This window comes from Dipodomys spectabilis, unplaced genomic scaffold (genome assembly GCF_019054845.1).
Source record: "Dipodomys spectabilis isolate Male_0828 unplaced genomic scaffold, ASM1905484v1 ptg000360l, whole genome shotgun sequence".
In the NCBI taxonomy this organism is placed as follows: domain Eukaryota; kingdom Metazoa; phylum Chordata; class Mammalia; order Rodentia; family Heteromyidae; genus Dipodomys; species Dipodomys spectabilis.
Window position 1 is genome coordinate 1,272,288 of NW_024871037.1, and position 280,704 is coordinate 1,552,991.

Below are 280,704 nucleotides of genomic sequence, written 5' to 3' on the forward strand. Positions count from 1 at the left end.
GTGGTGCTCATAAACATCAGAGTCCCTTCCTTGGCCTCGTGTCACCCTGGTCCACCCCATCTCCTCCCCCTCCCCTCCCCTCCCCCCAGCCCCCTCCCTCAGCTCCCATTCCATTGGTTTGAGCCCAAATGATTCCTGAACTGGAAACCAAACCATCACCACCATCACCACCACCATCACCACCACCACCATCATCATCACCATCATCATCATCATCATCATCATCATCATCATCATCATCATCATCATCATCATCATCATCGATCTCTTCCTCCTCCTCCCCCTGAGCTGGAAAAAAGCTGTCACTTTGTAGATTCACAATGGGTTTATCAGCACTCATCTCCTTTCATTAAGTTGCGCCTGGTCTGGGGTGGAAGTTCTGTTTTCCGTTTTCCTTTTGTTCCAAGCTGAAAAGGAGGCTTTTAGAGCTGGCTAGTTATTATTCGTTTCCTATTCTTTTTGTTTGACCCAATCTGGCCGCTAGTTTTCTCTTTCTGGGCCTTTGGAAGAGGATTTGTAGAGAAAAGGAGAGAAGAAAGGGGAAAGCAGACAGAGGAGAGAGTTGCAACCTAATAAACCGCTAAATGCTGTGGTCTTTGTGACTGCCTTCTGTGTCTTTTCCTGGCCTCTTTCTCTCCTTCCCCCTCACCATCCCCCACCGCCACCCCTTGGCATTGTTGGTGGTCTGAAAAAGCTGCTTGTTCTCGGTCGAATTTGAGCACAAAGGACCATGATTCACAAGCTTCTTTACTGGGGATTTAAAACGTGTTTATTTTTTAATTCTTTTCCTGGAACCTGTTATCTCCTTTCCTCTCAGTCTATTTTTATGAAATGTTTTGCTCCTTCCCCCTCTCCCCACCCCCCCCCCCAAAAAAAATAAGGAAAGTGCTTTTCTAGGTAAGTAGTGAGGGGTGTAAGACTCTCAAAGGCAGGCAGGTTCATTTCTTTTCAATGGAGATGGAGAAGCTTCCATTTCTGCTGTTTCTTAGGACTTCAGGATCGTAAGCATTCAGGTGTCCTGTGCTGTTACATGCTTCATGCTGCGGCAAAACTGTAAGCTACTTGTGGACAGGGTCTTGTTCGCCAGATCGTATACTCTATGCAATAATGGGTAAAGATCTTTTGGTGGTGATTGTTGATGAATCCCTCTTTGGAATACTGGGAATCACATATGCTAGGCAAGGGCTTTACCCCACTGTACTATATCCCAAACCCATTTTGTTATGACAGGGTCTCTCTAAGTTGCCCTGGTTGGTCTCAGAACTCACCATCCTCCTCCTTCAGACTCCTAAGATGCTAGATTATAGTCATGTACTTCTTTTTGGGGGGAAGAGGGGTGGTCGGTTGTAGGGCTTGAACTCATCCTGGGCACTGTCCCTCAGCTCTTCCGCTTAAAGCTAGTGCTCTACTACTTGAGCCACAATGCCATTTCTGGCTTGTTCTGTGTATGTATTACTGAGGAATCCAACCCAGGGCTTCATGCATGCTAGGCAAGTACTCTTACCACTAGGCCACATTTCCCAGCCCATAGTCATGTACTTCTGGGCTCAACTTACACGGTGCTTTGCTAGGGACCAGTGAAGACTTTTTTTGTTTCAGAACAAGTTCATTGTAGTTCACACTGTGTTGATGGAAAAAAATTGACAAATCCACTGATCTCCTTTATCTGCTAAATACTATGTAGGTAGACTGTACAAATTCTTATTTGGCATACTTGCCACTTGCCAGTATCTTTCAAGAAACTGGAAATTTTGTCTTGGACTTGAAGCACCTTACCATCTAGTTAGGTAGTTGAAGTAGTAAGAGTTATGAATCATGAGACTCTTATCACCTATGCAATGGTAGAGCTTGTACTCAACTTATTACTAGAACCATGCCTTCAATCCTTTATGCTTATAGTTTTTTAATGTAGGATTCATGTTTTTACCTAGTCCAGCCCTACCTACAACTGTGATACAGCTAAGGATTACAGGCGTCCACCACCATATCCAGCTTATTGGTTCAGATGGAGTTTTAGTAACTGTTGCCTGGGTTGGGCCTTGAACCCCAATTCTTTCAACCTCTTCCTTCCCCAGTTGCTAGAATTACTTGTGCGGAGGAACACAGCCTCATGACACCTTATTAGAAGTAGGTAGCCTTTGAGCTGGCCCTAGGAAACCTGGGATACCTGACAGCGGGCGCAGTGGGACTCACATAACAAATGATTGAGGCTTAAATAGTTCACGTTAGGTAAAAGAACAATTGTCTTTTATTGGAGGTTCTCAAGAGCTATCTGATTGTGCCTGGCGCCAGTGGCTCGCACCTGTAATCCTAGATACTCAGGAGGCAGAGATCTGAGGAGCACAGTTCAAAGGCACAGGAAAGTCCATGAGACTCTTAACCTGCAATTACCGCAAAGGTGAAAGTGGAGCTGTTTAAGTGGTAGAGCTCAAGTCTTGAGCAAAAGAACTCAGGGATAGTGCCTAAACCCTAACTTCTTTTTTTTTTTTTTTTCCTTTTTGTTGAGTGTGAGGCCTGGACCTGGGCGCTGTCCCTCAGCTCTTCAGCTCAAGTCTAGTGCTCTTACCATTTGAGCCATAGTGCCACTTGCAGCTTTTTTTGCTTCTATGGTGCTGAGGAATGGAACCCAGAACCTCATGCATGCAAGGCAAGCACTAAACCACCAAGCCACCTTCCCAGCCCCCTAAGCCCAAAGTTCAAGCCCCAGGACCAGCACACAAACACACAAAGTACCTGTTTGCAAAGACAGAAAATACATTCAGAGGAGCTCAGATTTATTGTGTACACACATACACACATATGTATGTATACACTATGTGTATTAGGTCCAATGGAGTGAATCATCACATCTGTAAGTGGTCACTGAAGTGGTTAAGCAGAGGCAGGAGGATAGCAAGTTCAGGGTCAGCCAGCCTGGGTTACACAGCGAGAGCCTTACTCAAAGGCAAGCAACAGTCATCAACCTTAACAGTGGAAGATTTCACCTTTTCCCCTAAGGTTGAGGGACCAAGACAAAGGACCTCTGTTCTCACCACTCAAGGACAGCATAGTGCTGAAAGTTAGCGAAAACACAGGTGGAAGGGGAAGGGTTGAGTTGGACATGACTGCCAGTGGGAGTTGTCTTGTAATGGAAGAGCTGTATGTCTTCTGAGTGGAACTTAAGTGAAATGACACACGAAATTGCATTGGCTGTCACACAAATAAATGCATATAAAAATCGGAAACAAATTGAGAGTCCAACCCTAGAATAGCACCCCCAAAAAAGTTTTTGTTTTGATTAAGCTCTGTGGCTCGTACCAGTTTTGGACTTAATTGCTTCCTCAAGGTTTTGCTGCAAGCCCACATTGGGGATGAGTGGGTGAAAGGAACATAAGATCTTCCACATATCTTCCTGAGATTCAGTAATCATGCCTCAAACTTTTAAAGGTTTCAGGGCTGAGAATGTGGCTTAGTGGTAGAGTGCTTGTCTAACATGCATGAAAGTCCTAGGTTCAGTTCCTCAGTACCACATACACAGAAAAAGCTGGAAATGGTGCTGTGGCTCAGGTGGTAGAGTGCTAACCTTGAGGGCCCAGGCCCTGAGTTCAAGCCCCAGGACTACCTCCCCACCCCCCAAAAAAAATGTTGCTTTCACTCTTTTGCTATTAGAAACATTTCTCTTCTGAAAAAGCTTTGCAGGTTTCCTCTATGGGAAACTGTCAAAATTGGACATTTGAACTAGAATTTATTTGTACCTGTAATTATTTTTTTTTTAGTCATGGGCCTTGAACTGTCCCTGAACTCTTTTTGTTCAAGATTAGAGCTCTACCACTTTGAGCCACAGCTCCACTTCTGGTTTTCTAGTGGTTCATTGGAGATAAGAGCCTCACAGATTTTCCGGCCTGGGCTGGCTTTGAATTGTGATCCTCAGATCTCAACCTCTTGAGTAGCTAGGATTACAAGGCGTGATCTATCAGAGTCGACCTGTACTATATTTGCTCTGCCAGTGGACCCAGTTCAAATACCTTCTAACAGTGGATCTTCATCCCCTCCTACTGTGGTTATTTTCACATAGTTGAGAACCTTTGACGATGTGGTAGGTTAAAAATAGGATTTTAATCTCATTTTAATTTTCTTTGCACAGACTTAGGATTAGACCCTTTTTTTTTTTTTTTTTTTGGGTCTGGTCATGGGGCTTGGGCACTGTCCCTCAGCTCTTCAGCTCAAGGCTAGCACTCTACCACTTGAGCCACAGCGCCACTTCCGGCTTTTTTTTTTCTTTTTTGCTTATGTGGTGCTGAGGAATCGAACTCAGGGCCTTAGGCATGCAAGGCAAGCGCTCTACCACTGAGCCACTTTCTCAGCCCCTAGACCCTTTTTAAAAGGTTCTTTTGATCATTTCTCCTGTATTGCTGGTCTTGTAAGAGTTATTGATGTGTAGCAGTAATTAACGTAACCTGTCTTCAAGTTCAACTTTTTTGAAATACTTGTCTTTTTTATTTTTTAATTAATTTTTATTTTAGCCAGTCCTGGGGCTTGAACTCAGGGCCTGGGCACACTGTCCCTGAGATTTTTTTTTTGTTCAAAGCTAGTTCTCTACCAGTTGAGTCACAGCGCCCCTTCTGGCTTTTGTTTTTCTGTGTATGTGGTACTGAGGAATGGAACCCAGGGCTTCATGCGTGCTAAGCAAGCACTCTACCACTAAGCCACCTTTCCAGCCTTAATTGTATTTTTATGTAGTCATATTTTGTGGCTCTGGATTCTGAGCCAGTTAGAAATTACTAATACTCAGGTTTACACATTTCACAATAATTTAGTGCCTTCAGCCATAGTTCTATTGAAATCTGGAGTAGCCCCTCAACCCAGAACAGTTTATGCTTCTGTATTTCTGGCTCAGGGTCTGGTTCCACAGATCTCAGCCTTGTTGGAAATCTGGGTCACTGCTAGAACTAGAGCAGGTTAATCTTGCATTCTCCATAAAATGGTTCTTTACAGGGAAAGGAAGTAAGGGGAGGACATTGGATGATGATCTGGCTCTTACCCCATCTCTCAGCAACATTTGTTCCAAAAGATTGACTGGTAGAAGAGGTTTTTGTCCCCCTGTGTGCTCTGGAAGCTAGTGATTGGGTGACAGAGTCTCTTTGATGGGTCTCGAGGGAAGGGAAACCAAGCTTTAAGGGCTATTTCTTTCCCTTGATCACAAGTGCAAATCCCACTTAGACTGTGTTATAACAGAGCCAAGCTCCCAGAATCACTGCAATCTAAAATTGCCCTCCATCGTAGCAAGAACTTGGTCCTTCTGTCCACCTTTTAGCAGCATGGAATTTTATGTTTGTGTTTTCTGTAACAAAGTGCTTGTTAGTTGTCTGCCTCTGCTAAGCCTTGCTTTTTCCAAATGTGTATAAAGCACATTTGTTTAGAATAATTCCTGCTCCCACCTTTAGGAATAGCCAGGCCAGAAGAAGTAAAGGCTGCTGCTGTGAGTGTGACTGGAAATGACATCACTACCCCCCCAAATAAGGAGCTCCCACCAAGTCCAGAGAAGAAAACAAAGGTAGGTGCTAGGATGGTGGCTCACTTCTTGTGTTATCTTTTTTTTTTTTTTTAAAAGATAATCTTTTGCTATTATTGCTTGAATCATGAACATAGTTTCTTTTTTTCTGAGCTATATTGTGAGTCTTTCCTCTAGGTCCAATGTGTGAAGAATTTTCCTTTGATCCTGTAATCTTATACATCTGTAAAAATGCTCCATAAAGCGTATTTCTTCTTCCTCCTCAAGAAACAAAGCAAAAGTACAATTACGAAAGTAATCTGAATCTTTGAGAAAAGGAAATACAGATTTTTAAAGGATCATAGCTTCAGACACTTAGTTTTGCTTATTGCAAAGTGCAGATGTCACACTTTAGGATATAGTGATCTTGCTTGATCAAGATGCAAGTAATACAAGCAAGGCATGGTGGTACATACCTGTAATACACCAGCCATTTTGGAGCTTGAGCAACATAGCAAAACCCTGTTTAAAAAAAGCAGAGTCAGGCACCAGTGGCTCATGCCTCTAATCCTAGTTACTCAGAAGACTGAGATCTAAGGATCGTGGTTCAAAGCCAGCCTGGGCAGAGAAGTCTATGAGACTCTTATCTCCAATAAACTACTCATAAAAAGCCAAAGTGGCTTTTTATGGCTCAAGTAGTAAAGTGCTAGTTTTGAGCACAAAGAGGCCCTAAGTTCAGGCTTTACAACCAGCTAAGCAAAAACAAAAATAACCCTAACAAAACAAAACATGAAAGGGTCAGGTAATAATGGCTTGATCATCTGCTGATAGTTTTCTTTATAGAATTATTGCAACCACCAAAAATTAAGAATGTAAAGCTATTATTAGACTTAAATGTTTTAAATATGAAACTTATCATTGGGGGCCCTATCCTAAGAGATGTTGCTCACAGTGCTGGGAGCATAGTTTAGTGGTAGAGTGTACATAGCACATATGTTTCCCCAGTTCAGTCCCAGCACCAAAAAGAAAAGAGGAAGAAAAACTGCTGCAAGTCCTTTATTTATCTCTATCCTGGTGTCCCTGAGCTCAGAAGAAAGGAATGCTAATTTTCAGTTGCTTTGATCTTCATTGCTTATAATTTTACTTTGAATTGTGCAACTTATACTTTTTTTAATTTGTGTCTTTTTTTTTTTTATTGTCTGTGTGTTCGATGTTGGTCTTTAAAAAAATAAAAATAAAAATAAGCAACCATCAACCAAGACTTCAACATCGAAAGTCAAATCCCAGCCCACTTCTCTCCTTAAACAGTCATCTTTAACCACCTCTGGTGGGTTGAATAAAAAACCCATGAGCCTTGCTTCAGGCTCAGCACCAGCTACCCCACCCAAACGCCCTGCAGCCGCCACAGCCAGGCCTTCCACCTTACCTGCAAGAGACGGGAAGCTAAAGGTAAGTCAATCACTAAGCACCATGCCAGGGCAAGAGTCCTCCCTTTGAGTGTCACATAGGTTCTGATGGTGGAGCTGGGCTGGTAGAATTGATAAGGGCAAAGGGAAAAGGAAGGTTAGTGCTTTGATCAGTTTGGGGACCCAATAAAGCAGCCATAACCCTTTAAAAACACTTATTGTTTTCACTTTTTTTCTGTCCTAGCTGGAGGCAATATCCCGCCCACTTCCCCTTTCCCTCATCTATTCCTTTCTCTTTCTTTTTTGGTCGGTAGTGGGGCCTGAACTCTGGGCCTAGGCGCTGTCCCTCAGCTCTTCAGCTTATGGCTAGCACCCTAGTGAGCCATAGCGCCACTTCCGGCTTTTCCTGCTTTTGGGGTGCTGAGGAATCGAACCCAGAGCCTCATGCGTGCAAGGCAAGCACTCTACCACTGAGCCATCTTCCCAGCCCCTCTTTTTTTTTTCTTTTTCTTTTTTTGTTGGTCCTAGGGCTTGAACTCAGAGCCTAGGTGCTGTCCCCGAAGCATAGTTGGTTTAGTGGACCATATGTAATATTATTAAAAGCTTGGTTTGGTTCTCAAATTTCAGAGCAGAGATGGAGCCCATAGGTTGTAGCAGAACCGATTACCCTGATTCTGATTTCAGGTTTGCCTGAAAAGAATTGCAGGTTTTTCAGACTAACGGCCTCTGTTTTTGGAAAGTCATTACCCTGTATTGGCAAAGTTACCCTTGGTTTGCTTAGATACTAGCCCTCTATTTCTTTTTTTCTTTCTGTAAGACACCCTTTGTTATTGTTGTTATTGGTTGTGGGGTTTGAACTCTGGGCCTGGGTGCTATCTCTGAGCCTCTTTGTGCTCAAGGCTAGCGCTCCGCCACTTTGAGTCACAGCACCACTTCCTATTTTCTGGTGGTTCATTGGAGATAAGAGTCTCATGGACTTTCTGCTCTGGATGGCTTTGACCTGCAACCCTCTCAGCCTCCTCAGTAGCTAGGATTGAAGATCTGAGCCCCTGGCACCTGGCAAAACACTCTCTCTCTCTCTCTCTCTCTCTCTCCCTCCCTCTCCTCCCTCTCCCTCTCCCCCCCCTCTCTGATTTAGCTCCAGCTTTTTACTCTTAAATTAACACAGCACATATATTTACTAAAGCAGTGTCTCCATCCCTTTTCCATAGAAATCAAGATAAACTGACGCTTTCCTTTCTCACCAGTGATGGGGCTCCCTGCCTCCCCATATGAGGAGCTAGAATGACCAAAATGCCATAAATTAGTCCTGGGAGGTTTTATTTTCCTCTCTGCTTTTCCTTTCTCAGCTGCAATGCTAGTGTCTTTCATTCCTGTGGTGGATAGGCCTGCCCCTTATCAGAGACTTCACGTCCTGTCTTTCCTAACAGTGTTACTTATGATCAAATCTGTGGCTTAGTGACACAGTGTCACTTTCTCCTCTTCCTAAATAAGGAAAGCTCAGAGTGGCCTCGAGACTTATTGGCCCCACAACATACTGAAAGCTAGGGCTGCTGCTCAGCTCCTCTTTCCTAGATCTTGCCAGTAACCTATTACCTTCCACGGCCGAATCATGCCAGTGGTTCATGCCTGTCGTCCTAGTTACCCAGGCGGATAAGACCTGGAGGATTGCAGCTCACATCCAGACCACACAGCAAAGTCTGAGAGAACTCTTTTGTCTTTGAAATAGTTAGCAAAAAGCAGGACTGGTGGTATGGCTTAAGGTGGTAGAGTGCCAGTTAAGGAAGCAAGCTAAGTGGTTGTGAGGCCCTGAGTTGAAACTTAAGTATTGTCAGGGAGAGAGAGGGAATGAGAGGGGGAGGATAAGGGGAGGGGGTGGTGAATCTAGTGCCAGTGTGGCTCAAGAAGTAGAGGAAAAAGGGAAAGGGAAGAAAAACAAATAGCTAAAATTGAGCAGAACATATTTAATTTCTGGTTTGTATGTCTTACCCTTGGCAAGTATTTGCAGTCCCAAGATAAACGTAGTTTGTGGTGTGCAAAACTTCCCTAGTATTCACACATACTAAGTATATTTGACTGCATTTCCTAAACTCAGATCACACAGCGACTTATATGTCCAGTTTCTTGCTCTTGTCAGGAGAGCCGAAGCAATTTCCTATCATTAAGTGCTGGGCCCACAGTCTCTCCTCCCCTTCCCCCTCCATCCTCCCCAATTTCATGTTTCCTGAAGCCATTGCTGACGTATCCTTCTGCCGTCTTTCTTTCCTATCCAGCCTGCTGCAGAGGCAAAGATTCCTGAGAAACGGACCTTACCACCCAAGCCCACCTCTGCTCCAGCCCTCAGATCTGTACCCAAGAATACCTCGACTGCCCCCAAAGCCACATCATCTGCTACTCTTGTCTCCCCTGGGCAGAGCAGTAGAAGCGCCCCCACACACTTGTCCAAGAGACCCACCAGTGAGTATAGCCAATGGGGAGAGATGGGAGCAAAGCCTGGCTAGCTCCAGCCAGCATCCACTGCTGTGAAGATCTCCTTCACTAGTCCTTAGGTGCGGTACATTGCCCAGTGGCTATGTGATGGCTTGTGTTTAATTAATTAATGTCCCATGAATTTGCAGGCTGCATATATTCCTGTTCTAGTGACTCCTTAAGTCCTAGTACTTCTGTCTATGATAAGAAATGTGGCTGAGGCCCTGGTGCCGGTGGCTCACACCTGTTATCCTAGCTACCCAGGAGGCTGAGATCTGAGGATCCTGGTTCAAAGACAGCCCAAGCAGGAAAGTCCTTGAGACTCTTTATCTCCAATGAACCACCAGAAAATTGGAAGTGGCACAGTGGGTCAAGTGGTAAGAGTACTAGCCTTGAGCTGAAGAGCTGAGGGACAGTGTCCAGGCTTCAATATCCATGACCCACCAACAAAAAAGGGAAGAAAGGGGCTGGGAAGGTGGCTCAGTGGTAGAGCGCATGCCTTGCATGCATGAGGCCCTGGGTTCGATTCCTCCCCACCTCCCAAACAAATATGAAGCTCCTGGGTTTACAGGGTTTAGGTCAGTGGTAAGAGTACTCGGTAGCACATGTCCAAGCCCTGGCTTCAATCCCTAGCACTGCAAAATGGAAAAATAAACGAGGAAGTTGAGTCTCATGGGTATTTATGATTAGCTACTGCTAAAGCAAAAAAGTGTAAAGAGAAGAAGGGTGAATACCCGTTGCTGTATAAGAGCACAGTTTTTGTGGCTGTCAGAAATGTGCTCAGTCCCTCCCTCAAACATGGACATTCAGTATTGTCAAAGGAATGATAAATCTCAGCAACTCAGTAGGTTGCTTTGTTAAACACAATAATGTTCATTTGTTTTGCACAGCCCTTAAGACGGAGGGCAAACCTACAGATGTTAAGAAGATGACTTCAAAGTCTGTACCAGGTAATACCCCAATCCCCACCCCCCAATCACTCCTCATGGAACCCTAACTTCAACTCCCACCTCTTCTGGTGGTGTCTTATGTCCCCCTCATTCTTTCCCCTTTGACGTCCTGTGCTACCTCTTATTCTGCTTGGCAGCTGACTTGAGTCATTCAAAGAGTACCTCAGCCAATTCCACGAAGAGAAATGCCACTCCTACAGGGACGACTGTCCCAGCCCCCCCACGAGCGAAGCCCACCTCCGCCCCTCCCCGGCCCTCTGCCACTGCTTCGCTGGATAAGAAGCCCACGGCTGCCAAGGCCAGCTCTTCTGCCCCCAGGCTGAGCCGGCTGACCACCAATGCCTCCTCTCCTGTCCCGGATCTGAAGAACGTCCGTTCCAAAGTTGGTTCTACAGAAAACATCAAGCACCAGCCTGGTGGAGGCCGGGTGAGTGCAGGGAGCTTAGGGGTTCTCAGCATGCAGGTCCCCATTTGTCTCCTGCTACATCTAATCCTCCCCCAAAGAACAGCCTGGTCTCCCCTGTGGGCCTTGATCCCCTAAACAAGTTGACTGAGATTCTGTGCTTTATCTTCTCATCTCAAACAAGGGGATCCTGGTTCTTTATGTTGGGGGGGGGCATTTTTATTTGAAGATAGATGGATTCTTATACTTTTTTTTTTTTTTTTTTTGTCCTGGGGCTTGAACTCTCAGCCTGTGTGCTGTCCCTGGGCTTCTTTTGTCAAAGCTAGCATTCTACCACTTGAGCCACAATACCACTTCCTGCTTTTTCTGTGATTACTTAGAGATTCGAATCTCAAGAACTTTCCTCTGCCCCCTGGCTTTGAACTGTGATCCTTAGATCTCAGCCACCTCAGAAGCAAGGATTACAGGCATGAGCCTTTCTATATACTTTCTATGAAGAAAGAACCCCAATATCTCTGAAGCCTCCTTAGGCCTTGGAACCCTCCTCAGAGATCCTGAGTATATCTTTATTTTTTTTTTGTTGGTCATGGGGCTTGAACTCTGGGCCTGGTGACTGTTCCTCCGCTTTTCAGCTCAATGGAGCCCTGTACCACTTGATCCACAGCTCCATTTCCAATTTTCTGGTGATTAATTGGACATAAGAGTCTCACGGACTTTCCTGCCCCGACTGGCTTTGAACCTCGATCCTTAGATCTCAGCCCCCTGAGTAGCTGAGATTACAGGCGTGAGCCACCAGAATCAACCACCAGGCTGATTCTGTCTTAGAAGGTGGTTTTTGCCATACGCAGTGAAGGAGAGCCTAAGTCGAAGGCAGAATGCCTCTTAATAGCTGTGATTTGGGTAGAGTGTGTCGGGATGAGGATTGGGTTGTTGTCCTGGTGGCCACAGTGGGCTGCCCTTGCAAGCTCCTCACTTGATGGTAAGCACGATCACTGCAGGATAGTGCGGGTGAAAGCACAGTGAGTGCTTTTTCAAGGACATTTGGGTTGTATTGGTTCTGGAAGTGTGTGTCAGTTGTTAACAGCCATCACAGAAGGCCATCTGGGAAGGTTCAAGGGCCTGGAGTAGTTCAAGGCCCTGGTGGCTTCTCCTGTATCCATAAGAGCACTTCCACCCCACAGCCACCATCAAGGGTAGGATACTGCAGTCACCTCAATTGAGGTAGGGCAAAAATAAGGCAGAATCCTGGCACAGTTGGAAAGACCTTCATAAACGGGTATTGGCCTGAGATCAGGACCCCAGGAGTTGCTTTTGGTAAGCATTGGTGGCTCTGGTGTGCCCAGCCCACCTCTCAGGTAACACCACAAATGACACTTCTGTTTTTCTCATTTTAGGCTTTCATAATACAAAAATCCAGGAGGTCTTGAGTAACGTGCTGTTTCTGTTCTAATATACCTAAAGAGAACCAGCACTTCCACTCACTGTGGCTGAGACTATGGGCATGCATTTGGATGTCTGAGAATACAGTAGAATTGTGATTCGAAAATAACCACGGGGGGGGGGGGGGGGGAGAGCGGGGGAGGGGGGGGAGAAGAGGGAAGAGAACCACTAATTCCTCTGCATCTCTTCTTCACAAATGGTGTTTTGATCTCTTTCGTCTTCCTATCTTGATTCTGGCCTGCAGTTGCTTCCCCTATATTCCTCTACTCAGTCATCTCTGTCTTGGTCTATTTGGGAGTGGCGGTGGGTGGCGGGGGTGGTGGTGGTGTTGGAGTGTGTGTGTATACACTATATAGACAAGTAAAGGTAAAGAATATTAAAAAGACTTAGAGGTAATACAGTGGAGTTATTTGAGGGTGAAAGACTTATGGGGGAACTGCTTCCCCTTCTGCTGGGGTCGGGGCCTGGCCTAGATTTGCATTCTCCAGTGCCTTCTTCCTTTCTTGTCCTTTGGGCTCTCATCCTTTTGGTTTGAAATTTGCCCTTCCTTTATCTCCATCCAGGCCAAAATAGAGAAAAAATCAGAGGCAGCTGCCACAGCTGGAAACGCAGCCACTAAAACAGCCATCCCCATTGAAAGCACACAGAAATCACCTGCTGGCAAAGTGAGTTTTATATAGCCTTTCCTTTGGGGAGGTAAACATTTTTCTTCAGCCTGAGTCGCTTTCCCATCTGTTCCTTCCTTTTTGCTCTTACCCATCACTAGTTTCTAGTTCTTCTTCCCCATGTTCTCTCCTCTGATGAATCAGCCATCAGAAACTTGGTGTGCCAACCCCGGAAGCTAACAAAAGAGTTAGGCCTCATTAACCCTTTGGTCACTCAGCTGGATAAAGGAACTTCAAAAACTTTGGAGTCACTTCCTTCAGACTGACCTTGATTTGAAAATCACCCGGTATGCACGTGAACAGAGCACGCCCCGGGTTTGTCCTCATCAGACGTAGCCATGCCTCTTAACTTGAAGTAAACTTCTCTTACAAAGCTACTGGATATGGAGATAGCCTTTGTCTGACCTGTTCCCTAGGTCACCTCTTCACTGAAAGCCAGGGTCTCACCTATGGTGAGAGCTCACTTAGTATAGTAAATGTAACATCTCTCCTGGAGGACAGAGGCAAACTGAAACCCTCGATTCCTTCCCCTTTGCCTCCATATGCTGGAAGCTGGTGGCAAACCTTCCTTCCTCCAGACAGGTGGATTTCTCAAGGGCCATCAGTGAAGCCTGACCTTCAGCCCTTAGGTTCCAGGATGGGAACTCTTAGCCCAAGGAACTTCTTTACAAAGGGGGTCAGAGAGCATGAAGCAAGCTGCATCGTGGCTTCTGGGGTCACTACCAAGGGATCTTGTGTTTGTCCTTGATTCAAAGAAATGCTTGGGGCTGGGAAAATGGCTCAGTGGTAGAGTGCTTGCCTCGTATGCATGAGGCCCTGGGTTCGATTCCTCAGCACTGCATAAGCAGAAAAAGCCAGACGTGGCACTGTGGCTCAAGTGGTAGAGTGCTAGCCTTAAGCTGAAGAGCTGAGGGATAGTTCCCAGGCCCAGAGTTCAGGCCCCATGACCAATCAAAAAAAAAAAAAAAAAAACTTAACCAGAAAGTGGTGTGGTAACAATTATTCATGGTTCAAGTTGTCAAAAAGGCAAAGAAATGGAGAAAGGCACACAATGGGTTTATCAGTTTGGAGTTCCATAGGGTAGATTCCTATATTCTGTGGACTCGGTAGTTTGGTTGTTACATCATTTTCTAAAGAACTTCCAGCTCTGAAGTCAGGGGAAGGCCCAAGAAAAATTCTTCACTCCAGAGTCCCACAGTTAGGGCCTTTGTATTACTCAGTTCCACAGGGAGGCATTCACATGCAGTAAAGTATCCTTATGGCACCCCCAAACTGTATCAGTGCAGCCCCCTTTGAGCCTATTGTCTTTGCACGTGAAACTCACAGGGCATAGAATTAAGTGATCTGGAGGATTTGGGAGTTACTTTACCCACGAATCAAAAAAACAAGTCTTAAGCCAGGAGCTGATAGCTCATGTCTGTAAATCTTAGCTCCTCAGGAGGCTGAGGTCTGAAGCTCTCAGTTCAAAGCCAGCCTGGACCGGACAGTCCCTGAAACTCCTGTCTTTAATCAGTCAGCAAAAAACCAGAAGGGGAACTGTGGCTAAAGTCGTAGAATGCTAGCTTTGAGTGGACAGTGCCCTGGCCCTGAGTAGAAGCCCTAGTACCAGCATTCAAAAAACAAAAAATTCAAGTTGAAGGCCAGCCTTGGCTACATAGCAAGACCCTGTTTCCAAAAGTACTAATAAATAAAATAAAATGGCATAACATAGCATAAAAGAAGGTGAGCCTCAAACCTTTATGCCGTCCTTGGCAGCTGGGCGGTGTGGAAACTGCTGTGGCTTATGCTTCCCCTAGTGTCCAAATGAGGAATAACAGCCTTCCTGTCCCTGTGAGATCTCTGGGCCTTGCTTGCCAGATCTTCTCAGAGCAGCCTTTGTTTTCAAGGATGAGTCTAGGTGCAGCAATGCCAAGCCCCAGATGAAGACAGGTCCAGAGGATCGGGAGCTTCCAAGAGAAGAGCCAGGGAAACTGTGCCCAGATTGGAGTGTTGGGAAAGGGCAGGGCAGAAAGAGGGCTGTGTTTGGGCAGAAGCCTTGGAAAGGGCAGTCCAATCCCCTAGGGGCGTGATGACCCTGGATGGCTGTGTAACACTAGCTTCTGTCCTGTTATTTGTTCACCTTTACACTCCCTTTCTTGCTCTTTTTTTTTTTTTTTTCCTCCAAATGCCTTTTCCTGTGCTTTTCCACCTCCAGTTCTGCCAAAGATGGGGGCAGAAGTTTAACCACACTCTTCGTTGCTCATTGTGATCGCTGCTTACCCTGCGTCAGTTCTAACCAGCCCTTGGTTGTGTGTTTTTGTTTCTTTTTTTGTTTTGTTTTGTTGTTTTTTTTTTTTTTTTTTTTCTGTTCTCTTAACACTCCAGGTCCAGATAGTCTCCAAAAAAGTGAACTACAGCCATATTCAGTCCAAGTGTGGTTCCAAGGACAATATTAAGCATGTCCCTGGAGGTGGTAATGTAAGTATCCATTTTCTGGCCAATTGGCATCTGAGGCATAGCCCATTTTGGTTAAAGGAAAAAAAAAAAAACACGCCAGGCAGAGGTGGCTCATGTCTGTCATCCTAGCTACTCAGGAGGCTGAGATCTGAGGATCATGGTTCAAAGCCAGCCCAGGCAGGAAAGTCTGTGAGACTCTTTATCTCCAATAAACCACCAGAAAACCAGAAGTGGAGCCTTGAGCTGAAGAGCTGAGGGACAGCGCCCAAGCCCAGCGTTCAAGCCCCACGATGGACAAAAAAAAACCTCTGGGCAAAGGGCTGCCTTTGCCTTTGCCCATGGGATAGGTCCCCAGTGACCTGTGCCTGCCTGAGCTGGAACATTCTCTCCCTGAGTATAGGGGGGAACTAGAAGAAGTTCCTAGGGAGTCCCTATACAATACACAGTGTGTGACACCCATGTGATCCCTTCTTGTCCATTTTTTCCCCCTGCAGCTTGTCTTAAGACCTGGTCCAAGGACCTAAAACCTGTTACATGTCGTCTGTCCTTGCCTGGGCTGTGCGCAACGGCTCCTTGGCGAGTCCTGCTCTCGCAGGACCCACATCCGCCATCCGCCCCCTTGATCTTCGTCATTATAGTGTCAGTCAATTTGTCAGCCTTCCCCTGCCTTGCCTCTCCTCTCGCCCTTGTCTTCATTACTGTTCCTTCTTGTTCTTTTTTCCTCCACTCTATTATCCATTCCATTCCCTATCTTCTCTCCCCCTCCCCCTCCTTTTTTTGTTAGTTGTGGGGCTTGAACTCTGGGCCTGGGCGTTGTCCCTCAGCTCTTCAGCTCAAGGCGAGCGCTCTACCACTTGAGCCACAGCGCCACTTCTGGTTTTCTGGTGGTTTATTGGAGATAGGAGTCTCACGGTCTTTCCTGCCCTGGCTGGCTTTGAACTGTGATCCTCAGATCTCAACCTTCTAAGTCGTTTGGATTACAGGCGTGAGCCACTGGTGCCCGGCTTGCCTTTTCTCTTTTTTTGGGCAATGCTGAGTTGTGAAGTAGAGGCCTCCGACTGCTTAGTCATACGTCCAGCTCTGTTTTTGGCTCAGCTTGCTTTCCGTTTGTTTTTGTGCTGGTACCAGGGCTTGAGTTCAGGGCTCTGAATTCAGGGTGGTGAATTTGATTGGCATGCTACCACTTGAGCCACACCTCCAGTCCCATATTTTGCTAATTCATTGGAGAAGAGAATCTCTCAGCCTTTTTTTTTTTTGGTGGGGTGGGGGAGGGAAGGCTGTTTTTTTTGTTTGTTTGTCTGTTTGTTTGTTTTTGGTCTGGCCGTGGAGCCTGAACTCTGGGCCTGGGCGCTGTCCCTCAGCTCTTCAGCTCAAGGCAAGGGCTCTACCACTTGAGCCATAATGCCACTTCTGGTTTTTTTCTTTTTGCTTATGTGGTGCTGAGGAATCGAATCAAGGGCCTCATGCATGCAAGGCAAGCGCTCTACCACTGAGCCAGCCCCAGAAAGGCTGGTTTTGAACCACTATCTTTTAGGATAGCTAGGACTCACAGGCATGAGCCACCAGTGCCCAGCTTTGCTGGTTATTTCTGCGATAGGGTCCCACTTCTTGCCTGGGCATATGCTGGGATATGACCAGGCCAGGTGAGCTTTCTATCACAGCTAGGATCCTAGGCATGTGCTACGGCATCCAGTTCTGTTAAGGGGGAATCTCATTCACTTTTTTCTTATTCCTGTGCCAGTCCTGGGGTTTGAACTCAGGGCCTGGGCACTGTCCCTGAGCTTTTTTTGCTCAAGGCTAGCTCTCTACCACTTGAGCCACAGTGCCACTTCTGGTTTTTTTCTGTGTATGTGGTGCTGAGGAATCGAACCCAGGGCTTCATGCGTGCTGGGCAAACACCCTACCACTAAGCCACCTTCCCAGCCCTCTCATTCACTTTTCTGCCGAGGATAGCCTCAGACTGCCAGCCTCCCAATCTTAGCCTCCCTACTATTTTAGGTTGGAGGTGTAAGCTACCAGCATTCATATTATTTCCCCCCCCTTTTTTTTTTAGTTCCACCTTTTTAGTCCCTTTTCCTTCCCTTTTTGTCCTTCCTCCTTTCCACCTAAACTTTATTCTCTTGGTGCTGCTGCTTTTCTGTTACCTGTTGTACTATTTGTGTTCGGGCCCCGGGGTGATTCCAATCCTCAGGGAGGCTTTGGTCTGGGCAAAGTTCATCATGGTTATTTAGTGAGTCAAGAACCCCCTGTGCATTTCCTACCTACCCCTGTGACATTGGCCAGGCCTGATCCAGGTGCATACATGTTCCAGGGCTGGCCACGCAGCCCCTGCCCTCATGACTGCCCCCCAGTTTTGTGGCTGAGAGAAGACCTAGTTTTCTCTTGAGTTCCCTCTTTCACTTGCTTCCCTCTCCCTGTATTCAACTGGGTTATCCGGTTCCACTTGGCCTTCTCTTTTTCCCACTCTGTGCCCCAGTTCCCCAGGGTACATAGGGACATCTGTCCAGCCTGCAGATCCCTCCTGCCATTCTACCATCAGGAGCAGCCGCCCTTGAGTGATTTCTCCTCCTCTACCCTGCTTATACTGCCTTCCCCATCAGCTCCTCTCCAGCAACAATTCCTGCTCTGAGAAGGCGTGGCCTCCTCTGTACCGAGCTGGGATTGGTCACACATTAGCCAATCTGGGAATGGGGTCGGACTTTGAAGGGCCAGCCTGGTAGGGCCAGCAGGTAGGCACTGGTGCAGTTTTCCTCTTGAGTTCTTGACCTGGGGGGACATGGGGTGGGCGGGAGCAGGGATTCTGAGGGTATTGGGCCACTTGTGAATGTGACAGAGAAAATTCATTGCTGTATTTTGTACAGTATTTAAGAGCTGTGCGTGTGTATGTCCATATTGGGGCTGAACTCAGGGCCTGGATGCTTGTCCCATAGCTTTTTCACTCACGGCTAACACTTTGAGCCACAGCTGTACTTCCAGCTTTTTGGTGATTGATTCTTGGAGTGATCAGTAAGACAGTTCAAGCCAGGGGCCAGTGGCTCATGCCTATAATTCTAACTACTCAGAAGGCTGAGAACTGAGGATGGAGTTTCAAAGCAAGCTTGGGTAGAAAAACCTGAAAGATCTGAGCCTGAATTCAGGGCTTGCTTGCTTGGTTGGCACTCTACCACTTCAGCAATATTATAACCTATTTTTCTTTTATTTATTTAATTTTTTGTTGGTTATGGGGCTTGAACCCTGGGCCTGGGCTCTGTCCCTCATCTCTTCAGCTCAAGGCTAGTGCTCTACCACTTGAGCCACGGCACCACTTCTAGTTTTCTAGTGGTTTTTTGAAGACAAGAGTTTCACAGACTTTCCTGCCCAGGTTGGCTTTGAACTGCAGTCCTCAGATCCTCAGCCTCCTGAGTAGCTAGGATGATAGGCGTGAGCCACCAGCACTCAGCTCAAATCTGAAGGATATGGTGGGTTTGCTGGGAGAGGCACCAGTGGAGGCATTTCTGGAAAGTATTTTGGCATTCAACGGAAAACACCAAACAAAACCCGAATATAGAGCTGGACGCCCGTGGCTCACGCCTGTCATCCTAGCAACTCAGAAGGCTGAGATCTGAGGATCATGGTTCAAAGCCAGCCCAGGTAGGAAAGACTGTGAGACTCTTATCTCCAGTAAACCACCAGAAAACCAGAAGTGGCACTGTGGGCTCAAGTGGTAGAGCACTCACCTTGAGCTGAAGAGCTGAGGGACAGCGCCCAGGCCCAGAGTCCAAGACCCACGACCGACAAAGCAAAAAACCTGAATATATAGTCTCAGTCTTTACCCAAATGACTAAACCTCTGGCACAAACACCTGTAGCCATAGAGATCTTTATCCTGCCACGTTGATAGAGGTGAAAAATAGGAAAGTAACATTGAAAATTAGGAATAGGATTAAAGTTCTATAGGGCATTATAGATGAGAGGCTGATTTGCCACAGGAAGTCATCAGGACTCTAGGTGGCAGCCACAGGGGAAAAGGCTGGGAAGGTGGCTTAGTGGTAGAGTGCTTGCCCAGTGTGCACGAAGCCCTGGGTTTGCTTCCTCAGTACCACATACATAGAAAAAGCCAGAAGTGACGCTGTGGCTCAAGTGGTAGAGTGCTAGCTTTGCAAAAGAAGCTCAGGGACAGTGCCCAGGCCCTGAGTTCAAGCCCAGGACTGGCCAAAAAAAAGAACTAGAAGGAAATATACCAAAATGTTACTCCCATCATCAGACAGGGAGCTAATGATGAATCCGATTTCAAGTTCCTTCCAGGAAAGCCGCGACGGTGGCTTTTGGCATGCATGTTCAGCAGTAAAATGCCTATGTGGGGTGTGGATGGAGAGGCTGGTGGGGCAGAGGTGGGGAATAGTGGCGTGGTCTACAGGGCAGTGAGGTCAGACGTAAAAAAACAGGGTCAGGGTGGTGTTGTTATTGGAGACCAGAACTCAGACTTAGTACCTAACAATTTGCTCATTGGCTGACGCACTTCCAACCAAGCCACGCCTCCAGCTCTTTAAGTAATATGGGAAGTACCTGCCATTGGAAAAACTAGCATGGGGGGTAAGGTGGAGAAGTGGGGAGCATGAAGGGAAGAATGGGGAATCTGGTGGAGAGAATTTGTTCAAAGTGAGTACACTATATGCATGAGTGGGAATAGCACATCAATATCTCCCTACTCTCAGAAATAAAAATAATTGGGCTGGGAAGGTGGCTCAGTGGTAGAGTGCTTGCCTCACATGCATGGGGCCCTGGGTTCGATTCCTCAGCATCACATAAAAAAAGCTGGAAGTGGCACTGTGGCTCAAGTGGTAGAGCTTTGAACTGAAGAGTTGAGGGACAGTGCCCAGGCCCAGAGTTCAAGCCCCACAACTAACTTAAATAAATCGATTAAGTAATGAGCTGGGGGCCAGTGGCTTATGCCTAGCTACTCAGGAGGCTGAGACCTGAGCTCTGAGAGTCATGGTTCAAAGCCAGCCAGGGAAGGAAAGTCTGTGAGCCAGAAGTGGACCTGTGGCTTAAGTGGTAGAGAGCATTAGCTTTGAACACAAAAGCTCAGGGACAGCACCCGGGACTGGCCAAACCAAATCAAAACAAAATAATAAACAGAGCCGGGTGCTTGGTGGCTCATGCCTGTCACCCTAGCTACTCAGGGATCTGAGATCTGAGGATCATGGTTCAAAGCCAGCCTGGGCACGAAAGATAATAATAAAGCAATAATTAAACATTAAGTAGGAGGAGGATTTCAAAAGGTTGAATCGATTTGGCCCTTTCTCGCCATAACGTTTTTATTTTTCTGTCTCTCTTGCTTCCTCCCTCCCTCCCTCCCCTTGCTGTTGATATAGACAGAGTCCCTTTACATACCAGGCCAGCCCTCAGCCTCTCCAATGGTAAAATTCCAGGCCAGCTCCACCAATCATAGACTTGCGAGACCTGATTGCTTCCTGTTCTTCTGTGTAGGTGCAGATTCAGAACAAGAAAGTAGACATCTCCAAGGTCTCCTCCAAGTGCGGGTCCAGGGCCAACATCAGACACAAGCCTGGTGAGTGACTCAGCCCCAGGGACACAGCCCCACCCGGCGCTTCTCTGGCTGGGCAGCCTTTTAGGCTCCAAATATTTGGAGGTATCTCTGCCTAGCGGGGTAAAGTGGGCCACACAGTTTTCAACCCCTGTCAAGTGGAGGAGGGACAGCTCCCAAAGGCTGCCACAAACACCTCGCTGTTCCTGTGCCGATATTCATACTCTGCTCTCGGTGTGTGTGTGTGTACCACATGGCTGACAGCATTGGCCCACATCTCAGGGAGAGGCACATGCTCGCCCAGGGACTGTGTTCCCGCGAAGCTCGGGGTCCCGTTCCTAGCTCCTGCCATGCCACGGATATCTCTGGACCATTTTCAGGACCAAATCAGTCTGTTTGTTTGTTTCCTTTTTGGCTCCAGGTGGAGGAGATGTCAAGATTGAGAGTCAGAAGTTAAACTTCAAAGAGAAGGCCCAGGCCAAAGTGGGATCTCTCGATAACGTAGGCCACCTCCCTGCAGGGGGTGCTGTGAAGGTATGACTTGTGTCACCAAGAGGACATGGCCGGGGTGGGGGTGGTGGGGACACTACGCAGCTAGGATCTGGGGGCAGGGGGGTGCCTGTCACCGCTACTCAGTCTCTTCAGGGGTCACACTTCACCCACCATTTCTGTTTTCCCATCATTCCTCAGTCCTGAGCGAGGCAGAAGAGGTGAAGAGACTCAGCCCAGTCACCTGTGCCAGCTGCTGGCCAGATGTTGCTTCTGAGCGTTACAGCCTGCCTTGTAATGCCCCTTAGGGACTGAGCCAGGGCGCCGAGGACAAGGCAGGCAGTCCTAGCCCGTGGAAGGGGGGGGTTGTGTGTACCTGCTCCGTGTCATGCTCCTTTCTGGGCATGGGCACAACATGCCATTGTTTCTCTCTCTCTTTTTTTTTTCCTTTCCTTTTCTCTTCCCTTCCCTTTTCCCTTGTGAAAAATGTCCCTGTTTTGTTTTTTTTTTGTCAGTCGTGGGGCTTGAACTCTGGGCCTGGGCGCTGTCCCTCAGCTCTTCAGCTCAAGCCTAGCGCTCTACCACTTGAGCCACAGCACCACTTCCGGTTTTTTTTTTTTTTCCCTGCTTTTGTGGTGCTGAGCCATCAAACCCAGGGCCTCATGCCTGCGAGGCAAGCACTCTACCACTGAGCCACCTTCCCAGCCCTGTCCTCTCTCTGATTTTTGGCGCCACGGACGGATGTTGTGTGTGCTGGGCACGTGTGCTCGGCCGCGGCACTCTATCCTCCATCAGGATGCCATGATTCCACCAGCCAGCTGTGGCAGGTCTGGTGTGGCCTCTGGACCCACATGTGGCTAGGCTCTGGGGGGAGAGTCCTGGTGGCAGAGTTCTCCCATGGTTGGCATTGGCTGGACCTCTTCTCCTTTCCTTCCCTCTCCTCTGTCCTCCCTTCCTCCCTCCCTCCTTCCACAGTACTGTGAGACTCCGTGTGCCCCAGGATACTGTCTGTCCTGTGTTCCATATCATGGTGGGCGGGAAGACCCATGGGGCAGCCTCTTAGAGCTGGTCAAAGGTGGACAACACCCTGTGGGGGAGGCTCACCCACTGTTGGCCACCCCTCAGCCCTGCCTCTTGTCCTATCCTGATTCTTGCCTTGGCCAAGCGCTCGGTTCATGTCCCTACACCTTGTGAGGCAGCCATTCTGGAGTCAGCTCATGGGGAGACAGGTTTGATCTCTGGTTCAAGGCCATATGGCAAGGTGAATACAGGCCAGGATTAACACCTGGGCTCTCCCCCACCCCCCAACTTCCCAGCTTTATTTATATTACTTCCCCTTTCTTGCATGTGCCTGTCCTGGGGCTTGAACTCAGGGCCTGGGCACTGTCCCTGAGCTCTTTTGCTCAAAGCTAGCACTCTACCACTGTTTTTTGATTAGTCATGGGGCTTGAACTCTGGGCCTAGGCACTGTCCCTGCACTCTTCAGCTCAAGGCGAGTGCCCTACCACTTGAACCACAGTGCCACTCCTGGTTTTTTCTAGTGGTTTATTGGAGATAAGAGTCTCATGGACTTCCCTGCCCGGCTGGCTTTGAACCACAATCCTCAGATCTCAGCCTCCTGAGTAGCTAGGTGTGAGCCACAGGCACCTGATTTCTTAGTTTTGTTTTGTTTTTTTAAATACACTTGTCTGTCTCCTTTCCTACTCACTGACCAAACTGTTGGGCATTCTGGGATGCCAGAGACCTCCTGCTGGTGCTCTTTCCTAGTCTGGCTTCACTTTGTGCATAGTGTCCTCCAGATGTCACCCTAAAGCTCTGCAGGTCTTACCTCCTTGGAACATCCTTCTGCCCCCTCTTTCCCTCCTGGGGTCTGCTAGTGGTAGCCAGCGCAGCAGCCGCCTCTGGTGTGCGAGGGATATTTGAGACCAGACTGTGATGAGCCGGAGCGGGGTGCCCTGTGAGTTTCCAGGTCCCTTTCTAAGCCCATGCTATATAGGGCGTGGACTCGTGTATTTGTGCGCACAGGTCAGGGATGGTCCGCAGAACCTACACGACCCAGCCACGTGCAGGCTGGGGCTAGTCTTGGGCTTAGTTGATGATCTACCATCAGAACCACTGTTTGTTTTCTCCAGGTGACAGGGGGCGGTGGCCAGGGGTGGGGGGAGCCATGTGTGAACCTCCCCACCATCACCCATTCCACTCCCTCCCCAACTGACCCTGCATTTGTCTCCCCCCTCCCACTGTTTCATTGTAGACTGAGGGCGGTGGCAGCCAGGCCCCTCCGTGTCCGGGCCCTCCCGCTGGGGAGGAGCCTGCCATCTGTGAGGCCGTGCCGGAAGCTGGCACCTCTACTTCCGCCAGTGGCCTCAGCAGCTCCACCCCCTTCTCAGGGGGTGGTGACCAAAGGGAGGCCCAGACCTTGGACAGCCAGATACAGGAGACAAGTAAGTGGCTGGGCTGGGCCTAAAAGGCCACAAGCCAGGGGCCCCGCCACTGGCCGCCACTTGGAAAGGCCTTTGTTGATTGCCTAAAAAGTGTGGCCTACCTTTTTTATTTATTTTTATTTTAACAAAAATCACCTTTTATTTTCCAGGCATCTAACGATGACATTCTGGTCTCGTCTTCCCTCTCGTCTTCCCCATTCCCCTTTCCCTTCCCCTCCTCCCGTGTCACTACAGATTGAGACGTACAGGCTGACCTTCCGGGCAAACGCCAGGGCGCGCACCGACCACGGGGCTGACATTGTCTCCCGGGCCCTCGGCTCCCTTCCCCGGGCTGTCCACTAGACTTGTGAGCCTTCTAGGTCCCCTTCCTTCCCTCCTCGCCTCGCTTGCTCAGGGCAGCAGTAGCCCCGCCCCCGCCCTTGTCCCCGCCCCCTGCCACTTCCTGCCAGGGCCCAGCTCCCAACTTAGCTCCTCTTCCATCACTGCGCATCTTAACTTGCTGTGGAGAAGGCAAATGGAGAGGGCCTGGGAATCCCGTGGGTTCCAGGAGGGAGAACTGGATTCCAACCTCTTTCTGTTTGGTTTTTTTGGACCAAACCCCAAAGAAACTGACATTATTCCTCCTCCCCCTCCCCCAGCCCACGAAGCTTCTGCCTCTGACCCCACAGCACCAGCCACCGTGCAAAGTGGGCCAGGCCCTCTCGCTGCCCTGCCCCAAGTTAGTTAGGGGCCAGTGTTGCCTGTTCCGCTGCTTAGCATACCTACCAAGCTGCTGTCACTCCCCGCCCCCCACACCCCTTGTTTTATTCTTTATATATATATATCTACTTCCCCCTAGTAACCTATAAACTGCTGATGTAGTTTGCAGGGTGAAGCCATGTCTAAATGAGAGTCCTCAGTAGGTGATAAAAGGAGAGGAGGGAGGGAAGGTCCTGAACCTCCAGTTTGTGGAGGCTGTGTTGGGAGGCTGCCCCCTGCTCTGGGCAGCTTGGAGCCCTGGAGGTGCTGTGGGCCAGGGGGGGGAATGAGGTGGGCTGTGGCCTCTTCAAGGGGCAGACTAGAGCTGATCAGTATGGACTGCTTTGTGTTGGCATTTGGTGTGGATGCTGCTTCTCTAACCCAACAGGCTGGTTTGGGCATCTTAATCTGTCTCATTCCTCGGGATCTGACAGTCAACAGGAAAGGGCCAGTGGGGGGTCAGAACTCCTTTAGGCCCAATGCTGCAGGGCTTAGGCACGCAATCCCAGTCTCCACGGGTGCCCGCGAGGTCCAGAACTCCTGTGGCCACCGGGGAATCAGGTGTAGAAATCAACAGAATAAGTAAGAGGTGTGATGGAAGGCCCACCCCACATCTCCCCTGTGGCCTGACTGGAGGACTGGGGAGTTGGGGGGCAGGGGGAGGCTAGCCCGTGGAGGGTGCCCATCTGTAACTAGTTCCGCTCGTAGGGTGGCTGCGATGATGAAAAAGTCCCGGGAATTTTATCAACTCCCCCCCCCCCCCCCCCAAAAAAAAAGATTTTTATTGCACTTGTATTTTTGTATGAAAAGTTTGCATGGTTTCTAATAAAGGATTAAAATCCAAGTTTGTAGTGAAATGGCCTAGGGGTTTTTCTGAGGGCTCCCGCCAGGGGCATTTTCTGCTGCGCAGACTTGCCCAGACCTGGGGCCTTGCAAGCCTCCACCTCTGCTTCCTGCACGCCCTGGCCCTTGAGAAAGAAAGGTGGAGGTGTTGGCTTTAGGTTGAGATAGGATTTCCTCAGCCTGAGGGTCCTCGGTTTGGTGAGGCAGTGATTTCATTGTTGAGGCTTGACACCCTATGGCTAAACGCATACTAGATTTGCAGAAGCCTGAGCTGGGCAGGGGATGGGGGGGGAGGGGAGCAGCTGCACAATGCCAGGGCCAGGGGCCTTGGGTTACCAGTGTTTATCAGCAAAGGAAGAGGCAAGGTGAAAAGGGACCTCATGGTGCCTGCCACCTGCCTTGGTGTTGATCGGCAGGCTGGCAGTGTCCAGCAGATTCTGAGTCCTTTCGGCCGAGGGCTGGGTAGAGCGAGGAGGCGTGGGTAGAGCTCTCTAGGTGAACCGCGTTGAGTGGTGAGTGTTCTCGGGCCAGGGAACTCGAGAAGGTTGGTCTGGCCTTAGTAAATGGGGACCACAGGCCCCGTGTGATGTGTACGACTTTGACTACCATTTGGGTGGGGGGGGGGTGGGACATGCCTCTTGATTGGATTTGCTCATGGCTTGGCCATTATTACCTGTGTCTGTGATTCTGTTGTACTGATTTGAAGTCAAATAAAGCTGCCTGATGTCCCACCACTCCCCGGTCCTCTGTGGCTTCTGTGGCGTCCGTGCCCTTCCGCTGGCCACCTAAGTCTTCCTGCTCCCCACCCCCACATTGGTGGGGTACAACTGCGCAGTTGCGAGGGGGAAGAGTCTGGGACGCTCCACACTTGCTGTGGAGCTGTCAACACGGGGGCTGGCCGAGCAATGGGGCCTAGTTGGTCATGGCTGGGGAAGAAGACGGGGTGCCAGACTACTCTGCCACCTTGGCCTGAAGCCACAACTAGCCCAGGATGCACACACCAGCACCTCGATATTCTATCCATCCTGGCCTCTTTCTTCTTCACCTGGACTAGGGTCCAGATGGTGCTGAGAGGAGCCCCGAGCGGACAGCAATGCTCACAAGGGATAAATAGAACTTTATTTTAAATAAACATTTGCACTCTGTACACAGCCCCCCGCCCGGCAGAGGGGGGGCTCAGTCATCGGCCGTCTTGCGCACGTCGAAGCTGCCGCAGGGTCCCCGCAGCAGCTCGGCCAGCAGCGCGAGCAGCTGCCCGTGCTCCTGCTGCACCATGGGCGGCAGCGCGGCCAGCTCGCTGCGCAGGCTCCGCTCCACCATGCGGCCCAGCGCGCGCCGCAGCTCCCGCAGCAGACGCACGGTGCGCGAGTCGCCTTCCAGGCGCAGCAGGTCGCTGTCGCTCAGCGAGATGGTGGCGCGGCGCCCGTCATCTGGACAAGGAAGGAAGGAACAACAGCGGAGGGGGGGGGTGAACGGGGGACGAGGGCAGCGCCGGGCACATGGGGGGGGGGGAGGGCAGGTACCCACCACGGATGTGCACGTCGCCGTCGGTCAGGAGCAGCACGGCGAGCGGGTGCACCTGCGACGAGTCGCGCACGAACACGCTGCCGTTGGACTTGACCGCCATGAAATACGTGAGCCACCGGCTCCGTAGCCGCGTGGCCTCCCTGGAATCGGGGGGACAGGGCTGGGTGAGGGCCACCCCAGCTGGCTGCCCTGCCCCATCCGGCCCTCATTTCCCACCCCCTCACCTGTTGATGGTGGACTTATGCAGCAAGATGTTGCCGGATTTGGTCCTGTACGTGACGCTGTTGGGCTTGAACTTGCCCTGCCGGGTCACCTTGCCCTGCCGCACCTGGGGAGGGGAGGGGAGGAAAGGGTTGAGCAAGGAGCCAACCAGTTGGGGGAAGGCGATGGGGGGGTGTAGGGCTGGGACGCCATCCAGTCCCCGCTGGCGGACAGAACACCTGGATGAGGTTGGGGTAGAGGCCGGCCATGAGCACGCCCTTCACCAGCTCCTCCTCCTCGCTGTACTCGTTGCACTGGGCGGAGGGCAGCGTGCAGTCCGACGGCTTCCCCACCAGGAACGCCTCGTAGATGTTCTCCGAGAACTGCTTGATGAGCCCTGGGGGAGGCAGCGCAGCATGAGCAGAGCCCCCCCCCCCCCCCCCCCCCCCCCGTTCCCCCAGGTAGGTCTGTTGGGGAGGGGGCGGGGCTGGGCCAGTGCTGACCGTGGATGAAGCGCAGGCTGGGCGCATAGAGCAGGTTCTCCTCCAGGTAGTTCTCGCGGGAAGTGCGGTCCTGCCAGCGCAGCACCTCCTCCCAGCCGGCCACGGCCCGCACGAAGGCCAGGTGGTCGCTGCCGCTGTCGTGGCTCAAAAGCGCCTTTACCTGCGAGGAGAGGGCGACCGGCTCCGGTCACGACGAGGGGCTGGAGCCCTCCCCCTTGGGACAGACAGGATGAGCCAAGGGCTTTCGGGGGTGGGATGGGAGGCTGACCTTGTCCACTTCCGCCCGGTTCTGCAGGCTGCTGCTGAAGGGGTCCCGCGTGAGGCAGGAAACCACCACCAGCAGGGGGTGCAGGCACCGGAAGATGGCGGCCAGCACGATGGCCTTGGCCAGCCGGGGGTCGGTAGAAATGTGGGCCAGGCGCTGCCCCAGGGTGGTCAGGTACTCCCGCTGGTCCAGCACCCCTGCCATACAAACAGCTCAGCCGTCAGCTCCCACCCTGCCCATGAGGACAGGACAGCAGGAAGGCGCTCCACAGCCCGGCCCCACGCACCAATCTCCTGGAGCAAGATCACGGCTTCGTCCACAGCCTTGATGTTCGGACTGTCCACAGCCTTGGAGAGGAACTCCACTGCCTGGGAGGAGTGGGGGGTGGGGGGGCAGAAAGCTGTGATGAGTACTCACCCCCACCCTTCCCCCCTCACCTCTCCTAGAGCTTAGCCCTGCCTCCGCCGCACCGTCTTCTCGGGCATGTGGATCTTGGCTTGCAGCACCAGGTTCTCCAGGGGCGTGCGCAGGATCTCTGGCACTTGGAAAGGAACCATTTTCTCCAGCCGGCTCCGAGGGAACAGGTGATAGGCGAAACCTGACTGGCAGCGGCCTGCCCGGCCCCGGCGCTGGATCACATTGGCTCTTGATACCCACACTGTCTCTAGGCAGGACACCTACAGGAAAGGGAAAGCTACAGAGCTCACAGGATGTTCCTCAGTTTCCCCGGCTTCACCCCTCAATAGTCTCTGCCCACCCTCCCTGCCTGGGACCAAGGACGCAGATCCCACGACACCAGGGTGGCCTTTAACTCAAGCAGCCATTCCCAGGCCGATGGGAACCGGGGGCCACCTTGGTCTTGAGGTCGTAGCGCTCCTCCTTGTGCAGGCCGCTGTCCACCACATGCACGATGTCATTGACCGTGATGGACGTCTCGGCGATGTTGGTGGCCAAGACGATCTTGCGAACCCCAACGGGAGGCTGCTGGAATATGGCCTTCTGGTCCATCATGGGGATGTTGGAGTGCACTGGTGGGCAGCAAGACACACAATGGTTAGGGGCGGGGCAGTTCTTGTTTGACCCATCTGATAGGTCAAGTCCATGGGTGGGGGGGGAGGGTACGTACATCTCTCCAGGCCTAAAGGTGCTCACCTGGCAGGATGAGGTACTTGCTCTCGTGCATGCCCAGGGCCTCCTGGAGGCGTTGCTGTACTCCTTTGATCTCCTGCCAACCCGGCAGGAAGCACAGGATCCCACCTGAAAAAAGGCCCCGCAGTCATGAGCCAGCAGCTCGGGCGGGCGGGCATGGAGGGGCATGGCAGGGGAAGGAGGGGGAGACACCCACCTGGTTCCCCACGGGCATCGATGTGCAGAACCAGATCAGTCACGAGGTCCAAATCCAATGCACATTCATCCTCAGACTGGGGTGGCGGGGGGCAGGGGGCGGGGGTGGGGGAAAGAGAGGCCACAGGGCTGGGGTGAGGGGTGTGCACGGGGCATGGTCTTGGTGACATGAGGGAGGCGGAGCCACTTATGCCAATGTCAACTCCAGCTCGTGTTTGCCACACAGGCACGAGCGATCCTGTCTCGTATCGATCCAACAGGCTTGGGGGGAGGGGGGAGGGGGAAGGGGGGAGAGGGGGAGCTGACCCGGCTACAAAGGAGTTGGGGTGTGTCTCACCTCATGGTGCCGGTGCCGGTGAGGGTACTGGTGTTTGCCGAGTTTGGCCAGGATGTCCTCCAGGTAGTGCTCTTTGACCGGATACATGAAACCGGGCACCTTGATGACCGGGCAGCCACCGAAGTAGCGGGAGAAGCGCTCGTTATCGCCTGTAGCGCTCATGAGCACCAGCCGCAGGGCCGGGTTGAGCCGCTGCAGGCCCTTGAGCAGAATCAACAGGAAGTCCGTGTTCACGTCCCGCTCGTGGACCTCGTCCACGATGACGTGACTCACACCCTCCAGGCTGGGGTTGCTCTGCAGCTTCCGCAGCAGGATGCCCACGGTGCAGAAGAGCAGCGCCCCGCCTCGGGCCGGGGGTTTGCTCTCCAGGCGCACCTGGAAGCCCACGTTCCGGCGCAGGGAAGGGCCCAGTTCGTGGCTGACACGCTGCGCCACCGACACGGCGGAGATCCGGCGAGGCTGGGTGATGATCACGTTGCACCGGGCCCCGCGGCCCTCAGTCACATAGCGCTCCAGCAGCAGCTGGGGGATGCGGGTGGTCTTCCCGCAGCCCGTGTCCCCCGAGATGACCACCACGGGGTGTTGCTCAATGGCATTGAGGATAGTGTCCCGGTGCGGATCGACAGGTAGCTGGGGGGCTTCCTGCCACACTGGCCCTCGCCGCCGCCACAGCTCCAGCAAGCTCTGGCTCAGGCGCACTTCCTCTGTTTCTGACAAGGGCACGTAGGGCTTGCCTGTGATGGGGTCACTCAGGGGCCCCGAGTCCTTGCCCAGTGGCAAGATGTCATCGCTCTGTAGCCGGAGCTCCGGGGAGATCCAGGAACTGTCCACGGGGTACTGGGGGGGGCGGGGGGGGGGGAGAGGGATGAGGAGGCAAAAATGGTAAAGGAAAATACCACCTTCCATGGCAATGACTTGGGTCAGAGGTCAGGGTCCCCCCAGGGCAAAGAGGGGACTGAGCCCACGATCGCCTGGCTCGAGCCATAGCTGGGAAGCGCTACTAGAGACAGACGTGTGGGACAAGAATGGTGGAGCTCGGCATCTCTTACGTGATTCAGGAAGGTCTCGATCTTGCGGAGGATGGGTTCGGGCACTTGGATGGTACACGGCCGGCGCTGCGTCTCCCCAAGTTCCCGCAGAGATGCCAGGTTATACATGGCGTGGGTGAGGGGCTCATTATTCCTGTCCACCAGGCCCAGGCTCTGCAGAGGAAAACGCGTCGGGCAGTCTTTCATCCAGCCCAGACGGGCTGCCAGAGCTCTTAAGCAGAGAGCTGTCACAGGAAGCCACTCTTTTTTATCCTAAGACTGTGATTTTTTTCTCCCCCCCGCAGCTCACGAGTGAAATGTCAATCGCCAAAGAACAAAAAACTAACTGTAACTAATTCAAAAAGAAGAGCCTGCCCGAGCGCCCGTGGTTCACATCTGTAATCCAGCTACTGAGGGAGATCTCAGAAAAATGAGATAGAGAGGATCAAGGTTCAAAGCCAGCCAAGACAAAAAAAAAAAAAAAAAGAATGTCCAGGATGCTCTATCTCCATGTGATCAGCAAAATGCCAGACTAGAGGCACGGCTTAAGTAAGAGAACAAACTGGGAGCAAGAAAGCTGAGTGCGACATGGAGACACTGAGTTCAAGCCCTAGTACTAGCACCCATCATAAAACCAAGGGCAGGGCTGGGAAGGTGGCTCAGTGGTAGAGTGCTTGCCTTGCATGCATGAGAGCCCTGGGTTCCATTCCTCAGCACCACATAAGCAGAAAAAGCCAGAAGTGGCGCTGTGGCTCAAGTGGTAGAGCGCTCACCTTGAGCTGTGGGACATGGATCAAGATGCATCATATGTAGAAACTGTTGAATGGCAGCCCCTTTGTGCTACTTAAAAAATGATTGAAAAAAAAAGAAGAAGAGCTAAACTTGCTGAAATATAGTCAAGAAAGCTGGCCTGACATGCAGCAGGCCCTGGGTTTGATTTTTCAGCACCACAAAGAATGAATGAATGGATGTAAAAAGAGGAGCTCTGATAGAAACAGCCCAATACCCGTCCCCGGGGAGAACCTCTTCCTGGACTGTCAGAATCCCAGGATCCTCCAGAACCCCCATGTCATCGCCTCCACGAATTCTCAACACTTACAGGATGTCAGCTAGAACACACCTGATAACTCCACCACCCTACAGGCGCTCTGTCCCTGTGCTGCCCAGCACGGCCTTCCCAGCCCGGTCTCAGGGACACCTGCCACCCAGCCCCGTCTCTCTCTCTCTGCACGGTCCCTCCTCCTATGACCCATCTCAGACACACGACATTTCCTGTCCATCTGTAACCTGATCAAGTCAGCCACTTAAATGTTAACTCAAACTTCAGTCATCTCCTATAGTCTGGGCTCCGAGCAGATGAAGCACTTTCTCTGCAGGCTCTCTTTGTACCTGTTGTCACAATTAAGAACCCTAAGAACAACCACCCTGTCCTGGGACCAAGAGAAGATGCTGCAGGAAAAGGCTTCCCACCCAGTCCCCGCTCTGCTTGGGTTTTACTCGGCAGCCTCTGCTGGTGGCCATCCACCTGCTCCTTCCCAGACTGTGCGTCTCAGGCCCCTGCCGCTCACGCGAGGTCTGCAGTGCACCCGAGTTCTGACTTCTGCAGTGGAAGGCTCCCACCTCGCCCCTCTGCACTCCTCCCTCGAATTCTCTGCTCTCCTTGGGTGCATCTGAAATGGGGCTCACACCTGGGATCCCATCTACTCGGGAGGATTACAGTTTGAAGCCAGCCCGGGCAGCAAAGCCTATGAGATTCTTTTCTCCAGTTAACCTCCAAAAAGCTAGAAGTGGAGCCGTGGCCCCAGTGGTAGAGCGCTCGCCTGGAGCACAAAAAGCTCAGGGACAGCATGCAGGTCCTGAGTTCAAGCCATAGGATTGCACCAAAAAATAAAATGTGGTTCTCAGCATCAAATAGAACAGAAGAACACCGGCCCACCTTAGCAGACACTTCTGCTGGTGTGGCTTCAGACAACTCATTTCTCAGCTGGGCACAATCTAATGCCGCTACAGTGGCATCCCGGCTGTGGGCCACAATGCCATTGTCTTGAGGCTGCTTTCCCTCCTCAGGCTTCATCGCTATGGCTGCAAAACCCAAGTCAGTGGGAGCTTACTGGACTACAAGGCTGCCTGTCAATCAAGGACCATCAATCCCATCTTTGCCCTGATCTCTTTCCAGCTTCTGGCCAAGTGCTGACAAGGCTGAGTGAGCCCACAGACAAAGCCCCTCTGTGCAGGCGCTAGGGAACTCATGGAAACAGTTGCCACAGATCGAAAAGTAGCCCGATTTGCCTCGGGCAGAGAGGAGTTAGGGGACCTCCTCATCTGCCCACTAGGGCGGGTCTTCCACTCACCTTCAGTTTCTTGCAGGCCAAGGCTGCTGCCTTATTCTCAGCCTCTGCTTTGCGGCGCCCTTTAGCAACAAAGGTCATGGGGCAGGGCCAGAGCAGAGTGAGCGTGGACAGCTTAGTCTTGGTGCCCACAGTATGGAACTGCATGAGGTTCTGCATGAAGGGAAGCAAGAAGGTTATAAGGAACCGAATGAAGAGGCTGGGAACATGGCTCAATGGTAAGAGTGCTTGCCTAGCATGCACAAAGCCCCAGGTTTGATTCCTCAGTTCTACATACACAGGAAAAGCTGCAAGTGGAGCTGTGGCTCAAGAAGTAGAGTGTTAGCCTTGAGGAAGCTCAGGGACAGTGCCCGGGCCCTGAGTTCAAGGCCCAGGACTGGCCAAAATTAGAAGAGGAATGAAGAAAGATTTCTGAGGCGAAATTAACCACCATCCCAGCAGGTGTCAAACACCAGCTGCACCATGAGCAGCTAGAAGCAGCCCCAGAGGTTTACCCCTCGGCCTCTAGGCAAAGCCACTATGTCCTGGCTCGTTACCCCCTCAGCACCTTCGTGGAAGCCAGGGCTAAACCTGCTAGTGGGCGCCAAAACCAGGCACATCCTAGGGAGGAGCTAAAAGGCTTGGAAAAGGCCAGGGGCCAGTGGCTTACACCTATAATCCTACTCAGGAGGCTGAGATCTAAAGATTAGGGTTCAAAGCCAGCCTGGGCAGGAAAGTCCTTAAGACTTCTTGCCTCCAATTAAGCACCAAAAAAAAAAGTGGAACTTTGCCTCTACTGTGCTCAAGTTGTTGAGTTGTGGCTCAAGTGGTAGAGTGCTAGCATTGAGCAAAAGAAGCTCAGGGACAGTGCCCTGAGTTCAAGCCCCGGGACTGGCACATAAAACAAAAGAAAACTTGAGCAAGGAGTCCTGCTCACTCAACTTCCCTTGGTGGCAACAATGATGATATTCAAACCTCGGCTCGACTGTCCCCTCCCGCGCCCATGTTCCACTCCACGATGCCCGTTCTCTGCCATTTCACCTTCCCTACCTGCCCTGCCCCTCAGCATCCAGTATCCTTCCAGCTGGCTTGGATGAAAGCCACCGGGCACCTGCGGTCCTCCTGCACCCGTGGCTTCCTCCCACCTGGCGTGGGAGGAGGCAGACACGAGCGCGTGGGCTGCCCGGCCCCAAGCCCAGCCTTGCAGCCAGCCCCAGCTCACCTTTGCTGTGGAGGAAGAGGTGGCGATCTGAATCACCTTGGCCAGGAGGTTCTTGGGAAGTGGAAACTGGGTCAGGGCCCTAACAGCACTGTCGTCGTCTGTCATTTCAAAGGAACCCCCCCTGGGAGGACCAAAAGTTTAGGTGAAAAAAGCTCGCTCTCTTCCTGGGCCAAGTTCCCCTGAGACTGCAGGTGGGACACTGAGGTGGCGTGGCAGGCAGGCCACGAGGCCTGACAGGATGGAGGGCTGGGTGGTCCCACACTCCCGTGGCTTCCCCCACCCCCGAGAGAGAAAGGGGTGGGGGGGCAGAGAGCAGGAGGCAAGCAGAGAGGCTGCAGAGACCGCAGGACCGAGGCGGAAGCTGGAGAATAGTCCATGCCGCTCCTGGCGGAAGGCCGGCCATAGCACACACAGGCCAGAGTCGCCAGAGCCACCCCACAAATGGGCACGCACACCTGAGTGACAGGGCCAGTCGGATGCAAGGTGGGGCAGAACCCTCCCAACCTCAGAAGGCTCCAGGGAACATCCACCCAGCCCCACGTGAGAGCACGGCCAGCTGCCCTTGCCTCCCCGTCGCGGCTGTACCTCGAGTCCCGAAGTGGGTTATGGGAGTCCTGCTGAGTCAGGGACAGGAACTCAGAAACATCAATGGTCCCCTCTTCGAGCTCTTCCTCCTCGTCGTCCTCTTCCTCCCGGCCCAAAGTGCGGGGCAGGCCAGGTCCCCCTGGCCGAATGCTCTCAGGATTCAGCTGCCGCCAGGAAGTGGGGGGCATGGTTGGTTCCGGACGCCACCAGCTGTCAGCTGGAGAGCCAAAGCGATCAGCTAGCACTCGATACTTGGCTGCATCAAACAGCTCGTTCCGGGGACCCAGCAGACCCCAGCCCTGAGGGGAGAAGGACATCATGAAGATCACACCATAAGCCCACGACAGCCTGGACTATGTCCAGCGACACCGCAGCTCCTTCTGTTGTGGATCTATGCATAGCCGTACTTAGCCCCGGACCCAGAAGTGGCATAGAAGGAACACTAAGGATGCATAGATAGTGTTGGTCAGGCATGGTGGTAGATGCTTTTAATTCCAGCTGCTGCTAGGGAGGGCAATGACAGGACCATGATTTCAGGCCAGCCCAAGGCAAAGTTAGCCCAAGACCTAGCCGGAAAACCAAACTCAAAAAGGCCTACAGGTAAGAGCACTTGCCCAGCAAGTTCATGGATTTTAGTTCAATCTCCAAAGTCTTGCTTTGACAGATGAAACAGACAAGAGCAGCAGAAGAGTTAGGAAGCTTCCGTGAATACAGGAATTAGGAAAAGAAGTGGTCTCCCAACAGTTCAAACTCTAGGACCAGGGAGAAAGAAAACCAAACCAGGAGAATGAGTGAATCAAGCAAAGACAAGATTTCCCCAGGAAGAGGAAGGCTAGAGAACAAGAGATGTTTCAAGGAGTGGGAGAGGGTCACAGACCTCTGCTATACGCTGAGGGCAGCTACGACAATAGGGTCGAGAAAATAACTACAAGCAGCAAAAGCTGTCTGCACTGAAAGCAGGTCAAGGGGTGGGGGGTGAGAAATCAGAACAATGGAAGTATTTGAGGCCTGTAAGAAAGAATCAGAAAGAGTCTAAAAATTAAATAAAAGAGCAGAGATAAAGGCCTGGGAACAGAGAAAGACTCAGGATTTGCAAGACACAAAGGGGGAATCAGTGAGAAACAGCGAAGAGTGGTGATCATTCACTGAAGACCTACAAATTCTGGGTAACCGAAAACCTGACAGCAAATCTATGCCCAACCACTGAGACACCACTATCACACTCCACTACGAGAAGACCATGGTGGCCCTAGGAAAACTCGATGTGTGAAATAACAGGAAAAGGGCTGGGAAGGTGGCTCAGTGGTAGAGTGCTTGCCTTGCATGCATGAGGCCCTGGGTTCAGTTCCTTAGCATCACATAAGCAGAAAAGGCTGGCCAGTCCTGGGGCCTGAACTTAGGGCCTGGGCACTGTCCCTGAGCTTCTTCTAGCTCAAGGCTAGCACTCTATCACGAGAGGCACAGCGCCACTTGCAGCTTTTTCTGTCTATGTGGTACTGAGGAAGCGAACCCAGGGCTTCATGCATGCTAGGTAAGCACTCTACCACTAGGCCACATTCCCTGCCCCTACTCTGTAGGTTTAACCATGGTGGGACAATGAGAGAGAGAAATAAGAAGAAATCTATTCCCTCCTTGGGTAAACAAGGAGAAACCAGGAAGTAGAAAATGTTCAGGACAGATGAATGTACCAAGGTGTCCCTGGAACCAAAGAAACCAGAGCCAAGAATTTCCCAAGAAGGGGGGGGGGGGGGGGGGGGAGTCCTGTATGGCTTTTACTAGTGGAAGGAAGGTCACCTTAAACAGCTGGCAGGCAGCAGCTGCAGCTTGCCGCTCAGCATCGATCTTCTTGCTGCCATAGCCTTCTACCTCCACACTCTTGGGCCACTTTATGTGCAGGGTGACTTTCTGAGAAAGAGAAGGGAAAAATCAGGCACCTAAGCTTTCTCCAGATTACAAAGCTGTTGCAATCAAGCAAGGAAAGCAGTAAAGCTGAGACCCTCATGGCAGTGGTGTGCTAGGCTCGGAGAGGCGGTAGGACAACCCCCGCCCCCCCCTTCAACTCTCTGCAAGACCAATTTTCCCACGCTCCATCCATTACTCCACAAGTTCTTTTACTTCTTCAGAGTGACATGTTCTGACTAGAGGAAATACCGGGACCCACCTTATCTTTTCTGTTTTCAACAAACCTTTCAGCAGAATGCTATATGCCCAGGGTCTCTAAGACTAGAAGCAGAATTGTTCTCACCTCTAACCCTTGGGAGTTCTAATCAGTCCACAGAGGAATGAAGGTATGGAGGGGCCTGTCTTACAGAACGTGGGAACTGCTCAGCTCATCTGCCCTGTCTTCCTACCATGCCCCAAACCATGCACATGTATTTTTCTGGCTCTTGTTCAAACCTAACTTTGAGATTCTCTGGCGACCATTTTAATTCAGAAAACTTCCATGAAAAACTTCAGGATTCCTTGGGGAAAAAAAATCCTGAGAGAGGAACAAAGGCAAGAGTCTGTCTGTCCCTGGAGTCAAACCACTGCATCCCCTGCCCACCAGTTACCTTTTTCTTCGGTCCATTCGTGTGTACGTAGACTAGTTTGTCTTTTGCGTGTGAGATACCAAGGGCTCTTCCAATCACACTGTTGAGAAGGTTTTTAGGCTGTGGGAACTCTTTTAATAGGTCCCTAGAAGCTAAGAAAATAAGAACAAAAGCATTAAAGTTGTTCTTACTCTTAAAAATGAACAAACAAGCAATTCTGGGCTAAATTCTGACAGTGTTGGCCTCTGACCCCCAAATCAACCAAAAACATTGTAAAACGGAGAGGTTTACAGAGAACGGGGCCACGCACCCTTGCATGGCCACTTCCTGAACAAGAGCCAATAAAGAGCCCATACATCACTAAAGCAATCTTTTCCATCCAACGTTTTGATTCCATACATCAGCTACAAAAGCCCAAATGGGTCAATAAAGTGCTCTCATCTAAACTCTGAAGGAAGACACTACACAGAAAGCAACACAAACTAGAGATCAAGCCAATACTTCAGGAAGACATAAACCTGTGTAGTTAAGAGATGAGATCCTGTTGTTTACCAGAGGCCTTAGCTCTCAACTTGGCATGCTGTGAAAGAGCTTAAAGTCATAGAAAGACTTGCACAGTTAAAGACAGGAGTGAAGGCTGGGAAGGTGGCTCAGTGGTAGAGTGCTTGCCTTGCATGCATGAGGCCCTGGGTTCGATTCCTCAGCACCATATAAGCAGGAAAAGCCAGAAGTGGCGCTGTGGCTCAAGTGGTAGAGCGCTAGCCTTGAGCTAAAGAGCTGAGGGACAGTGCCCAGACCCAGAGTTCAGGCCCCATGACTGACCAAAAAAAAAAAAAAAAAAAGACAGGAGTGAGCCATTTCTTTTCCTGATTCGAATGGCATTAAGGAGCAGAAGGATGCATCAGAAACCACAAGGATACCTCACTTCTTCAATTATTTTCTGAATTGATTCCAGAGTACAAAGAGCTGAGATGGCCACCTTCACGCAGCTTGTGCCAGACACAGGACCACAAAGAGGACTACTGTGAGTAACCAGGTACAAAAGGAAGGGCTAAAACGTAAGTAACCCTTCAACAGATGCAGAGACAGGTGTGACTTCTCATTCTGCCATGATAGTCTACTTTATCTCAGCACTGGGGCTCCAGGACACGGCCTTGGCAATCTCACTTGACTTTTTTTATTCTTACTCAAGGCTAGCACTCTACCACTTAAGTCACACCTTGACTTCCACCTTTTTGGTGGTTATCTGAAGATCAGAGTCTCGTGTACCTTCCTAACTCCACTGGCATGGAACCTCAATCCTCAGATCTCAGCCTCCTGAGTAGCTGGGATTAAAGGTGCGAGTCGCCAGCACCCAGCAAGTATTCGACTTGAAGCCAGCTCCAAAGGGGGCTTTTTTTTTTTTTTTTTTTTAAATGCCCTTTTACAAAGCCACTAAGAATCAAAGTTAATGGGCAGGATCTAAGTCGAATTCAGGGGATTTGATCCTACAGGGAGATCCCACTTCAGCACCCATGTGAGACCTCCAGGCGTGCACAGAGGCTTTCCTCCAGATCTACGAGGGGGCTTGGGGTGGTGGTGGTGGTGGTGGCTAGTGAGGGCTAGGCGGCTCGCTCGGCCGCCCCGAGTCTCCATGGGCAAGGTGTGCTGGCCGGGTGCTCCCCGCACACTACTCAGGACATAGGGAGCCGCCCTCTGACACACCCCAGCTGTACTGAGGGGCTGCCTGCCACAATGGTGTAGGCAGACGCTGGTCCCTTCATGTCCTGACCCCCCCCCCACCCCGGGGCCAGTTATCCGGGCAGAAGTTAGACGGGGTCCCGCACCTGTCACCTGTTCGTGCTGGTGCGGGGCGGGGGGGTGGGGCGCGCAGAGCTTTGCGCAGCAGGCCGATCTGGTCCTGCCCCCCCCGCGGCCCCCCCTCCCCCCCGCCCCGCCCCCTCCCCCTCCCCCCCCCCCGCCGTCCCCCGCCGCTCGGGAGGAGCCCAGGCCGCCGCGGCCCGCCCGCCCGCCCGCCCGCCCGCCGCGGCCCTCACCGTTCACCATGCTCCCGTCGCCTTCCCCGGGCTCACCAGGAGCCGCCTCCGACTCGGCCTCGACGGCCTCCTGGGCCTGGGCGCCGTCGGCGCCGACGAAGCCCGACGAGAGGCCGCGCGACCGGCCCTGGCGCCAGGCGGCGCGGGGCCCCGGCGGCCGCAGGCGCGGAGAGACGCCGGCCGCCAGCGCCATGAGCCTCCTGGCGGCCGCCATCGCGCTCCCGCCAGCCCCCGCGGCCCCCGGAAGGCGCGGGGGGGGGGGGGGAGGGAGGGGGGGGGGGAGCGCGAGAAGGGGCGGGGCCGGGGGCGGGGCCGCGCGCCCCCTGGCGGCCGGCGGGACGCCGAGCCCGGCCCAGCGCGCAGCTCCCGCCTCCCGGCCCACACCCTCCCCGCGGGGGATCCCCGCTCGCAGCAAGCCAGGCTGCCGGGCTAAGGGGAGGGCCCGACCCCGGGGGTAGGAGCTAACTGCCCAACCGGCCGCACCCCCATCCCAGAACGACCTACAAAGCGAGTCTGGTGAGGAACCTGGAGCCCGGGACGGAGATTTCTTTTGCCCGTCCTGGGGCTTGAACTCGGGGCCCGGGCGCTGTCCCTGAGCTGCTTTTAAGGCTCCAGGCTAGCGCTCTACCACTTGAGCCACAGCGCCACGCCTGGCCTCTTCTGTGTCTGTGGTGCTGAGGAATCGAACCCAGGGCTTCATGCATGCGAGGCGAGCACGCTACCTGCATCGGCTCAAGAAGTGTTGAAGGGACAAGTTGGATTCTGCGGCTGCTGCTTGCTTGTCTGGAAGCCCAGGTGGGAATCCATTTCCACAACCGTGGGCCGGGATCGTTATTTCTCTTCAAGGCTCTGACAAAGACTTTGGGTGTGCTGGGGCTTAAACTCAGGGCCTGGGCACTGTCCCTGGGCTTCTTTTGCTCAAGGCTAGCTCTCTACCATTTGAGCCACGGCTCTACTTCTGGCTTTCTTTCTCTTTTTTTTTTGGTAGTTTACTGGAGATAAAGAGTCTCACAAGCTTCCCTACTCAGGCTGGCTTCAAGAACCTTAGATCTCAGCCTCCTGAATAGCTAGGATGACAGGTGGGAGCCACCAGTATCTAGCTCTGGGGTAGGACCTTTTTAAACAAGTTCCCAGATAGTAAGGAGAAAAAAAAAAAAACAAATAAGGCTATGTATGGGGGAACACATAGGATCTGAATCATAATATCTACAGCTCAGTCTCACCCAACAGTGCTACTTGCCAACTGAGTAGCTTAGGTAAGTTCATCAACTGGAATAATTACAACAAATTTGTTCTACTCATTTTTTTTTCTTTTTGGTGGCTGTGGTTAGGATCAAATAAGAATATTCCAAAGAAGGCTTTGCAGATTGCCCCGGGAGAGAAGTTCCTAGCTTCTGAGAATGTAAATCACAGGAAACAGTCCCTTAGAGACACACTCAGGTGGGATGGGACAGCCTCAAACTTCAACTCCTCCATTTACTCCTCAGTGGGTCTTTTCCAAGAAAGGCACAAGAGGGAGTAATTATCTGACAAAGCAACTGTGGCTACCCTCAGTTATCAAACATACCCCACTCAGAAGAATGATGATCCCAGGGCTTTGCATTTGACCAGGGGACTCATTAATTTCTACATAGCCATCCAGCTTCTGGAATCATGCTCAAAGACAGTCAGCTGACTATATTCCCTCAGAAGAATCTGGATGTGTACTGAACCAGGAAGGGGCTACAGTAGCTGAAGACAAACTTGACAAATTCTGGTGCCTGACAAGTTGAAAGAAACAAGCATAGACAGAAAGACACTCCTTCAACAGATCCTTTCTGAAGTCCTCAGTACTGCGCTCTACTTCGGCAGCCTTGTAGCTTATGATGGAAATGCCACCATTTCTTGGATTCCCAAGGAGTAAAAGGGAGAACTACAAAGACCAGACTGGCCAGGAGTTGCTAAGTGTTCAAGCTGATCAATAATTTTAGGGGAGTTCATAATAGCAGATGCTTTAAACTTTATATTAATGTGTGCGTGCGCACACACATGCAATGCACATGGTGGGTGCTAGTGCCCATGCCTGCCATCTGAGCCACTCAGGAGGCTGAGACTTAGGAGTATCACACAGTTCAAAGGCCAGATAGAAAAGTCTGCAAGAAGGCTGGGAATGTGGCTTAGTGGAAGAGTGCTTGCCTAGTATGCATGAAGCTCTGGGTTCGACTCCTCAGTACCTTAAAACGGAAAAAGATGTTAGTGGTGCTGTGGCACTGAGCCACCTTCCCAACCCCCAGAGCAGAACCCTTCTAGTTCTGTGATTAGCTCCCTAGTGGTCCAGGGCAGGAGTTGGATAATTATAGCCTAGAGACCAAATCTAGCCCATTGCCTATTATTATAAATAAAGTTTTAATAGGACAAAAATACAGTTTTGTAGTTATGTATAGTCTCTAACTGCTTTCGTGCTATAATGGCAAAATTAACTGCCACAGAAAATGTATAGCCTACAAAATCTCAAATGCATTTACCATCTGATGCACAAAAACCTTTGTGAACTTTTGTTGAAGAAGATTTTGAAGTAAGTAAGAGGGCTGAGGCTCTTTCCTTTTGCTAAGTTCAGTCTTCTCAAAAATCCTTTTTTTTTTTTTTTTTTTTGGCCAGTCCTGGGGCTTGAATTCAGGACCTGGACATTGTCCCTGGGCTTCTTCTTTTGTTCAAGGCTAGCACTCTACCACTTGAGCCATAGTGCCACTTCCAGCTTTTTCCTTGAGGAATTGAACCCAGGGCTTCATGCATGCTAGGCAAGCACTCTACCACTAACCCACATTCCCAACCCCTTCTCAACATTGTTGCGAGAGAGAAAAATTATCTCCTTTACCTGTGAAAAAAAGAAATAAGTTCTGAAAATGGGAAGAGGTTACTGGTTTAGATATCTCTGAGAACTTCACAATCAAGTATGTCTTGTTCTGCTTCATGTGTTACATCTACCAGCATGGAATTAAAATACAAAGGCTCTAAACACCTAAAACCTAAAAAAGCTCCCAAGAAATCAGGTGCCAATGGCTCATGCCTACAATCCTGGCTATTCAGGAGGCTGAGATCTGAGGATTGCGAGTCAAAGCTAGCCTGGGCAGGAAAGTCTATGAGACTCTTATCTGCAATCAGCCACCAGAAACCTGCAAGTGGAGTTGTGGCTCAAGTGCTAGAATACTAGTCTTGAGCAAAAAGAGCTCAAGGACTGTGCCCCAAGTCCTGAGTTCAAGCCACAGGACTGGCACAAACAAACAACATAAAATAAGACCCCAAGAAAAGGCAATAGGAGGAAGCTTTTGACAGGTCAAGCTTTGGGGCAGACTGGAGAATGTATGGAGAGAATAGGAGAGAAACAACCAGCACCTAAAGAGACTGAAGGGCTTGGCCAACACACCATGACTAGTCATTCAGTAATAGATTATCTTATGGACAGCAAGGAGTAGTCAACCTGGCTATCAGTGAGAGCGTAAGGAGAGCTCCTTCAGCCAGGTCACCCTGCTGCCGGAATTCCCTTTGCACATGTGGAGAGCCACAGATCCCTTGGTTAAAAGAAAACCCACCACTACATTAAGCAGAGATGGGAGAGGGCCGCCGACTGTGCCCCTCCCCTCCCCGATCCCAGCAGATACAGTGTCACCCCTCGGTCTCGATGCTTTCTACTGCTCCAAGTCTCAGATGTGAGTAGGTGCTGAAGGTATACAGGTGACACACTGAGGTGGGCTTTCTTCATTTATTCATCCTTGATCTTGAGCTTGTTTTTTTTTTTTCCCCAATTCCATATTCTGAGTCTGAGGGACTCTGTACTCCACATATATGGCCACTGTTCTGGGACTTTTTTTTTTTTTTCTTTAATTTCAATGCATGAGAAATTATCTCTGCCATACGCCATCTTAAAGGCAAAAGCACCAGTGAAGTCTCCAGGGAACTGTGGGGTAGCTGGGCACCAGTGGCTCACGCCTATAATCCCAGCTATTCAGGAGGCTGAAATCTGAGGATAACCGTTCAAAGCCACCCCGGGCAGGAAAAGTCCATGAGACTCTTATTTCCAACAAACCACCAAAAAACCAGAAGTGAAGCTGTAGCTCAAAGTGGTAGAGCTCAGACAGGGCCCAGGCCCAGAGTTTAAGCCCCATGATGAACAAAAAACAAACAAACAAATAAAAAGGCTGAGGTGGAAGGATCACTTGAGCCCAGGAGTCTGAAATCAGCCTGGGCAACATAGCAAAGATTATCAAAAGAGAGAAAGAAAGAAAGAGAGAAAGAAAAAGAGAGAGAGAGAGAGAAAGGAAGGAAGGAAGGAAGGAAGGAAGGGAAGAAGGAAGAAAGAAAGAAGAGAATGGAAGGAAGGAAGGAAGGAAGGAAGGAAGGCGAGAAAGAAGGGAGGGAGGGGCAAGGAGAAGAAGGGGAAAGAGAAAGGGAAGAGGGAGGAGGAAGGAAGAGGAAGAAGGAGGGGAAAGGGAAGGAAAGGAGAAAGGAAAGGCAAGGAAGACAAGAGAAGAGAGAACATAGCAGAAAGGCCTAACAATCACGTGGTCATAGAGAGGCTAAGTTGTATGTCATTTCTACCAGGGAAAGGCAAGAAGCACACCACGTGGATGCTTTTGCAGGCACAGCTCAGCAGGCTCATGGGGGGGGCGGGGCCCATGCTCCTCTGGGAAAAGGCAGGGAGAGCGTGTAGCACCTATGGGCCATCCCACAGGGCAGCCGCCCATCCCCTGAGCCCCAGCACTGCCGAGTGCCCCCACTAAACCATCTTCCAGCTTTACCAAAAGCACATCTGACACTCTCAGGACCACTCACCTGCCATGTTGGAAATGTTAACGTTCAGCCTTTTCGAGTTACAGGGCATTTTAAGAAAGGAAAAAAAAAAAAGGGCAATCAACTCTTGTTTTGGCAATGGTAAGGGGTGGCATTTCTTTAACACCTAAGTCAAGTAGTCACAGAGGGGCTGGAAGGACACACGGCTACTGTTATCTTAACTGCTGCCTATCAGGAAGGGCTAATAATGTAGCAAAAGGGCAGGACCTGTGGAGTAGCACTGGCCCTTATACCCTTCCCAAGCTCTAAACCTTCAAAGCACTTTACAAGACAAGAGCCCGGGGTAGGTTAGCTGTCTGTCTCCAGATGAGAACAAAAATCTTTTCTCAGCTAACATCATTCTCTTTCCGTGTTAACAGGTAGCCTAAGACAAGACACAAAAATAAATTAATTAAAAAAAGAAAAAAATGGAAAGAAAAGCCACCAGGGATGCTGGAGTTGGTAAACCTAAAAAAGATCTAAGTTTGGGGAGGGGGAAGAAAAGATGCTCATGAGTAGAAAATGCTCTTGTGGTTCCTGTTTCTAAAGGGTACAGTAAAACCTCTCCTCTCAAAGATGGCTTTCCCTTGCCAATAGACTGACAGGTGGATTTTAATGTCAGTAAAGTGCTTTGAGGGGCTGGAGGGGAGACAGGGGAGGAATTTGACTGGGCATTCCCAAAGGCTGCAAGATGGTGGACGCTGGGAAGAGATCAGGATCGTCACTCTGGCCCAGGCTACAAGCACCTGCTGTCTTTTGTGAGTTAAGAGCCTTCCCTAGAAAGCTACAATGTTCTCTATGCGGGTGTGCAGAAGACCTCAGCAGAATAGGCTCAGACTTTATTCCAGGAGACTGGGGGGAGGAGGGGGGGGTGTCAAGCCATATTAACCAAGGATTGTGAAGAGCCCAGAGCTTTCCAAGAACTCTCTCCCAAGGGTTCCACCAGCTCTGCTAAGCCCATCCTCCCCCCTGACTTACTTTTCAGAGGCCCTAGAGAGCCCCATACCCGGGTTCCCACTGAAACCCCACCTCCTGGCTGACCCTGGACCACGGTGAAGCTGGAGGCCAGGCCCCTCCCTTACCTCGAGAGATGGTCCCTCCAGGGGCGGGGTTGACACACATGGGTGGAAGGCGGGGTGGGGGGAGTTTGCACTGACGCTGTCTGTGCTGGGCCCGATCTGGGGAGGGGGGGAAACAGAGGGTATTAGAACAACATGTGGTCAGTCACCCCCTCCCTGGACCCCTCCCTCCCATAGTATAGAGCCCTGAACTGACTCGCCCTAAGAGCATCCATGAGGAGTTTGTGGGCAGCAGGGCTGCTGATTGACTTTGGGATATATATCTCACACCATATCCTTGTAGAGATCCCTTCTTGGATCTCAAAAAGGCCTCAAACCCTTTCTGTTCTCTCTGAGTTTAACATGTGTCTTGTACACTCTCTAAAAGAATAAAACGGGGTCTGAGAAGGTGGCTTAGTAGTAGAGTGCTTGTCATATCATGCATGAAGCCCTGGGTTCCATTCCTTAGTACCACCTACCCAGAAAAGGCTGGAAGTGGTACTGTGGCTCAAGTGGTGGAATGCTAGCCTTGAGCAAAAAGAAGCTCAGGCACCGGGCGCTGGTGGCTCACGCCTGTAATCCTAGCTACTCAGGAGGTTGAGATCTGAGGATCGTGGTTCAAAGCCAGCCCAGGCAGGAGAGACTGTGAGACTCCTATCTCCAATAAACCACCAGAAAACCGGAAGTGGCGCTGTAGCTCAAGTGGTAGAGCGCTCGCCTTGAGCTGGAGAGCTGAGGGACAGTGCCCAGGCCCAGAGTTCAAGCCCCACGATTGACAAAAAAAAAAAAAAAGAAGCTCAGGGATAGTGCCTGGGCCCTGAGTTCATGCCTCAGGACTGGCAAAAAATAAAAAGTAAGAATAAATAAAACGGGCTGGGAATGTGGCTTAGTGGTAGAGTGCTTCCTAGCATGTATGAAGCCCTGAGTTCCATTCCTCAGTATTACATAGACAGAAAATCAGTGCCACACAAACAGAAAAAAAAAAATGAAATAGTACTGTGGCTCAAGTGGTAAAGTGCTAGCCTTAAGCAAAAGAAACTCAGGGACAGTGTCCAGCCCTGAGTTCAAACCCCAAGACTGGCAAAAAAGAAAAAAAAAAGTTTCACAGATTTTTCTTGCCCAGGTTGGCTGTGAATCTCGATCTTCAGATCTAGCCTCCTGAGCAGCTAGGATGGCAGGCGTGAGCCACCAGCATCCAGCTCCATCTTCAACTTTTGGTAGCTATCTAAGCATTCGGTAAGGTTTCAACTTTGGCCACCTTAGTCTCCAATCTCACATTATTGTTTCCCTCTATGGAAGAACAATGAAGGGATTTGTGAATTATTGGAATCAAGTCTAGTGGCTGCTAAAAGCAGATCCAGACTCCTTTTCTAAAAGTGCCATTCCAAATATGTGCATTCATTTAGCCTAAATGCCACTCATCAGTGACTACAAAGTACATTTTTAAGACTCTCTAAATATCTGAACTAAACTGAAGACATTCCCCCTAGTTTTCCATAGAAAGGTAGAAGAGCTGAGTTAAGGAAGGCATAAATCTGGGCAGGAGTGACTTACACCTGTAATCCTAGCTACACAGAAGGCTGAGACCTGAGGATCAAGGTTCCAAGCCAGCCAGGGTAGTCAAATCTACCAGACTCTTATCTTCAAATAACCAGCAAAAAAGTCAGAGGATGTGGCTTAAGTGGCAAAGTGCTAACTCTGGCCTGGGACCTTGAGATAAGTCCAGTCCTGGCCAGAAAATGGAAGAAGGAAGGAAGGGAGAGAGGGAGGGAGGGAGGGAGGGAGGGAAAGAATACAAGAGAGAAGGGGGGAAGGAGGAAGGGGAAAGAGGGAAGGAGAGAAGGAAGGAAGGAAAGAAGGAAGGAAGGGAGGGAGGGAGGGAGGGAGGGAGGGAGGGACGGAGGGACGGAGGGACGGAGGGAGGGAGGAAGAAAGGAGAAAAATATATATATGGTGTTATAGAAGAAACACTTATAGTATTTGGAACTAAGTGCCTAGGATTAAAGTTGACTTTGGAATTAATTCCAGTTCCTCCCTTGAATCGAAAGCTACAAATCATAGGCTCAACCGCTCTATGCCTGTTTGAAAAATGTCCTCATTCATATTCAAGAATGCGGGATTTAAAAAGAGCAAAAGGAGGAATATTTGATGAGTGTTACTTCATGAAGCATTTCAGAACGAGGAAAAAGATGTTAGAATACCACAACATCACTGAAACCTTTTCTGACTATATTGCTAGAAGAAAATGTACATTCTTACTAATGTTCCCGGCCCCCCCCTCCCCCCACCTCCTGCTCACTGGGCTTGAACTTAGGGCCTGGGCAATGTCCCTAAGCTTCTTCTGCTCAAGGCTAGTGCTCTCTACCTCTTGAGTTACAGTGCCACTTCTGGCCTTTTCTGAGTAGTTTACTGGAGATAAGAGTCTCTCAGACTTTTCTGCCTGGGCTGGCTTTGAACCACAATCCTTAAATCTCAGCCTCCCTGAGTAGTTAGGATTACAAGCAGGAGCCACCAGCGCCTGGCTGACTCATCCCCCCCATTTTTAAAGACTTCTTTGCTTTTGTTTCATTCAACAGTACTATAGTTTAAACTCAGAGCTGAGTGTTTGCTAGACAAGCACTCAACCACTGAAGCTATGATCTAAGCCCTTGGGTTTTTTATTTTGGTGCCGGTCCTGGGGCTTGAACTTAGGGCCTGCCCATTGTCACTGAAGTTTCTGGTTCAAGGTTAGTGCTTTACTGCTTCCAGCTTTTTGGTGGTTAGTTGGAGATAAGAGTTTCTCACAATCTTCCTTGCTTGAGCTGGCTTCAAACCATGCTGCTCAGATCTCAGCTTGAGTAGCTAGGATGACAGACATGAGCCACCGGCATCTGGTTTGTTTTGTGTTGTTTTCTTTTCCAGATGGAGTCATGCTATGTAGTGCAGGCTGGCAGAAAACTCATGATTGTCCAGCCATAGTCTCCTGAGTACCTTCTCACAGAAGACTCTGTTTGCTTTGCTGAGTCCGGACTCTGGTGGCTTTGTAGCTGAGAGAGCAGGTACTTGAACCAAAATGCTCTGTTGAATTATGGTCATAGGAAAGATGGGGGTTGGGAAAGCGGTTCAGTGGTAGAGTGCTTGCCTTGCATGCATGAGGCCCAGGTGTGAGCCACCAGTGGCTGGTTTCAGGCTGTATTCTTATAGCGACAGGCCTGAGCAATGAAAAGATCAACTAATTCACTTTTATAAAGAGTTTGGTATGTTCAAGATAAAGGGCTGGGTAGGGAGCTTTTCCCACGTTATTTCTAATATTGTCACTATGTCCCTAGCAAACAGAAGAAAGTCCGTTATCATCATGACAGTGTTAGGGAGAAGTAGTTTTGAAGGCTAGGAAGTTTGATTCAGTGGCCCCAAGCTTTTCACTTGGTATTTCCTCCTAAGACTAAAGCTATCTTAGGAAGTTGAGCTCATCATCTCCTCCTGAGGAGCAAAGAAATATGTGCAAAGTAAACCCACCCAGGTACCAGTGCCTCACACCTGTCATCCTAGCTACTCAGGAGGCTGACATCTGAGGATCACAGTGCAAATCCAGCTGGCGCAGGAAAGTCCTTGAGACTCTTTATCTCCAAGGAACCACCAGAAAACAGAAGTGGACCTATGACTTAAAGTGGTAGAGTGCTAGCCTTGAGCACAAAAGCTTATCTCCAATGAACTACCCCAAAGCTGGAAATGGAGTTGTAACTCAACTTGTAAAATATCAGCCTTGAGCAAAAAAGCTCAGGGACAGTACCAGGACCCCTGAGTTCAAGCCCCAGGACCAGTGTTTGCCTGAAGGAAAATATCCAATATAGTCTTTCTGATTAGTGACTGCTCTCTTTGAGATTTTCAAGCATAAAATGATTGTTAGTTAGTACATACTACTTACTTGTAAACAATCAAGGCCCAAAGTCAGACCATATTATGCACTAAAGCCTCTTAATGTTAATATGGATTGTGAGTTTATGAGGGGTCAGGCCTTCTTCTAAGCAGTTAACACCTATTAACACATCTGATCCCTGGAACCACATCCCTTTTACAAGTGGTGACAAACCTCTCTGCTTATTAGGTAAACACAGAGTAATTAAGTGATAGTTTACAGTTCAGGAAACAACTGTGCTGTCTATACTAATCTAATCAGGTTTTTTCCTTTCTTAGCCAAAAGAGAAAGAAAAAAAGAGAAAAGAAGAAAAATATAATGACAAAACTTATTTGTGAAGCTGGGTGCTGATGGTTCACACCTGTAATCCTAGCTACTCAGGAGGCTGAAATCTGAGGATTGGGGTTCAAAGCCAGCCCAGTCAGGAAAGTCCATGAAACTCTTTATCTCCAATTAACCCCTAGAGAACTGGAAGAGGTAGAGTGCTTGTCTTTAGCAAAAGAAGCTCAGGGACAGTGCCCAGTTCATGTCTTATGACCACCAAAATCAAATAAAAAAATTATTTGCTTATGTTTGTGTATGTGGGGCTTGAAATTTGGGCTTCTTGCTCTCACTTGGCTAGTACTTAACCACTTGAGCCTAACCTCCAGTTCTAGAAAAAATTAATCTTTCAAGCACCATGAAATCAAATGGAGGGACTAAAGAGGTTTCTCTGAACGCTGGGACATCCATCCATCCCTCTTTCTGGCCCCATTCTGAGTATACACATGGTACCACCTAGTGGTTCCTAGTCACTGAAGAACGTAAGATGGAAGGGAGACACAATCAGGAGAATTTATTTAATCAAAAGCTCTGGACAGGGCTGGGAATGTAGCTTAGCAGTAGAGTGCTTGCCTAGTGTGCATGAAGCCCTGGGTTCAGTTCCTCAGTACCACATGCACAGAAAAAGCCAGAAGTGGTGCTGTGGCTCAAGTGGTAGGGTGCTAGCTTTGAGCCAAAGAAGCTCCAGAATAGGGCCGAGGCTTTAAGTTCAAGAACCAGGACTGGCACAAAAATAAGATAAAAAAGCATTCTAACCTAGTTATTATTTAGTAACACAACATGTTCAGTGGAGCCTCAAACTCATATCAGCTTCGGTATAGGACAGGGGCTTTTTACTCTTCATTCTCTTGAAGATATGCTCTTGTCTAAGACACACAAACTCCTCAGGATCTTGGCTCCTGAAACTCTCACCAGTTAATTCATTTTGTGTTAAATATATCCTGAACTATGCCCCATAGTTCAGTGACAATGTAATTAATTTTGCAGTAGTTTATACAACCTCCTCATCTCATCTGCTACGAACCTCTACGTTCAAGACTTGTTGGAGTTCATATGATCACTGGTAATAACCTTATATACTTCTGCTAGTGTTTACTGAGACTTATTATGTACAAAATGCTGGGACAGGTTCTATGATGATAAGATAGCACAAGCCTTGGATATTGGATACAGGGAGTTCCTGATCCAATGTTGCAAAAAAAAAAAAAAATTGTGGTGAGCACTGGTGGCTCAGGCCTGTAAAAGCCTTGCTACTCAGGAGCTGAAATCTGATGATCATGGTTCAAACCCAGCCCAGGCAGTTGAGAGACTCTTATCTCCACTGAAGCACCAAAAAATCTGGAAGTGGAGCTGTGGCTCAAGTAGTAGAGTGCTAGCCTTGAGCATAAAAACTCAGTGCCTAGGTGCTCAGTTCAAACTCCAGGACACACACACACACACACACACACACACACACACACACACACACACACACACACACACACACACACACACACACACACACACACACACACACACACACACACACATTTAGAATTTAGCCAGGCTACACAGGAAGCTGAGATTTCAGGATCACAGTTCAAAGCCAGCCCAGGCAGGAAAGTCTGTGAGATTCTTATGTCCATTTAACCACCAGAAAACCAGAAGTGGGGCTGTGGCTCAAAGTGGCAGAACGTTAGCCATAAAGCTCAGGGAAAGCACCCCAGGCTCTGAGTTCAAGCCCCATGACCAACAAACACAAATAAATGAACGCATGAATTTGGCATAGACTAATCATAGGTTAACATGGACATGTTGGTAAAGTAAGTTATAGAAGGACTGTATTTGATCAAGAGAAATCAGGAAAAGATTCATGGGGCAGATGGTGGAAAACACCAGCCTAGAAAAAAGGTAAGATTTGGATAAACAGCAAGTAAATGAGAGAAGGCTGAAGAGGGGCGGCAAAACATATACCAGGCCAGGATAGAAGGCACAAGGTCTGCATGCAGAGGAAGGGAAGGCAAGGGCTTTGAAAAGCTACTCTGAGAGGATAACTATGCAGTGGTAAAGAAAACTCACAGCTTTCACAGCTGTGAATCCCAAAGAGGAAGGTGTGAGGCCCCAGATGCAGTTACATTCTTACCTTTTCTGAATGAGTCCAAGCTGAACATGTCTGGCCAAGAGGGGAAGCTGGAATCCTAAGGAGGGTCAAAAGGCAACAGTTTAATATTCCTGTTCCAAGAACTGCACAGAAGACTTTCAATTGTACAGAAGATGAAAAAACAAAACAAAACAAAAAAGCTCTTCACTAGAGAGCTCCACTGCAACTCCCCAATCTTAATGATGGGAAGGTGAGCTCTGCTTTAATTACATGTACCCTTCTTTGTAATTGAGAGCTTTCTTCTTGTTGTTAAACAGAAAGGGATGCATTTTGTCTTTTACTTTTATTTTGCCAGTCCTGGAGCTTGAACTCAGGGCCTGAGTGCTGTCCCTGAGCTTTTTTTTTGGCTCAAGGTTAACAACATTCAACCACTTGAGTCACAGCACCACTTCTGGCTTTCTCTGTTTATATGGTACTGAGGAATCGAACTCAGGGCTTCATGCATGCTAGGTGAGCACTCTACCACTCAGCCACATTCCCAGCCCTGCATTTTGATAGATACAGTTGCACTTCATTACAATACTTGCAGATTTCCTTGTGACTCTTCCAAGAGGAAACGAATTCCTTATGGATGCCCAGTCTCACGTGGCATCAGGAAATGGAACTGTGAATTGCTTTTAAGGACAAACTGGCGTCTGGGGCCTTAGGAATAAGATTGGCCTGATAACATCAAAGAGTAATTGTTTAAAGATCTGGAATAAAAAGCTTTTTTGGTTGGGAGGGGCCCACTGGTGGCTCAGGCCTGTAATTCTAGCTACTCAGGGGGCTGAGATTTGAGGATTGTGGTGTGTGGTAGAAAGCTAGCCTGGACAAGAAAGTCTGTGAGACTCTTATCTCCAATTAACCAGCAAAAAGCTGGAAGTGGAGCTGTGGCTCAAGTGGTAAGGAAAGTAACAAGGCCCTGAGTTCAAGCCCCAGGACCAGCGCACGTGCGTACATGCACACATACGCACGTGCGCGCGCGTACACACACACACACACACACATGCGTGCGCACACACACACACACACACACACACACACACACAGAACTTTTTTTTTTTTTTTTTTGTCGGTCGTGGGGCTTGAACTCTGGGCCTGAGCGCTGTCCCTCAGCTCTTCAGCTCAAGGCGAGCGCTCTACCACTTGAGCTACAGCGCCACTTCCGGTTTTCTGGTGGTTTATTGGAGATAGGAGTCTCACGGTCTCTCCTGCCCGGGCTGGCTTTGAACCGCGATCCTCAGATCTCAGCCTCCTGAGTAGCTAGGATTACAGGCGTGAGCCACCAGCGCCCGGCATACACACAGAACTTTTTATGCTTTCCATGGTAGAGCCTCTATGTCTCTAAGAGATGACCAACTATAAATTTACAATTAATAATTAGAATTTAAAAACTTGTTAATACCTAAGCATAAATATTAAGTTGAAACACAACTATTAGCCAAAAATTTTGGTGCTTTTTTTTTTTTTTTTTGGTCGGTCATGGGGCTTGAACTCTGGGCCTGGGCGCTGTCCCTCAGCTCTTCAGCTCCAGGCTAGCTCTCTACCACTTGAGCCACAGTGCCACTTCCGGTTTTCTGAGTGATTTATTGGAAATAAGAGTCTCAGGGCCTTTCCTGCCCGGGCTGGCTTTGAACCACTGCGATGCTCAGATCTCAGCCTCCTGAGTAGCTAAGATTACAGGCGTGAGCCACTGGTGCCCAGCTTTTTTTTTTTTTTTTTTTTTTTTGAGACAAGCTTTTGCTATGTAAACCGGCTGTGACCTTCCCCATTTCAGCTACACAAGTGCCGGGATTAAAGGCTAGCACCACCATGCAAAGGATTTTGGTACATTTCACTCATTAGTACATTTAATTGAGGAATACCTAAAGCTGATAGGAAAACAAAATAAAACAGAACACAACTGACTAAATACACCTAGACTGATATTTAAGCAAGATGGTATTAGATTAGGTACCATAATTTTTAGTAACCCTAGTTTAAAAAACATCTACACAGCTGGGCGCTGGCAACTCACACTTGTCATCCTAGCTATTCAGAAGACTGAGGATCATGGTTCGAAGCCAGCCCAGGAGGCAGGAAAGTCCATGAGACTCTTAATCTCCACTTAGCCACCAAAAAGGCAGAAATGGAGCTGAGGCTCAAGTGGAAGGGCACTAGGTCTTAAGAAAAAGTATCTCAGGAATAGCACCCGGGCCCTGAGTTCAAGTCCCAGGATGGGCACAGTCAATCAATCAATCAATCAAGGCCCTGAGTTCAAGCCCCAGAATGGGCACGGTCAATCAATCCATCCATCCATCCATCCATCCATCCATCCATCCATCCATCTATCCATCCATCCATCCATCCATCATTCTACACAATATTTTAGCCTGCTAGGTAAATGTTCATTATTACAAGGAATCTCCTGGGTTACCTACAGGGTCGTGCTGGACTATTATTTCCTCTCATTGTCAAATTATGGGGGAGTGGGGAGTGGAGGGCTAACCTGGGGCTGAATCTTTCAGGTCCATAGCAGGTCTGCCCTGATGGCTTTCTCTCCCTCAGGGATGCCGGAAATTTCAGCCGATAAGATATGGTAGCTCAGAGAGAAAACTTCAATACAATAGCAACGATGATACAATTTACTTGAAGAAGTTACAGTCTACAAACTCCTCCTATCCAAATTAAAATTTTTAAAAAAGCATATCATTTTGGATCCTAGTTTTAAAGCAAACCTGAGTATTTTAAAATACAAGGCATCTTAAAACGATCGCTAAGAAACAATACTTTCTTGCTAAGGAATTCTCAGTTGATTGTTTCAGAAATACGACTCTTGGTTTTGGTTTTTATTTTTTCTTTTTGGTCGGCTGTGGGGCTTGAACTTGGCCTGGGCACTGTCCCTCAGCTCTTCAGCTCAAGGTGAGCGCTCTACCACTTGAGCCACAGCACCACTTCCCGGCTTTTTCTGTTTATGTGGTGCTAAGGAATCGAACCCAGTGCCTTGTACATGCAAGACAAGCACTCTACCACTGAGCCACTTTCCCAGCCCGACTCTTGGGTTTTGTTGTTAAAATGCCTCCGCTCTTCAGTTTCAATCAAGGCTTATGAACACTATCTTGTTTCCTAGCATAAAAAATATATAGTATGATATTCAAGGTACCAAACTATTTCACTTAAAGGTAATTTAGAGAGCTCTAGCATATTTCAGAGTTCCAAAAGAAGCCTGCTTTCCTTATAATGTGGTGATATTAAAACAAACAAAACACCTCTGTTTTTTTTCTTTTATCCAGTTACATAGAGATAAGTAAAATGCTATCAGGATTTTCCTTCCTTTCTTCTTTCCTTCCTTCCCTTCCTTCTTCCTTTCCTTTCCTTTTTGTTGGTCCTGGGGCTGAATTGACGGCCTAGGCACTGTCCCTGAGCTCTTTTGCTCAAGGCTGGCACTCTACCACTTTGAGCCATAGCTCCCCTTCCAGTTTTTGATTGGTTAATTGGAGCTAAAAGTCTCACAAACTTTCCTGTCCAGGCTGGCTTTGAACCTCGAGCCTTAGATCTCAGCCTCCTGAGTAGCTAGAATTACAGGTGTGAGCCACCAGTGCCCAGCAAGATTTCTTAACATAATTAAACACAACTTGATTTTAGGTATACTATGTGGTGATTTCAAGACAGAGATTCCTAATGACTAAGAATGACACTCCTCTTTCAAGACAGCCACAAACGGAACTAACACATGAATTTAACCATGCCTTTCTGCTTTACCATATGGCAAAGCATGAATGAGATCCACCACTGCTATGTGCATGGCTAGGAACTTACCTTACAAACGCAGGAACAGGCTCAGATTTTGTAGGCTTTTGAACTGGAGCTGAATTCTCCCCTTGCTATTCCTCATCACGAGGCTGGGCCTCCTCCTGGGAAGTACAATTGCGGGGGGGAGGGGTCACTAGATGGGTGATCCCCAAAGAGAAACAAAGTTGCACCAATCACAGAACTGAGCTGTCCCTCAGTTCTTCAGCTCAAGGCTAGTGTACTACCACTTGAGCCACAGTGCCACTTCCGGTTTTCTGAGGGGTTAAACGGAGATAAGAATATCACGGAGTTTCCTGCAGGGGCGGCTTTGAATCTTGATCATCAGATCTCAGCCTCCTGAGTAGCTAGGATTACAGGTGTGAGCCACCAACACAGGCTTCATTTACTCTTAATAACAAGTTTTGTTAGGGGCATCACACACACACACAACCCAAGTCCTACTTCAATACCTACGAAGACCCATTCTAGACCCATCAAGAATGTTTGCTGGGCCGGACGCTGGTGGCTCACACCTGTAATCCGAGCTACGCAGGAGGCTGAGATCTGAGGATCACTGTTCAAAGCCAGCCCAGGCAGGAAAGTCCATTATACTCATCTCCAATAAACCACTAGAAAACCGGAAGTGGTGTTGTGGCTCAAGTGGTAGAGCGCTCGCCTTGAGCTGAAGAGCCCAGGGACAGCGCCCAAGCCCAGAGTTCAAGCCCCACGACCAACAACAACAAAGAATGTTTGCTGGGTGCTAGTGGCTCACGCCTGTAATCCTAGCTATTCAAAAAGCTGAGATCTGAAGATCACAGTTCAAAGCCAGCGTGGGCAAGAAAATCCATGAGACTCTTACCTCTAATTAATCGCAAAAAGCTGAGAATGGAGCTGTGGCTCAAGTGGTAGAACGCTAGCCTTGAGAACAAACACTCAGGGACAGCGCCCAGGCTCACTTAGAGTTCAAGCTCCAGGACCAGCAAGAAAAAAAAAAAAAAAGAATGTGAACTATCCTAACCTAGCGCCTGTAAGATACCAAGGAGATGTCGAAATAAAGGAGGGCATGTAGGCCTGAAAAGCATTTTCTCCAAGTCTGGAACAAAACCAATTTCATTTTTCTTTTTGCCAGTCCTAGGGCCTGGGCACTGTCCCTGAGCCGCTTTGTACTCAGGGCTAGCATTCTACCACTTGAGCCACAGTGCCATTTCTGGCTTTTTCTAAGTAGTTTAAGGGACTTTTATGCCCAGGCTGGCTTCGAACCATGATCCACAGCTCTGAGCCTCCTGAGTAGCTAGGATGACAGGCGTGAGCCACTGATGCCTGGCCCAACTAATGACCATAATGACTATAACATAAATCTACCTAAAGTATATAAATGGGCTATAACATTCTTCTAGATTGGGAAAATAACAATAACTCAATGTGGAATATCATTTTTACAGTTCACCAAGTACTTCCATGGACTAACCCATTTCCTTTCTGCAAATACCCTAGGAGAAGGTAAAAAAATCTTTCCCAGGGAAGAAAATTGAAGTTCAAGGTTATACAACTTACCCAAGATCTCATAGCTACCTTAGGGCAGATTGGAAATCTACATTTGAGTGATGTGATTCTAAAACTTTCCCCACCACAAGTAAACTACTTTACTTCTGGCATACCACAGGGAAGCAGAAACGCACCATGCCTTGGTTCATGCCAAGTTTTGAAAGGGTACAAAGAGTCTGCCAGTGGATAAAACTTTGGACCATAGCAACATAAAATATATGGACAGTATCTTTGGGCACGAAGAAGACAACCTAGCAAGGGAGAAAATGCAAAGGATGTGAATGCACACGAGCTTTCACATCAACTCCCAAATTCTCCAGACAGCAGAGGCCTCCTTCCTTGGAAACACCAGGGCACTGAGATTTAAGGGTAAATTACAAGATGCTGATCAAGGCCTTCCAAGAAACTAGAAGGGAAACGTTTCCATCAGACAGTGTCTTCGGGCCTGTGGGCAGGGGCTAAGAGACTAGGTTTAGAGACTAGGTTTAGAGCTTGCTGCAGTTTACCTACAAGGATTGGGGATATAAAGCAACATAGTGTCCACCCTGCAAAAAAAAAAATCTCAATTATGTGACCAATATCGTTACAAGAAGAGTAGCTAGAAAAAAAGCATGCTGATCGCCATACTCCAGGCTTAGGGAGAAATCTGAGGACCCCTGGGACTGCAAACAAAGAACCTCACATGCATTAGATCTTCCCTGCAAAATTGGGCAAGTCACCACTAGCAAACAAAGAACATTTCATCTCTCTGGCCTCCCCCCAGATAGCAAGGTCGGTGCAAAAAGGGGGCAAGCCAGAGGGGCTACAATGCATCAGGCCTCTGTCTCGTCCGTCTTTCTCTCTTTCCCTCTCTGGACGAACGGTCCAGGAGGCGCAAACGAGGGAGGAGGGGCAGACAAAAGGTCTCAGGGCACTCGAGACACTTCCTCCAGGCTGGGCCTGGAGGAAACGGAGCATCCCCAGAGGCGAAGGCGTCGGTGCGCCAATGGAGAGGCCACTCCGGCGGCCCTGGCAGAGCCCCTGGCACAGCGAGGACCGCCCCGCCGGACCGGTCTGGCCCCCGCCCTCGCCCGGGCTCCATGGCAACAGCAGGCCGAGGCCTGGTTGCCCAAGGCTCGGCCAGGCCGGTTTCCCAGGCAGGCCTAGGATGCCCGGCCTGCTCCTCGGGCCCGCCAGCTTCTCCGCCCTACTGTTCGCAAGCCTTGGCGGGCGGACCCGGACCCCCTTCCTCGTGCTGACCACCGCCCCCCCAGCTACAGCAGGCTCCTCCAGGATGGGGGAGGCACGAAAAGGGAGAATAAAAAGCCCAATTCACCTGTTGTTACAGATGTGAAACAAGCCTCGGTGCACGGCGCATGAGCCGCTGGCCCCCCCCAACCACGGTCGGACTACAACTCCCATCAGCGACAGCGCGACCCCTTCCGGGTCCTGGAGCGGAAGCCACCGCCGCGCCCTCCCGGTGCGCGACGCCGTTTCTCAGGGAAGGATTGCAAGGCAGGTTCGCTGGCACGGACTATGTGTGGCCTCCCTCCCCCCGTCTCCCCACGAGGCTGTCGGTGTGGGGCTGGCTACTCTGTGGAAGACACCCCCCCCCTACACACACACACCCCCTCCAGTTCGGGGGCCTGGGCCCCCAAAAGGGCACGGCAGCGGATGTAGGCGGGACTTCCGGTGAGGTCGCGGAAACGCGCGCGCGAACAGCTCCGGCGGGGGGGCGGGACCCCGAGGAAGCCATTAGGTTTGCCGCCCGCCACGGTGCTCACGGCCACTAAAGCTTCGGGATGGCTTGGGAGCCACGAAGGGCCTTTTTGTGCAGCTTTTTTGTTTGTTTTTTTCGCGCCTGCAGCTCCCGTGAGTACAGAACAAGAAACAAAAACCAGAGCCAGAACCACCACGTCCAGCTTGGGGGGACCCCATCTGTCGCCAGGCCCGTGGTCCCGCGCCTCTTAACTGCAGCTCCCCTTCAGGCGTCTAGGCCTCTTTTTAAAAAGTTAATTTCTGTTTAGGGAAGGGGGCACATTCTCCTTTTACCCCGCCAGGTTGCACACTTTTAAGGGAAGCCTTAGGTGGTCCTTGGTGGAGGCGAGTGTGGAGGTCGTTGTCTGGGCCTCTCTGCTCCCTCCCTTCCCCTCCCACTCCCCCCCCCCCCCATTCCCCGCCTCCTCCTGGCTCTAGAGAAAAAGGGGATTATCGCTCCTGGCTGAGGCCTAAGTGTGGGTTTAGTGGAATCCGCCTTCGTTGGAGAGAACTCAGAGCCCTTCTGAGGTTGGGTCAGAAGTTCACAGTTGGAAGAGAGAAAAGGCCGAGGTCTACACCTCAATGGGTAGAGATCTGCCACAGTGTAATTCTTGAGGCCCTGGGGGTGGGACATCCTTCCCCACACCCCCAGCAAAATACACACATTGCGTGGATTCACCACAGCGAGTTAACTCAAATTTCCCCAAGGTTTATAGTTAGCGGAGGTTTAGTCTGAGTAGGAAACAGGTGAGAAGCTTGAGAGATTCTGGTCCAAGGTTAAGAACTAGGAAAGACCAAAATTGGTCTCTGAGCTATTGTAGGAGCCTAGTGGCAGCCTGAGCTCTTTGGGATTTTTTTTGTTTTTAAAGCCCTCAGGTCTTTCAGGTCTCAGAATTACGTGTGTATACACACACATACACACATACATACACACTCTTACCACTAGAGTCACAGTGCCACTTCTGGGTTATTATGTGGTACTGAGGAATAGAACTCAGGGCTTCATGGGTCCTAGGCAAGCACTCTACCACTAAGCTACATTCTTAGCCCTGTAAGACTGGGGAGGGCTGGGAATATGGCTTAGTGGTAAAGTGCTTGTCTAGCATGAAGCCCTGGGTTCTACTCCTCAGTACCTCATGAAGAGAAAAAGCTGGAAGTGGTGCTGTGGCTCAAGCCTTGAGCAAAAGAAGCTTGGGACAGTGCCCAGGCCTTGAATTCAAGTCCCAGGACTGCCAAAAAAAAAAGGTGCAGAGTCGTGGAACGGGTGACATTATCCAAAAAGGAAGGTACTCTACCTGACTTATGTAACAGCACCTCTGTACATAACCTTTAAATACAAGTCAGAAGTGGAGGTATAGCTCAAGTGATAGAGCCATAGACTTCAGTTTTTGAAGAAAGTCAAGGGAGAAGCCCTGAGTTCAAGCCCCAGTATTTGTACGAAAGAGTAGAGAGTAAAGAAGACACTCAAGATATTGTTACAGAAATTTTTATTTAGTGTATACAAAAAAGGTTAGTGTAATTAATACTTTCCACGCCAGTCAAGAGAAAATAAAAGTATTACATACAAGGCAGTGGAGGGGAAAGAAGAGATGCAAAGAAAAAAAAACACATTAGCTGCCTCTAAGATATAACAATACATCAAAATATATTTATGAATGGGTCACAGTATTTTACATTTGTCCTCAGCTTCTTAGGAGGCTGAAGCAGAAGGATTATTTGAAGCCCAGAGTATGAGGTCTGCTTGGGAAACATAGTAAAACTGTTTCAAGAAGGAAAAAAATAGGTGCCTCACCCCTGTCATTCTAGCTGCGAAGGAGGCTAAGATCTGGGGATCACCATCCAAAGCTATCCCAGGCAGGAAAGTCTGAAGCTCTTATCTCCAATTAAATCACAGAAAAAGGTGTAGGTAGCACTATGGCTAAAGTGGTAGAGTGCTAGCTTTGGGCTAAAGCTTAGGGACAGTGCCCAGGCCAAGTTCAAGCCTCAGCACCGGCAAAATAAAACCCCCACATCTACGATTTAAATGAAGTACAAGCTTTACTTAAAACTCATGCCTTTGTCTGGGAAGGTGGCCTTGCATGCATGAGGCCCTGGGTTTGATTCCTCAGCACCATATAAGAAAAGGCCGGAAGTGGTGCTATGGCTCAAGTGGTAGAGTGCTAGCCTTGAGCTGAAGAGCTGAGGGCCAGCACCCAGGCCCAGAGTTCAGGCCCCACAACCAGCAAACAAACAAAAAACCCTCACATGCTTAATCCTTTCACACCAGGGAATTCTGATCAGCCATCCCGATTTCTGGTGCTTTTTAACTCAAAATGTAATTCTTCTACTAACCACTGAAGGGCAGTATGGCATATACTGTAGTATTTCATCATCTAGCTTGCAGGGATATTGTCAGATTCCTGCCAATTATTTTGTTCTTTTTTTACATAGGGGAAAGATGGCTTTGTTTTTGTTTTCCCAAAAATGCTTTGTTTTGTATGTCCAGCATGTTACAGGTTAATCAAGTGTTCTAGTCCCAAACCACATACAGCCCTAAATTCATTATTTTTCCTACTTTTAATAGGTGGCATTTTACAGAAGTGGAGTTGCAGTTCAAGTGGTAGAGCACTAGCCTTGAGCAAAATACCTCAGCCTGGGAATGTAGCTTAATGGTAGAGTGCTTGCCTAGCATGCATGAAGCCCTGAGTTTGATTCCTCAGTACCACATTCACAGGAAAAGCCCGAACCGGCGTTGTGGCTCAAGTGGTAGAGTGCTAGCCTTGAGCAAAAGAAGCTCAGGGACCGTAAAAGAAGCATTTCTCTTCATTTATTCATTCACTTTCAGTAGCTAAGAGCCATTATAATATTTATTTGGCAGAGCAGATTATAAGGACAAGTATTTGTTGTTCCTGGATTATTTATTTGGTAGGGCAGATTATAAAGACAAGTATTTGTTGCTCTTGAGTTATCTAAGACTAGTAATTTAACAATTTTTTATGTAAATAGAGGACTGTGAGGCTGGCTTTTAGAGTTTTAAAATTCAGTGTTCTGTTACTGTTGTGCAAAGGGCTTATATTAAGTCGAACTCAGAGCATGGGCCCTGTCCCTAAACTTTTTGGATTAAGACTAGCAACTTCACCTCTTGAGCCACACTTCTACTTCCGATTTAGTGCTAGTTAATTAAAGAGAAGGATGGATTTGAACTGAGATCTTCAGATCTCATGCTCCTGAGTAGTTAGAATTATAGGCATATCTGGGTACTGGTGGTCTATGCCTGTAATCCTAGCTACTCAGGAAGCTGAGATCTAAGGAGCACAGTTGAAAGCCAGCCCGGGCAGTAAAGTCCCTGTGAGACTCTTTAATTAGCCACTCAAAACCTGGACAAAGTGGTAGACCGCTACCTTTGAGCAAATGAGCTCAGGGACAGTGCCCAGGCCCTGAGTTCAAGCCCTATGACTGACAGAAAAGAAAAAAAAAAGGCATCAGCCACTTGACTCAAGTTTTTCACATATGAATGTGTCGTTTTTGTTGTTTTCTTACCACAAGACTAGTAACCTCCCTTATCTCTTCCATCTTTTACCCATCAGTAATATCTCAAACTTTCTTTAATCACAACTTACATACTATTATTGTTACACATTTAAATTATATATTGTTAAATCCTACAATACATTTCATGCAGAAATTTCTTGAGATATTCTAAGTTTTACTGCAAGAACAAGAAGATGGAGGGGAAAGACAGAAATACTTAGCTTCCTGCCAAACCAACAAGAACAATTTAAACACTCCTAAATGTATATTAAAACTTTTAACTTGGGCTGAGAATGTGGCTTAGTGGTAGAGTGCTTGCCTAGCATGTATTAAGCCCTGCCTGTGTTTGATTCCTCAGTACCACATAAATAGAATAAGCCACAAATGACACTGTGGCTCAAGTGGAAGAGTGCTAGCCTTGAGCAAAAGCAGCACAGGGACACAGTGCCCAGGCCCTGAGTTCAAGCCCCAAGCTTAGCAACAAACAAAACAAAAAACTAACTTAGAACTTCCCGTAGGTGAGTGGGGGAACTCACACCTGTAATCCTAGTTACCTAAGGAAGCTAAGGCTGAGGTACCAGAATCTTGGTTTGAAGCACCCAGGGTAAGAAACTCTGTAACTCTATAATTAACCACCAAAACATTGGAAGTAGAATTGTGGCATAAATAGTAAAGAGCTAGCCTTGAGCAATAAAGCTCAGGGACAGCACCCAGGATACACATACACAAAAAAAACTCCTATGCACAACATTGGCTTATTGGCTTACACACCAGCCAATCCTGAAGCAATAATCTTCTGTATGAACTAGGTGTTGATCTAAGGTGCCTGTAAGCTTACTGGACTTCTTTGCTCACCACTTGATCCACATCTTAAGCTTTTTTGCTGGTTATTTTGGAGCTAACCTTGGTTCTTCAGATTTTAGCCTTCTGAGAAGCTAGGATTGTGGACATGAAGGCACAGACCTCTAGCTAAAAATCTGTAATGATTAAATAACTCCATCACTTAGCTTTTACAATTAATTTCAACTTATATATCGAGAGAGGTCTCAGTATGTTAGCCCAGGCTAGCCTCAAATTCCATATTCTCTAGCTTCTGCCTTCTAAATGCTGGAATTACAGACATGCCCCACCATACCAGGTACTATTAACTCTTGGTAATTTTACTATATGTACACTTACCTTTCTATCTCCAGTTCATTCTTTTCCTAAGTGTCTCACTGTGTAGGCTAGGCTGCTCTAGAACTCTCAACCCTTCTGTCTCAGTCCCTAGACTTTTTTTTTTTTTGTCGGTCCTGGGGCCTGAATTCTGGGCCTGGGTGCTGTCCTTCAACTCGTTAGCTCAAGGCTAGCACGCTACCATTTGAGCTACAGCGCCACTTCCAGCTTTTTCTGCTTATGTGGTGCTGAGGAATCAAACCCAGGGCCTCATGCATGTAAGGCAAGCACTCTGCTACTAAGCCACCTTCTCTTCCCAGTCCTCGGTCTCTAGACTTCTGAATTATATGTGTGACATTATACCCAATTTTTGTTTTATATTTCCAAAACTGGGTGAATAGTACACTTTGCCTTTAGACCCTTCAGCATGCATATCATTATGACTGTTGTTATTTGAGGCCTCCTTCAATACTGTGAAAGGGTCCTACCACCTCAGCTGCCTGGGGAGAAGTTGGAATCATAGGTTTCTTCTAATTTACCTGGCTCAGAATGCATTATTATTATTGTGTGTGTGTCAGGATCTGGGCACTGTCCTGAACTTTCTGCTCAAGGCTTGGGTGCTGCCACTTGAGCTACACCTCCACTTTCAGCTTTTTTAGTAGCTAACTGGAAATAAGTCTCACAGACTTTCCTGTGCTTGGTTTGAACTTTATAATCTTCAGATCTCAGCCTCTAGAATAGTTAGGATTGCAGGCATAAACCACAGGTCCCAGGCACTGTCCTGAAGTTTTGCGTACAAAAACAGGCTTGCTTGGCAGTTTCCAAAGGTTTCATTGTTCTATTTTCATACTTGCTGCCGACAATCTATTTTGAAAACATCCATCCTATTTCACCTTTTGAAGTCCCTCTTAATTGTATGAAATTCTCAGTAGATAAAACCATTATCTTTAAAAATAAAAACAAGTTCTGGTTTTATAGCTATGTATGTTGGACTAATAAACTCACATAGCCAGACTGAACTTCCAGAATTACTCTATTTTATTTGCTGCTGTTTTTAGGCTTGAATTCAGGGACTGGGTGTGATCGTTGAGCTTTTGTGCTTTACCACTTAGCTTCACTTCCAGTCCTTTTGGTGGGATAACTGGAGATAAGAGTCTGATAAAATTTCTGCCTGGGCTGGTTTTGAACCACAATCCTCAGATCTGTGTTTCCTGGGTAGCAAGGCTTACAGGCATGAGCCACTGGCTCCTGGCTCTATGTTTATGCCAATAATGGGGTTTGGTCTTAGGGCGTGTTGTCCCTGAGCTCTTTTTCTCAATGCTAGCACTCTACCACTTGAGCCACAGCATCACTTTGAGTTTTGTGATTAATTGTAGATAAAAGCCTCAGACTTTTCCTGCTAGCCTTAAAACAGAATCCTCAGATTTCAGCCTCCTGAGTAGCTAGGATTACAAGCATGAACTACCAGCACCCACCTGAGTTTTATTTTTTTTGCCAGTCCTGGGGTTTGGGCTCAGGGCCTGTGTGCTGTCCCTGAGGTTTTTTTTGTTGTTGTTGTTGTTGCTCATAGCGAGCACTCTACCACTTGAGCCACACACCATTTTGAGCTTTTTCTGAGTAGTTTATTGAAAGAAAAGTCTCACAGACCTTTCGGCCCCCAGCTGGCTTTGAACTGTGATCTTCAAATCTTAGCCTTTGTAGCTAGAATTCTTCACTTTTTTTTTTTTTTTTTTAATAGTCTGGGCATTAGTGGTTCAAGCGTGAGGCTAAGATTTGAGGATCAGGCACACCAACAAACTTACTAAAGAATGATAAATGTAGAAGAGCCCAAAGGGGTAACTCCTCTGAACATCTAAAGTACTATTTATCAAAACGAAATGGCAACATGTTTGGTTTTGTGGGGTTTTTGGTGGGGGGGGGCAAAAGGGGCAACAGGAATGGAGGAAGGGTGAACAATGCAGTCATATTCAACATACACTATGTAAAAAATGAATTATGCAACTTATGGGTAGGAATGGGAGGGAAAAATGGGGAAAAGGGAAGGAGGTGTGACATTGTCTAAGAACCATGGTACTTACTACCTGACTTATGGAACTGTAACCTCTTTGCACAATGCCTAAGTAACAATTTTTAAAATATAGGAGAGAGCCAGGCACTAGTCTCACACCTGTAATTCTGGCTATTCAGGAGACTGAGACTTAGCTCTAACCATCTAAAGGTAAGAAGTCGAGCCCTGGCTCAAGTGGTTGAGTGCTAGCCTTGAGCAAAAAAAAAAAAAACACCTCAGGGACAGTGCCCAGGCCCCGAGTTCAAGCTTCAGGTCCTGCACTGGAAAAAAAAAAATAGTGGGGTGAGCTTCTCAGGAGGCTGAGATCTGAGGATCGCGGTTCAAAGCCAGCCCAGGCTGGAAATTGATGAGACTCTTAACCTCCAATTAACCCCCAGAAAACCGGAAGTGGCGCTGTGGCTTAAGCAGAACACTAGCCTTGAGCAGAAGAGCTCAGGGGCAGTGCTTAGGCTGAGTTCGAGCCCCACTACCGATCAACCGCCCTCCTCCCTTTTTTATTTTTTGGTTACTGCCCACAATCCAATTACCTCTCATTTTCTACTCATGGCCTTTCACCAAACATTCTTTCCTAGTTCCATGCCCGTTAAATTGTCCTCCTGTGGCCTGAACGTCCTTTCCTCTCTCATCATAGTCTACTTATTATAAGAAAGGTCGCGAAGAACTCAATCAGGATTGCTTACAAGCCTTTGCTGTCCAGGAGATGAAATACCCCGTTCATAACTCCACTATGGCCAGCATCATCCTGTCAAATCTTTCCTGTCCGTAATAACCGCAGGCCTTTCTTGACAGACTTAATTGAACACGTGCCGGATGGCAGATCCCGTACCCGGCACCAAGGATGCATTCCTATGCACAAGCAAAGTACTAACTCGGCGCTGGTGGTGGCGAGAGATTGCCGAGTGGGTTGTTGCAGTAAGCCACTGAAAATGGCCCGGGCAGGGCTCGGCTATTAATCGGAGGCACATCGCCAGTGGTGTTTTCCGCGGGTGACGGCTCTGTTTCTTCTTTCCCGATTCGGCCCGGGGAGGAGGCGGGCGTCAGGACGGCGGGCGCCCGGTGCCCGGCGCCCGGCCGAGCTCCCAGGCGTGCTCACGAGCACCCTCGGGTGGTCTGGGGTCCGGGGCCCGCGGCGGCGGCGGCCACGCGGTCCGATCCCCCCCCCCCCCCCCCCCCCGCCCCGGCCCGGGCTACACTGGGCACCCCGGAGGGGCTCTGCCCCCGACACGCTTCTCACACTCGAGCTCCTCTCTCTGGCGGTAGCAAGACATACAGACCCGCCTGACGGCTGGCAACCGGCTCCGCGACGCCCCACCCGGAACAGCCGGACGCGCAGGAAAGGAAAAACAAGAACAACAAAAGAACCACCCGTCGCCGGCAGGGGTGTCTGACCCGCCGAGGCGGGCGGGCGGAAGGGGCGGGCGCGGCGGCGGCGGCGGCGGCGCGCATGCGCGGACCGGCCCCGCGGATTTCCCCCCCCCCCTCCGCACCTCGCGGCGGTTGGAGCGCGGACGTCCGGAGGGGGGCGGGGCTAGGCCGCCGAGCCGGAAGCGGGTTGGCTGGGCGGGGCCCGAGCGGCAGTGGCGGCGGCGGCGGAGGTGGCGGCTACGCGCGCGCGGGTGCGCGGGCGCGAACGGGAAAAGCCGCGAGGGTCGGGGCTGTGGAGACGACGGACGGCGACGATGGCCGCGACGGCGGGAGGCGGGCCGGGAGCGGCCGCGGGCTCGGCGGGCGCAGGGGGCGCGGCGGCGGCGGCGGCGGCCGCGGCGGCGGCGGCGGCGGGGCTGGCCATTTACCGGCGGAAGGACGGGGGTCCGGCTAGCAAGTTTTGGGAGAGCCCGGACACGGTGTCCCAGCTGGACTCGGTGCGGGTCTGGCTGGGCAAGCACTACAAGAAGGTGGGTTCCCGCGCGCGCCGCGGGAGGAGGCGGGGGGGGGGAGGTCGCGCGCCCGGTGCTGGCGGCGCCGGGGGTCGGAGGCGGCGGCGGCGGCGGCGGCGGCGGGCCTGGCGGGCCGCCCCTCCCCCCGCGCGCCACGAGGGACAACAAAAGGCCGGCGCCGGGCTCGCCACGCCCCCGCGGGCCGCTCGGAGGCGGCGGCGGCGGCGGCGGGGGGGGGGCGGCGGCGGCGGGGGGGGGGCGGCGGCGGCGGCCGGGGTCCTCGGCCCCGCGTCCCCCCCCCCTCCCCCCCGCTTCCCCGCGAGCCCACGCACGTGGGTGGGCAGCCCTCGGCCCGCGCGACCCCGCGGGTGCCGGCGGAGCCCGGCCCACCCGCCGGCCGTGAGTCCTGTTTCCTCTTTTGTTTAACCCGCGGGGAAGTGAGCGGTTCCAAGGCAAGAAAAAAACAATTAAAACAAAAACGCAGATTTTGTGTCGGGGCTCGCAGGTCTTTAGCTTTACACTCAGGCTTCTGCTACCCGTCGTTTTGTGGCAGGAACTGCGGACGCAGGGCTCCTGGAAGTGGATCGCGGTAGGATTCTGTTAGGCTGATGGGTCAGTGTTGCTTAGGAGTGCAGACCTACTGCACACACACACACACACACACACACACACACATATACATATATATATACACACACACGCATATATGTTATATATGTGCGTATATATGTGTGTGTATGTATATATATAATTTTTTTTTTTAAGGATGGTTTTTACTTCATTGCAACTTTTGGATGATGTGTGTGGCCCCAGCACAAGAGTTAATGATGCCCGTGGAGGCCTTCCCTGAGAACCCGGTGTATAAATGTGTGTATATATATATATATATATATATTATTATTTTTTTTTTTTTTTTTTACTAGAGCACCTTTCTTTATTCGTAACATTTACCCCTTTGGTGAAATTGGTGAAATTTCTTCATTTATACAAATTCTGCTGAATCAGTGTTTTTTAAGCTTAGCTTATTAACCGTTTGTGTTTAAAATCAGTGTGGGGTGGGCGTGTGTCCGCCCGGCCCCTGTGTTGCTACTTGAGTGTTCAGACCGGGCCTCTAGCTTAGTAGGAAGCTGGACTGGTGCTCTAGTGCTGGAGCCTACTCCACTAAGTTCTCTTTGGGTAAACGTGCAGAAGCGAGACCTTCGGGTGATTTATTGAAGCAGATAAGTCAGAAAGACTGCCCCCTCCTAAATTTGGGGAGCATTATTTGGTGGTGTGCCATTGAACTACTGGGGTAAATAAAGGCTGGGTCACTATGTTGTTCTGGAAGGAGGGTGGTACTTAATGCCTTGCCTCTAGTAAATATTTGTTAATTAATGAAAAGATAAACTTGTCTAAGAACTTCCTTACTTAGGGTGTACAACTCTGTGAAGTGTTAGTGTTTGATAGTTGTTAATCAAGGCCAGGCTTGTTGGGTACTTTTGATTATACATTTTTAGGTGCTTTTCATGCTCTTTTCCTCCCTCCCCACCCCCAAGTCACATTTGAGCTGTAGATTTTTCTTATCTCCAGTGCAATAAATATTGCTCCTTATACAGTGAAAAACTGGTCGCTTTTTGGTGTGTAGGCAATAGCTGGAAATGGCTAAGGGAATCAAATGCTATGAAAATATTTGTTAATTCTAATAAACTACATCGTCTTAAGACAATACTTTGGGTCTTTGTTATTGTTATTTGGGCCTTAAATTCAGTGAAGCTTTTCGGCTTGAACTCAGAACTCGAGGCCTTATACTCTTGTTTGACCTTTTTTTTTTTAAATGTTCTAGGCTGTTGATCTACCAGCTTGATCCATGCCTTTGCTTCCAACTTTCTGGTAGTTAATTGGAGATGAGAGTCTGTCATGATGCATCTGGCACATCATGGGTTTGAACCGTGATCCTCAGTTCTCAGCTACCTGAGCAGTTAGGATGACAGACATGAGCTGCCAGTGCCTGCTTGGCACTCCAATTGAGCCCTGGTCCTACCCCTTTCTGCTTTAGTTAGTTATTTTTCAGATAGGATCTTTTTTTTTTTTTCTTTGTGTGGGCTAGCCTTGTACTTCAACCCTCCTCCTCCTCTTCCTTGCCTCCTTTTCAGCTAGGATGACAAAAGTATGCATCACCACACTCAGCTTTTTGTGTTGTTATTCTTGAGATGGGCTTTATACTGACTTTTTTGCCTTGTTTGCTTTGAACCTTGGTCCTCCCTTTTCTTTCTCCTAGTAGCCAGAATTACAGGTGTAAGCCACAGGGCCTTAGCTGAACTATTTTAAGTATGTACAGGGATTTTAAATTCCCTTCGAGCAGAGAATATATCTCATACATCTGTAAGTTTGTCACAGTTACAGCAAACTTTTCTCCTGTAATGATTATGCTAGGTTTTGAGTCTCTGTCTTTATCTTCCAGTATGTTCATGCAGATGCTCCTACCAATAAAACACTGGCTGGATTGGTAGTACAGCTTCTCCAGTTCCAGGAAGATGCCTTTGGAAAGCATGTCACCAACCCGGCCTTCACCAAACTCCCTGTAAGTACATCAGCTTATTCCAAGGCCATCTTCAGTTTCTGTACTCTTGGATGCAGCTGGTGGCTGAATTACCTTGCTGCCTAAGAGAGTCAGCTAAGCTGGGTGCCAGTGGTCATCCTAGCTACTCAGGAGGCTGAGATCTGAGGGTGGTGGTTCAAAACCAGCCTGGGCAGGAAAGTTTGTGAAACTCCGTATCTCCAATTAACCACCAGAAAACTGGAAGTAGAGCTGTGGCTCAAGTGCTGGCCTTGATCTGAAGAGCTCAGGCGCCAGGCCCAGAGTTCAAGCCCCACAACCAACAAAAAAGAGAGAGAGTCAGCTAAAGGATATTGTTTTTTTTTTTTTCCTTAATTTATTTTTGTGATGGTAATAGAGCTTGAACTCAGAGCTTTCTGCTCTTACTGGGCTTGTTTGCCCACAACTAACTAACCTCCAGCCTAGCTATTTTTTTATGGTCTTTTTGGGTCTTGAACTTGGGCTGCGAGTTATCCCTGGGTTTTTGTGCTCAAGGCTAGTGCTCTACTACTCGAACCACAATTGTACATCCAGCTTTTTGTCAGTAATTGGAAATAAGAGTCTCACAGACTTTGTCTCCAGGCTAGCTTTGAACTTGGATCCTCAGATCTTCAGCCTTCAGGAGTGAGCCACCAGTGACCAGATCAGCCTAGCTTTTTGCTGGTTATTTTGGACATGCAGTCTTGACAATTTCTCTGCTTGGACTGGCTTCAAACTGTGATCCTCTCTGGTTTTCAACTTCCTGAGTATCTAGGATTATAGGCATGGGCCACTGGCACCCTGCTGAAAAATAGGCTTGTGTGTATGTGTGTGTCCGTCCACACCTGTGTACACATCAGACCTGGAGTTTGAACTCAGGACCTCCATGCTGTCCCTGAGCTCTTTTTGCTCAAGGCTAGTGCTCTGATACTTGACCCACAACTCCACTGGCTATTCGGTAGTTAATTGGAGATTAGAGTCTCGCAGGCTTTCCTGCCTAGTCTTGTTTTGAGCTGCAATTCTTAGATCTCAGCCTCCTGAGTAGCTAGGTTTATAGGCATGAGCCACTGACACCCTGCTGAAAAAAAATGTTTTTTATGAAGAAGATGCTCTCACACTAGTCTCAAAACTTGTGGATCCTTCTGCCTCATCCTTCCTAGTGTTGGGATTACAGGTATAAATGCCTAGCTTGCTTATTTTTATTAGTGAGAACTACTCAGTTGAGTAATCAGTTCAGCATACTTACTTAACAGCATTTTTTCTTTTGCTATCTGCTGAGGTTTTTTTTTACTTTCTTTTGTGGTGGGGAGGTGTTGAGTTGTGGGGCTTGAACTCAGGGCCTGGGCACTGTCTCTGTGCTTTTTTCCTCAAGGCTAGTGCTCTACCACTTTGAATGACAGTGCCACTTCCGGTTTTCTGGTGGTTAATTGGAGATAAGAGTCTCACTGACTTTTCTGCCCAGGCTGGCTTCAAACCACAATCCTCAGATTTCAGTCTCCTGAGTAGATAAGATTACAGGTGTGAGCATCTGGTGCCCAGCTTATTTTTCTAACTTTTCTTTATCATTCATTCTCTTTCTGTGTATATATACATATTTATTTTTTCTTAAATCATTTGAAAGGGGCATGTCTTTCTATTTTTAAATAATTGAGTGCTTATTTCCTATTATACTAAAAACTGGATTAAAATTCTCAAACTTACGTTTCTGTTTAAAGCATTGTAATGTAATATGTATTTGTTAAACTTTATCAAGTATAGCATACTAAAGTACACACATAATACTATAATTTACATAGCATGATTTCACATTAGGAATATGTTCATAATTAAAACCATGCAGGTGTCCCCAAGTATTTTCAGGGGGCTTTCTTCATAGGATATTTAACTCCTAGTAACTAAACCAATATTAACTTGCAGTGTTTAAGGATTAGAGAAGAATATTTTTAGGCATAAGCCATAATTAAAAATAATTCATGGCTTAGTGCCAGTAGGACCAGATGTACTTCCCTTCCTCTCAAAATAGGTTTCTACATTTTCCCAAATGAAAAGGATATCATGTTTAATGGTGTAAAATAAGATGGAAGGAGAGAGAAAATTAAGAAAAGCAAAGAATATTTTAGTGAAATATGTAACTTTGTTTTACAGAGTTCTTTTCCTCAATAAATAATACTAGTATAAGAGTAAATTACTTGGGCTGGGAAGGTGGCTCAGTGGTAGAGTGCTTACCTCACATGCATGAGGCTCTGGGCTCAATTCCTCAGCACCACATAAGCAGAAAAAGCCGGAAGTGGTGCTGTGGCTCAAGTGGTAGAGCCCTAGCTTTGAGCTGAAGAGCTCAAGAGACAGTGCCCAGTCCCAGAGTTCAGGCCCCACAACCAACAACAACAACAAAAGAGTTAATTATTTGGGCTGATTCATTAAAAATCAAAGTGGAGCTTCTTTTCTTTTCTCTTCTTTTCTTTTTTTGGTACATGGGGCTTGAACTCAGGCCTGGATGCTGTCTCTGAACTCTTGTGCTCAAGGCTAACACTCTACCACTTTGAGGCACGGCTGCACTACAGTTTCTTGGTGGTTAATTGGAGATAAGAGTCTCATGGCCTTTCCTGCCTATGCTGGCTTTGAACCTTAAACCAAGATCCTCAGATCTCAGCCTCCTGAGCTGCTAGGGTTACAAGTGTGACCCACCAGCATCCAGCTTAACAAGAAAAAGGATTTTGTTTTTGCCACTCCTAGGGCTTCAACTCAAGGCCTGGGTACTGTCCTTGAGCTTCATTTGCTCAAGGCTAACACTCTACCACTTGAGCCACAGCACCTCTTCTGGCTTTTTCTGTTTATGTGGTACTGAGGAAAATTGAGCCCAGGGCTTCATACATACTAGACAATCCATGTTCCCAGCTCTGAAAAAGATTATGTAAGGCTAAAAATATGTTGCATAGACACAACTGAGTTTTGTATTTCTGCTATACATAAAAACTCTTGGACTGAGGGTTTGGTACAAATGGTACACCTACAAGACCCCGAGTCAATCCTCAGTACAGCTCCCTCCCTCCTAAAAACAAAACAAAACTAATCTTCCCCTAATTTCTGCAAGGTGTGTGTGTGTGTGTGTGTGTGTGTGTGTGCGTGTGTGTGCGCGCGCGCGCGCGCGCGCGCGCGCGCGCGCACATAAGTATAAAAACACCATAGAATCATTTTTGTTTCCCTTTTAAAGTGGATATATTTAAGAAACAATAAAGCTAGCTAGGCGCTGGTGGCTCAGGCCTGTAATCCTAGCTACTCAGAAGAAGGTTGAGATCTGAGGATCATGGTTCAAAGCTAGCTGGGGCAGGAAAGTCCATGAGACTCTTATCTTCAGTTAACCACCAGAAAACTGGAAGTGGCGCTGTGACTCAATTGGTACAGCTGAAGAGCTGAGGGACAGCACCCAGGCCCATAGTTCAAGCCCCATGACCGACAACAGCATAAAGAAAGAAAGAAAGAAACAAACAAACAATAAAGCTTAAGTGAGACCTATATTACAGGATGGTGAATCTCAGTCTAGCAGGGGCAGAGAACTTTCAAGTATAAGGCCCACAAAACCATGTGTTAAGTGACAGGACAGATACATATGCCTCTTGTCAGCTGCCCACACAGCCCATCTGCTGATATTGATCATTTTATTTGGCCTGAGAATAGCACTATAAATATCCAGATGCCCCTTGGCAGAAAAAGTTTCCCTGCCCCTGAAAGTGAAGGAGGAATAAAGTAAGAAGTAAGTGATAAAGTGCTTGCCTAGTTTTTGCCAAGGCTCTGAGATTGATCTGTAGGACCACCAAAACAACAGCAACAAAAAGTGACAGAAGATTTGTTGAAGGATAGTTAGGGGAAAGGGAAGGGAGGGATGACAAAAAAAAATATATATGCTCATTAACTGACTTATGAACTGGTAATCCCTCTGTAAAACACCTTAGTGATAATAATAAAATTATATATATATATATATACACATTTGAAAAGTGATTAAAGACGTAATCCCAGCTACTCAGGAGGCTGAGATCTGAGGGTTGTGGTTCAAAGCCAGCCTGGACAGGAAAGTCCATGAGATTCATTTCCATTGAACCACCAAGAAAACCAAAAGTGGAGCTGTGACTCAAAGTGTTAGAGTTCAGGCCCTGAGTTCAACCCCACAACCAATCCCTCCACACACACACCACACACACACACACACACCCCGCCCAAAAAAACCCCACAAAAACTGGGTGCTGGTGGCTCATGCCAAAAAAAAAAGTGACTAAAGAGATTTAAAATGTGGTTAAGCAGTATCCCCTAAAGCATACCCTTATTGTAGTGCTGCGAAAATCAAACTTGGGGTCTTTTACATAGTAAGCAAACATTGTTTTTGTTGGTGGTGGTGGTTGTGGGGCTTGAACTCTGGGCTTGGGCACTGTCCCTGAGCTCTTCAGCTCAAGGTGAGCGCTCTACCACTTGAGCCATAGTGCCATTTCCAGCTTTCTGGTGGTTAATTAGAGATAAGAATTTCATGGACTTTCCTGCCTGGGCTGGCTTTGAGCTCGCCTTCTGAGTAGCTAGGATTACCGGCATGAGCCACTGGCTCCCAGCTCCTAAGCAAACATTCTTAAACTGAGCTACATCACATAGGCCGTGATATCCAAGTTTTTAAACTTGCCCTTAAGCTTTAAAAAGTTATTGAAGTTGTAATTAAAAGAAGTTTTCCCCCGTTGTATGAATTTTGAAATGAAGAGGCTACCTTGGGGAAAGTAGGCATAGAAAGAATATAGGTGGTGGTCTGTGCATTGAAAGTGAGACTTTCAGTTTGCAGATTACAACCCTAACGAGAACAATACAAGCAGTCATTTAAGTGAAATGGTGTCTAGATAATGAGTGTGCAGAAAATGAATAAAACAATTTTTATTTATTTTTGCCAGGCCTGGGGCTTATACTCTGGGTCTAGGTACTGTGCAGAGCTTTTGTACTCAAGGCTAGTGGTCTACCACTCGAGCCACAGCACCATTTCTGGCTTTTTTTGGCAGTTAATTGGAGATAAGTCTCTTGGACTTTCCTGCCCAGGCTAGTTACAAACTAGAATTCCTCAGCCTCCTGAGTAGGATTCTAGTTGTGAGCTATTGGTGCCCAGCTGAATAAAACACATTTTGACTAAATGAGAGAATACTTATTTAAATCCCATTCAGATCAAAATTTGAACATTGCTGGCCTAGAAATGTAGCTCAGTGGCAGGGCACTTTCTTAGGTTGTCAGCAAAACCTCTTTACCTCTCCCTTTCTCTTCTCTGACCCCATCCCAGAATTCAGACATTGCCAACAATCTAGAAAGTCTTCCATATCCCTTCCTCAAGCGTAAAGCCCATTTCCTCCAGGGATAAAATTTCCTTTTTATAGGTATCACTATGCTTTGTATTTATTCTTGAGTGGTATATAGAATGTATGCTTGCTTTATTTGAATGGGTCTACTCTTATATCTTGCTATAGCAGAAGTATTTCAAAACATGGAAAGAAAAATTGGACCAGATAAGATAGTCTACTTCAGCTGCCCAGACATATATTCCTGAATGTAAACCCAGGCTGGCCTTGATCTCAGGACTTTTGCCTCAGCCTCCTGAGTGCTTAGCTTACAGGGTTGTAACACTATTCCTGTTGGTTTGGTTTTTTTTGCCAGTCCTGGGCTTGAACTCTGGGCCTGGGCACTGTCCCTGAGCTCTTCAGCTCAAGACAAGCACTCTACCACTTGAGCCACAGTGCCACTTCTGGCTTTTTCTGCTTATGTGGTGCTGAGGAATTGAACCCAGGGCCTCATGCATGCAAGGCAAGCGCTCTACCACTGAGCCACCTTCCCAGCCCCACTATTCCTGTTTTGCTGTTTTCTTAGAAATTTGAAATTATGTAGTCATTTACGGTGGATTATTTTTAATTGTTTTTAAAGAAAAAATATGGCTAGCCAGTCAGTGGCTCACATCTGGAATCCTGACTACTCAGGAGATTGAGATCTGACAATCATGGTATAATGCCAGTCCAGGCAGACAAGTCTAAAAAATTATTGTTGTTATTGTATGTCTGCATGTATACATGCCTGTGTGCATCTTTTATGCATGCTTTGGTCTGAGGGCTTGGACTCAAGACCTGGGTGCTATCCTTGAGCTTTTTGCTCAAGGCTATTAATTACTCTACCTTACCACTTTTAGCTTTTTGGTAGTTAATTGAAGATAAGAATCTCAGAGACTTTATAGCCTAGCCTGGCTTTGACTTAGTCCTCAGATCTCAGCCTCTTGAGTAGCTAGGATTACAGGTATGAGCCACTGGTGACTGGCTATATGTTTTACGATATCAAAATTTAAAGTTACAATAAAGTAGAATTGATCATGAATCATTGATTTTTTTTCCCTTGGTGTTCTTTTTCAAATATTTTGTATCCTTTCATACACTATTTATTCACAATATTATGTTAATGGAATTTAAAAAGATGGCAGTAGCCCTGGTGCCAGTGGCTCACGTTTATAATCTAGCTACTCAAGAAGCTGAGATCTGTGGATCACAATTCAAAGCCAGCCTGGGCAAGAAACTCCCTGAGACTCTTATCTCCAATAAACCACTAGAAAACCTGAAGTGGCCCTGTGGCTGAAGTGGTAGAGCGCTCGCCTTGAGCTGAAGAGTGATGGGACATCGCCCAAGCCCAGAGTTCAAGCCCCACGACTGACCAAAAAAAATAAAAGATGGTAGTATCCATTTTTAGTAAAATTTCTTTGTACCTTAGTTTTTTCATGGAAGAAGCAGCAATCACTTAAGTCTTGCAGGTTTATAAAACTTAGAATTTAGACATGAGTAATTTTAGTAAGAGCCTTTATTTTTCTTACATGTAATTTGTATCATTTTAGGCAAAATGTTTCATGGATTTTAAAGCTGGAGGTACCTTGTGTCACATTCTTGGGGCTGCTTACAAATACAAAAATGAACAGGGATGGTAAGTTTCACTATTTATTTGCATGTTTACACTAAGTTCCTTAGTGTAAAATTATATTTCTTTGTATAATGTTAGAACATTTTGTAAGCACATTGTAGTTAAGTGCAAGGTAAGTTTTTATTAAGAACCTAGTTTACTTTGTTCCTACATCCAAATTACTATAGTTAAACAATGACTGTATTTATTAGATAAGTTATTTATTTTGGTGATTGAATACAGAGTCCTGCATCTACTACTGCTACATCCTTTGCCTCAATCAAGTCCTATATGTAATTATATATAGATAACAAGTGTACAGTACTAGCACACCGGAAGATAAACTAACAATGAAATACATGCATTGGGGTTTGTTTTTGGTGCCTATGCTAGGGCTTGATCTCAGGGCCTGGGCGCTGTCCCTGAGCTTTTATGCCTAAGGATAGCACTCTACCACTTGAGCACAGTGCTACTTCCAGCTTTTTAGTGGTTAATTAAAGAGGTAAGATTTTCCTGGGCTTTCCTGCCTGGGCTGGCTTCCAACCACAATCCTTAGATCTCAAAGCCTCCTGAGTAGCTAAGGTTATAGGCGTAAGCCACTGGTGCCCACCTGTATTTGTGTATTTTAACTTGTTATATCATTATGTAAAGAAGCTGAGAGATAGTAGTCGTAAGTGTTTCAGTGAGGTTTGCTTTCTAAACATATCTCCACTTTGCCATCAGTATAGATGAAAGGAATCTAGCTAGGAATTAGCCCCGATAAGTGGTGGAGATAGGTTTTGAATCCCAGGTGATCCACAGTCTGGCTCCATTCATTCTTTCTTTATCTCTTGATGCTATTTCTTCCTTTATTTTCTTGAACTATGGAACTTCCATCCTAGTGTACAGTTCAGCTACTGGGATTATAGAATGTTTACTGCTGGTGGTTCTAAGTTTCAGGATGCTAACTGCACCTTCAATAGTGGCTGAGTGGAAGGAACTAGAATGCAGTGAAGCTTTTGGTATTTGGTCTTTTTTTTTTTAATGGAAGTTGATAATATTAGCATATCTACAGGGAATTGAATTTGTGTCTTAGTTTGATTACTTTTTTCCCCTCTTCTGTCAGTGCTGATCTAATCTAAGGCCCTGTACATGCTAGGCAAACACTCTACCTCAGATCTACATTCTCATCCCTGTAGTTTATCAAACTAAAGCTAATTATCCCAGTACAATATTTCAGGGAAATGCCAGTAAACATTCAGATCTGTTATCAGAAGCAATTTACAATTAAATGCTTTACTCATGGTAAACAGAAAGTGATATGGGTATACCCATGTTTGCTAGAACTTCTGAAATGGGGCTTAGGTGTTTACTAAATTAAGTGAGCATAAGAGTTAGCTGTTAGTAGAGCTATCTTTATGTTTTCCAATTCTCCATTCAGCTCTGGTGTTGCACCTCTCACCAGACTGCCCCTAATCTGGGATCCCCAGTGTGCTTGAGTATCTACATTGTCAGGTACAACGTTTCACTAACTCCTTATTCTGCTTGTAATTCCAATTCCTGAGCTGATTTTTGGGGGGGGGGGGGGGCCAGTCTGGTCGTGGGGCCTGAACTCTGGGCCTGGGCGCTGTCCCTCAGCTCTTCAGCTCAAGGCTAGCGCTCTACCACTTGAGCCATAGCACCACTTCCAGCTTTTTTGTTTTTGCTTTTATGTGGTGCTGAGGAATCGAACCCAGGGCCCCATGCTTGCAAGGCAAGCGCTCTACCACTGAGCCACCTTCCCAGCCCCCTGAGCTGATTTTTTGAGGAAAGAATCTGAAAGGTAATAACTTCCTACATCACATATTGTGGGATTTGATTTGAGTCTTCAGGGACAGCACAGTGAGACATTTTTATTAGGAAAGATTTAAGGTATTTTAGATGGATACATGTAAGTAAAATCTTTACTTCTTCACTCACTTAAAAGAAGAAAAGGATGGGGTTAAGAAGAATCAAGTTAATAGAAAAATGATCAGAACCTAATCTTTGTCTTTAAAACCCTTACTCCATTGCTTTAGTAACAAGATGGTTTTGTTAGGGGACTTTAAGGAGAGTCTAAACATGAAAGAAGACAAGAAGCTTCACAGAGGAAGTAACACGTGAACCAATTCTGGAAGCCATGGTGTGTGTGAAGGCTATTGAGTGAGTGATGACAGTCTTGAAAAGAGAGTTTAGGAAGAAGACATTCTTGTAAGTGAGGAAAATATCTCCAGGATAAAACTAGACTGACAGGCAAGTTAAGAGTGTGAGCCCTGGAATACATACCACTTACAATTTTACCCAGTACATGGTAGTAATGGTTTCAGAAATTATTACTAGGGCTGAGGCTGTAACTCATTGGTTGTGGGCTTACCTAAAATGAGCAAGGTCTTGGGTTAAATCCCTCACTGTGTACTAATCATAAACATTGTGCTGAACTTTAAACATATATACCTTTCATTAAAAATTTAACTTTTTATACTCATTCTGGGGCTTGGACTCGGCCTAAGCACTGTTCTTGAGCTTTTTCTTTTTCTTTTTTTTGGCCAGTCCCTGGCACTGTCCCTGAGCTTTTTGCTTAAGACTAGCACTCATCACTTGAGTCAGAGCTCCATTTCTTGCTTTTTCTGTTTATGTGGTACTGTACCTGGAGGCCTCATGTATGCTAGGCAAGCACTGTACACTTATTAGCCACATTTCTAGCCCATCCTTAAGCATTTTTGCTCAAAGCTAGCATTCTACCACTTGAGCCACAGCTCCACCTCCAGCTTTTTGGTACTTAATTGGACATAAGAGTCTTACAGGGAAATGGTGCTATAGCTCCAGAGGTACAGTACTGGCCTTGAGTACAAAGAGGCTCAGAGACAGTGCCCAGGCCCTGAGTTCAAGCCCACAACCAACCAAAAAAAAAAAAAAAAAAAAAGTGTTACGGACTTTACTACTTGTACTACCTTTGAACTATGATCCTAAGATCTCAGTCTCCTAAGTAGATAGGATTACAAGTGTGGGAAGTGGCGCTGTGGCTCAAGTGGTAGAGCGCTCGCCTTGAGCTGAAGAGCTGAGGGACAGCGCCCAGGCCCAGAGTTCAAGCCCCATGACCGACCAAAAAAAAAAAAATACAAGTGTGAACCACGGGCGCCCTGGCAAGATTTAACTTTTCACTAAAATCACAATAGATCACTATACTGAAGATGTTGATCCTTGATTAATAAAACTGTGTTTGAAGGAGGTGGTATGATTAATTAGTACCTAACCCAGCTTGAATATACAGCCCTCATCAGTCATCAAAGTCTAAGAGTTTCAACCCAACACAGAATATGTTATTCATTGGTATGTAAAGAGATAAGGGAGAAAGTTACCCAGGAAAGGTTAGATGAGTTTGAGCACATTTAGGAAAACAGTAGGGTCAAAGAACACCTTTTTTCCCCCATAGAATGTAGACATTAAGACCATACTGCTAAGTGAAATTTATAAATTTAATTCCCAGGATCCTTTAGAGAATTGGTACTTTATTTTGACTTGGGTAGCTTTTAATGTCATTTTTTGTGTGTGACTGACACTGAGTGTACTACCAAGGATTGTTTTTCTAAGTCTTTCTAATTTTAATTGGATTCTGAATCGTCTTCACTTTTCTCGGTTTATTAAGACAAACTAATTACTATTTTTTTTCTGTTTTAGGAGGAGATTTGATCTACAAAATCCATCTCGAATGGATCGCAATGTTGAAATGTTTATGAATATTGAAAAAACATTGGTGCAGGTAAGTTGGAAAATTAATATTTTGTGCAAAGTATACTTTAAGATGGGTCCCTGTGGGTTATGCCTATACTCAGTTATTCAGGAGGTTGAATGAGATCTGGAAAATCACTCTTTGAAGCCAGCCCATTCAGAAAAGTTCAAGAGAGTCCATCTCTAAAATGATCAGGAAGAAATTCAGAGACTTGAGATGTGACTCAAATATAATGCCAGCTGAATAAATATGAGATCTTGAGTTCAAACTTAATGTGTGGGGGGCAGGGGGAGGAAAAGAGTTATGTGTGTGTTAGGTTGGTGATATTGGATTGCCAAATGACCAGTGGAAGATTTTTCTTAAATGAGTTGTCTGAGATTGTCATTTTAAGACTATTGATCTTAGATTTCTGGTAAAAAGAATCCGTGCTATTTTTCTTTATTCATTTCCCCTCTGTAGCAGCTGGTCAAGGTGGTTCAACCCTGTAGTCTTATCTCCTTGGTAGGCTAGGATCATGGGGTTGAAGTTTGAGGCCAACTGAGGTAAACAAATTCCAAAGACTCACCTAGTGGCTGGTGCAGTGGTTCATCATGCCTATTATTTTCAGCAGTGTAGGGATCACAAGTAAGATTTAAGCCCAGGCGAGTCAAGACATAAATTGAGATTTTTGTTTGTTTGTTTTTTTGGTGGGTCTGGGGCTTGAACTCTGGGCCTGGGCACTGTCCCTCAGCTCTTCAGCTCAAGGCTAGCGCTCTACCACTTGAGCCACAGCACCACTTCCAGTTTTCTGGTGGTTTATTGGAAATAAGAGTCTTATGGTCTTTCCTGCCCAGGAAAGCGTGAGCCACTGGTCTCCAGCATGAACTCTTTATTTTTACATGTTTTGGTGTTTTTTTTGGGGGGGGGGGGGAGGGGGTCCGGTCGTGGGGCCTGAAGTCTGGGCCTGGGCGCTGTCCCTCAACTCTTCAGCTCAAGGCTAGCACTCTACCACTTGAGCCACAGCGCCACTTTCAGCTTTTTTCTTTTTGCTTATATGGTGCTGAGGAATCGAACCCAGGGCCTCATGCATGCAAGGTAAGCGCTCTACCACTGATTCACCTGCCCAGCCCATACATGGTTATTTTTAAGAAAGATCTCATCTAGCTACTCAGGAGGCTGAGGTCTGAGGATCACTGTTCAAAACCCAGCAGGAAAGTCCATGAGCCTCTTATCTCCAGTTAATCACCAGGAAACTAAGTGGTAGAGTACTAGCCATGAGCTGAAGAGCTGAGGAGCAGCACCCAGGCCCAGAGTTCAAGCTCCATAACCAACCAAAAAGGAAAAAAAAAGTTCGTGAGGAGTGGCTCAAATAGTAGAACGCTTGCCTGGCAAGAACAATTGCTTGCCTAGCAAGAAAGTACTGCTCCCCACAACTCCCTTACTATTTTTATCCTTTGTTTTTTCATTTATATAAACACTGTCTCATCCACTGTACCAGTTATTTGATTGTATTGTCAATGTTTTTAGATTGGTTCTATGGTTATGTCTTCTATGTTTTATTTTCCTAACTAGATAATCTCAGAATGAGAGAAGGCTTTATTTTTTTGTATTTCCAAGTCTCCTTCTTTCTTCCCTTCCCCTGTCTTTTTTCTCCCTACCCCCCCCCCCCATCTTTTTTTTTGTTGTTAGTGGTGGTGATCATGGGGCTTGAACTCGGGGCCTGCATGGTGTCCCTGAGCTGCTTCATTATTCAAGGCTAGCACTCTACCACCACTTTGAGCCACAGAGCTACTTTCAGTTTTCTGAGGGTTAATTTGGAGATAAGAGTCTCACAGATTTTGCTGTCCTGGCTGGCTTCCAGACTTCAATCCTCAGATCTTAGCCTCCCGAGTAGTTAGAATTATAGGTGAGAGCCACAAGTGCCAGGCCCATTTCCCTCCCCCACTTCGCTTATCTTTTTTTTGTATGTGTGTGTGGTGTTAATGATTGAGATCCAGAACTTGTGCTAAGCAAGCACTCTATCATGCCACACAGCCATTCTGCTGACCTAGTATTTTTTATTTATTTTTTTTGTCAGTCGTGGGACCTGAACTCTGGCCCTGGGCGCTGTCCCTCAGCCCTTCAGCTCAAGGCAAGCTCTCTACCACTTGAGCCACAGTGCCACTCTTGGCTTTTTCTGCCTATGTGGTGAGGAATCAAACTCAGGGCCTCATGCATGCCAGGCAAGCATTCTACCACTGACACCTTCCCAGTCCTGAACTAGTATTTTTGTGTGTGTGTGGGTTGTGGGGCTTGAACTTAGTTAGGGCTTGGGCACTATCCCTCAGCTCTTCAGCTGAGGCGAGCGCTCTACCGCTTCAGATACAGCACCACTTTCAGTTTTCTAGTGCTTTTTTGGAGATAAGAGTCTCATGGACTTTCCTGCCCGGGTTGGCTTTGAACCACAAGCTTCAGATCTAAGCCTCCTGAGTAGCTAGGAATACAGGTGCAAGCCACCAGCGCCTGGCTGGTGTAATTTTTAAATGCTCACTGAGTTAGCGTTTCTGAAGAAAGGTCTCTAACAAAAACGAATGTGTAAGCTGGGCACTGGTGTATCAAGCCTGTAAGCATAGCTACTCAGGAGGATTGTGGTTCGAAGCCACCCTGGGCAGGAAAGTCCATGAGATACTTACCTACATTAACCACCAAAAAAAGCCAAAAGTTAGGCTCATTGCAGCAGCGCAGATACTAAAATTAGAACAATACAGAGAAGATTGGCTTTGCCCCTAAGCAAGGATGACAACAGAGGTGTGAAGCATTCCATATTTTCATGCCCTGATTTTATCTGTCAGTAAACATTGTGAGTGGGGTGGGGTGAGGGTAAGGAAGCCAAAAGTGGAGCTGTGGCTCAAGTGGTAGAGCACTAGCATCTAGGCCCTAAGTCTAAGTTCAAGTCCCAGGACCAGCACAAAAACAGCTAATGTATAGAACTTCTTTGTCTGTAGGCAGTAACTTTGGAAAGAAATGGATTTGTTGGGTTGGGAATGTGGCTTAATGGTAGAGTGCTTGCCTAGTATGCATGAAGTCCTGGGTTCGATTCTCAGTACCACGTAAATAGAAAGGCCAGAAGTGGCATGCACTGTGGCTTAAGTGGTAGAGTGCTAATCTTAGCAAAAGAAAAGCTCAGGCAATGCCTAGCTTGAGTTCAAGCACCAGGACTAGCAAAAAAAAAAAAATTGATTTGTTGTTTGAGCTTTGTTGAGTTTTGTTCATCATTTGAAGAGTTAATCAGCATGTTCTGTTATTGTGATAATGCTATAATTTCATCTTTAACGAAGTAGCTGAAAAATACTGCTACATTAGATTGAGAAGATAAATTTAAGTAACAGTGACCAAGAACATTAATCTGATAATGGCAAAGTAGCTTAATGGAAAAAGTGCTAAATTTCAGGTCATTATTCTTAGCATATTCTTGTTCAGGGACTGCCACCTGCGGAGAAGGGTCTGGGAATAGTCTTAAATGGCCTGCTGAAACAATGAAGTTTTAGTTTGAGATAAGACTCTCATATTCTACATACTTTCAAAGTATAATCTTCCATTAAGAAATAATGAGTTTGAATGCCATTTTTGCCATTAAGATAATGAATAATGTTAAATGATTTAAAAAACAATAGAATTAAACAATGTCTTTTTTTTTTTTTCTTAGAACAATTGTCTGGCTAGACCCAACATCTACCTCATTCCAGACATTGATCTGAAGCTGGCTAACAAATTGAAAGATATCATCAAACGACACCAGGTAATTCTCACCAGAAACATTGTATAGTAATAAACCTCAAATAAAGGTTTACTGTGATATGTTTGGTTTTCTGCATGTACCTGCATTAAAGGAAAGTTTTCTCTTTGAGTTCTTTTTTTCCTCTTTCATTATTCGCCTCCAGAGCAGCATTTTTTTTTTTTGTCGGTCGTGGGGCTTGAACTCTGGGCCTGGGCACTGTCCCTCAGCTCTTTAGCTCAAGGCGAGCGCTCTACCACTTGAGCTACAGCGCCACTTCTGGTTTTCTGGTGGTTTATTGGAGATAGGAGTCTCACGGTCTCTCCTGCCCGGGCTGGCTTTGAACCTCGATCCTCAGATCTCAGCCTCCTAAGTAGCTAGGATTACAGGCGTGAGCCACCAGCGCCCGGCTAGAGCAGCATTTAATATAGTCATCACAGTCTGATATTGAAGTATGCTCTCCTACTTGCATAGAATTAAAATAAAAACAGGTAATCTGTATTACAGCACACTAAATCACGGATATCACCAAAGTTGCTGGATACCTGTTGCTCAGTGCCTCATGTCTGTAATCCTAGCTATTCAGGAGACCAAGATTGAGGTTTGAAAGCCAGCCTGGACAGGAAATTCATGAGACTTATTTTTTTGGGGGGGAGGAATGGGGTGTCTGGTCATGGGGCCTGAATTCTGGGCCTGGGTGCTGTCCCTCAGCTCTTCAGCTCAAGGCTAGCGCTCTACCACTTGAGCCACAGCACCACTTCTGGCTTTTTTGTTTTTGCTTATGTGGTGCTGAGGAATCGAACCCAAGGCCTCATGCATGCAAGGCAAGCGCTCTACCATTGAGCCACCTTCCTAGCCCTCATGAGACTTTTTTTTTTTTTGTCGGTCGTGGGGCTTGAACTCTGGGCCTGGGCGTTGTCCCTAAGCTCTTCAGCTCAAGGCGAGCGCTCTACCACTTGAGCTACAGCGCCACTTCTGGTTTTCTGGTGGTTTATTGGAGATAGGAGTCTCACGGTCTCTCCTGCCCGGGCTGGCTTTGAACCGCGATCCTCAGATCTCAGCCTCCTGAGTAGCTAGGATTACAGGCGTGAGCCACCAGCGCCCGGCCCTCATGAGACTTTTATCTCCAATTGACTACTAAAAGTAACTGAACCTGTGGCTCAGGTTGGTAGAGTGCTAGCCTTTAGCAGAAAAGCTTAGGGAGGGCGCCTCAGCCCCAGGACCAGCACACACAGAGAAATCAGCAAAATCAAAGTTTGTGACAGAATTCTTTATTGGAGGAAGTGAACTACATTTAAACTTACCTAAGTACAGCAGGTTCGTTTTATCTTTTAGATTTATTACATTTGATTTTGATAAGATGAAAGAAACAATAAGTAAAAAGTTTTTAAAGCTGCACAGAAATGGTGGGACAAAGGATGAACAAATGCAGATGGGATACTCACTGGACACTATGTCGAACATGAAATGTGCAACTTGTAAGGGGGTTTGGGGAGGGGAAAACAAGGAGAAAGCAAGGGCAGATGACACTGTTCAAAAAAAAAATGTACTCATTACCTGACTTCTGTATATCACCTTTAACAAATTTTTTAAAAAGAAAATGAATTTTTAAAGCTAAAATGTAAATTCCCGTGCACATATCACATTCAGTTCTGCATTATCATCAGTTGTGTTTCAACCTGTGGTCTAGCTGGGTGAGGTGGCTTAAACTATAATCCTAGCTACTTCCTTTGCAGAGATCAGGGAATCATGGTTCAAGATTATAAAAGTTCAGAAGACTCATTTTCTACCAATAGCTACAGAGGAAGCGCAGTGGCTAGGCACAGTAGAACACCCCTGTCATCCCAGTAGAATTATTAAGGTCGAAGCAAACTCAGGCATAAATCAAGACCCTGCCTGAAAAGGCTGGTGGGGTGGGTCAAGAGGTGAGTGCCCCTTGATAGCTCACACTCATCATAGCTACTCAAGAGACTGAGATCTAAGGATTGAAGTTCAATGCCAAACCAAGCAGGAAAGTCTGTGAGACTCTTATCTGTAATTACCTGCCAAAAAAGAGCTGTGAGTGGAGCTGTGGCTCAAGTGGTAGCTTTGAACTAACTATAAAGCTCAGAGACTGTGCCCAAGACCTGAGTTCAAGACCCAAAACCTGTGTGCGAGCGCACACACACAAAAGTTAAGTGCCAGTCTAGCTAGTGTGAGGCCCTGAGTTTAAACCCTAGTACTAACAAAATACTGGGTAATCTATGAATGCTTTCCTGCCCTAATTTTGTGAATATGTGCCTTCCAAAACTCCTAGAAAGCAAGCTAAAAGTTCATTGCTTAATGTAAGTGATAAAGTGAAAATTTTAGATTCGTTGAAGAGGCATCAAGTCTTTAGCAGAAGTTGGATCACATTGCAGGAAAAAATGATGCATCATCTGTCTATCATAGTCAATGTAGCTTGATGAAATAGGTGGGACAGATACACTTGTTTTGCCATCCATACCCTGATACCCTGTGTACAAGTAAAAGTGCTTTTGATAGTATTCAAATCCAAGGAATGACTCTTCCCATTGCCTTTTCTGTACTCAGCAGTGTGAATTACTGTGTAACTTTAGGAAGTTAATTTGTCCTGCAGTTGTGGTTAAAGGCCTTTATATTACCTTGTCACTGCATCTGGAGACTGTTACTGGCTTAGGTCATTCATATGGTCTCTAGAATGCTTTTTGGTCTAAAGGTTTCCAAATTGTGTTGGAGACTGCATTCAGTATTTTAGCCTGGGCCTTAGCCGTGTCTTAACTTTAGTTTTTATATTAGTTCTCTGGAAATGACAGCAGGTGTGTACACGGACACATGTGTCATTTCATATGTTACATGCTGTATCTATAGGTCAAGTTGATATGTGTGTATATCAAAATATAAGTAAAATAGTACTGTTACAAATTTTGTGGAATTTGTATCTAACATCTGATAGTTTCCTTGCCATGTGCTTTCTTTTGATGTTACTTTGTAAATTTACTTTTTAGGGAACATTTACTGATGAGAAGTCAAAAGCTTCCCACCACATTTATCCATATCCTTCCTCACAAGAGGATGGTAAGTTAATATTTGCTTATGAATTTGTAAGCTCATAAGTATCTTTCATGTCATAGCCAAAAGGTTTAAACAATATAGCCATTTATTTACTTCTTGCTTACTCACTGTGTTTCCGGAAGAGCAATTTGGTTTGTATCCAGGCTGGCCTGGAACTATCCATATAGCCCAAGGCAGCTTTGAATTCATGATCTTCCTGCCTCAGTCTTCTGGATTATACCATCACACTATCTTTCAAGTCAGCTTTTTAAAGTGCCCGTTACTGTCTGTTTTCTTGAACTCTGGGCCTGAGCGCTGTCTCTCAGCTCTTTAGCTGAAGGCAAGAGTTCTACCACTTGAGCCAAGATGCCACTTCCAGTTTTCTGGTGATTAATTGGAGATAGAGTCTCACAGACATTCCTGCCCTGGCTGGCTTTGAACTGTGATCCTCAGATCTCAGTCTCCCGAGTAGCTAGGATTATAGGCATGAGCTACCCCATCACCCAGCTCTTTTCCCTCTTTTTATATCCTTATGTTCTGTTGTTCGGAATTGTGCTTAGGATCAGTGTTCTTTTGTAGCTCACTGAGTTTTTCTTTTCTTTTCCTTTCTTTTTTTTATTGTGAAAATGCCATTCTTTTTTTTGTTTTTTTCTTTGGCTCTCCTGGGCCTTTATCTCAGGGCCTGGGCTCTATCCCTGAGCTGCTTTTGCACAAAGCTAGCACACTAACACTTGAACCACAGACCTCTTGCAGCTTTTTCTGTTATGTGGAACTGAGGACTCCAACCCAGGGCTTCATGCATGCTAGGCAAGCACTCTACCACTAAGCCATATTCCTAGCCCCTCTCACTGAGTTTCTTTTTCTTTTTTTTTTTTTCTTTCATTCTTTTTTTTGTTGATGGTAGGGCCTGTACTCTGGGCCTGGGTGCTGTCCTTCAGTTCTCCAGCTCAAGGCTAGCACTCTACCACTTGAGCCACAGCACCACTTGAATCTGGGGCTTGAACTCAGGGCCTGGGAGCTGCCCCTAAGCTCTTTTGCTCAGGGCTAGTGCTCTACCAGTTTGAGCCACAGCGCCACTTCTGGTTTTCTGGTAGTTGAGATAAGAGTCTCACAGGCCTTATTGCCCGGACTGGCTTTGAACGGTGATCATTGGATCTCAACCTCCACAGTAGCTAGAATGAGAGGTGTGAACCATCATCCCTGGGCTTCTCCATGATTTTTTTAAATTGAGAGGTTTACTTATTTCTCAGACAGCAGATTATAATCATTTCTCCCTCTGGTGTCCATCTGTGCTACTGCAAGTGCTCTGGTGCAGCTTTCTGCTGGATTATCTTTTGTTCTCCTTGGCTCTCAGGCATCCCAAGTATGCTGATTTTCTATTAGTGCTACAAAGTTAAATGAGACTGAAGCCAGTCCCTTGTGCAGTTGCCCAGAAAGCTGTTACACTGGGCTTGAACCAGAGACTTTGTATTTTCAGCTTTCTCACAGCTGGCACTCTACCACCCAAGCCACAGCTGGTTAATTGGACCTAGGAGTCTTAATGACTTCTGCTGTGACTGGCTTTGAACCAAGATCTGAGTACCTAGACTTACAAGTGTGAGCCAACAGTGCCCTATAAAGACACCCTCCTCCTCACCCCTACCCCAGGTCCTGGGGCTGGAACTGCGTGCCTGGGCTTTGTCCCTGAGCCTCTCTGTGCTCAAGGCTAGCATGCTTACCAGTTGAGCTGCAGCACCACTTCTGGCTTTTTCTGTGTATATATGGTGCTGAGGAATCAAACCTAAGGCTTCATGCATGCTAGGCAAGCACTCTACCACTAAGCCACCTTCTTAGCCCCAAAGATTCTTCTTAAGTTTTAGTGGTTACTAGGATTTGAATTCAGGGCCTCATGTTCTTGTTTGTTTTGCTTGCTCAGCTGGAGATCTACTTGAAGCAGCCATATATTTTCCTTCCTCTTTCCCCCCTCAACCCCCCCACTCTCCCCTCTTCCCTCCCTCTCCCCTCTTTCTTTTCTTTCTTTTTTTTTTTTTTTTTTTTTGCCAGTCTTGGGGCTTGAACTCTGCCTGGATGCTGTCCCTGAAGCTCTTTGTGCTCAAGGCTAGCACTCTACCACTTAAGCCACAGTGCTACCTCTGGCTTTTTCTGAGTAGTTTATTGAAGATAAGAGTCTCACAGAATTTTTTGCCCAGGCTGGCTTCAAACTGTGATCCTAAAATCTCAGTGTCATGAGTAGCTAGAATTATAGGCATGAGCCACCAGCGCCTGGCTGTATTTACCTTTGTGGATATTATAAAAGAGGATTTTCCCTCTTTGTGATTCTCACCACGCACTAGAGTTTGAGCTAGGGATCTTGCTCTTGGAAAGTTCTCTACTATTTGAGCCACACCTCCAACCCCTTTTGCTATATTTACGTAGTGACTCACTTTTTGCTCAAGTCTGGTGTTAGACTGCAGTCCTCCTGAGTACAAGAAGTATGAAACTTTTCTACTTTCACTTGCCTTTTTTTTTTTTTTTTTTCACTGTGATTCTCAGCCAGTTTTTCAATGTTTCTTTTGTCCATTTGTAGTTCAGATACAAGCCAACCAATACCAGTTTTCACCATGTTAGTATTTCTCAGTTTCTGTATTATTCCAGTGTTGGATATCTGGTAATTAGATTTTTTTTTTTATACTATTGAGGTTTTGAATTCAGGGATTTGTTCTTGCTAGACAAGTAGTCTATTCACTCAGGCACATATTGGCTCAAGACTTCTCCATGCCCCAAAGCCTTTCTGAAAAGTAAGTAAATTGTTTATTATGTCTAATTTTTCCTTTTCCATGAAAATTCTGCTTTAAACTTTGGCATAAGCTTCTTTTCCTGATCCTTTGGATGCTTGTCTTGTGGCCCTACATATTGTATTGTGTCCTCTTATGTTGAGTCATAGAAGACATAAAATGAATTTTCCTAGTAGTAATTTCTTCATAAATTAAGTCTTGGCTACATTCGTTACTTTTGCATGGTTATGTCCAAATACCTGACAGAGACAGCTTAAAGGAGAAAGAGGCCCTGTCTCAAAAAAGACCAAGAGCTAGGTCAGGGTTGCTTGCTTGGTACAGGTAAAGACTTCAGTTCAATCCCAGCATTGAGAAAGGGGGGAAGGGGAGGAGGAAAGAATGGAGATGGATATTTATAGTGATGGTTAGTCCATATTCATTCCCTTGGGCTCATGCCCTTGAGAATGTGACAGAGTAGGTTCTCATCCCGTGGCAGACAGGAAGCAGAATATAGAGGAATATAGAAAGTGATCAGGCCAGATGCTGGTGGCTCATACCTGTCATTCTAGCTACTCAGGAAAGTCTCTAAGACTCATTTCTAGTTTCACCAAAAAGCCAGAAGTAGAGCTGTGGTTCTAGTGATAGAGACTTAGCCTTAGCTGAAAAAGTCTAAGGATATCACCCAGTCCCTGAGTTCAAACCCAGGACCAGCAAAGGAGAAGAGGTGGTGGATGGGAGCACAGGAGAGGAGAGAGATCAGGCAACGTATAGCCCCAATGACAAACCTTCAGTGACCTTTATCCTCCTATTAGGCCTCACCTCCTACTTGTACTTCTCAATAAATCACATTATAAACCCATCAAGGACTTTATCCATTAGATCAGAGCCCTCCTGATCAAATTGTGTCTGGAAAAGACACATCCAGACATATCCAGATAACTCAGAGGAGTGCTTTAATAATCCCCAGGCAGCTCTCAGGATAGTCATGTTGATTATGAAGGCTAACACACATTCTGTATAAATATAGAACATCTTGAAAGAGGATGTAAGTTTAGATATCTGAAACCTTTAATTATTTCTTCCGCTAGGAAATTTTTTACAGGCAGTGGCTGTCACAATGGCTGTCAAAATCATCAGTGATTAAGATGGCTATTCTTTTTTTTCCTTCCCTCCTATAACTGTACAGTGTTTAAAGGTAGGTCAGCATTTTGAATAGAAAATAATCTTACTAGAGAGCCAAAAGAAACAGGACAGGTATCTAAATCAGCTTGTTGTTACTAGAACAAAGTACTAAAAAGGAAGGTTTAGTCTGTCTCACTTGGGAGGTTCATCCTGTGGGCAGTTGTCTGACACTGCATTTTGGTCTGTGGTAAGTCAGCACATCATACAAGTTGCATCACATAATGGAGAAAGCTGTTTGCTTCATGGGGGCTGGGAAGTAAAGAGGACGAAGAAGAAGGGTGCCCTAGGGTCCTGATACTGTCTTGAAGGGCACACTCATGCATCATCAGAACACTTCCAACTAGGACCTGCTAATGGCATTGTCCAAATAATTCCTCCAGCTATGGGGCGGGGGGGGGGGGGGGGGGGGCGGTAATAGAGGAGAAGTCTTTAATGCATAGGCCTTTGGGGGAGCTATTTAAACCATAGCAACAAATTAGTTCAAAGGTCCTGTGGCCTCTCTCCTCCATTTTTCTGAGACTTGGCCTCATTGGAATGTCAGGTTATAGAATGAGGACTAATTGTTTTTTAATTTCTTTCAAGAGAGCAAGGTAACCAGTTGGATGATTCACAAAGAATTCTGAAATATGGGCTTTGTGGCTTTATTTAGTCTGAAGCTGTGGCTATTACTCATTGAAACTGCAATTGAAAAATCAGGTTTGCTTAGCTGATTTACCTAGATTGGAGCTATTTTCTTGACTTTCGAAGACTCTTTGCAGAAATTAGCTTTTATTGTGATGGTTAAGATTTTTTACTTGATTTTGCAAAATTAGGATTGAACACAGGGTCTCAGATTTTGGTAGGCAGGTGCTCCACCTTTTGAGCTACTCCTCTAGCCCATTTACTTTATTTATTTATTTATTATTTTTGTTGATCATGGGGCCTGAACTCTAGGCCTGGGCACTGTCCCTCAGCTCTTCAGCTCAAGGCTAGCGCTTTACCACTTGAGCCACAGCACCACTTCCAGCTTTTTCTGTTTATGTGGTGCTAAGGAATCAAACCCAGGGCCTCATGCATGCAAGGCAAGCACTCTACCCCTGAGCCATCTTCCCAGCCCTGCCCTTTTATTTTGTCTTTGAAAATAGAATCTAGATAACTTCATTTGAACTTGAGATCCTGTCTCTTGAGTAGCTAGAGTTACATCTACCATCACCATACCTGGCTAGAAACAAGTTTTCCTAAATAAATCCAGACTTCCTAAGAAGCCATGATGACTAGTGCTGAAACAGAGTTAATTCAAGTAACCATAGTTAATATATAATTAACACCTGTCTTTGGATGAGGAAACTAAAAGAATACTATCTAGGAAGAGGGAGAAAAATGAGGGATGGGGGTAACAAGATCAACAAATGTACTCACTACCTTATATAACTGTAACACCTCTGTACATCACCTTGACAATAAAATTTTTAAGAAAAGAATACTATCTATAGCCTGTAATCACAGGCTTTTTGTTTTGTTTTTTGGTTCTAGTGAAGGAACTGTTTGTTGTAGGCCTAGGCAACATTCTATAATTGTTCTACATCCCCAAATTGAGTGCTTGCACTCAAGAAGATTACAAGGTGCTCTGGTGGCTCACACCTATAATCCTAGCTACTCAGGAGGATGAGATGTGAGGATCATGGTTTAAAGCTCGGGCAGGAAAGTCCTTGAGATTTATCTCCAATAAACCACCAGAAAACTGGAAGGGGTGCTGTGGCTCAAATGGTAGAGAGCTAGCCTTGAGCTGAAGAGCTCAGGGACAGCACCCAGGCTGAGTTCAAGCCCCACAAGTGACCCCACTCCACCCCCCCAAAAAAAAAGATTACGGTAACAGATATGAGGAAAATAAAGAATGTCAAAGTTGTTTTGTTTTGAAAAGTATTGTTTTCTTCTATTTTTGTTTCTTTTTGTTATTTCTGGGGATGAAGTCCAGATCTAGTGCATGGTAAGGAAGAAGTCTACCACTGAGCTACATTCCCCATCCTGTTCTTTTCTTCTCATTTTAAATTGAAGGATGGAATCCAAGGCTTTGAGCATGCTAGGTAAAACTACTATCACTGAGCTACTACATAACATTATAGGACACGAGAAAAGGTGGGTATAGAAGCAGCAAAATAATTAACCAAATACTTGCATCAAGGTGTTAAGGCATGATTTAAAAAAAAATTTTTTTTATTGTGAAAATACCGTACAGAGGGGTTACATGGGCATAATGCATGATCTATATCTTGAACTAGGTAGTTAATACAGTGGCATACAGAAAAGGGATTAGCAGGTCTGAGAGCTAAAACAATAAAAAAGTTTACATTATGGTTTTGTCTTGTGTGGAAGAGAAAGACAAGTAGGTAAATGGGAGGGAGTAATGTACTTCAGTGAACACTCTTTGGTAAGAGTGATAGATAGTAGATCTAGACATTAGAAACTGAATATCCAAGCTGAGAAATGTTCCTTTAATCTAGTAGATAGCCTTCAGTTAAATTTTTTTTTCTTTTAATTTTATTAGCAAACCAAAAGTTCTTAGTAAAATTTTCAATTAAGTCATAGTTATTTGCTATTTTTATATTTTGATGTATTTTCTTTTTTCTCTTTCAGAAGAATGGTTGAGACCAGTGATGAGAAAAGATAAGCAGGTATTAGTGCACTGGGGTTTTTACCCAGACAGGTAATTTTTTTAATATAATTTATTGGTTTAATTGTACATATTTGTGGTATATGATATGATAATTCAGTATATACCTAAAGTATGTAATGATGAAAAGTGAGTTAGCCTATTTATAAAGATTGTTTTGACTTAGATAGTAAATGTATGTACTTACGAGGTACATTGTGGTATTTTAATGCATATGGATAGAATCTACTGATCAAAACAGGGTAATCTTAATGTTTCTGTTCTGTTTGTAGGTGGAGCTTTTGAGCTCCTCTCTTCAGACAGTAAACATTGGTACAGGTAGTTACTGTACAAAGATTTATGTCACAGCAAGTGTATAGTTTCATTTTCTAAATAGCATTATCTTTGTAGATTAGTATTGTTTATGGAAGGTTTTTTTTTTTTCTTTTTGGTCCATTGTGGGGCTTGAACTCAGGGCCTGGGTGCTGTCCCTGAGCTCTTCACGTTCACAGCTAGTGCTTTACCATTTTGAGCACAGCACCACTTCTGGGTTTTCTGGTGATTAATTGGAGCTAAGAATCAAACAGACTTTGCTTCCCCAGCTGGCTTTGACCTGAGATCCTCAGATCTCAGCCTCTTGAGTAGTTAGGATTGTAAGCATGAGCCACCAGCACCTGGCTTTATTATGATTTTTATTTGGATTTTGAAACAGGATCTTGTTATGTAGCCTTAGCTTGCTGTGAACAACCACATTTTCCTTGAACTCAAGATCTTGGCTTTCTGCTTCAACTTCACTAATGGTGGAGTTACAGAGCGGTACCATCATGCCCCACTCACATTTAACCATAAAATGAATAATAAGTTCATACATGTTTCTTAAATCAAAGGACCTTTCTTTCTTTTCTTTTCTTTTTTGTCGGTCGTGGGTCTTGAACTCTGGGCCTGGGCACTGTCCCTCTGCTCTTCAGCTCAAGCGAGTGCTCTACCACTGGAGCCACAGTGCCACTTCCAGTTTTCTAGTGCTTTATTGGAGATAAGAGTCTCTCGGAGTTTCCTGGCTTTGAACCGTGATCCTCAGATCTCAGCCTCCTGAGTAGCTAGGCTTACAGGCATAAGCCACCAGCGCCCGGCTTTTTTTTCTTTTCTTTCTTTTTTTGGGGGGGAGGGGGGGTCTGGTCATTGGGGCCTGAACTCTGGGCCTGGGCGCTATCCCTCAGCTCTTCAGCTCAAGGCTAGCGCTCTACCACTTGAGCCACAGTACCACTTTCAGCTTTTTTCTTTTTGCTTATATGGTGCTGAGGAATTGAACCCAGGGCCTCATGCATGCAAGACAAGTGCTCTACCACTGAGCCACCTTCCCAGCCCTTTTCTTTTCTTTCTTTTTTTTTTTTTTTGGTTGGTCATGGGGCTTGAACTCTGGGCCTGGGCACTGTCCCTCAGTTTAGCTCAAGTTGACCGCTCTACCACTTGAGCCACAACGCCACTTCTGGTTTTTTGGTAGTTTATTGAAGATAAGAGTCTCAAGGACTTTACTGCCTGCTCTAGCCTTGAACCTCAATCCTCAGATCTCAGCCTACTGAGTAGCTAGGATTACAGGTGTGAGCCATCCATGCCCAGCTGTTCTTTCTTTTTTTCTTTTTTTTTTTTTTTTTTGCCAGTACTGGGGTTTGAATTCTGAATTGGACCATGTGTGGCTTGCTTCTCAGCTATCAACTACCACTTTAGCCACACTTTCAGCCTCTGGCTTTTTGCTGGTTATTGTGGAGATAGAGTCTTGTGGATTTTTGTGTCCTTGCTAACTTTGAATTGTAATGTTCCAAAGCAAGGATAATAAGAAGTTCTAATGGTCTTAAAAAAAATCATTAATCATAATATTGTCAGTCCTCAGAAGAGTAATTTCTTAATACCAGATACCTGATAGTAGTTGCTATATAATTTTTATACTGTTTTATTGATGTTTGATAGATATGAGATGTTTGCTTGAATTAAAAATCAGATAGAATTTATTATGTTGTAATTTTTCTGTGTGTATGTTTGCCAGTGCTGAGGTTTGAACTCAGGCCCTGGGCACTGGGTTCTTGCTTGTTTTGCCTTGCTTTGCTTTTCTTCTTTTGGTGGTGGTTAATTGGAGAAAAGAGTTTCCCACTTTTCTGACCAGACTGTCTTTTGATTATGACTCAGATCTCAGCCTTCTGAATAGCTCTGATTACAGTGTCAGTCTTACTTCCTTTTCCTCCTTCCCTTCCCTACTGGAGTTTGAATTGAGGAGCTCATACGTTTTCAACTTGGTTGCTCAGTTGGTACTGTGTCACTTGAGCCATTCTTCCAGCCCCAGTTTTTGCTGGCTAATTTAGAGATAGAGCCTTAGACTTTTCTGCCCAGGTTGACCTTGGAACTGTGAGGATCTCACCTTGAGTTGCTTTGATTATAGGCCTGAGCCTCAGGAGTCTGGCTGCTAATTGTATTTCTAAAATACATTATTTGCTAATACATTTTGTCTAATGAATGGACTTTGTCTAATGAATGAACTGAAGCTAATTTGATTTTTTTTTTTTTTCACTTACTCTATAGCTATGATACTTGGGTCCATAGTAGTGATGTTGATGCTGAAATTGAAGAGCCACCAATTCCAGAAAAACCCTGGAAGGTACATGGATTTTTCTTCCAATCAGGACAGCTAGATCCTGCCTGTCCAGCCTTCTCTGCTTCTTTCCTCCTGCTGCCTCCCAGTCACTTCTTAATTGATTCTGGCTTTTTTCACTACAGAATCTAATCTCCTCTACATGGTTCTCACTCATGGAATAAAAATACCAGATGCCTCTAGTCCATTTTGTCCCATTTCCCCCCCCCCCCCCCCATACTATCTTCTTTACCAATGGGAGATAAAAAGTAAAGATTAGAAAAAGTAGGTGGTGCCTGTGGCACACAGCTATAATCCTAGCTACTCAGGAGACTGAGATCTTCAGATCACAATTCAAAGCCAGCCAGGCAGTAAAGTCTCTGAGAATCTTATCTCCAGTAAACTACTCAGAAAAAGCAAGAAGTGGTGCTGTTACTCAAATGGTAGAGTGCTAGCACAAAGAGACTCAGAGACAGTACCTAGGTCCTGAGTTCAAGCCCCAGGACCAGCAAAAAAAAAAAAATTAGAAAAGGTTAAATTGTGGCGAAGGTATAATTCCTAGTAGATGTTTTACATCTGTTTTATTTAATCTGCCTTTGAGAATTAGCTGCTTTTCCTTTAGAATACTTTAAAAGCTTGTGTAATTTTAATACATCCATGTTCCTTCTTTGATGTGATTTAGGTTCATGTAAAATGGATTTTGGATACTGATATTTTCAATGAATGGATGAATGAGGAGGATTATGAAGTAGATGAAAACAGGAAACCAGTGAGCTTTCGTCAGCGGATTTCAACAAAAAATGAAGAGGTATTCCATTTTTTAACCACTATAAGAGTTTTTCCTTTCTAGTCCTAAATGTCTTTGTCTTCATTGATGAATTGTGTGTATCCGCTACCATTACATGTAAAAGTCACTGTAATCATCTCAAAGGGATATTGAGATTACCTGGCCTATGCAATATGGAATAGTACAGCTGATTTTCTCCTCAACTTAACTGATGGATTATCTTGCAGTTTGGTGCGGGCACTGGACATTTAATATCCTTTTTATTTTCTTTTTTTAAACTGATCCTGGTTCTTGAACTCAGGGCCAGGAGTCTGTCTTTGGGCTTTTTTGCTCAAGGCTAGTGCTGCAACACTTTGAGCTATAATTCCACTTAAAGTTTTTAAGGTCCTTAATTGGAGGTGTCTCATGTCCTGTCCTCTCTATCCCTGAGCTGGCTTTGAACCACAATACTCAGATCTCAGCCTCCTGAGTGGCTAGGATAAGGATGACAGCTGCTAGCACCCAGCTCTTTTTTTTTTTTTTGGTTGGTTGTAGGGTTTGAACTCTGCTCTTCAGTTCAAGGCGAGCGCTCTACCACTTGAGCCCCAGCGCCACTTCCCTTAATAGCCTTTAAAGGTTAAATATTTTATGTAAAAAAAATTAAGTACTTAAATGTTTACCTATGTCCTGTGATTACTTACAAGTCCAAACTCATGTGCTAAGTCTGTCATTAGAAGTCTTAAGATCAAGAAGAAAGGCTCCTTGTTGTTACTGTTGGATTTATGCCATTGTAAATAAGAGACTAGTAATTTTAAAGTCATTTTCATTGGGTGCATCTGAACTCTTTTTTTCTTTTATTTTAACTATTGTGGGGCTTGAGCTTAGTTAGTGCTCAGACACTGTCCCTGAGCTTTTTCTCTCAAGGCTAGTGCTCTGCCACATTCAACCACAGCACCATTTCTGGTTTTCTGGTGGTCAATTGGAGATAATAGTCTCATGGACTTTTCTTGTCCAGGCCAGCTTTGAACTGTGATCCTCCTCAGGTCACAGGTTTCTGAGTAGCGAAGATTATAGGCGGAAGCCACCAACATCAGGCTACTCTTTTTGTATTTTCTTTCATACATATATACATGGTGCTTTAAAAAACTGGGTCTTGGGCCTGTTGCCAGTGGCTCGCACCTGTCATCCTAGCTACTCAGGAGGCTGAGATCTGAGTGAAGATCACAGTTCAAAACCAGCCCAGGCATGAAAGTCCATGAGACTCTTATCTCCAATTAACCACCAGAAAACCAGAAGTGGCGCTGTAGATCAAGTGATAGAGTGCTAGTCTTGAGCTGAAGAGCTGAGGGACAAAGTCCCATGAATGCTTCAGATTTTCCCCAGATCACCTCAAATCTAAGATATTTTTGCTTCACCTTTTCTAGTGTGATTTCAGGTGTGTGTTACCATGTTTGGCTGAGACTTTCATTCTTTTTAAACCATTAACATAAAGTAAAACCTTTTCATGTTTTTCTTTTTTTTTTTCCTTTGTTAGTCATGGGGCTTGAACATAGGGTCTACGCTCTGTCCCTAAGCTCTGTCACTCAAGGCTAGTGCTCTACCACTTTGAGCCACAGCGCCACTTCTGTATTTTGAGTGGTTGATTATCTTTTTTAGCCTGTACTGGAGCTTGAACTCAGGGCCTGTGTTCTGTTCCTGAGCCTCTTGGTGCTCAAGGCTAGCATTCTACCACTTGAGCCATAGTGCTATTTCTGGATTTTTTTTTTTTTTTTTTTTGTAGAGTCTCAGGGGACTGCTCTGCCCAAACTGCAATCCTCAGATCTCAGCCTCCTGAGTAGCTATGATTACAGGCTTGAGCCACTGGCTACTGGTCTTTTTAGCTTATCTTGATCTAGGAATCTGACTTAATTTGAAAAAAAAATATATATATATATATATATATATATATATATATTTATTTATATAGTCAATGTAGGTGCTATGCTTGTAATCGTAGTTACTCAGGAGGCTGACATCTGAGAATTGTGACTCAAAACCAACCTGGGCAGAAAAGTCCCCATGAAACTCTTACCTCCAATTAACCAGTTTAAAAAAAAAAAAAGTGGAGTTATGGCTCAAAGTAGTAGAATGCTATCCTTGAACAAAATAAAGAGCTCAGGGGCATAGCCCAGTCCAGTTCAAGCCCTACAACTAATCAAAAAAATACCTTCTTTGGCAAATAGATAGGTTTACATATTTACTCTTAATACTTTGCTTTCTCCTTATTTTTTATTTCCTTTGTTCTCATCTTGGGAGTCAAACCTGGGGTCTTATGCATTAAAAGTCTTGTACCACCAGTTGCTGGTGGCTCCCACCTGTAATATAGTTTCTCGGGAGGCTGAGATCTGAGGATCGCGGTTCAAAGCCAGCCCGGGCAGGAAGATCTGTGAGATTCTTACCACCAGTTAAACACAAAAAGCTGACAGTGGAGCTATGGTCCAAGTGGTAGAATGCTAGCCTTGAGCACAAATGCTCAGGTTCAGTACCCCAGGGCCTGAGTTCAAACCCAAGGACCAGCACACACACCAAAAATGTCTTCTACCACTGAGCACTTTCCTTAGCCCAGAGTACTTTATATTGCAGAACACTTTCACAGGGTCATTTTCATATCTTTTCATTTCACTCATTCATTTTGTTTTGTATTTGTAGTTACTATATGAACATGAAGGCAAAGTTTGGAAGTGTTGATCATAAAGTGTTGCATTGTGGGATTTTTTCTTGATTGTTCCATTGAGAGATGTGAGAGGTGGCTGGTAGCAGTAGCCTTGGATGTTGCTATATCTACTATGGAACCTTAATTTTGGACAGAAGACTATAAAAACTGAGGAATCACCAAAGCTGATACTTATTTTCATTTACTTCTTCCTAGCCAGTCAGAAGTCCAGAAAGGAGAGATAGAAAAGCATCAGCTAATGCAAGAAAGAGGAAACATTCCCCTTCACCACCACCTCCCACACCTGCAGAATCACGAAAGAAGAGTGGAAAGAAAGGGTAAGAACTGAAACATGATTTAAAAATACAATTAATAAACTTTAGAGGACATCCCAGATGTGTACAATTGATATTGGAAGTTTGCTGAAAGTCCTACTTTGAACTCTTTGGAAGACTTATGGGCTGTTAGCTTATTGTGGGCTGTTTTCTTATTGGCATCTTGTTATATTTATACAAAAGCAGTCTTTTTTCTGTATGCAAATGTCTTGAGAAATGGGCCTGGGAAAAGTATAAGAATTCACATATACCGCTGGGCGCTGGTGGCTCACGCCTGTAATCCTAGCTACTCAGGAGGCTGAGATCTGAGGATCGGGGTTCAAAGCCAGCCCAGGCAGGAGAGACCGTGAGACTGCTATCTCCAATAAACAACCAGAAAACCAGAAGTGGCGCTGTAGCTCAAGTGGTAGAGCGCTCGCCTTGAGCTAGAGAGCTGAGGGACAGTGCCCAGGCCCAGAGTTCAAGCCCCACGACCGACAAAAAAAAAAAAAAAGAATTCATATATACCATAGTTAATGTCTTTTTCTCTGATTTGATTAACTTTCTCATTTGTATCAAACGAACTCAGAAGATAGGAACTGTCTAAGCACAGAATGGAAGAATTATTTTTTCTGCTAAATATGTTGTTATAGGAATTAAATGAGATTTTCAAAGCTTTGAACAAGCAGGAAACCGGGGACTCACACCCATAATCCAAGCTGCTCAGGAGGCTGAGGTCTGAGTATTGAGGTTCAAAGCTAGCCTAGTCAGGAAAGTCCGTGAGACTCTTTTTTTGTTGTTGTTGTGGTTGTTGTTGGTCGTGGAAGTGATGCTGTGGCTCATTGATAGAGCACTAGACTTGAACTCAAAGAGGGTTATGGACAGTGCTCAGGCCTGACTTCAAGCCCATGACTGACCAAAAAAAAGCCTTTGAACAATGCCTAAAGTATATATTTAATAAATGACATATTTAAAATTATTATAGAGGGGCTGGGAAGGTGGCTCAGTGATAGAGCGCTTGCCTTGCATGCATGAGGCCCTGGGTTCGATTCCTCAGCACCACATAAGCAGAAAAGAGTCAGAAGTGGCGCTGTGGTTCAAGTGGTAGAGCGCTAGCCTTGAGCTGAAGAGCTAAGGGACAGGGCCCAGGCCCAGAGTTCAGGCCCACAACTGGACCCAAAAAAAAAAAATTATTATAGATACATGATTTTGCAGACCTTCTGGTTTTGTCTTAGAAAATGGTAATGCAAACATTATTTTTCTAAATGTGTATATTTTTGAGTATAAAGAGTAGAGCTACTTTTGTGATTTTATTTATTTATTTTTCCTGGTCCTGGGGCTTAAACTTAGGGCCTAGGTGCTGTCCCTGGGCTTCTTTTACTCAAAGGTAGCACTGTACCACTTCAGCCAAACCTCTACTTCCTTTTTTTTTTCTTTTACTTGATTAGATGAGAGTCTCATAGACTAGCCATGATCTGCAGATCTCAACTTCCTCAGTAGCTAGGATTGCCGGTGTGAGTTACTATTGCCCAGTGACTATTTTTTATGTAAGTGATTATAGTGTGAGAGAGAAGACACCTTTTTTTTTTTTTTAGTCGTGGGGCCTGAACTCTGGGCCTGGACGCTGTCCCTCAGCTCTTCAGCTCAAGGCTAGCACTCTACCACTTGAGTCACAGCGCCACTCCCAGCTTTTTCTGCTTATGTGGTGCTGAGGACTTGAACCCAGGGCCTCATGCATGCAAGGCAAGCGCTCTACCACTGAGCCACCTTCCCAGCCCAGAAGCTGCCATATTTGTTTTTCCACCCCCTCCCACCTCCTGAGGGTGGGGAGGGGGGTGTTGAACTCAGAGCTTCATGCTCACTGGGCTTACTTGTTCATGGATGGTATTCAGCCACTTAAGCCATGAGTCTAGCCTTTGTCTTTGTCTTTACTGATTCATTGGAAATGGAGTCTTAAAGACTTGGAACCTTGAGTCTTAGATCTCCTGAGTAGCTAATTCAGGTGTTAGCCACTGGTTTGATGCAGCAGGTGTTTTGTTATATATACTAATTTAAGCTTCCTTTAGGACACTGTCAGCAGTTTGAATAGCAGGATTTCTTTGCCTCTTTCTTTCTTTTTTTTGGGGGGGGAGGGAGGTGTCCGGTCGTGGAGCCTGAACTCTGGGCCTGGGCACTGTCCCTTAGCTCTTCAGCTCAAGGCTAGCACTCTACCACTTGAGCCACAGCTCCACTTCCGGCCTTTTTCTTTTTGCTTATGTGGTGCTGAGGAATGGAACCCAGGGCCTCATGCATGCAAGCAAGCGCTCTACCACTGAGCTACTTTCCCAGCCCACCTGTTTCTTATACTGATAATTTCACTTTAATTTTTAAATCTCATTTTAATTTTTGATTACATGTAATTTGAGAATTGTGTATGATTTGATTTGTTTCTAAGTGTCTTTAGAAATGATTTCTAAGCATAATTTCTATGAATAATTTAGATATTCAAAAACAGTTTGCTCTAATAACTGTAATTGATCTTGCTTATATTTTTTTCTTGCTTATATTTTATGTACCTGTATGTTTTAGGCAAGCTAATCTTTACGGGAAGCGCAGAAGTCAAAAAGAGGAAGATGAGCAAGAAGATCTTACCAAGGACATGGAGGATCCAACTCCCGTACCTAATATAGAGGAAGTGGTACTCCCCAAAAATGGTTTGTATTCTTCTGTATCAGAACGGGTGCTAGATATAATTTTCTCCTGCAGTGATTAAGCTTTTCCTGTAGGTTCATACTTCTCAATTTTAAAATCTGAATGGATTTCTTCTTTTAAAATTAGCTTTTAATATTGCCATTCTTAAAGTAATTGGCTATTTCTTTATTGAAAAATCCATTGAGATTAAATAAGTTACCTACATCTAGAAATGCTTTCAAATTAATGAGTGTTGTAGTGTCAACAGAATTAATAATTCATATGGAAATCTTTAAAACTATATTAAACCTATTTAAGTTGCTAGATAATGGTTTATGTGGATACAAACTTGAAAGTATTGAATTTTATAGACCATACTTAACATATAAATAGTTGGCTAATTTCTGGCTTACTATTCTGTATATTGAAGCACAAAGTGTGTTTAAATATTTATGAACTTAAAAAAAATGAGCTTTGATTGTATGTATCCGCGGTGAACCTGTGATAAAATTTTCAAAAAGGCCCAGCACAATGCAAAGTAAAGACATGACAGGAATTGATTAATTTATTCTTTACGACCATCCTCCAGTGCATAAATAAGAGACATGTATGTCAGATAGAGACTTTTAGAGACTTTTCTTGTCCTGGGGCTTAAACTTTGGGTTAGTGTCGTATCCCTGAGGCTTTTTCCCCCCCCAAGACCTGGGGCTTGAACTCAGGGTCTAGACACTGTTTCTGAGTTTCTTTGCTCAAGGCTAGCACTCTACCACTTGAGCCACAGGGCCACTTTTAGCTTTTTCTGTTAGTGTGGTACTGAGGAAAAAAACCCAGGGCTTCATGCATGCTAGGCAAGCACTCTACCACTAAACTACTTTCCCAACCCTATCCCTGAGTTTTTATGCTCAGGGCCACCACTTCAGATACAGTTACACTTTGGTCTTTTTGTCGTTAATTGAAGACAAGAATCTCAGTGATGGGGCTCAGTGATAGAGTGCTTGCCTTGCATGCATAAGGCCCTGGGTTCAATTCCTCAACACCACATAAGCAGAAAAGGCCGGGGGTGCACTGTAACTCAAGTAGTAGAACACTCGCCTTGAACTGAAGAGCTGAGGGATAGCACCTAGGCCCAGAGTTCAGGCCCCATGGCCAACAAAAACAAAAAAGAATCTCACTGACTTTCCAGTGCATGATCCTTCTGTCTCAGGCTTCTGAGTAGCTAGTATTACAGGCATGGGCCATTGACGCTCAGCTTCAAATAGACCTTTATAGGTCGTATAGTTTAGTCAGCCTTTATGTGTTTACCAGTCTGGCACTTGAACTGGGGTTGTCTGTTCCTGAGGTTTTTGTGCCCCTGGCTAATGTTCTGCCACCAACAGCATAGAAATTAGAAAAAAAAATTAATATATTTTTTTTAAAGACAAGGGACTGACTGAACAGGTTTGTTAATATTTTGCGACTTGAAAAGTTAATTATAGAATCTAGTCTGTTAAGTGCTAATGTTTTACAGTTGAGCCTGTGGTATTATACATGAAGGTAAGTAGTAAGTTATGTAGTAGTTTCATGTTCTATTTTATAAAAACAGGACAATTTTTCCTCTGACCTTTCCTTTTTTTTTGTTTGTTTGTGTAATTTCTAGTAAACCCAAAGAAAGATAGTGAAAATACACCCGTTAAAGGAGGAACTGTAGCAGATCTAGGTAAGCCTATCAAATATAGTTTTCTCTTTTCCTCCCTCCTCTTTTTGGAAGTTCTATAGGTTGAACTCAGGGCTATCTGTTTGCTGCACAATTACTCTACTGCCTAACCGGTGACTCCATCCTTTTTTCCTTTACAAAGAAATGTTATTTTAAGCTGGGTGCCAGTGGCTCACACTTGTAATTCAAGCTTCTCTGGAAGCTGAGATCTGAGGATCACTGTTCAAAGCCAGTCTGGCTAGAAAGTCTGTGAAACTCCGATCTCCAATTGATCACCAGAAAATGGAAAATGGTGCTGTGGCTTAAAGTTGGTAAAGCACTAGCCTGGTTTGAAAAAGCTTAGGAACAGTGCCTAACCCCTGTGTTCAAGACTTACAACCAACAAAAACAAAACAATTATTGCTTTTAAGGTTACTAGGTTCACCAACATCAAATGTTTACTGGTTTCGATATTAACCAAGTTTATTTTTGGTTGGCTGTGGGGCTTGAATTCTGGGTCTGGGTGCTATCCCTCAGCTCTTCAGCTCAAGGTCTGCACCACTTGATCCAAGTGCGGCTTCTAGTTTTCTGGTGATTAATTGGAGATAAAAGTCTCACAGATTTTCCTGCCTGGGCTGCCTTGAACTGTGATCCTCAGATCTCAGCCTCCTGAGTAGCTGGAGTGACAGGCGTGAGCCACCAGTGCCTGGTGGTAACCAAGTTGATTTTTTTTTTTTTTTTTTTCATTTTCCATGATCTTATTTCAGAGCATACACTTCCAGAAGTTAGCAAAGCAGTAATGTTTCTCTTAAAAGTTTTTGGTATTTTTAGTGTATATTATACCTGTACAAGATGGGTTACATTGTGACATTGTAAACAATGTAAGCCATAACCTAATCAACCTCACACTCTCCTTCACTGCCAGTGCTTTGTATCATTGCACTGTATCCATCTCTCAGTTTCCTAAAGTCCCCAAGCCCATACCTAATGGCTGCAGATATAAGCTTCTATCCCCAGCTTCAGTTATTAATTCTCTTCTGTGTATCACCAAGTACTTTTTTGCTTTTCTTATTTAAAAATGTTTTTAAAAATTCATTGTTCATTCACTGGTGTTTCAAATAACGTATTCTTTGTTGGGATTATTTTTTGAGAAAATAAGTAGATTAAAGAATGACTTTCCCATGATCTTTATGAAAATTTGTCTGTGCTCATCACTACCAAAGGTCATACTGCTAATAAAAAGTAAATATTTTAAGCACTTAATAAATTATCTTTGTGCTATTACTTTAGACCCTCTTTGAGTATAGGCAGTTTTACTTTTCACTATTAAAATCAACTGCCTCATTTATGTTTTTGGTTATGGTTTTGTTTTTTGTCGATTGTGGGGCTTGAACTCTGGGCCTGGTCCCTGTCCCTGAGCTCTTCAACTCAGGGTGAACGCTCTATCACTTGAGCCACAGTGCCACTTCTGGTTTTTTTCTGCTTATGTCGTGCTGAGGGGCCTCATGCATGTGAGGCGAGCACTTTACCACTGAGCCAGCTTCCCAGCCCCTCATTTAATTTTTTTTTATGGGTTTGGCTCTGTTATTTTGTGACCCTATCCCTCTGAAGGTATTAACTTTTTTTGTTTATTTGTTTACCAATCCTGGGGCTTGAACTCTTGGCCCTGGGCCCTGTCCTTGGGCTCCTTTTGCACAAGGCTAGCACTCTACCACTTTGAGCCATAGCACCACTTCCAGGTTTTACTTTGATTAATTGGAGATAAGAGTCTCTTGGACTTTGCTGCCCAGGCTAGCTCAACCTCCAAATAGCTAGGATTATAGGCATGGCTTGAACTCCACAGTCCCCTTTTGTTCATGAACCTGTACTTCTGGGATTACAAAGCTATGGTGCCTGGCTCTTGCATTAACTCTTACTTAGGTTTTGTAGGAATTTATAATGTCATTTCCCCACTCCCCACTTTCCTCATTTACTTCCTCTGGAACTGAAAATTTACTTTGTCTCATCATTCCTTAGAAGACAAAGAGATTTCATCCTATCCCTTCCACCATCCTTTCCATCCACCTCTATGATATTAGCTCAACTAGCAATTTTAAGTTTATTCATTTGTTGGAAATTTTGAGTTAGCTCTGCTTTGTGTTTCTACCATATATACCTTTGAGGAAAAATACAGTTTAGTAAAGTGCTTTAATAATGGCCTCTTTCAGCCACGCACTGGTGGCTTACCCACCAGTAATCCACCAGAAAACAAAGTAGCACTATGGCTCAGGATGGTAGATTACTAGTCTTAAGCAAAAGAACTCAGCAACAGCTCCCACAACCCAAGTTCAAGACCCCGACCGGACAAAAAAAAATTTGTCTTTCAATGCTTTTTAAATGTCTATTTCCATTTCTAGTTTTCTGACCATAAAGATTTGATAAAATTCAGATAGCATTTTCCTGTTTTAAAAATGATATTTTTTCATCTGGGCACTGGTGGCTCACGTCTGTCTTCCTAGCTACCCAGGAGGCTGAGATCTAGGATCATGATTCAAAGCCAGCCTGGGCAGGGGAAGTCCATGAGACTCCTATGTCCAATAAACTACCAGAAAACTGGAAGTGCCACTGTGGCTCAAGTGGTAGAGCACTTGCCTTGAGCTGAAGAGCCGAGGGATAGCACCCAGGCTCAGAGTTCAAGCCCTACAACCAACAAAAAAATGATATCTTGCCCATGTAATTGTAACCCCTCTGTATGGTATTTTAATAATTAAAAATATAATAATAGTCTGTTTTGATTTTACAGATGAGCAGGATGAAGAAGCAATTACGACAGGAGGAAAGGTAAATGCTTTAAAAGTCTTATGTTGCTACTAGGGCTTCAATTGAGTGCCTGGGCACTGTCCCTTAGCTTTTTTCCTTAAGTCTTTTCCTTAAGACAGTGCCCAGGCCCAGAGTACAGGCCCCACAACCAACAAAAAAAATAAAGAATACATACAAAGAATACCAAAGGCCATGCCAGCCATGGTGGCTACTTCTCTCATCTCAGCTACAAAGTAGTCTGAAGCTAGTCCTGCTAAGCCCCTGTCTGAGAAAACCAAAGTTGGCTAGGAGTACTTAGTAGAGTGTTTGTAAACACTTTGCAGCAAGTTCCGTCTCTAGTACCACCCAAAACTTACTAAAATACTGATATCCTAAGAATATATTTTGCCAGTTTCCATGATTTAAAGATTGAATTTTGTCACCAGCATCAACATTTAATTAACAATTGAGTTCCCTAGTTTCCTGATTCTCATGGTGGTACTTAGGATTAGGACTAAATTCTGAGCCTCAACCTTGTTATCTAGAGACTCTCCCACTTGAGCTATGCCTCCAGTCTTCTTAGCTTTCTTTCTTTTTTTTTTTGGTGGGGGGGGGCCTGGGCGCTGTCCCTCAGCTCAAGGCTAGCGCTCTACCACTTGAGCCACAGCGCCACTTCCGGCTTTTTTCTTTTTGCTTATGTGGTGCTGAGGAATCAAACCCAGGGCCTCATGCATGCAAGGCAAGTGCTCTACCACTGAGCCACCTTCCCAGCCCTCTTTTTTTTTTTCCCATACATAGGACCTCACATTTTGTTAACATGCTGCCTGGGACTGAGCTCCTCTTAATTTCGGCTTCTCAAGTAGCTAGGACAATAAATGTGGACCAGCTCTGCCACTTACTTGATTAGATGGCGCGGGAGGGTGTCTCACTTTGCCTTGGCTGGCCTCAAACCATGATCCTCCTGAATAGCAAGGTAATAAGCTTGAAGCACAGATGTATAGTCTCATCTTCTGTGTGTGCGTTTATTAACTCAGTGTTAAACTGGGCCTTGTATATTACAGGTTTGTATTTTTAGTCAAAATGCCAGTTTTTAGTTATTCATTTATTTGTTGGTCGTGGAGCTTGAATTAAGAGTCTCACAGGAACTTTTCTGTTCAGGCTAGTTTCAAACTATGATCCTTAGATCTCAGCCTCCTGTGTAGCTAGGTTATAGATGTGAGCCACTGGTACCTGGCTTATATAATACGAATTCTTTTTGTTTTACTTAATTTCAGCTTTCTGGACAGAACTTTCTGTAGACCTCAATCCTCATAACTCTGCCTCTCCTGTAGCCAGGATTGCTAAGCATATACCTACATGTCTAGTAAGAAATCTTAATTTTTGTGGGGAGTAGTGGTAGTGTTGGAAGTCAGAGCCTTGAATTTGCTATGTAAATGCCCTACCTCTTGAGCCTCATCCCCAGTCTTTAAAATACTATTTTAACATAATGATTATCATAGTTCTAGCATCATTAGACATACTGTGTCGGGGGCTGGGAAGGTGGCTCAGTGGTTGAGCGCTTGCCTTGCATGCCTGAGGCCCTGGGTTCAATTCCTCAGCACCACATAAGCAAAAAGAAAAAAAAAAAGACTGGATTTCTAGACATACTGTGTCTTCAATTGAAAGAATTTCTTACGCTTGCACATACCAGATAAAAACCAGTTAATTTTTAAATAGTAATTGGTATTGTAGCTGTTGCGGGGCGTGAGGGGGATTTATATTATGTGTATACATGATAAATAATGAAAGACTTTTTAGTAATGTATTATAAAATATTTGATCTTGTTTTCTCTAAAAATTTAAGTATCATTAAATCCCCCCAAAAAACAAGAGACAAGAATTAAAGGAAAGTTAAGAGATGTATGAATCGTTACTTGCTGTTATTATCAGGGGGTTGTGAAGAATAACTATGATTATACATAGGCTGTTAGGAAGAAAGATGGTCTAGATATGCTCTGTTAGTATCCTTGACCACCTTGTAAGTAATAATCAGAGCTGGGCACTAGTGACTCACACCTGTAATCCTGGCTTCTTGGGAGACTGAGATATGAGGATCACAGTTCAAAGCCAGTTCAGGCAGGAAAGTCCATGAGACTCATCTCCAAATTAACAAGCAAAAAGCAGGAAATGGAGTTGTGGTTCAAGTGGTAGCCTTCAGCAAAAAAAAAGCTTAGGGACAGCACCCAAGGTCCTGAGTTCAAGCCCCAGGACCTGCACACACAAAAAAAAGAAATCAGAATTAGCAATTTGATCGTGACCTAGGATTAAGTAAAACTGCTCCTCCAATCAGAACAAGCTATTGTGGAAGGCAAGATGGGCAATGAAAGTTGTCCTTGAAATCAGATCCATTGTCTTCATTGTATTTGACCTACTATGAGAAGTCTGCTGTATTTTTGTTTTTCTCTCTTTCTGACATGGACTTTTTTTTCAATAGGAAGATGAAGATCCTAGCAAAGGTGATCAGAGCCGGTCAGTTGACTCTGGTGAAGATAATGTAACAGAACAGACCAATCACATTATCATTCCCAGCTATGCATCCTGGTTTGATTATAACTGGTGAGTGGGTCAGTTCATCTGTAAGTGTGGTAGATGAGGTGTGGGAGATCTTAACCATCAAATCAGGTTCTGTCAGGAAACAGTTAAAGTAGATGAAGGAAAACAAAGTGATCATCTTTGCAAAATGTTTTATAGAATAATTTAAGGATAAAAGTGGTTGTAATTTTGGATTGTAAAATTTTGTAAGTTTTAACTTAAATAATATTTTTTTTAGCTTCATGGCAATTTGGTTACATTCTTTGATTACAAAGGACGCATCCAGTGTAATTAATTTTGAATAATAGTTGTTGGATTTATCACTTTTACTTTTAAAGTTGAACAAAGAATAGCTCAAATTTTAAGATTTTTCTCTTTCAAAGAAGTTTCTCAATCTTCTTTTTTTCTTTCCCTTTTAGTATTCATGTGATTGAACGGCGTGCACTTCCTGAGTTTTTCAATGGAAAAAACAAATCAAAGACTCCAGAAATGTGAGCCTTATATTTTAGAAAACTTGTCTGTGTTTTTATACCAAGAAGTGTTAAATGATACTTCTCAGTTTGCTATTGCTGCTGTTTGGAAGTTAGCAAATACCTTATTCCATTCAGAACATTGTCCATATCTCATTTTCACAGTTTCCCTTACTATAGAAGAAATTAGTGCCAGGCACCAGAATACCATGCCTATAATCCTAGCTACTTAGGAGGCTGAGATCTGAGGATCCCATTTGAAAGCCAGCCTGAGCAGACAAGTCCATGAGAATTTAATCTCCAATTAGCCAGCAAAAAAAAAAGCTGGGAGTAGAGCTATGGCTCAAGTGGTAGATTGCTGTCCTTGAGCACAAAAGCTCAGAGACAGTGCCCAGGTCCAGAGTGGAAGTCCCAGGACTGGCAAAAAAAATAAAACTACAAAGTAAATTAGCATATTTTTGAAAAACTTACTATATCCACATCCATTCTTTCATTTAAAGATAGAATTCAGCAAAAGGTATTTAGTTCAGTTTTCTCGTATGCATGTGTAATAATCCTGTAGAATGTGGAATGTCCATTTATCTTCCTGATGGTTACAATGATGCAGCTGCATGTGAATTGAGGTTAATTGCATAGGTCATGGCTATGCTTGTGCATTGGGAATAAGAAAAACTTAACTGAAAGGAGGAGATTTACCAGGAAGTATTTTTGTGTTTTTCTGTGATCTATCAGCATACTCTTCTATAGTCCATGGATTTAAGTGGATTTTTAAAGGCTTTTACATGTAGAAGATAATTTCAGCCTTCTCTTGGAATGCCTTTGAGATTCAGATAAATCAAGAATGACAGATTTGACATAAGAAGCCCTGATAGATTTTGCACTTGTTCAGACATGATGTGTTCTTCCAGCTTATTTGCCTGTCATATTTGTGACTATTGTATTTTGGTAATTTTCTTCTTAAAAACAAATCTTGTATATTAGTCAGTTTCACTTTTTAAGTGCATCTTTCAGTCTTAAGTATTTTCTAGGCTTATTTCTGTATCCTTTTTGGGGCAGCGTACTCTCTTTCTACTCAGCTGTAGCTCCCCTCAGGCTGCCGTACTTGCCATTTGTGTGCCAACTTATTAAGCTTCAAAGTCCTCGATACCTTTGAGAATTTAAATATATTTTGAGGCTGTGTTTGTTGTTGTTGTTGTTGTTTTTTGGTCCGTCATAGGACTTGAACACTGGGCCTGGGCACTGTCCCTCAGCTCTTCAGCTCAAGGTGAGCACTCCACCACTTGAGCTACAGCACCACTTCTGGTTTTCTAGTGGATTTTTGGAGATAGGAGTCTCACGGTCTTTCCTGCCCAGGCTGGCTTTGAACCGTGATCCTCAGATCTCAGCCTCCTGAGTAGCTAGGATTACAGGCATGAGCCACTGGTGCCTGGCTTGAAGGCAGTATTTTTTTTGTATATTGTGTTATCTGTAACACATTACTTTTTTTCTTTCATTTTGTTATGTTTTTGTCTCCTTCTACTTGTTGCATAAACCAGAAGGTATGTTACTGTTAAGGTTCTGGGAAGGTTATAGAGGTGAAATTACACTCTACTTTGGTTTTCTCATCTGGAGATGGGATCATAATAAACCCCATGTTACAGAAAGCTTTTGAATATTTAGTTACTGCATGGAAAGTGCTTGATGTGTAGGCAATGGGTTAACTGAGTTAGCTTGGTATTCTTCAGGCAACCATTAATCATGAACCTCCATCATCAAGTTTATGTTTATGACTTGACAGTAATCTCATCACAATACTTAATGAGTTGTTATGTAGAGCAAATATATATGTATATATATTAGAAAAGCTTAAATACTCAATGCTGTGTTACCCATAATTCATTGATATCTTAATTTTCTGTTGCATATGGTTGTGAACAATCAGAAGAAATACGGTGCTGTAAGTTACTGATTCTGAAAGGATACACATCTGCTTCATGAACTTTGCCCTTGCTTTTTTCAGATACTTAGCATATCGAAACTTTATGATTGACACATACCGTCTAAACCCTCAAGAGTATTTAACCAGCACTGCTTGTCGAAGGAACTTAACTGGAGATGTATGTGCTGTGATGAGGTAAGATGCTGGACTTTTTCTCAGCTATTTCATTGCAAGTGGTTACTGATGCATTGCTGTTTAATATTTGATTAAGCTGTACATTTCCTTTTACTTTTTTTTATGTGATAGTAGTAGTAGGGTTTGAACTTGGGTTTGCACTTACTAGGCTGGCACTACCCATCTGTTTTTAGTTATCCTTGAGACAGTGTCTCCTGTTCATGCTTAGTCCAGTGTGAACTTCGGTCTTCCTATTTACTCTTTCTGCGTAGCTAAGTGACAGGCATGCTTCATCACACCCAGCCTGTTCATTTTCCTTATCTAGCCTCATGTCTCAATATTCTGATCTCAGCTTCCCCAGTAGGTGGGATTTACAGGTCTGAGCCTGTTGATCAGCCTGGGTGTTTCTGATTAGTAAAACATTTAAATCTTAATTTTTATATCTTTAGTTCAGTATTTTTAAATGCTCAATTCCGTTTTTCTAGATTTTATACTTGCTATCTTTTTGTATATTACATAGTCAGATCATAAGATTCTGAGTGGGAGGTGAGGGGAAGGCACCTGTAATCCCAGCTACTTAGGAGTCTGAGATCTGAGGATTTTGGCTCAAAACCTGCCCAGGGAGGGAAAGTCTGTGTGACACTCTTTCTAATAAACTATCAAAAAGCCAGAAGTATAGTTGTGACTCAAGTGGTAGTAGGCTAGCCTTGAGCAAAAGAAGCTTCCGAACAGTACCTAAGCTGAGTTCAAGCCCCAGATCAGCACCCAAAAAAAAAAGAAAAAGAAAAAAACTGTCTTAGAGGAAACCCAGAATGTGTATTTCCTTCTGTGAATTGGGTTTTAGTGTAAGTTCTTTGATCATGTGCATAAATGAGCATTTGTTTTCTTGTTAACATAATTAAATGATTGGATTTTTGTACTAAGTCTCGAGGTTCTGTGTTATTAACATTATTTTGGGTTTGTAGATGTTTTCTTTTATACACAGAACTGAATGTGTTGGGGCTGGGAAGGTGGCTCAGTGGTAGAGCACTTACCTTGCATGCTCGAGGCCCTGGGTTCGATTCCTCAGCCCCACATAAGCAAAAAGAAAAAAGCCGGAAGTGGCGCTGTGGCTCAAGTGGTAGAGTGCTAGCCTTGAGCTGAAGAGCTGAGGGACAGCGCCCAGGCCCAGAGTTCAGGCCCCACGACCGGAAAAAAAAAAAAAAGAAGTGAATGTGTTGCATACATGTTGATTTCCAGCCCATAGAGAGCCATGTAACTTTTATGTTTGTATGCATATTCATTTTTTTACTATTTGTTGATGGGTGTAGAGTTGAAGTTAATTCTTTATATTTTAATCTTTGGGGCTTTATTCCTTAGGGTGCATGCGTTTTTAGAGCAATGGGGACTTGTTAATTATCAAGTTGATCCAGAAAGTCGACCTATGGCAATGGGACCCCCTCCTACTCCTCATTTCAATGTATTGGCTGATACCCCCTCTGGGCTTGTGCCTCTGCATCTTCGATCACCACAGGTAAAGTAGTGCTGTATTTTTTTAGGCATAGACATGAACAGAAACTACATAAAGCATTTCTATTTAGGGGTAATTCTTGCTGTAATGTGATAGTCTTTTGGTGCTGTTTCTTAGCTAATAGTTTTTTGGCTTATGAATGTGTTATGTTTTTTAGTATACAAATGTTCAAGTCCATAAAAATATGTAGCTTATTAGGGACTGCTCTCCTGCCAATTCTAAGTAGATTATTCCTTATACTATGATATCATACTTTCAACCTTTTTATCCGTCTGCCATCAAGTTGCAAATAAAAAAGCAGATACCATAAAATTTTCATGCATCCCCTATCCTATAAATGTGAATTTAAAGTCTTCATAACTTTATGAAAAATTTGAAGAGTAGGCATCTGTGTGCACATTGTTGAAAATTATAAAATAACATTAGATTGGGGAAATAGAACCTAAGCTATAAATTTCCCTCGTTGTGAAATAAAAGATTATGTCCAAGATAAACTTCCCTTTTAGAAAGAAACACCAAAAGTGTTTCTTTCATGTTGAATTTTTATTAGATCTATAGTCTGAAAGTATATTTACTTTTTTCTTTTTTTTTCCCCAGCCATGGGCTTAAACTCAGGGCCTGGGCACTGTTCCTGAGCTCTTTTGCTTCAAGGCTAGCACTGTACCACTTAAGCCAGAGCTTCACTTCTACATTATTTTGGTAGTTCAGTGGAGATTAGAGACTTTCCTACCTGGACTTTGAACCAGAGTCCTCAGATCTCAACCTCCTGAGTAACTAGGATAACAGAGTGAGCCACCCACACCCAGCGTGATTTTTTTTTTTTTTTTTTTAGAAGGAAAATCTTATCAGCCAGATGCTGGTGGATTATGCCTGTAACCCTAGCTACTCAGGAGGCTGAGATCTGAGGTTCCAGGTTTAAAGCCAGCCTAGGCAGGAAAGTTCGTGAGATTCTTATCTCCAGTTAACGTACAGAAAACCGCAAGTGACACTGTGGCTCAAGTGGTAGAGTACTCACCTTGAACTGAAGAGCCTAGCATCAAGCAGCCAGGCACAGAGTTCAAGCCCCATGACTGACCAAAAAAAAAAAGAAAAATTACCAGAAATGAAATTTTCCATTCTTTTATTTTTTCTAATTGGTTTGAAATATTTGGAAGTATAGATTCTAGCATTATATAAACAGAGGTCTCTTTTTACATCATGGGCTAGATAGTCTTTTTTTTTTTTTTTGTGAAAGTACTATACAGAGGAGTTACAATTACATGGGCAAGATAATGAGTACATTTCTTATCAAGCATTGTAGCCTCCTCCTTTGTTTCCCCTTCCCATCCCTTCCCATCGTTTCCCTACCCCCCCACCCAGTTCCCCCCCACGAAAGTTGTAAAGTTCGTTTTCAACATAACGACTTGTACATCTCATTGTTGCAATGGGTCCACCTGTATCCCTATTTAAACGATTTGTTTTTCCCCTTCCCCTCCACAAATTATACCGACATCAAATACAGTGAAAGCAGGGGCTATACTGTGGGGGAGGGACATACAAAGCAGCAAAGAAGTAATCTTATAAATGTGTTAGAAACAATTGCATGAAAGAAAAAAAAGATTAGAATACATTTTAGGGTTCATTTCCCTAACATCACCTTATCTGACCTTTTCTGCTTGACTCAGACATATACTAGATAGTGCAAATAAGGGAAACCATGGGACCTATGTTTCTTTGGGCCTGGCGGCTAGATAGTCTTAAAAGTAGTGTGGAGTTCAATTTTCTTACAAGTAATATTTACTAAAAGTACTACCCACTTCCACAAATGTAAGGGTTGATATAAACTCTTCAGTTGCCAGCATACCCTACTATGTACAGATATTAAAATCATATGATCTTAGCTTTTTTAAATATTTTATCCTCTGAACTTTTCACAGGTTGATATTGTCAGTTTTTGTCTGTCTGATTCTAGGTTCCTGCTGCTCAGCAGATGTTAAATTTTCCTGAGAAGAACAAAGAAAAACCAATTGACTTGCAGAACTTTGGTCTTCGTACTGACATTTACTCCAAGAAAACATTAGCTAAAGTAAGGAGTTGTCTTTGTCTTTTAATGTGTGTCATTTTTATGAAAAAGTATGATTTATATTCTGGGGAAGTGAGCTTTTTACTGCATTTTATAAAACAACATCTTACCTTTTTCCTCGAACTCTGTGGTTCACAGATAGGAATTTGCGATAACTACAACTAGTATTTCTGAAAATAATTTAGTTTACCTATTACCACATCTATGGTGAAAAATATCAATAGAATCTTGGTCCAGGCCTGCCAAGACAAAAAGTAGATTCTGTCTTAAAAATAGCCAAAGCTGGCCGGGCACTGGTGGCTCACGCCTGTAATCCTAGCTACTCAGGAGGCTAAGATCTGAGGATCGCAGTTCAAAGCCAGCCCGGGCAGGAGAGACCGTGAGACTCCTATCTCCAATAAACCACCAGAAAACTGGAAGTGGCGCTGTAGCTCCACTTGTAGTAGTAGAGCGCTCGCCTTGAGCTGAAGAGCTGTGGGACAGCACCCAGGCCCAGAGTTCAAGCCCACGACCAACCAAAAAAAAAAAAAAATAGCCAAAGCTGCCAGGCACCATTGGCTCACACCTGTAATCATAGCTACTCAAGAGGCTGAGATCTGAGGATTGAAGTTCAAAGCTAGCCCAGGTAGCAAAGTCCATGAAAATATTCTCCAATTAATCTTTGAAAAGGCCAACCTGGGCAGGAAAGTATGTGCGACTCTTATCTCCAATTAGCCACCAGAAAACTGAAAGTGGTACTGTGGCTCAAAGTGGTAGAGCAGTATCCTTAATTGAAAAAGCTCAGGGACAGCACCCAAACCCTGAGTTCAAGTCCCATGACCAACAACAACAGCAAAAAAGCCAGAGCTGCTAGTCATCATTGGCTCTTGTCTGTAATCCTAGCTACTCGAGAGGTTAAGATCTGAGGATCACAGTTTGAATTCAAAGCCACAATGGGCAGGAAAGTCTAGAGATTCATCTCTAATTAACTCAAAGCTCCAGAAGTGCAGCTGTGGCTGAAGTGATATAGCACTAGCCTTGAGCAAAAAAAAATTCTGACAGCACCCAGGCCCAGAGTTCTCAAACACACACATAACACAAATAGAACAGGCTGGGCTTGGTGGTTTTATTCTGTAATCCTTGACACTTTGGAATCATTATTCTTTGGTAGTTTATTGGAGGTAAGAGTCTCACAGACTTTTCCTGGGCTGGATTAGTCAGAATCCTCATATCAGCCTCTTGAGTAGTAGGATTGCAGACTTGAGACACTGGTGCTCAGTAGGATCATGATTCTTCATGGCCAACTTAGACAAAAGGTTTGTGAATTCTGGGCACTGGTTCAGGCGTACACTCCAGTTACTCATGACTGGAGGATATGACTCAAAAAGCCAGACTGTGCAAAAAAAATATATATCTATCTTGACTCTTATCTCCAAAACTAAAAAGCTAAATCTGGAATGAAAATGTGTCTGAAGTAGTAGAGCACAATTCAAGTAAGCTGGAGACCCTGCACTTAAACCCTGGTATCAACATAAAAGATAGGGGTACTTCCTGGTTTCCCAGACTATACTTTAAGATACAGTGGGCCAGTTGCTTCTTCTCTATTGGGCTCTGATTTGATTCTCCAAAGTTCATCACATACCATCTTACGCAATGGCTGGGTGTGGTAGCACATGGCCTGTCATCCCAAGCTGTGGAGGCAGTTTACTGGCTGGGTGCCATGGTACACACCATCATCAAAATGAAGGGAAGCACAAATTGATTGGAGCCCAGGTTGATATAAAGAGAATGTCCATCTCAAAAATAATAAATGCCACAGGCTGTCAGGATGGCTTAAATCATGAAGTGCCTGCCTAGCACTTCATGAGTTGAAAACTAATATTGCCAAAACACACACACACAACACCAAAAGCTGCTGGCATGACTTTTTCTTAAATCTTGTATTTATTAAGGGATTTACCTTGGTGTTTGCATAGCATACATAGTCCACTGAGTTCCATCTATATTCACCTTTTTGAGTGACTAATTTCTGATTTTACTTTTCTAGAGCAAAGGCGCTAGTGCTGGAAGGGAGTGGACGGAACAGGAGACCCTTCTGCTCTTAGAGGTAAACTGATGAGTGTTGGATCCCATTTTCCTCATAAGAGACTACATGTGTGTTAAAATGTGGTGGCGAACATCTTAAATACACTTGTGATGTACAACGAAAAACGAGTCCAGTTTAACACGAGTACAGCCCTCAGGAAATGCAGCTGGTTGTTTTGTTGTGAAGTATGATAGTGCAGAACCAAGTTCATAGAATTCTCACTGCCTTGACTTGAGCTAAGATGCCACCATGCCTTTTGTACCATCAGCACCAGTGTTGGCATAATGAACAAGGCATTGAGGTCTAGTTTTGTCATGAATATTATTGTCCTCATAGTCCTCCTAAAAGAGTCAGGTGCTACTTGGGTTTCCAGAGCATAGTTTGAGATACAGTGGGCAGATAGCTTCTTGTTCTCTTCAGTGCCCTGACTTGATTCCCTAGTTCCAACAGTTGAGGTTCCTTTAGAATTAAACAGTGTCAACTGGTTCACACCTGAAATCTTAGCTTTTCAGCCAGCTGAGGTCTACAGGATTACAGTTCAAGGCCAAACTGGACAGAAAAGCCTGTGTACCTCTAAAATAACCAGAAAAAGCAAATGTTGGAGGTGTGACTCAGGTAATAGAGTATCAGCTGAGCAAGTGCTCAGAGTGCCTATACTTCACACCCTAGTACTGGCAACCAAGAAGAAAACAATTTCTTTTTCAATTTCTTTTTTATGCTCTTTCTTCTTTGCTCTTTGTTCTTTTCCCCTCATTTCTGTCTCACTCAGACACTGTCTCTTTCCCTTTCTCCCTCTCATCTTTCCCTGTTGCCTCGTACATTTCTTTGTCTATAGATAAGTAGCTCAGAAAGATTTCTTTTCTTTTCTTTTTGCCAATTGTGGGGCTTGAACTCAGGGGTTGGGCACTGTCCCTGAGCTTCTTTTGCTCAAGACTAGTAGCACTCTACCACTTGAGCCACAGCACCAGTTCCAGCCTTTTCTGATTATGTGGTACTAAAGAATTGAAGCCAGGGCTTCATGCATGCCAGGCAAGCACTCTACCACTAAGCCACCTTCCCAGCCCCTCTTCTACTATTTTAATTTAGTCTCATTTGTCCATTCAGTATCATCGATGTAGAAACATTGGCTTTTCTTCTGTTTCAAACTGGTTTCTGGGTGTATCTGCCATGGATGTTCCTTAAAATGTATAGTGTTCTCACTACTTAATAAGAGAGTAGGACGTTTCTGTATTATTATTTTGGAATCTTTGGTCTGTAAGGAAAACTTCATTTGTACAACACTGTCTGGAATAGTTCTTTTTTTTTTTTTTGGTCCATGGTGGGCCTTGAACTCTGGGCTTGGGCATTGTCCTTGTGCTCTTCAGCTCAAGGTAAGCGCTCTACTGCTTGAGCCACAGCACCACTTCTGGTTTTCTAGTGGTTTATTGGAGATAAGAGTCTCACGACTTTCCTGCCCGGGCTGGCTTTGAACCCTGACCCTCAGATCTCAGTCTCGTGAGTAGCTAGGATTACAGGCGTGAGCCGTCGGCGCCCGTTTTGGAATAGTTCTTTTTATTGATGATCTCTATTTTCTTTGCTTCTACGTTTTAAGATTGGTGGATAGTAAATACAGAGTGAGGTAAGAATGACTGAGCTCTCGTTTATCTTGAATATATCCAAGAAAACCACAGTGCCCACAAACACTAGTATATTTTCTTTCCTGCAGGTGGAATCGGTGCTGTGGTTGTGTTTTCTTTTAAACAGGCAATTGAGTCAACATCTATTATCTGCCTTTACAAAGAGAAATAAAAGGCTTCTCAACAATATTGTTTACCACTAATATCCTCCATTTGTGTAATTTATTTAGAGTAGTTATTTGCTTAAAAGCCAGGTGTGATAAGCATCCTATAATCCTAGCACTTAAGAGGCTAAAGCAGGAAGACTGCTAGCTCAAGGCTAACCTGGGCCATTTATCAAGACGTTGTCTCCAAAAAAAAAAAGATAAAAAAGAAAAATAAGCAGTACAAAATGTAATGAAAATCTTTTGATGGATTCATAGTAAAACATTTAGATGTCTGTAATAATTTGATAAGCAAGGTAGAGTCGAGATTAGTTTATGAAAAAGCATCATGCCGTTTTATAAACTAAAGTGTGGTATTCTAAATATTTCTGATGATTCTTGAGACAGTCTACTTTTCCTTTAAAATAACTCATCTTTTTGGGGGGGGGGGGGATCCGGTTGTGGGGCCTGAACTCTGGGCCTGGGCACTGTCCCTCAGCTCTTCAGCTCAAGGCTAGCACTCTACCACTTGATCTACAGCGTCACTTCTGGCTTTTTTTTTTTTTTTTTTTCCGGCTTATGTGGTGCTGAGGAATCGAACCCAGGGCCTCATGCATGCAAGGCAAGCGCTCTACCACTGAGCCACCTTCCCAGCCCCACTCATCTTTTTTTTTAATCAAAGATCATTCTTGAGTGTATGTTGAATGTTAGTACCTTTGGTCATACTTCCTTGTCATAAATATTTTTCCAATTTAAAATTGCTCATATTATTCTATACAGAAATATGGTTGGGTTTTTCCTCTAAGGCATTCCATCTCTTAAGAGGCATATCCTCAACCTATTTCTATTTTAGTTATGTTTCCTGTGTTTTTGCCCAGGTCCAGCCTCAACCTGTAATCCTCTGACCTCTACCTCCGGTATTTTTACATAATAGGCTTGAGTTACTGTCCTGGTTATTGGTTGAGTGGCGCTGTGGCTCAAGTGGTAGAGCGTTAGCCTTGAGCTGAAGAACTAAAGGACAGCACCCAGGCCCAGAGTTCAGGCCCCATGACGGACACACACAAAAAAAAACACACACACAACTATTATCTGTTCTTTTTAAATATAGAGTATGACCATTGGTGCTCTTACTTTAGATTTTTGAGACAGAACTCTATGTAACTCAGGGTGTCCTAGAAGCCTAAGGTGATTCCTCCTGTGTCAGCCTCCCAAGTGCTGCTATTACAGGTACATGTCCCTGTCCCTGGCTCCTTTCTAATTTTTTGGAACTGTTATCTAGGTATACATCTGAAATCCTATCACTTGAGGTTGAGGCGGGATTAGGAGCTCAAGGCCAACCTGGCCTACAAAGCAAGGCTTTTTTTTTTCTTTCTAAATGACATTCATTTTGCTACATAACTACTTTCTTGATATTTGACATCAAATGTCAATTTTAGGCTCTGGAAATGTACAAGGATGATTGGAATAAAGTATCCGAACATGTGGGAAGTCGGACTCAGGATGAATGCATCCTTCACTTTTTGAGGCTTCCCATTGAAGACCCATACCTGGAGAATTCAGATGCTTCCCTTGGCCCGCTGGCCTATCAGCCTGTCCCCTTCAGCCAGTCTGGAAACCCTGTCATGAGTACTGTTGCTTTTCTGGCATCTGTGGTGGACCCTCGCGTGGCTTCTGCTGCAGCAAAAGCAGCACTAGGTATGGATGCTTAGCTTTATTTCAAATTTAAGGATTTCCAGCTGTTAAACGTTAATGGTTTTTACATTAAGAACCAAAGGGGACATTTAGCCTAAAGAAACTAGGTACTTTATATTCCTAACAGTTTTAAATAAAACACTTTTATTATAATAGTTGATAAGTTGCTGCTTTTCTTTTTTGGTAGTACTAGAATTTGAACTGTGTCAGACACCTTAATGATCTTAACTTTTAAACAAATATTTGTGTAAGTGAGCTTACTATTACATTTTTATTCTTGAACCAGAGGAGTTTTCTCGGGTGCGAGAAGAGGTACCACTGGAATTGGTTGAAGCTCATGTCAAGAAAGTACAGGAAGCTGCTCGTGCCTCTGGGAAGGTGGATCCCACCTATGGCTTGGAGAGCAGCTGTATTGCAGGCACAGGGCCTGATGAGCCAGAGAAGCTCGGTGAGTCACTACTGTGCCTTAGGACCAGGCTATTATTTGGTGCCCTGCTGACTTACTGAAATGCTAGAGTTTGCTCGAACTTAAAAAAACAATTGCTGGCCTCTCGACAGTGGCTTGGGCCTGTAATCCTAGCCACTCAGGAGGCTGAGATCTGAACATCAGGGTTCAAAGCCAGCCGGGGCAGGAATCTGAGACTCTTACCTCCAGTAAACCACTCAAAACAAGAAGTGCTGCTGAGGCTCAAGTGGTAGAGTACTAGCCTTGAGCTAAAGAGCTGAGGGACAGCGCCCAGGCCCAGAGTTCAAGCCCCAGGACCAACAAAAAAAGAAAACAATTGAAAACAATTGCTGTAAATTTGTCTCAGAAGATTAGTATATGAATGTATGTGACAACTTTTTCTTACATAGTTTTTTTTTGTTTTTGTTTTAAATCATGGCTAGAATTTCTAACAGCTAACAGTATCACAGTTACGAATATTTGCTGACAATAGGCTTTGGTCGAGAATCTGTTGAATTTCTATGGTTGATATTTTGCTGATTTTTTTTTTTTTTTTTTGGTCAGTTGTGGGGCTTGAACTCAGCCTGGGCGCTGTCCCTCAGCTCTCAGCTCAAGGCGAGCGCTCTACCACTTGAGCCACAGCTGTATTTCGGTTTTTTCTGCTTATGTGGAGTAGAGGAATCGAACCCAGGGCCTCATGCATGCGAGGCAAGCACTCTACCACTGAGCCTTCTTCCCAGCCCTGTGTTTTGTTTTGACAGTTGTGGGGCTTGAACTCAGGGCTGGGCACTGTCCTTGAGCTTTTTGCTAGTGCTCTACCACTTTGAAACACAGCACCACTTTGGGTTTTCTGGACAATACTTGCTGATAGGAGTCTCACAAGCCGGGCGCTGGTGGCTCACACCTGTAATCCTAGCTACTCAGGAGGCTGAGATCTGAGGATCGTGGTTCAAAGCCAGCCCAGGCAGGAGAGACCGTGAGACTCCTATCTCCAATAAACCACCAGAAAACTGGAAGTGGTGCTGTAGCTCAAGTGGTAGAGCGCTCGCCTTGAGCTGAAGAGCTGAAGGACAGCACCCAGGCCCAGAGTTCAAGCCCCACGGCGGACTAAAGAAAAAAAAAAAGAGTCTCACAGACTTTCCTGCCCAAGCTGACTTTGAATCTCAGCCTCCTGAGTAGCTAGGATAACAGATAGGAGCACCTGGTGCCCAGCTTTTAACTCCTTCAACAGAGTCAATGCCCATTCCTTCTTCTCAGGACTGGTGACTACTAACCTGCTTTCTGTCTATGAATTTGCATACTCTAAATATTTTATGTGGTAGGACTCATACACTCTATGGCCATTCGTATCCACCTTCTTTCACTTAGTATAATGTTACCTGTGTCCATGTATGTTGTGGTACCAGTGTTTCTTTTCTGAACTGAATTATTACATTCCTTTGAGTGGATTAACAATTTTATTTCTCCATCAGTTATAAAGATTGTCATTTCTTCCATTTTTACTTTCCTTGGAGATACATATATATGTATCTCCAGACGCAGAATTGCTGAATCATATGATAATTCTGTATATAAGATCATCACCCACTTATAGAGCAATTTTTAGTTCATAGCAAAACTTAGTCTCATGAGCTTTTCCTGCCTAGGCTGCCTTCAAACCATGATCCTCAGATCTCAGCATCCTAAATAGTTAGGATTACTGACTTGAGCCAGTACTCAGATGTCGAACTTTTTATTATATACTCCATGTGATCTAGCTAGATCAGCCAAATCAACACCAGTGGCCAATGGATTACAAATATCACAGTCATATCACCCTCATATCCTATTTAAGTATCGTAAACGTAGGTGAGAGAAATTTAAGAGGTTGAGTTAATTGTGTTTTCCTTAACAACTGACAGTGCTTTTGAAAATTGAATCACTAGTGGAATGGATGGTCAAAGAATATTCTTTCATAATGGTTGAAGCTTTGTCCACGGAGCTGAACACACCCTGTGGCATTCAGGGCTCCGCAGAGTCAATCTTTGCTACTTGTCACTGCCCTGTGTAGAATATCCCAATGAATCATTCCTCGTTTGCAAGGTTATTCATAATCTGGGCTTGGAGGTATGACTCAGTTGGTAGAGTGATAGCCAGTGAGCAAAAGTGTCAGTGTCGGTCCATCATAAGATTAAGGAAAGCGGGCTGGGAAGGTGGTTCAGTGGTAGAGCGCTTGCCTTGCATGCATGAGGCCTTGGGTTCCATTCCTCAGCACCCCATAAGCAAAAAGAAAAAAGCCAGAAGTGGCGCTGTGGCTCAAGTGGTAGAGCACTAGCCTTGAGCTGAAGAGCTGAGGGATAGCACCCAGGCCCAGAGTTCAGGCCCCACGATCAGACCCAAAAAAAAAAAAAAAGATTAAGGAAAGCATCCTGACAATAATACTGACACTCCCCTCCCTCTCCCCTCTCCCCCCCCTCCCCCCCAAAGCCCTGCAATCATTCGTGGAGCTTGAACTCAGGCCTGGGCACTGTCCCTGAACTCTTCTGTTCAAGGTTAGTGCTGTACCACTTTGAACCAAGCTCCACTTCTAGTTTTCTGGTGGTTAATTAGAGATAGAGACTCATGGACTTTTCTTGCCCAGGTTGGCTTTGAATCATGATGCTCAGATCTCAGCCTCTTGAGGAGCCACTGGCACACAGTTAACAACATAAAGCTAGAATTTGCCTTGGTTTCTCTCATGGCTTATAAAGTACCTCACTATTCAGGTCAATCATACTATATATTGAAATCTATTAAGGCCAGTGAACCTACTAAAATAGTATGTGATCATCAGTCTTAACATTGACAAATGAGCTTCACTCTGCTCCTTTATTCTGTTGTGTTAAAAAGTCTTTTGAGTCTGCTATACAAAATACACCGAAATAGAGATGATCTTTTTTTTTTTTTTTTTTTTTTGTCAGTCATGGGGCTTGAACTCAGCGCCTGGGTGCTGCCCCTGAGTTTTGGTGCAGTGCCACTTCAGGTTTTCTGATGATTAATTGGAGCTAAGAGTCTCACAGTCCTGCCAGGGCTGGCTTTAAATTTCCATCCTTAAGTCTCAGCCTCCTGAGTAGCTAGGATTATATTAGGCGTGCCACTAGAGCCTAATACATTCTACTTTTTAAGTGATTTCCCTGATGACTCATATTTTCAAGAAGAAATTGTCTTTCATTATGTAATGGGATATTTAATGTACAGCCTTCAGAGGACTAGTTCAGGGATTTTGTTTATCTGATATGTCTCTCTTCCTACAAGCAATTCATGGCTAAGAAGACAGTTAATAACCTCTAATAATTGAGCCTGTGTTTGGTGCTAAATTACACATACGTGAAAAAAATCATTGCAGTGTTGGAGGGTTTGGGAATGCAATGAAAGCATAGTATTAATTATTGAAGGAACACTATACATAGAAAGTGCTACAACAGTTAACACACGGGTACGTGTAATTTTAGACTGGAGGGTTTCACGAGGTGAGATTTGAGCTGAATGTTGGAAAAGAAGTCAGGTTGTCACTTAGCAGATTAGAGCAAGTACTCTGCTCTGTAAAACAAAAGAACAAAAGACATAGACAGAGAAAGGACAGGTTTTTTCAGAGGGTGGGAACTAAATCAGGTTTGCCAATTGATACCATGATGAGGGAAGAGTAAGAATAAGAAGCCTGCAGAGGTGGACTGGAACTGATTTTTTGAGGAGAAATTGGAGGGCTCATGAATGTGGGCTGTGCGTTGCTAGTTTTGTGAATGTTCACTCTTCCATATATCCCAGTGCTGAGTAAGCTTCTGCTTCATGCCTCGTCTTTCTCCTGACAGGACAGAACTGTACTAGCACTTCAGCTTGCTCTTCTTTTCTCTCCCTCTCCCTCTCCCTCTCCCTCTCCCTCGCCCTCACGCTTTAATCCTAGCTACTTAAGAGCCTGAGATTTGAGGATTGTGGTTCAAAGCCAGCCTGGGCAGGAAGGTCCATGAGACTCTTATCCCCAATTACCCACCAGAAAACTGGAAGTGGCACTGTGGCTCTAGTGGTAGAGTGCTCACCTTGAGCTGAAAAGCTCAGGGACAGCACCCAGGCCCAGAGTTCAAGCCCCACAACCAACAAAAAAAAAAAGTATTGACACCTTCAATTTATATGGTTTTTATCAGCTGATAAAATTTTAGGAGTCAGATTTCCAAGAGTCTATTTCTTTAGCTGTCAGAACTGAGTGACTTTATATGTTTAATATATATAATATCTATTACATATATTATGTATAATATTATGTTATAATATATTGCATATATTATAATAAATGTTATATAATATATAGCATATATAATATACATGTTATTATATAATATGTATATGTAATATTATATGTAATATAATGCATGTAATTTTATATATATATATATATATATATATATGGTTCTGCTTTTGTGAAAGAAGGCCAGTTATTTTGAAAATAGTTTTGCTTTAGTGACCCCTGGACATTGACCATGAAGAACATTCAGTTTAGGGAAGAGCAAAGTGCAGCCATAAATAGCTATACATGAAGAAAAGCACAATTAGTCTTACTTGGATCAGTTGGAATGAAAAAGTCAGAGGAATGAGAAAGAAAAACAGGATTACATATTCTTAAACAGTCAAAAGGTCTTTGAGGAGTAAGTACTGTGGGCAAGTGCAGGTGTAGAGATGGGTATAGCTTGGTATTTTGTTGCTGGTTTTCTTTGTTTTTGTGTCCATACTGGCACCTAAACTGGGTACTGTCCCTTAGCTTTTTCATTTGAAGGCTGGTGTTCAACACTTGATTCATAGGTATACTTTTGGCTTTTTGTGGGTTAATTTGAGAGATAAAAGGTCTCAAGGACTTTCCTGCCTGGGCTACTCAGCCTCCTGAGTAGACTGGATTCTAGGCATGAGCCACTGTGCCCACCCATAGATTGGTTTTGAAGGACTTGTAGATAAGGAAGTAAATAGAGAATAGCAGTAGCATGGTTCAGTTTGTTTTACAGTATTAATTACTGGCCGTTTATAAATGAAGGTTATACAATGATGAAGACTTCTTGTGAAATACTTATAGTTTCTATTCAGGATCTGTCATTACTAATAACATTCTTTTTTTTTTTTTTTGGTAATAGGACCCTCAGCATTTCAGCTCAAGGTGAATGCTCTGCAACTTGAGCCACAGCGCCACTTCCTGTTTTCTGAGTGGTTTATTGGAGATTAGAGTCTCCTGGACTGTCCTGCCAGGTCTGGCTTTGTGCCACGATCCTCAGATCTCAGCCTCCTTAGTAACTAGGGTTACAAGTGTGAACCACTGGCCCCCTGCAACATTGTTTTATAAGTGTAGATATTTTGTAATTTTTTATTCTTTTCACCAGTTTTACTTCAGTTTCATATCAGCTTTGGCTGCTGCCACCTTATTTATGTGATATAGTTGAAGTTTTTTTGTTTTTCGATTTTGCCTCTCCTGGGGTTTGAACTCAGGGCCTAGGCAATGTCCCTGAGCTGTTTTTGCTCAAGGCAGATAAATGTTCTACAACTTGAGCCACAGCACCACTTCCAGCCTTTTCTGTGTATGAGGAATCAAACCCAGGGCTTTATGCATACAAGGCAAGCTACTCTACCACTAAGCCACATTCCCAGCGCAAGTTGAAGTTCATCTTTTTAATTGATTCTATTTGGCGCAGCACGTACAAGTCAGACCACCCATGTATAGAGAAAGAGCTCATGAGACTTAGGATTACTGATTTATCAACACCAATAAGCCAAGCATCAGTGGCTCATGCATATAATCCTAGATACTCAGGAAGCAGAGATCTAAGGATTGAAGTTCAAAGACAGTCTGGGAAGGAAAGTCTGAGATTCTCATCTCCAATAAACTACTCAGAAAAAGCCAGAAATGGTGCTGTGATTCAAGTAGTAGAGTGTTAGCCTTAAGCAGAAGCAGCTCAGGGATAATGCCCAGGTATTGAGTTCAAGCTCCAGGCCAGCAAAAAAGAAAAGATGGTATGTGATATATGAGAGGCTATCTTTTCTCCTTTTTTTCCAAAAATCTACCTAAAAGCAATTTTAGCCAGGCACTGGTGGTTCATCCCAATAATCCTAACTACTCAGGAGACTGAAATCTGAACATTTTGGTTCAAAGCCAACTCAGGCAGGAAAGTCAATGAGACTCTTATCTCCATTTAAAGCTGTAAGTGGAACTGTAGCTCAAGTGATAGAATGCTAGCCCTTCAGCTGAAAAAAAACTCAAGAATAACACCCAGGATCACTACCAAAAAATAAAAAGACAGTGTGAATTATGTTATAAGCTGGGTGCCAGTGGCTCACGACTGTAATCCTAGCTATACTCAGAAGGTTTAGCTCTGTGGATCATGGTTTGAAGCCAGCCAAGGTAGAAAAGTCATGAAACTTTTTTTTTGGGGGGGGGGGGGGCGGTTCCGGTCGTGGGGCCTGAACTCTGGCCTGGGCGCTATCCCTCAGCTCTTCAGCTCAAGGCTAGCGCTCAGCGCCACTTCCAGCTTTTTTGTTTTTGCTTATGTAGTGCTGAAGAATCGAACCCAGGGCCCTCATGCATGCAAGGCAAGCGCTCTACCACTGAGCCCCTTCCCAGCCCCTCATGAAACTCTATCTCCAGTTAACCACCACAAAAGCTGAAAGTCAAGCTGTGGCTCATGTGGTAGCCATAGGCAAAAAATCCCAGGCTATGAGTTTAGACCCAGGGATGGGTACACACACAAAAGTGTATGCTATAGAGAATTTGCTTTTTAAGGTACAGTTACAAAATAGAACCCACTTTACATACTCTTTTACATAGCTCCTTTTGAGAAGCACAAAAAAGTCAGTGCATTTTTCCCACATAAGACATTTTTGCTCTACAGTTAAGCTACCTTAGCCAATGTGGCTTAATGCATATTCAACTAACAGTAACCTAGAAGTTTTTTAAGTTTGTTTTAAACTTATTGCATTTCCTTTTCTATTCAGGATTTTTCTGTACTCATTATTATTATATTGTAATATGTTTGTATGTAAGTTACACATTTCAGTCTGAACTGAGAGTTTGAACATTTTCAATATTTTCAGTCACTTTTCCTCCCTTATCTCATTATCTCACCTTCTCACTCCCAACAGGAGACCGAAATTTTGAAGATCATTCTAAATACTTCTTTAAATGAATTTTATCACAAACATAGATGCACTTAAACAACATATGTTAGATGTGATTTTATTTATTTATTTATTTTCCAAGCAGTGAGGTTGTGCTGTTTTGGTGTAGCTGACTGTTGGTGGGGGTTTTTTGTTGTTGTTGTTGTTTTTTATTGTTTGTTTGCCAATAGGGTTTTTGCTGAATAGCCCAGGCTGGGCTGGAATTTGTTACATCCATGTCTAAGGCTCTCCTCAAACTCTCAATCTTCCTGTATCAGCCTCTGAAGTGCTGGCACTGTAGGCATGCACAACCATATCTAGATCCTACAGCTGTTTATTTTCATTCCCATCAAATACTTTGTGAGCTGAACACAGGTGACTCACCCCTTTAATCCTAGCTAATTACAAGGCTAACTATCAGACTAAGATCTGAGGATTACAGTTAGAAGCCAGACTGTGGAGGAAAATTTGTGAGATACTTAGTTTCAATTAACCAACAAAAAAAAGCTCAAATGAACACTAGCCTTGAGCAAAAATGCTCAGGGACAGAGCCTTGGCCCCAAGCTTGAAGACTTACACAACACACATATACACACATAACAGCATCAAAATATCCCAGATATAGTTCTTATATTAGTTATCATAGTCATCTAATTTAAGGCTATAAAGCCTGGACACTGCCTTGAGCTTTTCCTATTTTTTTTTTCTCAAGACTAGAGAGCTACCATTTGAACCATAGCTCCAGTTTTGGCTTTTTTGTGTTTTTATTTTGTTTTTGTTTTTTTGTTTGGTCATAAGGCTTGAACTCTGGGCCTGGATGCTGTTCCTGAGCTTTTCAGCTCAAGGCGCGCACTCTGCCATTTGAGCCACGGCACCACTTCCGGTTTTCTGGTGGTTAATTAGGGATAAGCGTCTCACAGACTTTCCTGCCCAGTCTGGCTTTGAACTTCTCAGCCTCCTGAGTAGCTAGGATTACAGCCAGGAGCCACTAGCACTTGGCATTTTTTTGGTGTTTAATTGGAGATAAGAAACTCAGACTTCCGGGGCTGGGAAGTTGGCTCAGTGGTAGAGCGCTTGCCTTGCATGCCAGAGGCCCTGGGTTCGATTCCTTAGCACCACATAAGCAAAAATAAAAAATAAAAAAAAAAGAAACTCAGACTTCCTTTTGTTCTTTTTCTCTCTTCCTTCCTCTCTTTTCCTTCCTTCCTCTCTTTTCCTTCCTTCCTCTCTTTTCCTTCCTTCTTCTCTTTTCCTTCCTTCCTTCCTTCCTTCCTTCCTTCCTTCCTTCTTTCCTTCCCTTCCCCCCTTCTTTCTTTTTCTCTAGGGTATAAACATATAGGAACAATAATGGTTAAGACAAATTTTTTTTAAAAAATTGCATCTTTACCATAATGAATTTGTTGAAGGAAGAGGAGACTTTGTTACTTTGCTTTAGATTACCTTAATTTTTCCAACTAGAACTCTGTTCTTATAAATCACTTTTCTCCAATCCTTTTCTCTTCTGGCATCTCATTCTCTAGACGAGTCTGAATCTTATTAATTCCTTTGGATATGGTATTCCTTTGGATATGGATAGCAGTGAGATTCACTTCAAAGTGAAAATGACAACACATCTCAAGAAACTCAAAGAATCATAAAATATAATTAAAAAAAAAAAGAAACTCAGACTTTACAGTGATCCTCAGATCTTAGTCTCTTGAGTAGCTAGGAAGTTAGACCTATTCACATCTAGCAGGTCTAGAAAATATGATTGTTTTAGGGTTTTAGAACTCTCATCAATGATACTGTGTGTAATTGTATTTCAGAAACACGTAGTGTATAGCTGGGTTTTTGCTCTTTTTCATAGTTTTTGGTTTTTTTTTCTTACTTTTAGAAGGATCTGAAGAGGAAAAAATGGAAACAGATGCTGATGGTCAACAGCCTGAGAAGGTAAAGACTGTTTAAATTGTTCCATAGCTGAAAACCACATGTGCTTTTTTTAGCAAAGTGAGTTGGAATTTTTATATATTTATTTATATAATTTTTTTATTACCTTCCAAGGGCCTAGGAGGCTATTAGTAGTTCTGTGCACCATTTTGATGTTATTATTTGAAGTATAGTTTTCACATAGTACAGTAGAGGACCTTCCCCCTAAGTCCCCGATTTAAACTTATTTTATTCTTACAAGTACCGTGCGCTAACCGATTGCACCACTGCAGCGCCACTTATTTTATTCTTAAAAGGGGAAAAATTACAAAGATTCAAGAGCCCAATTTTTAATTCATTGTGTGAATTTCAGGGTTTAGGATATTTTCCATATACTTAAGATTGATCATCATCCTGTCCTGGTTTTTTGGTTTTGTTTTGTTTTTATTCTTTTTTATTGTTGTTGTTTTGTTGGTTGTGGGTCTTGAACTCTGGGCCTGAGCTGTCCCTCAGCTCTTCAGCTCAAGGTGAGCGTTCTACCTCTTGAGCCACAGTGCCACTTCCAGTTTTCTGGTAGTTAATTGGAGATAAGAGTCTCGCAGGGAGTTTTTGCCCAGGCTGGCTTTGAACCGTGATCCTCAGATCTCAGCCTCCTAAGTAGCTAGGATGACAGGCATGAACCACCAGCGCCCGGCTTGTTATTATTCTTTTAGGCACAGTTGGCAGTAGGAATACAAAAGTTATACTTACTGTAAATACTGGATTGTAGAACTTAGTTTTCATACTGTGCCAGAAGAGAATTATAGAATATTTCAGGCTGGGAATGTGGCTTAGTGGTAGATTGCTTGCCTAACATGTATGAAGCCCTGGGTTTGATTCCTTAGTATTACATAAATAGAAAAGGCTGGAAGTGGCACTGTGGCTCAAATAGTGGAACGCTAGCCTTGAGTAAATAGAAGCTCAGCTACAGTGCCCAGGCCCTGAGTTCAAGCCCCAGGACCAGCCAAAAAAAAGAATATTAAGTATTTTGTAGGAGATTTAACTGTCAACAGGATATTTAAGAAAAAAATGAAGCTGGGTGCTGGTAGCTCACACCTGTAATACTAGCTACTCAGGAGGCTGAGATCTGAGGATCATGGTTCAGAGCCAGCCTGGACAGGAAAGTCCATGAGACTCTTATCTCCAATTAACCACCAGAAAACCGTAAGTGGTGCTGTGGCTCAAGTGGCAGAGTGCTAGTCTTAAGCTGAAGAGCTCAGGGACAGCACCCAGGCCCAGAGTTCAAGCCCCACGACTGACCGCCCCCCCCCCCCCCAAAAAAAAAAAAAAAAAAACTAGTTAAGACACCTCCATTGAAGGCCTATTTTTTTTCCCTTGGTCTAAATGCAGTCTTTGAGCTTTTGTGATCAAGGCTAATGCTCTATCTTCTTGAGCCACTGATCTACTTCCCAGCTTTTTTGTGTGTATATGATTAATTAGAGATCAAAGTCTCATGGAATTTCCTGCCCAGGCTGGCTTCAAACCACAATCCTCAGATCTCAGACTCCTGAGTAGCTAAGATTACAGGTATAAGCCACCAGTACTCAGCAGGAGGAGGCTATTTTTAAGGAGCAGATAGAACTATAAAGATTGAAGTAAGCCAGGTGTTGATGGCTCATGCCAGTAATCCTAGCTACTCAGGAAACTGAGACCTGAGGATCATGGTTCAAAACCAGCTAAGGTAGAAAGTCCGTGAGACTCTTATCTCCAATTAACCACCTGAAAACCAGAAGTGCAGCTGTGGCCCAGATCCAGGCCTTGAGTTCAGACCCCATGACCAGACCCTCCCTTTCCCCCACCCCACCCCCAAAAAAGATAAGGATAACAAATCAGAAACTCCAACTATAGATGAAGAAAGACCTTAGACCTTAATGCCACTACATGGAATGCATTTTAAGTGTTCCTGGATGTTATTGGCTAAGTCCCTGTTGATAAGAAACTAAATGGGAAGAACAGGAAAGACTGCACAACTTCTTCAAGGGAACATTCTGAGAGAGAGAGAGAGAGTGTGTGTGTGTGCGCGCGCGCGCGCGCGTGCATGTATGCAAGGTCTTGATTAAATGAGGTATTCTAAAATTTTCTATAATTTAAGAGGGTGTGCATAATAATAAAATTGAATACAATTCCTCTAGTGTTTCAGATATTATGCTTTCTGTTCTGTATTTATGATCTTATTTAATTTTTAAAACAGCTTCATCAAGTCAGAGATTGTACCGATCTCCAAGGCCAGCAGTTTCTAAATCCCTAAATTACCAGATGCTGACCTGAGAAATTGATGTTTTTAGTCACCAATACATGATCACTGTTTTTTGTTTTTGTCAGTTGTGGGGCTTGAACTCTGGGCTTGGGCACTGTCCCTGAGCTCTTCAGCTCAAGGCCAGCACTCTACCACTTGAGCCACAGCACCACTTCCAGTTTTCTCATGGTTTATTGGAGATAAGAGTCTCCCGGGCTTTCCTGCCTGGGCTGGCTTTGAACCACAATCCTCAGATCTCAGCCTCCTGAGTAGCTAGCATTACAGGTGTGAGCAACCAGCACCTAGCTCTTTTTTTTAATGTGGTACTGAGGAATGGAACCCAGGGCCTCATGCATGCTAGGCAAGCACTCTACCACTAAGCCATATTCCTAGCCAATCACACTATTCCTTAATTATGTTTCTTCCTAAAATTATCATAGTGTGATAAACTGTCATTTCTTCTGACAGCATTTCATCTTGCTTCTTGGTTGATGATGTGAAATTCACATGCTTAAAATAACTAGTAATAATTTAAGTATTAGTTTCACCTCTTTTTGTACTTGGCCCTTCTGAATCTAGTCCACTTTTAATCTAAGGTAATATCACTCCCTAATTCTTTTGTTTTGACTTCCTTCAGGCAGAAAATAAAGTGGAAAATGAAACAGATGAAGGTGAAAAAACCCAGGATGGAGAAAATGAAAAAAGTAGTGAGAAGGAACAGGATAGCGAAGTTAGTGAGGACATTAAATCAGGTAACTTGAGTGGCACCAAAAGGCACTGAAGAAATACTGATAACTTATGTAAATAGGTCTTTCTTTATTTGGGGTTTGTTTCTAAATGTTACAGAATTATGCTCTCATTTGACAGCTAGGTACTACATTTTTCTTTGTTTCTATTAATAGGTAGAGACATCATTATTCAAATTAATTCAGATCTTGTCTTGTCCCTTTCTGTTAGCTGTCCACATGAAACCTTTGGCCCTGAGGGTAATAAAGAAATATGATGGACTCAAGAATGGGAAAGCTGCTGGGCACCAGTAGCTCACACCTGTAATCTTAGCTACTTGGAAGGCTGAGATCTAAGGACTGCAGTTGGAAGCCCACTGGGCAGGAAAGTCCATGAAACTCCTATCTCCATTTAACCACTAGAAAACCAGAAGTGACACTATGGCTCCAAGTGGTAGAGCACTGGCCTTGAGGGAAAAGCTCAGAGACAATGCCCAGGCCCTGGGTTCAAGCCCCACAACCGACAAAAGAAAAAAGAACAGGAAAGCTGAAGCCATGCCTGCAGTTCCAATAGGTGTATCTATAAGTATAGGTGTGGTAAAGAAGAATCCAAGCAGCAGCTAGTGAGAGCACAGTAGCTCCCCATATATAATACATAACCTCTCTAGTCTAATTATGTCCTTGGAGTTATTTTACAAACAGGATTTGTACCCATTCATACTACAGCTGTTCATTATGTTGGCTGGTGCAAGGGTGTATGTCTGTTGAAAGTGGAATAATAGATAACAATACAATTTGGAAAATATGTGCCCTCTGTCTGTTTCCCTCCTTCCCTCCCTCTATTTCTGCTGTATTCCCCCTCCACCCCTACCTTACCCCCCAGTTTGAACTCAGGACCTTGTTGTTAGGTTCAAGCTTGTTCAGCTTGCTCCCTCATACTGTTCTTTTTTATATATATATTGTTGTTGTTGTTATTGATGTTCTCATTGGTCACAGGGCTTGAACTCAGGGCCTGGGCACTGACCTTGAACTCTTTTGCTCAAGGGTAGTATTCTACCACTTTTGAGCCACAGTGCCACTTCTGGTTCCCTGGTAGTTAATTGGAGATAAGAGTATCACACAGGGACTGAGACCCTCAGATCTCAGCCTCGTGAGTAGCTAGGATTATTGTGTGAGCCACTGGCACCCAGCTCATCTTGTTTTCTTACACATAACTCCAGTCTACTTCCCCACCCTGGTTATTTTGGAGATAGAGCCTATTCAATTTTCTGCCTAGAGTGGCTTTAAACTGCAGTCCTGGATTGCAGTCTCCTTAATACCTAGTATTATAGCTATGAGCCACTGATGAAGATACTTTTATCTGAAGATCCCTTCTCAAGATTTTCTTCCCAAAATGAGAGCGTTCACAGTTTCAGGATTGGTTGGTTTGGTTTTAGTGAGAAGGATTTAGGTTTAAGAAAATTGCTTATCCATATTAGGAGCAATTATTTGCTACCCTACTCGGGCAGTAATAATCGCAAAGGCAGCTTAGGGTGCCTTTGCTGATTTATGCTTTTTCATTGTGGAGAAAGAACAGTAATAAAGAATCACTCTGGACCTAAAGGAACTCAGCTCCGAAACAAAAAAAACAAATCAGAATCTACCTCAGGTACTCAAGGCTCATGGGCGGTATAGAAAATAGAGGAATGTTTATAGCACCAGAAGCTGAAACAGACTGCGTAGAGACACTGCACAGAGAGCTGCCCGACTCTGAAACTACAAATCATGACAAAAAGTCAAGTAATGGGTAATTTAGGCAGAGCATAATGAGGTTTCCCCCAAATGTGCAGTTCGACCAATCATGTAAATGATCAAAACAAATTCTAACGACAACACAAACCATATTAAATGATTGATGAGACAAAACAAAGAGAAGAATTAGGATACATTTGATGAGCTGTAAGGGTATTAAAAAGCAAAACAGAATGAAGATAAAAACGCTAGCAAGACAAAATCTAAAAAAAAAATCTGTAGTACCTATATTGAACTTGAGTTCAATTCCTATCAACCCATGCGTTTGTCTGTCTGCCTCTCTGCCATCCTCCACATACCTGCCATTTTATTGCCTATGTCCATCTCAGGCTTGTGCAAGTACTGTTCATCAAGTCTGATTCCCTCTGATTCTCGTTCCTAGAGCATGCTGTTAATGAATGAATAGATATGTGGGTCTAAATTGCCATGAGTTTTTCTTTAAATCCGAGGGAACAACATAGAGCTTAGAGCAATAATAAAAAGACAGCGTTCTACTTCAAGCTATATCCCCAATAGAGGCATACTTAAAAGAATGAAAATACTTGATGAAACTTTTAAAAGAAAAAATAAAATTAGCCCTAGTTTGTTGTATGGCAAAAGTAAAAGGGTAAAATGGATTATTGAGCCTGGGCTACAATGATAATAAAGCTTTCTGATATTTTCAGAAGAAAAGGAGACTGAAGAGAACAAGGAACTCTCTGATACATGTAAAGAAAGAGAAAATGATACCGGAAAGAAGAAAGTAGAACATGAAATTTCTGAAGGAAATGTTGCCACAGCCGCAGCAGCTGCTCTTGCTTCAGCTGCCACCAAAGCCAAGGTTCGCCCCTGCAGCCCTTTTTCTCCCATGCTCTCTTAAACCATGAATAGTCGTATTGTTTTTAGTTAATTGGGAACATTTAGTATAAAGATTCTAGCTCCCAATAGGAGATGACTATTTGCTTGAATGGCATTTCTAGGTTAAGAAATCCGCAAGCAGGAGAATGGTAGAATAAATCTGGTTGTGATGGGGATGGAGTTCAAGTGGTTAAAAAAAGGATAGATCGGGTCTTAATGAGTGAATTTTTTCATTCCATTCACTGTGTCATTTAGCTTTGTGAGGACTTCAAGGCAAATTTTAAGGTCTCTTTAAGGAGTCGATTGTCTTCCTGTTTTTAATTTGCCTTCAGGGCTGGTCTTGGACCATTATACCCATACTTCTTTTGTTTATGATTTTTAAGGCAAAAATCTGTTTTCTTGTATAAATACTTTGCCCTGATATTACATACTGAAAAGAAAGAGGGACCTAAAATAGCTCTTTTTCTTCTTGAATTTGCCAGCTTTTCTGGGGGTGGCTTTTTCTATTTATAACACTGTATCGACTGCATAGCATATTTAAGAAGACAAGAAAATGTTATTTTCCCTGCTTAGAGTTAATTTAGCATTTTAAAGCATTCCAACATGAATATATGAAATTTTTAGAAATCTTGTCACCTTTTATCCATGCTACCTCTGAACAAGTTTCCTTCCATTGTAGATTACCACATTTCAAGAGGCAATAGTTACTAGAACATTCCTAATCTCTTTATCTTGAGCTGTTTTTGACCCCTGGGTAAAGATGTTCTTTCAAGTGTTTAATCTGTGGAGCATGATTCATAATAGACCCATACACAAACTAACTCAAATCCCAGAACACGGTTTTGAGTGCCAACTCATCTGACCCAAGTCTAGTGGTCTGCTGAAGAGGTCTTTACAGACCACAATAATTCTCAGTCAACCCAGACCAGATACTACAGCAAAAATAATGTTTGTTTGCTATTTCAACTTTTCTTGAAGGTTAACTTAACATTCAGATAAACAGAAAGATTAAAGTCTACAGCTCAGTGAATTTCTCCCAATTTAAGCCCATCTATGTAAGCACCACCCACTTCCAAAAACATGATGTTACAGCCCTTCAGAAGCAGCCTCATTTTCCTGTGCAATCACTGTACCTCTCCCCAAGAGAGGTTACCAGCCTGTCTCCCAACATCATAAGTTAGTTTCTTTTTTTTGTTGTTCTACATAAAAAGAATCCCATAGTATAAATGGGAATCTTTCTTTTTTCTTTTTTTCCTTTTTTTTGTTATTGTTGTTGTTGTGGTGCAGGGGTTTTGTACTAAGGGCCTTGCACTTGTTAGACACACTGCCACCTATGAACAGAATCTTTTTTTCTTTCTTTTTTTCTTTTCTTTTTTTTTAAATCGGTCGTGAGGCTTGAACTCTGGGCCTGGCCACTGTCCCTCAGGTCTTCAGCTCAAGGCTAGCACTCTACCACTTGAGCCACAGCACTACTTCTGGTCTTTTGGTGGTTAATTGGAAATAAGATTCTCATGGGGATTTTCCTGCCTGGGCTGGCTTTGAACCATGATCCTCAGCTTCCAGCCTCCTCAGTAGCTAGGATTACAGGAGTGAACCCTGGGTTCCTGGCTTGAACAGAAATCTTTAGAAAACTCCTCTTAGGGGCTGGGAAGGTGGCTCAGTGGTAGAGCGCTTGCCTTGCATGCCTGAGGACCTGGGTTCAATTCCTCAGCACCACTAGCCTTGAGCTGAAAAGCTGAGGGACAACGCTCAGGCCCCACAACCGGACCCAAAAAAAAAAAAAAGAAAAGAAAAAGAAAACTCCTCTTAAAATAACGATTATTGAAAATTTACTTTTCTTCAGTTAACTGCTTTGTCTTTCTTAGCCTAAAATTTCAAACTCTTGGTAATTCAGAACTTCCTTGATGATTTGGGCCCTTACGAGATATCAAGCCTCCTTTCTTGCTTGTTCTTCCCAAACTGTTCTGTCTTTTGCAATTCTAATAAACAGAGTCCAGTCTTTTTTCTTCCTTTTTTTTCTTTAGAATTTCAGCACAATTTCCTCAGAAATCATGGTTTTTCTTCCTAATTATTTTCCTTTTTCATGCCTTTGTTCTGAGACATTATAAAAGTACATTGTATGAAAAAGAAGTGAAACTTCTTCAGAAGTTGTACAGTGTCCCTTGCATCTTGTAACTATTATTATGTCAACTTTGGGCCGAAAACAATGTGTCTGTTGCATAGCACTGACCATCTTACAACTATATGACTGGTGGTCGCATAGAAATAATTTTTGTCAACTATTAAATCTGACCTTTTGCTGTTTCATATGAAGTTGAGAAGACTGTTGAAACATAATTTTTTCTAGGTCACTGGATTTCCACTCCCTCCTCATCAAGGGCTCTCATATTTCTAGTAGTTTGTTTTTATTTTTGAGACATTGATTTTTTTCCTGTAATTTGTGAAAATAGTACAAATGCTCATGCTATATGACTTGGCTCGTGTGAGCAGTTCAGTACCACTTACAGCTGTATCTGATACATGTCACAGCACATAATCATTTTTGCACTACATAGTAATCAGGGATAAGGAACTCACCTAAATTACTGTAATTAGTATAGCTTATCCAGCCAATCCAAGTTTCCCTAACTCTCATTATGTTCTTCTGTGTCTATAAACAGCTTTATTATTAAGAGTTTGTCACCCTCTGGCATGGAGTGATAATTAGGGCCTCTAGATCTAGCTGCTGAACAGGCAAGGTGCTATGTTCTCTGCCTTCTCCCCATACTTGTCATAGAAAAGTCTCTTCAGGAACAACCCATTTGCTCATTGCCCCTCCTGCTAAGCTGTGAATTGCCACCTCAGACTGTAGCAGCAGGACACTGCTAGGTGGGTGCTCTGGGTTTCTGCCTTTCTAGGTATTTAAGCTTAGAAGGGAGAGAAAAATTGAAAACTATTGGTGGAATAAACTGGAATCCCCAGAACAAGCTCTTTTTCAGTGATAATAAGAATCAGTTCTTCCAAGACAGCAGAGATCACACTTTCTTGAGACCACAGACATTTCCCTTTGATTTATTTATAAATGACTTCATATCCATATACCCCACAATGGCAAACAGTAGTTTTATGTTCATTATCATGAACATGATAATAACATGGCCATTAGGTCTGATTAACAGGAAGATACTTTTTTTTAACCCATCAGAAATAGAATTTGTTCCTTTATGTGTGAAATTCCTTCTTGAGAAGGGAATGTTATTGCTGCTATTTGGGTCACAAGGCTTCTCCTTGTGTCACAGGTATGTGTTGGTGATTTACAGTAAACACATTGGGCATGGATATCATAACCTGGTAATACTGTGCATAGGAAGCAGAAGGCTGGCATCACTCCTTCTCCATTCATCCTCTCTACAATCCTAGCTTGTGAGGAGTAGTCTTATAAGAACTGTTTTGGAAAAGTGGAAGACTGAGGAGAGTGTTAAGACATAAGTAAACTAAACAGGACTCTACTAGTGTCTTGGATGGCTTGGAACCCCAAATAAGTGCCACATAACTCCCAGTTAAAGATCATGTCCAAATTCAAGGGGGCGTAGAGAATACCTGTGGATGGAATTCATCCCAGTTTAACCCATTACAGTCTACTCTTTGGTCACAAATCATACAACCTTTTCTCACTTGGCAGAATAACCATCTCAAGGTTACACCATCTCACTATGGTATCAGGCTAGGGGTGGAGGATGAGATCTTATCAGAATAAGATCCAGGTACCTGGAGGCTCCTTAGGGTAGGGCAGCTCTTTTTTAGTGTTGCAGTTACTAATGTTGAGATCTTTGTGTCCTGAATTACTGTCAGTGGTGGGACAGATAGAAGCCAGTTACACTCATTTAGCAAATGTATTTCAATGAGTGTTAGTTACCCCTACTGTCACTCTCCCTTTTCCTTTTCCGCCCTTCCCAAAACAATTTCAACAGGTTTCATTGTTTTCATAGTTGCAAACATTCTCTTTTGACTGTATTCAGCCTTTTTCATCTTTGTTATCCCAACCAGTCTCTACCACTCATTCCTGGTTTCTTGATCAGAGCCTAGTCATACTCCTTGAGAGAATTCTCTTTTTAAAATGCACTGTGACTGCATATGGTGGCACATGTCTAGAGTCCTAGTACCTAGGAAGCTAAGACCAACCTTAGCTACATAGGAATTTCCTGTCTTTAAAAAAACAAAAACAAAACTGGGCACTGGTGGCTCACCTATAATCCTGGCTACTCAGGAGGCTGAGATCTGAAGATCACAGTTCAAAACCAGCCCCAGCCCAGGGAGAAAAGTCTATGAGACTCTTATCTCCAATAAACAACCAGAAAACTAGAAGTGGCGCTCAAGTGGTAGAGGGCTAGCCTTGAGCTGAAGAGCTCAGGGACAGTGCCCAGACCCAGAATTCAAGTCCCACGACTAACGAAAAAAAAGGAGCTAGGCTTGCAACCCAGTCGTAGAGCACTTGGCTAGCATCCATAGAGCCTTGGATTCAATTCCTAGCACTCTTTTTTAAAAAGAAAAGAAAAGAAAAACTTAATTGAGCACCAGTGACTCATGCCTGTAATCCAAGCTCCTTGGCAGGTGAAAGCCAGAGCATCATAACTTGATGCGAACCCCCATCTCAACCAGTAACTGGGCATGGTGATGTTTACTTGCTATCCCAGCTATGCAAGTATGCAAGAGTCAGAGATCAGGAAGATTGAGGTTCTAGGCCAGTCTAGTCTCCCCTCCTTGTCCCTTTTCCTCCCACTCCCCCCCCCCCCCCCCCCCCCCAATCATAAGTCCCTAACTCCACATAAAAGGCCAGGCTTGGTGATGTGTGACTGTCCTCCCAGCTGCTGCTTTTTCACTCATAGCTGTACCTTGAATCATGCATTTGGTCACCCTGGCTTTTTGTTTATTTTTTGGGGGGAGGGGAGGTCCTGGTCTTGGCCTGGGCACTGTCCCTCAGCTCTTCAGCTCAAGGCTAGCGCTCTACCACTTGAGCCACAGCACCACTTCTGGCTTTTTCTGCTTATGTGGTGCTAAGGAATCGAACCCAGGGCCTCATGCATGCAAGGCAAGCACTCTACCACTGAGCCACCTTCCCAGCCCCTTTGTTGATTATTTTTAAGACAGTCTCATGGACTTTGCTGCCCAGGCTGACTTCAAACCATGATCCTCCAAATCTCAGCCTCCTGAGTATTCAGGATTACGTGTAAGAGCCACCAATTCCCAGCTTTCCTTTATGCCTTTGATGATGAACATTTTTTAATGTAAGTTCTTACTTTGAGATCTATGGTCCATTGACTTTCATTTTTGTAGATGGTGTGGGGTAATAGGGGATAGGGATCCAAACTCATTCTTTTGTATTTGGATATCTAGCTGCCCCAGTTCCTATTGTCCAGCTCCAATGATCAATGTCTTCTTGCTCTTGTTTAATATTTGTTCCTCTGTTGGTTTGTTTTTATTGTTTTATATTTTGTTTATATTGGAGTTTGACTTGGACCTGATACTTGCCAGGCAGACACTCTACCACTTGAGTCATACCTCTAGTTTCCTGTTTGTCTTTAACCTGTTGATGTTACCCACCCCCCACCCCCATGAATTCATTGCTTCATTCATTCTTAGGTTTTGCCTACAACTTCTGTATCTCATGGTCTATTATGGTAATTCCCTACGTCAGCTTCAACATTAACATGTGCAGGAAATAAAACTTCATTCAGTCATCACTGACATTCTGTTTGTATTAGGTGTTTCATGCCTGTCCCTAGGAAACGCAAAGGAAAGATTCTGGGAAGAGACAGGGTTATTTTGTGTGTGTGTGTGTGTTCTTTTTTTTTTAATTTTTTTATTGTGAAAATACTGTTACATGAGCAAGGTAAATGAGTACATTTCTTATCCAGCATTGTTGCCTCCTCCTTTGTTTTTCCCCTACCGTTCCATCCCTCCTACCTCCTCAACTACACCTCACCCACCCCCATCCCCACCCCCACCCCTGTGCCTAAATTTTAAAGTTCACTTTTCGACATAGTGCCTTGTACATCTCATTGTTGCAATGGGTCAATCTGTATCCCTATTTAAACAATTTTGGTTTTTTTCCCTTCCCCTCCCCAAATTATACCAACATCAAATACAGTGAAAACAGGGGTTATACAGTGGGGGGAGGGACATACAAAGCAACAAAAAAATCAATATCAAGGAAGAAAAAAAACCACTTGTGTCCCTGTCTTGGGGTTCATATCACTTATCATCTGAGCTTTTCTGCTTATCCCAGACATACACTAGTAGGGTTATTTTTTTTTCTAAGTATTTACCTAAATTATTTCCTCTTTTGCCCTTAGCACCTGGCTGCTGTGGAGGAGAGAAAGATCAAGTCCCTGGTAGCTCTCCTGGTTGAAACACAAATGAAAAAACTAGAAATCAAACTTCGACATTTTGAAGAGCTGGAAACTATCATGGACAGAGAGAAAGAAGCTGTAAGTAAGGAGAATTCCACAGGGCATTTTGATAATTCATTCTTGACCAGCTTTCAGAAGTATAAATTAGGGTAGTACTTTAATGCTGGTGTATGTACAAGTCTGTCATTTTGTCTCTGATTTCACTTGTCCTTTCCAAAGAGAATTATTAGCTAAATAGTAGAAAGTAGAAATGAATCTCATTTTAAGAGCCCATTTTTCGGGCTGGGAAGGTAGCTCAGTGGTAGAGTGCTTGCCTTGAATGCATGAGGCCCTGGGTTCAATTGCTCAGCACCACATAAGCAGAAAAAGCCAGAAGTGGCACTGTGGCTTAAGTGGTGGAGCGCTAGCACTGAGGGACAGCATCCAGGCCCAGAGTTCAGGCCCCACGACCAACCAAAAACAAAACAAAAAAGAATCTTAACAAGGAGCTGGCATAGGCAAAAGCATCCATCTTAATTTAAGGGAAGATAGTAAGCTGGCAATGAGTTTAGATTGGCACACACAACAGTCAAGAGAGCACTTTTCAGTCCTGGCTGGTTGGAGGACTTGAATGCACTGAGAGAACTGAGGTGCTTGAGCTTTACTTGAAACAGTACAGTTGGTTTTAAATACACACACACACACACACACTTTGAACTCAGTGTGAATTTGCTTCTGGACTAAGTGCTCCCTTGGTTTCTGAAGTTTATTTAGATAGGAGCAGAAATTGTGTTTATCTTCAAAAAAGAAAGGCATTTGAGGAAAGGCAAAGCTGTAAGAAACCCAGCCTGTGTTTACAAAGGTGAATGAGATAGTGACATGTGAAGGAAGCAAATACTATATGAAAATATGAAAAGTCAGCTCAGATTATCGGGAAAAGCTTTCTGGAGAATGAGAGATCTAATTGTAAAGCTGGCTCAAATCTTAAAATATGAAGAAAAAAGGAAGCCTTTTTTTTTCCCCCTCATAGGGTTTAAACTCAGGGCTTGGGTGCTGTCTTTCAGCTTTTGCATTCAAGTCTAGTGCTCTTCCACTTTGAACCACTGCTTCACTTCTGGTTTGGGAGTAGTTCATTGGAGATAGTCTCATGGACTTTCCTGCCTGGGGTTGGCTGTGAACCATGATCCTCAGATCTCTGCCTCCTGAGTAGCTAGGATTACAGACATGAGCCACCTGTACCCAGCAAAAGAAACCTTTGAAGAGATGAAAGGTTAAGTCATTTGTGCATAAACATGTTGGTGTATGTTTCATGTACTTATGTACTAGGGATACAGTGTTTAATAAAACCTTGCAAAGTGCTAGTGGTTCACACATGTGATCCTAGCTGTTCAGGGGGCTGAGATCCGAAGATTGAGTTATCAAGCTAGCCTGGGCAGGAAAGCCCATGAGACTCTATCTCAAATTAACCAGCAAAAAGCCAGAAGTGGAGGTGTGGCCAAAGAGTGGTCGAACATCAGTTATGAGCAAGAATATGGGCCAAGTTCAAACCCCAGTATCAGTAACAGTGAATAAATAATAAAGCCTAGCAAAATTCTGTGCCTTGGTGGAGCTTAAGTAGCTAGAAATGGTGGAAGACTTAAATTATGAAATGTCCTCTGTGTTAGATGTACATGCTTTGTTGTATACAGTCACATGTTGAAGGCTGTGTCAGAGATTAGGGTTTGCAGGTTTAAGTGGTATCCTCATAGTCTTTATGAAGGAACACAGTTGGTAGCCAGGCTCCGGTGGCTGATGCCTGTAATCCTAACTACTCAGGAGGCTGAGATCTGAGGATCACAGTTCAAACCAGCCCAGGCAGGAAACTCCATGAGACTCTTATCTCCAATAAACCACTAGAAAACCGGAAGTGGCGCTCTGGCTCGAGTGGTAGAGTGCTCGCCTTGAGCTGAAGAGCGCAGGGACAACGCCCAAGCCCAGAGTTCAAGCCCCACGACCGACAAAAAGAAAGAAACAGTTGATGACCAAGAAATAGTATGCAGAGAGCTGACATGGGAGCATAACTACCAGGTTAAGGCACTAGGAAGTAGTTGGATGGGTTGGCCTCAGGGCCTTTTGTTCTTGCCTTTTCCATCATGTCTGGAACTCTACCACATACGCCATGTTTCCAGCCCGGCTTTTTGCTAGTTAATTGGGTATGAAGTCTTAATGGGCATTATTACCTGGGCTGGCTTCCAACTGTGATCCCCTGGCTCTCAGTCTCCTGAATAACTAGAAAGATAGGTGTGAGCCACCAGCACCTATCCATACATAACATTCTTGTAATTAAAAAACAAGTCCTATAAACTTCCAAGTTAGGTTCTACAAACACTTTTCCTTTTATTATCTGCTACCTCCATTTCTCAGACCATGAGTGAAGCCTACAATTAGAAATGAGCAGTGTGTAAATTACTCATGTAAGTAAAGTGTCAGTGAACCTGTTGGTTTTCTTCCTGATTCCCACGGGGCCTCTAGGGAGGCAAGCCACATAAAGCTGCTCTGAAGCCTCCCCTCCCCACCCTGCAGCATTCAAATGCCATCTTCCTCTTCCCGAGACCCTGAACTGAGTATGTATGGTGCAGCCACATCCAAGCGGAACCTACAACAGAGCACTCTTCAGCAGAAGACACTGAAGGCAGACACAGCTGCAAGTGCAGCTGAACCACACAAAGCTCTTCTCCTATCTTTGATTTGCATAAAGTAGGGAGGAGGGGTGAGAAAAAGAAAAAGGTGGGTGAGGGCCACAAAAATCAATCCACACTGCCAAAGCCTGAAATACCAGCTAAGACTCCATTAAAGCCTCACAACTAAAGTTAATAATCACACCTCGCTTTGCAATGTTTCATGTCAGCGATGGAGACATTCACTGAGGAAAAATCAAGCCGGAAAGAGACATACCCGGTTCCTTATCACACCTTAAGGAGAAAAAGAATAAACGCAACTGCGTTTTGCTACTTCCATATGTGCTTCTGGTGGCAGAAACCCAAAGCCTGGAGCATGTCAGGCCACTGTCCTTTTGGAAACATGTTTGCTTCGAGAGGCCATGTACTTCTGCACTTCAGAAGGCAACTCACTTCCTGGGATATAGCTTTCTTCACTTCAAACTAAGTATCTATAATGTAATGTACATGTCTAACAATAAATTGTATGAAAGGAAGTATGAACACAATTACAGACCGATCTTTCTAAATTTTAAGGAAAAACCATGTATATCTTCCATTCCAGGCCTCAGCTGACATTAATCTACCCTATTCAATTCTATCCCTAGCCTATTTTTTACCCTCCTATTTACCCTTCCTATTTCACTTTAAATCATTTTGTGCTGAATATCAAACTCAGCGCTTATGCAGGGTAAGAATGAGTTCTACCACTGAGTTATACCCTGGCCCCAATCTCCAATTCATTCATTCTTCCTTCCTTCCTTCCTTTCTCCCTCCCTTTCTCCCTCCCCCTCTTCCTCTCCTTCTCCCTCCCTCCCTCTCTCTCTTTCCCTCCCTCCCCCCCTCTTTCTTTCTCTCTTTCTTTCTTTCGCCAGTCCTGGGGCCTGAACTCAAGGCCCAGGCTCTGTCCCTAAGACTCTGTGCTCAAGGCTAGCACTACCACTTGAGGCACAGTACCACATCCCGTTTCTCTGCATATTTGGTAGCGAGAAATCAAACCCAGGGTTTCATGCATGCTAGGCAAGTATGTACTCTAAAATTAAGCCACATTCCCATCTCCCCCAATACTTCAATTAAAGTGAAATGCCACTGGATGGCTTACAGGGACTGAGTTTAGTCTCAAACTACTCCAAACAGCACAAAAATGAGAAACAATGCTTTAATGACAGTCTTTTTTGTTGTTGTTGTTGTTGGTCATGGGGCCTGAACTCTGGGCTCGAGCGCTGTCCCTCAGCTCTACAGCTCAAGGCTAGTGCTCTACTACCATTTGAGCCACAGTGCCACTTCCAGCCTTTTCTGCTTATGTGGTGCTAAAGAATCAAAACCAGGGCCTCATGCATACAAGGCAGGCACTCTACCACTGAGCCACCTTTCCAGCCCTGATGACAGTCTATTTATATACATACATAATAGTCTAAGGACAGTTTTCCAGATGTCAAATCACTGGGTCAATCCCTTTAAAGTATGCTATTACTTCCAAATTTTACTAAACTCCCTAGGTCACGTTCTCTCTGATTGCCACAAAAGTCAAGGTGGCTTTCAACTGAACCCAACAAAAATAAAGTTTCCAGAATGAAAGATTTCTCCTTTGCATGATGAGGCCAGGATATGTTACAAGCCCTGCAGCCTCTGCTCCAGAGCAAAGATGAACTTCCTGGAGCCCCATAGGAGCCTGCTGTCTGAGCATGCTGTCACCTCAGGGGACCTGCTTGTCCTGTATTCAAGCTTTAGGTTTATAATCTGGATTTTGCTTTGAGATATAGGTGTGTATTTTAATCACTTACCTTTTTTAATTCTTCTGATTACTTTCTCTTAATTACTTTCAGTGTTTTAAAAGGACAGCTGAAGTTCAGAAGTAAATAGGATAATTGAGGGTAATTCATATTGTAGATGGTAAAATTTGATGCATTTTTCCTCCTTTCTTCTTTATTGACACATTGATCTTTTTCTTACCAAAGAAAAAAAAGGAGTGACAGAGGTCTTTGTGTTTTCTAAAAGAAAAACCAGGAGCCACCCACTGGTAGTTCACACGTGTAACCACCCTAGCTACTCAGGAGGATGACCTCTGAGGATCGAGGTTCGAAGCCAGCCAAGGCAAGATGGTCCAGTTAACACTAGAAAACTGGAAGTGGTGCTGTGGGTCAGAGTTGTAGAGCACTGGGAAGGGGAAAAAAGCTTGGTGCTAGTGGATCATGCCTATAAACCTAGCTACTCATGAGGCTGAGATCTGAGGATCACAATTCAAAGCCAGCCCAGGCAGGAAGGTTCACAAGACTCTTATTTCCAATGAACCACCTGAAAACGGGAAGTGGAGTTGTGGCTCAAAGTAGTAGACACTAGGAGGCACTAGCCTTGAGCAAAAAGAGTTCAGGGATAGAGCCTGACCCTGAGTTCAAGACCCACAACTGACAAAAAAAAAAAAAGACAACTCTCTCATGGTTATGATACTTACACTGGAAAAGTTTTCGTTCCTATTTAAGTTGGCTAACTGCATTGGTTGAACTATTATTGGGCATATGATTTCTGTAATCTACATGTACAGTAGTTTCTCTTAAGGTCCAGAATAATGCAACATTCTTACTATCCTCAAGTGCCATGAAATTTTTTTTAATTGTATTTATTTTATGTAATTTTATTCATTTATTTTTGTCAGTCATGGAGCTTGAACCCAGAGCCTAGGCAGTCCCTTATCTCTTTCAGCTCAAGGTTAGCCTTGTCTACCACTTTGAGCCACAGTTTCACTTCCAGTTTTCTGCTGGCTCGTTGGAGATATTTCACAGTCTTTCCTGCCTGGGCTGGCTTCATACTGCCATCCTGAGATCTCAGCCTAGTAAATAGCTTGGAATGCAGGTGTGAGCCACCTGTTCTTGGCCCCATGCAAATTTTTATTTGGGCATCTTTAGTAATCTGTAAATGTGTAATTTGAGGTACCTATAAGCTAAGATTTTCAGTGGCACTGCCAAAGTTCAGCATAGACAATTGTGACTTTGCAGCTAAGATCACATACTTCATTCAGAGGTTGTAACTGCTATTACATTTTAACCATAAGAATCCCTTCTAGAAGAGAGGACCTGAGAAGATTGCGGGAACTTGAAATGATGGCATCTAGGGGACTAATAAAATGATAAAAGGGACTCAGGTAGTCATATATTTTCTTAAATATCTGAAAGTATGCAGGGGCTGTGGCACATGGCTATAGTCTTAGCTAATGGGAGACTGAAGCAGGAAGATCACTTGAGTCTAGAAATTAGAGGCCAACTTGGGTAGCATAGCAAGATGCTGCCTCAAAAAGAAAGGGTGGCAGGCTGGGAATGTGGCTTAGTGGTAGAATGCTTGCCTCGCATACATCAAGTTCTGGGTTCATTCCTCAGTACCACATAAACAGAAAAAGCTAGAAGTGGCGCTGTGGCTCAAGCAGTAAAGTGCTAGCCTTGAGCAAAAGAAGCTCAGGGACAATGCCCAGAACTTGAGTTCAAGCCCCAGGACTGGCACCAGAAAAAAGAAAAAGGAAGAAAAAAATCTTGACAGCTTCTCAAAGAGGATTGCATTGTTCTGAGTAGTCTCAGAGCTGAAGTTGAAAAGAAAAGCAGGTCTTAGAAGTGGTCTGGAGAAAGCTAGGGACTGGTGGCTCACACCTGTAATCCTAGCTATTCAGGAGACAGAGATCTGAGGATTGTGCTTCAAAGCCAACCCAGGCAGTAAAGTCTGTGAGACTCTTGTTTCCAATTCACCACCAGAAAACCAGAAGTGGTGCTGTGGCTCAAGTGGTAGAGCATTAGCCTTGAGCACAGAGACTCAGGGACAGCACCCAGGCTAGGAGTTCAAGCCCCACACTGATCCATAAAAAGTGGAGTCTTTGGCAATGGATAACAAGTATCCAAATGGAAAGTGTATGTAGCAGGAGGGAACTCAGCACCAAGCAAATATGTTTATCTCCAATCCTGCGAGCCTTTCTTACTGTCATCTTTCTTCTCTCACAGCTGGAACAACAGAGGCAGCAATTGCTTACTGAGCGCCAGAACTTCCACATGGAACAGCTGAAATACGCGGAGTTAAGAGCCCGACAGCAAATGGAGCAGCAGCAGCAGCATAGCCAAAACCCTCAGCAGCCACACCAGCACTCAGGAGGACCTGGCCTTGCCCCTCTTGGAGCAACAGGACACCCAGGCATGATGCCACATCAGCAGCCCCCTCCCTACCCTCTGATGCACCACCAGATGCCACCACCTCATCCCCCTCAGCCAGGTGAGAGGAAAGCATGGCTTACATTGAAAAGCTTGTGGTCTGCTTATTAGGGGGGGTTACCGTGCATGTGGTAATTTCTGAAGTCCTTTCAGAATTTCCATTGTCAGCAAGAAAATCATAGGCAAAGTCCAAAGTCCTCTTGGTGAGGTAGGTTAATGCTATAAAGAGGTACAGTCTTATAACTCGTTTATTTGTTTGTATGTTTTTGTCAGTCGTGGGGCTTGAACTCAGCCTGGGTGCTGTCCCTTAGCTCTTCAGTTCAAGGCTATCACTATCACTTGAGCCACTATGTTGCTTCTGGGTTTTGGGGTGGTTTATTAGAGATAAGAGTCTCACGGACTTTTCTGCCCAGGCTGGCTTTGAACCACGATCCTCAGATCTCAGCCTCCTGAGTAGCTAGGATTATAGGCATGAGCAACCAGTGCCCAGCCCGGGGTCTCATGCATGCAAGGCAAGCACTTTACCACTGAGCCACCTTCCTAGCCCCTTGTTTTGTTTTTTTTAAAGAACTTTTACCTTTTGGACTGGCTCCCATGGTTTATGCCTGTAGTCATAGCTATTTATGAAGTTGAGATATGAGGCTTTCAGTTTGAAACCAAGCTAGGTAAGAAAGTCTGTGAGATTCTTATTTCTCATTAACCACCAGAAGCAAAAGTGAAACTGTGGCTCAAGTAATAGAGCGCTAGTCTGGTGCATAAAAGCTCAGGAATAGTGCCCAAGCCCTGAGTTCAAGCCCCAGGACAAGCACCAAAAAAAAAAATTATCATTTAGAGGGTAGGAATATGACTTAGTGGTAGAATGCTTGCCTAGCATGCATGACACCCTCGGTTCAATTCCTCAGTGCTACATAAACAGAAAAGGCCAGAAGTAGTACTGTGGCTCAAGTGGTAGAGTGCTAGCCTTGAGCAGAAGAAGCTCAGGGACAGTGTTCAGGCCCTGAGTTCAAATTCCAGGACTGGTCAAAAAAAAAAATTTAGGGCTGGCTGCCAGTGGCCCACACATGTAATCCTACCTCTTCAAGAGGCTAGGCATGAGGGTTTCAGTTAGAAACCAACCCAGGCAGACAAATCCATGAGACTCTAATAACTTATATATATGTGTGTGTGGGCCTGGGCCTTGTCTCTGAACTGTTTTGCACAAGGCTAGTGCTCTACCACTTTTTGAGCCACATCATAACTTCCAGTTTTCTGGTGGTTAATTGAAGAAAAGAGTCTCACAGGTTCTTTTCTGCCTGAGCAGCTTCCAACTGTGATCCTAAGGTCTCAACCTCCTGAGGAGCTAGGATTGCAGGTGTGAGCCACTGGCACCTGGCTAATGATATATTTGTATCAGTTCCTTTTCACCGTTGGGAAGGAGATAGATTTCAGAATGTCTCATCAGCCAAGAGAATGTTACTTATTAAATAACTATCATCATACCAAAGAAAATAATCATAATCCCTAATATCGTTAGTTAAATGTCTGAGTACTTTGTTTGAATCCGTATTCAAATAAGATCCACACACATGCATTCACATCTCTTTTGTTAAAAGGGCACTTACATGTTAAGGAAAATGCAGTTTTCAGTAATGCAACTGTGCCTGATTTATGCTCTACCTTGGAGTTGTACCCTGTGCGGAGCTCATATCCCCTATACCGTGTCTGTGTCTGTCTGTGTCTTCTGTGTCTGTGTGTATTTCCTCCCATAGTATTACATCACTTGTCCTGTATCTCCATCCTCCCTCCGAGCCCACCCACCTTCCCCCCTACACACACACACACACACACACACACGCATGCACGCACGCGCGCGCGCGCGTCCCAGAATCAATCTAGGTACTGCTCTTATAACAATTGTCCAGAAGTAGTTTGATACATGTCCTGGGTAGGATACAGTCTACTCAGGATTGGTGGCTCTACCATTTGAGCCACATCTTCAGTTCCAGCTGTTTGCTAGTTAATTGGAGATGAGAGTCTATGGATTCATCTTCCTGGATTGCTTTGAACTGTGATTATAGATCTCAGTCTCCTGAGTAGCTAAGATTATAGGTGTGAGTCACTCATGTCCAGCTGGTATTCAGTTCCTTTTTGGTTTTGAGGCTTTTTTGGTTTATTGTTGTTTTGAGGTGGGGGGGGGGGTTGTTTGTTTGTTTGTTTTGTTTTGTTTTTTGCTGGTCCTGGGACTTGAACTCTGGGCATGGACACTGTCCCTGAGTCTCTTTGTGCTCAAGGCTAGCAGTGTACCACTTGAGCTACAGTGCCACTTACAACTTTTCCTGAATAGTTTATTAGATGTAAGGACTTTCTTGCATGGACTGGCTTTAAGCCACAGTCCTCAGATCTTAGCTTCCTGGGTGGGTATGATTATAGGCATGAGCCATAGCTGCCTGGCTAGTATTTGGTTCTTAATGGTGGTGCCATATCCACAGTACCTGTTCACAGAGAACATCTAAGGAGCTACAACATTGAGCTTAGAGCTGAATATGGCTTGTGTACCCCTGTAATGCCAACAGTCGAGAGGCTGAGACAGTAGGATTGCCAGTTCAAGGGCCAGCCCAACATAAACAGTAAGTTGTGGCACACTGTGCACACATGAGACTCTAGTCTTTAAAAAAAAAAGCCTGATAATATGAATTAGGCTCATCACCCACATCATTTCACTTCTTGTTAATATCTTTGCTTCATATTTGAAGACCTAGTGCATGACACAGCCATATAGCCTAGCTTCCTGTCAGAGCCAGGATTCACACTGAGCTCCATCTGATTTCATAGAGAAGCCAGAGCCACAGAGGCACTATGGCAGGGCTGAGGTAAAATTTTCAGCAGACTTGGAAAGAACTATTTTCCTAGTGAGGCAGTGCCAGCAAATTAACTGATAAAAATAGCCTTTAAAAAAGAAATAGGTCACTTTCTTCTTCACGCTCTCTACAAGATAGGGTCTCCACATTGAATTTGTAATAGAAAGAATCATTCAGGGTAAGGCAAGGTCTTTTTAATACATGACAAAATATTCTCTTATATTTGAGAGATACATACGGAAAAACATAAATCATAGGTAGTTATTGACTATATAAACACCTAAGTAAACCAACACTTTGCCCTACAATTTCCCCACTTCTCAAAGTATGTGTCTTTTGACTTTCAACCCTGTTCACACTAGTTGGGCTGAATTTCATTGTTATCTGAATAGAAGAACATAGTGAATTTCCTCTGTCTGGTTCCCACACTCAACACCATATATAAGACGTGTGCACTGTGTAAACGATTTGTACATTTGTTTTCTGTTACAGCATTTCACTGCATGTCTGTGCCCTACTACACCAATCCATTTCCCACTGATGAACACACACCCAATTTTCAAGCTTTCAACTAAATAGTGTGTCTGTGACCATGGTAGGTAGGACATAATGTACACATTCTGTTATATGTATCACTAAAGGAATAGAATTGGGGTATGCCTGAGGATGGTCCAATGGGATACATATCTTGCATATATTTACCTCTCTAGTCTCTGGCTGACATAGGTGTAAGAATTACAAGCAGTGATTCATGCTTGTAATCCTAGCTACTCGGGAGGCTGAGATCTGAGGATTGCATTTAAAGCCAGCCTGGGCAGGAAAGTCTATGACACTCTTATCTCCAATAAACCTCCAAAAAACCGGAAGTAGCACACTGTGGCTCAAGTGGTAGAAGGCTAACCTTGAGCTGAAGAGCTGAGGGACAGCGCCGAGGCTCAGGAGTTCAAGCCCCATGACCAACCAAAAAAAAAAAAAGAATTACAATCAGGTCCTCCAAACAGTGTTTATTACATTTTAGAAATGAATAGGAGCACTCTCTGCTCTTTTCTAGCTTTTTCCTTCTCTTTCCCAGCTCCCTTCTCTTTTCTAGCTCTTTCTCTGCTCTTTTCTAGCTCTTTCTCAGCTGTTTCCTTCTCTTCTCTTTCCCAGATCTCTTCTCTTTCCTAGCTTGCTCTTTCCCACCTCTTTCCCAGATGCTCTCTTTTCTAGCTCTTTTCTCTTTTTTCTAGCTCTTTTCTCTCTCTTCCCAGCTCTCTCTCTTTCCCAACTCTCCCAGCTCTCTTTCCCAGGCCTTTCTCCACCACATGGAGGACCAAAATGGCATGGTGCCAGCCGGGACAATGAATAAACCTACCCCTTACCTGGGGGGGGGGGGAAATGAATAGGAGCAACGTTTTCCTTAGTTGCTGAGCAATTGTCCTAGATAGTTGACCAGGTCAGTTAGCTAGGATTTTGATTTTCACTTACATTTTGTAGTGTAGGAAGAGACAGGAAGAGTCAGTCTCTGAATGATAGCATTATCAGGGAAGTAGCAGGGGAAGGATCAAGGCAGATTTATTGTTGAATGATGAACTTGTTCAGATTTTCTTGCTCTGTAGAATTTATATAAGTATGTGATTTTTCTCTGCAAAACTGTATCAGGTAGTGATAGAGCCCATTCAAATAGCAGGTTGGTATTCTACATCGTGGGTGGAACTGGGACATCAGTAGCTAGTGTTAAATGGCAACTGTACGTATTCCATTTGATTTGTCTCTTTTTTTCCTCATTCTTAACCTTATTTTCATTCAAGTACTTGGGATTTTCACAGAAAACCCTTATGTACACTTTTGTCTCTTTCACTATTATTTGGTTGTACTCTTTTTTTTTTTTTTTTTGGGGGGGGGGGGGGCCAGTCCTGGGGCTTGAACTCAGGGCCTGGGCACTGTCCCTGAGCTTCTTTGCTCAAGACTAGCACTCTCCCACTTGAGCCACAACACCACTTCCATTTTTTTCTGTGCATGTGGTACTGAGGAATCAAACCCAGGGCTTCATGCATGCTAGGCGAGCACTCTACCACTAAACCATGCTCCCAGCCCCTTCATCGTACTCTTAACTTACCTGCAAACTCCAGCTGTGTGTATATGTTTGTGTGTGCATATTTGTGCTGCGCACGCATGTGTATGTGTGCACACGTGCGCCTCTGCACCAGTCCTAGAACTTGAACTCTGCCTGCATGATTTTTTTTGCTCAAAGTTTTGAACCTTGATCCTCGGGTCTTAGCCTCCTGAATAGCTAGAATTATAAGCATGATCCACCAATCCCCGGCTATATTTACTTAAATTTGTCTTAAAGTGTCTCAGATTGGTTTGTTCCCACCAAACAAAAAAGCTGGGGAATTACATGCAGTAGAATGTTTCTGCTTACGTACTTGCACACCCATTTTTTACCATCTTTATTTCACATTTTGCTGAACTGGATGAAATCCACAAAAGTGCGTTTTATCCCTTTTCATGTGAGCTGTAAAATAGTTTCATATGATTCCTAAACTACAGTAGTTCTCTCTAAGGCTTACCCATTTCAGATGGTACAAAATGAATTGTCATGGGGGCTGGGAAGGTGGCTCAGTGGTAGAGTGCTTGCCTTGCATGCATGAGGCCCTGGGTTCCATTCCTCAGCACCGCATAAGTAGAAAAAGCTGGAAGTGGCGTTGTGGCTCAAGTGGTAGAGCGCTAGTTTTGAGCTGAAGTACTGAGGGACAACGCCAGCCCTAGGGCTCAGGCCCCACAACCTACCAAAAAAAAAGATGCATAGTCATTATAGCAACCAATCAGGCACATGTAGTGTATCTGTTGACTACATCTGGGCTCCAGGATCCAGGAAAGCACATGGAAGACCATGAAGGAGTGGCCTGGGTGGTAACTGCTGCTTCTTGAGGTCCTTTAGTGTCCACATACAAGCAAGCAGGAAGGCCACAAGTGACTACTGGAGATCTCCTCGGTGGTGAGGTGATCAGAACTCCAGGGTTCTTGGCACTTGTTTGAAGGATGATTGCCTAAAAGTGGGTGCCGTCAAAGTGACAACAAAAGCCTAGTATGCCAGGACAGTGGTGAACCCTGCCTCCTTGTGTGAGTGGGAAATGAGACTCTTGATTATTTATGCTTCATGGATCTCAAGCAAGGCGCCTGCAGCAGGAAGCCTTTGTGTGGGAAGAGAGCTTGTTAGTTTCAATATCTTCATGGTTTCCTTTTGAAGTATCCAGAAAATCAGAATAGAAATTGGTCTAGCTTGATGAGAATTCATTCATGATATTATTTCAGTGACAAAAACTATATTTTTAGTCTGTGTCTGTGTGTCGTGCATGGGGCTTGAACTTTGGGCCTGCATGCTGTCTCTGTGCTCTTCAGCTCAAGGCTAGCACTCTACCATTTGAGCCACAGTACCACTTCTGGTTTTCTGGTGATTTATTGGAGATAAGACTCACGTAATTTCCTGCCCCAGTTGACTTTGAACTGTGATCCTCAGAGCTCAGCCTTCTATAGTAGCTAGGATTACAGGCATAAACTACCTGAACCGGCAAAACTAGAATATTTTATGTCAGTAAAATACAGGTTCCAGGACATTTCAACCAAGGCAAAAGGCTCCTAGTTTTCTTTGTTTTGTTTTGTTTACCTAAGAAATCGTATCCTTGCCTTGACCTCATGGTTCTCCTGCCTCAGCTTCCCAATTAGCTGCTATTACAGGCATGCACCACCACACCAGACCCAGACACTTGGGTTTAATTTTAAGCCCCTTAGTTAGACCTACTTACTTATCCAACACTACTAAGGAAATAGTACCCAGGAAAGGATTATAATTAATCGTCTCTCTTTAGCCCTTTCTGTGGTCTTGACCCCATACTGAAAAGAGAAAAGGAATAGCTCATCACATCAGCAGTTTTTGGTATCTGTGGTACCTCTAGTCCTGCTTGCATTGATGATAAGGCTGCCATACACTTTCCGGAATAGCAGGTTACTCTCACAAAGAGAACAGTGAGGGCCCAGTCCTTCACAAAGAGTGTCTGTGGCAGGCTCTCCCAGGAAGCAGCTATGGGGAGGAGCAATCTCTAAGGAGCCTGGGCTTCCCCTCACTTGGCCCTGATTGTGTTATTTCCGTTCTGCTGGGGACTCAGCCAGAGGATGCCTGCATAGTTCAAAATGGATGCATGAAATACAAGACAAGATATTCACAGGTCTCTTTTCGCAGCTTTATTTTTTCCTTCCCACCTTCCCCTTGCATTTCAAAGAATAAAAATAAAATCCTTAGCTAATATCCCATTAGAGATGATGGGTATCTAGCTTTAATAAAAGACCTAATAAACCCAAGAAAGTATAAGGAATTTTTCTACTAGCTAAACTTAATTTTAGACAGCCTTTCCATTTTTTTCTGACTTAGGATGCCTGCTGTTTTGTGTATGTGTGTTTTTTAAGGAAGGGGAAGAAGAAGAAAGAAAGCTTGTATGTAGGTCAGACTCCCACTTTCCTATGCTTTGCTACTGATGGTTTGAAGCCATATTTCTCTTTCTTCTCATTTTTCCTATCTACTATGGAAGGAAATACCTGGGGGGAAAAATGCACACACAGCATTTAATTTGTTTGATAAGGGCTCCTTTTAGTCTGATATGGGCCTATATAGTTATTTTATACTAGTAAGAATTAGAAGCCGGGCACTGGTGACTCAAGCCTGTCATCCTAGCTACTCAGGAGGCTGAGATCTGAGGATCGCGGTTCAAAGCCAGCCCAGGCAGGAAAGACCGTGAGACTCCTATCTCCAATAAACCACCAGAAAACCGGAAGTGGCTCTGTAGCTCAAGTGGTAGAGCGCTCACCTTGAGCTGAAGAGCTGAGGGACAGCGCCCAAGCCCAGAGTTCAAGCCCATGACCAACCAAAACAAACAAACTAGTAAGAATTAGAAGGGAGTACCCTCATACATGGTGGTAATCTATTGAAAAACGATGACAGTGATATTTCAGACACCACAGAAACCTCAAGATCTTTCCATTTCAGATGGACAGCATTGCTTGGCAAGAAAAATAGTTCTGTCTTCTCTCCAGTTCCCTTCATTTCTCCCCTGCTTCCTTTTAAAAGGAAGGAGGGGAAAAAAAAAGATGCCCCTTTAAAGTAGAATGGAGTGGGGGTGGGGGGGGTAGTGGGAATGTGGCTTAGTGGTAGCGTACATGAAGCCTTGGGTTCCATTCCTCAGTACCATGTACACAAAAAACGCCAGAAGTGTTGCTGTGGTTAAGTGGTAGAGTGCTAGCCTTGAGCAAAAGAAGCTCAGAGACAGCACCCAAACCCATTAAATTCAAGCCCTACGACCTACCAAAAAAACAAGAAACAGCCGGGCGCTGGTGGCTCACGCCTGTAATCCTAGCTACTCAGGAGGCTGAGATCTGAGGATCACGGTTCAAAGCCAGCCCAGGCAGGAGAGACCGTGAGGCTCCTATCTCCAATAAACCACCAGAAAACCGGAAGTGGTGCTGTAGCTCAAGTGGTAGAGCGCTCGCCTTGAACTGAAGAGCTGAAGGACAGCGCCCAGGCCCAGAGTTCAAGCCCCGTGGCCGACCAAAAAAAAAAAAAAAAAAACAAGAAACAGAAATCATTATCTGTCCTGTAGTCCTTCCTTTTTTGCTGTCATTCCTTCCAAGGAGCCATTGTGCTGTCACACTTTGCATGCATATATAGACCCTGTCAAGAAGGCTTCAGGCTTCACAGTTAAGTGAAAAGGAGTTATTTGGTGTGTTTTTGTTTTTTGTTTTTTGCTCTTTTTTTTGGTCATGGAGCTAGAACTCTGGGCCTAGGTGGTGCCCCTCACCTCTGCACTCTACCACTTGAGCCACAGCGCCACTTCCAGCTTTTTTTTTTGCTTATGTGGTGCTGAGGAATCGAACCCAGGGCCTCATGCATGCAAGGCAAGCGCTCTACCACTGAGCCACCTTCCCAGCCCTTCTTTGGTGTTCTGTTGTTGGTTTTTTTTTTTTAATCCTTCATAGAGACTATCAACGATAAGTAATGCAGTTCGTATTTTTAAGTTGTCATAGTGAGATACTGAGAAGAAAATTTCAACTAGCAATAGTCATGCCTCAGATAAACCCCAGTAACTGTGATACTGCCACTTTGCAGAGTTGTTTTAATTTTTTTTTTTTTTTTTTTTTTTGGTTGATTTGGTCTTGTAGACTTGATTTTTTTTTTTTTTTTTTTTTTGGGGGGGGGGGTTCCGGTTGTGGGGCCTGAACTCTGGGCCTGGGCGCTGTCCCTCAGCTCAAGGCTAGGGCTCCACCACTTGAGCCACAGCGCCACTTCCGGCTTTTTTCTTTTTTGCTTATGTGGTGCTGAGGAATCCAACACAGGGCCTCAGGCATGCAAGGCAAGCGCTCTACCACTGAGCCACCTTCCCAGCCCCGGTCTTGTAGACTTGAAAACTCCTAAAGCTGCTCTGTCTCAGCTTATTAACATGAAGATATAGGGAACTAGGTAAATGGGCCACTGGCTCAGAGCAGGTAGCTTTACAAATAACACTGCTTAGCCTGAAAGCTTATTCCCAGCACATGATGGACAGGCGTCACCATGGGTTTGTGTTGATCTGCTAGGGATGTTTCCCTCTGCCAGATTGTTTCTTGGATAGCTCTTTTCTCTGCTGGAACCCACACTCTGAGGTTGCTTTCAAGAAACTGTTTTTGTCAGGATCTTGCCATGGAGCAAGCAACAGATCCATCAGTTTGGTGGTACCAAGGTTTGTATCATTCAGTGTCTCAGCACCTGCCAGAAGAGAGCTGAAATGTATCCGTAGGAGGGCTCTGGTTACAAAAGCACCATCTCTAGAGCTCAAGGCCCAGGTCTGGTGCCTCCATTTCCATGTTCTGTGTTGTTGGGGGACTTACTCAATCTTTCTACCTTCCCTATTCCCCCAGAAGATGAAATGACTATTGGGATCAAATGAGTTAACCTTTATAAAGTTCTTAAGTAAAGTCCCTTAGGTATTTGGCATACTAAATTATACCATACAAAGTATCTGACTCTGCTTTTCACCAGCATGTTGGATGAGCTAGTGATATCATAAGACACTGTGAAAAATCAAATCCTACCTACTCAAGAGGTAAGAGATGAAGACTGGTCATAGCCTCACACTAACCCGGGGGGGGGGGGGGGTCCTAAGGCCCCATCTTTTTTTTTTTTTTTTTTTTTTTTTTGTCGGTGTGGAGTTTGAACTCAGGACCTGGGCTGGGCACTGTCCCTGAGCTTTTTCACTCAAGGCTAGCACTCTGCCATCTTGAGCCACAGTACCACTTCCAGTTTTCTGGTAGTTTATTGGAGATCAGAGTCTCAGGGACTTTCTTGCCCTGCCCAGCTTTGAACCATGATTCTCAGCCTCCTGAGAAGCTAGGATTACAGATAGGAGTCATTCACACAGCTCAGGCCCCATCTTAACCCATAAAAGCTAGGTAGAGTCATGAACACCTGTCATCCCTGCTACACTTGAAGGACGAGGCTCACAGTCCAGGCCCTCTTGGACAGAAACATAATACCACATTCAAAGAGCAAAATGAAGCTGAAGATGTGACTTAAGTGGCAGAGTCCTTGGCTAGCAAGCACAAAGCACTGTTTGTTTTTTTAATAATTTTCTATTGAGATTAAATGATTGCATAAATTTCATAATATTATGGGATAGTGAAACTTAAAGTCGCAAACACATTTTAACCTTCACAAGGCAAATCATCGTTATCCTGGTCTATCAGGTTTGTGAGTTGTATAAATTTCAACAACACAACTATTTCTTCCAAATCAGGTGATCGGTACATTGCTTTCCTTTTGCTTAGTGGAAGCTGTTCCCTCTTTTCCTCTCATTCCCTCCCTCCCATCGCTGCCCTTGAGTTGCGAGGCACTGTTTTTTGTTTTGTTTTGCTTTTTTTTTAAATAAAAATAAAAAGAACAGTTCCCTCAATCACTGCAAGTCCTGTGGTAAAGGAAGCAGCTGCTTAGCTTCCCTCAGTATAAATAAGCTCAGAAGCTCCACACGTGCCGAGTGACTCGGCCAAGAGTGCACATCTAGGGTAGGGTGAGTGCAGCCAGATTGTGGCTGTTTAGATTTTAGGCCGCTACATCTGTACCCCATGTTGAAGAGAGCTGCTGCCGGGGATGGCCCACTAGTTAGACTCTTCAGATACGTCATCAAAGTGTAAAACTTCTGTGCTGTGGGAAATGATGGGGGCTGAGCAGTGTGTGTCATACTTAGATGAACACACACCTGCAGTGTTCCCCCACTCACCCACCCAGTACTGGCTCTGGCTCCTTTATAAAGGTACACTTTACAGCTGTCCTGTAGAAGCTGGTAGAATGTGTTCTTCCTTGCTTGCCTAGGGTTCTATCCAGTCTAAACCTGATGGTAGGAGGCAGCACATACCCATTGCTAGACTTGGTTTCTGTTGCTGGTTCCTATATTTGGCTTTCTTTATTGTAAGACTATTCATTAGAAGTATTCTTTTGTGGAGCTGGGAATGTGGCTGGCTGTGTGGTAGAGTGCTTGCCTAGCAATGCATAAAGCCCTGGGTTCGATTTTTCAGCACCACATAAACAGAAAAGGCCGGAAGTGGCGCTGTGGCTCAAGTGGTAGAGCCCTAGCCTTGAGCACAGGGAGGCTCAGGGACAGTGCCCAGATCCTGAGTTCAAGCCCCAGGACTGGCAAAAAAAAAAAGTATTCTTTTGTCTCTGGGCCAGAATTCTATAGTGGGTTCAAAAGTAGACCTCCTTTCTATCCAACTACATGCTACAGCAACAGAGTTGAATAATTACACAGAGACCCTGAGGTCTAAAATATTTTCTGCCAGACTCTTTAAAGGACAAATTTGCAGGCTGGGAAGGTGGCTCAGTGGTAGAGCACTTGCCTTGCATGCTTGAGGCCCTGGGTTCGATTCCTCAGCACCACATACACAGAAAAAAAAGCCAGAAATAGTGCTGTGGCTCAAGTGGTAGAGCGCTAGCCTTGACTGAAGAGCTGAGGGACAATGCCCAGACCCAGAGTTCAGGCCCCACAACTGGACCCAAAAAAAAAAAAAAAAAAAAAACAAATTTGCTGAAAACTCTATAAAGACTAAATGAAATTGAATGTAAGAAATATCCTTCAGGGCTCAGTGGTCGAGTGCTTGCCTAGCATTTATGAAGCCCTGGGTTCGATTCCTCAGTACCACATAAACAAAAAGCCAGAAGTGGTGCTGTGGCTCTAGTTGTAGCGTGCTAGTCTTAAGCAAAAGAAGCTCAGGAACAGTGCCCAGGCCCTCCCTGAGTTCAAGCCCCATGACTGGCAAAAAAAAAAAAAGTCAGGTAGCTACCTATCTTCCTGTCCCCTCCCCCTTGCTTCTCCTAGTCCAGTACTTCATGATGGGCTCTGTAGGAAAAGGTTTTTTTCTTGTGAATAGACTTCAGAATCTTTTTTTCTTTCTTTCTTTCTTTCTTTCTTTCTTTTTTTTTTTTTTTTTTTGCTAGTCCTGGGGCTTGAACTCACCCTGGACACTGTCCCCGAGGCTAGCACTTTACTACTCGAGCCACAGCACCACTTCTGGCTTTTTCCATTTATGTGGCTGTGAGAACTCAAACCCAGGGCTTCATGTATGCAAGGCAAAAATTACCATTAAGTCACATTCCCAGCCCCAGAATCTTTTTGAATGATGATCTTCATGCCCTTCAGCTAGACATACCCTCACAAAGCATGGTCTGTGCTGAGTTGTAGCTGTTGGGACTTTGAGCCAGTCTCTACTTCTCTATTCACTGTGGTCTGTACCTGGCATTGTGTCTGCCCAGGAAGACATTTGACAATCCCTTGTTCACACAAACTAACCAGAATGAATGCTCTCTTTTAGGGATGTGCTTTTTTTTCCCCTCCTTCCTGGTCATAAGGCTTGGACTCAGAACCTGGGTGCTGTCCCTGAATTTTTTTCTACCAGCTTTATCACTTTGAGCCACAGTGCCATTTCCAGTTTTCTGGTAGCTCATTGCAGATAAAAGTCTCATGGACTTTCCTGCCGCGGCTGAGTTCAAATGGGGATCCTCAGATCTCAGCCTTGTGAGTAGTTAGGGTTACAGGCATGAGCCACCAGTGACTTAGGGATGAATTTCCTTTTGTAGATTAAAAAAAATAAAAGCTGGGGTTGGAGGCATGGCTCAGGTGATAAGAATTCAAGCCTGTTAATGAAAGCATCAGATACTCAGTTTGAGTCCTAGTCTCAGACAAAAACAAAAGAAAAAGAAAAAAAAATCTGATCATAGGAGTAAGCACAGATCATTGTTCTGTTGGTATGTCACATCCTTTGGTGAGTTATTGTTTGTTTTAATCCTCATGGACAGTGAGTTGTTCCCTTTCTTCTGCCCATTCCTTGTATACTTAAAGTGCTTGAACTCTCCCTCCACAGGTCAGATACCAGGCCCAGGTTCTATGATGCCTGGGCAACCCATGCCAGGCCGCATGATTCCCACTGTTGCAGCCAACATCCACCCTGCTGGGACTGGCCCTGCCCCTCCTGGTATGCCTCCAATGCCTGGAAACATCTTAGGACCCCGGGTACCCCTCACAGCACCGAATGGCATGTGTAAGTAGGAAGACCTCTTACCTCAGAGCAATGTAGGAGGGTTGTGGAGAAGACAGAAAGACTTTGTTCTCTACTTGAGAAGGGCTGTAGACGGTACAGTCTGCCTACGGTGGGTTCCACAGGATCCATTTTGGTTACTGTTTCTCAGTATGGAATACTAATGAGTGAAATACTTCCATTAGCTCAGGCTTCATTCTCAACATTTAAGCCTGTGGAGAAGCCAGAGAGGTATTCATCTCCCACTCCTGTGTATACCTATCTGGTTTGAAGCTCAGTAGCTATACATAGCTTCTGGTTATTTTCCTTGTAGGAGCTCTTATGCATACAGAAGTCCAAGTGATGGACACAAAGGAAAAAGAATAAAAGGGTTGGGGTGTAGCTCAAGCCCAGCCCTGTTTTCTGTCTCTAGCACTGCTTCTGTCTCTAGCACTGCAACAAGAAAAAAGAAAAAATGAAGAATACAGAGTAGGAGAAACAAATATGTTTCTCATAGTTATTCTTAAAATAGTACTAACGGCTGCATAGACTAAGAAAGGGAGTATTCGGGGCTATGTTAAGAAAGAAATATGACAAAGCCCCTACAGGCCAACAGTGGAAACAGCACTGATAATGCTCAGCAAGCCTGAGACTGCAGAGGCCAGGTCACTTCTTCCCGAAGCGAGGCCCTCTGGAGAGTTGGCCTCTGTCTACCCTTTATCGTAGATCTTCCTAGTGAAAACAGTCCTGGAGGGTATAGCATTGGCCAGGACTCAGCTATGTCTGTGATGCTTCATTTTAGAAGTTTATGTTGTAAGAAGCTAGCTTCTAGTCATAAGACAATAAAAAGCAAGAATCAGCTGGGTACTGATGGCTCATACCTGTAATCCTAGCTACTCAGGAGGCTGAGGAGCTAGGATCACTGAGGATCTGAGGATCACTGTTCAAAACCAACCCAAGCAGGAAAGTCCATGAGACTTTTATTTCCATTTAATCACCAAAAAAGCTAGGAGCTGAGGCTCAAATGGTTGAGCACTAGTTTTGAGCAAAAAGAAGCTCAGAAATTATTTCTAAGCCCCAGGACCAGCACCACAAAAAAAAAAGAAAAACAACAATCAGAATACCTTGTCTCCAGAAGCTTTTTAGATAGGGGAAGGGGTGTCAGAATTTACTAAAAGTTATGGGAGACTACAAAGTACCTTGAATGCACTGTGGTACTCTGAGAAGGAAGACATTACAGGGAAGAAGGCTTTGCATGCGCATATGTATGTGCACACACCCACGTCCCTTCCGGACTCCCAAAGGCTGAAGCAATGTAGAATGTACAGGAAAAAAAAGACTGGTTTAGCTGGATGTAGCAGGACTAGAACATCTGCCCCTCAGATCATATATATAAGGCCTGCAAACTCATTTGGTACATAATAGGACAGATACATATGCTTTTTGTAGGCTGCCTGTAGCCATCTGCCTGCATAGCTAATTCTGTATGGCCTGTAAATGATGTTATAAATATCTAAATGGCCGTTGGCAGAAGAAAGGTACCCTGCCCCTAGATAGTATTATTCCTATAGAAAAATACAAGAGGGGTCTGGGAATGTGGCTTAGCGGTAGAGTGCTTGCCTAACATGCACAATTCCTCAGTACCAAATAAATAGAAAAGGCCAGAAGTGGTGCTGTGGCTCAAGTAGTAGAGCACTAGCCTTGAGCAAAAGAAGCCCAGGGATAGTGCCCAGGCCCTGAGTTCAAGCCTCAGAACGGGCAAAAACAAAATGCAGATGATCTCCCCATGAGGGAGAGCGTAGGCAGAGCTGATAGTATACCTCTGTACTATAGCACCTGTCTTGACAGATTACCAGCAAGGCACATGAACTGGCCTGCCAAGGAAATGAACCAGTTTGCCATTCTTAGTATGGAGATATTAATAGTTACCACTGTTCTAACCAGCTGATCCCCATCATGTGTCTTTATGATTCCACCCTAAAGGGTCTTGAGTGGTGACCTTGAAAAATGAATGTTTTAGAGGGTGATCTTCCTTAAATGAACATGCAATGGATTCTGAGCTGCTGACATAGCACTGGAGTGCTAGGCAGGCTTCCCACTTAGTTCCCACTACGGAAGGATAACACCCAGGATGAGATTATTGGATTTAAATGTGTTAAGTTTGGTAGAAACCTGAAACCTCTCAGGAATAGGGTTGGGTGCATTGACTGGTAAGCAAAGCTGTGCTTTTGTTATTTGTTTTATATTTCATTTTCTGGCAAGATCTAGAAACTTGTAAAACCTCTAGATTAAATAATCTCTAGGGTTCCTTTGTACACTAAAGCAGCTCAAGTTGAAATGGAAAAGGGCTCTACACACTCACACTAATTGTTCCCTTCAGGACTTGACCTAGTTTCGTTCAGAAATCCATGGATTGCAGTTCAGGAGTTGTGAGGGACTCCCCTGACTCCAGCTTGTCAGCATCTCCTCTGTGAAGTCCTGGCGCTGGCAGAAACAGTTAACCAGCAAAAACTAATTAATAATCTAGTTTCTGGCCAGCTAGGTTACATTTATACTGTGATAAAAAGAAAAAGAAGTCAGCTCTACATGGTTCCTGACACCAGAAATGCTCGCTGGTCTGGAGGCTGAGATGGGAAGATCTTGGTTCCAGGCCAGCCCCAGCATAGCTGCGAACTCCTTCTCACCTAGTAGACACCATCTCAACAATTAAAAAGCAGACCAAGATGGTATGCACCTTTCACAAGACCTGATCTTATACCAAAGCAAGCTGGGTACAATTGGCTTGCACAGATGGTCGAAACTACTCAGGAGGCTGAGATCTGAGCATCATGGTTCACAGCCAGCCCAGACAGGAAAGTTCATGAGACTAACGAAACCAAAAGGGGCTGGAGGGCATAGCTCCAGTGGCAAGAGCCTGCTAGCAAGCACAAGGCTCTGAGTATAGACCCCAGTACCACCAATTAAAAAAAAAGAACTTGACCAGCACTGAGTCTATTATTCAACTGCAAAAAATACAATTAGCAGAGAGCACTCTTAGAGTACACTGACATCAAAATCCATTGGCGTTCTGAAAGGGACTATAGTGACGCTTGGAGTGGGCTTTGGGGGAGGACAGGGTGGATTCAGACACCCCATCTTTTGGGAAGATGAGGGTAAGTAATAAATGAGCAGTGACCACATAGACTTCAGTGGCAGCAGGGCCTCATGGCAATCATGGCCAGCTTGCTTTGGCATTTTAATGTAGACAGGCCTCACTGCAACCTCTCTATCTAGGCTTCCCACCATAAATAGTTTCCTGTGTCCTTTTGCACTGAGTGGGCTTCCCCAAGCACCTTGCATTTCTAGCAGTAACAAGTTACTTTGGATGTCTTTGCAGATCCCCCTCCACCACAACAACAACCACCGCCACCTGCAGATGGGGTCCCTCCACCTCCTGCTCCCGGTCCACCAGCCTCGGTCACTCCTTAGCCTGGAAGATTCAGGGAGCCCACCACCAGCTGGAGTGGGGCTGACAAGACTTGGGTTTCTCAACTTCCTTGGGTTTCTTTCAGGATTTTTCTTCTGGCATCCCCAAGCACATGTCCCACTCTTTTTTTTTTTGCCCCCCTCTTTGAGCCCTGATGTGTCAGCTCCTCAGCTGACACTCAAGGCAAAGCCTGTGGCGACCATGTGCTCTGGCTATCCTAAAATCACCTGCGTCTCCCCTGTTCTGGTGGGGCCCCGTGTCGGCAGTTTTACCTGCAGGTCTCCTGTCGATGTTAGTATTCTCTTGTCTTTTGTCACTTTTTCTCTCCCACAGTTTGTTGCTTTGTCTCTTATGCTTCTATAGATAATACTCTGTAATTATTTTTTTTTTCCCCTGTTAGGATCCTTTGAAAGGAAAGCATCCTAAGTTAACAGGAACCAAAAATGGTGATGGGCAGAAGGAGCTAGCCACAGGGGGCACACCTTAAAAGGCATTAAAAGTGACCTTATTTCTGCTTATCTGAGCTAAGAATGGTGCTGCTGGTGAAGTTTCCTGAGATTTTTGCCACACATAAATGCACCAGAATTTACGAGGGGGGGAGGGGAAGGAAGGACTGCCCCATTGATTTATTCACACATGAGGAATGTGAACACCTCATCCTGCCTGGCGGAACATCCCGCTTTAACTAGTGTGTAGTAGAGGAGAGCCCAAGCGTTAGAACATATGGACTCGTCCAGGCCCACTGCTTCTGGTTTTCTAGGCAGAGAATTTTCTGGACTGGAGGGAGGAGGGTGTTTGGCTTTTTGAGGGCAGTTTGAGCTTTGAAGGATGGGATTTGGGGTGGCAACACTTAGCTCCTAGACTAGCTAGGAAAGTTTCAGGAGTCTGGGACAATGTCATCCATCCTCATCTCCCATGTTCCCCATCATCGTCCCCTTCCCCCCCCCTCCCGCCCCCATGAATCTAGCCTACTACATTCACTGCTATGTATGTGTTGTTGGGGGTTTTTTCCTCTCAAAAAAAAAAAAAGGAAAAAAAAAGTAGATAGTGATAATAACTTTTTGTAGCTCATGGAAATTGGTTAGAATGGCTGGGGGTGGTACCCAAGTCCCTAAACTACCTCTTGCAGTAGCCAGGGTGAACGGAATTTCTAGAAGCGGTACTTTCGGTTCCGGATGGGATTAGAAAAAGTGAGCAAGACTCTCACCCTCCCATGGGTACTCCCTTCCCTCTCAGATCTCATAATCCACTGTCACAGGGTTGTCACGGAGGTTCTAAGGGTACCAACAACCTCACTTGGATGCATCATGCTTTAAGGTTTGGGGTGCTAGGGCTGAAAGAGTGGGGTGCCATTCCAGAGGAAGATCCACTCCACACACACACACACACAAAAAAAAAAAAGCCTTAATTTGAGTCCCAGTCTTCCCCTGCTGATGAGTGACTTTGAGAGTTTCTAGTTTTCTCTTCCTGTCCTTCCCTCCTGTCTGTCCTTCCACTAGTAGTTAAAGGGTATTTGGGGCAAAGCTTGTTTCCAAAGGATCTGGCTTCACTTCACATTCTTAAGTGGCAGTTTTATTATTTAAAATGCAAAGGTTTTAGGACATCTTTTAGGTATCTTTTTCTAAATGTTTTCTAAAGCTTTACATATAAGACGGTATAGGGAGGTGTTTTTGTAAACACCTTAGAGCTTCTTCCCTTAATATTAGGATGCAAAAAAGTAAAACCACAATTGAGATTTGCCTTTCAAAAATCCTCAGGTTTGCCTTGAACCAGGTGACCCTGGTCACCCAGAGGACTGGAATATTGGAACCAAGGAGACTTCCAGACTCGGCGGGTGGGGGAGGTGGAAATGAGTTTGTTCCCACTGGAGTTTATTTGCCATGCATTTCCTTCCAGAAAGACCCAGTGCCTTGACAATGGCCGGGCTTATCTCAACTTCGTTCCTGTCTCTCCCACAGGGAACTCCCAACGCTCACCTTTTTTTTTCCCCCTGGAGTCTTAGAAGAATGAAATTCTGGTTCATACTGTGGTCCCTTGTAACCTCAGGTCTTTAATATGATCACTTTCAAATTTAAGAGATCCAGGCGGACATTATTTTTTACTATGCTGGTAATCTACAAAATACCCGAATTCAACAATTGTTACGTTTTAGTGTAAATGGTAACTTTTTTTTTTCTTTTCATGTCTTTAATCTGGTTTCATTCCTGTAATGCAACAACCCAATTTTGTGAGGGGCTGGGGAATAATACGTGGTTTTTGTACAAACCTGTTTCTCGGTGTGTTATTTTGGGAAAATGAGGAGAGGGGGGAAATTTGAAAGGTTGGAGGAAATGGATGAAAGTGGCTTAATCTCTTTTTCACTGAATAAATGAAATGCCAGTTCTGGATTCTAGTCCCATTTTCTGCATTCATACACCAGTTTCCTCACGTACCCCATGAAGAACCTCAATATTTAGAAGTGGCTCCTAAGAACCCTGCATCTGGTGATCATAAAAACCCATTCCTAGAGCTTTATCACCTCTGTTGAAGGGGCTTCTTGGAAACACCCTGTCCCTGTGGATGGATTATCTTCATTTAAGGAGGTCATCTCTCAGTCAGAATGGGTACACAGGTATGTCATGGACTCCTCATTTTATCTCCTATAGACCCTTCCCACAACTTCATTTCCTCTGTGGTTCATGTTTAGGCATGTCACCAGTCTGGTTAAGATCCTTTGAGGGGCTCAGTAGTAGAGTGCTTGCCTTGCATGCATGAGGCCCTGGGTTCAATTCCTTAGCACCACATAAACAGAAAAGGCTGGAAGTGGCGCAGTGCCTCAAGTGGTAGAGCCACGCGCCTTGAGCTGAAGAGCTGAGCGACGGCGCCCGGGCCCAAAGTTGAGATCCCATAAACTACAGGAAAAGAAAAATCCTTTGAGCCTGAAGTTAGGGAACATTGAAGCTGGACTTGAAGTAAACCAGAGAGTATCTAAAGGGAGGGATAAAATTCATCAAATCAACCCAAAGACGTTCTAGAACCAACTACGGCTGAGACCAACCTGCCCTGTTCTGATTCTTGGGGACCTTTAGGGTTAAGAAGTACTCGGTCCCTCTTGCTTCCGCTGGCCTGCCTTATAGAAATGCCCTTCCAGCTTGGGAGCAGCCACATGACCGAGACTGTTAGCTGCCTTTTACTCTTCAGGGGAGGCTCTACCACCTGCCCTGAATACACAACTTTGCAGACCTCAGCAAAATAGCCATACAAATGACAGGAGGAAAACACCCTCCCCACTGTACAGCAACCTAACATGTACCATGCCTTTGCTACTGGATAAGGTGAACGGAGTGGGTGGGGGAGGCACACAACACTGTAAGCACCTTTTGCCCAGGCTGATTTCTGTGCCTGCTTTGGCCCCAACAATGTTGGGACTTCCTCATCCAAAGGGATTTTGGCATGCCTTACTTGAGCTGATTCTGGAGTAGTTACAGGGTCCCCAACAAGCAAATCTCTTGTGCAGACAATCTATTTGTGGCTGTGTTGGCTTGTTACGGTGCTTTCTTCCAACAGGCTTAACTCTGGAGTTAGGAATAGACATTCCAAAGGACTTTCCAAACTGATGGCAAACCCATTACCTAGACAACCACTTCCAGGTTGGTATCCATTTCTGAGATTAGAGCACTGACTTAGTTTAAGAATCCAGGATACCCTGCAGTAAGGAGGCTGTGGTCAACACGAAGGTCCCAGCTCCCTGAGCTCTGTTCTTGAGACAAGTTTAAGCCTAACCCCAACATCTCATCAACCAGAAAATCACAGCAGAGGGTTCCACAGCCCTAAGGTTCTGTGTACTCTTGCTTCAGTTCCCTGTTCTTAACAGATCATAGCATTAACTCTTCGATGTGTGGGCAGGGGAGTGTGCAGGTCTTCCATTGATGCTCCTAACTAACTATGCATCCTGATTCTCTTGTGAGATTAAGAAGCACAATATTAGCCGGGTGCCAGTAGCTCACACCTGTAATCCTAGCTACTCAAGAGACAGATCTGAAGATTGCAGTTTGAAGCCAACCCTGGCAGGAAAGTCCATGAGACTATCTCCAATAGACCACCCAAAAGAAGCTGGAAGTGGCTTTATGGCTCAACATGATAGAGCACTAGCCTTGAACATAGAGAGGCTCATGGACAGAGCCCAGGCCCTGAGTTCAAGCCCAGGACCCGCAAATAATAATAAAGCAAATAATGGTTAATACTAAAAATGCAAAACTAAGAATTGTAATGTTTCATGTCTAAACCCAAGTATGCACTCTTGATAGTGGAGCAGCTCCTCCCCTGCAGGAAGCCTGGTGAAGCCAGTGGCTTTCTAATCCACAGGGATGATAGGCAGTAGCCATCATCCTTGTGCCTGCCTTGGCTTTGGAGGCAAAGCTGCCAAACCCAGTAGGAAACATGAAGAAGCCATTACCACACATCTCTGGTACCCAAATAGACATAGGAATTAGAGGGACATGAGCAGGACCTGTAGAAAATGGTCGTTTCATTCTCTAGTTTCTACTTCTTTTCTCGTCAGCCTCCCAAAATTGTGTGCCCAGAAATAAAATATGACATTCACTTTTAATTCCCCAGTTGGAGAAAGTGGTAACAGAATTTGCCTCCAGGGAAGGAGAAAAATGGAAGATAATCCAACATTTTGTACCATATGCTTGTTGATTTAAAATTTTAAAGGGAAAAAAAAGCTATTCAGGCGGCTGAGAGCTGAGGATCCCAGTTCCAAGCCACTCAGTAAAAAAGTCCCTAACACTTACCTCCAATTAGTCACCAGAAAAGCTGGAAGTAGCTGGGTGCAGGTGGCTCACACCTGTAATCCTAGCGACTCAGGAGGCTGAGATCTGAGGATCAAGGTTCAAAGCCAGACCCGGCAGGAAAAGTCCATGAGACTCATCTCCAATGAACCACCAGAAACAAAGTGGAGCTGTGGCTCAAGTGGTAGAGCCCTCACCTTGAGCTGAAGAACTGAGGGAGTTTTAACATGAGTGGTAGAGATTCTGTCTTCAGAGCATGTACAGATAGGAAGAAACCTAGTTTCTATAGAAACATATAGGAAAGGGAAGAGATGAACCATCCAACATCCACTCTTGATAAATCATCCAAGAGTCAAGGAGAAACAGTAACACCAGGACTGGGAAGGTGGCTCAGTGGTAGAGTGCTTGCCTTGCATACATGAGACCCTGGATTTGATTCCTCAGCACCACATAAGCAGAAAAAGCTGGACTTGGGGGCTGGGAAGGTGGCTCAGTGGTAGAGCGCTTGCCTTGCATGCTCAAGGCCCTGGGTTCGATTCCTCAGCACCACATAAGCAAAAAGAAAAAAGCTGAAAGTGGCGCTGTGGCTCAAGTGGTAGAGCTCTAGCCTTGAGCTGAAGAGCTGAGGGACAGCGCCCAGGCCCAGAGTTCAGGCCCCATGACCAGACCCAAAAAAAAAAAAAAGAAAAAGCTGGACTTGGCACTGTGGCTCAAAGTAGTAGAGCACTAGCCTTGAGGTGAAGAACTGAGGAATAGCACCCAGGCCCAGAGTTCAGACCCCCATGATTGACACACACACAAAAAAAGTAACATATATACAGTGGGAAATGGACTAAATAAGGATGTGTTTGTGGTCTCTGGCTGAGTACAAACTCCTACCTTGTTCTCTGCTTGGAGCAGAGATGTTTTTTTTTCTTCTGTCGGTTGTGGGGCTTGAACTCAGGGAGGGCCTGGGCTCTGTCCCTGTTTGTGCTTAAGGCTAGAGCTTTGAACCACAGCACTGATTCCAGTTTTTTTGGTGATTCATTGGAGATGAGTGCTGGCTTCGAACTTCAATCTTTAGATCTCAGCCTCCTGAGTAGCTAGGATTACAGGGGTGAGCCACTGGTGCCCAGCAGAGGAGGGATTCTTGTTGTTTGCTGTGCTGGTCCTCTGGTTTGAACCAGGGCCTAGGCACTGTCCCTGAGCTTGTTTTGCTCAAGGCTACCACTCTACCACTTGAGCCACAGCTCCATTTCCTACTTTTGTGGTGATTGGTTGAAGAGTTTCATAGGCTTTCCTGCCCATGCTGATTTCCAACCTCCAGCCTCAGATCTCAGCCTCCTGAGTAGCTGGGATTACAGGAGTGAGCCAAGAGCAAGTACTCCCACTGGTATTTTATTTTCCCCGGAGGCAGCACAAGGTCATGAAAAAGAGCCATAGGAAGTTATCCCCTTGAAGCTTAGTGCTCCAGACTGGAATGCTGAGAGGGTGTGGGTAGTTACTGTTCATTGATGCTTTTCTTAGGTCCTACAGAGCCTACTTCCCTACCTGGCACCAGTTGGAGACAGAAATCTACCTGGGCAAGCTGAGCCGACCTCATAGACTGGAACGGTAGGACAAGATCTTAGCTTTTCTGCAGGGAGTTTGCCAGTCATGGAGCTGGGGGTGGGGGGTCACTAGGCTGGGCAAATAGACTGCCAAAGAAATGAAACAACCCATCAAGACACATAGGGTGAGTGTGTGGTGGGGGGAGGCATATTAAAAGATGAAGTCTCTATTCTAGTTGCCTGACCAATGGGAGTCTCTCTCAGACCAGCAGCAGAGTTTGCCCTGGGACTGAGACTTGAACATAATCATTTGGACAGTAAGTTACACATCAAGAGGTAGATAGATGGTAATTTGGCTTGGGGGAGGGGGTTGAGGGGAAGGGAATGTCATAAACTACTGCATCTGCATGCCTCTCCCACAAACAGGTCTCCTAGATCCCCCCACCCGCACCCCCCACACACACACACACTGTGATCAGAAGACAGGTACCCCCTCCCCAAACTAACATTAGCCCAGTCTCGCATTCTCGCATTGACATCTGCCTGCCCTTGGATGGGCATTGGTGGTCCAGGACACCTTAGAGGAAGAAATACATCGCAGGGGGTGGGGGGGGTAGAAAAGGGACCAGAATTAAAGGCCACTCTCCAGGCTCCAGGCTGCCCAGAGGGTCTCCCACATTCACACACACACACACACACACACACACACACACCGTCGATGATGAGCCGTGTGAGATGCGAGCTCTCATGGCTTTGGCTGTGGACGGATTAGACACGATCCGATTAGAGCCTGTGCCCCCCACCCCACCCCACCTTTCCAGGCTCTGCCAATGTCTGCCCCACCCTGGTGGGGACCTCCCCCCAAAGGAACCCTCCCTGCAACACGGGGGGGGGGGTTGGGGTGGGGAGTAGAAGGGGGGGAGGGTTTGGCACAAAAACCCTTTCGGGCTCTTCCAGATTCCATATTGGGGGCTCCACCCCGAGCTTGCAGGTGCTGGGGGGGGGGAGGGAAAAAGGGGGTGTCTGAGCCTACCACGTTTCCCCCCCACACTCCCCGCCCCCATCCTGCCCCCACCCCTGCCTCCATACTCCCCGCGTTGGTGGATGGGTTGTGTTGGGGGGGTGGGGCTCGCCCCTCTCTCCTCCCCTGCGCACCAGGTCTGCAAGCCCTTGCACCTGTCGGCTCAGCGCCTGCCCCCCCCATCCCCGGCCCCCTCCACTCCCGGGGAATACAGCTTCCCCCCCACCCCCCCCCACCCGCAGGCCCCCTGCAGGAAGAAGGAGAGAGGCGGGCGTCCTCGCTACGTGCGGGGTGTGGGGGGGAGGTGGGGGGGGAGGTGGGGGCGGCGCCCAGCGCGGCGGCGGCGGCGGCGGCGCGGGAGGCGGGGAGGCGCGGCGCGCGCGCGGGGACAGCAGCGGACGGCGGCCGGCAGCGGCGGCGGCAGCGGCGGCGGCGGCGGCATGCGGCGGCTCGCGCTGCCCACCTGGGGCTGACTCGAGTCCGAGGGGCGGGCGGCCCGGGGGCCGGCGCGAGGCTGCGGCGCAGCGGGCCGGGCGGAGCGCGGACGGCGGGCGCGGCGGCCTGGAGACCGGGGGGTGGTGGTGGGGGTGGTGGGGGTGTGAAGGGGGGGAGCGCCGCCGCCGCCGCCGCCGCCGCACCATGGGCCGAACCCGGGGTGGGGACCCGGGCCGGGGACCACCCCCGCCGCTGCTGCTGTTTCTGGGGGTCACGTTAGTCTTCACTGCTGGGGCCGTGCCGGGTAGGTAATCGACTGGAATGGGGGGGGAGGATTCGAGGTAAACCCCTCGCGCCCCACCCCGAGCTGGTGGGGTGCAGCGGTGGGTGAAATGTGGGTGACGGTGTGTGGGGGGGGTCCCCCCCTCTCCTGGCTTCACATACAGGTGGAGTCTTGAGAGCTGTGGCCAAGGGGGCGGGGCACCGCCTTGCCCGCCGCCTGGGACCCAGACGGGGAGTTGGGGGGGGGGGGAGAGAAGGGAGGGAAAAGCGAGAGGAGGGGGGGTGCACTGCAGGAGAAAAGGAGGGGTAGCACGGGAGGGTGGGCAGACGGTGGGGGTGCTGCCGGGAGCAGAGCGCGCGGACCACAGGGTGGGATGGGGAGACAGGAGGGGGTGTGGGGAAGGTCTCTGTGGGCGTGGCCTACATGCCGGGGCGTGGTCTTTAGGTTCTGGGCGGGGCCTTATGGGGCGTGGTCTTGCGCGCTGGGCTGGCCTATTCGAGGGCGTGATCTGCACGTGGGGCGTGGTCTTGCGCGCTGGGCTGGCCTATTCGAGGGCGTGATCTGCATGTGGGGCGGGGTCTATTCGGGGCGGGGTCTGGCTGGAGGGGCGGAGCCCGGAGGGTAAGACTTCTGACCCGTCCTCTTCTCCCCCCCCCATCAGAGTTGGGGGCCCTCCTGGGGCTTAGCCTCTCACTCCGCGGGTACTGTCTATCTGTAGCTGGGCTGGAGATGGGGGGGGCAGTGGGAGATGGGGGAGTAACCACGGATTTATGTATATTTCTTTGACGGGGGGGCGGAGCTTAATCTTGGGGCGCGGGACGGTGGGGTTCTGAGAGCCGAGCAGCATTGGTTGCCACTAGGGTGGACGGACTCTCCCCCCGCCCCACCTCCTGGATGCCCTCCCACTCCTGACACCCCCCCTCCCGCCCACAGCGCGCGAATCAGGCAGCGCCATCGAGGCAGAGGAGCTGGGGAAGAGCGGCCTGGCCTGGGCACCGCGTGCCAATGACACGCGGGAAGAGGCTGGGGGAGACAAGACCAGGTGGACGGCGCCTGGCGGCGACCCGGCGGCCGCTGCTGCCGTGGACCCCGGGGTGGGGCCCGAGGAGACACTGGAGGCCTCGGCAGCCGTGACGGGCACAGCCTGGCTGGAGGCAGACAGCCCCGGCCTGGGCGGAGTGATGACCGCAGAGGTGGGCAGTGGCGAGGCCCAGGCCCTTCCAACGACCCTCCAGTCCCCCGATGAGGCCCTCGGGCGATCGACGATGCCCCCGCCCTCCCCTGAGGCCACTGTAGCCCACGGACCACCCTCCCCTACTACTACGGATGGCCGGCTGGGCGCAGGCTCTGAATCCCCCAAGGAGAGCCCCTTGGAGGTTTGGCTGAACCTGGGAGACAGCACACCCGACCCTCAAGAGCCAGACCCCACCCACCCCCTTAAAGGCACCCTAGAGCCCCAACTGCCGTCCGAAATCATTGACATCGACTATTTCGAAGGCCTGGATGGCAGAGATCGTGGTGCAGACCTGGGGAGGTTCCCAGGCTCCCCCGGGGTCTCAGAACCTCACCCCGAGGCTGACGGAGAGACCCCTTCTTGGAGTCTGCTTGACTTATACGATGATTTCACCCCCTTTGATGAATCCGATTTCTACCCCACCACGTCCTTCTATGATGATCTAGAGGAAGAGGAGGAGGAGGAAGAGGAGGAGGACGAAGACAAGGATGCAGTGGGAGGTGGAGACCTGGAAGATGATCGTGACCTTCTGCCCTCTCAGAAGCCCGGGGTGGGGCCTGGTGCAGGCCAGCCCACTAGTCGGTGGCATGCTGTCCCTCCACAGCATACTCTGGGGATGGTCCCTGGTGGCAGCATCGCCCTCAGGCCCCGCCCAGGAGAGCCGGGCAGGGACCTGGCCAGTGAAAATGGCACTGAGTGTCGCAGTGGCTTCGTGAGGCATAATGGCTCCTGTCGGTCAGTGTGTGATCTCTTCCCAAGCTACTGTCACAATGGCGGCCAGTGCTACCTGGTGGAGAACATAGGGGCCTTCTGCAGGTAAGGGTGTGTCAGGCATTTGAGTTGGAGTTTATTAAAAAAAAAGAAGAAGAAAAAATCACCTGAAGAGAGTAGATGGGGGGAGGGAGGGAGGCTGGGAATGTGACTTTAGTGGTAGTGCATGAAGCCCTGGGGTCGATTCCTCAGTACCACTTTAAGCAAAAGCCGGAGGGGGCGCTGTGGCTCAAGTGCTGGTTTTGAGCAAAAGCAAGCTCAGGGACAGTGCCCAGGCCCTGTACCCAGAGATTGTAGATTCCCAAGTCAAGAGAGATTTTATTAGCCACTCTCACACTTATCATCCTAGCTACCCTAGGAGGCTGAGGATCATGGTTTGAAGCCAGTCCAGGGAAAGAAACTCCATGAGACTTATCTTCAGTTAAGCACCAAAGAAGCCAGAAGTGGAGCTGTGACTCGTGATAGATCACTAGCCTTAACCAAAAAAAAAAAAAAAAAGAAAGGAAAAGAAAAGAAAAAAGCTAAGGGACAGTACCCAGGCCCTGAGTTCAAGCCCTAGGACCTGCACAAAACAAAAGAAAGAGATTTTACTCAAAGCCAGGTGTGGTAACATATGACTGTGATCTCTGTTCTGGGCTGGGGATGGAGGGTAGAATTGGGAGGATGACCATTCTCTTATCACTGAGAGAGAGGTTTCTAAGAAATAAGATTTTGTGAGTCCTCTACACATTGTGTCTTCACCCAAATCACTCTATGCAAAAGGCAAGGCTTCTCTGAAGGTTTTAGAAAGAAGCCTTTGTGAGACTGAAGGTTAGTGTGTGCGTGTGCGTGTGTGTGTGTGTGTGTGTGTGTGCACGTGTGCGTGTGTTTTCCTGGAGAATGTTGGCCATGTTCATAAACAGGGCAAGCACTGGGCTGGGAATGTGGCTTAATGGTAGAGTGCTTGCCTAGCATGCATGAAACCCTGGGTTCGATTCCTCAGTACCACATACACAGGAAAAGCCAGAAGTGGTGCTGTGGCTCACATGGTAGAGTGTTAGCCTTGAGCCAAAGCAGCTCAGGGACAGTGCCCAGGCCCTGAGTTCAAGTCCCAGGAATGGCAAAACATAAATAATAAATAAGAAGCAAGCCTGGAAACTCACTCTGGAGGAAGGATGGCTTCTGCAGGCAGCAGGCAGGCTAAAACTGAAGGCAGGAGGTAGGCATGTCAAGTAATAGTGATGACCCTGGAGGAAAAGCCAGAGGAGTGTCCACTTCACAGGAGAAATCAAGCTGGGTCTTTCCTCAAACCTTGTGGATGGGAGGTGTTTCTTCATTATGTATGAAGAAACACGTGTGTGTGTATGTGTGTGTGTGTGTGTGTGTGCTCGTCCCGAGGCTTGAATCAGGGCGTAGGCATCTTTGGCTCAAGGCTAGTTAGTGCTCTACCGTTAGAGCCATAGCACCACTTCCAGATGTTTCTAAATAGTTTGTTAAAGATAAGAGACTCAAAGACTTTCCTGCCCGAGCTGGCTTTGAACCACTCTCCTTAGATCTCAGTCTCCTGAGTAGCTAGGATGACAGGTGTGAGCCACCAGTGCCTAGCGGCTCTTTACTTTCTATTTCCATTGAAGAGTTTAAACATCCCTGAAATGGCCTCAGCCACTATCCTACACCTTGTCAGTGAATACCTGTGTCATCTCACTCACCAGGGAAGTTCTGCTGTCTCCTTGAGAGCATACTGCCTTCTCCTGGAAGGATTGCAAGTCAGAGTTGATCCAGGTGCTGCAAGTGAAGTACTGCACTCAACTCCCCTGAGTCTTATTCCCATTGGTTTTGGGAAGAACATGACTCGTTTTCTGTAGGTTTCTTTTTTTTTTTTGGTCCGGTCGTGGGGCCTGAACTCTGAGCCTGGGTGCTGTCCCTCAGCTCTTCAGCTCAAGGCTAGCACTCTACCACTTGAGCCACAGCACCACTTCCGGCTTTTTTCTTTTTGCTTATGTGGTGCTGAGGAATTGAATCCAGGGCCTCATGCATGCTAGGCAAGCACTCTACCTTAGTAAGCCACCTTCCCAGCCCAATGCTGCTGCTTTCTTTTTTTTTTGTCGGTTGTGGGGCTTAATCTCTGGGCCTGGGCGCTGTCCCTCAGCTCTTCAGCTCAAGGCAAGTGCTCTACCACTTGAGCTACAGTACCACTTCTGGTTTTCTGGTGGTTTATTGGAGATAGGAGTCTCATGGTCTCTCCTGCCCGGGCTGGCTTTGAACCGTGATCCTCAGATCTCAGCCTCCTGAGTAGCTAGGATTACAGAAGTGAGCCACCAGCGCCCAGCTGCTGCTTTCTTTAGAACTATGTGAAGACTAGTTTCATACAGAAAGCCATGAGGCCTGGCTGGCAGCTCATGCCTGTAATTCTAGCTACTGAGGAGACTGAGATCTGAGGATCAAGGTTTGAAGCTAGCCCTAGCCAAGGAAATCCATGAGACTCTGATCTCCGATTAACTACCAGAAAGGCTGGAATTGGAGCTGTGTTTCAAGTGATAGAGTGCTAGCCTTGAGCAAAATAGCTCAGAGGCAGTGCCCAGGCTCTGAATACAAGCACCAAAAAGTAAAAATAAAAAATAGAGAAGGGGGGATAGGAAGGAGGAGGAAGAGGAGGAGGAGGAGGAGGAGGAGGAAGAAGAAAAGGAAGAGGAAGAAGAAGAAGAGGAGCAAGAGGAAGAGGAGGAGGAGGAAGAGGAGAAAGAAGAAGAGAAAGAGGAGGAAGAAGGAATAGAAGGAGGAGGAGCACTGAACGTTGTACCTTTGGCACCGAAGCTGAGTTCCAGTTCTGTTCTATAGATGATCATGATCTGTAGGGTCACTAATACAGGATGTGACCCACACAGTTCTGGTTGGAGTTGTCCAACCATTGCCAAGAATAGGTTCTCTGATTTAGAAATTAAGGCAGGCCAGTGCCCGTGGCTCATACCTGCAATACTAGCTACTCAGGAGGCTGAGATCTGAAGATCAAGGCTCAAAGCCAGGCCAGGCAGGAATGTCTGTGAGACTCTCATCTCCAGTGAACTACCAGAAAACCAGAAGTGGCACTGTGACTCAAGTGGTAGAGTCCTCGCTTTGAGCTGAAGAGCACAGGGACAGTGCCCAGGCCCAGAGTTCAAGTCCCACGACCAAAGAAGCTCAGGGACAATGCCAAGACCCTGAGTTCAAGCCCTAGAACTAGTGAAAAAAGAAAAAGAAAGAAATTTGGAAGACCTTGCCCACTCATTAAGGGCTACCAGAAATTTGAGGGAACTCTGGTTTTACTTCTATCTGGTAAAGTGTAGTAATGTTTACCTTGAAGGATGGAGAATCTCTAATGTAAAATCATCTCATCCTACTGAAGGTCTAGGGGTGTGTGTGCTGTGTGTGTGTGTGTGTGTGTGTGTGTGTGTGTGTGCTGGTTCTAGGTCTTGAACTCAGGGCCTGGGCACTGTCCCTCAGCTCTTCAGCTCAAGGCCAGGGCTCTACCACTTGAGCCACAGCTCCACTTCTGCTGGGGTTTTTTGTTTGTTTTGTTTTTTGTTTTTGTTTTTGGTGGTTAATTAGAGATAAGAGTCTCATGGGCTTTTTTTTTTTTTTTTTGCCCTGGCTGACTTCTAAACATGACACTCAGATCTTATTGAGCCACTAACGCCTGGCTTTTTTTTTTTTTTTTTTTTTTTTTTGCCATTTCTGGGGCTTAAACTCAGGACCTGGGCACTGTCCCTGAGCTTCTCTTGCTTAAGCCTAGCACTCTACCACTTGAGCCACGGCACCATTTCTGTTTTTTCTGTTTAGGTGGCACTGAGGAATCGAACCCAGGGCTTCATGCATGCTAGGCAAGCACTCTACCACTTAAGCCACCTTCCCAGCCCACAAACCTGGCATTTTTAACCTTCCAAGCGAGCGCCCTCATCTGCGTGCAATGTGGAGTCTTTTGCTGGCTCTAGAGAGCTGTAGATGCACCCAGGACCTTCTAGAACTGGCGAGGAACTCCCAAGTGGAAGAGTGTGGTTGTCCTTTTGCTTAATCTGCTGGGCTTTGCTGCTCATGGGGTCCACAGTCTGTATCCACATGCTCGCTCCAGTCCTCCCCGCTTTAGCTGCCCTCCCAAGATCACCTTCCCAGACTCCTGCACCCACTCGGCACACCCAGGCCTGGCCAAAGGCTGGAGAACTATTTTACATTCCACTCACAGGGAACTGCTGAGCTTTTTAGTTACAGACCGCAGTGTGCCTTTGTCTCTGTCACCATGACCCACTGCAGGCGAAAAAACCGATGGGGATGGGGAGGGGGGGGGGAGGGTGGCAGGGGGGAGCTATGGCAGAATTCCTCTAGACCACTAGGTTAAGAGGGCCCCCACTTAGAGAGGGGGGATCCACATTTCCCTAGCAACCTCAAACACTATAATCTTTTCCCCTACCCCCACCCACCCGCCCGTGACTACAGAGGGGTTCGGTTTGGAAAACAAAAGACGAATGATTCCATTGGTGATGTAGAATAGACGATTCTTTGGCTACCTCCCCCCCCCCCCGCCCTCCCTCCCCCCCCCCCGCCCGCCCTCCCCCCCCCCCCCCCCCCCAGCTCTTGGGCCTCTTTCTCTAGTGTGTCATTCACCCTGAGGTTCATGTCCTCTCGCCTTTGCCTGCCACTGTATCCTTCCACATCTTTTCCTCTTTGAAGCAGCCTGGTTCCCATGGAAACAGCAATGTCATTGGAAGAGTTGGAGCCTGGGAATGTCCCCAAGGGCAGAAGAAAGTCACTCCACAAAAGGACGGAGACCCACCCAGAGAGTTGCTTCTCAGTCTGTTTGCTTGATAAGTTCTCCTAGTCAGAGGGCCGCTTGAGGGTCCAAACTTGTGGGGTATGAGGAGAAGGGGAGGCGGCCGAGATAAGAAGAAGATATGCATCCATCTTTAGGTTTTTTTTGTCCTTGTCCGCCAGCTCCTGATTTTTTTTTTTTTTTTTTCAGTGTCTGGTTAACCAGATGAACTAGATAGGATACAAAGTAGCCAGCTCAGCTTTTATGTAGGGTGGATCCTGGGGCTAGTACCCATAGCTCTTGTTTATCCTGAGCCTTCATCTGTCTTTTATCCAGAAAGAGGCCGGGGCAGGCAGAGGACCTGATAGAACCCTGTGGTTGTCTTGCTTGAGGCTGCAGGGCAGAAGATGCAGGTTCCTGTTTGTCTGCAGTCACTCAATAGCCAAATTAAAACTCAGCTGTTGGTCTGGGAATGTAAGGATCACTGTTCGAAGCCAGGCAGGAAAGTCCCTGGGACTCTTACCTCCAATTAACCACTCAGAAAAAGTCAGATGTAAGGCTGGGAATGTGGCTTAGTGATAGAGTGCTTGGCCTAGCATGTATGAAACCTTGGGTTTGATTCCTCAGTACCACCTACACAGAAAAAGCCGGAAGTGGCACTGTGTGGCTCAAGTGGTAGAGTGCTAGCCTTGAGCAAAAGAGGCTCAGGGACACAGTGCCCAGGCCTTGAGTTCAAGCCCCAGGAATGGCCAAAAAAAAAAAAAAAGGATGGGATGAGATCTGTACAGATTAAGGGGTAGACAGTCCCAAGAGCAGGTTGTGGGGGTGAGCATTGGGCTCAAGGACGTGACCCACGCTGCCTGCCCCATCCCCTCCGTCTCTCTATGGTATTGCTGCAGGTGTAACACACAGGACTACATCTGGCACAAAGGGACGCGCTGTGAGTCGGTCATCACTGATTTCCAGGTGATGTGTGTGGCCGTCGGCTCGGCCGCCCTCGTGCTGCTCTTGCTCTTCATGATGACCGTGTTCTTTGCCAAGAAGCTCTACCTGCTCAAGACAGAGAACACCAAGCTCCGCAGGACCAGGTGAGGCGTGGCCATCTGACATCGCTGGGTGGAAGGTACCCACCGACCTCTGACCCCAGGAACTTAATCATGAAGGTTTCTGGCACCTGATGCCTACCTACCACTAGCCCTTTTTTGTTCATGCTAAACATTCACTCCCAAGCCGGGCACTGGTGGTTCACGCCTGTCATCCTGGCTACTCAGGAGGCTGAGATCTGAGGATTGTGGTTTGAAGCCAGCCTAGAAAGAAAAAAAGTCCATGAACTCTGATCTCCATTTAAGTAGCAGAGTGCTGACCTTGAGCAGACAAAGCTAAAGGGTAGTGCCCAGGCCATGAGTACCAAGACTCAGTACAAGCACCAAAAAGAAAAAGTAAAAGCAAAGAATCTCATTTCAGCAACTGCTTCGACAGCCATGCCTTCGTGGGCATCTGAGAGTCAGCCCGCACTTCCCATTAGATATCTGCTTCCAACAGTCTCGTGTGACTTATACACTATGAGAAAAACCACTCTTGGGTTTGTGGGGGGGGATGTATGTGTGTGTGCACTGTGTGTGTGGTGTTTAGCTTTTTGGTTTTGTTTTGGATTTTTTTTCCCTTGGTGATTGTCCTGGGGCTTGAACTCAGGGCCTGGGCGCTGTCCCTCAGCTCTTCAGCTCAAGGCGAGCGCTCTACCACTTGAGCTACAGCACCACTTCCGGTTTTCTGGTGGTTTATTGGAGATAGGAGTCTCAAGGTCTTTCCTGCCCGGGCTGGCTTTGAACCTCAATCCTCAGATCTCAGCCTCCTGAGTAGCTAGGATGACAGGCGTGAGCCACCAGCGCCCGGCATAATCATTCTTATCACTAAGACAAAGAAAAGTCTTTTTAATGGAGCTGGGAAGGTGGCTCAGTGGTAGAGTGCTTGCCTTGCATGCATGAGGCCCTGGGTTCGATTCCTCAGCACCACATAAGCAGAAAAAGCTGGAAGTGGCGCTGTGGCTCAAGTGGTAGAGCATTGGCCTTGAGCTGAAGAGCTGAGGGACAGTGCCCAGACCCAGAGTTCAGGCCTCATGACCGACGAAAAAAGAGAAAGAGAGAGAGAGAGAAAGGTCTTTTTAATATGTCATTGAAGTCCCAAAAAGGGGATAGAAGCTGGGCATCGGTAGTTCATACCTATAATCCTAGCAACTCAGGAGGCTGAGATCTAAAGACCGTAGTTCAAAGCCAGCCCAAGCAAGAAAGACTATGGGAATTTTTTTTTTGTCAGTCATGAGGCTTGAACTCAGGGTCTGGGCGCTGTCCCTGAGCTTTTCTGATCAAGGCTAGCACTCTACCACTTTGAGCCACAGCGCCACTTCTGATTTTCTGGTGATTAATTGGAGATAAAGAATCTCACAGGTTTTCCTGACTGGGCTGGCTTTGAACCGTGATCCTCAGATCTCAGCCTCCTGTGTAGCTATGATTACCAGCACCCGGCTCCATAAGACTCTTATCTCCAATTAACCACCAAAATTTAAAAAGCCAAAAGTCGAGCTGTGGCTCAAGTGGTAGAACACCAACCTTGGAGCACCAAAGCTCAGGGACAGGGTCCATCCAGGCCCTGAGTTGAAGCCCAGAGAGAGAGAGAGAGAGACTGGACCTCAGATTCCTTAGGACCCAAGAGACAATTTAAGCAGTGCTGACCCCAACTTCTCTTTCAGCCCGTTGCCCCCATTAATTCCCCCTGGCCTTCATGCTACAGAGCATGTGACCGAAGGACTTTTTCCCGGGTCCTGGGAAAAAAAAAACAAAACACCATCTGTTGCTCGTGGGTTATGTAGACTCATGCAATGTGCAGACGCAGGCAGCTGCGCAGCCTTTCAACGAAGCACCATTGTGCCTGTGCGTTGAGGCGAGGGTTTATCTGCACACGTGATGACTCCGGAGAGACCCCATCCAGGACCCTGGGCTCCTCATTTCGAGCCTACTGTGAGGGGGTGGGGATGCAGAGGGCAGGAGGAAGAGACCATCTAAATCAGGGCACCAATGGGGAGCGGCAGCTTTCCGGGGAAGTGTGGAGGAGGAGCATCAGCCTCTTCCAAAGATGGGTCATCAATGTAGATCTTCTTCATCTGTTTGTTTGGGGTTTTTTTTTTTTGGTTAGCTGTGGGGCTTGAACTCAAGACCTGGGCACTGTCCATGAGCCTCTTTGTGCTCAAGGCTAGTGTTTTACCACTTGAGCCACAGCACCACTTCCAGCTTTTTCTGTGTATGTGGTGCTGAGGAATCGAACCCAGGGCTTCATGCATGCAAGGCAAGCACTCTACCACTGAGCTACCTTCCCAGCCATTTTTTTTTTTTTTTTGGTCGATTGTGGGCCTTGAACTCTGGGCTTGGGTGCTGTCTTTGAGCTCTTCAGCTCAAGATGAGCGCTCTACCACTTGAGCCACAGCACCACTTCTAGTTTTTCTGGTGGTTCAATGGAGATAAGAATCTCACAGACTTTCCCATTGGGCTGGCTTTGAACCATGATCCTCAGAGCTCAGCCTCCTGAGTGGCTAGGATTACAGGCGTGAGCTACAGGCACCTAGCTCATCTATTTTTTTCATAAAAATGACTCCATATGGGCAGGGAATGTGGCTTGGTGGTAGAGTTCTTGCCTTGCATGGATGAGGCCCTGGATTTGATTCCTTGGTACCACATAAACATAAAATTAATAAAATAAAAGGAAAAATAACCATTAAAATTATTTTATTTTTTAAAGAAGAGTCAGCCCGGCACCAGGGGCTCACGCCTGTCATCCTAGCTACTCAGGGGGCTGAGATCTGAGGATCACGGTTCAAAGCCAGCCCGGACAGGGAGGGCCGTGAAACTCTTATCTCCAATAAATCACTAGAAAACCGGAAGTAATGTTGTGGCTTAAGCAGTAGAGCACTCACCTTGAGCTGAAGAGCACAGGGACAGTGCCCAGGCCCAGAGTTCAAGCCCCACAATCAACAACAACAACAAAAAAAGAGTCTCATGGGGAAAAAAGAAATTGCTTGGTCACTCATACCTTGTCATCCTAGCTACTCAAGAGGCTGAGATGTGAAGATCGCAATTCAAAGCTAACCTAGGCAGAAGAGTTCCATGTGGTAGAGTGCTAGGTCACCTTGAGCCAAAAAGTTCAGAAACAGCACCCAGGCCCTGAGTTCAAACCCTGGGACTGGCATATACACACACACAAATCCTGAGCCAGGTTACTGCACCGAGAATGCTAATACGTGCTCACAGCTGAGACTTCTGCAGTTTTATTGATTCTACCATGCACATTTTTTTACGCACATATTAACATCTCTGAAATTGGATTGTGTCTTGCAATATCTGGCATTTTACCATCACTGTCATCCAGATGGTCGTCATGATGCAGTGGTAATTGCCTTGCATGTACAAAACACGGTCATAGCTGTTCATATCGTTGTCAGCTTTTCTTTCTTTCTTTCTTTTTTTGGTCTAGTTGTGGGGCCTAAACTCTGGGCCTGGGCGCTGTCCCTCAGCTCTTCAGCTCAAGGCGAGCGCTCTACCACTTGAGCCACAGCGCCACTTCAGGTTTTCTGGTGGTTCATGGGAGATCAGAGTCTCACGGACTTTCTTGCCCAGGCTGGCTTTGAACCATGATCCTCAGATCTCAGCCTCCTGAGGAGCCAGTGTTCTAGGCTTGAGCCACCATGTACCTGCTCATCTCACCAATGTTTCCTCTCCTCTTCCGTCCTACCAGCAAATTTCGGACTCCATCCGAGCTTCACAACGATAACTTCTCCCTCTCCACCATAGCAGAGGGCTCTCACCCAAACGTAAGGAAACTTTGCGACACTCCCTGTATCTCCTCCCCCCCTGCCCGTGCCTTGGCTCACTATGATAACGTTGTCTGTCAGGTAACTTGCCTTTCTTCACATCTCCCCTAATGCATGCCGTCCCAGCCCTCCCCACCTCACCCCTGCCCACACACTTGGGCTGTTTCACAGTACAGAAATTCCGTTGCTTTGGGGGTTAGCTCAGGACCTCTGTGGGGATGGGGGGGGGGGGACGGGATGGAGGGGGGAGATGGGGGAGTTGTCCTGTCTCTGACCAGCAGAGTTACAGGTAGTTGAGGTCTTTTTCTAAGATGACTGGTGATTTTTTTATTTTATTATATTTTATTGTTTGTTGGCTCTGGGGCTTGAACTCAGGGCCTGGGTGCTGTCCCAAAACCAGAAGTGGCGCTGTGGCTCAAGTGGTTGAGCACTAGCCTTGAGCCAAAGAAGCTCAGGGACAGTGCCCACACCCTGAATTCAAGCCCCAGGACTGGCAAAAACAAAACCAGCCTGGGCAGAGAAATTCAAGGGCCTTATATCTACTGAACCAGCAAAGTACTTGCAGGAGCTCAGGGGCAGGACTCAAGCGGTAAAGCACCAGCTATGAGAGAGCGTAAGGTGTGCGCATGCTCTCTCTCACACACAGGAAAAATAGATCTGCTGTTTGGGGATGTGGATGATGTCCACAGCCCTCCACTGGCCCCCCTCAGGTCTGCACCTTCGCCACTGTGAGTGGCTGAGCAGCCTGCCCTGGACGGAGACCTCAGGAGACTGGTGAGGGCAGACAGAGGAAGCCGAGCCAGCTCCCGTGCACCTGGTGAACAAAGTCACCTGCAACCCATGCACAACCTGCCCAACCCCCTCCCTCAAGCTGCCCATTTCTTCCTTATAATAGCAGCTATGGAAGGAATCCGGGGGATCCCTGGGCCCTCTAAAGATTTGACAGGCCTAAAGATCTGATCAGGGTGTGTGCATGTGTGTGTGTGTGTGTGTGTGTGTGTGTGTGTGTGTGTGTGCCTGTCTGTCTATCTGTCTGTCTGTGTCTATGTGTGTCTGTGCCAGTCTCAGGCTTGTACTCCAGGCTGGGCTTTTTCAGTCAAGCCTACGTCTCTACCACGTTGAACCACAGCTCTACTTCCGGTTTTCTGGTGGTTTACTGAAGAGTCTCAGGGATGTTCAAAGCCCCGACTGGCTTTGAACTGTGATCCTCAGATCTCAGCCTCCTGAGTAGTTAGTATTGCAGGTGTGAGCCTTCAGTGCCTGGCTTTACATTCGTCTATTCCCTGGACATTATGGAGCCATTTAGTGCCACCCCCTCTCTCTCTCTTTCTCTCACTCTTTTCCCCGTTCTGGGGCTTGAACTCAGGGCCTGGGCACTGTGTCCCTGAGCTTCTTTTGCTCAAGGCTAACACTCTACCCCTTGAGCCACTGCGCCACTTCCGGCTTTTTCTGTGTATGTGGTACTGAGGAATCGAACCCAGGGCTTCCTGCATGCTAGGCAAGCACTCTACCACCCTAGCCACCTTCCCAGCCCATCCTTTAGTGCTTTTTCACTTCATTTCAATCTTTCTTACTTGCCCTCCCTGCACTTACACGTGTGTGGTTGCCTCCTTCCCATAGAGCTTTGCATCTGGACTCCAGGCCTGCATCTGTCTTACCCGAGGGTAATGAGGTACCCATATGGCTGGGACAGAGCACTGGGAAAGGAGCCCACAGTGGTTTCCAGGACCTATGGCAGATGTCAATCCTACTCCCTCCTGACTAGGAATATCTTGCCAAGCCAAAAGCAATGGGGCCCTCTACTGTGGGATTCAACGACCTTGAGTCTGATAGGCTGGATTCTAGAGGAGACACTGGCAGGTTGGTGGGGGCGGAGGAAATCTCTGTCTTCGCCTAGCTACTCCTCCACCTGTTCCCTTTGTGGGCACTCTGCTTGCCCAGGAGCCCTGTATTTTTGTTTTGTTTTGCTTTGTTGCTGGTCTTGGGGCTTAAACTCAGGGCCTGGGTGCTTTCCCTGAGCCTGTCTATGCTCAAGGCTAATGTTTTACCACTTTCAGCCACAGTTCCACTTCTGGTTTTTGGTGGTTCATTGGCAAGAAGAATCTCACAGACTTTCTTGCCCCGAGTCTGGCTTCCAACCACGATCCTCTGATCTCAGCCTCCTGAGTAGCTAGGATGACAGGTGTGAGCCACCAGCCCTGGGCTTGCTTCCCCGCCCCCCCCCCCCCACCCCCGTCCCCTTTTGTTGATCATGGGGGTTGAACTCAGGGCCCAGATGCTGTCCCAGAGCTTATTTGCTCAAGGCTAGCACTCTACCACTTGGAGCCACAGCTCCACTTTCTGTTTTCTGGTGATTCATTGGAGATAAGAGCCTCACAGACTTTCCTGATACGCTACGATGACAGGCATGAGCCACCAGTACCTGGTTCTGGCCACTACTTTTGTAAGAACTACTTTCCTATCAAGAACCTTCTAATAAGCAGGGTGCTTGTGGCTCACGCCTCTTATCCTAGCTACTGAGGAGGCTGAGCTGTGAGGATCATGGTTCAAAACCAGCCCAGGTAGGAAAGTCTGTGAGACTCTTCTCTCCAAGGAACTAGCAAAACCAGGGAGTGGAAATGTAGTTGAAGTGGTAAAGTGCTTTGAGGGGAACACATGGGGCTCTGAGTTCACACACACACGCACACACACAACACACAAAACAGTACCTGAAGAAACACCTTAGCAGATAGATATTCATTGTTGCTGCTGTTTTGTTGTTATTGGTGATGGTGGTGGTGGTGGTGGTAGTGGTGTGTGTGTGTGTGTGTAAGCATGCGCGTGTGTGCACACACACATGCATTCCAGTCCTGAGGCTTGAACTCAGATCTGGGCACTGTCCTTGAGCTTTAGTGTTCAAGGCTCTCAAGCTACCACTTGAGCCACAGTTCCTGCTTTTTGCTGGTTAATTGAAGCTAAGTGTCTCACGATCATTCCTGCCCAGGCTGGTTTTGAACCTCGATCCTTAGATCTCAGCCTCCTGAGTAGCTAGGATGACAGGTGTGAGCCACTGGTGCCCAGCTTACTTTTGGTTTTCTTTAAACCTTTGAGGTTTTCTGCTTCGTTCAACTAGACAGAAAAACTTGAGAGAATTATTTGATTGTTCTACCCATTGTCTCTATTCCTCTTTCCCCCCAACTTGTCTCCTCTTCTAGGATGACCCTGGTGCTCCCCACAAAATCCAGGAAGTCCTCAAGTCCTGTCTGAAAGAGGAGGAGCCCTTTAACATCCAGAACTCCATGTCACCCAAACTTGAGGGTGGCAAAGAGGACCAGGCTGACTTGGAGGTGAACTGTCTCCAGAATAATTTAACCTAAAGCAGAACAAGAAGAGAGGAAGGGGGTGGGGTGGGGACAGGGAAGGAAAGGAATTTCCCCTTGTACAGAGTCTATTTCTTGTAACCATTTGTTAAACTCTTTTTTCTTTTTTTTTTCTGATCTCATGGCATGCTTTGATGTATTTTGTACAGGAGGGGGAAACACTTAAAATAAGCAAAGGAACTGAACAGAATTGCATACATTGGATGTTTTGTCTGTACATTGCTACTGCTGTGATTTCTAAACCTACGCTGTTATATTCAACTGACTTTTTTTTTTTGTACTTTGACCCACCTTTTTTTGGAATACCAATAAACACACACACACACACACACACACACACACACACACACACAAGTTCTTGAAATAAAAACTTTTTAAAAAGCTATCCATTTTCTTTTCTGTTTAGGTGGTACTGAGGAATCGAACCCAGGGCTTCATGCATGCTAGGCAAGCACTCTACATTTCCAGTTCTCTCTCTCTCTCTCTCTCTTTTCTTCTCAAGTACTGGTGCTTTTTAACTGGACCTCTTCTCTTGGCTGGCATGCTCTACTATGAGAGCCAGGCCTCCACTTGTAGCTTTCTGCTGCTTAATTGGAGATAGGAGTCGTGTGGATTTGTCTCCCTGGAGCTGGCTGTGAATTGTTGCTCTCAGATCTCAGCCCCCTGTTGGCAGTTATAATCCAGCCACTTCTTTATTTTTTTGTTTTGTTTTTGTCGGTCGTGGGGCTTGAACTCTGGGCCTGGGCGCTGTCCCTCAGCTCTTCAGCTCAAGGCCAGTGCTCTACCACTTGAGCCACAGCACCACTTCTGGTTTTCTGGTGGTTCATTGGAGATAAGAGTCTCACGGACTTTCCTGCCCGGGCTGGCTTTGAACCACTATCCTCAGATCTCCGCCTCCTGAGATGCTAGGATTACAGGTGTGAGCCACCCAAAACCGGCTCCATTTCCCATTGAAGTTGTGGAGGCTGTGACCAGATGGGGAGGGTCTTAGCAGTCCAGGCACCCTATGGGAATTGATCCAACAGCGAACATTCCAATAGCCAGGTTTGCTATTTAGAGAACTTTCTAGAACATTTTGCCTGAGTTCAGTCTGTGATAATCCGAGTTGTTGGGCTCCTTTGGCTGCCTAATTCCTCCTGATCCTGGATTTATATTCTCCTGTGCCTTGTTGTTTTGTTTTCATTTCCTGCTAGTTCTTGTTTTTGAAAAGTGATTAAAATATCTTGAGTCCTGGGGCTGGAACTCAGGGCCTGGGAACTGTCCCTTGAGCGAGCTTCTTTTGCTCAAGGCTAGCTGCTCTACCACTTGAGCCACAGCGCCATTTCCGGCTTTTTCTGTTTTATGTGGTACTGAGGAATCGAACCCAGGGCTTCCTGCATGCTAGGCAAGCACTCTACCACTAAGCCACCTTCCCAGCCCCTTCTCGACACATGTAGGAGGGCTAGGAAAACCCAGGCAGGAAGGGGTGCAGAGGGAGACAGTGGAAGCCCATTGAGCAAAATCACCAGGTGTTGCCAAGAATTATTCCTGGGGAAGAAAGGCAGAGGAGGGTTGGAGGATGGATTGATTGCTATCCAGCCTGTTGTCTTTCCTGCCAGGGTTTGTGGCTACCCAATGAGTGTAATGGAGAGATCTGGACAGTGAGACTCTGGAGAATCCTCCTGCTTTCCTAATAGCTCTCCTCACCCCATTCCCAACAGCATTTGCTTCATTCTTGGGACAGATTTTCCCTGTACTCTAGTGCTTCTTTCCTCTGTCACTGTCTCTGTGTCTGTCTCTGTCTCTCTCTTTCTCGCTCTCTCTCTCAAGTACTAATACTTTAACTGGGCCTCTGCTCTTGCATAGTTCTTTTTCATTCCTTCCTGGCATGCTCTACTATGAGAGCCAGGCCTCCACTTCTAGCTTTCTGCTGCTTAATTGGAGATAGGAGTCTTGCGGACTTGTCTCCCTGGAGCTGGCTGTGAATGGTCCCTCTCAGATCTCAGCCCCCTGTTGGCAGTTATAATCCAGCCACCTCTTACTTTTTGTTTTGTTTTTGTCGGTCGTGGGGCTTGAACTCTGGGCCTGGGCGCTGTCCCTCAGCTCTTCAGCTCAAGGCGAGTGCTCTACCTCTTGAGCCACAGCACCACTTCTGGTTTTCTGGTGGTTCATTGGAGATAAGAGTCTCTCTGCCACTGGACCACTAAGTCACATTCCCAGCCCACCCGAGTGCTTTCTGATGTTGCAATTAATCACTGTAAAGTGATTTTTCCCTCCTTGATCCTGGGGCTTGATCTCAGGGCCTGGGCACTGTCCCTGAGACTCTTTGTGCTCAAGGCTAGCACTCTACCACTTGAGCCACAGCACCATTTCCAGCTTTTTCTGAGTGCTTTATTGGAGATAAGAGTCTCACAGACTTTTCTGCCTGGACTGACTTGAAAATGCAATCCTCAGATCTCAGCCTCCTGAGTACATACGATAACAGGCGTGAGCCACTAACACCCAGCAAAATATTATTATTGTTAATGGTATAAACCATTTATCTTTGGGCATTAGTGGCTCACGCCTGTCATCCTAGCTACTCAGGAGGCTGAGATCTGAGGATCATGGTTCAAAGCCAGCCCAGCAGGAACATCCATGAGACTCTTATCTCCAACGAACCACCAAGACAACCGGAAGTGGTGCTGTGGCTCAAGTGGTAGAGCGCTTGCCCTGAGCAATAAGAGCTCAGGGGAAGTGCTCAGGCCCTGAGTTCAAGCTCTAGGACTGGGGGGCGGGGGGAATCTTGGCTCTCTGTTTGGGTCTACCCTCTTGTTGCTGGGTGCCTCCCTTCTCTGCAGAAGAAAGAGAGTTGGCCTTCTCCTTTCTTGGCAGTGCCCGTGTTCATTTGAAGTTACCCACGCCAGGCCCAGTGGGCAATCTGAGCTTCCACCATTGATCACACGGCCTGCTGCAGCTGCCCCACGCAGCGAGCTTTGAGGGTCAGCCAGACCCTCTGGTGGGAAATGCTCACTGCTCTAATTGGGCCTCTCTAGGGAAGTAGCAGGCCCTGGGTCACATTTGTCTTTCTTCTGATGGCCATTGCACCCTTGCCAGGGGACAGCCGGCTTCCTGGTGCAGCCGGCTCTGCAGCCAGCCAGGGCAGAAGTTCACTCTTGTTCTACAGATGAGGGAACCACGGGACAGTCTGGGTCCCTGCCCAAGGCAATCACCAGGCCAAGTCAGGTTACCCAGAGTAACCATCAGAAAGTAGGTGACATGCCCCTGCCTCTCCTAATTTGCTGGCAATGCCAATGAGTTCCCACAGGAAAAAAAAAAAAAAAAAAGGACTCGCTTGGGCTTACATAGTCACCCAAACCCTGTCCAATACCAGGCACAGAACCGGGTGTCATGAAGAAATATCTAGGTGAGAATCATCACGCTCACCCAGAAAGCCTGCCAGACCTAAAAAAAAAAAAAAAAAGAGCCAACAGGGCTGGGAAGGCGGCTTAGTGGTAGAGTGCTTGCCTAGCATGCAGGAAGCCCTGGGTTCCATTCCTCAGTACCACATCCACAGAAAAATCCAGAAGTGGCACTGTGGTTCAAGTGATAGAGCGCTAGCCTTGAGCCAAAGAAGCTCAAAGACAGTGCCCAGGCCCTGAGTTCAAGCCCTAGCACTGGACAAAAAAAAAAAAAAAAAGACCCAACAAGCCAAGCACCAGTGGCTCACGCCTATAATCCTAGCTATTCAGATCTGAGGATCACACTTTAAAGCCTGCCTTGGGAAGAAAATTCTGAGAGATTCTTTGTGTTATTGCATTATTATTATTATTTGCCAGTTCTGGGGGCTGAACTGAGGACCTGCGCACTGTCTCTGAGCTCTTTGTTTTTGTTTTTGTTTTGTTTTGGGGGGTCCGGTCATGGGGCCTGAACTCTGAGCCTGGGTGCTGTCCCTCAGCTCTTCAGCTCAAGGCTAGCACTCTACCTCTGAGCCACAGCGCCACTTCCAGCTTTTTTTTTTCTTTTTGCTTATGTGGTGCTAAGGAATCGAACCCAGGGCCTCATGCATGCAAGGCAAGCGCTCTACCACTGAGCCACCTTCCCAGCCCCTGTTTCTGAGCTCTTTTTGCTCAAGGCTAACGCTCTACCACTTGAGCCACAACACCATTTCCAGTTTTCTGGTGGTTCATCGGAGATAAAAGTCTCACGGACTTTCCTGCCCTGGCTGGCTTTGAACCAAGATCCTCAGATCTCAGCCTCCTGAGTAGCTAGGATGACAGGCAAGAGCTACCAGTGCACAGCTTGAAAGAATTTTCTTTCTTTCTTTTTTTTTTAATTTAATTTTATTTTTTTTGTGAACATACTGCACGGAGGGGTTACAATTACATGGGCAGGATAATGCATACATTTCTTACCAAGCATTGCAGCCTCCTCCTTTGTTTACCCTTCACATCCCTTCCCTACCTCCCCCTTCTTTTTCTTTTTCTTTTTGGCTGGTCCTAAGGCTTGAACACTGGGCCTGAGCACTGTCCCTGAGCTCCTTTTGCTCAAGGTTAGCACTCTACCACTTTAGCCACAGTGCCACTTCCAGCTTTTTCTGTTATTTTATTGGAGATAAGAGTCTCACAAGGGGCTGGGAAGGTGGCTCAGTGGTAGAGCGCTTGCCTTGCAAGCCTGAGGCCCTGGGTTCGATTCCTCAGCACCACATAAGCAAAAAGAAAAAAGCCGGAAGTTGTGTTGTGGCTCAAGTGGTAAAGTGCTAGCCTTGAGCTGAAGAGCTGAGGGACAGCGCCCAGGCCCAGAGTTCAAGCCCACGACCAGACCCCCCAAAAAAAAAAGAGTCTCACAAGCCGGGCGCCGGTGGCTCACGCCTGTAATCCTAGCTACTCAGGAGGCTGAGATCTGAGGATCGCGGTTCAAAGCCAGCCCGGGCAGGAAAGTTCGTGAGACTCTTATCTCCAATAAACTGCTAGAAAACCAGAAGTGGTGCTGTGGCTCAAGTGGTAGAGCACTTGCCTTGAGCTGAAGAGCACAAGGACAGCGCCCAGGCCCAAAGTTCAAGCTCCACGACTGACAAAAAAAAAAAAAAAGGAGTCTCACAGACTCTCCAGCTCCGTCTGGCTTCAAACTGTGATGCTCAGATCTCAGCCTCCTTTGTAGCTAGGATTACAGGTGTGAGCCACCAATGCCCAGCTGTTCAAAGTATTTTTTTTTTTTTGGATGGTCAAAGGGCTTGAACTCAGGGACTAGGTGCCATCCTTGAGCTCTTTTGCTCAAGGCTAATGCTCTACCACTTTGAGCCACAGTGCCACTTCCAGTTTTCTGGTGGTTCATTGGTTCAAGCCCCAAGACTGGCAAAAAAAAAAAAAAAAAAGCAAGAAGTGGAGGTATGGTTTACATGGTAGAGAAGGCACCATCCTTGAATTAAAAAAAGCTAAGGGACTCTGACCATTCCCTGAGTTAAACCTGAGTACTGGGCTGGGAAGGTGGCTCAGTAGTAGAGCGCTTGCCTTGCATGCGTGAGGCCCTGGGTTCGATTCCTCAGCACCACATAAGCAAAAAGAAAAAAGCCAGAAGTGGCGCTGTGGCTCAAGTGGTAGAGCGCTAGCCTTGAGCTGGAGAGCTGAGGGACAGTGCCCAGAGTTCAGGTCCCACGACCAGACCATAAAACAAAACAAAACCTGAGTACTGGCATGCACACACACACACACACACCACACACACACACACCACACACACACACACACACACACACACACATGATCCAAGACTACCAGAATCACTGGTGAGCCAACTATAATTGCCAGGTACCACCTGTTCCTCTGTTGCTAGCTCTAGAAGCCGGCATCCATTCTTCTGGCTGTGTTGGTCCTAGAGGATGTGCAGAGCTAGTGGTGTTAAAAGCGAGCTAATGATGACGAGGAGGGGAGGAAGTGTGAACAGTGCTTTGTCAACTGCGAAGCTGGTGCTCTTCCTGTTCCTTGGGCTGTTGTTTCTCCCTAGCCCTGGGTTTCCCTGCATGACACTTTAGCCTAAGACAGGGGGTCAGCCCGTTCCTTGTCCCCCTCCCTCACATCATTGGAGCCTCCGCTGGCACAGATCCAACCACAAGCCACCTGCTTCCAGAATCTTGTGCCCCAAAATGGCACTGATCCTGTGTCTCTAAGGATTAGGTCTGAGAGGAGACCGAGGCAGTGTGCATACAATTGGAATAGGTGGGGCTGGGAAGGTGGCTCAGTGGTAGAGCGCTTGCCTTGCATGCATGAGGCCGTGGGTTCGATTCCTCAGCACCACATAAGCAAAAAAGAAAAAACCGGAAGTGGCGTGCTAGCCTTGAGCTTGCGGCCCCACCTGCAGCCATCCGTGTGTGTGTGTGTGTGTGTGTGTGTGTGTGTGTCTCCTTCAAGGCAGCAGTTCCTTGCAGGGATAAGTTGGCTGCAAAGCCCTGCTGGGTGTCGGTGTCATCCTAGCTACTCAAGAGGCTGAGATCGGAAGGTCATGGTTCAAAGCCAGCCTGGGCAGAAAAGTCCGAGAGACTCTTATCTCCGATCAACCACCAGAAAATGGGACATGGAGTTGTGGCTTAAAGTGGAGTATGAAGAGATCAGGGACAGTGACCAGGCCCTGAGTTCAAGCCTCACAACCCACAAAAAGAAAAACATTCAAACAAACAAAAAAACACAGCCTGGTTATCTTACTCTAGGCTAGAGAAGCCTGATGGTAGATTATTCCAAACCTCCTGGAGAGATCAAGGAATTGTCAAGGGCTGACATTAGGTTGTAGCATCTGGGATGTGTGTGTGTGTGTGTGTGTGTGTGTGTGTGTGTGTGTGTGAGTGTGCAGCTTAAATTCAGGAGCCTGGACACTTTTCCTTAGGTTTTTCTCTCAAGGCTGGTGCTCTACCACTTGAGCCACACATCCACTTCTGGCTTTTTGCTAGTTAATTGGAGATAAAAGTCTCCTTTCCTCCTGACTTCAGTTTCTGTCTTCTCTTGTCCATTCTTCAACATTCACTCCTTTATTTTTTGTGCTGATTCTGGAGCTTGAACTCACAGCCTGGGCACTGTCCCTGAACTTCTTTTGCTCTAGGCTAGCACTCTACCACTGAGTCACAGCACTACTTCTGGTTTTTTTTGTTTGTTTTTTTTTGGTGTTTCTTTGCAGATAAGAGTTTCACAGACTCTCCTTCCCAGGCTGGCTTAGAATCACAATCCTCAGATCTCAGCCTCTTGAATAGCTAGGATTACTGTTATGAGCAGACAGTCCTGGGGCTTGAAGTCAGGGCCTGAACACTATCCCTGAGTTTCTTTTGCTCAAGGCTAACATTCTACCACTTGAGTCACCAGGCCACTCCTGGCTTTTTGTGTTTATGTGGTACTGAGGAATCGAACCCAGGGTTTTATGCATGCTAAGCAAGCACTTCCCCACTAAGCCAAATTCCCAGGCTCTCCTCCCCTTTAAAAAAATATAGCACAGAGATTTGAACTCAGGACCTCATATTTGCTAGGCAGGTGCTCTACCACTTGAGCCACACCTCCAGCCCAACATCTAGACATCTTACTTGTTTCGTGGGGAATCTGACTGGATGTTGTGTTTCTTTCTCCATTTTTGTTTTTCTGTCACTCGTGGGGTTTGAACTCAGGGCCTGGGCATTATCCCTCAACCCTTTCACTCAAAGCTAGTGCTCTACCACTTTGAGCCACAGCTGCTCTTCTGGTTTTCTGGTGATAAGAGTCTCATGGACTTTCCTGCCCAGGCTGGCTTTGAACCATGAATCTCAGATCTCAGTCTTCTGATATAGCTAGGATTACAGGCATGAGTTACCAGTGCCCAGCCCCGGCTTATTGTGTTTCTGTGTCAGGCTCCATTGGAGGTATGTTGCTTCCAGCTGCTCACCGAAGTGTCTGGCCTCTCCACTATTACAGTGGGAATCTGCCTGCCAGAGTTGGGGTTCTATCTCAGCTTCCTAGAGGGATGACTGAGCCAGGAGAGACCCTGTGTCTACCTACCCCTCCCAGGCAGAAGCCTGGGCCAGGCTTGGGGCTCTGAGTGGTCTTCTGACTGCGCATGCCCAGTGCAGAGATTGCTGCCTGACTATCTTTTGTGATTATAGGCAGTTGGCACAGGACAAGGTTCGAATTGGCAGAGAATCAGAGTGGGCCCCTGGCTCTGGCTTTTCTGCCGGTGATAGGTAGGAGGATTAGGGCTCAGAAACTTGGGACAAGGGGCTTTTCTTCTCAGGGCTGCATTTTCATTGGCCTGCAAAGCCCCAGAGACAGGAACACAAGGTGAGCCTGGTGCTTTTTGAAGTGGGGCTAGGGATTCGAACCCCCGCCCACACTTGTGATGGGTGAAAAGACTCTAGCTCCCACCACCACAGCGGTGAGTCTAGAGGTCCAGAAACCCCTGAGGGCTCAGGGGTGGTGCATCCTCAGTCTGCTTAGAAGTTTGAGGCCACTCATGCAAAAGCATAAGGGATGTGGGGAGCCAACAGGGGCTTAGGCTGGGAAGGTGGCTTAGTGGTAGAGTGCTCGCCTAGGGTATATGAAGCTCCGGGTTCGATTCCTCCATATCACGTACACAGGAAAAGCCGGAAGTGGCTCTGTGGCTCAAGTGGTAGAGTGCTAGCCTTCAGCAAAAGCAGCCCAGGGACAGTGCCCAGGCCCTGAGTTCAAGCCCCAGGACTGGCTAAACCAAACAAAACCAAACAGTGGCTTGCAAGAGAATCAGTCCTGGAATATCAGGGAGGAAGGAGGCAGAGGGGTGGCCTACTCTTTCACCCTTTGTGAGAATGTGGGGAAACTGAGGCACACAATGAGAACCACTGAAACCTGGCAGTAGATACTCCTCAGTCTATCTAAGGACCATCAACGAGACCAATGATTAGCCAGGTGCCAGCGGCTCACGCCTGTAATCCTTGCTACTCAGAAGGCTGAGACAGGTGGATCATGGTTCCAAGTCACCCTTGGCAGGTAAGTCCTTGAGACTCCTCTCCAAATTAAGTGCCAACAAAGCCAGCAGTAGAGCTGTGGCTCAAGTGGTAGAGCGCTAGCCTTGAGCAAAAGCAGCTCAGGGATAGTGCCCAGGCCATGAGTTCAAGCCCCCTCCCCCCCAACCAAACTGGACAGAGTTGAATGGGGGGCTGAGGGAGCAGCTGTCATCATGACTCCGCCCATTCTGCCTGGATCACAGGATTCTGGCCACACCCCCCATTCTTTCATGTTTCTCTCTGACCAATGGGATACAAGAATTGGGACCACGCCCACATTCCATGCTGCTGGTAGTACCGGGATTCCCTCTGTTGGTTGACACCTCTACCAACAGTTGAGGAAGGTAGAGGTGGCTGAGTGGTGAGCAAGAGAATCGAGGTGACTTTGGAGATAAAATAGAAAAATAGAGGGGCTGGGAAGGTGGCTCAGTGGTAGAGTGCTTGCCTTTCATGCATAAGGCCCTGGGTTCGATTCCTCAGCACTACAAAAGCAGAAAAAGCTGGAAGTGGCGCTGTGGCCCAAGCGGTAGAGTGCTAGCCTTGAGCTGAAGAGCTGAGGGACAGCACCCAGGGCCAGAGTTCAGGCCCCAGGACCGACAAAAAAAATAGAAGAAGAAAATGAAAATGGGAGGAAACCCCAAGACAAACACCACTGGGGACTGTGATTCAACTGAGGGTCCAGCCAAAGATCACGCCGATCCCAAGCCTCCCCTGCCTTTGGACCACTTCACATCCAGATTCAGGAAAACCAGAGAGTCAGAACGTGGAGCAGTTGTGAAAACTGGAGAAGAAGGCTGAGGAATGGGATCGGCCTGTCAAGGATCAGCACCAGATCCTTGAGACAATGCGATGCGCCCGTGTGCACAACAGACAGCCGAAGTTGCAGCTGGCCCAGCTGCAGGATGCTCTCCACAGGCTGAGCGGGGAGGAGGAGGAGCTCGCCAGCATCCTGAACTCAGAGCGGCAGGTGAAGAAACATCTGCAGGACCATCCAGACCAGTTAGAGGAGATGATAGAGGAATGGAAAGAGGTGGCTGAGAGAAAGAGCTAAGAGGTTCAGGAGCTGCGGGAGCAGGCCCTGGCCCCGCTGCAGGAGCTCAGAGCCACCTGGGAGCAGTGCATCACCTGCCATCAACAGCGGAGCTCAAAGAAAATCTGCTTCATCCACGACCTGCCTGACAGGGTGGACTTCCAGAGTCCAGCGGATGAGCTCCACCGTCGATGTAGCCAGCTGTTGGCACACATCTGCACCATCCAAAGAACAGCTGTTCGTACTGGATGAGCTGTATTAGAAAGAGGAGAGCATCCATCGGCTGTCCTAGGAGAAGATGGAGAGGCTGGGGTTCTTTGTCCCCTAGAGAAATTCCCCAAAGAGCACATCGTACTGCTGATGTCTGATATACAGCACCATCAACAGCTTGCAGGCTTGAGCAATGAGTGGCTCTATCCCTTTCTTCTCCAGACTGATGGCCTGGGCAATGTCCCTGAGCTGCTTTTGCTCAAGGCTAGCACTCTAGCATTTGAGTCACACCACCACTTCTGGCTTTTTCTGTGTATGTGGTACTGGGGAATCGAACCCAGGGCTTCATGCATGCTAGGCAAGCGCTCTACCCACTAAGCTACACTCACAGCCCACAAAGATGGTTTGGAAGGCTATATCTCAAGGCCATTGTTGGAGGCATTTGTTCTGACTCAAGGATAGTTCTTTTATTTTTTGGTCATTTGCTGGGCTTGAACTCAGAGCCTGGGAGCTGTCTCTGAGCTCTTTTGCTCTAGGCTAACATTCTATCACTGAGAAACTTTTCAGTTTTGAGTAGTTAATTGGAGAGAAGAGTGAGTCTCCTGGGGGACTTTTCTGCCCAGGCTGGCTTCCAACCAGAGTCCTCAGCTCTCAGTTTCCTGAGTAGCTAGGATTACAGGCATGAACCACTGGTGCCTGGCTGAAATGACTTCATTTCTTTTTTCTTTTGTCAGTCATGGGGCTTGAACTCTGAGTCTGGGCACTGTCCCTGAGCTCTTCAGCTCAAGGCAGGCACTCTACCACTTGAGCCACAGCACCACTTCTGGTTTTCTGAGTGGTTTATTGGAGATAAGTCTCATGGCCTTTCCTGCCTGAGCTGGCTTTGAACCATGATCCTCAGATCTCAGCCTCTTAAATAGCTAGGATGACAGCCACAAGCCACCGTGCCTGGCTTGAAGTGACTTTCTCTAGCTACGTTCTTGCCTTGTTAGCTCAAGCAAAATCTCTGAGCTATTACTGCAGAGCTGGAGTCCAAGACTATGACTATGGCCTGTGTCTTTTTTTTTTTTTGTCGGTCATGGGGCTTGAACTCTGGGCCTGGGCGTTGTCCCTAAGCTCTTCAGCTCAAGGCGAGCGCTCTACCACTTGAGCTACAGCGCCACTTCCGGTTTTCTGGTAGTTTATTGGAGATAGGAGTCTCACGGTCTCTCCTGCCCGGGCTGGCTTTGAACCGCGATCCTCAGATCTCAGCCTCCTGAGTAGCTAGGATTACAGGCGTAAGCCACCAGCGCCCGGCTGGCCTGTGTCTTGTATGGGACACCTCTATGTGTAAGGGAGTGGCTTCTAAGCCTTTCTGGCTTGTGATTTTCTCATGAAGCAAATTACAGGGATATTCAGGGCCTTGACATTCTCAGGGACATCACTCTCAATCCTAGTTACTCAAGAGACTAAGATGACAGTTCAAAGCCAGCCCAAGGAGTGAAGCCCTTGAACTCATCTCCAATGAACCCACCAGAAAACCAGAAATGGTGCTGTGGCTCAAAGTGCTTGAAAAATTATTAGATTTTGCCAGAGAACCACGCAGACATCCAGGTACCGAGAACAAAGATTTATTTCGGGAAAGGGGGCCGGCAAGACCCTTCTCACGAGGGAGAAGTGAGAAGAAGAATTGGCGATTGTCTGGGGTGACCTATATAACCTAGAAGGTTTAGGAGGGCCTAGAAGGGGCTAGGAGGCTGAGACCCCCATGTGAACGTGTGGGCCAGCGGCTTCATCATGGAGGACTAGGATTTATGGCTGCTGCCCAGATAGTAGATAAGGGGTCCTGCAGCTGCCCAGACCTGAAGGACACTCTAAGGGGCTCTTGTGGTGGTAGCTGCCCCAGAAAAGTGCCATCCCAAGGTAAAGGGGATTAGAAGTTGAATATTTACTGCCTTTACTACATGGGCCTGGTATTGTCCGGGAAGGAAGCGTGCTAAGCTATGGGAGTGGACAAAGCTATGGGAAGGGAGCTCATTTTGCTAACAGTGGAAGAGTGCTATCCTTGAGCAAAAAGAGTTCAGGGACAGCGCCCAGGCCTTGAATTCAAGCCCCACAACCCACACACAAAGTAGAACTCAAAGTAGAACCTGCTATTCCTTAGGTGGATTGTAGCAAACTAAGGAGTAACCATCACAGCAAGTCTGTCTGTCTCTCTCTCTGTCTCTCTCTTTGCCAGTCCTGAGCTGGGTTTGAACTCAGGGCCTGGGCACATTGTCCCTGAGCTTCTTTTGCTGACGGCTAGTGCTCTCCTACTTGAGCCACAGCGCCACTTTCGGCTTTTTCTGTGGATGTGGTACTGAGGAATGGAACCCAGGGCTTCATGCATGCCACAAAGCCACCTTCCCAGCTCTGTGGCTACACTCTTGATACAGAATTGAGCATCCACCACTGCAGGTGCAGCTAGGTGAGTAAATGAGTTCCTTAGGGGTTACTTACAGAGCGGTAGATGGCTCCAGTTACCCAAATCACAGGAAGTCACCCACACCCAGCCCTCCAAACTTCCATTCCACGTTCCACGCGTCTCAAAGGCTACAGCAGTACTGTCAACCTGGACTTAGCGCGCCCCCTGGTGTCCAAACTGGGAGAAGGCGCTACAGGTTCAGATGAACCATGGCACAGACAGAACCAAACACTAGGAAAGTTCTGTTTGTGTGCAACTCACGCATGTGGTCTCAGCCCACACCGCTGGACCGTGAGGTTGGCTTTGTTTTGCTGTGGTCTGCTAGAGAGAACAGCTGTGAGACAGTTACTCGGGCTAGTGTAAGAACTGAGAGGCGGGGCTGGGAAGGTGGCTCAGTGGTAGAGCGCTTGCCTTGCATGCATGAGGCCCTGGGTTCGATTCCTCAGCACCCCATAAGCAAAAAGAAAAAAGCCGGAAGTGGCGCTGTGGCTCAAGTGGTAGAGCGCTAGCCTTGAGCTGAAGAGCTGAGGGACAGCGCCCAGGCCCAGAGTTCAAACCCCACGACCAACAATAAATAAACAAATAAAAAGTGAATTGTAGTTCTGTATGTCAAGAGTTGAATTCACATAAAAAATAAGGAAACGTGTTATAAGTCAACAAAATTGAGTTCTCTGGGAATACTTCTAAGAGAAGTACCTCTAAGAATTATTGCAGGGGCTGGGAAGGTGGCTCAGTGGTAGAGTGCTTGCCTTGCATGCATAAGGCCCTGGGTTCAATTCCTCAGCACCACATAAGCAGAAAAAGCCAGAAGTGGCGCTGTGGCTCAAGTGGTAGAGCACTTGCCGTAAGCTGAAGAGCTGAGGGACAGCGCCCAGGCCTACAGTTCAAGCCCATGACCAAAAAAAAAAAAAAAAAATGCAAGTTATTTCATGACTTCTATATAACTATAAAATATGAGAAAAAATGTGTATTTTATCTCTAGATTTTTTTGGGCAGGGTAGGTTGTGGGACTTAAACTCAGTCCCTGAGCTGCTTTTTGCTCAAGGCTAACACTCTACCACTTGAACCACAGCGTCACTCCCGGCTTTTTCTGTGTATGTGGTACTGGGGAATCAAACCCAGGGCTTTATGCATGCTAGGCAAGCACTCTACCACTGAGCCACATTCCCAGTCCTTCCTGAGCTTTTTCACTCAAGCCTAGTGTTCTACCATTTTGAGTGTCAGTGCCACTTCCAGTTTTCTGGTGGTTTATTGGAGTTAAGAGTCTCACAGACTTCCTTCCTGGGATGGCTTTGAACCACAGTCCTCAGATCTCAGCCTCCTGAGTAGATAGGATTACAGGCGTGAGCCACCAGCATCCATCTTGGATTGGTTTTTAAATGGAACTGGACAAGTATGTCCTTAGGCCCAGGTCCTTGAAGGGACTGTGGTTGCTACCTCTAGCCTACTAACTCCCAGAAGGCAGTTTTCTTTTTTCTGCCAATCCTTGGACTTGAATTCAGGGTCTGGGCACTGTTCCTGAGCTGCTTTTGCTCAAGGCTAGCACTCTACCACTTGAGCCATAGCACCACCTCTGGCTTTCTCTGTTTTTGTGGTACTGAGGAATCAAACCCAGGGCTTCCTGCATGCTAGGCAAGCACTCTACCACTAAACTACATTCCCAGCCTCTGTGTTCTCTGTCAAGGTGTGGCTCTGTGGTAGGGCATCAGCCAAGAGTCAAAGCATGAGTTGGAGTTCCAGAATAGGCGTGCGCGCACACGCGCACACACACACACACACACACACACACACACACACACAGTGCTTTGATCTTCCTGGAGAAGTGAGCGTTCCTGTGTTCTTCATAGTGGGATGGAGAGAATGTTATTGGTATGAATGAAGACCAAGCCTTTGAATTGTATTTTGAAGGCAGTATGTTCAAAAAATAGTTTCTGAGGGGCTGGGAAGGTGGCTCAGTGGTAGAGTGCTTGCCTTGCATGCATGAGGCCCTGGGTTCGATTCCGCAGCACCACATAAGCAAAAAGAAAAAAGCTGGAAGTGGCGCTGTGGCTCAAGTGGTAGAGCGCTAGCCTTGAGCTGAAGAGCTGAGGGACAGCGCCTAGGCCCAGAGTTCAGGCCCCACAACTGGACCCAAACAAACAAAAGCTTCTGAGAAAATATCATTCCTTCTTCCTCCCTCTTTCCTCTTCCCTCCTCTCCACTCTCCTCCTCCTGATCTGATTTTTATTTTTATTTTTTGTGAACACACTGTACAGAGGGGTTACAATTACATGGGCAGGTTAATGCGTACATTTCTTATCAAGCATTGCAGCCTCCTCCTTTGTTTACCCTTCACATCCCTTCCCAGCTTCCCCCTCCCACCCCCCTCCTGATCTGATTTCTGCCTTGAGATGGTGAGGTGGAAGGTTGAGGATTTTCTTCTACTTTCCCCGTACTCCTGAGCCGACTGGCCACCAGAGGGCGCCCTGGAACCAGGATAATATTCTTTGGAGCGACTCGAGGTGAGCTGCTGGCTGGAAAGAGTTATAGACTAAGGCCCCCAATTTGGGGGGCATTTGTTTTCTGTTTTCAGAACTGCTTTTTCCCCCTTTTATTGCTGCTAATGAGCTCGCTCAGCTTGCTTGGCTGGTACTTTACTTGGGTATTTACCTCCTCTAGCTTTGCCTTTTTGCTGGTGATTTTGGAGATGGAGTCTTGAGGGCTTTTTTTTTTTTTTTTTTGCCCAGGACAGTTTCAAAACATGATCCTCTGGATCTTCTGGACTATTACCTCCAATGCACCACCAAAAAGCTAGAAGTGGGGCTGTGGTTCAAGTGGCAGAGAGTTAGCCTTGAGTGAAAAAATTCAAGGATAATGCCCAGGTCCTGATTTCAAGCCCCACCAGGACTGGCATCAAAAAAGAAGAGAGAGAGAGATAGAGAGACAGACAGAGAAGTAGTTCCCAATTTTACTCTTTGAAGGAATTAGCAAAACTAGAATAGAGAGAAAACTTCATGTGGAAGAGCTTGGAAACATCAGAGGTCTGGGCTGGGAAGGTGGCTCAGTAGTAGAGTGCTTGCCTAGCATGCATGAAGCCCTGGGTTCCATTCCTCAGCACCACATGCACAGAAAAAGCCAGAAATGGCACAGTGGCTCAAGTGGTAGAATGCTAATCATGAGCAAAAGAAGCTCAGGGACAGTGCCCAGACACTTGAGTTCAAGCCCCAGGACTGGCAAAATAAAAAATAAAAAAGATCCTTCTAGTTTATAGTTGCTCTCCACCCCTTCAATATACTTAGCAGAGAAGAAACACTGTGCTGGGATTGGTGGGGGCGGGGGGCAAGAAGAAGTGGGGAGCTAGGCAAGAAGAAGTGGGCAGGCCAGGCTTTGAGGTGTCATAATCCTGTCTAGGCCTGTCTCAATCCTTGGGCCTTAGTAGGAGCCATTGCTCCTGGGGCTGACCTATCCTGGCTGAGGTAAAAGCTTCTTGTACAATCTGCCACTGCTGCTGAACAAATTGCCCACATTGGGCAAGGTGCTGTGTGGGAGAGAGGCGGAGGGTGGAAGTTGGAGCTGACCTTCCCCCTTTTGACCTCTCTGAGCAGTGCCCGTCCCAGAGCGAACTGGAGCTGGGCCTCTGCACATCTTTCGAGTCTGAGGTCCACGACTCCGAGGCTGGCTCCAGGACTGTGCGTGCATTCTGTAGGAAAGGGGTAGAGCTGAGGAGAAAACCCAACCCAAGGGGTTAATCGTGAGGAAACAGGTTCCTTTTGTGTAACATTCCTCCAAGCCTTGAATGAGCTGTGAGTGCTGGGGCTCTAGGTCACAAGGCGGATGTGGCCTCTGTCCTGAATGAGGAGCCTTTTTCACAGGAATCTTGCCAGATGGGGCTGGGAAGGTGGCTCAGTGGTAGAGTGCTTGCCTTGCATACAAGAGGCCCTGGGTTCAACTCCTCAGCACCACATAAGCAAAAAAAAAAAAAAAAGAATCTTGCCAGACCACTGTTCTATGTGGAACGGTGAACAGTCCTATATGCATGGTTGGAGAGGAGGAAAGAGGAATTGACTCCCCACTCAACCCCCAGTTCCCCACCCCATCACCCTCAGGCTGTTTTGAGGTTTCCTGAGTACAGCCTTAGCCTCCTTCCCTTATACACATTCAAGATGGCCTGGCCGGGGTCTGGTAGGGTCTTCAGAGGAGAATTAGATTGTTTTGTTTTTGGCCAATCCTGGGGCTTGAACTCAGGGCCTGGGCACTGTCCCTGAGCTGCTTTTGCTCAAGGCTAGCGCTCACAGTGCTATTTCCAGCTTCTTTTGTGGATGTGGTACTGAGGAATCAAACCCAGGGCTTCACGCATGCTAGGCGAGCACCCTACCACTGAGCCACATTCCCAGCCCTATGGCCACACTTGATGCAAAATTGAGCATCCATCAACCACTGCTAGCATCTTGTCCTATTGTGTGAATTTCTAGGGAAGAGAAAAAAAAGTCTGCTTCTGAACTGGTACATATCCCAAGAACTCAATGAAATACAGGTGCAGCTGTGTGAGTAAAGAGTTCATTTGGGGTTACTTACAAAGCAGTGATGGCTCCAGTTACCCAAATCAACAGGAAATCACTGACACCCTGCCCTCCAAACGTCTATTCCACGTGTCAACGTAGACTTAGCGCGCCCCCTGGTGTCCAAAATGGGAGAAGGCGCCACAGGTTCAGATGAACCAAGGCACAGACAGAACCAAACACTAGGAAAGTTCTGTTTGTGTGCAACTCATCCACGCTAGACCGTGAGGTCGGCTTTGTTTTGCTGTGGTCTGGTACAGAGAACAGCTGTAAGATGGAGATATTCTGGCAAGGATTCTGAGAACAAGTCTCACTATACATGGCCCTCAATATTTACTGATGGCTGCTGCTCTCTCTCTCTCTCTCTTTTGCCGGCTTGAACTCAGGACCTGGGTGCTGTCCTTTGTGATCAAGGCTAGCACTCTACCACTGAGCCACATCACCATTTCTGACTTTTTCCAAGCAGTTTATTGGAGATACAGAGTCTCACAGACTTCCCTGCCTGGGCTGGCTTTGAACCATGATCTTCAGATCTTAGTCTTCTGGGTCCAGGTATGTGCCACTGGCACCCATTGTTTGTTTTGGTTGGTTCTTTTCTTTCTTTCCTTTGTTTTTTCTTTCTTTTTTCTTTTTGGTCGGCCGTGGGGCTTGAACTCTGGGCCTGGGCACTATCCTTCAGCTCTTCAGCTCAAGGCGAGCGCTCTACCACTTGAGCTACAGCACCACTTCCGGTTTTCTGGTGGTTTATTGGAGATAGGAGTCTCACAGTCTCTCCTGCCCGGGCTGGCTTTGAACCTCGATCCTCAGATCTCAGCCTCCTGAGTAGCTAGGATTACAGGCGTGAGCCACCAGCGCCCAGCTCTTTTTTTCTTTCTTTCTTTCTCTTTATTATTATTATTATTTTTTTTTTTGTCAGTTGTGGGGCTTGAACTCAGGGCTTGGGTACTGTCCTTGAGCTTTTTTGTTCAAGGCTACCAATCTACCACTTAGAGCCACAGCACCATTTCTGGGTTTCTGGTGGTTAATTGGAGACAAGAATTCTGTCCAGGCTGGCTTCAAACTATGTTTCTCAGATCTCAGCTTCCTGAGTAGCTAGGATTACAGGTATGAGCCACCAATGCCTAGCTTGCTTGCTTGCTTGCTTCTTTCCTTCTTCCCTCCCTCCCTCCCTCCCTCCTCTCCCTCCCCTCTTTCTTTCTATTTTTGTCGGTCATGAGACTTGAACTCTGGGCCTGGGCGCTGTCCCTCAGCTCTTCAGCTCAAGGCGAGCACTCTACCACTTGAGCCACAGTGCCACTTCCGGCTTTTTTTTCTGCTTATGTGGTGCTGAGGAATTGAACCCAGGGCCTCATGCATGCAAGGCAAGTGCTGTACCACTGAGCCACCTTCCCAGCCCCTTATTAGATAATTTGAGGGAAAGGAAAGGTCCTTTTCTTTTTGTGGTATTGGGATTTGAACTTGTCTCTGTATTTGCTAGGCAAGCACTTTGTAGGCAGGGGCTCTTCAGCTGAGCCACACCTCCAGGTCTAGGGAAGGCTTAAGGAAACACATTTTTGCTTGGGATTTGCTTATATTAGAAGGTGGAGTTGGGGGCTGGGAGGGTGGCTCTGCGGTAGTGTGTTTGCCTTGCATGCATGAGGCCCTGGGTTCGATTCCTCAGCATCACGGAAACAGAAAAGGCCGGAAGTGGTGCAGTGGCACAAGTGGTAGAGTGCTAGCCTTGAGCTGAAGAGCTGAGGGACAGTGCCCAGGCCTAGAGTTCAAGCCCCACGACTGACAAATATGTGTGTGTGTGTGTGCGTGCGTGCGTGCGTGCGTGTGTTATAGATAGATCTATAGATATGGTGGGGTTGATTCTGATCAGCTATTTTAATCAATTTGTAGCGTTGGATTTGAATGCCCAGGCTGGTTTTGAACCGGGATCCTCTGATCGCCTCACTAGTTAGAATCACAGGCATGCGACACCCTGGGCCTGGCATCATTTCTCGGGGCTTGAACCCAGGGTCTGGGCACTGTCCCTGAGCTGCTTTTGCTCCAGGCTAGCACTCTACCACTTGAGCAAGAGTCCCACTTCCGGCCTTTTATGTTTATGCGGTAGTGAGGAATCGAACCTGGGGCTCCACATTCCCAGCCCATTGCACCTTAATCGGAACCTCGCAGTTTCCATGGCAACGGGAGGGACGGCAGAAACCCTCACAGCCAATCAGTAGTGCGCTTATGCACATGCGCCGTAGCGGGCCAGTGAGCTACGACCGTGGCGTTTGCGCACGCGCATTCCTTGCAGAAGCGAGCGTGAGGTCGCCAGGCGCGTGAATGTGCCCCCGTCACCTTCCCGTCTTCGCTCATCCAGGGCGCTCGGTTTCAGAGCTTGGAATGTTCCCGGAACTTAATAACCTTCTCAACATCAGCCCTGACCGGGCGGAGCAGGCAAGATGTCGTGGAGGCCTGAAGGGAGACGGGCTTTGAGAGAATGGTGGAAGCCTTACATCCGGGACCTACGCGCGGGAACCGGGAAAGCTCGGGCTTCTGGGAGTTGTAGTCCATTGAGGAGGGGGCGTGGTCTGGGTCTGAGTCTGTGGCCGCAGCAGGCAAGCCCTGGCCCTGGGGAATGTGGATTTCTAGGTGGTCTTCCTAATGACAGGTGGTCTCCTCGAGGCCTCCAAGACGCCGTCTGTGCCTTGGTGTGGCCCCACGTGCTAGGCAAATTGTAGGATTCCATAGATCCTGGAGGATGGTAGTTAGCTAGCAATTGCCCTGCCCAAGCCTGCAGATAGCTCTGGTTATCTGGCCAGCTCTGGTTTATCTTAGGCTAGAATTAGAGTGAAAGAATGGAGGATTGAAGTGGACATCAGGAAATGACAGCCTGGGAAGTAGCCTTCAAGTCCTGATAGCGGGATCTTTCTTGATGTTTATTATTATTATTATTTTATTGTTGGGGTGCAGGCCCTTGGGCTTGAACTCAGGCCTCTATCCCTGAGCTTTTGTATTCAAGGCCAGCACTTTACCACTGGAGCCACATCTCCACTTCTGTCTTTTTGGTGGTTCATTGGAGGTGAAAGTCCCATGGATTTCCTGATTGTGCTGGCTTGGAACTGTGATCCTCAGATTTGACATTCCTAAGTAGCTAGGATTACAGGCATGAGTTGCCAGAGCTTCACAAGTCGAATTTTTTTGTTTTTTTCTGGTCCTGGGGCTTGAACTCAGGGCCTGGGCACTGCCTTGAGCTTCTTTCAGCTCTAGACTAACGCTGTTTCATTTGAACCACAACGCCAATTTTTTTTGGGGTGTTGGTAGTGGGGCTTAAACTCTGGGCCCAGGAGCTATCCCTCAGCTCTTCAGCTCAAGGCTAGCACTCTACCAGTTGAGCCACAGCACCACTTCTGGCTTTTTCTCCTTATGGGGTGCTGAGGAATTGAACCCAGGGCCTCATACATGCCACGTTCCCAGCTGGGAAGAAAAATTTTTCTACCCTAGTTTGCCTTCTGAAACTGGAGATCAACCTTTTTTTGCTCATCATAAGTTTAGTTATTGACTTTTCCCAAAATTCTGACTTATTGTCTTCATTTCCAAGTAGACTTGATATGTTTGCAGTTAATAAATACCTTCTCCAAAAAATACATTTTCCAGGTATAGAAATTTACATAGCAGGGACACAGGTGGCTCACGCTGTAATCCCAGCTCCTCAGGAGGCTGAGATCTGAGGATCACAGTTCCAAGCCAGCCCAGGCAGGAAAGTCTGTGAGACTCTTCTCTTTAATAAAGCTGGAAGTGGCGCTGTGGCTTGAGTGATACAGTGCTATCCTTGAGACAAAGACTTTAAAGGACAACACCCATCCCCAGAGTTTAAGCCACAGGACAGGCAAAAAAAAAAAAAAAGTTTACACAGTCAACTAGATTTCTGCACTATTTTGACTTCTTTCCAGGGAGAATAATTATCTTTTTATTTTTTTTTTTATTTTTTTTTATTTTTTTTTTTTGGGTCCGGTCGTGGGGCCTGAACTCTGGGCCTGGGCGCTGTCCCTCAGCTCTTCAGCTCAAAGCAAGCGCTCTACCACTTGAGCCACAGCACTACTTCCGGCTTTTTTCTTGTTGCTTATGTGGTGCTGAGGAATCGAACCCAGGGCCTCAGGCATGCAAGGCAAGCGCCCTACCACTGAGCCACCTTCCCAGCCCCTCCAGGGAGAATAATTATCTGTATTTCTCTTAACTTCTAGGGGAAACTGACTCTACTCTGTGATTCCAAGACGGATGGAAGTTTTCTTGTGCACCACTTTCTCTCCTTTTACCTCAAAGGTATGAGACTCACTGATGTTATAGGAAAAGAAACCTAGCCGGGCACCGATGGCTCATGCCTGTAATCCTAGCTACTCAGGAGGCTGAAATATGAGGATTGTGGTTCAAACCAGCCTGGGTAGGAAAGTCCGTGAGACTCTTATCTCCAATAAAACACCAGAAAAACCAGAAGTGGCATTGTGGCTCAAGTGGTAGAGCACTGGCCTTGGGCTGAAGAGCTGAGGGACAGCACTGAGACAAGGGACAAGCCCCACGACTGACCAAAAAAAAAAAGAAAAGAAGAAAGAAACCTAAGGCAAAAGGAAAAAGAGGCTGAGTGTTAGCAGCTCTTGCCTGTAATTCTAACTACTTAAGAGGCTGAGATCTGTGGATTGTAATTTCAAGCCAGGTGAGGCAGGAAAGTCTATTAGACTTTTTTTTTTTTTTTAACCAGTCCTGGGGCTTGAACTCAGGGCCTGGGCTCTATCCCTGAGCTTCTTTTGCTCAAGGCTAGCGCTCTACCACTTGAGCCACAGTGCCACTTCTGGCCTTTTCTGTGTATGTGATACTGAGGAATTGAACTCAGGGTTTCATGCATGCTAGGCAAGCACTCTACCACTAAGCCACCTTCCTAGCTCCTCCATTAGATTCTTATTTACAGTTTACACCTAAAGGCCAGAAGTAGAACTGTGGCTCAAGTGGTCAAGTGGTAGCTTTGAGTGAAAAAGCTAAAAGACAGCACCTACATCCTCAGACTAACTCAAAAAAAGAGAAAAGTAATCATCTGGGTGCTGATGGCTCACATCTCTAATCTTAGCTACTCAAGAGGCTGAGGCCAGCCTAGGGAGGAAAGCTTCTGAGCTTCTTTTTTTCTTTCTTTTTTTTTTCTTTTCTCAGTTATAGGGCCTGAACTTGGGGCCTGGGCGCTGTCCCTCAGCTCTTCAGCTCAAGGCTAGCGCTCTACCACTTGAGCCACAGCGCCACTTCCGGCTTTTTCTGCTTATGTGGTGCTGAGGAATCAAACCTGGGCCTCAAGCATGCAAGGCAAGCACTCGACCACTGAGCCACCTTCACAGCCCCTCTCAGGGACTTTTCTGCCTGAGCTGACTTCAAACTGAGATCCTCAGATCTCAGTCTCCTGAGTAGCTAGGATTATAGGTGTGATACACCAGTGCCCTGCTTCTTCCCCTTTTGTGTTTTTTGGTCAGTCATGGGGCTTGAACTCTGGGCCTGGGAGCTGAGGGACAGCTCAAGGAAAGTGCTCTACCACTTGAGTCACAGTACCACTTCTGATTTTTCTGGTGGTTTATTAGAGATAAGAGTCATGGACTTACCTGCCTGGGCTGGCTTTGAACTTCGATCCTCAGATCTCAGCCTCCTGAGTAGCTAGGATGACACGTGTGAGCCACCAGCACCCCTCTGGCTTCAGAGATTCTTATCTCCAATTAACTACCAAAAAAGCCACTGTCACTGTGGCTCAAGTGGTAGAGCACTACCTTCGAGAAAAATAAGTTCAGGGACAGTTCCCACAATCTTGAGTTCAAGCTCTAGGACCCCCCCCCCAAAAAAAAAAAACAAAACCCACCCCAAACAACTATCATGACCACCAATAAAAAAGAAAGAAAGAGGAGCTGGGAAGGTGGCTCAGTGGTAGAGTGCTAGCCTTGAGCTGAAGAGCTGAGGGACAGTGCTCAAGCCCAGAGTTCAAGCCCCAGGACAGACAAAGAAAAAAAAAAAAAGGAAAGATTAAATTTATTTATAGGAGAACAAAATTGAGTTATCTGGGAATACTTCTCAGAGAAGTATCTCTCAGAATATATCTCCTATATAACTATCAATATGAAAAAAATGGGTATTTTATCCTCTAAACATTTTTGTTTTGGTAGGTTTTGGGGCTTAAACTTAGGGCCTGTGCGCTGTCCCTGAGCTCTTTTACTCAAGCCTAGCGCTCTGCCCCACTTCTGGTTTTCTGGTGGTTCATTGGAGATTAAGAGTCTCATGGACTTTTCTGCCCAGAGTGGCTTTGAACCATGATGTTCAGATATCAGCCTCCTTAGTAATTAGGAGGTCAAGCGTGAACCGGCTCTAGATGGTGTGTGTGTGTGTGTGTGTGTGTGTGTGTGTGTGTGTGTGTGTGTGTGTGTGTGTGTGTGTGTGTGTGTGTGTGTGTGTGTGTGTGTGTGTGTGTGTGTGTGTGTGTGTGTGTGTGTGTGTGTGTGTGTGTGTGTGTGTGTGTGTGTGTTGATTGTGGGGCTTGAACTAAAGTTCTGGACAAGGTCCCTGAGCTTTTTTGCTAAAGGCTAGAGCTCTACCACTTGAGCCACAGCTTCACTTCTAGCTTTTTCAGTACTTCATTGGAAATAGGAGTCTCATGGAGTTTCTTGCCTGAGCTGGATTTGAACTGTGATCCTCACATCTTAGCCTCCTGAGTAACTAGGATGGTAGACTTGAGCCCCTGGTCCCGGCTGCCTCTGGATGTCTTGATCTGTTTGAGTGCTTCTGTTTCCAGAGGAATGAAGTACGTGCACTAAGGATCAGTTTTATTTCCTAGCTAACTGTAAAGTCTGCTTTGTGGCTCTCCTCCAGTCCTTCAGTCACTACAACACCGTGGGACAGAAACTGGTAAGTATTCTAGAATTTCCCCGAGTGATCCTGTGTGCCATGTTTGTATCAATGTAGGGTAAAGGACTTAGAAAAGGAACGAGGGCTGGGAATGTGCCCTAGTGGTAGAGTGCTTGCCTAGAATGCATTAAAACCCCTGAGGTTTCATTCCTCAGTTCCGCACATACACAGAATGCCAGAAAATGGTGATAGAGTGCTAGCTTTGAACTGAAGAGCTCAGGGACAGCATCCAGGCCCTGAGGTCAAGCCCCACGACCAACAAAAGAAAATAAAAAAGAATAACAACAACAACAACAAAAAGAGGGAAAGCAAGAAGCCCTGAGTTCAAGTCCCAGTCCTAGCGCAAAATAAAAAATAAGTTAAATAAATAAAATAAATTGCTACAATTGTGAGTGAAAATACATGTCTGAAAACAGCATAGAAAGTGTGGATGGGTTGGGCGATCAGAGGGAAGAAAAGGCATAGTTAGAGGTGAATGGACTTTTGTGACTTGTAAGCTCTCTTTTATTTTTTATTTTTGTTGGTTGTGGAACTTGAACTCTGGGCCTGGGCGCTGTCCCTCAGCTCTTCAGCTCAAGGCAAGCACTCTACCACTTGAGCTACAGCACCACTTCCAGTTTCCTGGTAGTTTACTGGAGATAAGAGTCTCACAGACTTTCCTGCCCTGGCTTTGAACCAAGATCCTCAGCCTCCTGAGTAGCTAGGATTCCAGGCGTAAGCCACTGGTGCCTGGCTGTGACATACAACCTCTTATGAGCCGTTGTCTACCCACTGGGATGGGATTTCCTACAAGATCCAGCTGCTTACTTCCTTCTTTGTCACGTTTAGGGTGTCAACCTGACCACGGCCCGGGAACGTGGGCAGCTAGTGTTCCTGGAGGGCCTCAAGTCCTCAGTGGACATCTTCTTCCACCCTCAGGAGGAGCCACACCCCCTCCGCTTTCTCAGGTGAGCCTGACACAGCTGGCAGGTGGGCCTAGACGAGGGTCACTGGGTAGAATCCCTTCTGCTTGTTATGTGGGAATGCAGAACTGGCTTCCTAGATCAGACATTTCACCTCCATGTTGCAGCATTATCAGAAAGCTCTTGGCTCCTGAAAGAAAAAAAAAACAACAACAAACTTCCAATAGGGCTGGGAAGGTGGCTCAGTGGTAGAGCGCTTGCCTTGCATGCATGAGGCCCTGGGTTTGATTGCTCAGCACCACATAAGCAGAAAATAGCTGGAAGTGGCACTGTGGCTCCAGTGGTAGAGCACTCACCTTGAGCTGAAGAGCTGAGGGACAGTGGCCAGACCCAGAGTTTAAGCCCCATGACTGACAGGAAAGAGAGAGAGAGACAGAGACAGAGACAGAGAACACACACCTCGCTCAGCATCTCTGACCCTGTGTTTCTTCATCTGGTCTCTTGTTTCTCCATGGGGCTGGTTATACCTGATTGTAGGATGTGAGCTATGGGGAGCCATCCTTGTTAAGATAACTCTGGAATGTGAGGCAGGGCGCTTGCCCTGGGCACTTTGCTCCATTTCTCTACCCAGTGTGGGAAAATGACAGCTGAGTATCCATAAATAGAAGAGGATGTGAATTGGTGGGCCAACTGATGTCAGAATTTCTATCTGTTGGCTGTTTAAGAAGCCTACAGTGAGGGCGGCTCAGTGGTAGAGCGCTTGCCTTGCATGCTCAAGGCCCTGGGTTCAATTCCTCAGCACCACATAAGCAAAAAGAAAAAAGCCGGAAGTGGTGCTGTGGCTCAAGTGGTAGAGTGCTAGCCTTGAGCTGAAGAGCTGAGGGACAGCGCCCAGGCCCAGAGTTCAGGCCCCACAACCGGACCCCCCGCCAAAAAAAAAAAAAAAAAGAAGCCTACAGTGGGGCTGGAAGGTGGCTCAGTGGTAGAGTGCTTGCCTCACATGCTATGAGGCCCTGGATTCGATTCCTCAGCAGCATGTAAACAAAAAAAGCCGGAAGTGGCACTGTGGCTCAAGTGGTAGAGCACTAGAGCACTAATCCTTGAGCTAAAGAGTTAAGGGGTAGGGCTGGGAAGGTGGCTCAGTGGTAGAGCACTTGCCTTGCATGCATGAGGCCCTGGGTTTGATTCCCCAGCACCACATAAGCAAAAAGAAAAAAGCCGGAAGTGGCGCTGTGGCTCAAGTGGTAGAGCGCTAGCCTTGAACTGAAGAGCTGAGGGACAGCACCCAGGCCCAGAGTTCAGGCCCCACAACCGGACCCAAAAAAAAAAAAAAAAAGAGTTAAGGGGTAGTGCCCAGGCCCAGAATTCAAGCTCCATGACTACCACCAACAACAAAAGAAGCCTATAACCCTCTACCCTTCACCACAAGGATTCCTGAAATTGCTGGTGTTCATTTATTTTTTAAAATAATTTTTACTATTTTTTTATGATCTACTGTTTAGACACAAAAACTTTGACAGTTTGCTAGGCATTCATACCTCCAGCTGTTTTTGCTCCAATTATTTGTAAGATAGGATCTCTCATGTTTTGTTTATCTTTGCACCAAGCAGTCTAATAATCTGTGATTGTATTTATGCTTCCCTTAGTATCTGACATGATAGGCACCCACTATCATACTAAGCTTTTTCTATTGAGATACGGGGTCTTGTGAATTTTTTTTTGGTCGATCATGGGGCTTGAACTCTGGGCTTGGATGCTGTCCTTCAGCTCTTCAGCTCAGGCTAACGCTCTACCACTTGAGTCACAGCACCACTTCCTGTTTTCTAGAGGTTAATCGGAGATAAGAGTCTCACGGACTTTTCCTTCCTCGAGCTGGCTTCGTGATCCTCAGATCTCAGCCTCCTTGGTAGCTACGATTACAGGCATGAGCCATTGGCCCCTGGCGGCCACCTGGCTTTTATGATATTTCTTTTTCCTTTTTTTTTTGTCGGGTCTGGGGCTTGAACTCTGGGCCTGGGAACTGTCCCTCAGCTCTTCATCTCAAGGCTAGTACTTTATCACTCAAGTCTCAGTGCCACTTCTGGTTCTCTAGTGGTTAAATAGAGATAAGAGTCTCAAGGCCTTTCCTGCCTGGGCTGGCTTTGAACCTCCAACCTTAGATCTCAGCCTCCTGAGTAGCTGGGATTACAGGCGTGAGCCACCAGGGCCCAGCCTGGATAAACATGTTTAGAGATTGAGCGCTAGGGACTTATTTCCTTATTTCTGTTTTGGTGGTTGTCTTAGGGCTTGAACTCAAGACATGGGTGCTGTCCCTGAGCTTTTTTGTTCATGGCCAACTCTTTATACCTCTTGAGTCACAGCTCCACTTGCAGCTTTTTTTTTCCTGGTTAATGGATGATAATAAGAATCTTACAGATTTTCCTGCTTGAGCTGGCTTGGAAGTGTGATCCTCAGATCTCAGCCTCCTGAGTAGCTAGGTGACAGGTGTGAGCAAGTAGCACCCACCTTTCAGCTTTGGTGACTTTTGGCCCGGTGTTTCTAGGGAAACCAGTGCTGGGAGCCTGCAGCCTTTATATGAGTTTGTCCGGGAGGCCCTAAAACCTGTGGACAGCGAGGATACTACGTGGAGGTTCCCAGTGCTGCTGGTAGATGACCTCAGTGTGCTGCTAAGCTTGGGTTTGGGAGCGGTGGCCGTGCTGGACTTTACCCACTACTGCAGAGCAACTGTGTGCTCGGAACTACAGGTACTAACAACCCTGCTCCCTGTATTCCTTGTTTGTTTGTGGCTCTAAGAACCCAAGTAGGCTCCCCATTTGGTGCTGAGATCAAAACCCAAGGCCTCGGCATGCTAGGCAAGCAGTTCACTGCTGAGCTATGAATATACACCCAGCCCCAAGCTGTCACTTTCTGATGACGTAGACCTCTTCCCTTCCATTTTCCTAGATGCAGGTTATACATGCCCATCTTCTGACTCCTCTTACGGGGTCCACGGGGTCACAGGGTGCTTTCCCTTTTGGGTTCCCCTAGCATCCATGTTTCCCTCTTTCCTGGCCATGTCATCCTTGATTTTTTTTTTTTTTTTAAATGTTTGCCAGTCCCAGGGCTTTAACTCAGGGCCTTTGCACTGTCCCTGAGCCTCTTTGTGCTCAAGGCTAGGTCTCTACCACTTGAGCCACAGCACCACTTTGGGCTTTATCTAAGTAGTTTATTGGCAGTAAGAGTCTCAAGGACTTTTTTGCCCAAGCTGGCATAGAACTGAGATCCTCACATTTCAGCTTCCTGAGTAGCTAGGATTACAGGTGTGAGCCACCAGCACCCTGCTTTTTAATATCTGTGTGGATAGCTCATACACTTCTGTGTGTGTGTGTGTGTGTGTGTGTGTGTGTGTGTTGGTCGTCATCACTATTGGCTTTTTCTGTGTATGTGGTACGGAGGAATTGAACCTAGGTCTTCATGCACGCTAGGCAAGGACTCTACCGCTAAATCCCATTACTAGTCCTTTCCTGAGCTTTTTTCCTCAAGCCTAGTGCTCTACCACAGTGCCACTTTTCTGCTGGTTCACTGGAGGTAAGAGTCTCATGGATTTTTCTGGCTGGGGTGGTATTGAACCATGATTCTTAGATCTCAGCCTCCTGAGTCACTAGCACGACCGGTGTGTGTGAACCACCAGCACTCTGGGAGGTAAGAGTCTTTTAGACTTTCCCACCCAAGCAGGCTCCAGCTGTGATCCTCCAGTCTCAGCCTTCTGATTAGCTAGGATGAGAGGCATGAGTCACTGGTCCAGTGACATTTTTCATAACGTTCAAGAATTGAAGAGAGGCCGGGCGCTGGTGGCTCACACCTGTAATCCTAGCTACTCAGGAGGCTGAGATCTGAGGATCGCGGTTCAAAGCCAGCCTGGGCAGGAGAGACTGTGAGACTTCTATCTCCAATAAACCACCAGAAAACCAGAAGTGGTGCTGTAGCTCAAGTGGTAGAGCGCTCGCCTTGAGCTGAAGAGCTGAGGGACAGCGCCCAGGCCCAGAGTTCAAGCCCCACAACTGACCAAAAAAAAAAAGAAGAGAGGAGTTGAGTGCTAGTGGCTCATGCCTCTCATCCTTACTACTCAGAAGGCTGAGATCTGAGAATTGAGGTTCAAAGGCAGTTGGGCAGGAAAGTCGAAAGCAATGCTGTGGCTCAAGTGGTAGAGCTCTTGCCTTGAGCAAAAAGAAGGTCAGGGACAGCACCCAGGCCCAGAGTTCAAACACTAGGACCAGCAAAAATAAAACTAAAAAAAAAAAGAACTGAAGAATGGAACCAATTTTGAAGATGCTAGGGTGAGCTTCGTCTTAGATGAACTGGATATTCAGGTTGGATTGGCTAGTGAAAATACATAGCTGGGGGCTGGGAATGTGGCTTAATAGTAGAGGGCTTCCCTAGCATGCATGAAGCCCTAGGTTTGGTTCCTTAGTACCACATACACAGAAAAAGCCAGAAATCAGCCGAGCGCTGGTGTCATGCCTGTAATCCTAGCTACTCAGGAGGCTGACATCTGAGGATCAAGGTTCAAAGCCAGCCCAGGCAGGAAAGTCCAATGAGACTCTTATCTCTAATAAACCACTCAGAAAACCAGAAGTGGCACTGTGGCTCAAGTGGTAGAGCACTAGCCTTGAGCTGAAGAGCTGAGGGACAGTGCCCAGGCCTAGAATTTTATCCCCACAACTGACAAAAATAACAACAACAACAAAAAAAAGCCAGAAGTGGTGCTGTGGCTCAGAGTGCTAGCCTTAAACAAGAGAAGCTCAGGGACAGTACCTGGGCCTTGAGTTCAAGCCCCAGGACTGGCAAAAAACACAAAAATGAAAATGTACATCTGATGATGGTAATTAGGATCCTGGTCCTTCCCACAAGAGACCAATAGCAGCAGCAGCAGCAGGAGGGAAGGTGACTGAGAGGACACGGTCCAGTCAGAAGCAGGTTTTCATCTTGTGTGACGTAGGGAAACATGGTGGCCCTCGTGCATGACAGTGAAGACGCCGAAGATGAGGAGAATGAGCTCCTGCTGAATGGCCTCAGTCATCAGAGCCACCTGATCCTGCAGGCTGAAGGCCTGGCCACTGGCTTCTGCAAGGATGTACACGGGCAGGTACGTCAGTCAGAGTTGGGGCCTACATGGGCTGCTTTACCCTCTGAGGGGCAGGGCCCAGACCCTGAGTTCAAGCCCAAAGACTGGCGAAAACAATTAATTAATTAATTAAAGAATAGGTAGGTGCTGGTGGTTCATGCCCATAATCCTAACTATTGCAGGTGGCTGAGATCTGAGGAGTGTGGCTTAAAGCCAGCCCCGGTAGTAAATTTTAGGAGACTCTTCTCTCCAGTTAATCAGAAAGCTGGAAGTGGAGCTGTGACTCAAGTGATAGAGTACTAGCCTTAAGTCAAAAAGGGAGCTAACAAATGAGCTGATTCCTCTTAGTACTACAGTGATCTTTGAGTACTCTGCACAACACAACACTGTTCTTTAAAAAATAACGAGTTGGGCTGGACGCTGGTGGTGCATGCCTGTTATCCTAGCTACTCAGAAGTCTGAGATCTGAAGATCAAGGTTCAAAGCCAACCTGGGCAGGAAAGTCCATGAGACTCTAATCTCCAATAAACCACCAGAAAATGGGAAGTGGCGCTATGGCTCAAGTGGTAGAGAGCTAGCCTGGAGCTGAAGAGCTGAGGGACAGTGCCCAGGGTCAAGGCATGGTCCCTGAGCTCACTCAAGCCTACGGCTCTACCACTTTGAGACACAGCACCACTTCTGGTTATCAAGGTTCATTGGAGATGAGTCTCATGGACGTTTCCTGCCCAGGCTGGCTTCTAATAATGATCCTCAGATCAGTAGCTAGGATGACAGGCATGAGCCTCCAGTGCAAGGCTGGTTGTGTACTGATTTTTTTTTTGTTTTTTTTTTTTGGCCAGTCCTGGGACTTGAACTCAGAGCCTGGCCACTATCCCTGAGCTTCTTTTACTCAAGGCTAGCACTTTACCACTTGAGCCACAGCGCCACTTCTGGCTTTTTCTGTTTATGTGGTCCTGAGGAATCAAATCCAGGGCTTCATGCCTGCTAGGCAAGCACTCTACCACTAAACCACCTTCCCAGTCTCTGATGTTAGATCCTTTTAACCCAGAATGGACAATTGGCCTGGAATCATTTGGAATGAGAATGGCCAGGAATGCTATTGGGGTGTCTGTGGTACAGCATGGGTAGAAGGTTCTGGATGGGCAGCTGTGGTTCCTCTCAAACCTGTTCCTCAAGCATTTCAGTCAGCAGCAGCAGCAGAAGCAATGTGCAGCCTTCCCGCACCTCTGTGCAGAATGTACATTCTCTGATGTCAATAAGTATAAAACCAGATGTTGGTGCTCACACCTGTAATCCTAGCTCCTCAGAAAGCTGAGATCTGAAGAGCATGGTTCAAAACCAACACAGGAAAATCTGTGAGACTCTTATCTCCAATTAATCACCGAAGTGTAGCTGCGGCTCAAGTGGTAGAATGCCAGTCTTGAGTGAAAAAGCTAAGGGATGGGCTGGGAATGTGGCTTAGTGGTAGAGTGCTTGCCTGGCATGCAGGAAGCCCTGGGTTCAATTGCTTAGTACCACATCCACAGAAAAAGCTGGAAGTAGTGCTGTGGCTCAAGTGGTAGAGTGCTAGCCTTGAGTAAAAGAACCTGGAGACAGTTTCCAGGCCTTGAGTTCAAGCCCCAGGACTGGAAAAAAAGAAAAAAGAAAAAGCTAAGGGACACCACCCAGGCCCTAAATTCAAGCACTGAGACCGACAAAACAAAACCAAAAAACCAAAGGCCACACTGAATTCATCTTCGTGACCAGGATGAACATGCCTGATGTCGATCAGGACAACTAACCATCACTAGGGTATTAGAAGATACCTCATTTAAATTGGTCTAATTCAACATTTTGTTTATTTTTAGTGTTGGATCTGCTTATACCCTTTATGTACCCAGTAAGCAGGTCTTAATCACGTTTATGCAAGTGTTGTCTTTATAATTCTACTTTGGGAACTATCTGCTTGTCTGTCTCCCTGTAGTATAGACTTCCAGAAAAAAAAAATCACAGACTAACATTTAAACCCTAGATATCTTTATTTATTTGTTTTTTTGGGTCCGGTCATGGGGCCTGAACTCTGGGCCTGGGCGCTGTCCCTCAGCTCTTCAGCTCAAGGCTAGCGCTCTACCACTTGAGCCACAGAGCCACTTCCGGCTTTTTTCTTTTTGCTTATGTGGTGCTGAGGAATCGAACCCAGGGCCTCTGGCATGCAAGGCATGCGCTCTACCACTGAGCCACCTTCCCAGCCCCTAGATATCTTTATTTATTATTATTATTTTTTCTGGTCCTGGGGCTTGAACTCTGGTCTGGGATTTTGTCTCAGTGCTCAAGGCACTATAGTGCTCTACTACTTGAACCACAGCACCACTTCTGGCTTTTTCTGTTTATGTGGTACTGAGGCTGGAACCCAGGTCTTCACACATGCTAGCCAAGCACTCTACCACTAAGCCACATTCCCAGCCATAGATACCTTAAAAAAAAAAAAAAAGGAAAGAAAAAAAGCAGGTGCTGGTGGCTCAAACTTGTAATGCTACCTACTTTGGTGTGGTGGCTGTGATCTGAGGATTGTAGTTCAAAGCCAGCTCTGGCAGGAAAAGTCCATGAAACTCTTATCTCCAATGAGTTACCAGAAAACCAGAAGTGGAGCTATGGCTCAGGGATAGTACCCAGGCTCTGAGTTCAAGCCCCAAGCCCACCAAAAACAAAAAAGAAAAAAAAAGTTTCCATGGGAACTGTATTTAAAAAAAGAAAAAGAGACAATGGGAAATACCTAAAAATACTATTATAATTTTTTTTTCCCATGGGTGACATTTTTCTTTTTCTTTTCTTTTCTTTTTTTTTTGTTTTTTGGTCATGGGGCTTGAAATGTGGGCTGGGTGCTGTCCCTGAGCTCTTCAATTCAAGGTGAGTGCTCTACCACTTGAGCCACAGTGCCACTTCCAGTGTTTTGGTGGTTAACTGGAGATAAGAGTCTCATGAACTGTCTGTCCTGCCCAGGCTGGCTTTGAACCACAATCCTCAGATCTCAGCCTCCTGAGTAGCTAGGATGACAGGTGTGAACCACTGGTGTCTGGCTTGGGTGACATTTTTCTTCTTTTACTTTTCTGTAATGAGTGAGCAAATATAGCTTATTTAATGCAGGGATGACTATTTTTCATTAGCTAGTCATGTTTATTTTAGAAATTGGTTTCAAGCTGGTCTCTGGTGGCTCCTACGTGTACTTCTAGCTTCTTAGGAGGTTATGATCTGAGAATCAAGGTTTAAAGCCAACCAAGACAGACAAATATGAGAGACTCTGATCTCCAATTAACCAGCAAAATTCAGAAGTGGAGGCATGGCTCAAATGGTGCAGTGACTATTGTGAGCAAGAAAGCTGATGAGAGCCGGAGGCTAGCGGGTGCAGGTGGCTCATATCTGTAATCTGAGCTACTCAGGAGGCTTTGATCTGAGGATCCCACTTTGCAGGTAGCCTAGGCAGAAAAATCTGTGAGTCTCTTATCTCCAACAAATTAGTCAGAAAATGCTGGAAGCGGTGCTGTGGCTCACGTGGTAGAGCACTAGTTTTGAGCACAAAGAGGCTCAGGGACAGCACCCAGGCCCAGCATTCAAGCCCCAGGAATGATCAGAAAAACAAAAAGGGCAGGAGGCTCTGAGTTCATGCCTCAGTCCCACTACAAGGGCGCGGGTGCACACACACACACACACACCCACACACACACAAAAGAATGAAACAGAAGTTGGTCCCATTACTGTACAGTGTGTTATGTGATCCCAGTTGAAGATCACAGAGGACAGAGTGGGGTTCACAGTGGCACTTGGGGTGACTGCCCCCTCTTTCATTCTTCTTTCTATTTGCAGCTGAAGATCCTTTGGAGGAAGTCCACAGGCCGGCGGGATCGGAGCCTCATATACCAGTATAAGATACAGGACAAGAACGTGTCCTTTTTTGCCAAAGGGATGTCTCCTGCCGTCTTGTGACTCGATTTAGGGGGCAGCTAAAGCTAACTTGGACCATTTTTTAGCTGTGTAAAAGGTAGCAGCCTGCCAGGAAATAGTCTTTCATGTTGGACTGGTTGAACAGAAAGGGTTGGATGGTTCTATGATGGCATGTATACCTTTACGTGGGGCCCTGTCCTGAAAACAGAGAGAGGAATCTGGCCCTGGAGGCTCCTACCTGTAAATCCTAGCTACTCGGGAGGCTGAGATCTGAGGATGGCAGTTCAAAGCCAGCTTGGCCAGGAAAGTCTGTGAGACTTTGAGCTCCAAAAAGCTGGAAGTGGAGGTGTGGCTCGAGTGGTAGAAGGCTTGAGCAAATAAATTAAGGGACAGCGCTCATGCCCTGAGTTTAAGTCCCCAGTACTGGCATACATAATGAGTTAATTAAAAATATTGCTATTTTTTTCCTGCTTGTTTAACTTGTTTTACATTTATCAAAAACTTCCATTTGTCTTTATAAAGAGCTCATCACCTTCTCCTTTTAATCAAGCTCTATCTAGTGTGTAATTTATCCTGATGTGGCTCCTGACCATAAGCCTAGGCTGAGATCTGACACCATGGGACTTTTATCTTCATTTAACTACCCAAAAGCCAGAAATGAAGCTGTGGCTCAAGTGGCAGAGTGCAATCCTTGGGGGTGGGGGTGGGGGGAAGCTCAAGGAGGCATCAATGGCTCAACCTATAATCTTAGGAGGTTGTGGTCTGAGGATCAGGCTTCAAAGCTTGACCGGGCAGGAAAGTCCTTGAGACTTATCTCCAATTAAAGATCAGAAAACGGGACGTGGAAAAGAAAAAAAGAGAAAACAGGAAGTGGAGCTGTGGTTCCAAGTGGCAGAGTGCTAAGCCCTGAGCACAAAAGTTCAGGGGCGGTGCCCATGCCCTGAGTTAAAAAACAACAACATAAAAACCCCCAACAGGAGCAGCCGGACTTGGTGGCCCATGCTGCAACCCACGCCTGCAATCCTAGCTACCCAAGGGGCTGAGACCTGAGGCTCAGTGGTGAGGATGACCTGGGCAGATAAGTCTTGTTAGCTGCTTACCCCCAATTAGCCAGCACAAAAGCCGTCAGCGGACATTTGCTCAAGTGGTAGAGCTGAAGAGCTCACCCCAAAACCAAACCCACCCACCCTTCATTCCAGATACACAATGCACCCAACCATCTGCTTGTCCAGCGTAACTCAGCTGCTTTTGGGGCTGGAACTCGGGGCCTGGGCGCTGTCCCTCAGCTCTTCAGCTCAAGGCGAGTGCTCTACCACCTGGGCCACAGCGCCACCTCGGGCTTTTGGCTGCTTCTGTGGTGCTGGGGACTCGAACCCAGAGCCTCATGCATGCAAGGCAAGCGCTCTACCCCTGAGCCACCGGCCCAGCCCCTCCAGCGGCTCTCGATGACTGTGTTGTGGTTGTTTTCTCTCCCGGGACGCGGATCCGAGGGTCTCCAGCCTCCCTCCTAGTTCTTGGCTGCTCCCCAGCAGGGACCGTGAGCCATCTTGTGCGCGCTCTCGGTGACTTTCGGCGGGGAACGTGCTGTCAAAAGCTCCGCAGCGGCCGGCCGTGGAGGGCCGGGAGCGGGGTTGGGGGGCGAGGACCCCCGTTTGCTTCCTCCCAAGCTCCCCGCCCCTCGGGCGCCGTCGCTTCCCCTCCGCCAAGCAGCTCAGCCACACAGGACTTCCTCCCGGATGAGTGGCAGGTGGCCGGGGACGGCCAGGGGGCGGGGCGAGAGCTGCGGGACGCGCAAGCCCGGCTGCGCAGGCGCGCGCGCACGCGCACGCCTTGTGTGTAGGGGGGAGGGCGGGGGGGGGGGGAAGAGGCGGGGGCGGAGCCGCACGTGTGAAGGGCGGCGGAGGCGGCGGCGAGAGGGGAAAGGTAGAAGGTGAGAGGTGAAGGGGCGGGGAAGGACGCCGGCGCCCGGGCGGCCGTGAAAAGGGTGAGCGCGGCTGGCGTCCGGGACGGGGCCGCGGTCTCCCGAGAGCGCGCACGCTCGCTCCCGCCGCCGCTCCCCGCCGCCGCTCCCCGCCGCTCCCCGCCGCCCTCAGCCGCCCTCAGCATCGCCGCCGCCGCCGCCGACCGCGCTGCCTCCGCCACAGGTACGGCCGCGGCCGCCCAGGGCCCGCGCCTCCCGCCGCGCCTCCCGCGCCTCTTCCCCCGGGGGCGCTGTCCAGCAGCCCGGCGCGTGGGGGCGCCGGCCCGCACCCCCTCCCCGGCCCGCACAACCCCCCTCCCCGGCCCGCACCCCCCCCTCCCCGGCCCGCACCGCCCCCTCCCCGGCCCGCACCCCCTCCCCGGCCCGCACAACCCCCCTCCCCGGCCCCCCTCCCCGGCCCGCACCCCCTCCCCGGCCCGCACCCCCTCCCCGGCCCGCACCCCCCCTCCCCGGCCCTCACCCCCTCCCCGGCCCGCACCCCTCCCTCCCCGGCCCGCACCCCCCCCTCCCCGGCCCGCACCCCCTCCCCGGCCCGCACCCCCCCTCCCCGGCCCTCACCCCCTCCCCGGCCCGCACCCCTCCCTCCCCGGCCCGCACCCCCCCCTCCCCGGCCCGCACCCCCCCCTCCCCGGCCCGCACCCCCCCCTCCCCGGCCCGCACAACCCCCCTCCCCGGCCCGCACCCCCTCCCCGGCCCGCACAACCCCCCCTCCCCGGCCCGCACCCCCCCCTCCCCGGCCCGCACCCCCCCCCCCGGCCCCCCTCCCCGGCCCGCACCCCCTCCCCGGCCCCCCTCCCCGGCCCGCACCCCCTCCCCGGCCCGCACCGCCCTCCCCGGCCCGCACCCCCTCCCCGGCCCGCACCCCCTCCCCGGCCCCCCTCCCCGGCCCGCACCCCCCCTCCCCGGCCCGCACCCCTCCCTCCCCGGCCCGCACAACCCCCCTCCCCGGCCCGCACCCCCTCCCCGGCCCGCACAACCCCCCCTCCCCGGCCCTCACCCCCTCCCCGGCCCGCACCCCTCCCTCCCCGGCCCGCACAACCCCCCTCCCCGGCCCGCACCCCCTCCCCGGCCCGCACAACCCCCCCTCCCCGGCCCGCACCCCCTCCCCGGCCCGCACCCCCCCCTCCCCGGCCCGCACCCCCTCCCCGGCCCGCACCCCCTCCCCGGCCCCCCTCCCCGGCCCGCACCCCCTCCCCGGCCCCCCTCCCCGGCCCGCACCCCCCCCCTCCCCGGCCCGCACCCCCCCTCCCCGGCCCGCACCCCCTCCCCGGCCCGCACCCCCTCCCCGGCCCGCACCCCCCCCCTCCCCGGCCCGCACCCCCCCCTCCCCGGCCCGCACCCCCCCCCCCGGCCCACCTCCCCGGCCCGCACCCCCTCCCCGGCCCCCCTCCCCGGCCCGCACCCCCTCCCCGGCCCCCCTCCCCGGCCCGCACCCCCCCCCTCCCCGGCCCGCACCCCCCCTCCCCGGCCCGCACCCCCCCCCCCGGCCCGCACCCCCCTCCCCGGCCCGCACCCCCTCCCCGGCCCGCACCCCCTCCCCGGCCCCCCTCCCCGGCCCGCACCCCCCCTCCCCGGCCCGCACCCCCTCCCCGGCCCGCACCCCCCCTCCCCGGCCCGCACCCCCTCCCCGGCCCGCACCCCCTCCCCGGCCCGCACAACCCCCCTCCCCGGCCCGCACCCCCTCCCCGGCCCGCACCCCTCCCTCCCCGGCCCGCACCCCTCCCTCCCCGGCCCGCACCCCCCCCTCCCCGGCCCGCACCCCCCTCCCCGGCCGGCACAACCCCCCTCCCCGGCCCGCACCCCCCCTCCCCGGCCCGCACCCCCCCCTCCCCGGCCCGCACCCCTCCCTCCCCGGCCCGCACCCCTCCCTCCCCGGCCCGCAACCCAACCCCCTCCCCGGCCCGCAACCCCCTCCCCGCCCGCAACCCCCTCCCCGGCCGCGCCTCCCCGGCCCGCACAACCCCCCTCCCCGGCCCGCACCCCCTCCCCGGCCCCCCTCCCCGGCCCGCACCCCCTCCCCGGCCCCCCTCCCCGGCCCGCACCCCCCTCCCCGGCCCGCACCCCCCTCCCCCGCCGGGGGTCACGGCTAGGACCGGGCTCAGTCGCCCCCAATTTCTCCTTCCTGCCCCCCCTCGCACCCCCCCCTCCCACTCCCAAGGTAACTTGGGTTCTAGAACTTGCGGTGGTTCTGTGTGTGTGTGTGTTTGTGTGGTTCCTGGCGTTCCTGGTGTGTGTGTGTGGTTCCTGGGGTGTGTGTGGGGGGGTGCAGGAGGGAGGACCCCGCTCTCTGATCAGGAAGAGAGGTAAACCGGTGTGCTCGGCTTCTTGTAGTTGTTCTTGGTCTTGTCGCTCCAGGCTCTGCTCCTGTGTACTCCTGGGTGGGTTTTAGTTTTCTTTATTTATTTCTTAAGATTTGGGTTTGTTGTTGTTGTTTTTTTTTAAATTTACTGTTATTGTAAAAGGGATGTCCAGGGCAGGCAAGGTGGCTCAGTGGTAGAGCGCTTGCCTTGCATGCATTAAGGCCCTCAGTTCGATTCCTCAGCACCACAGAAGCAGAAAAAAAGCCAGAAGTGGCGCTGTGGCTCAAGTGGTAGAGCGCTTGCCTTGAACTGAAGAACTGAGAGACAGCGCCCAGGCCCTAAGTTCAGGTCCCACGACCAGCCAAAAAGAAAAGATGTACAGCGGGGTTACAGTTACATAAGTCAGGTAAGGAATACATTTTTTAATTTTTTTAAAATTTTAATTAATTTATTTTCCAGTCTTGGGGCTTGAATTCAGGCCCTGGGCACTGTCCCTGAGCTGCTTCTGCTCAAGGCTAGCACTCAATCACTGGAGCCACATCACCACTTCCAGCTTTTTCTGTGTATGTGCTACTGAGGAATCGAACTCAAGGCTTCATGCATGCTAGGCCAAGCACTCTATCACTTAAGCCACATTCCCAGCCCAGTACATTTCTTTTTGGAAAATGTCTCCCCTTCTCTCCTGCTCTCCCAGTTTTTCCCTCCCATCCCCGACCCACAAGTTGTATACTTCATTTTCCACATAATGTCTAGTGAGTACCACTGCTCTAGATGGTTTTTTTTTTTTTCTTTTAAAGAAAAACAATTTATTTTAAACTTCGCTATTGTATACAGGAAACAGGGAGTCTTGGGTCAGACTGCGTTCCAGAAATGATGCAGAGGGAAATGATGAAGGATGGTGGTGGCCAGAGCAGAGGCAGGAGGTCTTTCTTTTTAATTTTTTGGTCAGTATTGGGGCTTGAACTCTGGGCCTGGGCCCTGTCCCTGAGCTCTTCAACTCAAGGCTAGCGCTCTACCATTTGAGCCACACAGCACTACTTGTAGCTTTTTCTGGTTATGTGGTGCTGAGGGATCGAACTCAGGGCCTCATGCATGCGAGGCAAGCACTCTCCCACTGAGCCATCTTTCCAGACCCAGAGGGTCTTTCTAATTTTAGTTTTTTCTGATATTCTGGTCATTACCTGCCTTCTATGATGACAATCAGAGCTGAGGGCACGTAGACTTTTTTCTTGTGGCGAGTTTTGCAATTAGTTCTGGAGTGGACACAGATTTCTTTAATGAGATCATTTGCGTGGGTTTTCTTTTTGTCTCTTGACAAGGTTTTATGGAGTTCTGGTGATGCGGTGTCTTTATTAGTGTGCAGCCATCTGAGTGTGTTGTGCTAATAAAGATCAAAGTTTTGTTTAGTTTTTGCCAGTCCTGGGGCTTGAACTCCCAACTCCTGGGCACTGTCCCTGAGCTGCTTTTGCTCAAGGCTGGCACTCTACCACTTGAGCCACAGTGCCACCACTTTTGGCTTTTTCAGTTTACGTGGTATTGAGGAATTGAACCCAGGGCTTTATGCATGATAGGCAAGCACTCTACCACTAAGCCATATCCCAGACCTACCCTCCCTACCCCCCTCCTTTTTTTAAAAACAAGAACAACCATCACCACCACCTAGAGTCAAGTGTTTAGTTAGTGCTGAATGCATTTTAGGTGTTTCTGAGAGTTAATTGAAGTCTGTAGTCCTTCCTTCCTTCCTTCCTTCCTTGTCTTCCTTCCTTGTCTTCCTTCCTTGTCTTCCTTGTCTGTCTGTCATCTGTCTGGGTACTGAGGGTTGGACCCACGGCCTGGGTGCTGTCCCTTAGCCTTTTTTCTTAAGGCTGGTGCTCTACAATAGCTCCACTTAACGTTGTTTTTTTTGTTTTTTTTTTTTCCCTTCTGGTGGTTAATTGGCGATAAGAGTCTGGCTTCAAGCCCCAGTTTTTAGACCTCAGCCTTCCTGAGTAGCTAGGATTGCAGTTGTGAACCACAGGAGCTCAGTGAAAGCTAGTATTTTTAAAAATGTGTGGTAAGGGACTGGGAAGGTGGCTCAGTGGTAGAGCACTTGCCTTGTATGCATGAGGCCCTGGGTTCGATTCCTCAGCACCACATAAGCAGAAAAAAAAAAGCCGGAAGTGGCACTGTGGCTCAAGTGGTAGAGCTCTAGCCTTGAGCTGAAGAGCTGAGGGACAGCGCCCAGGCCCAGAGTTCAGGCCCCACGACCGGACCCAAAAAAACCCCCCCAAAAAACAAAAAAAAACCCAAAATGTGTGATAATATAGTTTAGCCTTCCCTGTGAACACATGATTCAAACATATCTCCATATTTAGTCTTTTTTCATTGCTTGTTCTGAGGCCTGGGCGCTGTCCCTTGAGATTTTGTGCTCAAGGCTCGTGCTCTACCTCTTGAGCCACAGCTCCGCTTCTAGTGTTGTTGTTGTTGTTTTTAAATAGTATTGAAAAGGGGTTAAACTCAGGGCCTTGGACATGGCAGGCAAGCAGTCATCATTGAACTACACTTTTAGGCCCTTTTGAATTTGATATTGAGGCAGGGTCTCATCAAGTTGCCCAGGCTGGCTTTGAGCTTTTCATTCCATCACAGTTGCCTCTAGTGTAGAAATCATAGGCACCTGGCTCTATCCTTGTTTTGATCAGACTTGGAAGAATTTTCTTTCACTTACTATGAAGTGATAGGATGTTTGAATACCCTTTTAGTTGTTGCACCTGTTCTGGAGCTTGAATCCAGGGTCTTGAGTTTTTGTGCTCCATGTTCTACCACTTGAGCCATGTTTCTGTTTCCAGGTTGTTTTTTTTTTTTTTGGTGGTTAATTGGAGATGAGAGTCTCATGGACTTTTCCTCCTGGGCTGGCCTCCAATTGTGGTCCTCAGATCTCAACCTCCTGAGTGGCTAGGATTACAGGTGTCCTAGCCACTGGCACCCAGCTCTCTTATTGTGGCAAAAAAAAAACAACAAAACACTTGTCTAGAAGCTCCTGTGTACTTTACAATAACTAGCTAGGACCCTAAACACCCCACTCCACACAACCTCCCACTTTATTACATTATTATTGTTATTATTGTTACTTTGGTGCTGGTAATAGGACTTGAGCCCAGGGCCTGGGTACTGTCCCTGGGCTTTTTTTGCTCAAGGCTGGTACTCTACCACTTGAGCTACAACTCTTTTCACCAACCCCAGTTTAGGTGACTTGTCCTGAAGTGGCTGGAATCAGGCTTAACAATTGTGGATTTCCTAAAGTCCTGTATGAGCAAGTTAACTGTCTAGTTAGAAACCTGCTGGGCTTTGTACACAGGGTCATTAACCTTTGGTGGTAGACTTAGTACCTAGCACTAAGCATGCTCATGTCCCAGGGACCCTGGAAAGACAAGGTTCATGCTCATGCTGTGTTGCCTTTTGCTGCCTTGTGAGTCTTGGTTTTTCTGTCTCTCATGGTATTGCACATATGGTATGTGTTAGCACTTGGCTTGAAGGGATGGGAGGCTTCCTCATAGAAAACCTGGGCTTCCCAGGGTCACCCCGCTTGTGATTGGTGGAGCGGGGTTTTACTTCAAGTCTGCAGATGAAGAGTCTCACAGACATTTCTACTCAGTCTGGCTTCAAACCTCAACCCTCAGATCTCAGCCTCCTGAGTAGTTAGGATCACAGCGAAGAGCCACCAGGAATTCTGGCCAGTTCTGGAGCTTGATTTCAGTGCCTTGCCCTTGCTCACAGTTGGTGCTCTACCACTTGGGCCACACCTCCAGCTTAGCTTTTTACTGGCTACTTGAATGAAGATGGCATCTTTTGAGGACTTTTCTGTCCAGCCTGGCTACTAATCACAATCCTCTAGGTATTAGCCTTCTGTGTAGCTAGGATTACAGATGTGAACCACTGGCATGTGGCTTCAATTAATTGCCTATAATGCCTAATACAGTTTAAATACTGTTCAAGTTCTTTTTCCATTTTTGAATTGCATTGAGCCAGGCACTTCATGTTTGCCGGGCAATCGCCCAGCCTCTTGAGCTGCAGCCTCAGCCTGCCTTTATTTATTTTTGAGATGTCTTGCTAACCTTGGCCTGTCACATTCATGATCCTCTTGCTTTGGTTCATGAATAGCTGAGATTACAGGCATGCACCACTGTGCCCAGCTAAACTGCTTTCTACGGTTGGTTTGTAGGAGTTGTTGGTTTTTTTGGTCAGTTGTGGGCATTGAACCTCTGGGCTTGGGCACTGTCCCTGCACTCTTCAGCTTAAGGCAAGCACTCTACTGCTTGAGCCACAGCGCCACTTCCGGTTTTCTGAGTGGTTATATTGGAGATAAGAGTCTCATGGACTTTCCTGCTTGGGCTGGTTTGGAACCGAGATCCTCAGATCTCAGCCTCCTGAGTAGCTAGGATTACAAATGTGAGCCACCAGTGCTCAACTGTAGGAGTTTTTTTTTTTTTTTTTTTTTTTTTTGTCGGTCGTGGGGCCTGGGCGCTGTCCCTCAGCTCTTCAGCTCAAGGCGAGCGCTCTACCACTTGAGCTACAGCACCACTTCCGGTTTTCTGGTGGTTTATTGGAGAAAGGAGTCTCACGGTCTCTCCTGCCCAGGCTGGCTTTGAACCGTGATCCTCAGATCTCAGCCTCCTGAGTAGCTAGGATTACAGGCGTGAGCCACCAGCGCCCGGCAGGAGTTTTTTTTTTTTTTTTCCTAATATATTCTGGATATTAATTAATCCCTCACTAGATAAATGATTTGTAAGTATTTTCTCTCATTCTACTGGTTATATTTCCCCTCACTTACTTGTATCCTTTAATGTACAAAGTTTTACATTTTTGCCTGGCACCTGTCATCCTAGCTACTCAGAAGGCTGAGATCTGGGGATCGAGGTTCAAAGCCAGCCCAGGCAGGAAAGTCCTTGAGACTCTTTATCTGCAAAAAGCCACCAGAAAACCGGAAGTGGCACTGTGGCTCAAGGGATAGACCGCTCACCTTAAGCTGAAGAGCTCAGGGAGAACGCCCCAGCCCATAGTTCAAGCCCTACAACTAACAAAAAAGTTTTTAATTTTTGTGAAGGTCAGGTGTTCTGGTTTTTGTTATTGTTGTTGCTACCTTTGCTTCTTTTCATATTCAAGAAATCTTTGCTGAATCCAACATGGAGGGTTTTTTTTCCTTCCCTTTGGTGATGATGGGGATAGAACCCAGGGCTTCATGCATGCTAAGCAAACACTGTACCACTGGAGCCATGCCTCCAGCTCCCTTATATTTTTCTTCTTTTAAGGGTTTAATAGATTTTAGCTCTTCATTTTTTTTTATCCATCTGAAGTTAATTTTTGCATCTGAAACTACATTAAGAGTCGATTGTCACTCTTACATGGTACTTGTCCAGTTTTCCCATTTACCAGCTTTTGAATAGACTGTCCTTTCCCCATTGAATGGTTTTCGTGTATTTGTTAAAAATTAAATTATCATATTTTGAGGTTTTATTTCTAGTTTTCATTTTTTTTCAGTGGTACTAGAGTTTGAACTTAGCTCTTGCTTGCTAGGCAGGTGCTTTACTACATGAGTCACGCCTCTCTCCCTTTTTACTTTTTTTTTTGGTGCTGGTTTGGGGGCTTGAATTTAGGGCCTGGGTGCTGTATCTTAGCTTTTTTTGGTCAATTCTGTTGCTCTACCACTTTAGCCACAGCTCCACTTCTGGCTCTTTGGTGGTTAATTTGAGATGAAAGTCTTATGGACTTCTACCTGGGCTGGTTTTGAACCATGATCCTCAGTTCTCAGACTCCTGAAATATATTGTTTTTGATACTATCATACATGGAATGTTTTATTAATTTACTTTTTAGGTATTCATTATTTTTTTTACTGTGAAAATACCATACAACGTGGTTACAATTACATGGGCAAGATAATGAGTACATTTCTTATCAAGCATTTTGTTGCCTCCTCCTTTGTTTCCCCTTCCCATCCCTTCCCATCTCCCCCTGCCTCCCCCCCACCAAAGTTGTAAAGTTTGTTTTTCAACATAACGACTTGTACATCTCATTGTTGCAATAGGTCCACCTGTATCCCTATTTAAATGATGTGTTTTTTCCCTTCCCCTCCACAAATTATACCAACATCAAATACAGTGAAAGCAGAGGTTATACCGTGGGGGAGGGACATACAAAGCAACAAAGAAATCATCTTATAAATATGTTAGAAACTATTGCATGAAAGCAAAAACATTTGAATGCTTATCTTGGGGTTCATTTCACCTAACATCAACTTATCTGACTGTATCTGCTTGTCTCAGACATATACTAGTTATTGCAAATAAGGGAAACCATGGGATCTATGTTTCTTTGGGTCTGGCTTACTTAATATAATTTTTTCCAAGTCTTTCCATTTCCTAACAAATGGAGCAATGTCATTCTTTCTGATGGAGGCATAGAATTCCATTGTGTATATATAAGGTATTCATTATTAAGGTATAAAAAGCAAATGTGTTTTCTGTATTCATTTTTTTTATACTGCAGCTGCTAAGCTCACTAATTTACTAGCTTTGTTATATATATAATTTTTTTGGTTTTCTACATTGAAGTTTTTTTTTGTCGCACATATTTTTTTTTGTAGTCCGTTTATTCTTTTTTATGTTTTTTATTTTTTATTGTGAACATACTGTACAGAGGGGTTACAATTATATGGGCAAGATTATGAGTACATTTCTTATCAAGCATTGTAGCCTCCTCCTTTGTTTACCCTTCACATCCCTTCCCAGCCTCCCCCCGCCCCCTCACCCTATCCCCCCCCTTTTTTTTTGTTGGTCATGGGGCTTGAACTCTGGTCCTGGACCCTGTCCCTGAGCTCTTCAGCTCAAGGCTAGCACTGTACCACTTGAGCCACAATGCCACTTCTAGTTTTCTGTTGGTTAATTGGAGATAAGAGTCTCATGGCTTTTCCTGCTCAGAACATTTTGAACATTGATACTCAGATCTCAGCCTCCTGAGTAGCTAGGATTATAGGCATGAGCCATTGGCACCTGGCAAGATTTTTTTTTCAGTCTTTGTGGTACCAAGCTTTGGGCTTCGAGCTTGCTAGACAAGAGGCCAACCATTTGAGCTATGCCCCTAACCCATCTCATGAGATCTCTGTATCATGACATTTGAAAAAGAAATTATTTATTCCTATGAATTTGGATCCTAAGGAGAAAGGACAGGTGAGAAAATTCTAATTACTCCGGCTAGAATTTTCAGTACTGTTAAAGTGGGGAAACAGCCTTATCTTGTTTCTGGTCATAGAGGGAAAAGATCTTAGATATTTACCATCAAGTGTGACATTTTCATATCCTTTCTTCTGTTGAGGAACTTTCCTTTAAATCCTGGTTAGTGTTTTTTTTTTTCTTCCGGTCCTGGGTTTGAACTCTGGACCTGAACACTTCCTGAACTCCTTTTGCTCAAGACTAGTGCTCTACCACTTTGAACCAAAGCTCCACTTCTAATTGTCATGGTTAATTGGAGATAAGAGTCTCATGGACTTTTTTGGCTTTGAATGGCAGTGCTCAGATCTCAGCCTCCTGAGTAGCTAGGATTATAGGTGTGAGCCACTTAGTGGTTTTGTCTAGAAAGGACATTTAATGTTGTCCAGTGCCTTTTCTGTATCAATTGAGAGAATCATTGTGTTTGTTATTCTTCATTCTGTGAATGAATGTGGTATATTTTGAGCAAATTAAAAAAAATTTTGTTTTGGTTGGTCTTGGAGCTTGAACTCAGGGCCTGGATGCTGTCCTTGAGCTTTTTTGCTCAAGCCTAGTGCTCTACCACTTTGAACTACAGTTCTACTTTTGGAGGTTAATTGGAGATAAGTCACACTAATTTTCTTACCCAGGCTGGCTTCAAACTGTGATCCTCAGGTTTCAGCTTCCTGAGTAGCTAGGATTACAGGTATGAGCCACCAGTGCCTGGCATGAATTGATTTTTGTGTGTTGGACAGTCCCTATATTTTGGGAATAACTATTTGCTCATCTGAAATAAAATATATTAATATAAAAGTATATAATTCATATTTTAAATATTTATTTTAAAGTCAATGTTTTATTTGAGATTCTTCTCAGTACTTTGAATACATCTAACACTAGAACTCAGCAGCCCTTGCTTTCAACAAGTTTGTAGCACGATACACAGAAGTAAAGAAAATGCCAATAGCCGGGCCCCAGTGACTCATGCCTATAATCCTAGCTACTTAGGAGGCGCACTATTCAAAGGATCGCAATTCAAAGCCAGCCTGGGCAAGAAAGTCCTTGAGACTCTTATCTCCAATTAACTGCCAGAAAATTGGAAGTGGCACTGAGGCTCAAAGTGGTAGAGCGCTAGAAAAAAAAAAACAAACTTAGGGACAGTGTGTGAATTGAAGCCCCACAACCAATGGAAAAAAAAATGTCAATGAAAACTGCTGTGGGAACACGAGGTTGGTCAAAGCCCATAGATTAGGGATTGGAACACCATAAGCCCTGGTTCTTGCTGTGTTCCCCTGGCTGCCCTTGAACTTCTGATCCTCCCGCTTTCATCCGAGTGATCTGCTGTAATCTGGCATGCACAACCACACTTAGCTCTGTTATTTTAGATGGGGCGGTGAAGGAAGGGTTTCAGCTCCAGTTGGGAGAAACCTTTTTGGGGCAGGAGGTGTGAGATGGTGCTGTCATGTAAGAATCTGGTGGTGACAGGCTGGCTCGGCAGTGTAGGTGGTGCAGAAACTCAGAGGTGGGCCTCAAGCTCATCCTGTTCACCTGATCGTGGGATAGGACGATCATCTTCCGGTGTGGCTGGGTACCGGAAGATCCTGGTAGACAGGAGGTCTGACAGACTACAGATTGGGGCCAGAAGTTGAAGGGATTGTAGCCTGGTAGGAAGTATGGATTTGACTTGAGGTGTGATGGGGACCCATTGGAGTATTATAATGGGGTAGTGGCATCAGTGTGATGTGTGAGGCATCATTGCAATCCACATGATTGCCGTATAATGGGAGAAGCCATGGCAGTGGGGTTGGTGGTGGTCTGGGGGTGTATATGTGTTCCAAACCCCAGCTTTAGATGTGGGCGAGTTTCTAAGCCATCTCCTAAACTTTTGGCTTGACCAGGCAGCTTGGCTAGTAGTATAATTAACTTAGATAGCTGAGGGAATACAGACTTTTGGAAGGGTGTTGAGCTCTGTTTTGGTCTTGTTGGTTCTAAGTGGAGGGGCCAAGAGAAACTGGGAGCGTAGGGGAGAGTCATGAGACTTGCTTGAGCCATGAGGCTGGATGAGGAGCCCTGTGCAAGAGTCAGCCAGGAACAGAGATCTAAGGAGCAGCTAAGAGAAGCTGAATAGCAGGAGCAAGAGTTGGTTGGACTTGATGTCACTGAGTTAGAAATAACAGGACTGTCTTCATGGCTAGCTCTGTCAGTGGCCACTTCTGGTGATATTTGTTATGTCATGACTCAGTCCATGAAGGAGTTTTACAGTGCTTCCTTAAGCAGCCAGTTGGTAGGTTGAAAGAATGGAAGATTCGCTGTGTCCCTAGTACACAGGCAGCGACGGTGCCTGGTGAGTGATGCACAGAAAAAATGGAGACAAGTTCTTGTCACAGCCAAAACTCAAACTTACAGTTAACACCAACAGGAAAGTTTAGGTTGATGACAGAGACTGATAGTGCACAGCGGGTGTGAATGTATTTACCATTATGCTGCAGTTGCACTCGAAAATAGTGGTCACACACACACACACACTCATGCAGTTACAGAACCAAGGTATGTTATTCTGTCATTGATTATGATACACGCTTAGATCTGAATGGTGAACTGTTCGCAAAGTCAGTTAAAATGAAGTATTCCATTGAGGTTCTGGGGAATCAGCTGTTGCTCATGGAGTGTTCCTGAGCTGAGAGTTAGAACTTGAGTTTTCACTGTTGTTACCCAGGTGCTCTACCACTTGGGTGAGACACCCACCCCTTTTTGCTTCAGTTATTTTCCAGATAGGGTCTCTCATGACCTGGAATTGTAGGCATGAGTCTTTACCTTGACCTTAGGTTTTTTTTTTGTTTGTTTTTTTCTGTTGGCCGTGGAGCTTGAACTCTGGGCCTGGGTGCTGTTCCCTGCGCTCTTCAGCTCAAGGCTAGCACTCTACCACTTGAGCCACAGCGCCACTTGCGATTTTCTGGTGGTTTATTAGAGATGAGTCTCATGGACTTTCCTGCTCAGGCTGGCTTTGAACTGTGATCCCCAGATCTCCGCCTCCTGAGTAGCTAGGATAACAGGCGTGAGCCACTGGCACCTGGATGGCCTTGGTTAATCACTTGAAGATGGGCTTTTGTACTTGGTGATTCCATCTCTCTTAATTCTGAAATTTTGCAGCTTACTATCCCCTTTAAATGTCAGGAAAAGCCAGCACCGGTGGCTCCTGCCTGGAATCCTAGCTGCCTAGGAAGCTGAGAGCTGAGGATCATGGTTTGAAGCCAGCCCGGGCAGAAAGGTTCCCCTGAGATTCCTATCTCTAATTAACCACTGGGAAACTAGAAGTAATGCTATGGCTCAAAGTGATAGAGGGCTAGCTTTGAGCAAAAAGAGCTCAGGCCTTGAGTTTAAGCTCTGACTGACCAAATGGATTAAAAAAAGAGAAAGAACTTCTGAAGTAGTAATACAACAAAAGTTCTACTTTTGGAATAAGAATGTATGTTGTCAGAGCACATCCCTGGCAGGAAATCTAGCTTGTGTGGCTTGACTGTGGTTGGCAGAGGAAGGTTGCTGTACCCAAGGCTCAGGTACTGTCTCCCTGGGCCAGGGGTTTTAGCCTTAGTAATGAGACCCTATGGGATCCTGGGATCCTGGGGTTCTTCCTAGCCTTTTTTTTTGTATTGGGATTTCAGTCCAATGGACCTGCTCGCTAGGCAGGCACCTATACTGCTAGGTCTTTAGTTCTCTTCCTTTGTTTTTCCCTTTCCCACATCTTTTCCTCCCTTTAGGAAACTCAGATAGAGTCTCATGCTTTTTACCCAAGGCTACCCTTAGATAGTAATCCTTTTACCTATGCCTTTCAAGTAGCTTGTATTACAGAAGTGAACCCTCAAGCCTGCCATGTTTGTAGATATGGGATCTTGCTAACTTTTCTCTCTGGGCTAATCTTGAATTGAGATCCTTTGGATATCCAGCACCAGAATGAGCTACCCTTTTTGGCCCCGTTTCTAGCTTTAAAATGGATTCTTGGCTCACATTCTTTCCAGTGGTCAATTCATTTAGTTCGTTAGTCATTCCTGACTTAGGTCAAGTGGGAGTAAGAACAGAGGTACTTGGCACTGTGGAAGAAAATCTAATTGTTGAAACTCTAGTGAAGAGTGTTGGGCATGAAGGTCGTCATTTGTGACAGCCATCACAACCAGTAAGTATGATTATTAGGCCTTCAGTCTGCCCCACCTGGTATTTTAAATGAGGCAGTACTCATTCTCTTGAATGTTCGTGCTTCTGATTCTCTGAAACCAGCTGCCTTTTTGTTGTTATTGTTGTTGTTACTTGTTGTGGGATTTGAACTTAGGGCCTAGGCCCTGTCCCTGAGCTTGAGGCTAGCACTCTCTACCACTTTGAGCCACAGCACCACTTCCAGTTTTTATGTAGTTGGTTGGTGATAAGAATCTCTGGGACTTTCCTGCCTAGGCTGGCTTTGAACTACAATCCTCAGATCTCAGCCTCCTGAGTAGCTAGGATGGCAGGCGTGAGCCATCAGCGCTCAGCATGAGACCAGCTGCCTTGATGAACTTTGCGGCTTGCTGAAAATTCTTCTGGCTTCAATAGCGATGGTTAGATAAGTAAAGTTTCTTGCTGTCAACTTCGGTCCATTTTGCCAAATGACATTCACCACACACCTACTTCCTCTTTAAGAGATGAATTAGCACAGTGAACCGACCTGGGGTGACTCTCCACCCAGTCAGAATGAGATGCTGCCTGGTGCTCTGGGGAACCCCAAGTGATTTCAGCTCTGGCCTCCCCAGGGGAGCTGAGAGCCCAGAAGAACAGAGCAGGAGGACATTACAGCCCTAGTGGCACAGGGAGGAGGAAGGCTGCGGGCACCCACAGGGCAACTCTGCTCCTTCTGCTCTTAACTGCATTTTAACTTTTCAATGAGGTTATTCATTCCCTGGACACAAAACTCCCAGGTTGTAACAGAGTGTCCACAGGGAACTTTCCACTCTGCCCTGGCAGCAGATCTTCTCCCCAGAGGCTGGGGGCTTTGTGCATGTGCCCACAAACACACAGAGAACTCTGGAAAGTAGCACACTGTTCCCTTGCTTTTTTTTTTTTTTTTTTTTATTGTTACGGGTGGCTGGTGGCTCACGCCTGTCATCCTAACTACTCAGGAGGCTGAGGTCTGAGGATCGTGGTTTGAAGCCAGCTTAGGCAAGAAAGTCTGTGAGACTCTTATCTCCAATAAACTCCATAAAAACTGGAAGTGGTGCTGTGGCTCAAAGGAGTAGAGCACTAGCCCTTGAGCAAAAGAGCTCAGTGAACAAACTGCCCAGGCCCTGAGTTCAAACCCCACAACAGGCAAGCGGGGGAAGCAGGAGGGGGGCATTTTCTTCAAGTAATTGTACAAAGGGGTTTCAATGTACCATATACATTGGTATATAGTTTATCCTGATCAGTCCAGTCCTTCACCCACCTCCCATTGTTCCCTTGATTTTTTTTCCGCCTCTCTGAATGATTCTTTGTTATTTTTTCATTCTGAATATACAAGAGCTAGGCTCCAGTGGGAGCTCAGTGGCACAATGCCTGAGCAAGGCTCTGCCTGAGCTCTGTCTCCTGCACGCGTGCATGCGTGCACATGCACACACACATACGCATGCGCCAAAAAACACGGGAGTTTCCTCATCCTCTTTCACAACTGGATAATGTTCCATTGATATTTCAGGATGTACCTTAATTTCTTTAGCCAGAGCTCTCTTGGTGGAGAGTTCCATACAACAGATGGTACTGACAAGAGAATCTTTAAGTCTCTGCCTCCACACCTTTTATGGTCGCAGGCAGCGAGCTGGATTGATGAGCTGTGCTTTTGTAACTTTGATAGCTCTTACCAGATAAACTTGCTTTTTTTAACGTACTTTTTTTCTTTTTGCCAGTCCTGGGGCTTGAACTCAGGGCCTGGGCACTGTCCCTGGGCTTTTGCTCAAGGCTAGCAAGGCTAGTACTCTACCACTTGAGCCACAGCGCTTCTTCTAGCCTTTTCTGTTTATGTGGTACCGAGGAATCGAACCCAGGACTTCATGCACACTAGGCAAACACTCTACCACTAAGCCACATTCCCAGCCCTGAAATAACCTCTTTTTTTTTTTTGCTAGTGTGGGGCCTGAACTCTGGGCCTGGGCACTGTCCCTCAGCTCTTCAGCTCAAGGCTAGTACTCTACTACTTGAGCCACAGCGCCACTTCTGGGTTTTTCTGCTTATGTGGTGCCGAGGAATCAAACCCAGGACCTCCTGCATATAAGGCAAGCACTCTTATCACTGAGCCACCTTCCCAGCCCTTTTTGCTTTATATATTTTTTAGATAAAGTCTGGCACATTTTGCCTAGGTTGGCCATGAGCCCCAGTCTTCCCATCTCTGCCTCTGTGTAGCTAGGATGACAAGATTACAAACATGTGCCCAGTGGATTGCTCTTTTATGGTGTTTTGTCATATTTAGTTCATATATTCTTTCTCTGTCTCTGTCTCTCTCTTGACAGGACCTCTCTATATAGTCCAGGATGCAGCCCTTAAGTCTTGGAACTCATTGTCCCTCCTGCTTCTGCCTGACAGACAATATGATTACTAATGATAGGCATGCACCATCAACCTGACATGGAAAAGTTTTGAGGGATTTGTGTGTGTGTGTGTGTGTCAGTTCTGAAGCTTGGACTCAGCATGGATGCTGTTCTTGAGCTTTGTTGGTTATTCTGGTGCTCTATCACTTGAACCATACCTCCTTTTTTGTCTGTTTATTGGAGGTAAGAATCTCTCAGATTTTTTTGCCTGGGCTGGCTTCAAGCCAGTGCCCACCATTGACATTTCATATTATGTTTATTCTTAAGGTTTTTTTTTTTTGTTGATGTTTTGTTTTGCTTTTCTAAAAAAAATGTTATTGAAGCAAGATGATCTACCTTTTTATAGATGATGTATATGGAGGTATTGATTTCTTGCCTGCTTGTTTTCACTAAGGTTTGTAGTGTATGCATTGTAAAAGATTTTTACTAGTTTCTTTTGAATTTTCTTTTTTTTCCGATCATGGGCTTGAACTCTGGGCCTGGGTGCTGTCCTTGAGCTCTTCTGCTCAAGGCAAGTACTCTACCACTTGAGCCACAGCGCCACTTCCGGTTTTCTGGTAGTTCATTGGAGATAAGAGTCTCACAGATGGGCTGGGAAGGTGGCTCAGCGGTAGAGCGCTTGCCTTGCATACCTGAGGCCCTGGGTTCGATTCCTCAGCACCACATAAGCAAAAAGAAAAAAGCCAGAAGTGGCGCTCTGGCTCAGGTGGTAGAGCACTAGCCTTGAGCTGAAGAGCTGAGGGACAGCGCCCAGACCAAGAGTTCAGGCCCCACGACTGGACCCCCACCCCCACCCCTCCCCCCAAAAAAGTCTCACAGACTTTCCTGCCTGGGCTGTCTTTGAACTGCAGTCCTCAGACATCAGCCTTCTGAGAAGCTAGGATTACAGGCTGAGCCACCAGCGCCCAGCTCTTTTGGATATTCTAAATCCACAACAATACCATCTGTAAATAACTATTTCCTCTCCAGTTCTCTACCTGTGTGATTGTTCATCTTGGTTGTTCATTTGATTAGATTGAGGAGTGCCTCAATGATTAGCAAAGCAAACTTCTGGGTGTGTCTGTCAAGTTATCTCCACAGATGATTAACCAGAGGAGAGAACACTGTCCTGGGACTAGGGGTCCAGATAGCATGAAAGAGAAAGCCTCTGTAGTGCAAGCATGTACGTCCTTATTCATAGTCACATTGTCTCTTGCTTTCTCTTAGTGTGAATCAAATTCCTCCCTTGAAGTTGTTTATGTTACGTATTTTGTCATAGTGGCCAAAGTGTGACTAGAAGATTGGTGTTGGTGAAGGGGTTGCTGCTGTGACCCTTTGGTGGCATTCAGAAACCTTTAGGTCTGATTTGTGGGAGGCGTTTGGAGGTGCTGGTTAGAGGAGCCCTCCAGTGTTGCCGGCAGAGCTTCAGGGATGCTTCTGGTAGGAGCTTGGAAGACCAGGATGCCAAGGGACGTGTGGACATGGCAGACTCTACTTGTGAGGTTTCAGATGAGAACAAGGACTCTTGGCTTGCATTCCGGTAAAGAACTTCTCTACATTTTGCCTGTGTCCTAGGACTGTTCAAGGCTGAGTTTAACTTAGCCTTGAGTTCTTATTTATTTGTCGCAGCAATGGAAAATGTGACACATTATTATTATTTTTCTTTGTCTGTCATGGGACTTGAACTCAGGGCCTGGGCACTGTCCTTGATCTCTTTTTGCTCAAGGCTAGAGTTCTACCATTTTGAGTCACAGTGCCACTTTCAGTTTTTTGGTGGTTCGTTGGAGATAAAGGATCTCATGGACTTTCTGCCTGGCATAACTTTGAACTGTGATCCTCAGATATCAGCCTCCTGAGTAGCTAGATGACAGGCGGGAGCCACCAGTGCCCAGCCATACTGTGTTTTCTTTGTCTTAACTCAGCATAGTTCCTCAGCAGTAGTAAGGGTGGTTGAGTGAAGAGCCTTGTTTGATTCCTGACTTGGTGGGAATTCCAGTGGGCTTGATTGGGGTATTAAGGACGTATTTACGAATGAAGAGTCTATATTACTTGTTTATATATATGTACATGTATGTACCTATGTGTATGTGAAACAGCATGTAAATATTTCCCAAGCATCTATCAATTCTTTTTGTTGTTGTTGTTAGTAGTGGGCCTTGAACTCTGGGCCTGGGCACTTGAGCTCTTCAGCTCAAGGCAAAATGCTCTACCACTTGAGCCAGAGCACCACTTCTGGCTTTTTCTGCTTATGTGGTGCAGAGGAATCGAACCCAGCCCTCTACCATTGAGCCACCTTCCTAGCCTCTGTCAATTCTTATTTTAAAAGAGGGCTATTATTAATTGTCTCAAGAATCCACCAAGATGATCTGTTAATATAGTGACTATAACAGGAAAGTAGTGTTGACATAGTGTACTTGGCACAGCATGGGTTGGTTGATGTTTAGAGAAGGCTTGAGGAGGAAGTGACACTTTAACACCTGAGGCTTTATGTAGCATCCAGAGCTGCGTAAACAATGAGATGTAGGAGATTTAGAAGGTATAGCCCAGTGATAGAGCTCCGTTTTAGCACACTTGAAGCCCTAGGGTTGATACCCATAGCAGGTATGTCTCTATAGAGACATCATGAGCCAAGCATAAAGGGGTGTGGATCTCAGCCGCAAGAAATTGAAAAGAGGATTCACTATGAAAAGACAGAGGTATGTAAGCATGCAGCCAGTGGTTTGTAGCGATAGAGAATGTTGGGGGTGGGGGGAAGGAATGGTAGAGACCCAGTGTGACAGTGATATTGATGATCTCCTAGACCGGTAATAAGGAACAGGTCACTCTGCACCTCTGGACCTCAGATCTTTTTTTTTTTTTTTAATTGAGATAATAGAAATAAGCTTGTTGGGCTGGGAAGGTGGCTCAGTGGTAGAGCACTTGCCTTGCATGCTCGAGGCCCTGGGTTCGATTCCTCAGCACCACATAAGAAAAAAGCCGGAAGTGGCACTGTGGCTCAAGTGATAGAGCACTAGCCTTGAGCTGAAGAGCTGAGGGACAGCACCCAGGCCCAGAGTTCAGGCCCCATGACCGGCAAAAAAAAAAGAAAATAAGGTTGTTATATGGTAGGCTTGTTATAAAGATTTAAGGAGGTACCTAGTAAAACTTCTTAGCCCAGAGTGTAGTATGTGATATAGAATTGCCAGTTCTTTTTATTCAAGAAAAGAAAGCTGGAAAGAGTTTGCAGTACAGTTTGCATGTTCCTGTGTATGAGGAAAGTGTAGAGTTGCTCAGGCACGCTGAGAGCCATTCAGAGCTTTTGCGCAGAAGAGGACTGAGATAAGTAGGCCTTTCTTTTTGAAAGCTGCCCCTTCTGGCAGGGTTGGAATATGAGCCGAAGGTGGAGTGCACACACAGTGTTCGAGTCACCGAGGATATTAGGATCTACTGTTGGGGTGGTAAAGACCCATACCCACGTAACCCAGTTTGCCACTAATTCCGTCTCGTGTGTGCTGAAGATGTGGGCAATAGCGTGTTAATTTGTTAGTTTGGGGGCTCTAGAATTTTGTAGGGCAACGCCTGGTTGGGGTTGCCCAGGGATATGTTAAACACAAATTGTTGGGTAGCCTATCTGGTGTAAGGTAAGCCAAATAATTTGCATTTCTGATTAGCTCCCAGGGTTTACTGTGTTTGCAGGATGGGTCTGGGGTGGAGAGGCATACTTTGAAAATCCCTTTAATGGTGGGAAGAATGCAAGAAGAATTCAAAGAGAAAGGTTGTTTGTGCTAGGGCTTGACCTCGGTCTTGTGCTCTAGGTGAGCATTTTGCTGGTTAATTGGAGATCCAGTCTCAAAGGCTTTTCTGCCCAGGCTAGCCTCAAACTATGATTTCAGCCTCTTGAATGGCTACTATTATGAGTGTGAGCCACTGGTGTCTGTGAAGAGCTTTTTTTTTTGCCAGTCCTGGGGTTTGAACTGATGGCCTGGGCACTGTCCCAGCTTTTTTGCTCAAGGCTAGCACTCCGCCACCTGAGCTACAGCCCCACTCCAGCCTTTTCTGTTTATGTGGTATTGAGGAATCGAACCCATGGCTTTAAACATGCTAGGCAAGCACTCTCCCACTAAGACACACTCCCAGCCCATGAAGAGATCTTAGACTGGGACATTTGTAAAGAACAGGATGGAGCTGGGTACAAGAGGCTCATGCCTGTAATCCTAGCTACTCAGTAGGCTGAGATCTGAGGATTGTGGTTTGAATCCATCCTGGGCAAGAAAGTCTTGTGAGACTCTTATCTCCAATGAACCCCCAGAAACCAGAAGTGGTGCTATGGCTCAAGTGGTAGAGCGCTCGCCTTGAGCTGAAGAGCTCGAGGATGGCACCAAGGCCCGAGTTCAAACCCCAGGATTGGAAAAACAAAACAGGATGGATGAAACCCTCCTTGTGAGACTGTATTACCTGTCTCTCTTCCCCCAGAACACCTGATGTGCTTTGTGTCATCCTGTTCATCATCACTGGCTGGTTCTGGTTGGTTGGTTGCTCATTACTCTGGAATTACAAGTTTTATTAAGTGCTTCCAACATGCCAGTAACTGTTCTAGGCCCTCATGTGTCACCATAAACAGATGGATCATGTTTGTAGTCTTGACAGTTAAGAGTCTGGAATGTTCTGAAAGAGAAGAAATATGCTCAGTGAGGAACAGTAAAGGGAACTGGCAGGGTGCATCTGATGAGAGGAGGTCTTCTGTAGAAGTGACATTACACCTGAGACCTGAAGGATAAAAAGAGGGAACAGAATGTGCCGGGCCCTTGACATGGAAATGAGGCAGGCCACACATTCGGTTTGGACGAGAACGGAGGGCAGGGGAGGCAATAGGGGGCGAGGCTGGAAGGGGCCAGTGCAGAGGCCTTGGAGCCAGTGTCAAGCGTTGGTTTTTGTTCTAAGTACAGAGGGGAGCTGGCCCAGGACACTGATAGAATCTGGGTCCACGCTGACCTCTGAGACAGATGGATCAGAGGATAGCAACAGATCTGTGAGGCTTGTTAGGTGGCAAGACAAGGTCAAAGGCTGGGCAGAGAATTGGCAGGGGAGCAGAGAAGACGACACAGCTGGCGAGCTGAGGGAGAGGAGATGAGAAGGGCTGCCGGGTTTTTGTCCTGGTGGCCTCATGAATGGGAAGACAGGATGAGGAGAAGAGCTAGTTTAGAAGATGTTTGCCGAGTCTCTGAGTTGGGGGGTGGGGGATGGGGAGGGAACGACTGAAACTCAGGTAAGAATTCTGCGTAGTGGGTCACATGTGCAGGGAGTACAGTTTGTTTTAAACCAGTGAGCTCATTTAACTGTATACTGAGCAGCAGTTTTAATAACGTGGAAGTCATGCTTTATAGATCATTTTTTATTGGCATATATTAAACTGTACGTAGTAAGTGGTTTCACCAGGACATTTCTATTCAATGTACTTTGATCATATCCATCCCTCTGTTATTCTTTCTCTCTCTTCCTCCTCCTCTAGTAGTCCTCTTGTATTAATGACTTTGGTTGTTTTTTTTTTTTTTTTTTGTCGGTCGTGGGGCTTGAACTCTGGGCCTGGGCACTGTCCTTCAGCTCTTCAGCTCAAGGCGAGCGCTCTACCACTTGAGCAACAGCGCCACTTCCGGTTTTTGTGGTGGTTTATTGGAGATAGGAGTCTCACGGTCTCTCCTGCCCGGGCTGGCTTTGAACCGCGATCCTCAGATCTCAGCCTCCTGAGTAGCTAGGATTACAGGCGTGAGCCACCAGCGCCCGGCATGACTTTGTTTTTTATTTTTCTTCACCTAGTTCCACAAATGAGAGAAGAAAAATGATCTTTAGTGGTATTTGTCTTTGTAGGACAGATATATTTCACATGATCTCCAATTCCATCCTTTTTTTTTTTCTTTAAAGCAAACAGCATAACTTTTTTTTTCTGTTTTAAAAAAGTTTAAGCCGGGTGCCAGTGGCTCACGCCTATAATCCTAGCTACTCAGGAGGCTGAGATCTGAGGATCACGGTTCAAAGCCAGCCTAGGCAGAAAAGTCCATGAGACTCTGATTTCCAATAAACCACTAGAAAAGTGGAAGTGGCTCTGTGGCTCAAGAGGTAGAATGTAGGGCTGGGATGGTGGCTCAGTGGTAGAGTGCCTTGCATGAATGAGGCCCTGGGTTCAATTCCTCAGCTCCACATGAGCAGAAAAACCCGGAAGTGGCACTGGGGCTCATGTGGTAGAGTGCTAGCCTTAAGCTGAAGAGCTGAGGGACAGTGCCCAGGCCCAGACTTCAAGCCCTACAACCGACCAAAAAAAAAAAAAGTTTAGTGGGCTGGGAATGTGGTTTAGTGGTAGAGTGCTTGCCTAGCATGAATGAAGCCCAGGTTTGATTCCTCAGTACCACATACACAGAAAAAGCTGCAAGTAGCGCTGTGGCTCAGGTGGTAGAGTTCTAGCCTTGAGCTAAAGAGTTCAAGGACACAAGGACAGTGCCCAGGCCCAGAATTTAAGCCCCAGGACTGACCAAAAAAAAAAAAAAAAGGGGGGGCTGGGAATATGACTTAGTGGTAGAGTGCTTGCCTATCATGCATGAAGCTCTGGGTCTGATTCCTCAGTGCCATATAAACAGAAAAAGCTGGAAGTGGCAGAGTGCTAGGTTTGAGCAAAAGAAGCTCAGGGTTGAAAGCCATGCTGGACTGGAAACTCTGTAAGATTCTTATCTCCAATTAACCACCAGGAAACTGGAAGTGGTGCTGTGGCTTAAAGTGGTAGAGCGCTAGCCTTGAGCAAAAGAGCTCAAGGACAGCTCCCAGGAACGAGGTTCAAGCCCCATGACTAGACCCCCCCAAAAAAAACAAAACAAAACAACGATACCAGGCACTGGTGGCTTACCCCTGTCATCCTTGCTACCTAGGAGGCTGAAATCTGAGGATGGTGGTTCAAAGCCAGCTCAGGCAGGAAAGTCTGTGAGGCTCTTAAATTAACCACCAGAAAAGTGGAAGTGAAGTTGTTACTCAAAGTGGTAGAATGCTAGCCTTGAACAAAAAAAGTCTCAGGGACAGTGCCTAGGCCCTGAGTTCAAGCCCCAGGACTGTCCAAAAAAAGTTGATCTCTATTTAGATATGAATGTCTTTACGTAAAAGCACAAACTTCAAAGTATACTGAAAGATAATCAGATGGAACTGTCTCCAGTTTTAAGTAGATTAACTAGTATTAGGGTTATTCTGTGGGTCACAAAATTAAGTAAGCTTCCATGCTCAATTCCAACAACGTGGTTTCTATAGGCCCTGTTATTTTGGGTTCTTGATTTGTAGCATGTGAGTTTTCCCCCAGAGTGTTTGTATGGTTTTAAAGCTGATGTGCCTGTTGCAACATCATGAATGGTTATATGAATATGGAGTACAGAGAGATCTGGGCACCCAAATAGAAATAAACGATATTTAAAACTAGAGCAGTAGGCTAAAAGGATGAGAGGACATGTCATTGTGCTTTGATGAGGAAGACCCAGCCCCATAAACTCTCCGGATCTGTTTCTATATCTGGAAGTTGATAAGACTAAATGCCTGGGCCTGTCAGCTTCTCATAAAAATGAATCACATTAAAGCAATTTACAGACTGTAATTATGCTATTACTGTAAGGAAGTAGTATGTTTTTAGCCTTTAATTTGTCAGCCATGGGGCTTGAACTCAGGGCCTCGGTGCTGACTTGGAGCCTTTTGGTCTCAAGGCTAGAGCTCTACTACTTTGAGCTGTAGATCCACTTTTGGTTTTTGGGATGGTTAATTGGAGAAAAAGAGTCACAAGGACTTTTTCTACCCGGGCTGGCTTAGCACCTCGATCTTTACATCTCAGCCTCCTGAGTAGGATTACAGGCTTGAGCCACCAGTACCTGGCTAGCCTTATCTTTATTTAGCAGTTTTTGATTGCTACTTTTCACATTTAATAATTTAATTTCACATTTAATCTTTAAATATTCTTCCTTCCCTCCTTCCTTGTTCTCCCATCTTCAACTTAGGGCATCATACTTGCTAGGCAAGCATTCTATCACTGAGCTTATACCTCTAGGGCCAACGTGGGCCCCCCCCCCCCCCCCCCCGCCCCTGCCCCTATCATAGCCTTTTGTGCTGGTTATTTTTGATGTGGAGTCTCCATTCCTGTCCAAGCATGTGCCTAGACTGTGATTGGTCTATTTCATGCTTCCTGTCATAGCTGAGATGACAGGCAAGTGCTCCACGGTGCCAAAACTGCAATGCTAACAGTCTATTGGACTCTCCTGCCTAGGCTGGCCTAGAATTCTGATCCTCCAGATTTTTTTTTTTTGGTCAGTTGTGGAGCCTGAACTCTGGGCTTGGGCGCTGTCCCTCAGCTCTTCAGCTCAAAGCTCCATCATTTGAGCCACAGCACCACTTCCAGCTTTTTCTGCTTATGTGGCACTGAGGAATCGAACCCTGGACCTCATGCATGCAAGGCAAACACTTTACCATGGAGCCACCTTCCCAGCCTGATCCTCCAGATTTTGCATAGCTGACATTACAGGTGTGTGCCCTGGCAACCAGTTTATTTTTTTGCTGGCTTTATTTTTTTTTTTTGAGGGGGGGGCGGTGATTGGGTGCCTCATCTATTAATGAGAGTGGAGTATTGAAGTTTTATTTATTTGTTTGCTTGCTTGCTTGTTTGCTTGCCAGCCATTCCTGGGACTTGAACTCAGGGCCTGGGTACTGAGCTTCTTTGCTCAAGTCTAGCGTTCTACCACTTGAGCTATGGCTTCATTTCTGGTTTTTTGGTGCTTAAGAGATAAGAATCTCCAATGAACTTTTCTTCCCTGGGCTGGCTTTGATTAGCAAAACTCAGATCTTAGTCTCCTAAATAACTAGGATTACAGGCATGAGCCAGCTGACGGTTTTTTGTTTTATTTGTTTTAATTCTCACACACACACACCAGCCTGGGCACTGTCCTTGAGCTCTTCAGCTCACAGCTAGTGTTCTACTACTTTGAGCCACAATGCCACTTCTGGCTTTCTGGTGGTTAATTGGAGTCTCACAGACTTTCGTGCCCAGGCTGGCTTTGAACTGCGATCCTCAGATCTCAGCTTCCTGAGTAGCTAGGATGACAGGCCCAAGCTACTGATGCCGAGCTTGAAATTTCTCTTTACTACATGTAAATCCTTTGTGTGGAGTCATTAGCTTTTGAAGGAGACATGTTACTTTGTGATTTGTGATTTTTTTTGTTATTCTTGTTAAGATTTATGCATCCGGAGCCATCTTTTGGTGGAGGGGATTTCAATCTCCTGTGTCCTTTTAGTTGGTGGTTTCTTACAACTTATGTTTCTTTAATGTCTGGGTTGTGGTATATTTTCTTGTTACTAGATCGGGGGTGTGTGATTCAGTGGGACAATACTAATTTTCATTGCTCAGAACTCTTCTCCACTCAGAGTGAGGAAACTTGGCTACAAAAGCTATTGCAGTTCATAAACCGCAACCTTGTGTATGTGGCAATCTCTAATGAAGACTAGTCACTACCACCGCTCTAATCTTTAGATGAATATAGAAGCAAGGTGTGTCTTCATCATCTAGGAAGATCTTAATTAACTAGGTGGTAATAGGAAGAAGATAATGGCGTAACACTAATGCATAATATTAGGTATTTGGTTATATAGGGAAAGATGGACGGTAAACTTAATAGGAGAGGTTAGTGAGAAAGTGGATGAAAATGTGATTTAAAATGTGATATTGAGAGCTGGGCACCAGTGGCTCACGCCTGTAATCCTAGCTATTCAGGAGGCTGAGATCTGAGGATTGTGGTTCAAAGCCAGCCTGGGCAGGAAAGTCCGTGAGACTCTCATCTACAATAAAACACTAGAAAACTGGAAGTGGCGCTGTGGCTCAAGCAGTAGAGCGCTCGCCTTAAGCTGAAAAGTGCAGGGACAGCGCCCAAGCCCAGAGTTCAAGCCCCACAACCAAAAAAAAAAAAAAGAGGGATATTGAGGGCTGGGAAGGTGGCTCAGTGGTAGAGCGCTTGCCTTGCATGCATGAGGTCCTGGGTTTGATTCCTCAGAACCACATAAAGCAGAAAAAGTTGAAAGTGGTGCTGTGGCTCAAATGGTAGAGCTGAAGAGCTGAGGGCCAGTGCCCAGGCCCAGAGTTTAGGCCCCATGACCGACCAAAATAAATAAATAAGTGGAATATTGAAAGACAGATGTCATGGTTCAGATAAGATGACTATGGAGAAAAGGAAGGTAAGAAGTAGAACTAATGAGAGTGGCCAAATGGCTTATATTAAACAGGAGAAACTAAAAAGTAATGGTCTATATTAGATGTATATAAAAAAAAATCAATACAAGCAAATGATTTTTTTTTTTTTTTTTTTTTTGTCCATCATGGGGCTTGAACTCTGGGACTGGGCGCTGTCCCTCAGCTCTTCAGCTCAAGGCGAGCTGTGATCCTCAGATCTCAGCCTCCTCAGTAGCTAGGATTACAAGCGTGAGCCACCAGTGCCCAGCTTGCAAATGATTTTTTTAATGTATGTGACTTGATAGGGAATATCAAGCCTTCCTCACCAGTACTGTGAGGCTTCCCAGATCGCCGCCTCTGACATTTTAGCCAATTACGTAGCTTCCCATAGCTTAAACATCTCGGGTGGTGATGATGGGGGGTCCTGTCAGACCGTCTTTTGTCTGCTCAATCACCTATATAGACCCATTGTCAGGGAGTCCTGGAGCTGTGCTCACTCCTTTTTCCAAATGCCTGAGTTTCTAATTGGCCCTCTCCAGCTGTTGTGTTCTGAGATAAGGGGAGCCACAGAATGCCCTTCTTCACCAGGGCCAGCCTCCCACACTGGGCTGGTTGCTGTCCCACACATTCCCCTACTGGAATTAAAGCCTGTGGGTTTGCGGGCTTTTCCTGTAGCTGGAATTGGTAATCTGATGGCAGGACTTGTCTGGTTTGTTTCCTACTGCATCCTTCAATTTTCTCCCCCCCGCCCCTACTTCCCCCCAGTCAGGTAACTGGCTTGAAACTCCTTGCTGCTTTTCTTTGCTGAGTTTATTTCTCTCTTCCTGCTACTCCACTACCTCCTTCATGGTTTCTTCTTCTCTTCCTCTTCACAGTTACCAGATTCTTCTAGCAGATGCTTTTATTTTTATTATATTTATTGTTGGTCGTGGGGCTTGAACTCTCGGCCTGGGTGTTGTCCCTCAGCTCTTCAGCTCAAGGCTAGCGCTCTGCCACTTGAGCCACAGCACCATTTCCAGGTTTTCTGCTTATGTGGTGCTGAGGAATCGAACCCAGGGCCTCATGCGTGGCAGATGCTTTTAATCTGCCATCTTGCCTTCAAAAGTCATTTAAATGAGAAAGAATCCTGAAGTTTATGAAGGTTTTTATGTTGAGAGAGAAATTTTAAAAGGTTCTAGAGCTGTAAGCATGGTGGTGCACAGTTGTAATCTTAGCACTGGGAGGCTGAGGCAGGAAGATTTCTCATTAATAACCATCTGGCTACATAGCAAGTTTGAGGCCAGCCTGGAATATGTATAGTGAGACCCTCATCTTGAAAAACAAAACACCAAACCAATCGAGGTGGAATTAGCATTTTTTATTTGCCTTTTTCTCAAAGAGTACAGCTACAATCCCTGTGTAAAATGCATGAATTAGGTATTTGAATGCTCTGAAAGACAAATGGTAACAGATGGATTGGAGAAGGAAAGGTGAGCTCAAATTAGCAGTGAACTGGCATTGAGTCTCGTGAGTTATCTTCCTCCTTCCCCCCAATGTCAATCATTGTGGAATGACTTTTTTTTTGTCCTGGGATTTGAACTCGGGGCCTGGGCAGTGTTTCTGAACTTCTTTTGCTCACGGCTAGCACTCTACCACTTGTGCCACAGCGCCACTTCCAGCTTTTTTTTTTTTCATGGCACTAAGGAATTGAACCCAGGGCTTCATGCATGATAGGCAAGCACTCTGTAGTAGTGACATTGTCTGTAGATGGGGGTGGATTCTTTGTTTTTTTTTGTTGGCCATGGGGCCTGAACTCTGGGCCTGGACGCTGTCCCTGAGCTCTTCAGCTCAAGGCTAGCGCTCTACCACTTGAGCCACAGAACCACTTCCGGCTTTTTCTGCTTATGTGGTGCTGAGGAATTGCACCCAGAGGTGCATGCAAGGCAGGCACTCTACCACTGAGCCACCTTCCCAACCCGAGAGTAGATTCTTGCATTTGTCCCAAGAGCATATCTTTTTCGGTACAGGGGATGGACTCCAAGGTTCTGGGCATGCTAGGCAAACACAGTACTTAGCACTGCGCTGCTTACCCACTCTTGAAATTCTGGGTTTGAATCTGTAGATTTTCCCTAGACTTCTGCATGTACCCTCTCTGTGGCATGAGTCAGAATTAGAGGCACCTTAAGCAAACTTGGCATATGACTGCCTCCCTATCACTCTTGTCTAGTGCCCTTTACCTTCTGAGGCTGTAAGTGTGGCTTGATCCGGGCTTGGCTGCCCCTAGGCTTCATAGGGCTGTGGTATCCTCATTCTAATAGCGTTTTTGCCTTTCACATTCAACTCTAATGCTCATCGTTTTCTAATGCTCATTGTTTTTGCTCATCGTGGGGTCTTTTGCAAAGGGAAGGACAGGCTTGCTTATCATTTTTATGTAATATCTTCCACTCTAGCCTCCAGGGCAACACTGTCCCATTGTCTCTTTAAATTCAGGAAGCCACAACTGTAGATTTTGAGCTGAAGCAATCTGTAAGTGTGGGGCAATATAAGAAAAACAGGTTTTTGGTTCAGGTTGGGAAAATTTTGCTTCGGAATAGTTTTGCATTAAAATTGGAGCAGAGGTGGATAGCGTCTCCACTTGCTAGGTTCAGGTAGGAGGACTGTGTAAAGCATTAGAATTTAGATTTGTTTTCCAAGTGCTAAAATAGGAGCCATTTTGAGGCGTGGCTCATGTGGTAAAGAGCCAGTCTTGAGTAAACAGCCAAGTGAGAGCACAGGGCCCTGAGTTCAAGCCCTGGTACTAGCCAAAAGAGAGGGAGAGACAGACAGCGTGAACAATTAGTGTAATTAATAAAGATGAGTGGAAGTGCTGGCTCAGTGGTAGAGTGCTTGCCTTGCATGCATGAGGCCTTGCGTTCAATTCCTCAGCACCATACAAGCAGAAAAAGCCCAAAGTTGCTCTGGGGCTCAAGTGGTAGAGTGCTAGCCTTGAATTAGTGGAAGTCAGAAAGGTGTTTGACTAGAGAATGGAAGTGAATTAGATAATTTGCCTCATTCCTAGATGTTGTTGTTGTTGTTGTTGTTTTGGTGTGTGTGTGTGTGTGTGTGCCAGTCTCAGGTCTTGAACTCATTGCTTGGTTGTCTATGAGCTTTAGTGCTGAAAGCTAGTGCTTTACCTCTTGAGCCACAGTTGTACTTCTGTCTTTTTGGTTTGTTTATTTTTTGTTTTGGGGGTGGGGTGGGGTTGAGGGGCTGTTTTACTTGGAGATAAGTCTCAAGTACTTTCCTGTCCAGGGTGGCTTCAAACCTGTGAACCTCTGATCTCAGCCTCCTGAGTAGCTAGGATTATAGGTGTGAGCCACCAGCCTCTGGCTTCATTCCTGCTTCTGAGTGAGCCGGCCAGCAGGGGAGGCTCCCTCCTGGGTGCTGATGTGTGTGGAGGACAGGTCCAGGAAGGAAGCTGGCATTAGGATCTCACTTGCCTGGAAGGCCTGGCCTTGGGAAATATTTAAGGGAAGAGGTGTGGACAGCCGGTTCGTGGTATTCTGTCTTCAGCGATCCTCTTGGTAGTGTCTCACTGTGAGTGAACATCTCCTTTACCTTTGTTTTTTCTCTAGGGGCAGGAGGGGGAGTAGGTAGCACAGGGTCGCGCAGGAAATTGCTGCCTCTGTATTCACTAGGCAGTTACCGCCATGGCAGGTCCTCTGAGTCTTGGACCAAACACATTCCAGGTGAGCCACTTGAATGATGGAGCATTCGTGAGCACATTGGCTCAGAGCTGCGGCAGCTGCCACCTGTGGCCATAGCTCGCTCTGCTGCCTATGTCGGATCTCCTTAGAAGGCTCCAGGACTGGACAGTTCCACGTGTATTTAAGTGAGGGCTACTCCCCTTGGCTTGTGAGTTAGTGAGGTTATGACTCCTTTGGTTTCTCATTTCTGGTTTTGACACTTGAGGAGTCATCTTTTTGGCCTGGGTTGCCATCAGTAAATGAAATCAAGCCACGACACATGTCTGGGCAGATTCCCTGGAACACAGACCAAAGAAAGAGAAGCATGGAACAGGAGATGAAGATTGACTTTGGACTTCATCAGAGAGCTCAGTCAGGAGCAGAATTCTACATCCTTGAAGTTTTCTATTCGATTAGATTGGTTTAAGATTCTTTGTTGGCAAACGACAGAAATAAACTTTGAATATGTTAAGCTCCTCCCCTCCCCCCCAAAAAGATTTATTGCTTACTAATTGGAAAGAAAAGTTGATAAGCCAGTCTTCATAAAGGACTAGAGCCAGCACAGCCTTGGGATCTTGGGAACTTCTGTTGTGTTGACTAAGTAACATCAGTACCCAGGCCCTCCTTTCTGTTTGCAAGTCAAAGCCTCAGGAGTAGGCGTGAGGCCGGCTGGTATGACTGACTGGCCGAATCCTAGGGATGGAGTGGGTTTCTGCAAGCCATAGCAGGCTGCTGTTACTCAAAGAAGGGACACCTGCTAAGCAGGGGTCAGGGGACAGACATAAACCTCTGTCCTCAGAGCTCCAAGGAAACCACTGAGAACAGGAGCTGAGACTTCAAGCTAAAGTCACTGACTCCTATTTCAAGTGCCTGAGGGGTGTGTGTGTGTGTGTGTGTGTGTGATGTTTTGTCGGGGCTTGAACTCAGAGCCTGGGTGCTATCCCTGAGTTGTTTTTCCTCTCAAGACTAGCGCTCTAGCCGGGTGCTGGTGGCTCATGCCTGTAATCCTAGCTACTCAGGAGGCTGAGATCTGAGGATCGCGGTTCAAAGCCAGCCCGGGCAGGAGAGACCGTGAGACTCCTATCTCCAATAAACCACCAGAAAACCGGAAGTGGCGCTGTAGCTCAAGTGGTAGAGCGCTCGCCTTGAGCTGAAGAGCTGAGGGACAGCGCCCAGGCCCAGAGTTCAAGCCCCACAACCGACAAAAAAAAAAAAAAAGACTAGCGCTCTACCACTTTGAGCCATAGCAACACTAATGGTTTTTGGTGGTTCATTGGAGATATGAAATCTCACGGACTTTGCTGCCAGGGTAGGCATAGAAATGGGAGCCTTAGATCTTAACTTTTTAAGTACCTTGGATTATACGTGTGAGCCTCTGATGCCTGGTGTTTTTATGTTCAGAGTTGGCCATACTAAATTTAGTTCTTTATCAATAATTGCTCTGAAATAAGTATGTTTTGGGGGACACTTGCCTTGCAAAAAACTTTTTTCCCCACCTCCAAAAAAAATTTTTTTTTCTCACTGGGTGCCAGTGGTTCACATCTGTAATCCTAGCTACTCAGGAAACTGAGATCTGAGGATTGCAGTTCGAAGCCAACCTAGGGCAAGAAAGTCCATGAGACTCTGATCTCTAATAAACCACCAGAAATTCAGAAGTGGATTTTTGGCTCAAAGTGGTAGAGCACTAGCCTTGAGCAAAAGAGCTCAGGAATAGCATCTGAGTCCAAGCCCTACAACTGACCAAAAAAAAAAGGCGAGAAAAATGTCCCCGTGGGGAGTAGCCTTCTAGAAATGTCTAAAACTGGGTTTGGGGAAGTAGCTCAGTGGTAGAGTGTTTGTGCCCAGTTTGTAAGGTCCCGAGTTTATAACCAGAGCCAGAAGGGGAGTTCCTTGGTGGTTTTGGTTAAACCAATGAGAGTGATCTGTACTCACTTGCAAGGTTCCCGGGGTGTGTGTGTGTGTGTGTGTGTGTGTTTGCACAATTTAAACCAATGAGAGTGATCTGTACTCACTTGCAAGGTTCCCGGGTGTGTGTGTGTGTGTGTGTGTGTAAAAGTTCTTTGGTGGTTTGGGTTAAATCAATGAGAGTGATCTGTACTCACTTGCAAGGTTCCCGGGTGTGTGTGTGTGTGTGTGCGCGCGCGCGTGCATGCGTGTGTGTGTGTGCTTGCACAGGTGTGTTGGGACTCATGTCTCCTGACCTAACATGTAGGCATCCTGAAACTGTTGTGTAGCACATAGCTATAGCACCTTCCCCTGGCTAGTGCACAGAGCCAGCTTCTCTTGGTTAATCGGCTTCTCTCTCTTCTGGTCAGGTCCGTTCAGATCATGTCCATGGTCAGTGGTGTCCAGCATCTGCCAGGCTGATCCATGGTCACTTTCCGGGATGGCAGCAAGGTGACTTCAGCTGAGGATGACCCTGACTGAAAGGCTGCGGGAGAAGATATCTCAGGCCTTCTATAACCATGGGCTGTTCTGCGCATCCTACCCCATCCCCATCATCCTCTTCACGGGATTCTGCATCTTAGCCTGCTGGTATGTGTCTGGCTGACCTTCAATTCGCCTAGGGACAGTAGGTGTTCTGCACTTCACTGCTACCGAGTCCATAGGGGGAACTTTGGCTTACTGGAGGTGCACAGCTCCAGTCTTGAGGACTTCGGCCAATAAAATAAAGTAGTCCAGGCTGGCTTCGACTCGGTAATTCACCATACTTGTTGGCATCACTAGTATAGTGTATCAGTTTGTAAGAACTTTTAACACAGTTGAAAGGCATGATCTTTTCCTTCCTTCCTTCTTCCTTCCTTACTGTTTCCTCTTTCCTTTTCTTCCCTCTCTCCCTCCTCCTCTTTTTTCCTTTCCTTTCCTCTCCTTTCCTCTCCTCTCCTTTCCTTCCTTTCCTTTTCCTTCTTTCTTTCCTCTCCCCCTGCCCCCTCTCTCTTTCTTTCTTTCTTTTTCTTTCTCTCTTTCTCTCTCTCCTCTCTCTCTCTCTCACACACACATACACACATCTCTCTTTCTTTCTTGGACTGGGTCTGACCCTGAGCTTCTTTTTTTTTGTTGTTGTTGGTTGTGGAGCTTGAACTCTGGGCTTGGGTGCTGTCCTTGACTCTTCAGCTCAAGGCTAGTGCTCTACCACTTGAGCCACAGTGCCACCTCTGGTTTTCTGAGTGATTTTTTGGAGATAAGAGTCTCACGGGCATTCCTGCCTGGGCTGGCTTTGAACTGCAATCCTCAGATCTCAGCTTCCTGAATAGCTAGGATGACAGGTGGCTTTTTCTGCGTATATGGTACTGAAGGAATGGAATCCTAGAGCTTCATGCATGCTAGGCAAGCGCTCTACCACTAAGCCACATTCCTAGTCCCAGGCATGATCTTTTCATTCTGTGTATGACCCCCCCCCCCCCCCAAACAAAACAAAACCCATCTCCTTTCTGTGTGCTGATACTGGAATTTGAACTCAGGGTCTTGTGTTCACAATTGGCTCTTTTGCTTATAACTGCCACTCTGCCACTTGAGCCATGCCTCTACTTTCATTTTTTTTTTTTTTTGGCCAGTCCTGGAGCTTGAACTCGGGGCCTGGGCGCTGTCCTTGAGCTTTTTTGGCCCAAGGCTAGCCACTCTATCACTCGAACCACAGCACCACTTCTAGCTTTTCCTGTGTATGTGGTACTGAGGAATCAAACCCCAGGGCTTCATGAATGATAGGCAAGCACTCTACCACTAGGCCACATTCCCAGCCCTACTTCCATCTTTTTGCTGGTTAATTGGAGTCTCGGGTTTGTCTGCCAGGACTGGTTTTAAACTGTGATTCTCAGATCTTAGCCTTCTGAATGGGAAGGATTATAGGTGTGAATCACTGGCGCCTGGTTTCATTTTTTTCTTCCTGACAGTGGAAGTTTCCTTTAGTGGCTGATGAGTAGGCCTTCAAGTGTTGCAAGCATCCATTTGAACACCAAAGTTCCTTGGACACAGTTTTGCAGGTTAACCTCTAAGACTGGCTTCTCTGCTCTTTCTCTTATGTTCACGTACAGACTGGTTTTGTCTCTTGTTGATTCATGGAGCCTGCCAAGGACTCCAGTGAGAGTCACAGTGCCCTTGATTCTTATCTGGCTTTCCCAGGGTCACATAGAAGTCTGAATCCTGGCTAGTAATGACGTCGCAAAAAGAGGAGCTTGATTTAATATAAGCTTTGCTGACCCCCTGGGACTAAAATGCCAACAGCTGTGCACAGAGCCAACCTTATTCTTTTCTCTGGAAAGAATTCTAGGTTCCAGGATCACCGTACATCTGACATGTATAGACATTTCCAGTGCCACGGGGGTTGGATGGCTCAGGACTGAGCCTCCTGTTGAGTTCTCTGTAAATGAGCCCAAGTTCGTCCGCCATTAGCAGTCAGAAAGGTGAACGCTATTGAGAACATCCTGCTGTGGGCCATCTAGGTGTGCCAGGCATATAATTAAATGTGATTCTCATGACTGAGGGGACCACCTCAGGAAGAGGCCCAGTTCCAGTATCAGTAAACAGACATTTGCTTGATCCAAACACAACTGAGAAGGGGAAACTGAGGTCCACCTGCACCATTGGCATCTGACACCCAGTCAGTGTGGCTCAGAGTTGAGAACAGTATGTAACCTTTGCAAAATTGTGCATGTGTGAGATAAAGTATTTGTAGCAACATATTCTAAATGATGGCTTGAGGGTGCCCTGAGGACCCAGCCTTTCCTTTGTTTTTCTCTAAGATAACTGACCCTTTGTCTTTAATGTTAGACTTTTCCAGGCCTAGCATATAGGCCAAGGCAGAGGATCTCAAACTTGAGTGAGTGTCAGAACCACCTCGTTTCAGAGTTCCTGAGGTGTCAGGTCAGGGTTCAGGGTGGGCCTAAGAATTTACTCTGACAGGGGCTGGGAAGGTGGCTCAGTGGTAGAGCGCTTGCCTTGCATGCATGAGTCCCTGGGTTTGATTCCTCAGCACCACATAAGCAAAAAGAAAAAAGCCGGAAGTGGCGCTGTGGCTCAAGTGGTAGAGCGCTAGCCTTGAGCTGAAGAGCTGAGGGACAGCGCCCAGGCCCAGAGTTCAGGCCCCACAACCGGACCCAAAAATAAAAATTAAAAAAAAAAAAAAAATTTACTCTGACAAGTTCCAAGGCCTGGAAATCACATGTTAGGAAGCACTAAGCTATGTCTCTCTGAAGTTCTGCTTCATTGCTCAGCTAAAAGTGTAGTCTTTTTTTTTTTTTTTTTTTTGGGTCCGGTCGTGGAGCCTGAACTCTGGGCCTGGGCGCTGTCCCTCAGCTCTTCAGCTCAAGGCTAGCGCTCTACCACTTGAGCCACAGCGCCATTTCTGGCTTTTTTTTTCTGCTTATGTGGTGCTGAGGAATCGAACCCAGGGCCTCAGGCATGCAAGGCAAGTGCTCTACCACTGAGCCACCTTCCCAGCCCTGTCTTCTTTTATTCTAATTTCTGTCTTTTTCTTTTTTCATGTGTGTGTGCGTGCGCTATTTCTGAGGTTTGAATTCAGGGCCTGGGTGCTGTTCCTGAGCTTTTCTTTTGTTCAAGGTTGGCGCTCTATCACTTGAGTCACAGCTTCACTTACGTGTTTTTGGCAGTCAATTGGAGATAACAGTCTCATGGACTTTTCCTGCCTAGCCTGGCTGTGAACTGTGATCCTCAGATTCATCCTCCTGAGTAGCCAGGGTTATAGGTGTGAGCCACCAGTGCAGGCTTATTCCTTTTGACAAAATCACACTATGTAGCCGAGGTTGGCCCTGAACTTGAGATTTTCCTGCCTCAGCCTGATGAGTGATGGGATTTGGGGCATGTTGTCACCTCACCTGGCTTATTGTTTTTCTCAGCAGCAGTTTGTGTTGGCACTTTTGGCATTGATCGGCACTCATATTACCTTGTGTTGAAGAGTGAGGTATGTGTAGCAGCTGCGTGGGTACAGTTGTGTCTTATCTTTTGATTGAGTACTTCGACATCACACAAGAGTTTCAAAATGGACTGTCCTTGCCTGTGAGATATTCAAGGAAATGAAAGCTAGCTGGCCTTTTGACTCAGAGGCCTGAGAGTAACAGACTCCACGTGCGTGGCAGAGCCAGGCCTAGGCAAGATCTGCCTAGACAGAGAACAGAATCCTTCCGAGGTGAGTGGTCCTTTGTAACAAAGCAGGGCAGAGAGCACAAAGGTGGCTTTGTATGCGCCTTAATACAAGTGCATGTGGCAGACCATGATAGGGACACATCCTGGTGTGACCCACGGCCACCGAATTACAGCATAGCCAGTGTAAACGGAGGAGCTGGGAGCACTGACCCAGTGAAGTCCTTTGGGAAGAATTGGTGGCTTCTTTTTGCCTTTTTAACTCGTGATACAGTTGTACTGGAGAATCCATAGATTCTGGACCATTTTGTCCAGGGGCCTAGAAATCCCTGATCCAGAGATAAAATGTTTGCGATCATCTTCCATCCTGGGAAGCTGTTCTAGCTGGAGCAGCTCCCTCTGTCAGAGCCGTGTTGTCGTGGGATCGCTCACCTTCCGTTGTTTCTCCGATGAGGCATTTGTTCAGCTTGAATGTCCCTGCTGTGGGATGAGTACCCACCTGGATGGTACTTTTTGCTGATCCCCATCACCTTCACTGGGTGAAATGAACTCCAGAAAATGAACAGAGAGCCAGGACTAGAGGGGATGGTGACCAATGCAGCTTAGGTCTGTGCTTTTCTCCAGGCAGGAGAGGGAGAGTCTGGGCAGTGAGTGTGTGTGTGTGTGTGTGTGTGTGTGTGTGTGTGTGTGTGTGTGTGTGTGTTACTGAGTGACCAGATATGACTGCAGATGACTTCAATGCTGAACCTTACAAGGGAGCCCTAGTTTTACCCCCACCCCCCACCCCCGTGCACCAGACTGCTCTTTCCTATGGGAAAATATGATGAAACTTGCAGCCAATAGTCACTGTGGCAAAGAGGTATGTTTACATTTCCTAGAGGTCAGCCCACAGGGACCCGAGGTGTGTCCCCTGCAGCTAACCAGAAGACTGATGGTGCTGATGCTGTGGGCCTGTCCTCATAAGTGTGGGGGTACACACAGGGTGAGCGACTGAGCGTGTGGATGTCATCATCCTAGCTAGACCTTCCAACTGCAGATAGAGAGTAATGTGAGTATCACTGAATCATTTGTGATTCTGGGAGCGGCTGCTTGTGGGGAAAGCAGGTAGATTGTAGCTTGGAGAGGAAGTTGGAGTCTTGAGGCTGTACTCAACTTTAGGAAGGATGGCGGATCCTTTGGGTGTGGCTCCATTACCACTTCTTTTCCTTGGCAGGTAAGCAAAAGGATCCTGGGAACAGGATCTCTGGTCTCCTGGCCAGAAAGTTCCAGAATCTGTGCATTCTCTAGTACTGCTTTCTCATCGTTCAGGCTAAGGCCAGACATCGGTTGTGGTGGTCCCCACTAGTTCTCAGTTTGCTCCGTGATCACCAGGAACCCTAGGCGGGTCACACACCAGGAGTTGTGTGAGTTCTCTTTTTGGCTGCTCACGTGGCCCCTCTCTGTCTAGACTCATTCAGAGTAGCTCAAGGACAGCTGAGCTTACCTTTGGTCTCTGTCCTGAGTCTCAGACTCAGGAGAAGCCAGCTTCTTGACACTGCTCTGTGGCACTGACCAGTCAGCATCCCAAAGCCACAAGTTACCCATGGCCTCCCAAGCGAAGCCCATAGAAGGTCAAGAACATTCAACATAAAACTCCTCACAGGGTAATTCAGCCTCTCTCTATCCTTCCTCGATCTTGTATTGATCTCCACTAAAGAGTGTGGTGGTGGTGGTGGGGGTGTATTTCCCTTCCCTGATGTCTTCCAAGAAGATTATCTCTGATATTTCTGATCATTTCTGAAGTTGCTTTCTGCATGTCTCCAGTGACCCCCGCGTTTCCCATTAGAGATGACTGAAGGTTGAGAATGAGGGGAGTGCATAATTTGCAGGACCCAGTACTTCATTACTCAGAAAGCAGGATATAATCCCAGCTATTTGGAAGGTGGAGATAAGAGGACTGAAGTTTGAGGCCAACTGTGTAAAATGTTAGTGAGATCCTATCTCAAAAACAAGTGAGACGTGGTGGTTCACTTTTACTCTCAGCTACCTAGTAATTGTCCTAAGGAGGATCTCCGTTCAAGATTTTTGCTCAGGCAAAAAGCCTAACACCCTATCTGCAACAAAGCCAAGAGAGCTGAGGGTATGGTCAAATGGTAAAGTGCTTGCATCCTTGAGTTCAAGCCCTTGAATGACCAAGAAAAAGCGGGGGTGGGGGGGGGGTTGGGGCGATCAGAGTGTCATTCTGATTCACTGCTCTGTTACTTCTGGTTTGCTTTATAGCTTTGTTTTCTTTCATGATTTAAAACGATAACCCTCATAATGTTTACAAGTCAGTGTTAATGGACAGATAATGTAGAGGATCTAATGTGTAATGATAGCGGTCTAAAGGGGAGAAGAATGGACTGCACGCATGGAGTGTTTGTACTCAGCTGGAGCTGAGTTTTTCGACTTTTAGTTGTTTGTCCTTGAAGCTTCCCGATGCCACCTTCTCACACCTGCCATCGGACCCCTCTGTAGCACCGCTATTCAGACGAGATTTCAGATGTGAATTGTAATCCCTAGGGTAACCACAAAGAAAATAGATTTAAATACAGAAAAGGAAAGAAGAGAATCAAAATGACATACTGAAAAAAAAAGAACCAACCAAGCTAGGTATTACTCCTGGTTGGCTCATGCCTGGAATTCTACCTATATGAGATTGGGAAGAGTGTAGTTGAGACTGGCCTAGTGAAATGGCCATCTCAACTAATAGCTAGACTCAGTGTAGCATGCCCGTTATCCCAGCTACCTGCAGTATAAGATTGGGAGGATCTAGGTACTAGGCAATCCTGGAGGAAAAAGTTCGAGAGACCTAATCTCAAGCTGGGCGTCATCATCTGTGCCTGGCATCTCAGTTAGGGTAAGAAACATAAAAGGAGGATAGAGATCCAGGCTGGGTAAATAAATGAGGCTCTCTCTAACAAATGACTAGAGCAAAAAGGGTTGGGGGGTATGGTTCAAGTGGTAGAGTGCCTGCCTGGCAAGTGTGATGCAAAGCACAGCCTGGAATAATCTGGCCCTACTTTTACAGGGCTTGAATTGTTTCAAGGAGAACCTTGGTTCTGGCCTGAAGTCTGCTGCTCAAGACTCTACATGCTTCTCCGATTCTTCCCTCATTACCCAACTCCACTGCACCAGAGATCCCATCTGTCTTGTTCATCTCTGAGCCTTGCACAATAATCTGGCCCTGAGGTGGTACTCAACCATTTATTGAAAGAATGACTATTGAGAAAAGCCACCATGCTAACTAGCGCTCAGTCACTTGGTGTGACAACCTCAGAACTGGACAGAAAGCCATTTCCAAAAAGAGAGGAGCAGGCAAGAGAAGCAGATTACCCCTCAGGCTCCAGCTGCCAAGGGAATCGCAGACATTTGTCTCCCCTTCTGTTGAATGTATCATGTATCCTATCCTACACTGTAGGTGACTGCTGAAGGGGAAAGTTCAGATCGGGTGCCTTGTGGGACCCAACCCAAGTGGACCTCCCCCAGAGACGCTTCCGTGTTGTTTCACTGGACTAGTGTGGTGTTTGCAGCTTGCTGCTTGGGTGTGAAATTGCCTTCGCTGGATGACTCCATGTTGAGCATAACCAGCAAACCAAACAGGGCTGGAGGTGCGGCTCCAGTGGTAGAACATTGGCTGAAATCAACCCCCAGCTCTGTCCTCAAGTAACAAAGCACAATAAGGTTGTAAATGTCCAATGGTAGAGGACTTGCTTAGCACGCACAGGCATGGGCGCATGTGCACCTATGCATGTATACACATACCATCATACACACTGGGATACCACCTCCCACGGCCTCCTCCGCATGGTTAAAGCCAAGTAGACAGATAATATCAAGAGGTGGCAAGGTGCCTAGGAGTGTGGCTCAGGTGGTACAGTCTCTTCCTGGGGCATACTCGGCCTTGAGTGCAAGCCTGTGGTTCAGTCTCAAAAGACTTGAGTCCTGGAAGAGTGTGGTTTGAAGCCAGCCTGGGCAGAAAAGTCTGTGAGGATACCATCTCCAATCAACTAGAAAAATGACAGACTGGAGATGTGGCTCAAGTAATAGAGAAATAGCATGAGAAATAGCAGAAGGCCCCCGAGTTCAAACCCTGTTAACAGCAAATAATAATAATATTACTGACAATCTGCTCTATGAGCCCGGGTGGATGAATCTAGTGGTGAAGATTCAGTTGAAAGCAGCAAATCACAAAAGAGTACATAGTAGAATGTACTTTAAATAGGTAAAACTCTTAATTTTACTTCATAAATAGGTAAAACTCTGGGCATGGTGACTGAAGTCTAAAATTCTTGGCTATGTGGAAGGTAAAGATTGAGGTAATGCTGGGTACTGGTGGCTCACGCCTGTAATCCTAGCTACTCTGAGATCTGAGGATCGTGGTTCAAAGCCAGCCTAGGCAGGAAAGTCTGAGACTCTTACCTGAAAGCACCAAAAAGCTGGAAGTGGAGTAGTGGCTCAAGGGCTGGAGCACTAGCCTTGAGCCAAAAAGTTCAGGGACAGCACCCAGGCATTGAGTTCAAGCTCTGGTACCAGCAACAAGAAACAGATCAAGGGGTGGAGAATCAAGGCCAGTTTGGCCAGGAACGTTGATAAGACTTGATTTCAGATAATGGCATGTGCCTGTCCTCATCCCCAGTGACACAGGTAAGCACATGTAGAATGGTTGTAGGCCAGGCCAGCTGGGCATAAAGCAGATAACCAATGCCGATCACATTGCTCAGATGGTGGAGTGGTGAGTGAGTGAAAAGTCTAGCAAGGCCCTGAGTTCAGGATCATCCAAAACAGATCAACCTAGGCTTGGGGGTATAGCTCCGTGGCTGAGCACATGCTTAACATGCACGAAGCCTTGGGCTCACACACACAAAAAGGTCAAACTAAATTTGTGATGATGATTATAATGGTGTTAATGTTTGGAGGTGGGTGGGGTGTATGTCAACTGGTAGTGGGTCCCAGGCTACCGTTGAAGGTTCTGGAAATACTCCCAGCTTGCTCTCTCTGGTGGTTACGGAGGTATGTAGGGAAAACTCATTGCTCTCTATATCTATGCTTGCCTGCTCTTCTTGCTCTTGTCAGCCTCCTGCTTCAGCCTCCTATTCAGGTGATTTCGGAATATTGAAAACATCATCTAAAGAGAGATGCCTAAAACAAAAATGCACATCTGTTTGCCAAGTTATTCTTGTGAAGGAAAAACCTTGGGCCAGTCATCTTGTGCTACATAGTTTCCAGAGTCTGCCCTTCACATTGCTCAGCTATCTAAATCAGTCTATCTGGACTTTGAGTCTTCTCCCCTCCCCCAGAGTGCTTTTTTCTTTTCTTTTTCCTCCCTCCCTCCCTCCCTCCCTCCCTCCCTCCCTCCCTCCCTCCCTTCCTTCCTTCCTTCCTTCCCCCACCCCTTTTTTTTTTTCCTGGTCCTGGGTCTTGAATCCTGGACTTAGGTGCTGTCCCTGAGCTCTTCAGCTTAAGACTAGTATTCTACCACTTGAGCCTCAGCACCACTTCTGGTTTTTTGGTGGTTCATTGGAGATAAGCCTCACAGACATTCCTGCCTAGGCTGACTTTGAACCATGATCCTCAGATCTCAGCCTCCTGAATAGCTAGAATTACAGGCGTGAACCACCAGTGCCCTGGCTTTCTTTTTCTTTTTTTAAATAAAGTTTAAAAATATTTTGTTTTAGCAGTGGGGTGTGGCGGCTCACACCTGTAATTCTAGCTACTCAGGAGGCTGAGATCTGAGGATTGAAGTTCAAAGCAGCCCAGGCAGGAAAGTGTGTGAGACTCTTATCTTGGATTAAGCAACAAAAAAAGCTGGATGTAGAGCTGCAGCTCAAGTGGTAGAGTACCAGTCTTTTTTTTTTTTTTTGGTTCCAGCCGTGGGGCCTGAACTCTGGGCCTGAGCGCTGTCCCTCAGCTCTTCAGCTCAAGGCTAGTGCTCTACCACTTGAGCCACAGCGCCACTTCCGGCTTTTTTCTTTTTGCTTATGTGGTGCTGAGGAATCGAACCCAGGGCCTCAGGCATGCAAGGCCTGAGCCACCTTCCCAGCTCTAGAGTACCAGTCTTGAGCATAGAAAGCTCAGGGACAGCACCCAGGCCCTGGGTTCAAACCCCAGGACTGGCACACATACACAACACAAAATTGTTTTAGCGTCACGTCTTTATATTGTTTCTGTAAACATTTAACCAATCTGCTTTGTATAAATTGGGCTGTGCGTGACTACAATAAATTTGCAACATTCTGATCTAGATGATTTCTGAGTTTCAGCTCTCAGATGTTCTAACAGTTGATGCGTTGGTCGAGTCTTCCTAGGAAAGAGAGCTCAGTGCACCTGCAGCTTCCTGAAATCACCCCCTCTCTCCGCAGAGCCGGCCTCCCACGAGCCCTCACTCTTCTTCCCCCTTTCCTTCTCCCCAGCTACCCGCTGCTGAAGCTCCCCTTGCCGGGAACTGGACCTGTGGAATTCTCCACGCCAGTGAAGGACTACTCGCCCCCACCCTCGGACTCTGACCGCAAACAAGGCGAGCTCAGCGAGCAGCCGGAGTGGGTAGGTACCCGGCGCGTTGCTGAGGCGAGCCCAGCGCAGGAGCTGATTGGCGGAGGCCAGCTCCGAGCGTGGCTGTGAGAGTGGTCAGCCCAGAATCTGTGTTCACGTGCTCCAACCGCCTCCCAGAGGCCCCCCCCCCCCCAACCAACAAAAATACTTGGTTATCCATTTAATGAGTAACCTTTATTGTAAGAAAACAGCAGATGAAGCCAAAGGAGGGACTGTCCCTGAAAAGCCGCGGCTGCGATGGTCCTGGTGGGGGTCAGCTGGGTCCAGCCTCACTCACCTGGCCCTGTAGGGGTGCCAGGTCTCCCCTCCTCTCCTCCAGGCCACGAGAATAGCACGCATCCCTAGGATGTGCTGTGAGCAGAGTTCCCTCCTAGCAGTTCTGTTCCCTCCTTCCATTCAGGTAGAAAGTGCAGGTCCTTTCTCCAGGTAAGGGCCCCGATGACTTAGCTGCCTGCATGGTTGAGTTTACCCAGGTCAGTGATAGATAGAACTCTCTAGTTCCCCCACCCCTGGCCGATTGCTCTTTGTGCACCATACTGTTCCCTGCTGGCTGTCTCTGGGCTGAGCACTGATAAATAGGAAGCCAGTCTCTGGGTGAGGGGCTCAGAGTCAGGATGTCCCTCGGTGTCACTGCCTTCACTGTTTGTTTTTTGTTTGTCATTCGTGGGGCTTTGAACTCTGGGCCTGGGCACTATGCCTCAGCTCTCCAGCTCAAGGCGAGTACTCTACCACTTGAGCCACAGCGCCACTTCCAGTTTTCTGAGTGGTTTTTATTGAAGATAAGAGTCTCACAGAGTTTCCTGCCCGGGCTGGCTTTGAACCGCGTTCCTCAGGTCTCAGCCTCCCGAGTAGCTAGGATGACAGGCGTGAGCCACCGACACCTGGCTTGCCCTCGCTGTTTGGAGTCACAGAAGCTTGAGTTGCTTCTCTTTGGACATCATGTGACGGACCATGTGCCAGGCTTCCATGAATTGTGCTTTGGCCCCAGGGCTTGGGGCTTGGCTTGTTGAGTCTCTTGAGGAGGAAAAGCAAAGCTTGGGAAACAGAACCCTCTCCTCTGACTGTGAGAGCTTCTTCATTTCCTTTCTGGTTAAGGTAGCAGCCTGGTAACTGGTTGTAAACTTGACTTCTGGTTGCCGGAATAGAATCATCCTGGTAAGACGAGTGTGTGTTACAACCACACAATGTCAGTATAATACGCAGTAATACACAATACACAGTATTTTTTATTTTTTTTTAATTGTTATTTATTATTTTTTTTTGTCAGTTGTGGGCTTGAACTCTGGGCCTGGGCACTATCCCTCAGCTCTTCAGCTCAAGGCGAGCGCTCTACCACTTGATCTACAGCACCATTTCCAGTTTTCTGCTGGTTTATTGGAGACAAGAGTCTCATGGACTTTCTTGCCTAGGCTGGCTTTGAACCATGTTCCTCAGATCTCAGCCTCCCGAGTAGCTAGGATTACAGGCATGAGCCACCGGTTCATTATACAATATAATACTCAGCTTTGGCTTACTGGGTCTCTGCCCATGAAGATCAGCAGGAACACGTTCTGCTGCTAGCAGAAATCACCATCAGGAATCAGTTTGGGCAGAAACTAGTTTGAGGTTTTGAATCCCAGCTTGACCTGTTGGTTCACAGTGGGGCCTTGTTGATTCAAGCCTTTTTACCTTAGTTAACTTTTACTGCAGTTTTAACATAATTACACAGATGTTTTTTGTTGTTGTTTTTGTCGGTTGTGGGGCCTGAACTCTGGGTCTGGGTGCTGTCCCTCACCTCTTCAGCTCAAGGCTAGCACTCTATCACTTGAGCCACAGCACCACTTACTGTTTTCTGAGTAGTTTATTGGAGATAAGAGTCTCACGGACTTTTCCTGCCCGGGCTGGCTTTGAACCTCGATTCTCAGATCTCAGCCTCCTGAGTATCTATGATGATAGGCATGAACCACCAGTGCCCTGCCGCTTTGGTTATTTTTCTGTCCACCCTGTGGATCGGGGCAGCTGGCCCATGTAGACAGGAGAAGAAGGAAGGGTTTGTACGCTTAAAAGAGTCCCTGTATGGGGCTGGGAAGGTGGCTCAGTGGTAGAGCACTTGCGTTGCATGCCTGAGCCCCTGGGTTCGATTCCTCAGCACCACATAAGCAAAAAGAAAAAAGCCAGGAGTGGCACTGTGGCTCAAGTGGTAGAGCACTAGCCTTGAGCTGAAGAGCTGAGGGACAGCACCCAGGCCCAGAGTTCAGGCCCCACGACTGGACCCCCCCCAAAAAAAGAAAAAAAGAGCCCCTGTAGTGTCAGCAGGCATACACTTCTCCATGGGCACGCAGCACGGTGGCACTTTGTGCAGGAAGCCCACCTGGCTTTCTGGTATGCAGCCCCAGCTTCTCCTCTGTGCCCTGTACTAGCCTGTTGGCATTGTATTCCCTTCACGTTTATAGACACCAATGTTTTGCACATAGTAGATGCTCACAAAAGGGTTCGTAGTGGATAAAGAAACAGGCTTAGGTAGGAGACAGCAAGCCCGTGGTTTTCCTGTAGCAGGGTAGAAGAGAAGCAGGTGGCACCAAGTTGAACCTGAGCCTGGGGTTGTAAGCTCTATCCCAGCAGCGGAGCCATTCCTTTGGAAGCAATGGCAGTCTGGTGTAGCGAGCAGCCAGCTCCGCTGTGGTAGGGCAAGTACAGCCGGATGAGCCAGTGGCTTCCACGCAAGGGCCTGTGCGCCTCCCGCCTGCACTGAGGTGCCCTTTCCTCTCTGCCCCATTTCTCCTACAGTATGTGGGCGCCCCCGTGGCGTACATCCAGCAGATATTTGTGAAGTCCTCAGTGTCTCCCTGGCACAAGAATCTCCTGGCAGTGGATGTGTTCCGCTCCCCTCTGTCCCGCGCCTTCCAGCTGGTGGAGGAGATCCGGAACCACGTGCTGAGAGACAGGTAGCCCTCTCTGTGCAACATCTCTCAGCAGCCTTGTGGCTTCACTGCGGCTGCCTTTCCCGTCAAGACCCCAGACCCCAGTTTGAGCCCTGAGCTCTGTCCTCATAGCTCAGACACAGCAAGTGTCTGTGGATCTGACACTCCTTCCAGACAGATGTCTGCTGGGACCTCAGGCCATCGTGGATCACCATCACATTTTACTTAGTTAATGGCTTTTTGTGTGTGCGCTCTGGGACTTGAACTCAGGGCCTGGGTGCTGCCTCTGAGCATTCTTGCTCAAGACTAGTCTCTCCCATTATGTAACATCTCCACTGCCAGCTTTTTTGGTGTTTAATTGAAGATAAGTCTTTGCTGCCCAAGCTGGCCTCCAACTTTGATCCTCAGATCTCAGCTTCTGGAGCAGCTGGGATGACAGGCGTGAGCCACCCCCATCTAGCTTTTGACAAGGATTTTGAACAATTAACTAAATCGCTTTGTAGCCAGAGTCTGGTGCTGAGCACCTGAAGTACGTTCGCTGCTGCCCTAACCATCCGGAGCCACTAGGGGGCAAATGGGAGCCGTATCAGGAGCCGGGTGACAGGGTGCGCTAGCCTCTGCTGGAGGTGTAGCTGGGATCTCCTTATGTCTCCTGCACAGTTCCGGGACGCGGAGCCTGGAGGAAGTGTGCCTGCAGGTGACCGACCTGCTCCCAGGCCTCAGGAAGCTCCGCAGTCTCCTCCCTGAGCACGGCTGCCTGCTGCTGTCCCCTGGAAACTTCTGGCAGAATGACAGGGAGCGCTTCTATGCGGACCCTGACATCATCGGGACCATCCACCAGCATGAGCCCAAAACCCTGCAGACATCAGCCACCCTCAAAGGTTCCCCCGACCCGCGCCTCTTCTCCCGAGACTTGGCCGTGACAGGGCAACGGCCCCCTCCCGGCGTGCAGGGGTGAGGGGTGGCCTCACGGTGGCCGTCATGTCCCGCCTCTGCTTGCAGACCTGCTGTTCGGCGTGCCCGGGAAGTACAGCGGGGTGAGCCTGTACACGAGGAGGAGGATGGTCTCCTACACCATCACCCTGGTCTTCCAGCACTACCATGCCAGGTAGGGCAGCCAGGCCCGGGGGGGGGGGGGGGCGGGGAGGGGGAAGGGGGGATACAGGGATGCAGGGTGCTCAGAATGAATGCTTGGGCTCAGGCCCAGGCCTGAACATTTCAGGGAGGCCATATGCCGTGTGTGTGTGTGTGTGTGTGTGTGTGTGTGTGTGTGTGTGTGTGTGTGTGTAAGAAGGAGCTGGCAGTTTGAGTGTCTGGGGGTCTCCCCTCCTTTCCCCTCAACCCGGACATTTTGGAGCCTCCTGCGGCTCAAGTGTTCCCCGTGGGGCGCTGCAGGTGACCTTCACAGAGGCCAGGGCCCTGGACGTGCCCCTGATCAGCTTCCCCAAGGGCTTTGGAGAAGGAGCCAGGGTATCTTCTAGAAGTTTCTTCCCAGCATAGGGGAATCGGCCTGGGAGTGTCGCTCAAGGGGCAGGCCCTGAGTTCAAACCCCGCTACTGCCAGAATCAAACCCACATGGGAGGATGGCGACCCCTGGCCCCTCCCAGAAGGTCTCCTCGTTTCTAGCTTCCTGGGGAGCCTGCGTGCCCGGCTCATGCTCCTGCACCCCAGCCCAAACTGCAGCCTTCGCGCCGAGAGCCTGGTCCATGTGCACTTCAAGGAGGAGATCGGCGTGGCTGAGCTCATCCCCCTGGTGACCACCTACATCATCCTGTTTGCCTACATCTACTTCTCCACACGTATGTCTACCTGCATGTCCACCACGGAGCTCACGGGTGTCTCCCTGGAAAGATCACCAGAATCAGGGCCTCCTCCCTAGTGTGGGGCTGGGGGGGGGGGGGGGGGAGGGGGAAGGGAGAAGGGAAGAGGTATTCCTCCTAGCTCTCGGGTTCCCTAAACCCGTGGGTGTCTGTGACCCTGAGAAGTGAAATGCCCCTGGGAATGCTTTTCTTTTGGTTAAACCCTGGGACTCTTCCCCTCCTCCTTGTCAGGGCCTAAGCTTAGTTAGAGGGACCAGGGGCTAAGGCCCGGGACCCCTCGATGTTCTTTCTCTGCCCTCTAGGCAAGATCGACATGGTCAAGTCCAAGTGGGGTCTGGCCCTGGCGGCTGTGGTCACGGTGCTCAGCTCGCTGCTCATGTCTGTGGGACTCTGCACGCTCTTTGGCCTCACGCCCACCCTCAATGGCGGGTAGGTCCCTGCAGGCCTCACCGGGCCATGGGGTGGGCCCTTCGGCCAGAGAGCCTCGCACATCTGCACTTGGCTTCCCTGGCTTCCCGCGCCTTCACCTGGTTAGCTTTGATCTTTAAGAGGTACATTTCTACTGGGCACCGGTGGCTCATACCTGTAATCCTAGCTACTCAGGAGGCTGAGATCTGAGGATTGTGGTTTCAGAGCCAGTCTGGGTAGGAAAGGCCGTGAGACTCTTATCTCCAACAAACTACTCAGAAAAAGCTGCAAGTGGTACTATGGCTCAAGTAGTAAAGCAAAAGAAGTTCAGAGACAGTGCCCAGGCCCTGAGTTCAAGCTCCATGAACAGCACAATAAAAAAAATGTACATTTTCTTCCTCTTATCTAGTTTATGTTCATGTTTGTGTTGTGTATCTAAATATAGTATATTTAAATGTATATGTAATAGTTATGGGCATGGACAGTGTAAGCATGTAAGTGCACTTATGTGTATATGTAAGTATGACTTGCACGTGTGTTTTAAGCATATCCACAGGTCTATTTGTCCACTTTTTTGTGTGTCGGTCATGGGACTTGAACTCTGGGCCTGGGCGCTGTCCTCAGCTCTTCAGCTCAAGGCGAGCGCTCTACCACTTGACCCACATCGCCACTTCCAGCTTTTTTCTGCTTATGTGGTGCTGAGAAATCAAACCCAGGGCCTCATGCATACGAGGCAAGCGCTCTACCACTGAGCCACCTTCCCAGCCCTTGTCCACTTTTTTTGTGATGTGATGGTATTAAGGCTTGAACTCAGGACCTCTTGCTCTCTAGCTTGGCTTTTTCACTTAAGGCTGGCACTGTGCCACTTGAGCCACACCTCCACTTTGGGCTTTTCTGCTGATTAATTGGAGAGAATATCCTTACAGATTTTTCTGCCCAGGCTAGTTTAGAACTGGAATCCTCAGATCTCAGCCTTCTGAGTAGCTAGGATTATAGGCGTGAGCCACTGGAACCCACCCATTTTCTCAGTTTTAATGTTAAATGCCTCATCTGGGGGCGATGGTTCACATCTATAATCCCAGCTACTCATGAGGCTGAAATCTGCCTCTGCTGAAATCAAGGTCCAAAGCCAATTGGAGCAGACAAAACCCCTGTGTCCAGTTAGCCAGCAAAGAGCCAGCTGTCGAGGCAGGGCTCAGTTGGTAGAGCTCTGCATGGGCCTTGAGTTTTTCACTTGAACCAGAGCATGAAGCCCCGAGTTCAAGGCCCTAGCACTGACACTTATATGTAAAGGGGCATACTCATTTTTTACTGTTTACTTTGTGTTTGACTCTTCTTGGGTCTGGAAGCCCTTCCCTGTCTTCATCTTTGGATCTTTGGCCTAAGCCAAACCAAGCCCCTGCCTGCCTTGCCTGTCTGTGGTTAGTAGTGGAGTGGCCTGTCTCTTACCCCAACCCCCAGTGCTCGAACAAACTCCCAGCCAGGCCTCACTCTAGGGAGCAGTGACTCGGTACCATTTCTGTTGCTTTCCTTGTGGTCGAACACCTGGACACCCACTGTCTCTTCTGCGCCCATCACCTGCGCCCCACCTGCTACCCCTCCTCCCCCAGCAGCCTCCCTTCCCCTGGTCACAGCTCAGCCATCCCCCCAAGTGGGAAGTTGCGCAGGCCTAGACTTGAGGGTTGGGTCCCACCTGCCATTAGTTCTGGTGGCTCGGCCTGCCTCGGCAGGCGTCATCCTGCCAGCCAGCAGTATGGTGAGGCCTGACAGCTGGGCAGCGCAGCTGGTGGTGCTCTCGTTCGGAGCGAGGGGTGGGAGCCCCTGGCAGGCCCAGCGAGCCTGGTGCGAAGCACCGTGTTGTGGCACCTCACCACCCGCCATCCTCTCCTTCCTGTCTCCCTGTGCGTCTCCAGAGAGATTTTCCCGTACCTCGTGGTGGTCATTGGCTTAGAGAACGTGCTGGTGCTCACCAAGTCAGTGGTCTCCACCCCTGTGGACCTGGAGGTGAAGCTCCGGATTGCCCAAGGTAATGCAAAGCGGGCGGGGCGGGGCAGGCTTTGCACACACCCCCCCAGTGCAGGTCCCCTGACCCCTGTGCCCTGGTGCCGCCCTCCACAGGCCTAAGCAGTGAGAGCTGGTCCATCATGAAGAACATGGCCACCGAGCTGGGCATCATCCTTGTGGGCTACTTCACCCTTGTCCCTGCCATCCAGGTACAGTGCCAAGGCCCACGGCTGTGCACAGGACAGGGTGTGCCTGGCCGCGGTGACCTGCCGGGCAGGCTGGGTCACCACAGGGTGCCCAGCACCCCAGCCCAGTCACAGGGCCGGGGGCGCAGCCAGGCCCGCCAGCCCTGGGCCCTGCCGCGCGTGTGCGTCCCTGCCTGCCCGCCTGCAGGCCGGTGTCTGTGTATTTCCCGCAGTCCTGGCCGTTAGCGCCACTGTGACTTGTCCAGGTTCTGGTAGAGGCTGCGTTGCCGCGCCAGCCATGCCAGGGGCCGCGAGACCCACTGCAGGGCTGGAAAGCTTTCAGCAAGTTCATTTGGCCTCTTGGGCCTAGGGACGGCCGAGGTCTCCCACTTCTTCCTTTCTTCTGCCGTGGGTCCAGGGCGGCGTCGGCCAGGAAGCTGGGGGGGGTCGGCTGGAACGGGGGGCCGGGGGCCCTCGCTCACGCCCCCCTGTCTCCAGGAGTTCTGTCTCTTCGCCGTCGTGGGCCTGGTGTCTGACTTCTTCCTCCAGATGCTGTTCTTCACCACCGTCCTGTCCATTGACATCCGCCGCATGGAGGTGCGCGGGGCGCTGTGCGGGGGGGGGGGGGGGGGGGGGGTGCGGGGTGCGCGCTGACCGCGGGCCCCCCCCCCCCCCCGCAGCTGGCGGACCTGAACAAGCGGCTGCCCGCCGAGGCCTGCCTGCCGCCCAGCAAGCCCGTGGGGCGGCCCGCGCGCTTCGAGCGCCACCCGGCCGCGCGGCCGTCCACGCCGCACACCATCACGCTGCAGCCGTCCTCCTTCCGCAACCTGCGGCTGCCCAAGCGGCTGCGCGTCATCTACTTCCTGGCCCGCACCCGCCTCGCCCAGCGCCTCATCATGGTACGCGGCGGGCCCTGCGCATGCGCGGCCGGGACACCCCCCCCCCCCCCCCGCCCTGCCTGCCCACCGACGGGGCCTCCCCCCCCCCCCCCCCCCCCCCGCCACGGGGTCCCCCGCCCCCTAACACCGGGTCCCGCCGCAGGCCGGCACGGTGGTGTGGATCAGCATCCTGCTGTACACGGACCCGGCCGGGCTGCGCACCTACCTCACGGCGCAGGTGACGGAGCAGAGCCCGCTGGGCGACGGCGCGCTGCCGCCGCTGCCCGTGCCCGCCCGCCACGCCGACCCGGCCTTCGCCATCTTCCCCCCGGACGCCCCGAAGCTGCCGGAGAACCAGACCCTGCCCGGGGGGCCCCCCGAGCGTGCCGGCGCGGCGGAGGGCGTCGGCGACGGCCCGGTCCCCGAAGTCACCTGGGGGCCCGAGGACGAGGAGCTGTGGAGGAAGCTGTCCTTCCGCCACTGGCCCACGCTCTTCAGCTACTACAACATCACGCTGGCCAAGCGGTGAGCGCGGGGCTCGCCCTGGCGGGGGTGGGCGGGGTCGGCCACAGGCCACGCCCTGGCTGGGGAGATGGGCGGGGTCCGCCGCCGGCCACGCCCCTGCGAGGGGTGGGCGGGGTCGGCCACAGGCCACGCCCTGGCTGGGGAGGTAGGCGGGGTCCGCCGCAGGCCACGCCCCTGCGAGGGGTGGGCGGGGCGGGTTGCACGAGTGGGCGGTGGCCCCGAGGCCCGCCCCCCAGGTGAGGCCCGCCCCCGTCCCCCCCCAGGTACGTCAGCCTGCTGCCCGTCATCCCGGTCACTCTGCGCCTGAACCCCCGGGAGGCCCTGGAGGGGCGGCGCCCCCAGGACAGCCGCAGCTCGTGGGCCGCGCCCGGGCCCCGGCCCGGGGAGCTCTGGGAGGCCGAGTCGCTGGGGCCAGGGGGGGCCCCGGCCCACGGCGATGTCACGTTGTACAAGTAAGGCGCGCGGCGGCGGGGCATGCGGGGCCGGGCGGGCGGGCGGGCGGGGAGCCCCGGTCACGCCCCGATCACGCCCGTTCACGCGGCGCAGGGTGGCGGCGCTCGGACTGGCGGCCGGCATCGTCCTCGTGCTGCTGATGCTCTGCCTCTACCGGGTGCTCTGCCCGCGCAACTACGGGCAGCCCAGCGGCGGGCCGGCGCGGCGGCGGCGCGGGGAGCTCCCGTGCGACGACTACGGCTACGCGCCGCCCGAGACGGAGATCGTGCCGCTGGTGCTGCGCGGGCACCTCATGGTGAGCCGCGCGGGGGTTGTGGGCGCGCGCGGCGGGGCGGGGCGGCGGGCGGGGCCCCGGTTCCACTCACTGCCTCCCCCAGGACATCGAGTGCCTGGCCAGCGACGGCATGCTGCTGGTGAGCTGCTGCCTGGCCGGCCACGTCTGCGTGTGGGACGCGCAGACCGGAGACTGCCTCACGCGCATCCCGCGCCCAGGGTAGGCCCCGCCCCCACCCGCATCCCGGCCTATCACCCGAGACCCCGCCCCTTGTTCACACCCCGGGCCCCGCCCCTCCCGCCGGGCCCGCCCTGACCCCGCCCTCCGCAGGCGGCGCAGGGACAGCGTGGGCAGCGCCCTGGAGACGCAGGAGAGCTGGGAGCGGCTGTCGGAGGGCGACAGGGCCGGGCTGGAGGAGCTGGGGGACAGCCCTCCGCTGCGACACCGCCCCGCGGGGCCCCCGCCGCCCGCGCGCTTCCGGGACCAGCCCGACCTCAGCTGCCTCATCGACACCAACTTCGCGGCCCGGCCGCACTCCCCGGAGCCCGCTCAGCCCGAGCCCCGGCACCGCGCGGGCTGCGGCCGCGCCCGGGACCCTCCGGGCTACGATTTCGGGCGTCTGGTGCAGCGCGCGTACCCGGAGGGGCGGGCGGCGGGGCCCGGGCCCGCGCCGCGGCCGCCCTCCCCCGCGCCCCCGCTGTCGCCGGAGGACGAGGGCGGCCCCGCCGAGAAGGGCTCCCCGCCGCTGTCCTGGGCGCCCAGCGCCGACGGCTCCGTGTGGAGCCTGGAGCTGCAGGGCAGCCTCATCGTGCTGGGGCGGAGCAGCGGCCGGCTGGAGGTGCGCGCCCGCCCCCTCCTCCCCACCCCGGCCCGGGCCCCGGCGGGCGGGCAGGCGCTCAGCCTGGCGCTCGCTCGCGTTGCAGGTGTGGGACGCCATCGAGGGCGTGCTGTGCTGCAGCAGCGAGGAGGTGTCTTCGGGCATCACAGCCCTGGTCTTCCTGGACAAGAGGTGAGCACCCCCCCCCCCCCCGTCCCCCATCCGTGAACACGAGGCCATCGGGAGGGAGGGAGGGGCTAGAGGAGTTGGGGGGCATGAAACACGGGGGGGGGCTGTACCCTGTGGGGGAGCCTCAGCTACTGTTGGAAAAACTTGTCGCTTTTGAAATTTTGCGAAGGAGGCATGAGGCACGGAGGGCGCTCTGGCTAGTGCGGCCCCTCTCCGCGTTCCCGCCGCCACACCTTGCTTAAGGGTCCCCGTCATCTTCCCTTCCAGGATCGTGGCAGCGCGGCTCAATGGTTCCCTGGATTTCTTCTCCCTGGAGACCCACACTGCCCTCAGCCCCCTGCAGTTCAGAGGTCAGGGCCCGGGGGCCCGTGTCTGCGCTGAGGGCGGGAGGTGCCGGGGCCGCCTCGGGCTCCTCACAGCCGCCCTGTCCTCAGGGACCCCGGGGCGCGGCAGCTGCCCGTCCTCGCCCGTGTACGGCGGCAGCGACGCGGTGCTCTGCCACCTGACGCACACCGTGCCCTGCGCGCACCAGAAGCCCATCACGGCCCTGCGCGCCGCAGCCGGCCGCCTGGTGACCGGCAGCCAGGACCACACCCTGAGAGTGCGTACTGTGTGGGTGCCACGGGGAGCTGGAGACCCCAGAGCCAGCTTGGAGAGCCCCGAGACCGGAGCCTGTGCCTCCTTCCCCCCCAGGTGTTCCGTCTGGAGGACTCGTGCTGTCTCTTCACGCTGCAGGGCCACTCGGGGGCCATCACAACTGTGTACATCGACCAGGTAAAGGCAGGGGATGAGGCGGAGGGCGGGGTCCACACCCAGCCAGCGGGGCCCCTTGTTGACAAAAGCCTGCCCCCCCAGACCATGGTGCTGGCCAGCGGAGGACAAGACGGAGCCGTCTGCCTGTGGGACGTGCTGAGCGGCAGTCGGGTCAGCCATATGTTTGCCCACCGTGGGGATGTCACCTCCCTCACCTGTACCACCTCCTGCGTCATCAGCAGCGGCCTAGACGACCTCATCAACATCTGGGACCGCAGCACGGGCATCAAGCTCTACTCCATCCAGCAGGTAGGCAGGGCGCGGGGCGCCCCCGCTCTGGGGGAGGGCTCAGCACGGAGTGACGCCCCTCCCCTGTTTTCGGCCCCACCTCCAGGACCTGGGCTGCGGCGCGAGCTTGGGCGTCATCGCAGACAACCTCCTGGTGACCGGTGGCCAAGGCTGCGTCTCCTTTTGGGACCTAAACTTTGGGGACCTGTTACAGACCGTCTACCTGGGGAAGAGCAGCGAGGCCCAGCCTGCCCGCCAGATCCTGGTGCTGGACAATGCCGCCATCGTCTGCAACTTTGGCAGTGAGCTCAGCCTGGTGTATGTGCCTTCCGTGCTGGAGAAGCTGGACTGAGGGCGCACGGCGCGGGGACACACCCGGACTGGGACAGATGCACCTCCGGGCAGCGGCCTCTGAACTGTCATCCTGCTTGTAATAGTAAACTTTCTTTAAAAAAAAGCAAACATGGCTTGACCAGACCCTCAGCTACGCGCACTGCGCCCAAGCAGCAGCGTCAGAGCTGCGCAGTGTCAAGGTACCGACCGGCACAGACTCTTTTATTTCAATAGCAAAGAGCTGGGGAAAAAAAAAAAAAAATGGTCGGGTCCGGCGACCGAGGCCCGCGTGCAGCTCGCGCACCCCGCGGCGCGGGCGGGCCGGCGGGGCCGAGGGCAGCAGGAACGGGGCGAGCCCCGGCCCGTGCGCCGCTCAGGTCTTGTTGAGCGTCCACAGCGGGTCCAGCAGGCTGAGCGGGTCGTCGCCGGGCCGCGCCGCCTTGAGGCCCTGGCCGTTGTGCGCCTGCAGGAAGTTCTGCTTGCTCATGCGCTGCTTGCCGCGCAGGGAGCTGTCCAGGGAGAAGGCCTCGGGGGTCAGGGAGGCCAGCAGCTCCAGCGAGGACGAGGGGGGCCCTAGACTGGGCGCTTCGGGCAGGGGCGGCTGCTCCTCGGCCTGGGGGAGCTCCGGC

General features: G+C 47.2%; 7 protein-coding genes, 2 long non-coding RNA genes and 2 other non-coding genes across 19 annotated transcripts in view; 7 read left to right on the top strand and 4 right to left on the bottom strand.

Annotated features, from left to right (window-relative positions):
- Map4 (microtubule associated protein 4) overlaps positions 1-25,198 on the top strand; it is a 110,283-nt gene extending 85,085 nt beyond the window's left edge. Inside the window, exons 8-17 of the mRNA XM_042665989.1 lie at positions 5,424-5,533; positions 9,150-9,333; positions 10,236-10,295; positions 10,433-10,722; positions 12,702-12,803; positions 15,168-15,260; positions 20,708-20,789; positions 21,187-21,299; positions 23,509-23,698; positions 23,848-25,198. Coding sequence (XP_042521923.1) covers positions 5,424-5,533; positions 9,150-9,333; positions 10,236-10,295; positions 10,433-10,722; positions 12,702-12,803; positions 15,168-15,260; positions 20,708-20,789; positions 21,187-21,299; positions 23,509-23,698; positions 23,848-23,855 — 1,232 coding nt within the window. The 3' untranslated portion in view covers positions 23,856-25,198. The remainder of the gene's footprint in view (positions 1-5,423; positions 5,534-9,149; positions 9,334-10,235; positions 10,296-10,432; positions 10,723-12,701; positions 12,804-15,167; positions 15,261-20,707; positions 20,790-21,186; positions 21,300-23,508; positions 23,699-23,847) is intronic.
- Trnaa-ugc lies at positions 9,814-9,889 on the top strand. The gene has a single exon. It is a non-coding gene; the product is annotated as a tRNA-Ala (tRNA).
- A 1,178-nt stretch (positions 25,199-26,376) lies between the features above and the next one.
- Dhx30 (DExH-box helicase 30) lies at positions 26,377-58,087 on the bottom strand. Of its 5 annotated transcripts, XM_042665984.1 has the most exons (24): positions 58,016-58,087; positions 55,183-55,277; positions 53,873-53,979; positions 51,388-51,442; positions 45,074-45,169; positions 43,995-44,023; positions 37,171-37,301; positions 36,413-36,523; positions 34,619-34,917; positions 34,034-34,154; positions 32,836-32,985; positions 30,506-30,658; positions 29,457-30,293; positions 29,121-29,196; positions 28,928-29,032; positions 28,628-28,803; positions 28,246-28,452; positions 28,062-28,143; positions 27,779-27,972; positions 27,511-27,670; positions 27,247-27,404; positions 27,031-27,134; positions 26,807-26,946; positions 26,377-26,709 (listed from the first exon to the last, which is right to left on the bottom strand). In XM_042665984.1, the coding sequence occupies exons 3-24, from the start codon at positions 53,895-53,897 to the stop codon at positions 26,456-26,458; spliced, it is 3,663 nt and encodes a 1,220-aa protein (XP_042521918.1). In that variant the 5' UTR covers positions 53,898-53,979; positions 55,183-55,277; positions 58,016-58,087; the 3' UTR covers positions 26,377-26,455. The 5 variants fall into 5 exon arrangements, with proteins under 5 accessions (XP_042521918.1, XP_042521922.1, XP_042521921.1 ...); XM_042665988.1 differs by lacking the exon at positions 43,995-44,023; XM_042665987.1 differs by lacking the exons at positions 43,995-44,023; positions 53,873-53,979.
- Positions 58,088-66,759: 8,672 nt separating this feature from the next.
- On the top strand, positions 66,760-168,310 carry Smarcc1 (SWI/SNF related, matrix associated, actin dependent regulator of chromatin subfamily c member 1). Its single transcript, XM_042665919.1, has 28 exons — positions 66,760-67,065; positions 69,488-69,607; positions 76,488-76,573; positions 80,225-80,306; positions 83,941-84,033; positions 87,015-87,084; positions 93,609-93,678; positions 96,196-96,271; positions 96,927-97,052; positions 99,919-100,040; positions 102,585-102,709; positions 104,323-104,382; positions 107,141-107,178; positions 109,610-109,731; positions 110,127-110,198; positions 112,177-112,290; positions 113,629-113,782; positions 115,731-115,844; positions 117,868-117,927; positions 121,102-121,360; positions 121,644-121,805; positions 130,819-130,874; positions 133,763-133,877; positions 136,307-136,461; positions 142,811-142,945; positions 149,523-149,787; positions 162,983-163,159; positions 166,512-168,310. The coding sequence occupies exons 1-28, from the start codon at positions 66,850-66,852 to the stop codon at positions 166,601-166,603; spliced, it is 3,336 nt and encodes a 1,111-aa protein (XP_042521853.1). The 5' UTR covers positions 66,760-66,849; the 3' UTR covers positions 166,604-168,310.
- LOC122095757 lies at positions 82,961-83,064 on the top strand. The gene has a single exon (XR_006145191.1). It is a non-coding gene; the product is annotated as a U6 spliceosomal RNA (small nuclear RNA).
- LOC122095605 lies at positions 168,224-177,385 on the bottom strand. The gene is made up of 3 exons (XR_006145180.1): positions 177,373-177,385; positions 177,315-177,320; positions 168,224-168,419 (listed from the first exon to the last, which is right to left on the bottom strand). It is a non-coding gene; the product is annotated as an uncharacterized LOC122095605 (long non-coding RNA).
- On the top strand, positions 174,563-189,930 carry Cspg5 (chondroitin sulfate proteoglycan 5). 2 transcript variants are annotated; one of them, XM_042665920.1, is made up of 5 exons: positions 174,563-174,662; positions 175,575-176,691; positions 182,305-182,493; positions 186,188-186,344; positions 189,458-189,930. In XM_042665920.1, the coding sequence occupies exons 1-5, from the start codon at positions 174,563-174,565 to the stop codon at positions 189,617-189,619; spliced, it is 1,725 nt and encodes a 574-aa protein (XP_042521854.1). In that variant the 3' UTR covers positions 189,620-189,930. The 2 variants fall into 2 exon arrangements, with proteins under 2 accessions (XP_042521854.1, XP_042521855.1); XM_042665921.1 differs by having other exon boundaries at positions 186,188-186,263.
- An 18,858-nt stretch (positions 189,931-208,788) lies between these two features.
- On the bottom strand, positions 208,789-225,015 carry LOC122095567. Its single transcript, XR_006145177.1, has 2 exons — positions 224,983-225,015; positions 208,789-208,901 (listed from the first exon to the last, which is right to left on the bottom strand). It is a non-coding gene; the product is annotated as an uncharacterized LOC122095567 (long non-coding RNA).
- Positions 209,083-223,914, top strand: Elp6 (elongator acetyltransferase complex subunit 6). Of its 2 annotated transcripts, XM_042665869.1 has the most exons (7): positions 209,083-209,217; positions 211,005-211,083; positions 213,614-213,684; positions 214,513-214,631; positions 217,129-217,330; positions 219,565-219,711; positions 223,531-223,914. In XM_042665869.1, exons 1-7 carry the CDS (start codon positions 209,104-209,106, stop codon positions 223,648-223,650), a joined length of 852 nt encoding a protein of 283 aa, XP_042521803.1. In that variant the 5' UTR covers positions 209,083-209,103; the 3' UTR covers positions 223,651-223,914. The 2 variants fall into 2 exon arrangements, with proteins under 2 accessions (XP_042521803.1, XP_042521804.1); XM_042665870.1 differs by lacking the exon at positions 219,565-219,711.
- A 471-nt stretch (positions 225,016-225,486) lies between the features above and the next one.
- LOC122095565 (SREBF chaperone) lies at positions 225,487-280,204 on the top strand. 3 transcript variants are annotated; one of them, XM_042665867.1, is made up of 23 exons: positions 225,487-225,538; positions 257,898-258,117; positions 268,110-268,239; positions 271,015-271,172; positions 271,809-272,029; positions 272,151-272,256; positions 272,775-272,947; positions 273,271-273,397; positions 275,290-275,402; positions 275,495-275,589; positions 276,064-276,162; positions 276,246-276,464; positions 276,607-276,968; positions 277,232-277,420; positions 277,515-277,716; positions 277,799-277,914; positions 278,026-278,533; positions 278,619-278,704; positions 278,969-279,051; positions 279,136-279,302; positions 279,395-279,475; positions 279,557-279,763; positions 279,849-280,204. In XM_042665867.1, the coding sequence occupies exons 2-23, from the start codon at positions 257,996-257,998 to the stop codon at positions 280,092-280,094; spliced, it is 3,810 nt and encodes a 1,269-aa protein (XP_042521801.1). In that variant the 5' UTR covers positions 225,487-225,538; positions 257,898-257,995; the 3' UTR covers positions 280,095-280,204. The 3 variants fall into 3 exon arrangements, with proteins under 3 accessions (XP_042521801.1, XP_042521802.1, XP_042521800.1); XM_042665868.1 differs by lacking the exon at positions 225,487-225,538 and adding an exon at positions 225,730-225,752; XM_042665866.1 differs by lacking the exon at positions 225,487-225,538 and adding an exon at positions 244,247-244,364.
- The window catches only part of Ptpn23 (protein tyrosine phosphatase non-receptor type 23), a 30,836-nt gene continuing 27,555 nt past the window's right edge, over positions 277,424-280,704 (bottom strand). The window contains 2 exon segments of the mRNA XM_042665865.1: positions 277,424-277,461; positions 280,449-280,704. The exon segment at positions 280,449-280,704 is cut by the window's right edge and continues 224 nt beyond it. Coding sequence (XP_042521799.1) covers positions 280,449-280,704 — 256 coding nt within the window. The 3' untranslated portion in view covers positions 277,424-277,461.

Bases quoted from the DNA above. Each gene is read 5' to 3' on its own strand.
- Dhx30 (XM_042665983.1), bottom strand. From the start codon at position 39,399: ATGGCGGCCGCCAGGAGGCTCATGGCGCTGGCGGCCGGCGTCTCTCCG. The intron at 29,033-29,120 runs GTGGGTGTCTCC...GCCTTTTTTCAG, and splicing joins CGATGCCCGTGGGGAACCAG to GTGGGATCCTGTGCTTCCTG. The intron at 28,144-28,245 runs GTGCGGCGGAGG...CACTCCTCCCAG, and splicing joins TCCACATGCCCGAGAAGACG to GCAGTGGAGTTCCTCTCCAA.
- Smarcc1 (XM_042665919.1), top strand. From the start codon at position 66,850: ATGGCCGCGACGGCGGGAGGCGGGCCGGGAGCGGCCGCGGGCTCGGCG. The intron at 80,307-83,940 runs GTAAGTTGGAAA...TTTTTTTCTTAG, and splicing joins TTGAAAAAACATTGGTGCAG to AACAATTGTCTGGCTAGACC. The intron at 133,878-136,306 runs GTAACTTGAGTG...TGATATTTTCAG, and splicing joins TAGTGAGGACATTAAATCAG to AAGAAAAGGAGACTGAAGAG.
- Cspg5 (XM_042665920.1), top strand. From the start codon at position 174,563: ATGGGCCGAACCCGGGGTGGGGACCCGGGCCGGGGACCACCCCCGCCG. The intron at 174,663-175,574 runs GTAGGTAATCGA...TCCCGCCCACAG, and splicing joins CACTGCTGGGGCCGTGCCGG to CGCGCGAATCAGGCAGCGCC. The intron at 176,692-182,304 runs GTAAGGGTGTGT...GTATTGCTGCAG, and splicing joins AACATAGGGGCCTTCTGCAG to GTGTAACACACAGGACTACA.
- Elp6 (XM_042665869.1), top strand. From the start codon at position 209,104: ATGTGCCCCCGTCACCTTCCCGTCTTCGCTCATCCAGGGCGCTCGGTT. The intron at 209,218-211,004 runs GCAAGATGTCGT...CTTAACTTCTAG, and splicing joins GCCCTGACCGGGCGGAGCAG to GGGAAACTGACTCTACTCTG. The intron at 213,685-214,512 runs GTAAGTATTCTA...TGTCACGTTTAG, and splicing joins ACACCGTGGGACAGAAACTG to GGTGTCAACCTGACCACGGC.
- LOC122095565 (XM_042665867.1), top strand. From the start codon at position 257,996: ATGACCCTGACTGAAAGGCTGCGGGAGAAGATATCTCAGGCCTTCTAT. The intron at 258,118-268,109 runs GTATGTGTCTGG...CCTTCTCCCCAG, and splicing joins TTCTGCATCTTAGCCTGCTG to CTACCCGCTGCTGAAGCTCC. The intron at 276,465-276,606 runs GTACGCGGCGGG...GTCCCGCCGCAG, and splicing joins TCGCCCAGCGCCTCATCATG to GCCGGCACGGTGGTGTGGAT.